This window comes from Stigmatopora argus, chromosome 15 (assembly GCF_051989625.1).
Source record: "Stigmatopora argus isolate UIUO_Sarg chromosome 15, RoL_Sarg_1.0, whole genome shotgun sequence".
NCBI lineage: Eukaryota > Metazoa > Chordata > Actinopteri > Syngnathiformes > Syngnathidae > Stigmatopora > Stigmatopora argus.
This window is the reverse complement of record NC_135401.1, coordinates 7,299,491-7,545,037: the sequence shown is the minus strand read 5'-3', so window position 1 is coordinate 7,545,037 and position 245,547 is coordinate 7,299,491. Positions and strand designations below refer to the sequence as shown.

General features: G+C 41.1%; 11 protein-coding genes and 2 long non-coding RNA genes across 22 annotated transcripts in view; 3 read left to right on the top strand and 10 right to left on the bottom strand.

The window, feature by feature from the left end:
* Positions 1–1,975: 1,975 nt before the first annotated feature.
* On the bottom strand, positions 1,976–10,415 carry asxl2 (ASXL transcriptional regulator 2). 3 transcript variants are annotated; one of them, XM_077621734.1, is made up of 12 exons: positions 10,224–10,415; positions 9,189–9,271; positions 8,548–8,656; positions 8,337–8,472; positions 7,179–7,300; positions 6,445–6,571; positions 6,313–6,372; positions 6,036–6,196; positions 5,873–5,969; positions 5,252–5,357; positions 4,420–5,065; positions 1,976–3,968 (listed from the first exon to the last, which is right to left on the bottom strand). In XM_077621734.1, the coding sequence occupies exons 1-12, from the start codon at positions 10,278–10,280 to the stop codon at positions 2,475–2,477; spliced, it is 3,198 nt and encodes a 1,065-aa protein (XP_077477860.1). In that variant the 5' UTR covers positions 10,281–10,415; the 3' UTR covers positions 1,976–2,474. The 3 variants fall into 3 exon arrangements, with proteins under 3 accessions (XP_077477860.1, XP_077477862.1, XP_077477861.1); XM_077621736.1 differs by having other exon boundaries at positions 6,451–6,571; XM_077621735.1 differs by having other exon boundaries at positions 8,337–8,469.
* A 228-nt stretch (positions 10,416–10,643) lies between these two features.
* LOC144090325 (kinesin-like protein KIF3B) lies at positions 10,644–15,947 on the bottom strand. Its single transcript, XM_077621741.1, has 9 exons — positions 15,157–15,947; positions 13,866–14,680; positions 13,226–13,327; positions 13,023–13,145; positions 12,834–12,952; positions 12,275–12,391; positions 12,080–12,194; positions 11,630–11,808; positions 10,644–11,021 (listed from the first exon to the last, which is right to left on the bottom strand). The coding sequence occupies exons 1-9, from the start codon at positions 15,629–15,631 to the stop codon at positions 10,877–10,879; spliced, it is 2,190 nt and encodes a 729-aa protein (XP_077477867.1). The 5' UTR covers positions 15,632–15,947; the 3' UTR covers positions 10,644–10,876.
* A 143-nt stretch (positions 15,948–16,090) lies between these two features.
* Positions 16,091–22,188, bottom strand: hadhab (hydroxyacyl-CoA dehydrogenase trifunctional multienzyme complex subunit alpha b). Its single transcript, XM_077621739.1, has 20 exons — positions 22,029–22,188; positions 21,425–21,466; positions 20,864–20,934; positions 20,662–20,795; positions 20,454–20,592; positions 20,247–20,366; positions 19,821–19,923; positions 19,622–19,744; positions 19,439–19,557; positions 19,319–19,375; positions 19,053–19,162; positions 18,854–18,988; positions 18,599–18,770; positions 18,348–18,434; positions 18,140–18,280; positions 17,660–17,728; positions 17,376–17,571; positions 16,862–16,976; positions 16,637–16,782; positions 16,091–16,481 (listed from the first exon to the last, which is right to left on the bottom strand). The coding sequence occupies exons 1-20, from the start codon at positions 22,093–22,095 to the stop codon at positions 16,336–16,338; spliced, it is 2,292 nt and encodes a 763-aa protein (XP_077477865.1). The 5' UTR covers positions 22,096–22,188; the 3' UTR covers positions 16,091–16,335.
* Positions 22,189–22,932: 744 nt separating this feature from the next.
* Positions 22,933–33,557, top strand: rps6ka5 (ribosomal protein S6 kinase, polypeptide 5). Of its 2 annotated transcripts, XM_077621737.1 has the most exons (17): positions 22,933–23,233; positions 25,256–25,327; positions 25,401–25,619; positions 25,739–25,854; positions 25,925–26,026; positions 26,449–26,532; positions 26,632–26,735; positions 26,822–26,972; positions 27,691–27,852; positions 29,301–29,426; positions 29,680–29,813; positions 29,887–29,980; positions 30,466–30,636; positions 30,722–30,913; positions 31,663–31,810; positions 31,896–32,059; positions 32,238–33,557. In XM_077621737.1, exons 1-17 carry the CDS (start codon positions 23,176–23,178, stop codon positions 32,511–32,513), a joined length of 2,373 nt encoding a protein of 790 aa, XP_077477863.1. In that variant the 5' UTR covers positions 22,933–23,175; the 3' UTR covers positions 32,514–33,557. The 2 variants fall into 2 exon arrangements, with proteins under 2 accessions (XP_077477863.1, XP_077477864.1); XM_077621738.1 differs by lacking the exons at positions 22,933–23,233; positions 25,256–25,327; positions 25,401–25,619; positions 25,739–25,854; positions 25,925–26,026 and having other exon boundaries at positions 26,857–26,972.
* mbip (MAP3K12 binding inhibitory protein 1) lies at positions 25,136–64,601 on the bottom strand. Of its 3 annotated transcripts, XR_013305341.1 has the most exons (15): positions 64,422–64,601; positions 63,450–63,566; positions 62,932–63,102; positions 61,650–61,746; positions 61,349–61,414; positions 60,441–60,596; positions 60,263–60,360; positions 58,588–58,626; positions 58,344–58,483; positions 53,526–53,592; positions 48,728–48,823; positions 29,687–29,759; positions 28,278–28,509; positions 25,771–25,951; positions 25,136–25,694 (listed from the first exon to the last, which is right to left on the bottom strand). XR_013305341.1 is itself a non-coding variant. In XM_077621743.1 (10 exons), the coding sequence occupies exons 1-9, from the start codon at positions 64,545–64,547 to the stop codon at positions 58,388–58,390; spliced, it is 966 nt and encodes a 321-aa protein (XP_077477869.1). In that variant the 5' UTR covers positions 64,548–64,601; the 3' UTR covers positions 54,447–56,638; positions 58,344–58,387. The 3 variants fall into 3 exon arrangements, 2 of the variants coding, with proteins under 2 accessions (XP_077477869.1, XP_077477868.1); XM_077621743.1 differs by lacking the exons at positions 25,136–25,694; positions 25,771–25,951; positions 28,278–28,509; ... (1 more) ...; positions 48,728–48,823; positions 53,526–53,592 and adding an exon at positions 54,447–56,638; XM_077621742.1 differs by lacking the exons at positions 25,136–25,694; positions 25,771–25,951; positions 28,278–28,509; ... (1 more) ...; positions 48,728–48,823; positions 53,526–53,592 and having other exon boundaries at positions 54,447–58,483.
* A 1,146-nt stretch (positions 64,602–65,747) lies between these two features.
* LOC144090003 (uncharacterized) lies at positions 65,748–96,684 on the bottom strand. Its single transcript, XR_013305253.1, has 5 exons — positions 96,232–96,684; positions 87,938–87,992; positions 79,314–79,421; positions 68,618–68,677; positions 65,748–66,027 (listed from the first exon to the last, which is right to left on the bottom strand). It is a non-coding gene; the product is annotated as an uncharacterized LOC144090003 (long non-coding RNA).
* Positions 74,715–78,359, bottom strand: nkx2.1 (NK2 homeobox 1). Its single transcript, XM_077621282.1, has 2 exons — positions 77,576–78,359; positions 74,715–76,039 (listed from the first exon to the last, which is right to left on the bottom strand). Exons 1-2 carry the CDS (start codon positions 78,024–78,026, stop codon positions 75,219–75,221), a joined length of 1,272 nt encoding a protein of 423 aa, XP_077477408.1. The 5' UTR covers positions 78,027–78,359; the 3' UTR covers positions 74,715–75,218.
* On the bottom strand, positions 82,734–84,347 carry nkx2.9 (NK2 transcription factor related, locus 9 (Drosophila)). Its single transcript, XM_077621284.1, has 2 exons — positions 84,176–84,347; positions 82,734–83,522 (listed from the first exon to the last, which is right to left on the bottom strand). The coding sequence occupies exons 1-2, from the start codon at positions 84,345–84,347 to the stop codon at positions 82,969–82,971; spliced, it is 726 nt and encodes a 241-aa protein (XP_077477410.1). The 3' UTR covers positions 82,734–82,968.
* pax9 (paired box 9) lies at positions 90,417–96,898 on the top strand. The gene is made up of 3 exons (XM_077621283.1): positions 90,417–90,699; positions 92,149–92,787; positions 96,323–96,898. Exons 1-3 carry the CDS (start codon positions 90,696–90,698, stop codon positions 96,514–96,516), a joined length of 837 nt encoding a protein of 278 aa, XP_077477409.1. The 5' UTR covers positions 90,417–90,695; the 3' UTR covers positions 96,517–96,898.
* A 2,775-nt stretch (positions 96,899–99,673) lies between these two features.
* On the bottom strand, positions 99,674–159,127 carry slc25a21 (solute carrier family 25 member 21). Of its 2 annotated transcripts, XM_077621707.1 has the most exons (11): positions 158,787–159,127; positions 158,553–158,657; positions 120,438–120,486; positions 109,697–109,780; positions 106,226–106,292; positions 105,607–105,666; positions 103,377–103,484; positions 103,138–103,302; positions 100,991–101,172; positions 100,007–100,059; positions 99,674–99,941 (listed from the first exon to the last, which is right to left on the bottom strand). In XM_077621707.1, exons 2-11 carry the CDS (start codon positions 158,626–158,628, stop codon positions 99,880–99,882), a joined length of 906 nt encoding a protein of 301 aa, XP_077477833.1. In that variant the 5' UTR covers positions 158,629–158,657; positions 158,787–159,127; the 3' UTR covers positions 99,674–99,879. The 2 variants fall into 2 exon arrangements, with proteins under 2 accessions (XP_077477833.1, XP_077477834.1); XM_077621708.1 differs by lacking the exon at positions 158,787–159,127 and having other exon boundaries at positions 158,553–158,729.
* A 437-nt stretch (positions 159,128–159,564) lies between these two features.
* On the bottom strand, positions 159,565–178,506 carry plekhh1 (pleckstrin homology domain containing, family H (with MyTH4 domain) member 1). Of its 3 annotated transcripts, XR_013305339.1 has the most exons (31): positions 178,314–178,506; positions 173,052–173,201; positions 171,914–171,976; positions 171,688–171,837; positions 171,320–171,403; positions 171,168–171,249; positions 170,921–171,097; positions 170,135–170,844; positions 169,977–170,055; positions 168,326–168,405; positions 167,975–168,125; positions 167,778–167,914; positions 166,885–166,995; positions 166,724–166,810; positions 166,472–166,633; positions 166,304–166,384; positions 165,365–165,547; positions 165,188–165,299; positions 164,760–164,872; positions 163,729–163,905; positions 163,518–163,615; positions 163,279–163,456; positions 163,036–163,191; positions 162,742–162,839; positions 162,343–162,484; positions 162,115–162,233; positions 161,381–161,510; positions 161,225–161,311; positions 161,023–161,151; positions 160,709–160,936; positions 159,565–159,708 (listed from the first exon to the last, which is right to left on the bottom strand). XR_013305339.1 is itself a non-coding variant. In XM_077621701.1 (30 exons), exons 2-30 carry the CDS (start codon positions 173,196–173,198, stop codon positions 160,784–160,786), a joined length of 4,176 nt encoding a protein of 1,391 aa, XP_077477827.1. In that variant the 5' UTR covers positions 173,199–173,201; positions 178,314–178,506; the 3' UTR covers positions 160,426–160,783. The 3 variants fall into 3 exon arrangements, 2 of the variants coding, with proteins under 2 accessions (XP_077477827.1, XP_077477828.1); XM_077621701.1 differs by lacking the exon at positions 159,565–159,708 and having other exon boundaries at positions 160,426–160,936; XM_077621702.1 differs by lacking the exon at positions 159,565–159,708 and having other exon boundaries at positions 160,426–160,936; positions 163,279–163,453.
* Positions 178,507–216,385: 37,879 nt separating this feature from the next.
* Positions 216,386–222,301, top strand: zfp36l1a (zinc finger protein 36, C3H type-like 1a). The gene is made up of 2 exons (XM_077621154.1): positions 216,386–216,593; positions 218,663–222,301. Exons 1-2 carry the CDS (start codon positions 216,543–216,545, stop codon positions 219,698–219,700), a joined length of 1,089 nt encoding a protein of 362 aa, XP_077477280.1. The 5' UTR covers positions 216,386–216,542; the 3' UTR covers positions 219,701–222,301.
* A 582-nt stretch (positions 222,302–222,883) lies between these two features.
* LOC144090271 (uncharacterized) overlaps positions 222,884–245,547 on the bottom strand; it is a 31,888-nt gene continuing 9,224 nt past the window's right edge. For both annotated transcript variants that reach the window (XR_013305323.1, XR_013305324.1), the window contains exons 3-5: positions 238,712–238,834; positions 228,602–228,713; positions 222,884–223,227 (exon numbers count right to left, since the gene is read on the bottom strand). This is a non-coding gene — a long non-coding RNA (uncharacterized LOC144090271). The remainder of the gene's footprint in view (positions 223,228–228,601; positions 228,714–238,711; positions 238,835–245,547) is intronic.

Here is a 245,547-nt window from a genome sequence, read left to right as displayed (position 1 = left end):
AAATCACTATTAATATCAAGTCTGGGAAATAGAATTCACACTCATTTCAAATTATCTTCCTTTAAAAAAATGATAGCTAGGTGGCCAATCATTTAATAAAAAATAGACCCAAGAGTTAAAAATGTCATGTAAAATAGTAAACTTTAAAAACTACTCTAGTACTCTATTGTGCTAACAAAAAACTGTTGACTAAACAGCAGTGGAAAAACAAAATGAATATTTTTACTTCATGTTTTTGTTTTTTTTATTTATAATCGTCTACAAGAGTTTTCAATAAAATATTTTTTTCTTACAGAATAGTGCTGATAGTGATATTACATTCACACGTTTAGGACAAAATGACATTTGAGCTCCCTTTAAGGGGCAGCTTATCTATTATTATTCAGATCAGATCTGATGTGCATTTATGGGTTCGTTTCAATTCTATGATCCACAATAATGCTTTTTACCTCCAAATCCAAACAGGGATGAATCAAATTTTCGGATTCATTTTCTTAAAGTATTTTTGGAGGACATATACAGAATCCCATTGACATGAAATGAACCCGACCTAGATTGTAAACCTCTGTAATAAGCTTCTATCACCCGTGATTTAAAGGATTAAAAAAAAAATGTAGACACTCAAATGTTATCACACAGATGACATTGGAGGCTTAAGACCATAAAAAGATATTCTGGTCCACTGGGTCCTCAAAAATGAAGAGAAAAATTGGACAATAAAACAATAAAATGGAATACCCTGTTGCTTTTCAATCGCAAATATATTTGTTATATTAAAAATATATTAATTAAAATATATTACTTTAATTTATTAGTTAAACATTTCAAAATTAGATCTGATTAGGTGTTTTTTAAGGTGACTTTGGCATTGTTGCTATTGCACCGCCAGGAAAGATTAAATGCTCGACTTGCGTAGGGGAACAAAAAAAGTATATAGTCAAGCGTATATAAATATATATATTAACAATACATTTTCTGAGTGGATAGTTGCATCACTTGTTTTCAATATTGCACCTGTATTAAATCACCCTTTGCCGAATCAACTGTGTTAGCGTTTTGACTCTCGGTAGTTGATTTGCAGTGAACCGCGTGATCATTTTGTCCCTTACACACACAAAAAACGTGTACATCCATGCATTGGCCTTAAATATATACAGAAGATAATATCTAAAAAAAAAAAACAGTAGGAATATATTTTTCTATTCGCCAAAGAGTTGAAGTGCTTAAGGGTTGCGCTACCTTTTAAATTGGGCATTTTTTCAATTTAATGTGCAATGGTAATTGAGTTATATAAAGCATGATGTAGAAAAGAATCATTTTCAAATATCTTTAAAACTATACATGATTCTGAGCGATTATTTCCCTGGTGTGCGAAAAAACACTAAATAGGAGGTATTTTACGCACGGTGATTATCATCAACGCCCCTTTTTTTTTCCTTTTAAATCTGATTTAGGCCCAATAATAAAAAATAAAAATAAAAACACGTTCAAGCAGTCTTGAGTTTCTACAAGAATAACATTCATTTTTCCCTCCTTTTTTCCCATTTAAAAACTAGCTTTGATAAATCTATTTGAAAAATATATCTCAAGCTAAAGTTAAGTGCAAACATTGTCGATCGGATCCGACAAAACTAGCGATTGGATTACAAACGGATGTTTAAAAACAGCATCCAACCGCACAAAAGACCATTTGATCATCCATTTTTTAGAGTCTAATATACTGGCAGCTAAAATGGTCAAAGGTTGACCGCCAAAAACAGTGAACATACACAACTCACAAAAGGTTTAGGATATTCCGCTTTCTCAGGTGGTACAGACAGCGTGCTAAAAACTAGTATTCAAATACTAGTGATTGTCTAGCTAGCCTTGGCTAGCTGGCTAGCGCTAGCAATTTTCAGTGAAAATTAAGGATCAATGGGACACGCTAAACGCTAGCATCTACTGTAGTAGTATATAATTAATCAATCTCTTTTTTTCCAATGACAATAGAATATGGATAGACTGGACGTTGAGCATTAGCATCTTTTTAGCTAGGTAGCTACATCGATCAATCGATGTCTAGGCGCAATACAAAACAAATAATGAATGTATTTTCATTCATTCAATGGGCAGACTACAGAGGTAAAATGTAACAAGCCCTTCAACTCTGTGATCGTTTCATCTTTGACCTCGTATTTCCTGTTCATTACCCGAATAAACACGAATTATTTGTAGAGCAGCGCCGGAGATCCAGACCGACATTTGTGAGCAGTGCACTGTAATCGGTAGACAAACCAACATTCAAAGCTATGGACAATTTTGAGTCTTCAATGAACCTAACGCACGTTTTCGAAAGGTGGTTTAAAAACCGCAGCACCAAGAAAACCCACAAACCTGGGAGAGTAGAAGCAAACTCTACGAAGATAAGAGCTCAGCCTGCAAAAAGATCATCCAGTGTAAACGTGGTCACTAAGGTGCAACCACCTTTCCGGGTGTCACCGTACCACCAAACACGAGACGCAAAGCTCCGAGGGTCCGATGCAATCATCGTGGCAGAAGGCCCCGCATCCTTTACACATGATCATGGCCTTGAGACGGCAGTAGCACTTGGACTGTGCGTCCTCCATACCGGTGGCTTCGATGAAGGATTGTTCCGGCGGGGGAGTGCTCCTGTCCTCGGGAATGGTGGTGACTGTCACTGAGAAGGACATGACGCTGCCGGCATCTGGTACGGTCGCGGCGCCAACTGTGGTGTTGCGGTTCAGCGTGTGCGGGAGAGATACGCTAATGGTCCCGCCGTAACGGGGCGAAACCGATTCCTGATGAATGGACATCCTGGGGGTTGGAAAGGGACATGGCTGCTGGTGACTGGCGTCTTTCGGGGGAAGATATGGCTCAAGTTTTCCTTGATTGTAGAATTGCTTAAGCCCTCGGGGGTTCTCGTTAATCGCACTATTCTCAAAAGCTGGTTCTGTTTTAATTTCCGGACAGGTCAGGAGACTCCCCGTTTGTTCGTACTCGCTTACAGACGATGACTGCTGCTCGATTTTAAATTCAACTGTCCCCTCTGGTACCTCTCGTTTCAGACCGTCCGTGTTCGGGATGGCGGATCGGTGAGGCCGCTTGCACTCGGACCCACGGCCGTACGTGGACACGTTGAGGAGGTAGTGTCCCGACATGGCGGGCCTTGGTGTCCTCTTCCGGCCAAAGAAGCCAACGGATATCCACGGTCGATCCTGATGCGCTTCGCCACACGAGGCTTGATGGTCTCTTTGTTGGGGTATTTTCTCCTGGACTTTCCTCTCCATTTGAGTCTGTAAGATCTGGTCCTGAGGGTGTTGGTCAAGAGGTTCCTGTTGATGCCTGGTATCGTCGGAGAAGCCCCCGTGGGCTGTGTCGCACTGATTGTGCTCGTGACCTCTTACTGTCCTCTTGCTGGAGTGTACATCTGACACTTTGGCCTCCCCCTTGGCGAGAGGTTTTGGGAGGATCTGCTCCAAAGGGACTTCTTTTCCCTGCAAAATCCTGGTGACCAGCGGGTTGTTTGCAGGTATACAAAAACTGGTTCGGTTTGATCCAGATGGAATTTCGTGAGACTTGGGTATTGAGGCCGAACCAGTCCTGCAAGACTGAACGCTGACTGTTCTAACGTCTTGAGGGTTCAGGCCATTTAGACTGAGTGGGATAACAGAGTCTGTCGGGCAAGTGGGAGGCGTACCGGTGATGTTGCAGGGTAACGAGGCAGAGGAATGGGGGGACGTTAGACTGGGGGAAGGTTTGGTTGGTTCGGGGTCGCCTGCGGACAACGCACTCCTGAAGGCAGCGGCCGCCGCTGCTCGTTGCGCTCTCGCGAGCTGAGCTTTGGCTTTGATGTCTGCCAAAGTGCGAGCACCAGTACGAACCGGACTGCTAAGGGAGGCACTGAGAGGTGTCCTCAGCGGCACTTGGCTGGGCGAGACGGGCACGGAAAGAATTCTTGACACAGGAATCTGCAACACAGTAAGAATGTGAACTTGGATGAATCGTCCAGAGAAAACAAACCATGTAACTCGGTGATTCTCAAAAACGCGGTAAAAAAACGGTTTAACTTTTAAATTCAATGTACTGTATTTGCAATTAACTAAAGTAAGGCAATTGAGGGGAGATGTCAGATCCATTTGGACTCGCACCAATCAAGAACCAGTAGATCAAATGTTAATATTGTAGCCTACATGATATGAGGATTTCTGGTATTCTGGGGCTAGTGGGAGTTTTTTTCATTACCCTAAATAATAACTTGACCTACTATATAGAGTTATGCGTGATACACACGGATGATAATCTGGCTATACTGAGCATTTGACAGACTATTCAATTTATTGGGATTACATTTTACTCCCAGACAAGCTCCAATGAAACTGTGTGATTGTTGATCCACTATTTACATTAACATATTTCTACCTTGAGTGGCGGAACTCTTTGGTTGCCAACCAAATCTGGTTTAGCTGGGCTGGCTTCAGATGAGGCAGGAGGAGATATGGAGGAGATGGAGGACACCGAGGAAACCGAGGATATCCGCTGTATTTTTTCAGGTGTGGCCTCATCCTCTGTCTTGCTGGGAGGATTTCTTTTTTGCGATTTTGAGGGGCCTTCAGGTTCGGCCTTTGTCTCTCCTGTAGACTTAACTTCAGACGTTGGCGGATCCTCTTGTACCTTCGTACCGGCATCCAGTAGCGGATCGGTCTTGACGAGTGACGGGGGAAGTTCCGTTTGATCTTTTTTCTCGCTCGGCTCTACCTGTGCGTCTGGCTTGATTAGCTCACTGCGTTCCCCGGGTTGCGGCTTGGAGGTTGGCGCGGGCAGCTTGCGATCGGTGGCGTGCTGAGAGCGCCTGGTCTTCATCAGCTCTGGGATGATAAGAGGTTCTTTCGGAGGAGGTAGTGTCTTTTCCTGCAACAGTCTGGACTTTGCGTCCTTGGCGGCACCGCCGTCGCTCCTGCTGCGGTCGTCCGATACTCTAGCGGCCATTCTTGGCTGACGATGCCTTGGTTCCCATTTTAAATCCGCTTTGGTCAGCTCTTTGGATTCCTCAAGACTAAGCCCACAACTATAAATGGAAGGAATATTTGTATGGCATTAATTCAAAATTAGTAGTAGTTAAATTATGATTAGGTTTTCTAAGATGTAAAATAGCCGAATGAAGTTTGACTCGAGTCAAATTAAGATGCTTGAGTCGTCCACCCCTGCATTGGTTAGAAAAAGGCGCCTTCCAGATGTTCTCTAGTCAACCTACTTTTTACCATAGTAGCTCTCAAAAAAGGTCTCCTTCCAGTGCTCTACTTTCTTCTCTTTCTCAATTTCTTGGCGCATTCGCAGCTGCAACTCAGGAGTGAATTCACCTGGTGACGAAAAAAAATAATTGTTGAATTTTTAAATGCTAAAGCAATGTCGCTTTTAGACAAAAGTAGGACTGCCACAAAGTTATTTGGATAGTTGAGAAGTAACCAATTGTATTCAACTAATCAGCTCCTAAATATCTCGTAATTTATTGCTATACTACTTTTATCCAGTGTAAAAGCAGATGTTTTATTTTTAGTTGGTAATAGAGTTCATTTATGTTTGCAGGGGTGCTGGAGCCTATCCCAGCCAAATTTGGGCAGTAGATAGGGGACACCAGAATTGGTGTCCAGCCAATCGCAGGGCACCATGAGACGGACAACCATGCACACTTGCATCATACCTAGGGAAAATATAGTGTTCAATTAGTCTACCATGCATGTTTTTGGGGACGTGGGAGGAAACTGGAGTACCCAGAAAAAACCCAGGCAGGCACGGGGAGAACATGGAAATTCCACACAAACTGTACTTGCAAGCTCTCTTGTGGCATTGCAGCCTGTCCAGTAGTTTCACTGACCCTCAGCTAGACGTTCCTTCCACGACTGCGCCGCCGACGTGAAGAACTCGTTGTTCAAAGCCGAGCTCGTCACCTTGAGGAGACCGTCCGTGCAGGCCTGGTCGAGGCGAGAGTCGCGCGTCAGTAATCTCAGACCGCTATATTGTAATATAACTCTAGGCACCTGCTGGTCCACTTCGGGCAGAAGCTGCAGCAGTCTTTGCTGGCAGTCCAGCGGCAGGACTGAGAAGGTGTGCTTGTTGATGAGGGCCCGCAAGTTGGTGTTGACCAAAATTGAGTCTGGCGTCTCCACGTCAATTTTGCATCTATTACGTTTCAAGTGCCCTGTAGATTAAGAAATACGGTTCTCTGCAATTTACTGATCTACTGATGCCAAAAATGAGACAGTTACGAATATAGCCGAACAATAACGTTAGCGAGAGGTTTACATTTGACATTACCTGCACTGAGATGACCTGAGCGCTGAGAAACTCTCCTTGATCCAATGGGGAGGCAAAGATCTGTTGGTGACATTTTTTTTTACCAAAACGATGTTGTTTCGAGACCAGCCTGGAACCGCGGTTGATGCGTACACCCACCGGTCTTGGCGGAGAGGTTGTCAGCCATGTCTTTGATGGTCTTTAGCAGCAGCCTTGAACTTGAAGTTGTCGGCATTGCCACCTGCCTGCGCTGATTCCGCTGTTGCTGCTGTTTCAAGGCCTGCACAGCAAGAGCAAGGTGACAATAATGTATGCAATAAAGGGTCAACGCATTTTACCAGCGATGAATGAATCCTTCGAGCCACTTGTCTCGTTAAAATAACAGCAAAATGACTATTACGGTTACATAACACACAATGGACATCGAGTTGGAGTGAAATGTCCTCAGTAAGACAGATGGGGTGAATTGCGTTGCGTGGAGTCGTGAGAAAGCTCATTATGAAACGCACATAAAAGCTACAGAGAAGAAAAATGCTGATTGGGTGAAGCGTGAGGGCAAGGACATGAAAATTTGACTGGGGGTATTTCTCACTGAGAAAAAAATAAATAAACATCAACAGAAGGGTAGGTCTTATATTTGCCATTAAATGCTAATGCTATTGGCAATAGATGTGTGCTATCAATGGCAGAAAATGAAAACCACCCACATATGTTTCAAGCTGTGATATTAGCATTCAAGCGAGGTAGTGTTGTGTGGCTCCCAAACAAAAAATGCAAAAACAAGACCAAAATAATATCTATGCAGTCTTCAAATGACAACTTGCTCTTCTTAATCTACCACTACTGAATGTAAATTAGCCACAGTAGAAAGCAACCAATCTGCTCACCTGCTTGAGCGCTTTCTTGCTGTGCTTCTGCGAGGGCGAGATGAGCTTGGCGGCGACAGACGGAGACGAGCAACGAGGCTGAGGCGACGTCGGCTGCTGCTGCGACGGCAGCTTGGAGGGGACTGTTGAGACATAAAACACAGATGTTACAAAACAAACTTCCTGGCGGAGGCCCGCCCAACGTACAATGCACCACTCTTTGTTTTGACGAAACTGAAACCAGGGCAGAGGCACAAAAGACCAGCCTATGGATTACCCATAGACAAGAATGTAAAGTTAAAATTAGGGCTGCCACCATCGAGTCAAGTCAAATTTAATTTATAATCCAAAATCATAAAAAAGAAGATTATTTTAGCAAACAGTATATATCCAAATACTGACGAAAAAATGAAGAGTTAAGTAAATCGCAAATACTAGAAATAAATTTATTCCTGGACAAATGTTTTGACAGTTGATTAATCGACTAAAAACGAGAACCAAAAAGGGAAGATTTTGATTTTTTTTAACGCTCTTATCACATTGGCTGCCATTGATGGTGATAGATGTACATCTATTTGGAATGTGAAGGCATGGCAGCAATCATTCGCCTTGAATAAGTTAGAAACCTCAATTTATTTACTTTACTTATCTGTGTTGTCTGTGTCAGTACAGAAAATGAATTATTTTTTTAATCTGTTCTTTCAGGAAGAATGGGTAAATATTCCTGATTTTCATTTGCTTTTCAAAGAAAAGAAAAAAAAGAAAAAACATTAAATATACTTTTTAAAACCCCTTAATTTAAAAAGATATTTTATTTGGGTTTATTTTATACATTTTCTAATACAAAAAAGGAACCTTTATATTCATTTTATTTATTTGAATCTTACTTTCAAAAACAACAAAGGAAAAAAAAGTTTTTAAGTTATTTCAAATAAAAAACTAGTAAATATGCTATGAATTGTGTAGTCCTAAATCTTTAAAACAAATAAAAAAATAGAAAGCTGCTTTTGCCCTAACAACGGGTATAACAAAACCTGAATTATTTTGAAGCAGAATGAGTTGACTAATGACAAAAACAATTGGTGATTAGTAGACTATGAAAATAATTGTTTGTAGCCCCCGTAGGGAAAACACTAAGATTGTGTCAGCGTCTCACAACTGGTTCCTGCGTGCAATTACCTGGTCGAATCCAACGCCTCCTCCTGCCTTCCCGAGGGCCGCTGTTGTTTTCCGAGCTTCGGGAGTCGGAAAGATTGTCGCTGCTCTCCTCGGAGTCTTCATCCGACGATTCTGTGGCCACCTCCGAGGCGTCCTTCTTTGAAAATACAGGAGGGGGTTACAGCTCGGCATGTTATTGAGCTCTCTCTAGATTCAGGGTACTCAATCTGACCTTTAATGTGTAGACACCCATTCGGCCCGGAACTTTGTAAAAGATGCCCTCTGCCCCGCGGGAGTTTGTGTGTAGCATTGCATTCAGACACGCCAACGGTGACGTTCCACTATATCAGTTGGGGGAGGGAGAATTTTTTAGCCAAATAGTGCTTGCTACCCCAAATATCAAAATTTGCTGTACTCATTTTATTGCATGTCTAAGAGACAATACACAAACCTGGCGAGATTATAAATGCTGGGCATGTAAAACTTAGAGTAAATGAAATAATCACTTAATGATATATCAATTTTATGTCATACAACTGCTAGGACCTAAAAAAACTTGTATACTTTGTTTTATGAATACTGTTGTCTTCATGCAATGTAATACATGACATGTTAATATTAGTAGAACTCATTCAAACAGTGAGTCTGTTAGATAAGTGGTAGAGTTGAGGTGGTTGGTGGAGTCCAATGTTTTCCTTACCTTCTGGATGATAACAGTGACAATGATACGTAAAAAAAGAAATGAAAATTAGAATAGTATTGACAGACAATGCCAGAAAATGTGAACATAGACGATAGTGGTGAAAACAGATTTTTCATTTTGACATTTTGTTTTAGTGTTTTTACTTTTTTAAATGATTTTATTTTATTTACCTTATTTCTTTAAGTCTTTCTCTTTGGATCACCTGCAAAATTTCTTTATGGCTCATGGGGGTGTTGGGGTATTTCTCCAGGACCTGAAACATGGAAAAAAAATAACTTGATCAAGTATGCCTGCTTAACACATTCAGTGGTTGGGGACAGTTTTGGCTGATTGGACGGGTTTCCACGTAATTGGCTGATTTTTAAAGATGCGGGGAAAGAAAGAAAAGCAAGGGGCAGGTTTAACTGACCCGAGGTTAGCTGGGATAGACTCCAGCACCCCACATGACCCTAGTGAGGAGAAAATGAGATGACAGATGAGGTTTTTTTTTTCCAGGGACATTATCCCGTCATGCTTATCAGTGAAAAAGTAACGATTCAGATATGTCCTTCACTTTTGACTCATTTTCTGGTTATAATACGAAAATACACAATGATGTTGAACATTGGATTTGGCAACCTGGATTGGGACTGATTGTAGTTTACTGAGGAAGAATGCTCAACACAGTTTTGAACCCTAGATTCAAGCTTATTACATTTATTGTTGTTACATGACAATAACTTGGCTGATGCTTAAAAAGTCAGACATGAACTATAAATATTTAGTTTTTCTTATTGGGCAATGAAGACTGCTATGTTTTGACTTATTAGCACCAGGCTAGCTGTGATTAGCAATGCTCTACTATTCTGGCGTCAGGGAAACATTAAACAAAGCGATCAGACCGAACTGAATAGTAAACAATATATTATTTTTATGCGTTATTATGACGTATTTATAGTGTTTTTTTGTGAATTATGGTTGGGACTTCGGGGTGGCAAAGCTACTGCATGTCTATTTGGTTTAGTTCTACCTAACAAAAAATCGATTCAACTCCTTAACACACAAACAACGTTGTTCGTGTTGAAGGAAAAACTTTATTGATCGTTTATGGTGACACGGAGCTAAAAACACAAACGGGGCCTGTTCTGTAGTATGTATGCATGTGTGTGTGTGTGTGAGAGTGTGTGCACGGATCAAGCAATTGAAGAGCCAAACAATTTTTGTACCGTCTTTGCGGCTTCCGCCCACGTCCTTCCTTTCTTCTTTTTTTGTCGCTCCCTCATCGTCACGTCAGCGATGTTGTCGTGCAACCCTCGTCTTCAATCCAAATGTTGATATCGCCGCTTAGGCCTCGTAGGGACTGCTTCGTCCGCCATATTGGATTTTACTGTAAGGGGAGGAAAAAAATCACGTGACCATGGAGGTGACGACAGCGTACGTGTCACATCTTCCCAGACAGCAAAACAATTACAAATATTAATGCTACATTTAATTTAATAAATTAATTCTAATGTATTATTTTTTTCCAGTAGCAAAACATTCTAATAGTTTTTTTTTACCCGCATTTTTATTTTCACATAAAGTACATCACACAGTCAAATGCCATTTTACGCCAACACAGTTAAAAAAATAATAAGGCAGCTAGAGCAAGCCAGTAAATTTGTATATTCGCCTCAAAGTTACAGTAGCAAGCGACATACGGCCCTGGTACTCCAAATAATGCAATTTAAATGCTAAAACAAAAGCTTTGCCTGTGCTTTTCGCTGACGTCCGCTTACAACGAGAGAACTTTGTTTTAAATCTGCAATTTGATTAGTACACTTGGTCCGCATGCTCATCGGTGTTATGTTCGCATGGAAAGTAAATAGAGTGATGCTGCTCAGGGGCCAGTCTCGAGCGAGGCCTCGGGCACGATGAAAGTGGCTGACAAGGGTCTGGGTTTGTTGCACGGACTCCGAGACGGTGATGTCAGGGTGGCGAATGATGCCAAGGAGGAAGCACAGACCATTTGTGGAGCCTGATACCTGCAACGGGCAAATAAAAAGATTTCATAAGGCACTCATTGGCTGCCACTCACAGCACTAGACGTCCAAATCCATTTTCATTGGGTCAGCCCACAATTAAAATGGATTTACGAGAATTCACAGCTCGCAGTTTAAACAAATTGGACGTCTAGCCTGGCAGTCCATGTGTTAAATACAATGGGGAAAAAGCAACTTTCGAGATTTATTTTAATTGTATCAGTTATCAGTTAAGAGGGATTAAAAAGTAATACGTATTCTCAACATAGAAATAGAATAATATGTTGGTCAGAATACTACATTTGTATTCCAAATATAATAAATAAATATGCCTGCCTTTTATAGTGACTATAAAATAGTCACTTGCTTTATAAAGGGTTAAATGGATTACATTGCAAATGCTTTTTGATGAATGGAAAAACAAACTGCCTATTTTATCAGAATTAAAAACATTTTCAAATGAATTCAATGAACCACATTTAAAAATAAGAAAATAGCAAGGAATACTTCCTGAAAAGACATTCCAAAACAGTGAGAATATTAAATACTCGTCTTTGCTATGTCAGTGATTTAAAAAATAATAATAATTATTAGTCTTATTATAGTCTTACCAGGATCTCGACTTCCTGACTCGTGCTAATGACCCGGTCCTCTCCCCTATGATGATTTCTGACTGGGGGTCCGGCATGAAAACAGGGGAGAAGGCCCTCTCCAGACGTGTCCCATCCAGGTTGAGGCTAAACATAGCAGGTGGAGAAACATCTAACTCCAAAAGCATGATGTTCTCTGCCTGGTAAAATCACAAATGAGAAACAGGATTTTGTAAAAAGGAAGATAAAAAAAAAAAAAAAGATTTGCCTTAGAAATGGGGAGTCATTGCCTTTAAAAACTGGAATATAAATATCATTGGATCTTGGACCATGTTTACATGCGGTTGTTGACCAAAATACAATAATAAAATGTTACTGGCTGCATGTAAAAATGGATAATGGCGGCCAAATGAGTTAATTTACCACTGTAGAATTCCATTTTTCATTTTATCTCAAGCTGTAAGCGCTGACCTGATATCTGGATGAGGTCCCGGTTGCCGTGGCGACAGCATCTTGGGCGTGCTGGCTGATTGGACGCTTATATCCCACGGACGAGAGAGGTCTCCTCTTGACATGAGTGGGCACGCTGAGAAATTCAAGACAAAGAAGTAAGAAGAATATCATGGAGGCCGGTTTTGCGAGGGGGTTACACGAGTGCTTGCTTACCTCTCTGATGGGATAACCGACCTCAGCTTCCATTGATCTTCATCACCGTCAAAGTCAAGTCGGTTCAAGATCTTCTTCTTTTCGGCAGGTGGGACAAAGTTTTCCATTAGGAGAGATCTGAAAATATGCGAGTCCATAATTACAAGGAACGGTCTATAAGGCACATGAGCATTTTAGTCATTTTAAAAAAAACATAAGTGGAAACCACATTTTGGGTCATATTAGGCGACAATATCAATATTTGCCACTCACTTAAATAACCCAAATGTGAAGTCCACATATGTGGAAACCAGATCTCAAATTTATATTAATAATTTTTATCAATATTTAATGTTTAAATGGGATTCATATTCATTTTTAATGACTTCTTTTAGATAAAATATTAATTAAAAAACCTGAATAAATAAATTAAATATTTGGTCTAATTATGGCCCTTATTAAATATTTTGTTACATGTATTTTTTTTAACTTATCATCGATCTTTGACAATAATACTCGTCAAATTCATATTAAATGGGAAGACTGGCTGTGAATGGTACAAAAAAAATGTTGTCCTCACTTGTACTTGAGCTCTCGGGTGAGCTCGTTTTGCGTCTCTTCAAGCTCCTGTCTGGTCGCAACGTGCTCATCCAAGGCATCTCGCATCTCGGCCCATACCAGCTGAAGTTTAGTGTATAACTGGAAATGCACACGTCACATGAAACCACAAAAAAATAAATGCATGGTGGTGAGCGACTCCTGGTCTCACCTTCCTTAGCTTCTTGGTTTTCATCTCCACTTCCTGCTGCATGGTGGAGAAGGTCTCCCTTATCTCCAGGGTTTCCTCATCCTGGAGCGCCATCTGCTGTTGAATCGCTCTCTCTCGGCGGATCTAGTGGATAAAAACGGCCAGAGTATCATCGATGGGTTGAGTCGGTCGGGCAGACTTCCATGTGAAGCATGTTTTCTCACCTGCTCGGCAATCTCCTGCCGCTTCTGTTCCAGTAACTTCTGCTGCTCGTTGGTGTGATCTATGATGGTCTTGCCTCCCTCTAGTAATTTGCTTTCCATGGCCTAGCCACAAAGACGAGTTACAGTTTAGGGTTGGGTTCATTTAACTCCCCCTGGCCTCATTGAGTCACACATTTGGAGGTAGATGTGAAATAGTTTAAAGGAAAGGGGGAAAATAATCACATTAGTTCTGAGATCGAGGGTTTGATCCCAGCTCCGGACCTTATGTGTGTCCGCATGCTGGTTGATCATTCTAAATTGCCCCTAAATAGGACAATTACATGTGACCCTGATTTAATCCCATAGAGTACATTTGGGGATGGATGGCAAGGGAAGTTGATGAAAATGGCCATCAATTCCAGACACTTGATGCTCTCTGCAAAAACATCACCACTTTCAATTTACATTTTGTCACGTTTTGCTTTTGTATAGCTCTGACTTAACATCTATTTAGATTCAAATGTGCAAGATGTAAATTCTCACTAATATTTATCTGGCCTTAAGATTTTGACCGAATCTGTATATAAAATGTCCTTAAGAAACTTTTCAAACATGTTTAGACAAAGGATCAGAAGGGTTCTGCCATTTCACGTGCCTTTACCTTGTACTTCTCAACGATCTTCTCCACGGCCTCCCGATCCCAGCCGGCGTCATCCAAATGTAGGTCAGAGCGGCGCCACTTGACCTCTCCATCGTGCTCCTCCTTGGGATGCTGTGTCAGGTCCCTACTGAGTCTCTTGCTGTCCCTACGCCTCTGGCGCCGCTCCCTGGCCACGGCGCCCCGCTCCTCCAGGAGGCCCTTCAGTCTGGCAATCTCCCTCTGAAAGTCCCTGAGTAGCGCCACCTCAGGGTCCTCATTGACGCGGGGCTTGTTCTTGATGTTCTTGGCGCGGCCGGCGTACCTCAGGGTGGCCAAGGACTCGTGGCGGTCCTGCTCCGAGGGCCCCACCGTGGCAATCATGAGCGTCTTGGCGTTGCCGCCCAGCGAATCTCGGAGGAGGCGGGTGAGCTTGGAGTCCCTATACGGCACGTGGCCGCCTTTGCCGTCGGCCAGCGCCGAGATGACGTTCCCCAAGGCGGAGAGCGACAGGTTGATCTTGGCCGACTCCCGCAAGCGGACGCCCTGGGCCCCGGTCCGACTCTGCCGCTCGCTGCCGGCCAGGTCCACCATGTTGAGGCGGCCCACCCGCACCGGCTCCTCTGACTCGGATCCGCATTCCACCGTCACGGCAAAGATGGCGTGCGAGCGCGAGCTGCGCCGGTTGGCGTCGGTGGAGGCCACGGAGCGGGAGCGGTCGCCTAGCGTCAACAGGTGGTGCATCTCGGCCGGGTCCTTGGTGACCACCCAAGACAGGTCTTTGACGTACACGCCTTCCTCGGGGCTCTCCTTCAGCTCCAGCTTTCGGCCATTTTGCACTGGAAAAAAGATACCACGGGTACATTTAGGGAACATGTATGATCTATTGGACTGCTCACTAAATATATTTTTTCCCTTCTATGTCGTGCGTCTTAAGTAGTACATGCATTTCGGAATTACTATATGATTCAGTCAACTGGAATACATACTAATTATCACACATTGCAAAGGATAAAGGGCATATTCCAGCAAATCTATTTTGTCGGTGTACATGTGTTGCTGCACTTTTTGTGTTAAAACCAGAACATCATTGGATATTGACAAATTTGTTTGGTTAAATATAGATATACTATTATTGAGCTATAAGACACTTGAGACAATAAAATCAGATTAGATTTTTTTTGTGGGAAAGTCTTGCAAGTTCTTTTTTTTCTTATAAAGTAGCAAATGTTAAAGAGATATAGTAGGTAAGACAATTTGATTAAAACTGTTTTAAAGACCGCAGTTGTTGGCCTGTTTTTCAGTGCATCCTTACTCAGCAAGTCCCGGATCTCCTCCTGATAGATTTCCAAATACGAGGATCGGACCAGGTACTTTTGTCCCCGGGTGCGGGAGATGTGCGCAAAGACGTGATGGAAGGCGTTGGGGATGACTCCCCGCTTCTCCAGGTCGGCCGGCAAGCCCCTCATGGTCCACGTCTTCCCGGTCCCGGTCTGCCCGTAGGCAAAGACCGTCCCGTTGAAGCCCAACAGAACCGAGTCCACCAGCGGCCTGACGGCATCGTCGTACACCTCGCACTGGGTGGAGTCCCAGCCGAAGACCGAATGGAAGGTGAATTCTTTAGCGGGCTCGCTGGAAGTCGCGCTCGGGTTACGCACGAAGATGCGGCCCAATTCGGTGTCCACTTCCAGGACGGAGCTCCCTTTCTCGGTCGACGCCTCCTTGTTGCTGGGGGGCCGGCAGCGGACCACCACCCGGACGGACTCGGACGTCTTCCCCTTGTTGGACATGCTGCGGGAGACGCTTCGCTAGACGCAGCGAGAACCGCGCCTTGCCTTATCTCTCTCCTTTTTTTTCTTCTTCCACGCTCGCACTCATCCGGCCACCGGCAAACGAAGGTTGCGCATCCCGGAAAGGAGGACCATAGGGCGGAAGCAACAGCAGTGCCTCCGGCACACGCCCTAATGAGGGTGACGACGGACAATGGCAAACGAGGCACCCAAATGTGAGCCACCCGTGACCAATCACGTCACAGTAACTTGGCCACTTCATTAGGTACACTTAACGACGACAAAAACGTGCTTTACGGTAGCCAATGTTTATCTTTTAGGATTTCTACTTTTATGCATGAAATCATATACCCAATTCCTCAAAATATATTTTAACTGTTACCATATCACACCCAAGTATTCTATATGCTCTGTCATCTAAACTGCATTAATATCAGCCCCATTCCAATTTCCTAAGCATTTGATTCCATAACAAAATTTTATTTAAGGCCCTACATTTACATAAAGCACGCATAAATTCTTTTAAGGTACAAAAAAACTGCCGCACTGGTACCTACCAGGATGAATTAGTACATTCTTACGACATCACTAAGGACCAAATGCGTGTGTTGATCTGGTAAAAATCAAAAGCATCTGATTCTTCTCGTGAGGCACCTCGTTGTGGATGTGGGGAGACTGCAGACGTGTTAAGTGGACCTAGCTGATCACTTGTGAAATTTCTTGGCGGGATCATGGGCGTGATCCAAGAGGAGTTGGCATGGCGTGAAGTGATTACCGTAGACTGCTTCGTAGCGCCGCATCTTCTCCACCAGTTTATCGGCGCCGAAAGTATCCACAAAACGGAACGGGCCTGTAAATTCAGATGGAAACATGGCGTCAAACATCTCGTTTACTGTCATACAGTGATAGACATCCAGCTCATTTGGACTGGACAGATCGCTGGCATCTGCCTAGTCAAAATTGGTCTGGATGTCTATCGCTGTCAATGGCACCGATGCACCGGACCTCCAAGGCAAGGGGGGAACCCCAGGCCGAAAACCGCTCCGATGTCTCCTTCTTGAGGATTGTTCAAAATACCCTCTTGTAAACACAGCACCGCCTCATTGACAAAGCGAGAAATCAGTCGGTATTGGATGTCGTTATCTGATGAACTGAAGAAACATTTTAAATTAATGGATGGGAGGAGTAAATTCACTCAGAATTGAATTACAGTTAAGCATGCAAACTTACACAGCAGGATTAGGAACTATTTTGTATTTCGCTAAGATTTCCTCAATATCTGGGTTGACGTCTCTGGATTTGAGGCCTGGCTGGTATACGTAGCAGCCTTTTCCTGATTTACGACCTAAAGAAAGACAACGCCAAAATCCATAGATGAGGTCTCATTAAAAAAAAAAAAACAGATCATTGAAATATAAGAATACGGTTGTATATTTTGGCAATGTTATGAGGAAAATAGAGAAAACCTGTAAACACTTGTTTAGATTTAGTTGAATTAAAACTTTTTTTTAAAGGGACAAGAGTTCAAATTGGATCCCATCAGTTGCATATCAATGAAAAACTAGATTTTTCAGAAAGGTAAAACAGGAGGACAAACTAAAAGGGCTAAACTTCTTGATAGCATATTAAGACTTAGTTGCCTCTTTTCATATGTTTTTTTTTTTTAAAGTTGCACATCATTACTTGATGAATTGACAAAAACCCAGGGAGAAGAAATTTAAGTATCATATCAACTGTGTCGCACCCTTGAATCCCAGGTCCACCATGGTCTTCAGGACTTCCACATTCCCGCCACCGAAGCGAGATCCAAAGGCCTTGCCGAGGTCCTCTGCCACGTGGGCCGCCACGTCGATACCCACCTCGTCGATGAGTGTGGCGGCGCCCACGGGGAAGCCGAAACCTGTGGTGAGAGCGTCCAGTTTCTTGGGATCTGCGCCTTCCTGGAATGAGTGAACATTGACAAATATAGTCCTGACTATCAAAACCTGTGCACCCTTGAGCAAGGTGTTTTACATTAATGCCACAAACCTGAAAGACTCTCACACATTCAGCCAACATGGGAGCCAAGCAGCGAGTGGTGTAGAACCCTGGTCCATCCTACGCACAAACAGTCACTTAGATATCATTTTAACAGTGGGTGATTATGCTTCTATGTTGTATGTTACATAATCCCTCCAAAAAAGGTGGTATGCAGCCTAACTATATTTTGGCAGAAAACTCCCTCACAATTATTTCACAATTTTTTTTAATGACTATATTTATAGACTACTATAAGGATCTCTTAATATCCTTTGAAAACCATCAATTGTTGACTAACAATTGATGGTTTTCAAAGGATATTAAGAGTTCCTTATAGTAGTCTATAAATATAGTCGTTAAAAAACAAATTGTGAAATAAATTCAAATTGGACGACATGGAAGGGGTAAGGTTGTGGTTATTTTAGTTGGGCCAGACTGCTTAGTCTTGTATCAGGAGTTGTATTCCGAATACATGTGTAAACATCTCACCCCGACTACGATTATGACTTTTCCTTGCTTCAGCCCCACGGCCACCGCCGACGCCGTGGTGTCCTTGGACGTCTGTTCGGTGGTGATGATCTCTAGGAGCTGCATCTTGTCCACCGGGGAGAAGTAGTGCATGCCGATGACCTGAGGGCAGAGGATGAGGAAGATGAGGCTTCCTTTGTTTTGGCAGGAATAAGCCTTTTTTTTTTACCTTGTCTGGCCGCTTGCTGACGGCGGCGATGTCCTTGATGGGCAGAGCTGACGTGTTGGTGGCGAAGATGCAGTGCGGTGGAGTCACCTGCGATGAGGTAACCAATTAATGGCCGCGAATGATCACGATTCAGCGTCACCGACCAAGATAGCGGTCCAATCTATTTGAAGGCGCCGACCCTTGTAGTCCAAATGGATTGGATGCCTCTCTCGGTAAATGCCAACGATAAAGCAGCTGCGAGTTGTACTCACGGCTTCCACTTCCTTGAGGACGGCGTGTTTGATTTTCAGATCTTCAAACACAGCCTCGATCACCATATCAGCCTTTTCGAAACCGCTGTAGCCCAGGGTTCCGGACAGATTGGACAAAATGGAGTCTCTCTCGAAGGACGTGATGCTCTTCTTTTTGGTCTTGTCGTTAAGACTGTCAATTAAAATGGATTAAGTGCTGACAAAATTCAAATCAGCTGACTTTCTTCCCACCATGCAACCTGTAAAAGAACGCACCCCTTGTACACTTGCTGCTCGCCACGGGCCAGTCCGCTCACAGCGGTGTCCTTCAGAATAGTGTGCACACCTTTGTCCAGAGTCACCTGGGCAATGCCCGCTCCCATCAATCCAGCGCCCAAAATTGCCAGAGTCCTGGTAGGGGAGATTTTTTTTAGTTTTCGTAAACGACTACAAATACGACAGCCCGGGGACATACTTGACTTCTTTCGCGGGTGTCCCAAAACGGTTCTTCTTGCATGCGACTTGACCGTGGTAGAGTCCAATGAGGGCCGCAGACTCGGTGGTTTTGGCCAAATGTCCAAAGTTCTGTGAACAGACAGGCGAGGATGAGCGGCAGGTGGGCAGACGGGGGATTGTGTTGACCTGAGACGCTCATATGGCCCCTATTTGAACCTTTCGACTTTTAGGACCAAGCTGCTTATTTGTGAATTTTTGGGGGGAGGAACGTTAATTTAATTGTACCTGGGCTTCTGCCAAGTATCCGGCGGTGGAACCTTGCTCCATCCCGGTCTTCACACACTAAAGAAACAAACAGTTGAATCAAAGTTCTTGCAAAATATAATGATAAGAACAAGGACTTACATCAATGATTTTGAGGGGTGCCGGATAAAGCCCCTTGCTCTGCTTCATGACTTTACTGTGGACTGTCTTATAAATCTGGTTGCGCACCAACTCGAAGCTCATCACGTAGTCTTGGATTTCTGTCAACGAGAAACACAAAACATTCAAGTAACACCGCGTAATATGCAAAAGGGTCTAACCTACTCTGCATGGTGCCCTTCTCCTTTCGGAGTGGAATCTTCTTGCTCACGATGCCTTTGGCACATTCCACGGCGACCTCCTCCAGGTAGTCGATAGTCCTCTCCTCGGGACTCTTCAGACCTGGCCCTATTCATGGGGAACGCTACTATCAGGCATGTTTATTAAATGGCCACATCTATCTTTCAATATGTATTTTTTTTACCTAGGGGGTCTACAAGTTGGTCAACCAAGCCCATCTTTTTGGCTTTATCAGCACGGATGTTTCGTCCTGTTAGCATCATGTCAAAGGCACTGGGTAGGCCCACCTGAAAGCGGTAAAAAGTCATTTGTTAACATTAGCCTTTTTTTTGTATTCATCCATAGAGTAAAAGGTTTATTTTCACAATAACTACAAATGGGATGCCCAAAAAGTCAGAGACAAATTGTGGATCAAAACTTCATGTAGAAGTACCATATTTAAATCTTAGATTCCAAAAATAGAACATATAGGACAACTAAAAAGTTTAAACTGAGTAAACCTATCATTTTAAGGGAAAAATGTCAATTTTAAGTTCTGTGGTGTTATCGAACCTAAAAAGTATCTTGACAGGGAACAATCGCACATAGAATGAATGGCTCAAAGACCCACCATTTTGGGCAGTCTCTGTGTTCCGCCGGCTCCTGGCAAAATACCCAGCATGACTTCTGGTGTACCCAGCACAGTTTTTTTGCTTTTGGTTGCGATCCTGTACTGGCACGCAATAGCGAACTGGATTTAGGAGAAGACAACATTGAGGGATAATCAGTCAAGTCATTAAAGAAACAAAACATTGTGATTATGTGACACTAAGTTGACCTCAAGGCCTCCTCCTAAGCACGGCCCGTTGATGGCAGCCACAATGGGCTTGGGGGACTTTTCGATCTTCTCGAACATTTGCTGGCCTGCCTGCGAGAGCCTCGTGACCTCCTCGGTGTTGCTGCATCCCTGGATCATACTGCAGCCAAGTTATTGACAAAGTTAGCAAAATGAGGACTTTTGTGGTTCTGCTTTAACCGAGTCTTACTTGATATCAGCTCCCGCGATGAAGCACCCCGGCTTGGAGGAGATAAGGACGGCACTGTGAACTGCGTTGTCTGCCCATACCTCATCCATAACCTCCGTCAGCTCTTTTTGCATTTGAACGGACAGTGTATTGACCTGAATGGGAGGAGGAGTAGGAAACATTCACTCTTTGATGAACAAAAGTCTGAATTATTGGGCTTTACCTTAGAACTGGGGTCATTGATTCGAACCACAGCGACGTCATCCTTGACTTCATAGTTCACATGGGTTCGAGCTGGGAAATAATGCATAAGGGAACAATTTTAAATAAAAGCTGTAAAGTGATAGATACTAAGGCTACCCTGAATAATCCACAATGATTTACATAGCTAATTAATCAATGATAAGTGAAAAACTGTAAACCTTGTTAATATCAATTATTCTTTTGTGCTTTCTCAAATAGATAAATTTAAAAAATACATTGTAAATTTGGAAAGTCTGCTTACATCCTTAGTTTTTTATTAAAAAATGAAAAAGCTCATATTGTTAGATTTCTGTCATCTGTTACAAAACAGAAGAACTGTGTTTGTAATTAATCAAGATTTCAGATCAGCGGATATCTTGATTTGATATACTTGATTGCTAAGTGGAATCTTTCGATTAAAAAAGTATTTCCAGTTAAAATTAAAATTAAAAGATGTGAATAAATGGTGATGAAGAGGCGATAGGTTGACATATTGCAAAAATAGCTGATAATAATAATTTGTGGCAAGTTTAAGGCATACCTTGCATTGTGGTGGCCACTGAGAATGTTCGAAAGGTGGTACCTGTGTGGGGAGAACATAAATTTTATCATTTAAACGCATGTATTAATGATGACAAGTCAGATAAATATAACCAAAAGCTTTTAAACTATATATTGCAGTCGGGAGGACTTGAGTGATTGACCTCAAGACGCCCCCACCTCAACCCAGTATATCAATGACCTTTCACCCACTTTCAAGAAACCAGACATCTTCTCAAAGCCGTCTGAATGGTGATGTAAGTAACACATTCATTACAAAAAAGACCGCAAATTGAAACTATAATACATTAAATAAAATTGGTAAATTTCCGAGCAATATATAATAATCGCAGAACAAGCTCAACCGGATACCATAGTTCAATATAGGGGAATCAGGTGTCGTTTTTCCAGAGTGTGAATATTAAACGGGACGTGAAGTGAATGTTAAACTGGGAAACGCTCGAAAAGTTGTGTCATTTCATACATTAGAACGCGTTACGTAGAAATGATTGACGCTTCGTCAAAAGGAGTCACACCATCGGCTTTGGGACAAAAACTCAATACATTGAATGAACATTTAGATTTTTTTCCCCATCGTGTTTTACCTGGAGCGGAACCGTATCTCCTTAATGTCAATTTGGAGAGAACACCGAGGGATCGGACACCGGCCATGTTTCGTGCGGGAGCTGCGGGCGGAGGTCAGTCGGCTGTGGCTAGCTAGTAGCTGGCTCGTAAATTGGCTCCGCCCTTATTTCTTCGTCGTCCCTTTTGTGTTGAATGGACGGACGGTAAGAAATCAGCGTTCACACGGTTTACTGCCATCTATCGGTCAATAAACAGGAACTAACTCAAATAAAATTGTGCGTGTATTTGTTTGTTTGAACAATGATACTGTGAATGAAATTTTCATGCGGGCGTAATATTCAAATCCTCTTCTTTTTCTTTGTCAAATCAAATACGTTTTTAATGATGTGACATGGCATGATTTTGGGACGTGGGAGGAACCCGGAGTACCCGGAGAAAACCAACGCAAGCCCGGGGAGAACATGCAAACTCACAGCTGCATACACTGTTCCAACTGGCCGTTTGTTATTCTAATAAGGTTTAATTATAATCCATCCATATATCAATCTACTATGTTGACTACTTATTTGTGCACTTCATGGTGAAGCTTTAAATCTCGTGTATAATGACAATAAAAGCATTCAATTCAATTCAACTCAATTCAATCTATCCATCCATGCATTAATCCATAAAAAAATGATTGTTCATGTTTTTTTCTTCAAAACAGACCCTTCTGCGTCAAATTATCCATAAGACCCCATATGATTAAATTCTATTTCATCATTATGATTAGATTTGAAGCAACATAACATACGCACGCACACTGGCTTGTAAAGACAGCGGAATGGGGCATGAAGGAGGCGGGACTCGTAGGTCGTCACCGCCGCCAACAACCAAGCAAAGACCGGGATCTCACGGAGCCATGTCCAATGAGCGACCAGGGCGTCTGGGTTGCGAAGGTAGACCCGAGTAGTGTTTCCACACCGACTGACTGCACTGGGCTCGGGCTGCCAGCATCAAGGCAGCCCGAGTTGGCAGCAAATTTGCCCACATATCTGCCAACTCAGGTGCCAGCCCAAAATATCTGCCCCTCGCCTTATCAAATCTTCAAGTTAGCTTCACGGATTTTTGGGAAAATACTAGTTTTGCTTCTCCGCCAAATCGAGCTCCGGAGCCTCGCCGACGCCGATGGAGGGAGCGCCCGGAGAGGGAGACCTCTTTACGGTCAAACACGAGCTGAAGAACGGTGAGCGATCTGCGTCCTTTCGCTCACATGTCACCCCTTGGGTTGGTTAGTGTACATGTCCTGTTCGTTGGAGCTACTTAAACGAGCAAAAAAAAAGGAGGCGGGGGTTATCTGAGTGACTGCCTCCCTAGTAGCAACTGCACTGCCTCTCGGTGACTAACGTTACCTAATCGCTTAACTCACTCCTGACTGAGTCACGGCTACTAAACAAGGCTAACTTGGTTGACCATCCCTGGCAACAACTGGAGAGCACACAAGCAAGCTACGTGTCGTGGCAATGGGATGAAACGTAAAGTCTTGTTCATGTGTTATTAATGAGCTTCCCCACCCCAAAATTAAGAAAATGACGAAATTAAATGACATCCATTTGCCCCTGCAGCCTAAAACTGCGCCACCAGAGAGTAATTGGCCTCTGGAATAATTCACCTCATGTATCAATATTTAAATAATTTCATGATGATACAATTTCGATATTTGGACAGTAATAAGCTCCTACTAACGATATTATAAAGTCAGCCAAAATACGATTTCTAAGGGTTGGCAGTCATCAATCAGGTAACTTTCACCTAAAAAATACATGGCAATTCTGATGGTTTTGACATTTTAGTTGCTAAAACATTGCAGAAATTTGAAAAATAACCATCCTTTTTTAATTTATCTTTTTATCAAGACTGCCTTTTTAAGAGCTGATTAAGTTAGTTAATATTTAGCGTTGCTATTGTTTTTCATTTTGGTGTTGATTAACCCATCAACATATCGGTGTAATATATTAACCCCATCGAAGGTCCTGGAATCGAATAAAATCAATATATCGATCTGTATCAATATATTGTCGTACCCCTTGTGTACATAATTTATTAAATGACTGGAATGAAATTGTGAAAGTAATACAGTAAAATATTGTATTACATTCTAAAAAAAGCAATATTGTGTTGTCATTAAATGAGTTACTTTTTGCCACAGTATGTACAAGTGATCTTTTTTTAATGGCTACGGTGTAGGTGAAAAATTGAAGTTTTGATCTTGACTTTGAGGAACAGTTCAGAAAGTGGCATCTGTCTGTGCACCTCCCCCATGAGTCTAATAATATACAAAGCGGGGCAAGTACAACAATGTCGTTATGCAACACACACTCGTGACCTGGCAGTCGGGGGGACGCCGTTTGGCGCTGAAGGGCCTTCAAGCCTTGTCATGTCTAGTCAGACATGCCCGAGTTGCTCTTTAGGGGGAGGCGTTCACTACGCCGTACGCTCATGCGTGCGTACATATTGCGATTTGCACTCGAGACCTTAAAGATGGCCGTAATTTTTAATGTGGTGTCGTCTTCTTCTCGTGTTGATTTCCAGTAGGTGTCAAGAACAAGCATGCTATTTATGTAACATGTTCTAGCTTTGTTTTTAAGGTTGCTCACATTTTTTGCAAGTCAACAAACTCGGAAGGCGCCCAAGGGGAGTGCTGTCAGAGTGGATGCTGCTTTTTTTTTTTTGCCACTCATTCATTCCGTCAGTCCAAGCACTCCAAATTTCCCAGCAGGCTCGTTGCTTTATACTACATAACCTTCGTCATTCACTATAGTATTCTGTTGTTAGCCTAATAACATACTCTGACAGCCAATTCTTTTGGATTGGCAGCGTTCATTCATCCTCTGGGAGTAGGAATTATGCAATATCTTTGACGAGTGGTTTTCATTGTGAAATGAAGTATGTGCCTTGGCTCAACAAAGTTGGGGAAACAATTGTTCAGCTGACAGTGTGTAGTTTATTTATTTATTTTAAAGGATTTGAAACTGATTGTGAAATATATTTTTATAATGATAAACTTTAAGTTTCGTTTTCTTTTCCGATTCAATGCTATTTCAGCATATTCATATTTTTCCGTTGATATTGTGACAGCAAGTAACACTTTTGGCTCAGTCACTAAATAGATTCTTTATCCTAAAAATAGTTGCTCTTTACAAGATCTACTACATAGTAGTATCATTTAGTATCATAATGGTTTCTGGTGGGTTTTTTTGCCCTGCAGCTAACCTGACAGGCCACGTGGAGAGGGTGGGAATAGAAAACTTTGAGCTTTTGAAGGTGCTCGGTACAGGAGGTAAGTCCAAGTTATTGACATAGATTTTTTTGTGTGTGCGTATGTGCCGAATTGTCTATTTTGTTCATTTCAGCGTACGGCAAGGTGTTCCTGGTAAGGAAAGTGATTGGCCACGATGCCGGCAAACTGTACGCCATGAAGGTTTTGAAAAAGGCCACCATCGTGCAGAAGGCCAAAACGGCCGAACACACGAGAAGCGAGCGGCAGGTGCTGGAGCACATTCGGCAGTCGCCTTACCTCGTTACGCTCCACTACGCCTTCCAGACTGACACCAGGCTGCACCTCATTCTCGGTGAGCGGACCGGGGCGGAGTTGAATATATAGCCCCGAAAAGCAGAACTCTGGCATAGGTCAACCCCTTCGGAACCTGTAAAAACACTCGTTCTATGACTACGACTGTTTTTAACGCAGACTATGTCAACGGCGGTGAGCTTTTCACGCACCTGGTGCAGCGGGTTCGCTTCAAGGAACAGGAGGTGGCGCTGTACAGCGGCGAAATCGTGCTGGCGTTGGAGCATCTCAACAAGGTGTTGGCGGCGGTCGCCGCACAATTGCTCAAGTTTGTCGTCATGGCTTAACAGCTTTTTCCTGTTGCAGCTCGGGATTGTGTACCGTGACTTGAAGCTGGAAAACATTTTGTTGGATTCAAACGGTCATATCGTCCTCACAGACTTTGGACTCAGTAAAGAATTTGACCAGGTTTGTGTATGGTTCGCCTAGTCGTATGAACTAGTGGTGGGTTAGTAACTAACAACTAGTGGTTATATCGTCAAATAACTAGTATGAACCAGCGTCAACTTTATTTTTTCTTCATAAAAATGATTTATATCTAATTTATTCATGAAAAAAAATATTTCAACCTCCTTATTTTTTTATCAATACCCTACCCATTGTGATGTTGGTGGTCCCACTCAACAGGGTTATATATATTTAACTAATTTTCTCACAGTTCTTAGATTGAGGGTTCAATCCCCTTGTGTGGATAAGCGGTGCAGAAAATAAATGAATGATGAATCATTTTGAAAATGAAAGAACATTAACAATATTACAAATTGCTGTTGCATAAACATAATTTTTTGTAGTATTGATTTTTGATTTACTATTTGTGTTTACTGCAACAGGCGGATCGAGCCTTTTCTGTATGTGGAACAATGGAGTACATGGCTCCCGAGATTGTGGAAGGAGGGGAGTCCGGACACGACAAGGTGACTTTGCTTTCTCGACTTTTGGCTTCTGCATACTAACGCCCCCACACGGTAAAAACGATCGCTTTAACATTTGTGTGTGATTGTGTTCTCTTGCAGGCAGTGGACTGGTGGAGTCTGGGCGTTTTGATGTACGAACTTTTGACCGGCGGCTCGCCTTTTACCATCGACGGCGATGAGAACTCGCACACTGATATCGCCAGGTGCGAATCCGTATTGTTAGGGCAGAGTTTTATCTCAGACACGAGCATCATACTCTGAAACATCTGTCTCGCTCTGTCTGCCCCAGGAGGATTCTAAAAAAAGATCCTCCTTTTCCCAAAGAAATGAAACCACAAGCCAAAGACATCATCAAGAGATTGCTCACTAAAGACCCCAAGAAGAGGCTGGGCTCAGGTCCAAACGGCGTGGACGATGTCAAGAAGCATCCATTTTACCAGGTCCGCTTGATTCATTCATTTTCCACACCCCTGGTCCTTGACAGGGTCGTGGGGTGCTGGAGCCTATAGCATACAACATACCATGTCCTGATAGTCACTATCCACTACAGATATTTTTGGAGTATCAGACAGCATCGAATGTTGTCCAAGATCATATTTGATCTAGTGGGCATCTATGTTCTCTCTAAGCTGCGTGCGTGTGCAATTGCGCACTACTCTCGTCTTCTCTGCGCACAGCAAATCATATGGAGCGCACAAAATAAAATCCCTTTTTTAAATTTTTTTTTTAAGCTGTGAGCACAACACGGGAACCACTCATCCGCCGGGTCGCCCATTCATAGATATTAATCATTACATTTTATTATTACTGAATCATTTATGTGTAGAAGACATGGACCTGTTTATGGCAGGTGTGGCCCAGACAAACAAAAAATTAGAGGGAACATTGGTGGGCATGTGTTTTCAGTACCATGGTGCTTTTAGACTGCTGTCAATCAAACCATGAGGCAAATATGTTGGCCGAGTGGGACTACTTCTCTTTAGAAACTAATCATAGTAACAGAGTGTAATATTTGACTAGCAAGGCTCACTATAATAAACAAAATAGATTTATTATTAACTAGTTACATGATTTATTATTTTGATTGCATTTGGAAATGTTCAGAGCTAGAATGTGCATAATATCCAGATATACAACGACTTATTTTTCCCCCTGCAGAAGATCAACTGGGAGGACCTGGCAGCGAAAAAAGTGCCCGCCCCGTTCAAACCGGTCATCCGGGACGAGTTGGACGTCAGCAACTTTGCGGCAGTGTTCACAGACATGGACCCTACCTACTCGCCTGCCGCTCTGCCGCAGAACTGTGATCGTATATTCCAGGTGGGACATCACTAACATCTTTTGAATTAGGATATTCATTCATATCCTCTCAAGGGTCGCGGTTCTGCTGGAGCCTATCCCAGCCAACTATATATTGTCCCTTTATTAAATAATAGTCGGTCACCACGCACATCTCTGAACATTTGTTCGTCAGCCGTGGAATGTTGATTCCCGTTGTACAACGCTGCCGACTATATTTAACGCACGTTGCCACAATCCGAGGCATCAAGTGAAGTTGCAAATGTTCTCAAAAGGTTGCTGTAAGTCAACACACGTCTGTTCGCAACCCTTGGCCATTCACTCTGCTCAATGGGCCTTTCATGGCTGTAATTGCAGCCACACGCCATCTACCCCATTGAAGTCCCAGATGCGAATGACTATTTTTGATAGTTTGGCTTCGAACCACAATGCGGGCTGTAACTAACCACCACCGGCTGATGCATGGGCGTCGGAATTTCGACTCTCGATTGCCTTCTGGGTGCTCGAGTCGGGCCGCCATCAATAGACGTATTAGCTCAGCTTCTCTGGCGGAATGAGAGACGACGCTCGTGGAGCGTCGCCGTGTCTGCGCCGGTTACGCCTCCTCTCTTTGATTGCCTGCGTTTTGCTCTCGGCTGCCTGGGGCTGGTTCTTACCATGTCCCTCCACCAGCGGTGCCTAACAAAACAGAATTTAAATTACATTAAGAGCGCCAGGCTGTAATTTCGACAGCAATCCCATTTTCAAGCCCGGCAATTTGGGGCATCTCATTCATTCACTCAGCCACGCTTCCGTCCATCCGCGCCCGTCACGCGTACGTGCCGCAGCTGTGGGTCTGTCTGGCGCACATGGATAAGATTAATTCCAATGCTTGGCCCTCCGGAATCCCGTGGCTAAAATTAAGCGGCCGCCTTTTCACAATGAGCGATGGTACAACGACAAGAAAAAAGGAACAGCTGGACAATTTCCGTGCAGAATTGGGTTTTTTTTTTCAGACTGGTGATTATATTTCTATGCTTGGTGAAACACTGTAGGAGAAACTACAGAAAAATGAACATGTATCAAAAAGCTGTACAATTTGGTCAATGTCGTGAAATGCATGTATCTAATTTTTTTAGGCTTGAACTTGGTGAGAACCAAAAGTGGTTGTTTTTTGTCCACCGCTCCCATAACGTCTTGAATTGACTAATCACTTAAAAACTTAAAAAAAATGCATGGAATTTCCTTTGGTCGGTCTTGATTTCCTTAAATTTGAAATCGATCTGCATTGTATGAAATTGTGCCCAAATTTTTTTAGTTTCGGTTTAGGCTAGTGTTTTGTGTTACTTCAATTCAACCATGTAAATGACAGTAATCTTAATCAATATAAAAACAAAACTTTTGGAATCTTTATTCCTTTTATCTATAAGTCAGAAAAAAATCTTCTTTTGCGATTTTGATGTCATGTTATTATATCTTATTATTACTAGGGCTACTCTTTCATGGCTCCCTCCATCCTCTTCAAGAGGAACGCGGTGATGGACGACCCTGCCCAACTTTGCGGCGCCTCCGAGCGGCCCGGCTCGGTTGCGGTAGCTCGCAGCGCTATGATGAAGGTACGTATGGAGGCTAGGTATGCGCATTGATCCGTGCGCACCATTACAGCGAGTTGACCCCCTTCTAAGTTGCTTCATAATTATGTGCTCATTTCACTAATATAGTTCTGTTTGGAGCAGGGGTGTCAAATGTACTGGTCCGGCCCACATGAGATCTTGTTGGCTTTAACTTTGGCCTGAGTTTGACACCCCTGGTTTAGAGCATTACAGAATTAAAGCTCTTTTGTCAAAACAAGTGTTTGCGTACCGGCAGGACTCACCTTTCTACATAAGCTATGAAATGGATCTTAAGGACAGCGCGCTGGGTGAGGGGAGCTTCTCCATCTGCAGGCCCTGCACACACAAGAAAACCGGGCAGAAATTTGCTGTTAAAATAGTCAGCAAACGGTAATTTAAAAAGACAATTCAGTCTTCCCGACAATGTGTTAGTGACTGCATCCTGTTCATCTATTGCTTTCAGAATGGACGCACAGACTCAGCGGGAAATAGCTGCTCTGAAGCTCTGTGACAGCCACCCAAACATCGTCAAGTTGCATGAAATTTACCATGACCAGGTGCCCTGTCTCACTTACCTCGACTGTTGCTCTTGTATATTGCTCTTTTGTTACTCCTGGCCTTGTTAACATGTGTAAAAGGCCTGATTAAAGAGGAGGCTGAAAGCCCGAGAGATGCTTTTACGGTCTCACTTCATGCGCTGCCCCATAAAGCAGGCCTAGATACACTCACTAATTGTGTTTCAATGAGTGGGCCGGCAGTCCGCGCAAACAAACCTCTGCCGTGGTCTGACATTTTACATAAATCCAATGAAGCCCTGTAGTCTGCTAGACGTAGACACCAGACAATGAGCTCAAATCATTCTATCACTTTAAACTCCATTTATAACATTAGCTTGAAAAATGATTTGACAAAAGTGCTCGGATTCTGGCATTTATATCCTATCTTTGCAAGCTGTACAATTACCGATTTTGCAAGTAGCTGAAATTTCAAATGTTGAATGGAGAATTGGAGAGATTAATAATATTGTTTTTTGGGGGGGTAGCTCCACACGTATCTCGTCCTGGAACTACTCGGCGGAGGCGAGTTGCTGGAGCGCATTCGCCGAAAGCGGCACTTTAGCGAGACGGAAGCTAGTCGCATCATGCGCAAGTTGGTGTCAGCTGTCAGCCACATGCACGACGTGGGCGTGGTGCACCGGGATCTGAAACCAGAGGTAGTCGCCGCCCACACTTATCCTTTCTAACCTATTGGAAAGCCCAAAAATAATAACTGGGTACGTGTGTGGAATGGCTCCGCAGAACCTGATCTTCACCGACGAGAGCGAAAGCTCCGAGATCAAAATCATCGACTTCGGCTTTGCACGCCTCAAGCCGCCAGACAATCAGCTGTTAAAGACGCCATGCTTCACTTTGCAGTACGCCGCGCCTGAGATCCTTAAGTATGATGGCTACGACGAATCGTGTGATCTGTGGAGTCTGGGCGTCATTTTGGTGGGTGGAATCAAGCAAAAGACCCCATATCACCCCATGTTATCATTCTATTTCATCTTTATCAGTAAACGGGAAGGCTGTAACAATACGGCAATCTGGATTGATACATCACTAGTATATTTTCTAATAAAATAACAACAATAGCTAAAATAACAGCTTTATCGTGTGCATGTAAACGGAAAGATTGTTGTTTTTGTCTGTGCAGGGAAGTGTAACAAACGAAAAAGGATGAGGGAATGAATAGTAGCCTTGAATGCAAAGTCGTAGGTCGTTATTGATATTGATCTATTCATTTTCCATACCGCTTATTCTGACAAGGGTCGCAGGGGTGCTGGAGCCAATCCCAGGTCACTTTGCATGTATTTTGATAATTATGTGAATAAGATCACACAGAAATGGATCACTAATGATCAGCGTCTGATGGATCGGAGCATCTCATTTCTCATTTGATCCCATTGAGTCCATTAAGATTATCTGCAGAATTGTATAGCATACCTGTCAACCTCTGCCGATAACTGCCCTTATAAATGATTATGATTCCCCTTACAAACCCCCCAAAAACCTTACAAACACCGTACGAGTCGTACGGTGTTTGTAAGGTTTTTTTGGGGGGTTGTAAGGGGAATCATAATCATTTATAAGGGCAGTTATCGGCAGAGGTTGACAGGTATGGTATAGGTCTGGTGTGGCAGACAAGACTGTTTGTTGCCGTTGTCTTGATGGGTTGCAATTTGTGATGCTTTTTGCAGTACACCATGCTGTCCGGCCAGGTGCCTTTTCAGTGCCGGACCCACACCAGCGCCGAGGAGATCATGACGAAAATCAAACAGGGGGACTTCAGCTTTGAAGGGGAGGCCTGGAGAAATGTCTCACAGCAGGCTAAAGATCTCATCCGAGGTAGGATGATTCCCAACTGTGATACCGGCGGGTCCCCCTCGTCTCGACTCTGGCTGGTGTCCTCAAAGAATTGTTGATCGTGCAGCGCTGCTGACCGTAGACCCGAGCAAGCGGATCAAGATGTGCGGCCTCCGCGACAACGCTTGGCTTCAGGATGAGAGCCAGCTTTCTTCCAACCCTCTCATGACTCCAGACATCTTGGGCTCCTCCACCGCATCGGTCCACACTTACGTCAAAGCTACCTTTAACGTAAGCTTGCTTGACAGCTTTGCTCTATTTGTTACAACTTCCTCCTGAACCAGTGCCCTATCTTGTACACTACAATAAATGGTGGTCGTTTTTAGCCCTCCAAAGGAAAGATGAAAGATCTGTTTGAGAGTCACTTGCTGTATCTCATATCACCTTTAACCTTCTTCTCATCTGGCAGGCTTTCAACAAATGCAAGCGAGAAGGTTTTCGCCTTCAGAGGGTAGACAAGGCGCCACTGGCCAAGCGGCGGAAGATGAAGAAGACCAGCACCGGCACAGAGATGCGCAGCAGCTCCGGTGAGAGCACCCATTCCTCGTCCTCTTCCTCCCAGGAGAAGAACTTTGCCGAGGGCTCCGACGGCAGCTGCCAGCCCGCCGATGACACCCCCACGGAAATAGACTCAAAACGACGGTGTCCGGCGCCTTCTGCATTTGACTTCTCCGACGGGAAGTGAGCGATCTCTCCTCCTTTAGTTTTCTTGCATGGCAAGCATGTGGCGAGGAGCGGCAACCTCAATATCAAGCAAGCAAACCTCCAATAGCATTAGCTCGTTGCTGACCCCACAGTATAAATACGAAGAAAAACCAGAGGATAAATCCACACACACTGTGTCAATCAGGGACTGTACTAGGAAGGATCTGCCGTGGGGGGGATGAAAAACAAACAAACAAAAAACCATAAGGGCTGCCCTCCTGTCCCAGCTCCCGACGTGCCCTCGTTTCCAGGTCCAAAAAGAAAAGTTCAAGTGTTAGCCGTAAAAGGAGAAAATATGGTCGACAGCGTCGTGGGTCCACTTGGGAATGAGGTATTTATACGCCATTTTTACGCTAGAGAATTTACGATGAGACGTGTTCAAGGAGAGAACGGGGTGCGTCTTTAAAATAAAGCAATTTTGTGTACGTGTTTTAGCTTGAAAAGACTGTTTTACAAGATGTTTGATGATGGATCTCATTTGATAGTATGGCTAGGGACGGTGCTAGACGTCCAATTCATTTGGACGTGCAGGACTGACAATGATAATTCGTCAATGGCAGCCAGTGAGTTAATGAGAGCGTCAAAACAGTGCGGCTAGTCCAAAAGCTGTACTTAAAATCACTTGACATATTTTTGAAATTGTGGCCACAAGAATTCATGCTCACGAGTTAATTGTTATGCACGTATAAAATGTTAATTTGAGGCTAATAAGTATATTGTGTGTGTGGAATAGTGCTGTCCCGTATTGGCAATTGATGCAGCTATTTTTGGAGTATTGGGCATTGGTCGCGAGCGAGATAAGATCTGATCCAGTATTTAAGTTTTTTTGTTTTTGTTTTAGCTGAGTCTCGGTTTTTGGCTGCTTTAAATCAAACCGCTAGGCAAAGTTTTGCGTGGCTTGGGACTGCTTCTCTTTGGGAAACAAAGCACTGTGTGATATTGTAAGCAGTACATTTCTTGAGAAAGTACCAACATTATTTTTAATTGTCTAAATATCTAGGTATCGGCTCTATCAGCAAAACATGATGGAAAAATCCGATTGGAAAAAAAAAATCAGCAAAAGTCTAAAGATGTCCAAGTTGTTCATATTATAACAACAACAAAAAAGCCAAATTTTCCATATCCGATCCCAATTATTATCACTTTTTTTGCGAGACTTTTATATTGTGTTTAAACAGATAGTGTTAAAGAATCTGGACTGAAAAAGCACATTCTGCCATGTTTGATTGAGGAAATAGCCCCAACCAAAATCTATCTAAAATTTTCCACAATAATGTTCATAGTGAGTATTTTGCGTGCTAAAATGTGGCCGCAAAGACATTTTTCACATCTTAACTTGTTGTAAAAGTACTAATGCAGTCACGTGCTCAAAGTACGCAAAGGGTCAATGATCCATATGTACAGATTTTTACCATAAGCGTGCCAAAAAAAAGCCAAGTAACAGATTTAAAAACAAACTGCTTCGTCATATGTTCATATTCCATAGCAGTAGGTTGCAGTGTTATTTAAAAAAAGTTTTTTTTAAATGTAGCATGAGCAAGGTGCCTTTACAAGGCAGCATTCATCAACTGAAAACTAGCATTTGAAATGTAAATTTGAATCTCTAGCGTTTTGATGGAAGCCGAACGAGAATTCTCGCACGTTCTCGGTTGTCATTCGCAACGACGAATTCTTTCAGAGACAGACGTCGGGACTAACATATCGGAAGTTTCCAAAGCGATGCATGCAACATGTCTACTTTGTCGTCGCTTGTGTTTTCATAGACGTGTGTGTGTGCCTGGTACTGGTTTTGGTACTGCATTGGTTTTGACCGGCGCCGTCTTCCACTCATTGAGAAAACCAAAGCGCGATCCCACCACTGATAATAACCTCGAGGAACCCGTTCCCCAATCTCTCCTTTTTGTCATGCCATTTATGCAAGACTTGAGTTTGTTATGTCCCACCGCATTCAGCATTTCTATTTTTGCTTTGAACTATGCATCCCCATTTCTTTTACTATTACTTTTCTTCTTTTCCTTTTTGCTCTGCTTTTGACCCATCGATCGATCGAGTGAGCGAGCGATTCCTTGCCAAACTAACGCTGCATCCGTCGTGGATATTATTAAGGTGAAATGTGGAATACTACTATAGAGCTCCTCTATAACTTAGTACCCTCATCCTCCATCCGCCAGCCCTCCTTTTGTTTGGGTGTATTAATAGCTCAAGTGGAGCAAAGAGGAAGAGTGTCCTACATTGAGCCCCCCTCCCCTAGGGGGCCAGGCTCTATTAGCTGATGTGCAGCACTTGTGTTTGTTCCAAAGAAAACGGCGTCCTCCTTTTCTCCATCCAGAAAGAGCTTGTCTGCAATCTCGCTTAAAATGAGACACCCACTGTACTTTAGCTCTTTTCTCGATTTTTGTTATTCTCATTTTATCCCTCATAGTTGAAGTATACTGATCATCAAAAATTACAGGGAAAACTTGCATATATATATATAATATACATATATACATGTGTATATATGTATATCATATATATAGTATTATATATGTATATATATACACATACATATATATACACGTATATATACGTGTATATATACGTGTGTATGTATATATATACATATATATAGTATTATATATGTATATATATGTATTATATATGTATATATACACACATGTATATATATGTGTATACATACACATATGTACATATATATATATATATATATATATATATATATATATATATATATAGAGAGAGAGAGAGAGAGAGAGAGGGAGAGAGAGAGAGAGATGTGTATATTTGTATATATTATATATATAATATATACATATATAGATGTACTATGTTCCTGTTTTGAGTTTACATGTACTCCCTGTGCCTGTGTGGGTTTTCACTGGGTAATCAAGCTTCCATATCCCAAAAACACACATGGTAGGCTGATAGAATAATCCAAATTTTCCATAGATGTGATGGCAAATTTTTAGGTTTATTTGTCGACATGTGCCCTGTGATTGGCTGGCAACTAGTTCAGGGTGTACCACACCTCTTCCCCATAGTTAGATGGTATAGGCTGCAGCACCCCCACGACCCTTGCGAGGATAAGCGCTACAGAAGATGAATGAATGGTCGAATATATGTAAAAACTGCAAGACAGAACTAAAAAGAATCAAAGAACTTATTACCGCAAATTATCTTTAAGATTGGAAATGAGCAAATCAATGAAATAAATGAAGTTTGATTCTAAAATTTTAGTGCATTATTTTAAGTAATCTAATCAAAATGAAAAGTGGCAAGCGAGTAATTATCATGCAGTTTTATGTAATAGGTCAAATGAAAACGTAAAAATAAAAAACAATGCAAAGATAATAGAGAACATGAATTTCTCACTTTACTTGAGTTTTTCCTAAGATGATTAATAGAACGACGAAGTATGCCTTGAAATTCTTGCTACTATTCATCCAAAATGCTTTTAAAACGTCTTCGATTCACCACTGCTCCATTTCCCTTGTTTTTCCTCATCCCCTTTTAAAGAAAAAAGTACTGTAGCAGTAAATCCCTTTGAGATGCATTGCTTTGCACTCTTCCTTTTTTTTTCTCTCCGGCCTAATTTGTGTCAATAAAAACCTCTGCAAAAGTGTTTTTCTACTTGTTGTCCACTGTGAATCATTTGGGGCTTTTTAGCCTAACTGGCTAATCGTTAGATATTTTTTTCCTCTTGAACTTGGTCTTACGTTTATTGCGTGCTCATGTTGTCTGTTTGTTTTTGTATTGTTGTTTTAGAAATGTACAAATCCTGCTTCAAAATATGCGCAGATGTGTTGTTTTAATCATCGGCCGCCAGAGAGCAGCAAAGCACATGCAACAGGGTTTTAAGCTCTTCAAGTCCCCCAAAATCCTTTAAATTAAAATTACTCTTTTGGAAATAATGTCTAAACTACTGTAATACATGTTGACCGATGAATTTGTCGTCTTCTGCGGTTGTTTTCTTCCCCATTGTGTAATGTGGAAATATATTTATTTTGGGAAATATTGTTTGTCATCCTACAATAAAATGTTCGATAATATTTACTAAGTTATACTGGACGTCGCTTCTTGATGATGTCATCTTCTAACTTTTGCTTATTTAGCTCCCTATAGGACGTTGCTGCATTTTCTTTTGTTGCCCCCTCCAATTTTTGGCTAAAAGCCCCCACCCCTTAGCATGGAGCCGGCCCACCACCACCGCCACCAAAGCCATCGGCATTCCTGGGGGCCACCAGTGGAGCGGCTTTAGTGGAGGGCGGGACGTGATAGAGGCTCCTGGGTGGCCCCTTTTGCGGCGACCCGTAGGGGGCGGCTACGATGTCTTATTAATTGACTGGGCATCCTCAGCGGAGTGCGGGAATTTGGGGAAGGGGTGAAAGGGGGTTGAAAAGCTAAAGCGAGTGGACACGGTGCCCCGGCTGCACTTTTGAGGGATGCGTCCGGCCAGCTTTTACGGGGCGCGTCCTGCAGTATATCGTAGAATTGCATTTAAGTACTATGTTTTTTTTTAAACTAAAAATGAGGAGATGAGGGTAATTGTTTTGCCTGATACGTCAAGTTATTACTCACATTTACCATTTAATTTAAAGCTATTTAAAACCGAACCCTTTATCATTTAAATTAAAAACACATGAAACTTCACACATCATTTGCTCAGGACGAACTAAAATCAGATATTTTTAACACGTTTCATTAAAATATCGTTTCTCCACGCTGGCGGAGGCATGACAAGCGTGTGTTTTTGTAGAAGATTGATGGAAGTCGGGGGAATTTTCTACCCATGTGGTCTCCCCCAGCCATTTTTTATCCCGCCACTGCCCCCCCCGCAGGTGTCCTCACCCAAATCTTGTTACATGTGTACCCCATTAAGGACTAATTGAGCGTCCATTGTTCCCAGCTCCTCCTCCTCCTCGGTCACCTTGAGTCAGTCAAGTCAGCGCTGTCATGTTTGGACTGCTTCCCACACACACAAGCGTTGCCCCGGAGACAACAACACACACACCAACACACACCCACTGACACGCAATGCTGACCTCATGCATCAAGTGTTTCTGCGACTTTGGGCAAACGTGTCAATAAGACTGACTCCATTTGTGTAAAAGGGCAAAGTATTGCTGAATTACATGTTTGTTTTCAAACTCATTGGCTGCCCTTGACGCCAATGGGTGTCCAATTTTGCCGATTTTAGTACATTTCACAGCCAATGAGTTATTAAAAAATAGGGAGACATCAGTGGTTTTTCAGTTGCCCGAAATTCATTCTTTTTTTTTCCGATGCCAAATGAAAAAAAGTCATGTTTTAATGTGATAAATTATCGCAATAAACATTAAAACGTCAAATTTAGCACATTACAATTTGACTATGTTAAAACATAATGTTATAACATGAATCTTATGTTGTGATAATAAACATCCAATGATTTTTTAAACGTAATTATGACCTGAAGTTTTACACTATATTAAGGAATTTATCACGAGTTGCAAGTGCTCATGTTTTAACGGGAAATTTATGTTCAAATGTGAAAGTTACCACATTAAACATGAAAAGCTATGATAACAAACTTATAGCGGAAAGCCCTTTACGTTAAAGTCTGCTACTCTGTACACTTATTAAAGTACAAGATAAAACTAATCAGGTTATTATGTGTAACCTATACTGAAACCCATCATTTCGTGACGTGAAACTTGCCCAATTTTTACCTGAAACTATATGCAAGTATTTTTTTTGTAATTCAAATAGGAGTATTTCCGAATATCCCACCTTCGCCTCCGTATGTTATCATAGTTCTAAGAAATTTGGCATTTGCATATGTATCTTCTTTGATACACCTATATTTCACATTGATGTCATGTATACCATCCTTTAAAAAGTGACATCTATCAATTTCAACCATGACATTGAATGTTTTCCTGTTTTGACCGGTGAAATTTAGGTTTGTAAACTGACGTAATAATGATCAGATCCCGGTAGACGGCAGTGTTACATCGCTTTGGAGTTGAAAGGAAAGATTAGAAGCCGATTGATTGTTAGTGAGTCTTATTTTTTTCTTTCAGGTTACTTTCTATCTTTTTTCTTTTTGACAAAAACTTTCCAAATGGCAGTTCAGATGTGGGCATTCATCTAGTAATTACAAATTTGGCTTAAGTGTGCGTGATGGTGCCTCGCCATCATGTGCTGACCTTCAGGACCCCCCACTTCCTGTTCTTTGTGGGATCCCCACAATGCCGCGGCTAGGAGAAGAGGGTCTGAGAATTGAGCAGGGTGGTTAAGGACAAACCTCCCACCCACACACCTCCATTTCATTGTCCATTAATCAATTGTTAGCATTATTTTCTTGGAAATTGTAACGACGTCAAATACCTCTTGAAATTGCCGGTTGGATATCTTGCAAAAAAATGTTTTTACCCATGCACCAAATTTACCACTACAACTCCAAGTTAGTTTTTCAGCAAATTGAGTTATATATTTGTTTTGTTACAAACTACTTTTTTTTTTTACTCCACAGTCTTAAGTTACCATTTGGACTCTGACTTAAACAAATTTACGGAACTACAAGTTTGTTTTTGTCACAACTATAAGTATCCCTACTTACAACTCTTATCTTTGGTACATACATACATACCTACATATATACATATACACATATACATATACGTATACATATATACATATACACATATACATATACATATACACATATACATATACGTATACATATATACATATACGTATACATATATTCATTTACATATATACATATACATATATACATATTCATATATGCATATACACATGCATATACACATATGCATATATACATATGCATATATACAAATGTATATATACAAATGTATATATACATATATACATATACATATATATATACATATACACATACACATATTAACATATACATATATACATATACATAAATACATATACATAAATATATATACGTAAATACATATACGTAAATACATATACATAAATACATATACACACTTTTATATATATATATATATACGTATATATATATATTCCTTTCTTTACAACCTTTTTTCTAAAATGGTTGCATGTGTGTACAACGACATTATCTAATATTAATATTTATCAATGTCATTTTATGTTAAGACGAACTGGTTACCATGACATTATGTCTATCTCATTGTATTGATATGGAACTGCAAAGACCTTGGACAGCGCCACACCTGGCAAGTCCTGACCAAGGTTGTACTTAATTCATTGTGTGGTTTAGCGAGTTTTATTCAGAAGCACATCCAAGGAAAGGTGGATTTTCTTTTTTTTTTTTTTTCTACACGATGCACTCACTAATAAATCTAAAAGAACCGCAGTATGAGCGCTAACTAAAAGCTAGTGAATAGCATAACTTGATACTTTAAAGCAGTGGTTCTTAACCTGGGTTCGATCGAAGACACATTGACATCATGTCTATTCACGATAACATGTCCCGCTTGACCATTACTGGCTGCAGATGATCACATGACATTGCTTGGCCAATCAGTGTTGCGAGGTATTTATATAAAACTGGTTGGGTTCGGTAGCTCCAACAAGGTTAAGAACCACTGCTCTAAAGGGACCAATGAATGGGTTTCATAGACTATGTTCACATGGCAGACCAAAGTGACCCACTTTTCTTTTTTTGCCTTTATCCGATTGGAGTGGCACATTTTTTGGGGCGGTATGAACGGGAAGAGTCGTAAAGAGTCGGAAAAATTCAGACATGTGGCCTTAAAACCGGTTTGGGCAGGGGCAGAATATAGTGATGCACTTTTACGGGCGATGTGCTTAAAAATGCCGGTCGGCGAATACATGAAATAGCGAACCAATATGTATTTACTAGTGCTGTCAAGTGATTACATTTTAGTTTAATTTTCGAGTGAATCGCATATTTCCATATATTAGGGGCTCAACTTCATTTTTTCCCCCCCACACAATGTCAACTCATTGACCGCCACTGATAGGTGTCCAATCCATTTCATCTGCAAATTAAAATTTAAACAAGTTCACTGATTTACTGTCAAGAGTTGCTTTTCAGCGACAGAAAAAGAAAACTTATTTTGAAATGTTCTTCCTTTTGGAAGGTGAAGTCGGGAGCAGAGGCTCTCAAGGACCGAGCGGGCGAGCGAGCGAGGCCGCCTAGGGACAAAAGGCGGCCGAGTATTAACCACAAGCCCCTGCACATTATTTCTTTATTTATTCAGCTACTTATTTAGTTAGTTCTCCCTATGCTATCTCTCTCTCTCAGTCGCAGCTGGCTCCCGTATTTTCTTTACAATTGTTATTATTATTATTGCACTTTCAAAGTAGAAAACCTAAACAGTATTCATTTGCAAAAGCAGCTACAGTGGTACCTCTACTTACGAATTCTTCTACATATGAAGGTTACGAAACCCGTTGATATGCAAATTACTGTTCCAATATACAAAAACAAGATCCAAGTTTCAAAATCCCCCAAAATGTCTACACATTTCCTGTATCCATTAGTTTATTTTGAAATTCTCGAAGTAGCATTGCGTCCTGCTAGACAATCTCCCTACAATCTGCTGGCCTCCCATTGGCTGTCTCACAAAAACTCTCTCCATGTTGTTTTGTTTTGTTTTTCGAGCATGATTACAGGAACTTTGTTCTTGATTTAAAACTACTGGTGCGAATGAAATGAAGAAGCGAGTCCTGTTATTCATCCATGGCTGATATTGCCATAACCCACCCACAGCAACGCTACGCTATTCAAGCAGAAGGAAGCATTAAAAGCAGCGACTCCTTGGTATAGCGTCTCTGTACTAAATGGCGAAATGGAGATACTGTTACTCCTTTGGGGTTCTATTTAATGCTAAGTTGTTTTGAATGCATAATTTGACATTGTTTCGATGTGTGTATATATGCGTGTGTTCGTGTGCTAACGTAGACTAGAAAATGTTTTTGCATGCTTGTTATTCATTGTACTACATGAATAAATCATTTTCTTATCATTTCTCACATCTTTCATACAACACTGAGACACTTTGATCATTTTAAAATGGTTTAGTTTGTATTTTTTTGAGGACCGTGGAACAAGTGATAGAATTTACATATAAAATACTGCTCTACTTACAAAAAAAAATCCAAGTTACAAAATAAGTTTTGGAACCTTGATCGTGATTTTTTTTAAAGAATACTTTGAAACATTTATTATTTACTTATGTATTTTGAATGAACAATAGACATCCAGTCTATTTGCAGGACGTCTATCTCCGTCGGCATCCAAAGAGTTTAAATCTCAGTTCATATTTGAGGAAGAAACATACTTTGTATTGGTAATATGACATAAGAAGTGAAATTGGACCCCAAATCAACAGAGGAAATCACAATGATTCTCTGCAGTAGGTTGTTAAGTGGAGTTGAAAAGACTGTGCTTCACATTTCTGGGAAAGAAATTCAAAGATTTCTTTACAGTGCCACTTGAAGTGGCCTTGATGGATCGTCCCATTTATTCCAGAAGGTGGCACAATTGTGTAGGCGCTGGTCCCCACCATCCATTGATTGCAAAGCCCATAGAAGGAGGCGCTTGGGGGCGAGGTCTCGTCCCTCAGGCGCCTCCATCTTTGTTGCGTGCCGCTTGACCCGACGGCCCCAAGACAGTTCTGACGAGTTGCAAAAATGTCACGGCCTGATTCATTTGAATCAGAAAAAGAAGGTTTGAAGAGGAAGGTGGTGGATATTGAAGGTTTGCCAAGGCGCAAGGCTTTTGTCAGGCGAGTGCACTTTGTCTTTTTCTTTTAATTTCCACGTCTAAACACTCTCAGCCTTGGTTCCGAGTCTGTCGTCGACACGCTTTCTCGCAATCGTCCTTCTCTCTACTCGCTCGTCAGCCACACAGAAGCCACAGACAGCTTGCTGTAATCACGTTTCTACCGTGGTGATTTGGAGAGGTTTTTTTTTTTTCTTTTCATTAATATGATTTACCTTTCACTTGTACAGTTGTGGATCTCCTTACGAAATTAATTGGTTCCAGAACTTGTTTTGTAACTTGGATTTTTCGTAAATAGAGCAATATTTTATATGTAAATTCTTTCATTTGTTCCACGGTGCTCTAAAAAAAACGACCAGCTAAACCAAGGCTGTCAGACTCGGGTTGGTTAGCGGGCCGCTTTAACGTCAACTTGATTTTACATGGGCCGGACCATTTTAGATATAATATTTAGATTTGTTTTTTTTCTATAAATGGATTAAAATAACTGGATTAAAAGCCCTGAATATTCAGTTTTTTTATAGATTTAAAACAATGTTTCTTTGAGCTTTTTTATATATATTTTTAGATTTTACAAAATGATTTTTGAACTAAAAACAAAGAAAAAAATGGATTAAAAAATTACAATTATTGATTTAAAAGGGGGAAATCAGGAAATTTAAAATACATCTATACTCTTCATTTTAATTTGATCCTAAAACAGAAAGTCGGCACTCATGATTTACTTTCCCGGGCCACACAAAATGATGCAGCGGGCCACATTTGGCCCCCGGGCCGCCACTTTGACGCATGTGATCTAAACCTTTTGAAAGCATTTAACGTACCTAATTTTGTATAAAAGATGTGAAAAATGCTAAAATTGAAACAATGTATTAAAATGAATAACAAGCATGCAAAAAACATTCAAAATAGAAGGAAGAAGCTGACGTTAGGCAAATCATTTAAATTATTGATTATTATTACATTTCCCTGCTTCATTTTTACACCAATTGACATCTATTCATGCCAACTGTAGGTGGACAAAAAAATGTATGTTGTGTGTGAAAGGATTGCCGGATATTTACACCATGCTGTTTATTATTATTGTTGCATTTAGTAAAGTGGGAAACATTTGGGGATAGCGACCCTCTTCATCCTGAGATGAGGCTGTCTGCAAGTGCACGCGTTTGTTGAGGGGGCACACTTGACCTCCCTCTCAATGGAGAAGATGTTGGAGAGCTGCTCAAAGTCGTCACTCAAGAAATCCACACAGTCTGCATGCTACACTTTTGTTTTAGTCAATGATGGCACTCTTTACGTGTTCATCTTTGCTTCAATTTACAGAGCTGAATGTCTCCAATAACAGCTGAACCAACATGTTCCCAAAATTTGGCGCCACCCTCAGAAACTAAACGTATTTGAAAAGGTTTGCAGGGGTGCTGGAGCCTATTGGACCCATATGAGACATCCCTGTTCAAATACGGCGAGTGTTGCGCACGGGCGGGTGTATCGTCTTGCGCTATAGCGCGTCACGCAGACAATGCAATTAGATGACGAATCCGCAGCACGCAACGCTAACAATTAAAACCATTATGAGAATGAAAACGGCGTGATGATATGCGCCACGTCCCCATTTTAGAAGGCAATTTTCCTAATTCCAAATAATTGAAATGATGGCATATTGATTGGTTTAGCTGGGGCTGAGAGCGGACACTAATGAAACGCAATCATTAGCATCCAAACAAGGTAATTGGCCAGCCTTTTCTTCCCCCGGATAGGTGATAAGGCACAATCACAAGCCCCCCGAACCACCTCCAGCATCAAGTAATTAAAGCTGAGATGGAGATGAGACCAATCGCTACACCTCTGAAAACAGCTCTGATTGTCTTGATTAGAAGCCTTACTGTACCCCCTGATTTTGTTTATAGATACTCTCACTGAGGGAGGGTCGGCTCGGTGCTAGTGGGTGTAATGTGTGTCTATGTGTTCTTCAACATGTGAAAAGATTCTTCTCATAAGGGGTAGAATGAGTTAATCATAATTACTTTTTTTTAAATGAGAATTTATGCAAGAATATTATAATTTGGTATTATTTGCAGTGTTATTATAGTTCTATTTTAATTCAAATATTAATTTATTATTTACAATACACATGGTGAAGAGTGTTTCTGAGATCGAGGGTTCAATTCCTGGTGGTGTTATTTCAGGTGATTGCGAGGCATGGTTGCTGCGCGCTGCTAATTAGTGGATGGGAGTGGAACTACGTCCACCTATTGTATATTTCCTACCAGAAAATGTGTAAAGGTTGCTTCTGATACGATACGAGAATATATATATATATATATATATATATATATATATATATATATATATATATATCATATTTTCACGACTATAAGGCGCACTTAAGTCTTAAATTTTCTCCAAAATAGACAGGGCGCCTTATAATCCAGTGTGCTTTATATATGGAAACAAAATTAAAATGTGTCATTCATTGAAGGTGCGCCTTAGAATGCGGTGCGCCTTATAGTCGTGAAAATACGGAACCATTGATTTCTAAATAGAGGAAAATATACAACTTTGTTTTCCCCAGGCAAACACTAAAAAAAGTTCATAATGTGCGATAAAAGTACCTCACTTAAAAAACACGACGCGGAGAAGAAAGAAGGAAGCTTTGGTCCTTCATTATGACAAAAATGAATCACTAGTGCGGTAAGAAAAGAACAATGAAACAAAAAATATAGGTAAGGGCGAGAGAGTGCTGAAGATGCTCTTTGAAGTTGTGGAGTGCATTCACCTTCAACATTAGCTCCAACTTCAATGGTGAGTACATTTATAGAATTGGAAATCTTATTAAAGGTTCTGTAGCGCCATTCATCACTTCATATATTTTTCACTCAGAGAAATGAAACCGTGATTCATTTTCAGTAATATCGGTTTGAGTTAAGTTAACTAATTCGGAAATTAAAGCTTCGCGCAACAACGGAAATTTGATGCAAAAAAATGTAGTTTTGACAGAAACTAAACTGACGTTAAAGAGGTCAATTTGGGGCAAAAGTAACAAGAAATACTTTATATTTTGCTACCAGCAAGTGTAGCCACCTATTGTTTATTTCTACCAAAAACACACGTTAAGATAAATCCAGAGGGATTTTGAATCGATACGAGAATCATGATAATCTGTATTAAAAAACACCTTTCCTAGTTTTATTCCAACTCCGCCCAAAGCGCTTCCATTTCCATTTCCTTGGCAAGTTTTTCCGTCCATTCACGGTAGAGAATCAGTTAAATACTCCGCCCCTGCAGGCCAGAAGGCCAGCAAGTTGACACATTCACCTCTCCCGGTGAGCAATGCACCAATGAGAAGACCACAAAAGGACCAAGGGAAAAAGAGGAGGGGGCGGGTTGGCAACCTTGGCCCCCAAGCCTCCCTTTTCACCACCTCGAAGCCCACCACACTGACACAGTGGCGCTTTTCATCTCCGTATATTTTCATCTCTTTTCTCCCCTCTCTGCCATCTCGGGACAAAATAGTGTCCTTGGTGGGAATTTTTGTCTTCAAAGAAATCAATTCTCCTTTGTATACATGCGAGTTGACCCTGTGGCAGGCATTAAGTGCGTGCTGATGGACACGCGCCATTGTCGCACATATTTCCCTCAGCGTACCGACGAGTAGCCCGTGCGGCGTCCGCGGACAACGCCGTTGCTCATCAAGGCTTCAAACCTTCTAATGCAAAAAAAAAGAAGGAATATAGAGTGGAATATTATGGACGGTAAAAGAAAACACTTTTGGACCGCGTGTTCATTTTGTTGATGAACAATTGTAATCAAAAACCCGTCATTGCAGGTTTTGTGCGACAATGGTGCGGACTTTGGTCCGACCGACTGATCAGCGAATTTAATCAAGCTGTAACTTAAAGGCTACCATTGAAGGCCATAGACGTGCAACCCATTTGAACTCGTGAGATGGAAAATCAGCTATTGAATGTAAATAACTATGATAGAAGATGCAAAACTACCATATAAATCATTTAGCAAAATCATCAAAATAAAAACAAATGAAAATGTTCATAAAATGATAGGAAATGGATGAGAATGAAAAGGGAAAATGGTGAAATTTTGTGTTGTGAAATAATAAGAAAATAAAATGAATATGCATGATAAAAATAATGATTCAATAAGAAACAAGTCAAATAATGTGCAGCTAAATTTAGAAAACAGTCAGAGAAAATGAATCAAAAATCAAACTAGTAAGTGAAAAAATATTATTGCAATAATAAATGATAAAATTACATTTCTAGTAATGGGAGATGTGTATATAAGATTAAAAATATATATTTAAAAAAAAATGTAGGACAAGGATCTAATAGGAAAACTGTGTAGTAATCTAAAAACGGTACAAACAAATTATCCAAGAACAATTTGAGGAAAATCTGTTAACAGACTAGATAAAATCCAAATATGAATAATTAAAGTTATCAGGAATATGGTAAGATCCTTAACAAATGCGTAAAAGGATAAAGACGAAGAAGAAGAAAAAAATAGAATAGCAGAAAGATCAGATAACAAATCAGATCAGAAATCAAATAACACAATAAATGTAATGAAACAAAAGAAGAGAATAGTAACTGGAAAATAATGATCAAATTAAAAAAAAAACTTTCTATGACCTCATCTCTTGTGATTGTGCCTCAAAAAAGAAAAGTCAGAAGAATAATGTTGATGTCGGTTGAGGACGCGGGGGGTGGGGGGAGAGTGGGGTATGTTCTCCAGAAGAATATGTTTGATTAGCGCAAGTTTCACGTCGTTGCAGCCATTGTGTCCCTTGCACAAGCTCCACCTAGGCTCAAGAAATATATATTTATAAACCCCAAACCGAAGCAAAAAAAAAAGAAAGGAAAGGCGCAACATCCACAATGACATTTCCTAATCAAATATGGCAATCATAAGGGGGGGACGCCATTTGCAATCCCTATTTAATTCCTAATCAAAAAGCAAGGCGCAAACCGGAGCAAGACGAGAAAGGAGAAGCGCCGTCGCCGAGACGCGGGTCATTACGCGTCTTTCTCCCGCCAGAACCCAGGAGAATTAATCAGAGGCCATTAGGCTCGTATTTACTTAGCGTGGCGGGGGGCACCCCCGATTTCGCCCTCATTTTTGACTGAGCCTATTTTCGTGAGCCACCCTGCTCTCGATGAGCTCCTACATTTGCTTTTTTTTCAAACCAGATGGTCCCAATGGACCTATAATCCGGACCCAATCTACTCGCTAATCCACCACGAATTGAAACGGAGCTATAGAGACAACCTGCTTTTACATGGAAGTTAAAGGAAATGTCACAAACGGCAATCGACGTCCAATCCATCTGAACTGGGAGAGGCTGGCACAGAACAGGGGCAGGTTTGGCTCCGAGCAATGTGGGCGACTGCCCAGGGTGCAATCTGTTTTGGGGGCACATGATAAGTAAGCCCTCCCCCCAAAAAATGCAATTATATTATCAAATACCTCAACTATCATATCTCATTTCCTTGTCCAGTGAGTGACTCTGCAGCAAAATCTGCAGAGGGTTCATTGAAATTTGAGGGTGTGCCACTTCAAAGCTTCCTCAAGACACCGGAGAAGAAAAACAACTGATAACAGCACAAAGGAGGCCCAAATAGTGTGCAAATCGTTAACGGCAGATTGACACAAGAAGGAGTCACTCCCCTAGCCGGGCTTGTTTGTCTGTTTGTCGGACACGGCCCACCAATGTAGGAATGCGTGTGTGTGTGTTCACATGTCAATCATTTACCCGCATAGCCGTGTTTGCCGTGTACGTCCAGATGGGGATAAAAATGACTTCATGGCTTAAACTACAGTACTACAGAGAAAGCTTGATTTACAGTCATTTACAATGTTCTTTGTATTTTAGTAGTCATTTATAAATATTTATTGTTTTTGTGTATTTTCTCAGATTTCTGTAATTTTTGTTTTCGTTATTCATATGCAGAGGCTTGCCACTTGGGGGAGCCAGATACCAAAAGTCCCACTTGTGTTCTCTGAGGCAGTCAGAAACCTAACTTTAAAAAAATAGGTCACAACATCTACAAAGAAAACATAAAATCAAATTTACCTTGCCGACTAATCCTTAAAAATTTCCGCCATAGTGTCTAATATATTTAGGGCTAATGGCTATTAGCGCTAGCCTCAACATTGTAGTTTTATTTTTGATGAGACGGATAAATTTAATATATTTTATGTATTATTTATTTGTTTGATATTTTTACGAATCCTAGGAGATGTCAATTGTTTCATCTTTTTAAAATATTTCTTAACTTAGAGAGTTTTCCATTCACATTTGTTTCACACACGCATGAAGACAATTTCTCTAATAAGCATTAAGAAGAAGCTATACTAAGAAGGAGTCGTGCATATGTAGATAAATGTGTAGGGTGGTTTTCAAAGGTAAATTCACTTACATTAGGTCCAAATGGTCACAGATAACCTCCAGGAGATGGAGCTGTGGTGAAGAGCAAAACTGAGGAGGCCCAGGAGGTTCAAATTTTAGTACCCATCTGGATTAAGGAAGACAAAATTGAAAAAAAAAAAAGAATAAATTACAAATGTACACCTTAAAAACATTTAACAAGACAGGGCAAAAATCATATTCTATGCTGAGTAACTTGCAAAGGTTTGCATTATATACATGCAAGACAAAATCTTTTTGTTTCGTGATCATAATATCATACCATGACAAACTAAGATTTGATTTCCATACATATATGGAAATCAAAAAAATCTTTTAGGTTTGTTATTAACTAAAATGTACATACTCCAACTCCAAGATAGTACAAGTCAGTTTTGCATTTTGCATTCCAAAACTACAAGCTCTTTTTTCAGCAACTACCAGTTAGTTCACTGTTATTTATCACAACTTCAAGCTGTATTTTGTACATTCTACTTCATGTTAACAAAAAGCGAAAGTCACCAAGCACTATTTCATCACTTGATAAAAATATGCAAGTCTCAAAAAGTCATTTTTACCTTTTGGTACCAATGTCCCTTAATTGCAACTAAAACTTAATACATTTTCCCTCCCACATTCAAATCCACAAATTTTCTGGCATGACCTAATTGAAAAGTGGGCCCTAAAATGCCCTCATATTGGATTGCTGTCGAGTCAAGATGGCCTTTCTGCTTATCTCCTTTAAGTTCAACTTGTTGCTGAACTCCCCGTGACAATTCATTAGCGTTTATCTTCAGTGTTTGCACTCTCTTCCGACGTATGTTCAAGTGGGAGTGGGGGGCCGGGCCATGCCCCTCCCGGCTCCTCTTTTGCACGTGCAACCCCCTCCCCTCCATCGGCTTTCATGGCTGAGAACAGTTCCATTCTGCGCTAGTAATCAAAGCTGCGCCTCCAGGCGGGCACGCAGGCAGGAGCCCCCGGCCCCGACAGAGCCTCTCGTCCGCAGCCCCCCGCTCGAGAGCTGCTTTAATTAACCATCATACCGCAGATGGGATCGATTTTTTCTCTCCCCCCCTCCTTCTCTTCTTCTCGCTGCTACTTCTTCTTCTCGCACCATGGTAATTGCACTGGATTTGTGCCAATGCCCAAAAAGCCCCCCAGCCCCCTCCTTGTAGATGGCAGGCTTCTCCTCTTGTCATCCTTCTGGCCTCACCTGCTCAATACCTTATTAGTGTCAGGATCTGTCGAGGGGCGTCGTGGATTAAACTAAAGGGACGGGAGATTGATTTGTGCCCCTGCCACAGATCAAGTTGGGTCTTTTCCTGCTGTGTGAGTGTGTGAGTGGAAGCTTTCACCAGTCTTATTCCACATCTGACTACCCTAGACGGCGATAGACGTCCAATCATTGTGAACTGGGAGGATCAGGCAGGGAATGTTTGCCACCAACTCTTCTCGTCAGGGCCGGTTTTTGCTATAGGCAATGTAGGCGACTGCAGACTCCAGAATCGACTTGGGGCGCACAAGAGTCCTTTTTCTTTTAAAATTATATCAGTTGTCTAGCAACCTTTTTTTGAGCTGCGGCACACTTTTTTGCACTGAAAAAATCTCAAGGTACATCACCATCTGAAAATCTTCTCATTTGAAACTATGTATGTATAAATAATATATTTACATGCTCTTTTTTTTTTAAATTACATTTTAATATTTCTTAATACATCCCTTTTTACTTTACTTTGTACTTTATACTTTTTACTTTAATGTTTTTACAACTTTCCTTGTTCTGTTAGCCTGGTTTCTTTCGGCTACTTCTTTTTTTGGAATCATTCAGCCATGCCTATGCTGTCACACACACGGGACTAGCTGTTAAAATACGCAGCAAAAGTTGCGGCTTTTGACTGTACTGTCTAATTTATAACTATGCCTTTTCTTGCTACTGTCACAATGAAATTTCCCGAATATGGGATGAATAAAGTTATCCAATCCAATCAACGTTTTTTTCAACAGGAATCAAATAATCGCCAAGAATGATTCCTATCTTTTCCTAATGATGAATTAAAAGTGGAAGTTAAAAAATAAGTCAAGTAAATTTGACTGGGATACAGAGTCAATCTGCAGGAGAAGGACATGATGGGATTAATGGTTTGACTCAGGCCCAGGGATTACGATGGAATAGGGATTTTTCTCTGGTAGGGGGAGTGAAAATCCACTTCCCATTCATGCTTTACTGGAAACAAACAGGAGGGACTGCTGGCTACTTTTTTGTGAGGGTCCTTTCATGGTCGACATGCCTACCAGATTTCATGTTGCTGAGTGAAACTGCTTTTCTTTTTAACTCTCCAGGGTTCTACCAGTTTAACCCAAAATGTCAAAACGTTTTGTGGCTTCTTGAAATTTCATGTCACTAGGGGTAACCATCTATGTGGGTTGAATTGACCACCCCAAATTTAGCGTGGTGCTCGCAAACACTGTTTTCAAGTCGGGGAAAGCCCCGAGAATGTGGATTTATCTGGTCTGGCACATAATAACAACAAGCAATTTGGGGCTTAACTGTACATATACAGACGTCCACTCCCACATACGCCTGGCACAAAGCTGAAATGCCATTCAGGGGGTTGTAATCTGCTAGAGTAGCACTCTTGAGAAATGACCTGCTGTGTGGAAGAAAATGGCGGCCTATTGATTATTCATAGCGGTCGCGGGTGCGCAGGGGCGGGAGATTAACATCTATTTCAGAGATAGGTGAGTTGGTGGTGGAAGGTGTGTGTGGAAGTGAGGCGGGGTTCTCCTCAGAATTGCTCTGTAATCACAGTGCTCCGTCTGCACGGCGCATTTTGAGAGTGGTGTCAGCTGGGCTCTTGTCTGTTTGCTAATAGCGAGGGTTGGAAGGGGGACGGGCACGAAAGAGGGGACGCCGTTGAATTGGGGAGAACGGGGTTGGCTGTCACTTCTTTAAAAAATGGGATTGTCTTGAACTGCATTATTTTATCGTTGAGGAATATTAGCAAGAATTTTGGTTTTCAATTATGATTCAATAGAACACATTAGTTGTTCCACTTTTGGTGTCAATACAAAAACTTGTCGCATTCAGGTACGCCTTCAAATTCATTCAGCACGTAATTGAGTCTGTAAAAAAGAAAAAAAGCCTGCATATTGTGTTTTTTTTTCTTTAGATTATTTCATTATTTTCCAAATTCTATTCATACAATGTAGACAACTAAGAGCTGAAATAATAATAAATACTGTTCACTCTACTGAAACAATAAAAATGATTTGAAATGTCGATAGAGTGACAACCAACTCGGAACTCGTGTTTTTGGCTAAAAACTAAACTAACAACTAGCAAGCCACTGGCTAGTTTGAAATTATCAATCAAAACTGGTAAGTATTAAAACAATCTAGCTTACAACTAACCCTGCTCTTCTCTCCTAAGGCTTCTATTGATGGCAAAAGACAATCGACCAATTTGAACTGGGAGGGCTGGCGCTGTTCAAATGATCCTACTTTTGGCATTTGCCATCGTCAACGGATGGATACGTGCTAGTCTTCCCAATAACGCCTGCTTTTGCACGACACCAGGTGCAGGGCTCGGCCTTTTGTGCGCAACCGGGCGACGACGCTCGGGGCCCAGCTGCCATCGTAGAGCCACGGCGAGACGGCCATCATTGTGGTGTGATTTCCTCCTCTCCTTGCAGATGGAGTGTTTTTGTCGGGAGCGAGGGCCACTGTGATTGCCTCTTCGCCACCGGTGTCAGCTCGGGATAATACCCCCCCCCGACATTCAAGTAACCCCCACCCCCGGAACAAAACAGGATCAGTGCAATCCATTTTCTTTTTCTCAAATGGAATAATTTCAAATAGACAATCCCGGGAGCTGCCGAAGAATCAAAAGACAACATTTATGTCATAGAAACTGCCGAGGAGGGGGACATCCTTGTTTTGTTTTGTTTTCCTTCCCTTTTGGGTAGAAGCAAACCCACTATGGCTGATTCCTCTAAAATTAGGATTAGTACGGTTGGATTAAGCTTGAATTCCAGTAAAGAGGGCATTTCCGGTGTCGAAAGAGAAACACTAAATGAGGAGTGTCAAATTTATCTTTGGCAAGGGTTGTAGATATGTTTTTAAATTGAATGACATCAAGGGCTCCAGAATATTTTTGTTTTTTTCTGGGATTTTTGTTAAGAAAATGTCAATCGGCTCACACATTAATTCCACTTCACTATGTAAGTGATGAATATAGTACTTTGGCAGCTCATTTGTTTCATTGCCAACAACTGGGTTTGAGTAAAAAGCAAAATTGGCTAAGGAAATGTTCAAAAAGCCTGCTGCTCTTTGTGCACGGTTATTTAAAAGACATAAAAAAAGAAATCCCTTCCATGTCTTTGTTTAGAAGAGCCAAGCTAGCAAAACCTGCCCTACCCTGTCAGAATTATCTATTTGATATCTTATTGGCGCCCCATGACATCTTGCCCTATGGATATTCCTGCTAAATGATTAGCTTTTCCTCACATTTTATCGCCACGGCATACTTTAAAATATATATATTTTTAATTTAAAAAATCATAAAGACTCTTAACTCATTTTTCAAGCCGCTAATCCTCAAAGGGACAGCGGGAATAATGCTCACACCAAGTGGAATAACCACTGCCCCTATTGGGTGGTCATTTTCATTATTAATATTGAAAGTAAATATTTATTCAATATTTCAATGTTAATTTTCCTCAATAAAAATAGTTTAACTCATTTGGAGCTAACATGTTATGTACAATAAAAATAAAATTTCTGCACCAATAGTTTAGAGTACAGCTTTTTACCTCTTTCACTGCCGTTGACGGCGATAGATGTCTCTCACTGTCAGTGGCACGGAAACATGATCATTTCCTGCAAAAATTGGAACGAATATCAACAATAGTTTTGAAAAAGTCCAGCAATCCGGCATGTTTTTACCCAAGTACATGAGTTGAGTCAGTGCTCCATTCTGAAGCACCAGTGCTTTTGACAGACCTCCTACTGGACATTGTACATCTAGATCCGCTTTAACACGGTCTCTGTGGAGTCAATCAGTTGACTCTGAGCGGACAAGGGTCAATGGACGCCCCCCCCTCCAAAAGTTGTTTGCGGTATGGTCCTCTTGGCCTTGTTATGTGCTACACGCTTCCTATGCGACTCGGTTCAGGAATATCTACGACGAATATGGAGGGAGACGTCGTAGCGAGCCTCTAACGCTCTTAACCCCCCCCCGCCCCTTGTTCTTAGATCTTTTCCAAGAGAAGTGGAAGCGAGATGGGACTCCCGCCTTCTCTCTTAGCCGTCGCCGCACTTGGCTCAAGCACTATGAGGGTCTTGAAAGGAGCAGCCTGCTATCGAACCAGCATGTTTTCTAATGTAAAGAATCCAGTCAGTAGAGATGGTTCTCACGTGGAGGGAAAAATGGAGATTACACCAACAGCAATCCAATAGAAGATACTTAATGTCATGTCGTCTTTGGCAGCCATGGAAATATTGAAATATGAATACAGTTCAAACTTAAAAACAAGTGCATAACAACATATTGCATGTCACATGAAAAAGTTCAATAACTTATCTTAGTAGGACTTTGTTTTTAAATTAAACAAGTTCAAAACAAACTACGACCCTTGACTGGCTAAAATACAGGTAACAAACAGTAAGTCTACATTTGATGTAATCACTCACCCCTGAAATAACAACATGAAAAAGGACTCCAAGGATCAATGCATAGTGAATGGAATGCTTTTATTCTCATTATACAAGTTTAATGACATTTAACTCAGTTCTAAAACAAACAAAAAATCTGTTCTGAAGCCTGATTTGTATACGTCTATCTACGTCAACCAATGAATTAATACTTTTTTTTTTTTTTAATAAATCTTTATCCAGTCACATGATCAGATCTGGGACATGTCTAGCAAAATGTGATGGTAAAACACAGAAGCTGAAATGTGCTTGCATGAAACAAAACAAAAAAGTAACATTCACAAACGTGTACGTATGTGTCAACGTTCGGAAATGAAGTACAGTAAAGGGGCTGTTGGTACACGAGCGGCAAAGGGCAGGAATGGCGTCGGAGGTTTTGGGTGGGGGCTAAAGGGTCTCATCAGCATCCAGCTCAGGTGCTGCCAGGGCCTGAGCTCTAACTATACCCCGACTTGATTGTAATTGCCTGAATTCCACTCCCGCTGCTTCCCCACTGTAGCATTTAACTCCACACAGCCTGGAGGCGGGTGGCGTGGAGCAGCTGACTTGTTGGGGGGGGCACACGGGAGGACGGTCCCTCCGTACATCATATGGAATACCAGGACGAGGGGGAGGGGGGGCCCACAGGTGCACCGCAACAACTTGAGCACCTCCATCCTAGCATGTGTTCCCACAGTGATGGCATGATGGATGTATTTGATCTTGAGGTTATAAAATGTGAATCTAAAGCCCCCTCGCTGGGCCCCCAGAAGCCACTTGACAGAAAGTGAGGGTAACAAAAGTGCTGTCAAAGTTATGAAGTCTTTCAGATAATCACTTTGCACAAGCTGTCATTGGTGGAAAACATTTTTTGCCATTGGCGAAATAATAAATATCCAACAAATAGCCCTGTAATTCTCTCTGATAAAATATGACATTATCTTTAGTCATCGGTCTCAAACTTGTGGCCCGGGGGTCGATAGCAGACAGCATTAAAATATTTGCGGTCCCCTATTTGATATCAAATCTGCATATTTTGCCACAGGCCATTAAGAAAAATACTACTTTTAATCAAATGCAATCATTATGACCAAAAATGATGGCGATCATTTTCCGCCAGACTCAAATCCAAATCAATTGGATGTCTAGCGCCATCAGTAGCAGCCAATGAGTTAAATGAGTGCCCTGCAAAGGGTTAAGCATCATTTTGTAAGGAAAAAGCTCCCAAATGAATCACGTCCTGCTGAAAATTACCAACAGGGCGCAGTCAAAGGAAGAAGAAAAAAAAACAGCTTTTCCAGCCGCGACAGAAAGGAACCTCAACAGGGTTAAGCTAAAAAAGTTAGCCTGTGGCGCTCCTCACCCTGCGATAATGGCTCTGTCTGTAATGAAGAACAGGCTTGTTGCCAACAGGTGGTCTCTTTAAAAAGAGCAGAGCCACGGCACTCATGGTGATGGGGAAGGAAAAGGGGCTACCGCTGCTGCTGCTGCTGCTGGTGGAAAAACCACCACGGCAAAATGTGTCAGAATCTAATGTTCTGCCGAGTGAAAAGCCTGTTTTCTGTCTTTTGTTCCCCCCCGCTCGAGATTCAGCCTTGTTCGTCATTGTTCGCGGGCTCAAACGAGCAACAGTCTTTTTTTGACACCGAGCCACCGGCTGAATAAAGACTGGAGCTGACTAGTCACAGGAAAGAGCTTTCTTTCTGGAGGGCTTGGAGCCCATTAAGAGTTGCTGAGATATGAATAGATATGAATCCTCTCTGGCGACCTCACTGGGGATAGAAAAAAAAATCCCAAAAGACGGGCGGAAAAGGGGTAGAGAGGGGGGGGTACGCTGACAAGGAACACCTCTGTGTCTTTTCAGCGAGATTCCCAAAAGACTCAGTGAGACATGAGGCTGATTGACAGGTGGGAATTAGTCCCGAGTCAATGCGGAAGTGGACCCTTTGTTCCGGGCACAAACGCGGACCTAACCTCGGAGTCGCACTCGGGCACGACGCTTATGGAAATAGAAAAAGTTGTTTTGAAAGGCAAGCGTCCGCTCCTCAAATGAAATGCGTCGGACGACTTCTAAATCGCGCTGTTGAGGTCCGTTTTCTTTTGTTTACCCCCAGGCCGCATCGGGCAGCTTTGCTCGGGGGATGCAGATGTGAGAAGCTTCGTGGCTTTGGCACGTCGCGGGTTTTGCCTGGGCCATCTTCGAGTGGGATGCCCGAGCCACTTCATCATTGAGCTATGGTCAAAGAAGAGAGCGCCTTAAAAAGCGAACCTCAGCCCTCAGAGGACATTTACTTTGGTGCAAAATTGATTTTTTAGTCATGAAACTGAAAATAAGACTGATACATCAGATCGTGTCACTACTATGGGTCTAACGATACGCCGATCTGATCGATAATCATCAGTGGGTTAAGTAACAACCCAGTCAAAGTTGAGTTAATAAAGATTAAAAAATATGTATTTTACATTTTTCTCAAAAGGGGGGAAAAACTGTAAATATTGTAAAACTGTAGATGTTGCAAATGATTACCATTGTATATATGAATCAAGATCCATAGATTTAATTTGAAAGAAAAGTCAACAGTTATAACACTATATAGTATTCATAGTCGAACTTTTCACTGTTTTGCTTCCAATTACAAGCTAAAATATAAACCAATCAAAAATTGAAAACTGGAATAATATGACTTAGTCCTGATCACACTACATCCCATTTATTTTACATTCATGCATTTTATTTGAAAAACGCGCATATCTGTTAAATTGATCCATTTCTCGCATCCTCAAATAACTGTGCTTGATTGCTAGCTTTGACTTAACACGGCAGGCCATTTTCACCAGCCGTACAATGGCGCAGCGTACGGCCCGCTTACCCAAGTTCCCGGCGGGAGGCCGCAACCCTCGACGCGAACTAAAAACAGGCAGGATGAAGATAATGAGATATTTGGCGAGCCACTTGAGGCAGACGGCGGCCTGAATGGGCGCATGATGGGCGGATCCCGGCTGTCGCATACAGGCTTTTGTCCCCCCGCATAATCCATTTGTTACCCTCGGAGCAATTTGTCCTCATTAACCCTCGTGAGGGCGCTGCGACTGAGACAAAAGCTCCGGGGGAACAATACAAACCTCCCGAGAACAGACCCCCAAATCCATTTGTCAACGTTGCGCTAGCACAAGTGGCCCCTGCACATTTCGGCCCCCTTGTCCACACAAGGGCCCGAGCCAACAAAAATGAGGTACACCTGAAAGAAACGGGATTGACAAAAAAAAAAAAGAAAAGAAAAACTGAAATCCCCCATTTCCGTGTTAACAATAAAATATCCTGACAAAAAGATGCCAGGATCTATTGTGGGGAGGTCACTTCACCAATCAAGGAGAAAAATGCACTGACATGACAGACAAAGAACATCTCAGAATAAAACACCTTACAGTAAAGGGCAAAGGCGAAAGATTTTGACAACTGTTGACCCGAGATTAGGGTTGCTAAGCTTAAAAGTCAAATTTCTCTTTCAATAACACAACTTCTAGACAGTTGACATTGATTAACTATCAGCCCCCCCTCCCCATTTTAACTGATTGTTGTTAACTGCCGTTAACAAGAAGCGCAATAGCGACCCGCTTAAGCGGCGACGCTATGTTGGGTCTGCGAGATGTTTCGCAAACAAGTTTTGCCATAATCAGGTCATTTGTCATAATGACAACCATTAGCGCTGATCATCAGCAACACAGCAGTCGGGCAAAATCAGGTGCCCTCGCTCAGCTTCCTCCCAATTAGCGTACAGGCTGTGATGCGCGCACACGTGCACAGTTAGCAGGTTGTTTGATTTGTTTGCTTGTCTATGAGGCAAATCACGGACGATGAATAACAGTGAGAGAAAAACTGAAAGTGGAAAGTGAACCACGTGTCAAATATTTTAAACTCAAAATCTACTTTTACTTACACAATGGGGTTTTACAGCTAACTTTGTAGTGGTGTCAGATCAGGTCAAAGGGGGTACTCGGACCCAAATTCGCTGGCCTTCTTCAGCAACACCGCTTTCATGGCGCTAATCTTTTCATCCAGCTCGGTTATACTGCACGCCTAAAAGGGCAAAATGAAGAAATAAGTAACTCCTGTTAAAAACAACCTGGAATCACAAGAAAATCTCATTAAAAATGCTTTGAAGAATAAATAAATAAACATACCTGTGCCGGTGACGTCTTGGGTTTCTTGTGTGCAAGGTTCTACAAAACAAAATACACAAAAAACAGTTCCATGAGGGCCATTCTTAACTCTTTCAGTACCTTTGACAATGATAGATGTCCAATTAATCTGCAGTGAATTTAAATTTACCCTTGCAGTTCAAATGGACTAGTCGTCTATCGATGTCAATGTATTGGTTTAGACGGGAAATACAATTTTAAAAAAACAATCTGTTCATAGCCAAAAGCAAAATGAAATTGTGGATTATTAGAATGTGTAAAAAAAAAAAATCATACTCTATAGAATTTAAGTCTGGACATTGTCTTGACAAGTCCAGAATTTTACACTAAAAGATGCAACCACATGACATTGACCAGGATCAATATATATACTATATATAAGTATAATCAAATCAAAGTCGCCAACATGGTCATCTTTTTCATTCAAGTACATATTTCCGAATATTTTATTTGTAATTATGGCAAAGATAATTAGTCTGTTAGTTTTGTGGGACACGCGAGTGGAGGTTTTTTTTTCCAGAAACCCCTCTCCGAAAAGGCATTTTCTCACTCTTTCCCCCTTAAAAAAAGTAATACTCTGAGTAGAAAAGACCCCATCAGTTTATACAGAAACACTCAACATCTGCACTCCCGCAAACATGCCGCGAGTCAAAAGCATCTGAAGAGCGTGGCATGCTGTGCTGTGCAGAGCGACGGCGGCGGCGTGGAGATAAGGGGACGTGATGCGGCTTAACTCCAACGTACTTTGAAAAAGGCCGTTGTAAAACACTTCTGACGAACCCCCTGTGGGAAATATTAGATGTAAAAGTGACCATTCTTAATTTTTTGTTGGCTTCATGTATTTCTAGTAAATTTCTGATATCAGGGGTTCAATCCTCCGTGAGTTCCAAACTTCAAGTGTGGAGTTTGCATGTTCTCCCTGCGCCTGCATGTGTTTTTTTTTTTTGCAGGTGCTCATGTTTCCTCCCACATCCCAAAACCATGGAGGGTAGGCTGGTTGAACACTCTAAATTGCCCCAAGGTAAAAGTGTGTGCGTGAATGATTGTCCGTCTCCCTGTGCCCTGCGATTGGCTGGCCACTGGGTCAGTGTGTCCGGTACACGGTCGATTGGTCGCCGGTCTTTTGGTCGCCCGGAAGGTAAGTGATAATTACCATTTAAATCGTTGCTCAAATTCCCTAAATACAAACTGCGAATTACTATTTAGTCATACTTAATGCCCTAGTAATTATTAGGCTAATGAAAAGCTCCAAATTTCCCGGACTTTTATTGTTTTTTGTTGGAGAACTTGTCAAGACCCTGACTGACGTAGCTTCTTAAAGGGACAACGCATGTACATACAAACTCTTATACACTCACACGTCGGCTCAGTGAAACTGCTCATGGCCATTGTTGGCTTTTATTGATGCGTAGACCGTGTTGTTTTACCTTGTTTTGTCGCCGGTCTTTTTGGTCACCCGTTGTCGCGGTCGGGGCGACCAAAATACCGGCGACCAAGTGTGTCCTGCCTATAGCTAGCTGCTGATGGCAAATATTCACTGCCAGCCTCTCCCATTTAAAATGGATGGAATGATGATTAGAATCAATGGCAGCAAATAAGTTAATGGGGTTAGATGTAAATGCAGCTCAAACAGAATGGCTGGTGACATTGTCCTCACCGTGGACAGGAAGTATTCTGGCGAAAGTCCTTCCAACTGCAGAATTCGGTCCTCCAGTTTTTGCAGCCTGTGGTAGACGCTCACGGGAACTGGGCCCGCTGTGGGAAAATGGGACAAATCATTCAAACTGCTACCATTGGTGTCGCATTTGGGACGGGTGTCCGTTCCCTTTCTTTACCTGTCGGGAGTTTCAGGTGCGACTCGATGTTGTGGAGTCGCTCCTCGATAGCCGCGTTGCCGCAGCCGTGCGCGGCCGGAACTCGTGCCTGATCCCCGGTTTCTTCTTGGCCACCGGTGCGGGTTTGAGGACCGTGCGCGTTCACTACTCGTGTCACTAGAAGCAACATTTGGAAAAATCATTTAATCCGTAGAGCTGCCAATGGTCTTACATTAGTGCAGTCGATGCTTTTTATTAAAGGCAAAAATGTTTAAAAAAAGGAGGGGGTGAGATTCATCATAGACAAAATACTATATAATACTAATAATAGATATAACCTGAATTTTTAAAAAATGTTTAAAATTTATTCTGCAAAGTTTTCAATAAAAACAATAAAACTGGAAATGCTATGTTATAAAGAGAATTTTCTTGTATTAATCTTTAATGTGTTAAAATTATATTAAAATATTTATGCATTGAACCATGATGAATGCAGGTTATCATCTTTGTAGTTTTTAGCTTTGGAAAATGTCATAGTATTTAATCAATTTTCCTAGTGGCTTTTTTTTAAAGCTCATAGTTATTATTTCCAATGCACATTTCTAGCTCAATTGTAAATACCAAACTGACATATGGGTAAATACCACATGATTAGTCTACTTTCAAAACAATCCTCCTCCTTAAAAAATACTTGAATTTCTAACTGAGCATTTTGTAAATGCTCACTTCTTGATTTGTGTTAAGGACGTGCCTTTTTGCTTTCTTATTTTGACGTCAAATATCACCCGCACCTTCTATAAAGGTTTTCTGATTCCATCCTACGGGACAAATTGTTTTCATATCAGGACAAAATTGGGCCTGGTGATTGCGCGCAACCTCTCTCCGTGTAGTAAATGTACAACCATTGATATCTGATGTTCCGTTCCCACCTTTCACGTGGCTTTTAAATCCGGGGAACGGCGTGAACACGGCGTCTGTTCTGGCACAGCTGTCCTCTGAGGCAGAAGGAGAACAAATGTGAGCAACAAAAAAAAATCACATGAATAAAGACACAATAACGCGACGGCCGCCATTTCGTTTTGGGAGGCCGTCAGCTACGGCGGCTCAGTTCAGCTTGACCTCTCGCCCGCTGGAAATCAGCTCTCTCCCAAACATTGGCAATCTGTGCGCAGGCTCCCTCCCACTCCACACCCTGACACACTCATCCCCCATCCTGCCATCCTCGCTCACCCTGATTGCAGTCGATCACGTTGCAGAACTCGCGCACGTTGTTTTCATTGATCTCCATCTGCTTGCGCGCCATAAATGCAGATATCCTTCGCTCGATCTGGAGAGACGACACACATAATGGCAGAAGGTGGATCGATTGCTCTTTAAAGAAAAATTGCATTTCTGCTGTGATGACAACCTAAACGAGGGCAGACGGATTGCGGCGCAATTTAAATGGTGCGTTAAAAAGGGTTATTTTGATAGTCGACGAATGGCCGGTATACGTTTAATCAGTCTATATGCAAATCATCTTATTTGCTGTTTGTATTTCAGAAATTGGAAAAAGTTTACGTATTTTGAGTTTTTTTATCTACTAAAATGTTTATGTTTAAATAAAAACTAGTTGTTTTTTATTGCAAAATGTAAAAAAGATAATAATAAGTTATTTTCATCCGTATTAATTAAAAAAAAACTACCAAATTACAAAACAATGGAAAAAAATTCTAAATAAATAGTATTCACATCTGTCCCTTTTTAAGGAAAAAATAATAATTTCACAATTTAAAACGTTACTATTTAACTCCTTAGCTGCCGGCAAAAGACATCCAATATATACTATATATAGAATATTTTGTAGACTGTCTTCTACTAGAAACCTTTTAAATTAAAAGATGAAAAAAAATACTGAAGTAACTAAGAAAATAGTTTTTGGGTTCAAAAAATAAAAGGTAGAATTCTTTTTAATTGTATTTTACTTAAAATGAGATTCTTTACTGTTTATCCCTTTTTATCAATATAAAATTTAAAAATGTACACAATTAATAAAAAGATACACCGACAATGACAGCCAATGATTTAAAAAGCTGTACAAACCTCAAGAGTCAACAAGGTTTACTCTACTACTAAAATACTCATCAGCTAATTATATCATTGATAGTTTATATCTTAAGCGTGGTCGCCCATATTGCAAAATGAAAGTTGTAATGCCAGCTAGGCACAAAAGACAGGCCAGCCCACGAGGCGTGATGGAATATGAATACTGTTTGCTTGGCTACCAAAATAAATGCACAACAGAATGGGGCCTCTTGTCCTCCATCCACATCCAATCTGAGAGTAATGAGCATCCACTTCATAATCCATCAAGGACCAGGCCTCGCTCTCAAAGCCCTCCAAGCGATGCGGTCTCTCACGACCGACCGTGCCGCTAAAGGAGCCCTCTCCGACAAACCCCCCGCCCCTTCCCAGGCCGAACGTTTGCTGCACATTGTTAATGATGTGATGATTATTCATAACCGTAACTGACCTCGGTGTTGTTGGCGCGGATCTGCACCATGATGCTCGCATCCGCGTCTGGGAGGGGCGGTAGCCAAGTGCTGTCGTGGAGGGCAGCCGAGGACGTGGCATCACTCGCCTCGGGTTCTGCTGATGGCCGACTCTGAGACTCCGACAGGGTTTTGAGACTCTCCGATAAAGCCTGGATCAAAACATGATATGCAGTACTTGTAAAACAACTGTTTTAATCTTTCTGTTTTCTCCTTGGCTGCAATTGGTGGCAATCAACATTTAATCGATTTGAACTGTGCACAGGCTGAAACATGATCGTGCACTTTATCAGGGATGCTCAGAGTCAACCTCCAGCGATCTACCTTGTTAAAAAAGCGAACCGCCCTTGGGTCTTTACTGAGGTCGGAGGGAGAGCAGCTCAGACGCGTCTGATTACCAACAAAGGGCGCTGAAATGAAGCTGTTCACCATCAAAGGAAATCGACATAATGAGCACCCCTGCACTATATTATAAGCATTTGATCCGCTTTCAGTATACCTGTAGCTTAGTGATGTGCTGCTGTAGACAGTCATAAGCGTGAGCGGCGTCTGATGTCTGAGGAGTCAAAGAATCCATGTTGACTTCCACCCTCAAAGCACCATCACCTAATTTGAGCTGCAACGGGGAAGAATGTTTCATATGGTATTACATCACATATTGATAATGCCTTCAGCAATTGCAGAAAGCATTAACCACTAAAAATTGTATTATTTTTTTAAGTTTTCATGTTATATGGACATTGTTATATTTTGTTATATTTACTAACAATTCTAGACTTTAAGAAAATTAAGGATGTAGTAGACATGAGTGACATCATTATTGCTACATATTTGATCCACAGCAGACTTCAAATCTCTCTTCCAGCTCATTTCCCTCTATATTTTCTATAATTGCTCCAAACTTACCTCCCGTTTATCACCTCTAATGCCACACAGCATAACTGATTCAAAAATCCAGTGATTGCATCCACCATTAGTGTGGTGCATGGTGATCACTCAATCACAACCAGCACCGTGTAAATTCTCTCTAATTTCGCGTGAACTGCAGCACATCATTTATTTCAACACGTGCAAAGACAACAACAAAAGTAAAGTTGCAATAGAGCTGTATATGTTCTTTTTAAAATGATTGTATCACTGTTTCTACGGCGTGTATTTTAGTTGCCACATTCAATATGGAGGACCCGCTGACGTATGGGGTGATGGTCAACACGCTCCATCCGTCGTCTTCGCATACATGTGCGAGAGATAAACCTACACGCTACCCTATTTCTATGTTCGGACGTGAAGCGAACACGTTAACAATGAGCGGTCGTGGTACACTTTCACTTGATCATTTGAAGGGGACTTTAAATGGGATTGTTTGCAACTACAAGAGGTAGCTGCTCTCAGCGTGTTAGCATTTTAGCACGTAATAATAATCGGTCTAATTTCACCACTTTAAACTCCACGAAAACAAAATCGAACCAACCTCTCTTCCAAATTCGGCTATGAGTCCGAGCAGCACACTCATGCATTCAGAATAGGTGTACATTTTGTTACTATAAGGCTCGTTAGCAGGAGAAGAACTCTTTTCCATCTGCTTTGTGTCTGCCATTGTGCCGCTACGTCAGGCTGAAAAGGCGTGCACGCTGATTGGTTTGAATACAGGAAATGGAGGATGGACCATACGTGGTGGGCGGAATCTGTTGTTTTTAAGAATTCCTTTTTATTTTTAAGACTTTACGAACCTCTGTAGTTTATAAATATCAGATTTTTTTCCTTTTTTTTAAATTATTTTAGAGCCTGTGAGTTTGTAAAATACGTATTTGCTCTGATTGGTTGTAATGCAAGTTATTGTGGTGGTCAAAAAATACCTCTTCCTATTCCTAGTGTTTATGTTCAAACTTGCTGCAAAGTATTTTTAATAAATTATTCAGGACATTTCCTTTCTTTCAATTTTTTAATTCAGTATTAATGCTCAGGCTGTTTTCTATTCCTTTTTGCACTTCAAATGTCATTTCTATTAAATAAACAGGAAATAATAACAGTAAATAATACTTTGAATGTACGCATATTAAAAACATGTTAACTACATTTGTGTAGCAACTGCTCAAAGGAAAGGAAACACCCAATAAGGTGATTTTGATGATAATGTCCAGTCAAAAATGGCATGCACTTGATAACTCACAATATAAAGAATAGTCTTCCTATAATGAGAACATTGTTGTTGAGTGCAGGGAAGACTTTGCAGAAAGGGGCATTGGCCACAATGGTGATGGTGTGTCCGCGTGTGGGAGCATGCATGTGTGTGAGTGTGTGTGTGTGTGTGTATGTGTGACTGTGGGAAAATCTCTGTCCTCTATTCATTTTTCCTTCTTTTCATGTAATGGCGAGAGAGACCGATGAGGGCAACAACAGGAAAATGACAGTTACTGACAAAGGAGAAAGCACCGTGCCACTCACGCGCCTCATATAAGCTCTCTTGAAGGGTTAACCATTTTAGGAAAAAAAGGGTCTGAAGACAAATCCCTTTTTTTGTGCATATCACACCCCTGAAACAGGTATAGAATTGTAACACTTGACATGGTTTGACATGCTGAGTCAATGTTCCCACACAGTGAGAAGTTGTGAAATTAGTATTTAAAAAACTGCTCTTTTAATCTACCTCACTGTGTAATAGTGTAATACTGAATTAAACGATGATTTAAATCTACTTTGTATTGGCTTCGTAGTTCACACTACACTAAATATACTTTTCTAACAAAGCCAAAATTCACATATAGCTGGAACTTCCTCCTGGATTTCACTCCCCCTTTCCACCTTTAAACATTTTTTTCCTTCTTTTTTTTAAATGCATCTGCACCTGTCACCTGGGGGACCGCTGCTTCCATTCAGCCTCATTTACATAACCTCGTTTAGCAGTTCACAAATCAAAGCCATTAGGCGCCGTTCGCGGGAGCCGAGGGTTCTAATTTGCCGCCGCCTTTTCACAGTCAGTGGGGAAATTGTTGCGCTCGGGAGGCCCCCGAAAATAAAAGTGCGGGTCCTGGCTTTGATTGTTGATTGTGATGGTAAATGTACAGATGATTAGGGACCTTTGTAACACACACACACACACACACACATTAGAGCCTTTGCGTATTGATTTCTTGGCAAAGTGAAGCAAGCGACCGATCACGGGTGATTATGGAAACCCGCAGAAAAACAGAGCATTGGTCTGTCTTGAAAGTCACTAGCGTGAATCAAGTTGCGTTTAAAGTTAACTCTATCAATTTGTTCATGATTTTTAGCATTAAACATCCAGAGGATAAACGTATAAATATTTAGTCAACACCACATCGTCAACATTAATCTATATTAAATAATTCACTCCCTGCATATTTTCATTGGAGCACCTGGAGGGAGGTCTCAAGTTGTTGGTTTTCCTTGATTAATCCTAAATTAATCAGAATGAAATTTGGTAGGTAGTGTATACATTACTCCTCAAAGCCCACTTTTGAATGTTATTTTTCTCAGGGCTGATTAGTGTCATAAGTGTAATAACGCAATTTTCTTTCTGAATTATAGCGGACATTTGAATAAAGGTTATTATTTGAGGGGAAAAAATGATCTGCTTTCATTGCCCAAAATAATTTTGAAAAAAATATTTTAAATAAAATTTTGCTTTTTCAATGTAAAACTTGTAACAAAATAAATACACTGAAAAAAAGTAAAAAAACAATTTTTCCTCTTTTGTTTCTCTAATAGTTCAATTTCACCTAACGCCAAAAAAGAATACACCGCATCATTTCAAACATTGGAATGAAAATACATATATATTTTTAACAAAACGGCATATCTACATATTATGATATTAATCAATGTGTTGCATTTCAATAAAACGGATGATTGCCTACACAACATAGCGATCTATCAATCCACGCATATACAGTATTTACACCCCTATCTTAAGGGCGCCATTTTGTGCAAATTCCTGTACTTTTTTCCAACGCTTGCACTCGCAATCAGTCCAAAACGTGAAGAAAGTTTTCTTGAAGACAGCTCTGGCTTGAGTTGCTTCATGATCTAAGAATTCCCCAATTTCAAAATGGCGACCCTCGCCTTTGACCTTCCTCTTTCGACTCCATTCATTAGCGCCGCCCTCCAACTCTTCCAAAATATTTGCAACCCTTTTCGAAATACGCCGATTCGCAAAAGCCTAGCGTCTGGAAAGTATCGTCGTTGCTTCATTCCACGCTCGCTCAACTATTTCCAAGACCATTCCACAGAGTGCACGCTTGCAATCACTCAGAAAGCTCCCGAACGGGGGAGTCTTTTATTGACTGGCGTGCGTGTACGGTGCCGATTCAACAGGCTGTGAATAGGCCGAGTCAAGAGCCGAAAATATATTTTCAATCTGCATTCAATTTAGCAGAGATGACAGCAACGAGGAGTGCGATTCACACCGCCGCAAACTTGCCGCCGGCGCATTGTGAGGGGGCGATCTTTTGAAGGAGGCGTGTTTAATTAATCAACAAATGGCTGCTCTCTCCTCCTCCTCCTCCTCCTCCTCCTCCATCCGCTCGCATGTGTTTGCACTTCAAGCTCGACATGAGGCGCATCCTAAAGATTGCATTAAAAATTGCATAACGCCGGGCAACACAATGGGACGGCGAGAGGTCACGTCGCAAAAATGCTAACGAGGGTGTGATTGGCTAAAGCGTGCCGGGCTGACACTTTTTGATTTGTCCGTTTATCGTTATTACTATTTTTTTTTTATATCCATAGATTTTATTCTTTCGCAGTTTCTCTTCACTTGAGGATAATTTATTACAAGTGTGGAGAGCAGGTCGATGTGGGGGTGGGGATTTGGCAGAGTGGTGCTTGAGAATGCTATAGCAACCGACGAGGGGAGCTTTGGTAAAAGCAACTGTTCTGCTGGAGTAAAAAATGAAAAATAAAAAAATAAAACATAAAAAAAGAAAAGGGAAATCATACGCACTGATGCAGTGGTTAAAACTATTTTTTAAACGGCACATTTAGCTCTATTTAGCTCTTCTGACATTTGAGTTACTGTACAAAGTTTGCACACCCCTGCGCCAAATGCAGATATATTACCGTATTTTGCAGACTATAAGTGACTTTTTCTTAGTTTGGCTGGGGGTGCGACTAATACTCAAGTGCGATTTTTATATGTTCGTTTTTGTCTCTGACATTTTTTTAGGCTATATAGTTATAAGCTGACAAACTGTTATGTTAACAGATGCCTGTTTAGCCTGATGTTCTAAATTTTACTATTGGTACTTTGACGTATGTTTGTTCCTGGTTTTCGATCAACTAAAAAATTGCCATCCCAAAAATGCAACTCAAAGTCGCATCCAGTGCGACCTATACTCAGGTGCGACTTATACTCGGGTACGACTTATACTCGGGTGCAAATTATAGTCCCAAAAATAAGGTAAATGGGACATTTTGGCTAGAAACACTAGAAAATAAGCCTGCACTTATCTGGTTTTCTGCTATATTCATCCATTTTCCATTCCGCTTATCCTCACGAGGATGGCGGGGTGCTGGAGCCCATCCCAGCCAACTTTGGGCAGTAGGTGAGGAACACATTGCAGCCAATCACAGGACACAATGAGACAAACAACACCCTCACACTCATACCTAGTGAGACTTTAAAAAAAAAAAGTTCAACCAGCCTACCTTGTATGCTTTTGGGATGTGGGAGGGAACTGCAATACCCAGAGAAAACCCATGCAGGCACTGTGAGAACATAAAAGGAAATGATTATTAATCGGCTGTTTTATCGAGAGCAAAAAATTGTCAAAATATGAAAAATGCTTTGTATTTGGGTGAAATACCGTTCATTTACATGACTAATGGCTACTTAATAATCGTCGACTGACGTTATTTGTACAATGCTTCCTTGTTAAAGAATGTTAGAAACCAGCAATTTTTTTGTGCGTTTTCAACATTCTTAACCAAAAAAGAAGATTTTAGTCAAGATTTTAAAACCCCAAATCTATTTAATTTCGAGATGTTAAATGCCCCCCGCCACCCAGCCAAAACATTTCTTGTGTGGTATTTTGTGTGTAAAGATGCTGTCCAATGAGCAGGGGGGGGGGGGGTTTACGGGGACAGCCTATAGCACCCTTATAATCCAGTAAGCTTCAGGTCTTCTTAGTGTTGTCTCGGTAAATTACTTTTAATGAAGACGTAATTAATGGAAATAGACTGTCAGAGCAAACAAGCATTCTAATTGATTTGCGAGAGAGGAGGGGGCACGTAGACCGACCCCGGCCCAGCCGAACCCGCCTCCCCTTTTGTCCGAGGGGGGGACCTCTATTGATTAGCGCCTGTGTGTATCACCGCGCATGTGTTTGGCTTCATTTAGAGATAACGGCTTCCTGATTACTTCCATCCCCGGCTTTAATGTCGCTTAATGTCTACTTTGTTCCCGTGTCATGTCGGAGGCCAGCGGGAATAATGAGAGCGTGTGGGTGGGCCGGGTGGGGGCGAAGCGCCGTGGCCATGGGCGGGCGGGGGGGGATCGGTGCAAGGGTTAGAAAAGCACAAGCTCAAGACGCAGCATGTGGTCCGGGCTGGCCACAATTAAAGCAACATTACTCTGTTCTGCCGTGTAATGTTGCTAAAATGGATGGATGTTTGGGGAAAAGAGTTGTGTTCACTTTGTAAATCTGCAAAAAAAATAAATTCCATTTTAAAAATGTGCACAAAAAACATAGTTTTCCCAATAAAGCAGAAATTCTGCATCCCTTTTGCCATTCTTCCCTGCTATTGGTCCTTCTATCCTTCATTCCTGTATACTTAATTCCTCTCCAATGAAAACTATAACCACCACCTCTTTGATTCATCCACTCTCAAAGACTCTCAAAGATCAGACGTCGATGGCAGCCGATGCGTTAGAAACGAACTAACAGAAAAAAATGCGACCAAACACGCTTTTCCTAAGACGTCAACAACACACACGACGGACGCCGCTTTAAAACTTCTCCAAAGTCCCGCCTCGCGTCGCCCGTAAATTGACCACATTAAGAAAAGCGCGTCGCCTACGGCGCGATTGAAAAATCCGCCGCCACAAGCGGGGCTAAAAGGAGACGGCGCGTCAGAATTGCATGTTAGCTAATTGTTAATTGAGGCGGCTGCCAGAGGCTAATTGCGCCGGCGCAGCCATTTGCATGATGGACCAGCCACCTGCCTGCAGCCTCTGCCAGGGCAAACTATATAATTAGGCAACCCCCCGCCCCCCACCCCTGACTGTCGCCCCTTTTGTGTCACATGAATTCCTCCTAATGACATATTTCATTGAGGCAGAGAAGGGAGGAGGACCCCCCCTCCCCAACTAATCCCCTGCAGGCCGCAGAAGAAAATATGTGAAGTCTCAACAGGTCCTAATGCGGGACCCTATTTAAGAAGAACCTCGGGGGGTGGTCCTCGCTGGGGGTTAAACGGACGTTTGCGCCTTTTCTCAGCTCGGATCATGAGCCGGACCTTATTAAGCTGTCACGGTTTGGGGGATCTTGATTGCGTATTGTGTTGAAACATTCGAGGCTTTTTTGTGTGTTTGGGCTCGCCGCAAGCCATCATTTACTTGAACGACGGCAACGGGAGGCCCGCGGGACATTCGGGGGTCCGCGACAGGATGAGACCACTTGGCAGACCTGAGTTCCGTTCATTTTCAATGCAGACATGGGCCACTATGAAATTTTTGTTTCAATTTTGTTGGATGACACAACATTCGGCGCTGCACTGATATTTCCATTTGGCCCACCATGACTAGGCTCCGGCACCCCATGAACCTCACGAGGACAAGTGGTGTGAAAATGAATGACGAATGAATGAATGAAACATTGTAGTGTGGTAGGTTATCCTATTTGAATGTAAAAAGTATCATTTTTGTGTATCATCATGGGGCATTTCTTGCATTAAATCATGAAATTTAACACAATAAATTGTGAAGTTGATCATGTTAAATGAAACTTATTTCATTTTAGCGTCATAAATTATCCTATTTGAATGTAAAAAGTATCATTTTTTGTGCATGATGTGTAATCTGTCAAATTAAAACATGAAGTTGATCACATTGGAAAAATACACTGCCAAAATAAAGAGGAAAATTGCTGTTACTGTTAAATTCAAATCACATTATAACAAAATTCAATAAAGTGTTAAGGAATATAAAAATAATGACCCATCAGAATTACTATAATAGTAACACTTTTATTTGTTGTTGTTGCATATTGTGTTTTACGCCAGCTTTCACAAAGTCTCCTCGTGTTTTGGACATATTTCACAGCACACGTATTTTATCCACGAGGCCATTCCCTCTTGCCAATGGCCATCTTTTGCCGTCCAAGCGCTTCTATCGAGAGCCGCTTCATCTCGGCGGGTCCCTGACAGAGAAAGTGCGCTCTTAACCCGGTTAGTCAAGGCTCGTTGGCCCCCAATGGACCCCCGACCGCTCCCCGACACGGAGACGGGGGGCAAAACGGGGGCCGGCTTGATTGCCTTGGTCGGCGTGTCCGAGCAGACTCGAGGTGGCTCAAAATGGCTTTCGGTGGGCCTTTGCTCCAATTTGGAGACGTCATGTTATGCTACCTTTCTGCTATTCTTTCCTTCCTTCCATCTTTAACATCCTCCTGTTTATCCTCATTCTTCTTTGCATCTATTTGTCATGGCTCCTACTACTTTGGTCCCATTTTCCCTTCCTTTATCCTTCACCGCTTCCTTCCTTCCACCTTTCCCACCTTCTTCTCTCCCCAATTTGTTCTTTCCACCTATGCCTCATGCCCCCTCCTAGGCTCCTCCCATTTTCCTTTCCTCTATCCTTCGCCACTACCTTCCTTCCTCTATCCTTTGCTTTTTCTCCCCCTCCCACCACACCATAATTCCTTTCCTTCTTTGGTTTCCCCGTCCCCCGTCCTTTGTCCCCCCCCCCCACGTCGTCCTTCCTCTCAGCCCTCCTCCCAAACGAACCCGTCCACCCCGGGAAACGTCGCCCGGCCCATCGGCGAGCCCCGTTGGAAGGCATTCGAGAGCCGAAACCCGCGCGGGGTCCACAATGGCTCGGAGCTGAACGAGCTCGTCGGCTGATGGGATGCAAATGCGGGCGCCCTTTCGGAATTTGGAGGGCGCACTTGTGCGTGGGGATGAGAGGGCGCCAATCTGTACGTCTCTGTTTGACAATGAAACCAATAACGCCGCACAATGCAGTCAACGCCGGCTATTGTGGTCTTCAAGGACCAAAGACTCCACGCACGCAGCTTCAAATCGGGCGACGAAAACGCCGCCGCCGCTTCTTAACTCGTCAACCGCCGTACCCAGACGTTCGATTTGTTCACACCGAGACGACTCATTAGCCTAAATTAGCAACATGAACATTTTCCTCTTTGCTTTTTTCCCCCATTTGGTAGAAAGTGACACTTATTTTGAAGGTTCTGCTCACAAAGGAGATAAGCAATGTTTCTTTGCTCTTAATTGTGGCGGCCAAGCCGAGACTTTTCCGTAGTCAGGCAGACCTTGAAGGCCCGCTTTTTTTCTTTCTTTCTTCGTCAATAGGCAAATTTACATATTTGCCGACGCTTAACACTCCGGTTGAATGCTGACCCAAAGAAAGGGCGGGGAAAAAAAAACCTTGTAATTTCGCCTTTTCTGTACTAGTTGCATTCCCCAGAGATTTCGTTTTCTTTGGGCAGAAACAAAGGCAGAAGTTGAAAGGGTCACTGAAAGGATCTTGAAAGATGTGTAGGAAAATCATTTGAAAAATGTCATTACACATACGCCAGCATATAGATATATAGTTGAGCTACAGGGTTAAATATATTACTATAACTAAGAATGAAAAAAAATCTATATGTTGCATCAACACGATAAGAATTTTCTATTATTTTCTACAATAGTAGTTATTTTACCATTTTATGGGTTTGAAAACATTTTCAAAACTTGGCACAAGTCAAATATATTGAATCAAGTCTAAGAAATGTCTATTATATCCTGCAATATTTAGTTATTGTTCCATTTTATGAACTTGAAAATATTTTCATTATGTAGACCTATAACAATTTTGTTATCACTGATTTTTAAGGAGGATGAATAAAAGAAATATGGAAGTGAAAATAAAATGGACAAAAGAAATGGCTTAAGGTGCATGGCTTTGACATTTTTGTAAATAATTACTAAGAGATATTTAGTAATTCCTTTAAAAAAAGATTTTCATGGAATAAAATCTTCTGAATTGTTTTATATTTTGCTTATTAATGATCAACATATCTGAAGTACAAGGATGAATATCCTTATTATTAGTCACTACTTGTTTTCGAGCTACTCATATGCCACTTTTGCTTCTATAACAAACAAAAAAGAAAAAAAATCAAATATTTGGCTTTCAAATATAAACGTAACAACACACAATAAAACTACAACACTAGATTTGACCTAAACTGGCTTTCCAATTGCCATTTACTTGACCTACATGATCCAAAATACCAAAGCTTTGGCCTGGCTAATGGCGACAATGATTTATGAGTTATGATTTCAACGGCTAATGGGTATCAAAATGAGTCATTAGCAGGTAAATATGTGCGCGTGCACGGATTGCGCACGTCTGATTTGGGAATGATAAGATGTGTCAACACGGAATTGAAAAGCTATTTCCACCCTGAAATGAGACAACCTGCCATCAGCCACGTTGCCTAGCAACCACATTGTTAGGCGGCAGGAGAAATGACCGACCCCCAAATCCTCCCTTTTATGATTATTAAAGCTTCCTAATGCAGGTTTTTTGGGGGGGAACGCCTCTAAATGAACATTAAAAAATAATTGAAAGTTCTTGACCCTCCTTATCTTGCGTACCATTCAGTTGCGGTGATTGATTTGTGATAAGAAGTTTGGAGGTGATAAGACGGCGAAGCTGATGTTTGATGTATGCTGACTCACACACACACCAACACGCGTACACACACACACACATCTGAAGAAAAAGAAAAGCAGCTGGGGTTTACTGAGCAAATGGACCAGCCCCGAACACAAATCCACAATAAATCATGCTGAAAGGAAACCAAACATGATTTTTCAATGACCTACATTTACCTTGTATTGAGTGGTTGTGTGCCATTGACGGCGAAATACGTCCAATCCGTTTTGGTGGAGAGATTGACAGAAATGAGTCAAATGAGATTTGACGTCTATCAATCAATAATTGCCAGTCATTCTATTTCAAATACCGTCAGGACGGTTGAATTAAAATCCAGTAATATATTTTTGTAATCACTATTGGAATTGGATTATACCTTTTTAAAAATAGACTTTAAACCAGATTTGAAAAACAAATACTTATTGCCCAATATTTCAAATGACTGAATATTTTCGCACTCCTTCACAAATACGTTTGAAAAAAATAGAACACTTGTAGCCTAATATTAAAATTGCAGAGTGAGACATTTTTATACATTTGGGAATGATAAATTAGTGAAAATTGTTCTACTTAAATACAAGTTGTTATCTGAAATTACAGAATGATATTTTTACTGATCAATGTCCAATTTGTCATTTTAAAACAATAAGACGTCACCCAGATTTGAAAAATATACATCTAACGTAATATAAAAATAAAAAACAACAGGATGATCCATTTGGACTATTTGTACATATAAAATAACGATATTTTGTTGTTTATTAAACATAACAAATAACAAAAAGATGCATTTGGACTATTTGTACATATAAAATAACGATATTTTGTTTACTAAACATAAAAAGAATACCATTTTAACAATTGGATTTATACCTTGGACTATTTTGGGCCATTAAAAAATGATTCAAGTGTACCACGCATTAAAATATACTTTTAGGTTGCCATCTCTATTATTATTATATTATTAATCTTTTTTTGAGAGACACATATGCATGTTACACACACACTTGTATACGGAATAACACGTAAATGTTGCCAGGCCCAGATTTTCCAAAAATAACTGGGAAGAAGGTTAGAGGAGGGGGGGGTCGCCTTTCCATAATTTATTAATAGGAGTGTTTCCGTAGTAAGTCAAATATCTAATATAAGTTACATATAAAGGTACAAATACCAAACGAAACGACAGGAGGAAAAGTACAACAATAGAGTTGAAAAGTTGTTTTTTTACACGAGGAAAGACAGCTGATGTTAATATAATTTACATAAATAAATCCCACAAGTTGCGGTATAAAAAAAAAAATCCGTCCCAAAATGTTAAAAATGTCTTCCTTCGAATGTTTTTGCGGGGTGTCCAAACTTTATCGCTTTCGGTCACCACGTCCTGCCGTACAAGAGCGCCGAGCACTGCAGCGCCGATCCGTACTCGGCCGCGGGGGAGTTGAGGTGGGACAGGCCGCCCACTTGGCCGTGGAGCGCCGGTGGGCTGGCGGAGAGCGGAGCTCCGGCCGAAGCCGAAGCCGAAGCCGCCGCTGAAGCCGCCGCCGAAGCCGCCACCACCGCCGCCAGGTCCGGAGAGTGACCGGCGCTTCCCACTTGCTGCTGGCCGGACATAAGCATCACGTTGGCGGCTTGCTGGGTGTGCTGGTGCGCCTGCGCGTGCTGTTGTTGATGGTGGTGGTGATGGTGATGGTGGTGCAGGTGCTGTTGTTGTTGTTGTTGCTGTTGTTGTTGTTGTTGTTGTTGCTGCTGGGTCGGGCCGCTACCCTGACACGGCTTCCCGTCTTTAACCAGAACCGGAACCGCTACCCTGCGCGGGGACTGCTGGGATTGTTGTTGCTGGCAGGACGAGGCGGCGCTCCCCCCCTCTTGGTGAATGTGCTGCTGCGACACCTTATCCTTGGCTTGCCTCTTCATCTTATAGCGGTGGTTCTGGAACCAGATCTTCACCTGGGTGGGCGTCAGGTGGATCATGCTGGCCAGGTGTTCGCGCTCCGGGGCCGACAGGTACTTTTGCTGCTTGAAGCGGCGCTCCAGCTCGTAAACTTGCGCTTGCGAGAAGAGCACTCGCCGCTTGCGACGCGGGGCCGAGCCCAGGGAGCCGTGCATGCCCTTGGCGTGGGCCTCCGCCAGGGAGCCTAGGCCCCCCATGGCGCCCATGTTCATGCCGGGTGACGAACCCATAAAGCGGGAGACTGGGTGGGGGTCACATTGACACACACACACACACACAAACACGCACCCTGGTTAAAAATCGGCCAACTTTAACTACTTCGTCGCTTCAACTGAGCTAAATACTAAATAATAACATGCGTTTTTTGACGGGCTAATGTGTGATTACTTCATCTAAAAAGACATTTTCGAACATAAGATATCGTGGACTACCAAAATTTAAAGTTATGACAGGAAATTATGCACTATTTTATTAATTAATGGCACTTTTTTGGGCCATGAAGAGGAAGTATAGTGAAAATTTAGGAAAAGAATGCACCAAAAAATGCATCTCATAAACTTCAACTGTAAATCAAAATTAAATCTTTTTATTAAAATGACGAATTTCCTCCTCCCAAATAAGGACAAATCCAGCCATTTATTACTAGCGCTTATGAGTCTTTATCTGATAAATATTGTTATCTCTAATGTCATAAACGCGGGATATGAAAATAATAAATACCATAAATTGCCCCCCCCACACACACAAATGAATTGGTTAACTTTACAATTATTCCTTACATTATGAACTTGTACTGCTAATTTAATTGACAGCAAATTTTAATCATTTGGAAGATTAAGGATTTTCTAGTTTGAAAGTAGTACAAGGTTAAAATAAATTAATAAGTAGTGTGAAAAATGCAAATGTAAAAAGCTTCTATGTGGTGTTTGTCGTCAAAACATTTCGGTCTTTGATGGTCAAATTAGAAAAGAGATTTTTTTAAATGTTTTATTTTTTTGGTAGAGGTGGAGGTCAACTAATATGAACAGTTTAACTCATTGAAATAATGATTCACTGGACGTTTATTGCCGTCAATTGAATGTCATGCACTGCACGTTAGTAAATTTTAAATGCATAAAATATGTATAGATAAAGTAGAGTAACAAAGATGATTTTTCCATTGTATTTAAAGTATGCATTTCTAATTTGCAATTGTGGTATTGTTTTGTTTCTAAATGACTTATTTAAGAAGACTGTTTACTAATTCTGTATTAAACGACGATTAGTTCACTTTCTGTGTTAAACGGACAAATATTTTTGGGTAAAAATGCAGTTTGTAGCAGGAATTATAGCCAATTTTCCATTTGAAAATGAAAAAAAAATCCCATCTATACAAAATTCTCTTTTAGTCGGAATCATTTAACTAGAAAATATTGCTAGTTTAATAGTAAGCATTTCCTATTCTAAAATGTAATTATCAAAACCTATTGTGGCATTAAGTCTAATTAATCTATTATGCAATATAATCTAGAGAAGTGCAATGGCTACTTTTTTTCAAGTCGAGGTTTAGCTCATAAATGGATATTATGTTAGTTTTCAAATGTCTTCTTTCCCTTGTCCCCTTTACATGCTGTCAATATTGAAATTTCTAATTTGGGAAGACACTTCTGTGCATTAATAATTTCCACATTCACAAAACCATCCAATTTGGTCAAATACGCACAATTAGATATGGGCGAAGGGCTGCATTCTCCCCATTTTTGTGTCAAGTCCACAAAAACGTGTGCGCCAAACTCACTGGTGGAGAAGCGGGGGTCCGCGGCGGTGTTGGCCCCGTACCATCCAGCTGCGGCGGCGGCCGCGGCGGCCCTGACGCCGTCCTGGTAGGGCGCCAGCTCCCCGGCCACGTTGCCGTTGCAGTACGCGGCGGCGGCGTGGGACAGCTGCGGCATTCCGCTCATGTGGTACGCGGCACCGGCGGTGCCCGCGCCTCCGCTACCGGCGTTGGGGCCCATGTGGTGGTGGTGATGGTTGTGGTGGTGGTGGGGAGGATGCTGATGCTGTTGCTGTTGCTGCTGCTGTTGCATGGGCGCTTGGGACCCCTGCAGCTGCCGGTATCCCCCCAGGTTGCTGGCCGCCGCCCCTCCGCCGACCTCCAAGGCGGCGGCCGCCTTCTTGTAGCTCTCCTCCAGCGGACTCAGGATGTCGGACACGGAAAAGGGGGTCGTATGCTTGGGGCTCATCGACATTATTTGTCCTGGGACGTCTCTTCTCCTCTTCTTCTTCTTTTTTTTAAGGACCCCCTCTTCTTCCAAGTCCTTCTTCTTGTTGTTAATTGGATGGAGTGGGAGCTCACCGATGTTGGCTCGGGGGGTCCACGCAGCACACGTTTAAGGCGGAAGAGAGGGGCGGGGGCTCCGTTGACGTCAGACGGCAGTGCGCTTTATTAACTGCGCTGACTGAGGGCCTCTTGATGAACATCACGAGATGAAGAAGAAGAAGAAAAAAAAGGGATGCTGCGTGTGGACTTTCTTGCGAGAGGAGAAGCCACTCATGCACTCGCTCTCACGCACAGCTCTCATATATACGCGCTGGTTTGAATAGGACCTCCCCTTGTACCTGATTGCACTTGTTGGAGGTTCCCTTGGAACCTCACTGTTTGTTTGTCGATGGACACCAATGTGTCAATGGGTCCACTGAAGGGGCTCGTGAAAAGAACGACGAAAATCGGCATATTTTTCATTTCAACTCGAGAGCTAAGATGATCGGAATGGAGTGGTTTCTCTCCATTTTTTTAACTTCCAAATTGTGGCATTTTCTCTCGTCAAACTGATTATTTTGGCATCCTTGTGGCATTTTGTATTATTACTTTTTTTTATTTGGCAACATCACTTGGGGTATTAGACTTTGAACATAAAAAAATATTTTTTAAAGAAAACAGATTTTCTGTTTATATATATATATATATATATATATATATATATATATATATGTTTTACTGTTTGTGTAAAAATGTCTCACACTGCAGTATCAAATGAAAAAAGGTTTTGTTCAAATAATAGCATATATATTATAATATGTATTCATATAGAAATGTTTTGTTTACTTTTCAATGGCAACATGTTCTATTTGAAATATTAATAAGAAAAATGTATGTCTTAGATTTCATATAAGGACAGTAAAAATAGATTTTTACACATTACATTGATTCCATTCATGTTTTTTTTGTTTGCATGTTTTATCGTTAAATTTTGATAGAAATGTGTGCTCATCAATCATTGTAGTAACTACTTTGTAAAAACTTCCATCCTTCCCTGTTCAAACATATTTGACAACTACCTCCGTTCATGGTAGGGAAGGAGTTAATCAAAATAATGTTATGATAAGATCAATGTTAAAAAAAATGCTAAATGAATAAATTATGAATTTTGTTGCTAACTCATTCTAAGCTGCAAGACTGAACTGAATTGTATTTATAACACAATAGATATATCTCAGTTAAATCTTTTTTTTTAACCAATGATGTCAGATGTTACCTTACGAAGTTGTGGGGACTTTGCGCCCCCTAGCGGACCAAAACACCACTGCAAGCCGTTCGTGTTGAGAGGACTCATTGGCATTGGGTATCAGTATGAGGGTGCTCTCTAGAGGACAAAAAAGAGCAACAGGCCAACTGATTAAAAACATGCAGTTAACACTTAAAATGAGCATTAATGATTTGTATTTGATTTTTCTATATATTTTTACAACTGAAAAATTTGACATATTCATGAATTTAAAAAAAAATCAATACATTTGATGTTTGTATCACCATTTTCCTCACGATAAACCAATTTATTTCAAAATATATGTCACCAACTTCTATTTATACGCATATTTAACATATTATTCAGTACTTAAAAAAAATGTTGTTCCCCCTCTTTTTAGGGGAAGAACACCCATGAATACTCTAGAGTCGCGTATCAATCAGTGCATTATAAAACGATCATTTTCAATATCTTCTAAAAAAAGAAGTTTTTCTTTGTTACTTAGTAGCAGTAAATATACTTATTTCCACCTATGCAGTCGTTTTTAGGGCTTAAAATGAATTCAGTCATTTCCAACAGCGCTTATCCTTACAAGGGTTGCGGGGTGCTGGAGCCTATCCCAGCTGACTCTGAGGGTAGGACGGATTACACCCTAGACTAGTCGCCAGTCAACCGTAGGGCACACAGAGACCGACAGCTATCTCTACAATCTATCGACCGTCAAAGCTGTCAATTCATTCATTCATTTTAGCAGTCAATGTGGCAGACATAATGACCCTCTGAATGAGACCAGAAGTATAACGTGACCGGCGACAACCCCCCAAAAACGAGTTAGAAACCCCTGCTTTAGTATTTTCAGGCTAAGTGAAATCAGATCAAGTATGAGCCACTTACAGACATTTCTCACACAATAAAATTTAACATGAACTTTAGTCTTTTTTTGAAAAGATGTACAGTAATCCCTCGAATATCATGGCTTCAACTTTCGTGTATTCACTCCATGGCGGATAATTTTTCTGGGAAAAAAGTTCATAACTCCCCTGTATTCCACTTGCCACTAGGAAAATTTTAAGATCAATGTCGTAACTTAATTTCTTTAATGGTTTTTCCACCAAAATATGAATGTTCAAGAGAGGTGTGTTGACTTGAAATGTCAAATTCTGTCAAAACTGTCTAGTAAATCACCTGTCTTAAATGGATTGTATATCTCGGTCAATAAGTTAGGGTTGGTTCACTAATTGTGATTACATTTAGATGCAGTTTGCATCAGTCGTCATTGTACGGACATCCGCAAGCTCCTCCTGTGGCCCACCAGTTAACTACTACGAAACGAGGGGTGGGGGGCCCAGTAAAAAGCACTATCGGATGAGCCGTCTGATACCAGCCCCAGACAATTCCTGGGGGCAACTTAAAGACACCAATGGCAACCCCTCAAAGGCGGTCTTTGTCCGCCCCCTGCGCCCCCGTCAGCTGGACGACGCCATTGTGGCCTCAAAGCTCATAAATTTGCCGATTAAACATCTCGCGATTGAAACACTAAACATTTTGCCTCGCTCCCTCACGGACCCCGAAAAAGTGTTGGGGGGCACAATGGTCTATTCAGAGATGGGGTGGACAAGCCGCGTGCCCCCCCTCCTCCCCTCCATATGGGACGCAAGGTGGCCACAAAGGACCAGGTGACAGCATCGACTGGCTGCGGGGTCACAGGACGAGCAAACAACATTATTGGGGGCGGGAAAACACGAGACCACCCGGCCCCCCCTCGCCGCCGATACATCCCATGTGATGTGAAAAGGCGGGCTTGCATAAAGGGGATCTCCTGTTGATGAAAAATACACTTTTACTGCTTTCATACATCTGAAGCGTACACAAAAATAGATTTCCAATCAATTTAAACAGGTAGACCCTTGCACTATAAATGGATTGGACGTCTAGAGTAAAGGAAATCGTGCATGAATGGGGTTCTCGTGTCACAAAGCTGGAAAATTCATTTGTATTGAAATCTAGGCAGATACGTGTATATATATATATAAATTGGGACTGGGCAATTCCTAGATTGAGATTGTTTGATCGTGAAACAACATAAGGGCGCTCTTAGTGGTTTAAATCAAGTTACAAATGTCTGTGTGGGGGGGGGGGGCGTTTTTTTATGTATTTATGTATGTATGTGATCTTGGATACCTACATAATAAAAAAGAAGCAAGTTGTAAGACACTTTCATTTCTTGCATTGCACAGTGAATCTTAGTTTTCTATTGTGTATTTATTACTGACCTGGTAATATAAGGTAGGATTTGCAGGCTTTCCTGGGTTTTAAAGTTCCATTGTCATATTTTGTTAGATAGAAGGTAAACAAGTGAAACGAAAACCCAAATCATTAACCCCCACACTCCATTTTAACATATATATAGTGGTGACTGAGCTTGGAAAAATAACTTTTCATGCCATGTCAATCTAGATGACTGCAAGCACAGTGATAGAAAATCAATGTATATATATACATATTAAAATCAAGTGCATCTGTTTAACAAGGACTTTAGAGTACTATATGTTGGAGCAATTTACTACACATTTGTAAACAGATAAACTACAGTATATATCATTATCATTTTATGGGCCAGTTGGCCCAGGCCTAGCTTTAATATTTAGTCATGGTTACCCTTCAGTTCTTGGTAAACAGCTTTGTTGTGTTTTCCATGATACATTTTTTTGCAATATCACCCTGAAGTCAGTGATATCTTTTTCGGCTACTGAAACAAAAATGGGAATTTAAAGTTGACCTCTTTACAGTTCATTTGCACTAAGTTGATACTGATTTGGTGCTTTGAGTCATTTTAGTTACATAGCTAAAGAAAAGCAACATTTTGGACATACTTATAAGCTTTGACAATTCTTTTCACTCAAACTGGGGTTTCAGCATGCCTGTCTCTCAAGTGAGGGTGAGATGATGTTTGCTGACCATTCTCATGCTGAAACCAAGCTAAGGCCCCCCTTTTATTCCTTAAAAAACTGCGTTTGCACAGCTTTTAAGCTGCATAATTAGTTTTTAACATCAGAAAGGCCCCTCGAGCGCGGCTACATCACAATTTGGAAGAATACAATGAAAAGCTTGAATCATCTTAATGGGGCGTGGGTTATGGAAAAAAAATCATGATTTTAAATATTTGTGGTGTTAAGCAATACAGGCAAGCATTTTTTTTAAATTCTTGAGCTAATGGCATTTTTGTGGATAGACAGATTTTAAATACATTTTGATGCAAAATGCAGTAAAGTCGACACTTTGATGGTTTGGGTAAGCATGGTGCAGTTTTAAAACTTGGATATTGAAATATATTTATTGGTGTTCCTTTCCAAAAGTGACAGGCAAAATTGTACAATGTTGTCCTCAAATACATTTAAACATGAATAATTAAAGGATACATTTGCTGCTAATAATGAACTCCATTCACTCAAAATTATATTTAAAAAATAAACTGTTAATATAATTACTGACAATAATAATTCACTGGCTGAAATTGGACGGTCCCTGCTGTCAGTAGCATACAATTACATTTTTTTTCAAATGGGCAGAAATATGCAAAAATAAAAATGTGCAAAGTTCTCTTATTTTCTTGTAAGTTGCGTGGAGTGGGGAATTCAGAGTTTGTGCGTGGATTCGAAAGACGTCACTTGAAGGGTGCAAAGTGGACCGAGTCGCTCCAAAAGTCTGTCCAGGCCAACCCGGATGGTGGCGGACTTTGAAAGTGCTGCTGGAGGGGCGGCAGAGCCCCCGGGAGGGCCGGAAGGGCCCGGACGGCCGGGGGAAAACGGAGCGTCCGAGGGTGCCCGCTCAAAGCGCCCCCTGCCCCCGAGCCGTCTAGCAAAAAGGGCTTCCCGTCGCCCAGCAACACCGGCACCAACACCCTGCGCAGCAGGGGAGGAGGGAGCAACGCCGGCTCGTCCGCCATTCCCCGGCCCTTCTTCATCTTGTAGCGGTGGTTTTGGAACCAGATCTTCACCTGGGTGGGCGTGAGGCTGAGGGCCCGGGCCAGCTGTTCGCGCTCCGGGCCCGACAGGTAGCGTTGCTGCCGGAAACGCCGCTCCAGCTCTAGCGTCTGAGCCTTGGAGAAGAGCACGCGACGTTTTTTGTTCTTCTTCTTGTCGGGCTCCGCCGGAGGTTCTTCGGCGTCCGGTTTGGTGGAGTCCGGGGAGGCCTCCGGGCTGCTGCCTTCATCCCACGCTGAGGAAGAACATTATCATTTCCGTTAACGCAATAATGCCAAGTTTTTTTGTATTTTTTTTTTTAAATATATTTGGCAGTCATACAAAATACTTCTCCAATGTTTTATCACATGCACAAACTTGACTCTTTAAAACAAATGTCCCAAATACAGCATTTACTAAAAATATTTATATATTTATATACTATAAATCAAATATAGCTGCAAAAGTATGGCATCTAAAATGCACATAAAAGCATTCAGAGGTTTTTTTTCATGTACATATTTAAAATTTTAGCAAAAATCTTTGTTAGCTGCTGGGAATATAATCAATCATTAATCTTGAATTAATTATAAAATACATTAAATAATCTTTTCTAGCAATTTTTCATAGAAGAATTGAGAATTCAAATGTGGTCATTTCGTTGTTATACAAGTCCATTAAGAATATAATAGTCAAGCAAGGTAGAGGCTAATGAATTTGCCTTGCAGTTATCAATATTTATATGAATTTACGGTCTCTTCATTGTTAGCTTGTTGAGTCTAATCAAACTTAAAGTGATATTAGACTTTAAACGAACATCACCAGGCGACAATCGAATATTTTCTATAACGGGCATGCATGTTATCCATAAAATGTAAAGAGGAAATAATGACTGGTTTTTGTACTCACATATGCACGAGCTTCTGTCGGAGTCCAGCACCCACGGGGGGCCGAGGGGGGCGAACGGCGACCGAACGGACGCCGAAGGTGGTGGCGACGACGCGGGCAAATTCTTCGGGTGACGCTCCGGCAGTTCCAGGATGCTCCGGACGGAAAAACTCAAATTGGTGGGCGCCGTCATTTCGACAAAAACCGGGGGACGCACCCGTTGGAAAAAAAAAAACAATAATATCCAATAATCCACTTCCACCACGTGTTTGCTCGGCCCAAATAAATAATTAGAGGGGGGAGAAAAAAAAGTAAACACTTGAGGTCCACTTGACGCGCCGATTCAACAGTATGTGTACACAAACACATCCACCTTTTTATATATACACGATACCCCTTCCCCTCCACCTGAATGGTATTGTCGCCTCAATGAATCACCGTCTTGGGTGGCGAGTGACAAGCACCCCCCCTAAAAAAAAAAACATCTCCCAAGCCCCCCCGCATCCCAAAAACGTGTCCGACATTTGCATGCCAAGTGAACAATTAGCGTCGAGTTGGTTTATCTCATATGGACACCACGTGACGGCGACGTAACATCAAGAATTTGCAGAAAAACCAATAGATTGTGGATAACTTTTGATTACAATGACATTGACTTGCACGGATGACGACAGAGCTTCAATTCATTTGGATTTGGACGTCTATGGGCGTCGATGGTACTAAAAGTCAAATTTTCACTGCAAACGCTCCAAGTGGTGCAGGTGACAATTTGGATCAACAAATAGTAACTTGTTTAGTTTTTTTTTTAATTATTAGAGTTTAAAAAAAATATTGCCTGACAAAACAACTTCTTAATGCGTGATAAATAATTAAAATTGGCTATATATTTAGACTCAAATGAAGTATGAACATTTCTAGCTAAATACAAATTTGTGACATTTTGTTGCTGAAACATTTCAGGCATTTGAAAGAAAGCCATCTTTAACTCATTAGCTCATTGCTTAACTAATTAATTTAGATGCAGGTATCCATATGACCCATTTCACGCCAGTTATAAATCCTTAGGATAATATTTATTATTTTGATAAAAGGGCCTTCGATTCAGAGACTAATTGTTACACTTGCAATCTTAATTAAGAATGTGGTTTTCATTTAATCACATTTGTTATTTGTTTAGAGGACTTTTGTGCATTACTGATAAAATTGTGCTCAATTAAAATTAAAATTGAACTGTGTTGTAAAAATGTACATTAATATTTTTTTCTCAATATACTTCAATAACTATTTTTACACGAGGCTTTGGAATCAAATGTGAGATGTTATTGGAATACTTGATTGTTTATTGTGGGTCTACAACAAGAGTCAAGAAATAGTTTTACCATTTTGTTTTCATTCCAACGTACCTGTGCACTTTTGTTCTTTCTGATGTAATTTAGGTTGATTGGTACATATGCAATAGATAAGTAGGTACCCCAAAATTTAAATAATGCATTGACTATGATTATTGAAATAAATGTTTCACCAATTACAACTTTAAAACAGAAATATAATAGCAAACTGAACTGAGCATTTTGCACACTATACTTGTATATAAAGGTACATTGTCAAAACAACTAGCAAATGATATGTGATATGAAATGAGAAAATAAAAATAGGTAGTTGAAGAAAACATTTCAAAATCCACTTGCTAATAGCATTTTTATGTAATCAATTCAAGAATAAAACCACAAAAAAATGGACTAAAATCTTGATGGGAAGCACAAGGAAATGATCTCCTATCACATGGACATAAATATATCCCTCTTGTCCACTTTGAAATCCAAACACGGTCCATGCGCGCCCAGAAATTGAAGTTGACCCAAAATATGACACGGAATCAAGGGAATTGAACATAATCTCGTGTTTAACACGGTGTGAAGGTGGTGTGGTGGCAGGGTGGTGGGCTGTGTGAGCTCGGTGTATCGGTGGGCTCCCATTGAGAGCCATGACAACACGGAACAAGCTGGGATTTATCCTGCCAACGTCAATCAGGACAACAAATGCGGCGACATCTTCCTTCTTTGTAACACCCTCAGCCGCCCCGCCGGCCCCCCTTCCCGCCTAGGACGACCACCCAGGAGGACTTGGGTGGCCGGGTCCGCGTGCGCTCACGTGCACACGCCCGTATCGATAGAAACGTGAAGCGAAATAGATGACCCCCGGCGTGTATTTCAACCAAAATATTTAGTGCGGGTGTGCTAACTTTTTTCTCCCAGGGTTTTAGCTCAAGCGGACATTTTGTTCTTGTAACGACAAAACCATATTTTACAATCAAAAAAATACTGAAGGGGCTTTTCTGTCATTCTATTATGTATACTAAAAGAGTATAGAGACTCCATCTAATGCTATGTGCGGGTACAAAAGAATCATTTTCAAGGAAGGATATCCACTGTTTGCTACAAAAGAGGACGCTATGCTAATGTTGCTTAGCCCTTTTCAAGTAGCACTCAGAAAACTATTGCCCGGGAAGTCTATGTCTAATGCTTGATCCATTAAAGAAAAACAGTTTATCTACCACAGGAATATTTATTTACTATTTTTATATTTATTTGTTTACTTTATTTTGATTTAAAGAAGGAGGATGGCCACTGTGCGCTACAACAAAGTTACTGCGCTATGGCTATCTTAGCCATGAAAATAAATAGTATGGCAGGTTGTTTTAAGAGGAATTTTTTACCATTTCAAGCTTGAAAGGGAATGTAAAGTGCATTTTTTTTATCTGTGTAAATGTGTTAAGGTAGTTTTTTTGTTTAAAGTTTCAGACTGCCTCTGACAACAGGAGTGGGTCTTATGGTGTCTTGCGCCCCCGAGTGACAGACCATTGCATATGAGTTAAGGGGACACAACTCTGTACATGTGTAACGCCTCTATGTAAAAATCCCAAATTAAGATAGAAACCTTAGTTTTATAGTCAGCTGTGGCGCATGTATGGATATTTTGCCTACATTTTGTGACACTTGGGCAGTGTAGTTTAATATCAGGTGTGATCCATAGTCTAGAAAGTTCGGTATTTGAAGGGAGACGGGGGTGACTATAAGTGACCTCAACTAATAGGAACAACTGTTTTTCTGAAAATGCAAATAACGTACCATTATATACTAGTGTATCATGATAAAATGCCAACCGTTAAAAGGACAAAATTTATCACATCAAATCAAAATTCATCACAAATTGGTTAAAATTTACACACACCCTAAATCTACAAGATCCAAGAGGGAAATTTATCACATCACAATGTCACATGTATAACATTTCAACATCTAAATTAAGCCATCATGTGAACTTCACGTTCATCAAAAGCCACCAATCGGAGCTTGTATTTGAGATTGTGATACTTGTATTCACTGCTGTTTACCCAGACCACTTCATTGGAGAGTGTCAACACACACTAGTGGACTAGCATGCACGGCCATTTTGGCTCCACAATAAACCTCTTCATCTATTGAGGGTAAGAGGGACTCTCCTCGGTGCACAACGCCAACAACTATTTGCTCTCGTCTGGGAGGACTCGCAATGAATGATCAAGTTTCAGTGACACCGATGGCGATAGACGTCCAATCCATTGGGATGGAGGGCTGGCTGTGATCCAAACAGATTGGACGTCTAACAGCATCAAGGGCTACCATTGAGTAAAATAATACCATTTAATGGTCTCATAACAAGCACACTGAGTTATTGCTTTAAATGTGCAGCATTGCTGTCCTCTACAGGCCAGAGACTATCACATCATACCAACTTTCTTACCTAGTACTTGGGTCGGCCAGCAGGAGGCGTTAAATCCTTTCAGTGGATCCGGTACCTAGAAAAAACGCATATGAGACAGATATCAGCTGACGTCATTGTTAGTTTATTCATAACACTAGCGGACAACTAGGAGGGTTGTAATAACTTTATCACTGTGTCATATTTTTACACCCCAAAACAGGCGATAACTCTTTGCAAGTGTCAATCGAAAGATCAATATTTTTAAAGTCATTTGGAGGGATTATTTTCTGTCGTTTTTGGGAGATTGAATAAAAAGATATTTAAAAAATTAATCACCTCTATCGTTTTTGGGAGATTGAATAATTTAAAAAAAAAATTAATCACCTCTACTACAGAAAATCAAATATTGCGAAGGAATAAATGAAATCATTGCAAAAAGATCTCAGGAGATCAAATGAGTACTGACTAGAATATTTTCCCAAATACAAATAAACCAATCAAAATGTAAAGAAAAAACAGGAAGAAAAATAAAGCACACAACTCTAGAGATCAACCTTAAAATCACAAATTTAAAAAATATTTTGAAAATACCCTCACATAATCAAATGAATGAATGCATAAACAAAAACATAATAATTCGATGAGTTTGAATGATGTTGAGACAGGAAAAACTAATTTTCGTCTAATATTATCAGCACAATCCAGCAATCGTTGCAACTTCAAAGACTACCATGCCATTCATTTGAATCTTTAAAGAACAAGCAATTCATCAAAACTGTAATAAATATAAATATTAAACTATTTTTACTTTACACACGCTCCTGTTTAAACACAATAAATTTAAAAGAAACGTTTTGACCATTTGAAATGCTTGAAGGGAAAATCATTTTAACAGCAATTATCTCGTATCCAATGTTATTTGACCTTCACTCATTGGCTCTCATTGACCACTATAGACTTTTTCACAAACTTCTCGCCTCTCAGAAAAAAATGAAAAGAACGTCTATCACCGTCTCCACGACTGAAACATGATCATTCTCAGCTAGTCCTCCCAGTTCAAATGACGAGAACGACTTTGACGTATATCGCAAGCCCCCATATCACTTGCTCATCCATCCATTTAAGTCCAAGGCGTGTGACGGCCGTGCAATAGGCGGAAAATCGGAGGTGCTGGAACGGCAACAAGCAACTGCGTGCGATCGTAGTGCAAAAAGAACCGCTGCAATTTGACCTCAGGAAATTATTTTTGCAACTAATGGGCATGTTGTTAATTGGTACTCTAAGTTTACATCGTTTTTACTTTGTATTTTAGCGAGACTCTTACTATATCTTGCAAATAATGTTAAGTATTTATTTTGCATAAAACACACGAGCTCCCCCATTGCCTCGTTTTGTTGCACATAAAACTAAGGGCACTGCAAAGAAATTATTAAAACTAAAATACATTGAAAATATCTATAAAGATTAAAGGTAAAAACGTAGATCAATAATAATGAAACTAAAAATAACATTTTAAAAGCAATCAAGCCAGGTGTTTCTTTAAAAAAAATTGTTTTTACATTTCACATATTTGTATTTTTCGGTCATTTTGACAATATAAATGCTCAATATTGTTTTAACACAAAACACCTGAAAACGGAGTTCACAAAGTATAAAACCGTTAAAGTTCATGACAAAATATGCCTGTGATTACATCCAAATACAATGTAATCAATGTGAATCCCAATGGGTATTAAATAAAGTTGCCATGTTTTAGGTGCAAATCAACATGTTAGAATTCTCTATGCAATAATAATAATAAAAACAAACGGGTCATTGTTTTCATTCAAAATATGCACGGTTTAGAAGTATTAGTGGTTTAAAATTATTATCATATCTTGTTACGGATACTTTACAGATACCAAATTTAAGCAAAGACTAGATAAGCACATTTTATTGTCAACTTCGCATATTCTTGCTTTTCGCTACATGCACGGCGATGCGCACGTTTGACAAAAATGACAGATAACCCCCGAGATCAAGAAGCCACGCACATGGGTGCCAAATTCGTGCATCCTTTTATTTTTTAATTAAAAGAATAGAAGTTACATTTTATGAAAATGTCAAAATCCTCAGTGAACGCCCAAAATAATGCACCACATTTTTAATTTCACCACAAGTATTGCAGGATTGCTTTGCCTAAATTCACTCGCACCACTTGCGTGAATATGGACTTTTGAAGTGGGTCTTCTTTTGCTTGTGTTGGGGGGTCTACACCCACGCAGAGGGTCTGTGACCACTAGTGTACTATCTATCTCAATAACAAACACATTGGCAGTGACATGCAGTCAGAATGATGGTTGAGGATGGTCATGGGAGGAGGGGGGGTGGTCAAGTGTCATGTCAAACTAGTCCTCCAATAGCCGTGCGTCTTCAAGGCCGTCAGCCAATCTGAGGTTGAGGGTGCGAGCTCAGTCCCACCCCTCGACGAGAGCTTGGAGGCTCCGGATGAGGAAAAAGCTCCAGCGAGAGAGGCGTCTTGGGCAAACGCAGCCGAGCTTCGCGTCCGAACGCCCGTCGCGTGCCACAGCCTCACCGCCTCGATCGTCTCCTCCCGGTGGTCGTTGGGTGGGTGGGTGCCGCAGCGGATTGTAGGGTGGTTGGTGGCGGTGGTGGTGGGCGGGGGTTGGTTTTTGGCCTCGTTTTGGACACGCTGGACGCGGGGAAGGAGCCGCGCAGAGCCACAGGCAGCAGGGCGGAGACGGGCCCGCAGACGCAAGCGGACGCCGCCGTGTTTCTGCTTTGCGGCTTCAACGTCATGGGTGAGCCCACCAAAGTTTGCTTTGGCCGAATATTGCGCATTTTCTAGCATCGTGTAGAAAAATGATGGGAGAGGTGAACGTGTTTCTCTTGAGAGTAAAATCCTTGGCGTCCGTAAATGTGTCATGATGGATTCAATGTAATGACCGTTTAAAAAAATACTATATTAATATAATGCTACTAAATAAAGAATACAACTCGGTTGTGGTTCAAGTTTTATGTGATTACGATTCATAAAGTGGTCATCTTTCTTACTTTTGGGCTATTGGACATTTTCTAATCAAGTTTCAGCATGATTTATGATTATTAGATAAATATATTTTGCACTCAAGTGCACACTCAAAACCCGTATTTTGTGTTTAATAAGTCAAACAAATGTGAGAAAGTCTCAACATGCTCCATTGCAATCACAAATCCATGCAAAATCTACACATAAATTAAAACAAATACGACGTTTGCATCTAAGGCATACATTTCTATCTTGGTTGCAAAATGATTACACTAGTGCACTTAAATCTCAGCATTGCCCTATTAAAAATGAATCAAATACATTTTGTACCTGCATCCGTTTTTTTAAATTAAGATCAAGTGTCAGCATTGAGCCTAATATTGGAGTTCACTTGAATCAGCATTATATAAAACACATTTCAGATTTAGATACAATGCGGATTTATCTTTTCTCCCCTCTACAAACATGTCTCAGCCTGATGTGTAAGGCGGCTTGGATCATATTGCAACAACTGTCAACATTACTGCAAAACCATATTTAAATAGTTTGCTACACAGGGAGTCACGTATACATACCAAGTCGTCCATTCATTCATTTGGCGAACTCAGATAAATCATTCCTGAATTTGGATTAATCACAGTGGAGCTTTTGTAAATGTTCCCATTAAAACAAAAACGTGTAATATTTACAATTAATATCACTCGAGCCTGCTGCATTGTACACAAACCATTGACAAATGCCATAATTTTCTTTCCTGAATTTGTTTGAGTGTCAGCATAAAAAAATGAAAATTGAGGCGTACAACTAATTAAAGTTGACTGCAGCAAACATGCATTCTGGACGTATTTATTCGTAGCATTGCGTTTGCTATGGTTTCAGCATAAAGTGGAGATAAAACAACAATTCTTTTCCATAAGCACCAATGCTGACGGGACCGAAAACAATCCAACGTATTTCTAAACTTGTCCATTGGGAGCACTTGACTCCTAGCACGATATTGCGTTGCAGCCTGATGCCAAAGGTTCAAGTGAACCCAGGTGATGTGGAGTTGCCGAGCTCAACTTTCAATGCAAGATAAACGCACGTCCAAGACATATTTGTCAACGCATGTCAGATTCACATCTAGTGTACCTGGATCGAGGAGCGTTTAAACATAGCCTGCCTCTAACTAACTAACTAAGCAACTAACTAACTAACGGCTGCCCTTCTCCTTGACTCCCAGAACCAGCCTTCGGCGAGGTGAACCAGCTGGGCGGCGTGTTCGTGAACGGCCGACCGCTGCCGAACGCCATCCGGCTACGCATCGTGGAGCTGGCGCAGCTGGGCATCCGCCCGTGCGACATCAGCCGCCAGCTCCGCGTCTCGCACGGCTGCGTGAGCAAGATCCTGGCTCGCTACAACGAGACCGGCTCCATCCTGCCCGGCGCCATCGGCGGCAGCAAGCCCCGCGTGACCACGCCCACGGTGGTCAAGCACATACGGACGTACAAGCAGCGGGACCCGGGCATTTTCGCCTGGGAAATCCGCGACCGGCTTCTCGCCGACGGCGTGTGCGACAAGTTCAACCTGCCATCCGTCAGCTCCATCAGCCGCATCCTGCGCAACAAGATCGGCAACCTGGCCCAGGCCGGGCCCTACGAGGCCGGCAAGCAGCCGCCGCCGCACGCGCACGCGCACCCGGGGCCGCCGCCCGCCTCCGCCGCGCTTCCCTACAACCACTTGTACTCGTACTCGAGCTCCAAGGTGGCCACGCCGCCGGGCGTGCCGGGGCTCCCCGGACACATGGCCATGCACCGGATATGGCCCTCGTCGCATTCGGTCACGGATATTCTGGGGATCCGCTCCATTACCGAGCAACAAAGTAAGGCAGCTGCTATGCTATGCTAAGCTATGCTATGCTACGTGTGTGTTTTCTCGCCACCGGGGTGCTGAAATTGAAAGTGGGACTAGCATTTTTTAGAAGGTTATTATTTGTGTAAAAGTGCCAAAATTATTTTTTTATGGGAAGATTAAAAAACGAGGGGATGTAAATCCATATTAATATTCCGCGTCAATAAGAGTTTTTTTGCACGCTCTGGGAAGGGTGGGGGTCTTGTAAAGGATGCCGTAAAAAGGAGTGTTGTCCGGCCGCTGACAGGCTGCCTTTCTCGGCTTCGTACGGAGTTGAACCCCGGGGGAGCCCCATGGAGTAATTCGTCATGGGCAAACGACGAAACGTGTGCGTTTTCTTGTTTTTTTCAGGATTACTTCAAACTTAATTTTACAGTGAGAGAAAGGGTTGGAATTTCAAAAGAAAGAAAATATTGAATCCTCGTTGACTGAAATCTTATATTCAGAAAGTTTGAGAAGGTCATAAAAATAAGCTTTCAATGATACATTTTTTTTAATCTTCCGCATACATATTGTAATAAACCTTATTTTTTCCAATTACGCAAAGAAAATAAAAATGGAACTGTCAGGTGCAAATCAAAATTCAGCATACGAAATTGTGTAAACAAACTATATTCGTCCTTGGAAAGCTGTCAAACTAATTTCTAATTTCTATTTTTTGACTGATCTAACGGACAAGTCACTATTCAACTGAACATTTTTTAAAGACGGAGATATTGCATTTCATCTTAATACCCATTGGCCATCTACATGAACTATAGGGAGCATTAAAATCGAGCAAATACTTATTTTAATTTGTAAAGCTTTAGCTTTAATTGACATGACACACAGATATACGCAAATTTGTAAAGGGAAGTGCTTAAAAGACGTTTTAAATCTTCCTCTGTATTGTCAGCAGACATTGTATAGAAACTTCCTCCATACGAATTGGCACAATTGTACAATTTTATCAGCGTGAGATTACGTCATCTGCCCGTTTATCAAATCATTTCTATCAAATGGATATAGATGCGCAATATTTCCTCACATTGGAGTTAAATCTTCATTAACGTTTTGGTTATTGGGGGGACGCTTTTAACGAGCATTAACACACTAAAGAATAAAATGTTAAAATGAAAATTAATCGTTTCAAATGGGACCCAAAACGGATCAAGAAAAAAGCATAAACATGGCTTTAAAATTACCAAAAATATATTGAAAATGTGACTATGCATGTAGTTACATTAAATGAGACTGAAATATCATAAAAAATGTTGGGGGGACATGGATTTCTATTAAAACTTGCTGAAATTGTAAAAATAAAAAAACTATTCATATCAAATATACATCCATTGACCAAACTTGTCAATTAAAATGTGGTCAATTGAATGCAATTAATGAATATATGTAGGGCATGATTTGCTATTTTAATGCCTAAGAATGACTGAAACTAAATGGTACAGTGACCACAAAAAAATTGAAATGTGCATTATAATATATGAATCGACCCCCAAAGAGTTTAAAAATTAATATATGAAAATGTGTATGAAGTTGGCAAAGAATATTTTCTACATTGAATAGCCAAACAAGACTAGATTAAATGTTGTTTGTACTTTATTATAAAATTCTATTGGCTGACGTGCAACTTGATTTTCCTCAAATATTTGAAAACATAATTCATAATTCAGACACAATGTAGCCACTGGCGCTAATACTCAACATATCATTTGTCACAGCCACTTTAAATCAAATAGTAGAGTGTCAGTAAAGCGTTTGTGGAGGTAGGTGCATTCAATAAATAAATGATGCTGGGCATGTTTGGGACCACCCACCCCACCCCTACAACACACAGTGGGCCTCCTGCTCTCATCTCAACAAGTTTGCTCCTGCCTCGATGCCACACAACTCTTTCCTTCTTGATCATATTCCATACACCTTTTCAAAGCTAGTCACTCCTAATGACGAGAATAGACGTCGAATTCATTTTGACATTTTCATTGTAAGACCTGAACAAATAATGTACACCTGCATCCTGATATTGAGATGCAACAAGAAGTCCGTTTAAGAGCAATTTCTACGATTAACAATTTTTATATGAGCAAATACGGTCAACAAATATGGCATGCTCTTTCTTGTGCTATTAACCATTCTAGTCAAGTCACAAATCACCAAAACATTTAAGGGAAACACTGTTGAATTAGCATCATTTGGGAATATTTAGCAACTAGATTTTAGACAGGGTGTGAACGTTTTCAAACCACATGATGAAAATCTTATTTTCCTTTAGAATTATAAATGTGTTGACTTATCGTTAAAAGTTCCACAACATTAAAGATGAATAAACTATACACAATGCATTTTAGTTTAAAAAATAAAATAAATTGAAGCAAAAAAGACTGAACTACCTTAAAATATTGCAAAAGCCTAACAAGTGACATCAATTGCATTGCATCCCATGAGAAAACAATGGAAAATGTTTGAATTAAATATATATATATATATATATATATATATATATATATATATATATATATATATATATATATATATATATATATATATAAGCTTGTTTGTTCTAAACGTATGGTTTTGAAAAAAATGGACTTAGCTGAAAAGCAGATTCAAAAAAGTTTCAATACTTGTCACAATAGTTTAAATTCCAACTACAAATTTCCTCTATAGTAAGTCAACACTTTCTCGGCAATCTATGCACTGTTCAAACACTTAAAATAAACTTCATTTAAAATAAGATTGGTAACATCATTTCTCACTGATCATTGTGGTATGGGGGAAATACTTTTTGCGCAGTGTTGCTTTAGTGTAGAACAATAACGCCAGCATCATAATTGTAACTGAACAGTTATTTTAGTTTTTCTATTGCTGAGTCAGTACTTATCAATGCTTCTAATTTTACATGAGTATTGCTTAACAAAGGACAGCTTATGAACAGAATGAATAATATCGTCCACGTTTGATGTTCTACACAAATCAAAATCAAAAATAAATCTAATAAAAATAGATTTAAAAAAGATGAAACATTTTCAATCATATATTGCCAGCACCTGAGCCGAGATCCAAAATGGCGCCCTATCGGATCGAAAGACAGGAAATACAGCCCAACTTGACATTTAGATTACCCTAAAACCTGCGTTTTATATTCCGTGATTTATGCTTCATGGCGAAATATGAGGAGCAGCCTATCGATATACTCGCTGTGACGATCGATCAAGATAATAGTAACAATAAAAATCGACATATTGTTCAGACTATTCTCATTACACGCGTGCAAGTGTTTTCTTGATTGCGACCAAACCAGACAGGAGTTGAATCGGGATGTTCCAGCATAATAAGCATCTTCCAAACATTAACATTTACGTAGGTACAGTGAGAACAGTATGCAAACGCCCGTTTAGGAATGAAAGCAAAATTACCTTACCTTGTAGTGTCGCCGTTTTGTGTCCGGTAGAGCGTTTTGTGGGCTTTAACGGAGCCGTGTTGATGGGTTTGTTCTTTCCTTTTCCGTTCAGACGCCGAGTGGCTTGCCCACAGCGAGCAGTTGTGTCATAGCACGCAGCACCCCGGCCTCTCGGCGGCCCACCACCCGAGCGTCAGCCTTCACGGGGTACAACGGCATCACGTCGGCCTCTGCGACCGCACACACATGGCCGCCGCCGCCGCCGCCGCTGCTGCGGCCGCTGCAGCCGGCCAGTGGCAACTGTGACGGCGGCCCATCGGACACTCCAGGTCGTGACTTCCGCGATGCCTTTTTTTTTTAAATGAAGGACTAAAGCGGGATCTTATTTTTGCTGCGATTTGAATTGACCATATGGACGCCATCAAGGCACGGCCTGGCGACAGGTGAAAAGAGCAATCATTCCACGCGCATGCGCAAAACTTCTTTTTGTCCGCCGAATGGAAGGGGAACCTGATGCATTCAGGGTGCTTCTAAATAATTGAATTTTTCTATGCCTGTATGCTTTTGTGTATTACGGCAGTGATTCCCAACCTTCTGATTCAAGGCACTTTTTAGCTAACTAATGACTTTGTTAATTGCCTGGGTTTCCTACCTTGTTGCAAATGTTTGAAAAGTAGATAAACTATTCTTGAACCCCTGACATCAACATTACATAATACATTGTCATTTCCTTTTGGAAGCAACTAATGGAAATTGGATTTCCCCATCACATTGGATGCAAACTTTGTTTTTCCCACTTCTTTAGGGTCAAAAAACAAAACAAAACGAAACTAACAAAAAAAATATACAACTAAGCACCCTCATTGCATTTCTTATTTATTAGATGAAAAGGTATGTTGAATGAAGTGCAATTACTTTACAATTGGCGTGTGTACGTATGTTTGTTGTTTCTGCTCTTTGCATCAGCTACAATTGACACGTGATGTTGCACAATGAAATTGAATGTATCTTATTAAATGGTTTGGCTGGTACTTTGGAATTTGGCTGTTACTCTGGAATTTGGCACTTCATTGTGAAGGGAAATGGCAAAATTAGAAAGCTGGAAACATAATGATTCCATAAACTTCTTTATACATGTTTTTAATCAGAGCCAAATTCTTATGAAGGTGGCTTTTGTTTCAAGATTATCATTCAAAAATAAGTACTTTGGTGCAAAAATGCTGCTTTGGTTTCTCCGAATAATTTGTGTTATTCCTATAGCTATATAGTTTTTTTTTTCTAAATTCGTTTGATATATTCATGAGCAGAATTTGTACAACCCCAATTCAAATGACGTTAAAACAGAATACGACGGTTATCGGATTATGTCCTATCTATATATTATTTTCTCCACTACAAATACATGATATTTCACATTCACACTGACAACCATAGAATTAGAGCAAGTATTCATTCATTTAGAATTTCATGGCTCCATCACCTTTCAAAAGAGCCAGAATAAGGTCATGATTACCAGTTATATTGCTCTGTTATCATATTGTATGGTCCATACGGCATCCATACACGCACTCATGCAACCCCACGTCATGACAGACGCTGACTTTTGCACTGCGCGCTGTTGACAAGATGGGTTGTCTTTGTCCTCTAGTCCAAATGCCAGTTTTCCCCCAAATAACTTCAAATCGTGATTCATCTGACCAAACTAGACGAGTAGACTAAACTGTTTGACAAATCTCTCTCACACACATTCACAACGTGGTGAACCTCACCACATCTATCGCTTGTGAATGACTGAACAGTTCAGGGAAGCGCTTTTTATAGCCAGTCATGGCACCAACCTGTTCCCATTTAGTCTGTTCACCTGTGGGATGTTCAAAACCCAAAATAAACAAAAAAACTTTCTATCTTGAGCAGGTTCTAACCTCACATTGCATTTTTAGGTCCTAAAAAATGTGAGGCTGTTCATACGTCAAAAAGTTCAAACCCTAAAGATGCAAAAACACTTTGGAGGACACTTGAAGAAGTGTCAAGTGTCATAAATAATCCGACAAGGCATGTTGAAACTAGTGGCGTTTTTTTTCTTTCTTGGGGGTGGATATTAAGGACAGAAAAAAGGGTGCTCACCTGCTGAGGCGGGTCGAGAGATTTGGGTTGCGGCCTAAACATTCGGGTGGTGGGTGCCGCAGTGTCAACACTCGCATTTGACTTGGAAAGCGTTCTTACCCGCATGCAGCGGTCACGGACCGTTGCTCCAGGAGAAGGAGAGTGGGGATGATGTGTGTGTGTGTGTGTTTGTGAGGAGGACGCGGGGGGTGGGGGGTCCTTGTCATGTTTCTTTTGCCCGAACGTGAACCACATCACAGTGTACGTGACCGTGGCACATGTGGGTGCCATGAAAAAGTGTGTTTTCCTAAAGGGGGGGGACAACAATCATCAATGCCAAAAGGTGGAGTGTAAAAGGATATCAAAATAAGGCTGCCTTGTTCTTTAAAAAAATATTTCACTTTCCTACTTAAAAAGGAGAAAGTTGTGTAGCTGTTGTATAGAATTCCTGGCAATGGAATCCAATGGAATTTTCATGGAGCAATTTTCTGCATTTTCTAATCAATCCCCAGTAGCCGCCGGTTATTCGCCTAACTAAGCCACACACGTGAACAATATTAATGGTTAAAATGGCGCGTGTCAGAGGCTGTCAACACACACCAGTGATATATTACTGGGCTGGCGGATGAGGCGTGGGGAAAGGAAGATGCGAGATTTACAGGGGTGGAAAGAAGGTGCGTGGGGAATTCGGCCTAAAAGAGAAAAAATAAAAACGTCATAAATGTCCGTGGAGTCATTCACACCATTGACAGCGATGGATGTCCAACCTGTTTTGTCATTAGAAATCAAATAAAGTGGATTTTTATCACTTTAAATTGCAGCCAATGAGTCCTTGAAATAAAGCTTCATAATTAGTCAGCTTTATTTAAAATATGCAATTATCACAATGACTCGAATTTGTACCTAGCACGTAAATATGTGAGGAAAATGGAGGATTACATTTGATTTTTCCCTTTTTCACCACCATCAATGTAGACAGAAATGTGCTCAAAAAGTGAAAATAACATGAAAGTGTGAAGAAGTGCACCAAAAACACCCAAGTGACAGAAACAAGTGATTAGAAGTGACTTTTTTAATTCTGTAGCAAAAGATACGCTTCCAGTTAAAAAAAAAAGATAATTAAAAATGATCTAATTCACATTTGGCCATAATAATAAAAACAGTCATGCAACAATTAAAATACAAATACTGGTGCTCCCCATCTTGAGTATATGTCTGTTTATATAAGTTTAAAAAATTACTACATTGGTTACCTAGACAGCTAAACAAGCTTTTTTTTCTTTTGAGTCCCGACATTCATTGGATATGAATCAAAGTGCAAATATTTACAGTATTTCCATATTATGGGTATTAAAAAATGATGCTGTATATTTAAAAATAATCATTCTTTAAAAATACTGAAAGGTGTTTCACAAGTTTTGTTTCAAGTAAAAAAAAATGGCAAGTGGACCTGAAAAACTGCATTTGGATTCATATTGAATATACTTCATAAGAAGAAAGAGGACTTTATGCTAAAAGCTATATATCCCAAAAGGCACTTTGTTTGTTTTGGTTGAGTGTCTTTCTTTACCAGTTTCTCTGGAGCCATCCGGATACGTACTCGTAGACCAGCAGCATGACGGCGCCCCCTGTGGTGAAAACAAGACGGATATCGGCAAAGGTGTTCGATGAAAAAAGAAAAGAAAAAAGTTACCTGGCCCGAGTCTCATGATCTTTGGCACCAAACCCTTGTAGAGTGCCAAGTACCTACAGAAAAGCATAAAACAACATTACATCAACATCTCAGACGTTCAATACTTTCCATATTTAAAGATGCCATTTTCTTCAAAGCACCCACCAAGAGAGCCACATGTGGCTCCCGAGCCATAGGTTCCTTACCCCCGATCTAGATGGAGGTGCAGCATCTCTATAGGTTGATTAAGGGGGTGCGCCTTTCACGCTGTCAGTCCCTTGGCGGGGATCACTTTGTGGCCGTGACGTTTAATACATTCAAGGTGAGCGCGCAGCGCGGCCGGCGCACCAATTCCCGGCGTTGCCCGACAGCTTTAATAAGACTGGAGCCACTTCCTCCCTCGGCCCCGCGTCTGATTAGATTGACCCGAGGAACGCCTCGTTAGGGTGCGCTTAACGACGTCCCCCACGGGGAGCACTAATTAGCAGGCACTGTGTTGTGTTTCTGGATGGGGTGGCGTGAACAGGCAGCGGCGCGGGCTGGTTAAAGGGGGCAGGATTGGGCGACCGGGGGTCAACGTTTTGACGCGCGACACCGGTGTCGTTGTCAATATTGATCCATGTGTTGACTTTTTTCATAGACTTAAAAAAATAATACTTATTTGTATTACTTTGAGCTCTGCATGATGATGATGACAATGATGATGATCATAAACATTGTCTCAACTTTTCAGTCTAAGACTCCTTTGTCATTTTTAATATTGACAAAAGGTCCATCTCTATATGTCATCACCTGTCATTTTTGTTCAGTCTGGTATTTCCCCGTCGTAGGGATTGTTGACTCAAGGTCAACAATGATGGCAAATGAAACAGAATTTCAACACACGTACGTGAAAATGTTTTTCTGCGTTATCAAAATAGGGCGTATGTCACCTACGCAAATATTTTGGCAGCAAGCCCGACAAAATAGACAGAAAGAAGAAAATCAAGGAGAGGTTGGACATACCCTTCTTCGCGGTAAACCAGCGCCATGGTCTGAAAGCAGGTGCGGTACTTGATCTGGCCGGGTACGGGCTGGGGGCCTTGGATGCGACTCTTGGCCACGTCCCACGGGATGTTGACACAGGATGAGATGGTTCCCGACACCAGGCCGATGGTGAATTTCCTCAGAAACTCTAGGGTGGGGTCCTAGTAAACAAAAAATACTATATATAGCATATAAAAAAAAAATCAGTCTAATTGAATGCCTCTATTGTCATTCAGATTTTACTGGTACAAGGTGTTCATAATCCTCCAATGCCAAATTCTACTGAAGGTAGGTCAGTGGAATTCAACAGTTAACGTGTTGAATATCATCAAGCTTTATTCAATCAAATTTGAAAGACAAATTGAAATATTAGCAATTTTTTCCAGAATGACGCATTCTTGATTCTGCAGTTTGAAAGTTGTTTTAAATAATGATAATAATTAATATTGTCCAGTAGAAAAATCATTTTGAATACCAACACCCTACAAGATATTGTTGTCACAGATTAACATACATTAATATTGTTTTTGTCACTCTTGGGCAGAATTATTTGCATTACTACTCATAATGCAAAGTGCGAAACAAAAACTTGATATTCTCCACCTCTTTTGGTTTCCATGTTAAAAATTGACCAATGAACCTTTTAAAGACAATGTTGGTTTTAACTGTTCAGCATTTTGTCAATGAAAATGACCAAAACAGCTGAAAATATCTCTCAAGCCAAATATTGAACACCCCGGATGTACGTTGATTGCAACATGGCAGTGGCGAGAGGGCATATGATTGCAAAGCTGGCATGAAAGCCGCCATCAATTTATGGTATCGACGCAAAGTGCGGGTACAAGGGGGGCTAAATGAGGCCTTCCTGATTGGCTGAGCAGAAGCACATGTTTTTGGCGAGGATTTCAAAACGGGATTCATGCAGGCGGACCCGGGGAGGCATATGGGGACAATTTGCCTAATTGGGCTGCGACTCGGCACACAGGCACATTACTGTACCCCCAGCGCCCCCAACAAAAAGGGGCCAGACTCAAGAGAGCTCTGACAGCTAATTGGCCAGAGGATTTTTTTTTTTTTACAAATGACAGCAACGTATCCCCCTCCCCCAGGGTAAGGCTGAATCAGATAATCCCCGACATCTTCCCATAGGAGTTCACAAACTTTGGACGCAAGCCCATCTAAGGCGTAGAAAAATATTATTGTCAAAAATACTCTTTCAAAAACATTGCAGGACTTTGACCAAGGCAGCTGTACTGTGAATTTGAAGGTGAAGAAAAGGTTAGCTCGCTGGCTGTTATTGATGGAAATAGATGTCCGATCCATTTGATGGATTGGCTATCAATTGCCAGGAGGATTCCTAGGATGGGCCACTTCTTACTGTAAAGTGAAAAGAAGTGCCGTTGTCTGCTTCCAATTAGCCCGTCCGAGTTAATCCGACGTGGTGCTTCGGTTCACATGGCGCACGGCTATGGCTATTTCCGTTACACAAAACCAACATTTGTTTGGAGCCGTCGAAGCCCGCCGGATGCACCATGGGAAACTTTGGAGGATGTTATGGAGAGCAAACAGATGAGGTATTAGCATAGTTGGGACCACCACAGCACAACTTTGATTGTCTGTCAAGATCACAGGTGTCGAATTCGTGGCCCGGGGGCCAGATCTCACAACCCCCTACTACTACTACTACAGCTACATCTAGTGAATGTATAACACAATCCCCTTCTACCACTACAACTACCATTGCTGCTACTACTACTATTGCTGCTACTACTACTACTATTGCTGCTACTACTACTACTACTACCACCACTACCATTGCTGCTACTACTACGACTGCGACTGCTACTGCTACTGCTACTGTTACTACTACTACTAATAATAGTTATACCACTACCACCACCACCACCACCACCTCCACCTCTACTACTGCGTCTTATAATCTGGTGCACCATATATACTAAACAAATATTAAGATACGCTATTCATTGAAAGTGCGCCTTATAGTGCAGAAAATATGGCAGTTTGTAATGCTCATGAAGCATGTATATTCAATTATGCCTCTGTAGTATTATGTATCAAAAGCAGTTGTCTCTGAAACCTGTAAGAGTTCCGGAAAGGCCCATTACCGGGTTGGCAGGAATAGCGTCCTTGACATTGAAGTAGAAGCCAAAGTAGATCATGTTGAAGATTCCGTGACGTCCCAGTGTGGATGTCAATCCTTTGTTCAGACCCTTCAGTCCAAAGCCATCCGTCTTGATGATGCGTCTGGCTTGAGAGAACGAGGACGGTTGCTGCGGACACGCAAACAAAAAGCTGTCCAAAAATGGAAAGCAGGCGGGCACAACTAGCATTGGATTTCACGGACCTCTTTGAAGGCATCCCTGTTGGCCTGCAGACTGACTTTGACCACCTCGAAGGGGTTGACCACAACAGCCTCGGTCAAGCCCGCGCCCAGTCCTGCTACCGACAGCGCCTGGAAGACGGTGGGGTCCATTTTAAAAGGTGACAAAAATGGCAGATGAAATAACATGAAAGCAGTTAGGACAGTAGGAAGGTTGTTGATCCGTGTCCTTAGTTTTAGTGTTCAAGCTAATTTGCCAACGTTACTGTGCGGTCAATGTAGATGAACTCAGGTTCATTAATCACGTTCCACGGCAGCCAATGCGTTGAGTCACCTCTGCTCTATGCTATTCCCCCAAAAAATGTTACGGAATCGACAACCCCCCTCCCCATCGCCGCCTACGTGTAATTTCCCCAAATGTGTAAATACAAAATAAATCAAGTCAAAAATTGACGTCTAAATCATATCTGGGCTATTAAAAGTGCTCATTATTTCTGGTTACACAACATCCTCCCTGCAAGCGCGAGACGTGAAATTTACAGATGTCGCAAGACTGCGTGTATTTGCACGAAGACGGCGCGGCGCGCGTGTGTGCGCGCACTGGCGTAATGGGAACATGTCAAGAACGTGTCTCCAGCTCATTACTCTTCCTGCCCTCTTTATCCCGCTGTCAGAGCCCCGGGAGCCATCCTCCTCAGACATGCCCCCGCCGTATTTACACAGGCCGCCGCCAACGCCACCTTTTGCATTTTTTTATTTGTCTTATTGCCCCGTTGAGTCCCCCTTAATCACGGTGAAGGAATTCAGCTGCACGCTGACGCACAGTCTTTCTACAAATCAGAAAACTTTCAATTCAAAGCCTCTCAATTTAAAAAGTGCAATAAAAAGAGACGGCTATGATGTCAACAAAAATAATTATGTTTTTTCGGTTCTGGATTTGGAAATGTGTATGTCATTATGCCACCTAATATTTTTTTTTAATATGTCCTAAATTAACATATCCAGTTGACAAATAAATGAAAGCAAATACTGATTCATTCCTGATTATTCATTGCGGTTCCCCTTTTCTTATACTTAACTGTAAAAAATATAATATAGATATGTAAACTTACAAATAGTTAATAATACTTTATTTAATTGTGTACACTTGGATACAATATTTTTTTTTAATTTAAAAGGTAGTATATACCTTCATTGGCAAGCACATTAATCAAATATTCTATATTAGGTTTTTATATACATTTAAAACAAGGCATCGTATTAGAATTTGTTACTTTTAAAATCATTTCAACTCAATGCAAAAGACAGGCCATTTTCTTGAAATAATTAAAATAATTTAGTGCATGAAATGTAATATTAGGCTGCTTTAGGGGTTTGTGTGAGCAATAAATGTTAAATTTGTAAAAATTCAATATTAGGTTTATATACAGTTAAAACAAGGCATCTTATTACAACTTGTTACTTTTAATATCATTTTAATTCAATTCAAAAGACAGGCCATTTTCTTGAAGTAATGTAAATAATTTAGTACATGAAATGTAATATTAGGCCGCCTTAGTGGTTTGTGTGATCAATAAATGGAAAATTCATCCTTTTCAGCTTTAAAAACAAATAAGGATAGCGTTATTTCTAAGTACCAAAATCTATACGTACTTGCAAAAAAAAAAAGAAAAAGAGCGTCAGTCTAGAATTTGGTCCCATTTCACTTTTGGGAAAAAAAAGAGGAGTTGGTACATTGGATGGATACATTGTGATAAAAATCTCTCCACAAATGGCTGTTAAAACACACATATACACACACACACACACAAACACAAACACACACACACGGCAGGGATATATGAGGTGGTGGCGTGGACTCTGAAGCTGCAGTTTCTCTATTCATCAAAGCAGAATAGCTGCATCTCCTCTTTGAAAAGTCTGCTTAAAAATCTCATTCCAAGACATTTTCTATTTTCTCTCCGTTGGCAACCATTCGAGCAATTTAACAGCAAAGCAGCTGCCCGTCAGTAATAAATGCTGCGTAAAATGTGACGCGTTTAAGTAAGAAACCGCGAAGACTAACCACTTATGCATTCGACGTGGTGCCAATTTTTCTTGGCGTCCGTCAGCAGGTGAGACGAAACACTGACACTGCTTACAATGTTCTTCCTGTTCCTGGTGTGTACGTGTGTGTGTGTGTGTGTGTGCATGTGTGTGCGTGTTTATCTTTCCAGCAAAAGTGTACTCAGGTGCGTGTTATGTTCACACTCACCAAGCCTGGAGACAAAGGGGTCAAATTCAGGAGCTTCTTGTATTGCTCGAAGGTGAAAAACTGCAAACGGGAGGAAAAAGACGGATTAAGACAAACGAGTGTTGACCACGTCATTATTTTGGGTTGTCGTGGTGAACAAAAAAGTAGTGAAAAACCTCATGGCATAATATTCAGACTGAAAATGTACTTTTTTTTGTAAATGGCGTGTGTATTTGAACTGTCTCTCTCACTATTTTGCGTCCCAGAAAAAATATTAACAAAGATAACCCCAGTAAACATAAAATGCAGTTTTTGCATTTTGCAAGTCAAAATTGTCTATAACAAGTATAATAAAAGGCAGTACTGGGTGTCTGTCTCCTTGTGCCCTGCGATTGGCTGGCCACCAATTCAGGGTGTCCCCTGCCTGGCTCCAGCACCCCCCGCGACCCTTGAGGATAATCGGTTCAGAAAATGAATGAACGAAAGTCGCAGTCCAGCCAGCCAAGGTGACGGCCGTCCACTTTGTTGTTACAAGACGGAGCTGCTAACTGGTTGTAAGTCAATATTTGGGTAACAGAACAAACAGCTTGATACTTTGATGGACAAGATGGCGGTTGGTCGTCGTGCCAACTCCACTCACCTTGACTGCCCTCTTGGGTGTCTCGGCCATGATGGGGGGCAAAATTCCCTTGTAGAAGCCGAATATTCTGCAAGGAGAGATGATATCATGAAGAGTGGATCGGAAAAAAATACCTGGTAATTTGACATAGCAGTGCTTTGAGTTAGCCTCGTAACTATGGTTGAAACAAATAATCGATAATTACATTTGGTGCCAATGAGATTGACGATCGATTATTGACGGCGAATATTTGCGGGTGTACTTTATGTACTCGAGCGCGTGGGAGCAAGTCGAGGTGCGGGAACGGGTGGTCACACTCTAGTACAGGAGGTGGCAGTATGTACCTCATTGTTGCTTCCAATCTGCCATTAATCAAAATGTGGAGATACTAAATATCATCTTTTTGAATAAACGTTGAATTTGTCGTCACGTAGCCTAAGGACGCCTGATGACTTCATCTCGTTGCAATCAAGTTGTTGCAAGTGCATTAGTTGTAATGTGTAAAGTTGATGAACACAGTGTTCTATATAATGCACTTGTTTTCATTCAGATTAGCTATGTTTTTTTTATTGGTGCTACATTCTTGGTCTAAAGAAAAATGGGTACATTTTTGTTTAAAGAATAACTACGCGTAATTGACAATTCATATCAGAACTTTGCTTACAGAGAAAAAATGTCAAGCAGTGGCAAGTAAAATTTTAGCAAATTGAATTAACATGATTTTACATTATTTGCCTGAGATTTTTTGTTTCATATTCAGAACTGTTATTTATCTAAACAAGTTTTATCTACTTACAGTTGTAAGAGTTAGTTATTCATTCCGGCTTGATTTTTGCTTAAAACATCCCTAAAACAACTCGATTATTTATTATTGTTGACTACGATTACATTTGGAAGGTGATTGCAAGAATAACGGTTCATAAGGTAAATTATGGCTAGTTGAAGCTCTACTCGTAACTGCTATTACTATCACGCAAGACCTTTGCGGTTCCACTTGAGTTGACAGTGAGGACAAGAGGACCGGCATGTGGACAGCGTGGTGTGTTGTGGCAACAGCCGCAACAAGTCAAGAGAGATGATGGCGGACGAATGGCGACAAGGGTAAATATTTGTCGTTCCACTCTAAATGAGCGGGTCGCGTCGCAGGGGTCACCGAAAACGACGACCCAAGTAACAAATAAGAAAAGATCTTATACGTTCATTTGGCAACTTTAAAAAGTCGAACGTGAAGTCAAAGATGGACGTCACCGCAAATTATCAAATATTTATTTTTCAAATATTCTCAGTCCATCATTCTGATGATCGTATTAAAGCAGTTTGACAACATTGACAGATGATTTGTGGAAATCTGTAGCTAGGTCCCCGGGCCCCCATGCAAACATCAGCCGCAGATTTCCCGGGTGCGGTCAGGCCACCGGGTGAAAATTTGCTACAGGACAAACATGGCCTCCATATTTGACTGCTTATTTACATTTGATTGTCAAGTACACACTTTTTGGCTTGCCTCACGCAAATGACACAAAGTGAAAGGGGCCCAGGCTCGCCCCGCTTCCGCTTTGAATAGAACTTTCCTTAATGTTAACAGCCCGTGTCGGTCGCAAGAACAACAACCTCGTCGTTGGATCCTAAAGATGCTTGGCGGGGGGGAAAGAGGAGCCCAGCCGCCCCCGAGGGAAACATTTCATGTGGAGATAAGCTGGCGTGCTTCATCTGCAAATATTTTCACTTTCCCACTGCCACACAGGATGAGGATGTTTACCACTTGATTTTATGTTTGCATGCACAGAAGCAACAGCATTTGTTTCTTTGGACATTAATTAGCATTTGAACCTTTAATACGGTATTCATTTATTAAGTCATTGCCTACCATTGGCCAGTCTTTCTAGTTGAAATGAATTAGATGCTTACCATTGTCGATCGCAAATTAACAGTGTTATTGGGGCTCTAACCACAGTGTATTTCAGTTTTTTTTCAATTTTTTTGGTGTGGTTTTATTAATTTACATAATTGAAATAAACAAAAATGTATTAAAAAAAGGCAAAAATGTTCAATAATCATTTTAAAAAGTAATGGAAATATACTTGGAGACAAAATTGTTGACCCTAATGTGACACTAAAAAAATGATTATTATTATTTTTCAATGACCAAAATGGTCTTTTACTTTATTGGTAACATTTGCAAAATTCAATTTCAACATTGTCATTTGATAAACTGCATTTGAGCAAAGCAGAGCTCGGGTTTACCCGCTTGGCAATGTTTATTTTTTAACAATCCTGCGACAATGTTTGTACAAATCCTCACTTAGCAATTTGGCCTGGAGCGTGCCAAAAAGACAACTAAAGTGACTCTTCAGTCTTTTGGGACGCATTCCAACACATGGGAGTTAAGATGGGATTGTGGGATTTCCGAGCTGTCACCAGATGGCCTCTGGCCACCTGACGCACGTTTTATATCTGCTGTAAAGCTGTCGTCTCGCTGTTAACGCGACGAGTGGCCGCCACTTTCGCCGACGCCTGCGCTATCTCACAGAGCTGTCACCACAATGGTAGGAAAAGGAAGAAGAAGAAGAAAAAGAGGGGGTAGCATGCCTTTTTTTATGTGGCTGGTAATGCTTTCCAATGAATTAACAGGGACTGGCAACTAAAAATGACATGAATAATTAAAAAAAATGCTATATACAATTTCAAATTCATCATTTCAAATTTACCCTATGGGAAATAAACAACTTTAGGATCCAATGACTAAATGCAATGATTTACACCTGAGAAAGATTGCCATTTTACATCCTAACAACCATCAAGCAAAAATATCAAACAAAGATTTTTTAGCTGTTTTGGCAGATGATTTTAATTGTTAAGGATGAAAAAAAACAATCATGTGACTAGAAATCTACTCCTAAGGCTTGTTTTTTTTCCAAATTAGAATTTAATAAAGGCTTAATTACCTCCAACCTTTATAGTCAAGAAATTGCCTCAACAAGATCTGAAAAACATGCTCAAAATGCCGTGATTAAAACATAAAAAAAATACACTTCCTTTAAAAGCCACTACCGCAAACTGAAACAATCCATCAACTGACAAACTGTCATCCTTATTTTCCAAAGTAACATTTACAGCCTCAAACAAGCATTAAAAAAGGGAACGCTGATGAGGCTTGTTGTATTTTAGGCATCATTGACTCTTCCCAATTTTTATAATGTTGACATTTTACGCGCGTATAGCAGTGGTCCCAAACCACCGGTCCGCGAGCTACCTAGTGACTGCCCGTGAGAGTAAAAAATATTAACGTTTTCAATCTCGCCCTTCTACTTGAAATGAGAAAGGTTGCTATAATAATAATAATAATAAATATTTGCTCTAATGCTTGGGGCTTGTTTTTTTTTTGCCGTCGTGTGTGTCGTTCGCCAATAGCCGGCCCGCAAGATAATAGAAAGAGCTTTACCGGTCCGCAGTGAGAAAAAAATTGGGGGACCATGGGCGTATAGTACTTACCCTTCATTGCGGAAAATGGTACGGAAGCAGTCGCCCAGGCTCTTGTAGCTGTTGGGATCGCCTGTTCCCCTCTGGATCTGGAACCTGCAGGGACACCATTTTCTTGGTGTTATTTAAAATTGCTCAGAATTACAAAGTGAAGCGCAGATTGTCATTTTGGCGGGGGTGCTGGAGCCTGTCCCAGCCAACTAACCCTTTAAAGACCAACCCGCTAAATAGTTGACAACAAATTAAAATTATTTTAAGTTTGAGCCATTAATGGTCGCTTGGGGAAAAAGCTACAACATTTCAATTATAATTTGCCATAAATAAGTTTGGATCAAGGTCCAAAACATCACATTGAACAAAATGCATGTATCAAATATGATACGTTTGAATTGTATTGAATGCTTTGATTGTCATTACACAAGTATAATGACATTTAAATTTTGGCCATATAGGGTAATATGTCCTAGAGGGAAAAAAAATCCAAATTATAATATTTCTAAAAGTAAGGGGGGAAAAGCCTATGATAGGACAGAATAAGCTTTGATGAACTGCCACAATACACTGCTTAACATTTTTTTTAGGCCAGTCTGTCAAAATGTATACATCCTTCCTGAATTAGGATGACAGGCAGCCTGGTACTTGGTCAGAGGAGACCCCTCCTCTCCAGGCATGAGTAGCTTGAGGGAGGGTGAGAAGTCAAACATTTATTTAACCCAACCGATCCAATTAGGCAGCCGACTTCCAAGTGACCAGGCCCATTTGCAGCAAAGCTAACACGCTAGTAAGCCTGGCCTAACAGCTCTCCTAGCAAAGTGTAAACGTTTCATGTGACGGACTAACTTTTTTTTTAAGGGGGGGTGGGGTTCTGTGGCAAACACACACTTTTGCAGTAAAAGGCCGCAGAGCAGTGTTTAATTTTTTTTTCTTTTTGCATGAGGCACCAGCCGGGGGCCACAGAATGAATTAAAGGCACCCGTTAAGAGATGAAGGTTGGGCCGTTTTGAGGTGATAAGACCTCGTTAAACGGAGCTGCGCTGCTTTGACCCGAAAGCCTGGACCGTAAACCTGAAAACAAAACCCTTTCTGGGCCATTAATGAACACAATCATTAAAAGCCCCTGCTTTACAATATTTACACAGAAGTTGATAAATCTTGAGGTAGGAAAACCAAGGTGACAAGAGAAAAGAATCCCACATCATATGGTTTCAACTGCGAGGTCAATGGGGTGAGCAGTAAGTCGTCCACCTGGGTGCCTGATGGGCCCATAAAGAGCCCCCAGGTTCCACTAAAGGGAAGAAAGGGGGGAGTTCTGATCACATAGATCAGGGGTGCCCAGATTTTAATTCCAAGCACAACATACCAAAAAAAAAAAATCAAGAGACACTTAGACATTTTAACATTTCAAAATTAGTGCACATTTCTGAAAATCCGAAAAATGTGGGAGGAAACCGGAGTACCCGGAGATACCAGTGCGTGTATTTTTCCAGCAATTTTCACTAGAACCCACACCTCATCTTGGCAGTCAAACGTGCTGACTGCTGAGCTAGTGAAAGCAGGTGCTATGCATCTTAGTTTATTTAAACAGTAGAGTTCTAGAAACCACTGCTTCCTGTATTTTACTATAAATGTAAAGCATTTCCACATTTATTGATTTGTTTAGATACAGGGTATCCGGCAGTTACCCAAAGGTCACAAAAAATAAACTACAACAAAAAAACAGTGGGTTTCTGCTGCCCCTCGGGCCATTTTCAAGGCGCCGCTCCTCAACGTATACTTGGTGGATAACCGAAAAGCTCAATATAGAGCTTTCTGACAAAGTATTAAAGAGAACTAAGGTTATGAGGGAGTGGACAGCGGAATGAGGGAAGAGGGGGGCCCAGCTAGGGGCGTTGGGGAAAGGGGGTCTGAAAGATTTAAGACTACAAGGGGCTTGTAAAGAAATTCAAATCGGGCTTAATTAAAGGCACATGATGCTGGGGGTCAATCTCCCAGCATCTCATTCGCCTTGGCCAAAAGTGGTGGTGAGCCCGCGATCCGGGTTTCAGTCCTCCGACCCCACAGCTGACCCCGGGGTCGCCTCATTTCCTCGTGGCCCTCTACTACCCTGCCATAAAAAGCCAGGGAGCAAACGGCGAGTCGCAAGCCGGGGGAGATAATAGGGTGCGCAAAAAGAACTTGCGGCAGCCGTGACGAGGGGGGGTGACCGTCCAGCCTCTGGCAAGGAAGCAACTCATGTCGCATTTCACAGCTACCAAGTGTGGAAGTCAGGACTTGAAACACTTGCTTAGAGTGGAAAGACGCAGATGGCAATCAGTAGTTAGCTGCTAACATGATAGTGGTGGAGATAGGCAAGGCAAAATTATTTGTGTTTGTCAAGCCATTTTGCGCGATATGTCCTAAGTCTTCTTACTATTTGTTGAAGAATGTTGAGCAAGAGTGTAACTCTCTCTCGCTTTTCACCGGCAGTGTCTGACACCTACACATTGCTTGAGGACAAGAACACAGACTCATGTTCCTCCATGAGGACAAAATAAACATAGAAAATGATTTTTCTTTCTTGTTGATAGCAGAGCTGCCAAACGCTAAAAAATCACTCAATTCAAAGACACATGGTGACACCCTGACAATGTCGCGTCATGTGACACTGAGATCCAAAAATTTGTGTAGTCTGGGGAAGGCTTTGAAAGAAGCGTATGTTGACTAAGCTCTCCTGGGGAGTGAAGAGTAAGGCGGAAAGATGACGTAATCACGAAGGTTCCATTCTGATTTGTTCATTGTTCGTGAAGTGAGGTCTGACTAGATTCGCTTTGGCTCAATAAAGGTTGGGAAACGTTGGACTAGGTCGGAACATTAAACAGTCTCCCTGCTTCTGGCAGATTCATTTGGCTTCCGAGTCAGCCGTGCCGATCGTAAAACTCAGCAGAAAGAAGACCCCAGAAGCCCCAAACCCCTCTCTCACGGGGGCGACTTTGGAAACTCCCAGCGACTCATTCAATCATCGACTAGCTAAGCGAGCAGAGATACAGTACAGGCAGAGGTGATGATATCTGAGAGTTCATCAAGAACAACACCCCCCGCCTCTTCTCTCCCACATCCTACTTTCCCCGTTTGCTTGTTTGTCTTTTACAGGCCCGGAGCTGCCCGGATGAGGGTGAAGTCGAGGGCAGGTTGGTGCCAAGAACAAGACGAGAAGACGCAAGCGTGGAAAAGACCCCATCTGACGAATGAGTCAAGGTCTTCGCAAAGATCTCCAAAATGAGGCAGAGTTTAAGGTCGGCGCAAGGTCATGTCCATTACCAAAACCAAGAGGTAATTGGCTGTCGTTCAAGATAAGATCTTAAGGAGAAGTGATAAAACTATCTCCGGGAGGTTGGGGGGTATTTTGGACTTAACCATTCTGTCACTTGGCGGATTGATAGGTTGGACTTTAGAAAGGTTAGGACCAGGTTAGGACAATTTTATGGATCCCGGGAGGAGATTCTGGGAAGATGATCATTTTAAGTGATCATCAGAGAAGCAGCTTCCTCACAAAAAATGGTTGATCCAATATAAATTTGAGATATCGTTATCTAATCAGGCGAGGCAAGAGAACTTGGATAACATTTATTGATTCTTTAAGCAATAAACCATAAATGCAGGAGAACCCCTATACGCAGAATATAGAATCTTCAAGTGTACAATATTATATATAAAAATGTTTTCCTTTACTGTTATTTAATGAAAAATATTGACAATACTGAAGAATACAGAATAAATCAATTTAAGACTTAAACATATTATGTTTGTGCCAGTGTTCTATTTTAAGTTGTTGTTAGTTTGAGGTTTTTGTTTTGTTGGTGTTTTGTGTGTTTTATAGATGTCTTTGATCAATTTACTATTTAAAAATAGCTATTCATTCACGTGAGGATGGATTTATTGTCGATTAGGAGAAAGGAAACCATAACTATGCTATGGCCCACGACAGAGATCATTTTGACACCTCTGGTTTAAGTGAAGGCCTAACTGGTGACAATCTGCCCATGTGCTCTAACAGGCACGTTTTTCTTTTATTCATTTTTTAACAGTTAGATAGTTACTTTTAATGGGCAAGATCATAAAAGATGGTAAAAAAGCCCATTGCGCCGTTCCGCCAAGGTTAAGACCACTTGCTTGAGATGAAAGATCTGAGGCGTCTAGAGTCAGACCCCGGACATTCAATCATTGCAGCGGGGAAAGACCACTGACGCCGCTTTGAGGATGAGAGGCGGTTGTTTACTCGGAGAGTAAAACATTCCTTTGAATCATTGGCTGCCATAGACAGTGATACTCGTCCAATCCGTAGAATCCAGTAGGATAAAAAGGGACATAGATATTGTACGGCACTAAAAGAGTTCATATTGAAAAAGTAGGACTGCATTTTTTTTTATCCCATAGTCTATATTTACCACATACATAAGTATACACTTAGACCTGCACCCCCATATTATACCATATTCTCGTAAAAATAAATATTTAGTTCTAAAATTATCTATCCTTATTCTTTCAAAAAATATGCAAAATTCGATAGTCTTAATTGGTTTCACATGCACAGTAGAGTTTTATACATTGTACCTTTACAGTTGTGCTCAATAAAGACACAAATATTTGAAAAATTGGCAGTTTAAAAAAAAATCATAGTTTGATTTCTATTCCATTAAAAAGTAATGCCAGCACAGGTCTACTAGTCCAGATGGTTTCTAGTATAGTACCGTGAAACAACACGCACACAAACAGACACACAAACTTCCCCCTGACAGACAAGGAAAAGATGCTCCGAGAAAGCCAGAGACTTAAAGAGGCCAAAACTGACACCCAAAAAAGTACTTAAAAACCGCTGAACTGCTTGCCTGGAGGAGGTCTTTGGAAAAACGGAGCACTTTTTGCTCACATTTCCAGTCACAATTGCATCGGAGGACAAATATTTCTTCACTGTTAAAATAGGGTCTTTCAGGTCTGGGCCAAATACTGTTAACTTAAATGATGTGCTAATGTTCTAGCAATAACTTTAAATAGTACCCCAAGTCAAAAAAAGGAACAAGAGAAGAGAACGGACTAACATTCTCTGCGTAGGAAATAGATTCAATTTTACAGCTGAGTGAAAATGGTTAAAAAGAACTGAACTAAAGAGTAGGTTAAAATAACAATGATGGACGCTATAGCGCATTACACAAAAAACTACACTCGTGATAGTGAGCAGGGACCATCATAAAAATCAATCATACCTTAGCATTCAAATGAAAAAATGGTGATACGAGACAACAGAATGCAAAACCTACGCATAACATGCTAGCAGACTGCAAAATTCAGCTGATTGTTCCGTTCTTGGTGTTTTTTAGTAGGGATGGAGGACTAGACGGCTTCAGATTTGATTATTACGTCTTTTCTGTCACTTCTTTTGATGGATTTGAGAGAAAGATATGGTCTGTCATCATTTTAAAGTTCATTTCTATTGTATTTCATAGCATCTTTCATGTTCCTAGTCTCATCTCCCAAAAGGTATTGGCCTTGCGTATTGTGGTCTTCAGCTGAACACTAGGTTGAGGTCAAATATATTGGTGAGAGTACCTGGATGGGTTTTTGGATTGCTACTTAAAACGATAATGGTGGAGGATCACGTCAAAAAACAAGATGGACTGTTGGGATTTATTCTAGTGGGGCCCCCCAAAATAGGTCAGATGAAAGGTAAACAAATCCCGAGCGGACCCCTTGAGAGAAACGGAATTGTGGCATCACAGTCTGCCTCGGCCAAAATCAAAGGCCACCAGTCTGTAATTAGCCGAGTGGAATGTGCAGACTGATAATGATTATAGGTGGTGCTGGAGCAAACATGGTCATGCAAGTTGGCTGTTTGCAACTTAAAATCTACATCTGAGAAATACATGGTGCAACTTGTAGATTGAAAAATACGGTAATTGGTTTGAACATTTTGAGTAAATTGAACTTCAATTTGGTATTTTGAACTCGACATTTGAACTAAACTGGACTTCAGTTTGAGTAGTATAATAATAGCTCCAAGTGGAAAGTCATTGGGTGATTCCTACAACGTCTCTTTGAGTCTGTATCCGTCTTTGCTACCGCAACCAAGGTGGCGCCGTTCAAGTGGCAGCCGGTGGCGGTAGCTCCGTCCACGCTTGCTCGTTTTTGTGTTTTTGCTGCTTTTCTGTCTTAATGATTTGATTTGGTGATTCTTAATGATCCCATTTACTTTGATTTGCTTTGTACTTTGTGCTTTTGCTTTGCTGTTCTGTCTAATCACCCTGTTGCTACTGTCACAATGAAATTTCCCGAATACGGGACGAATAAAGTTATCCAATCCAATCCAATTCCATTTCAACTGTGATAGGCTGGCTGTTAATGAGGCAATAACCGCCCAAAAATGCGATCCTCGAGAAGAAAAATGTCTCAATTTCCAATCCAGTGGAAAGATGCCATGCAACTTTGAATGTAGAACAACTCAACTTAACTTGTAGGAAGCTCTGACGCGATCGCACCACTCCCCTTGTAGTATTTAATTGTGCTGGGGGAGGGGTTAGGCTTGATGACCGCTGACCTGCCTTCTACTTTACAAGGTAAGACTAGCGATCAGACTGCAGCCGCTGCTTTGTGGCCTGCTGGGTTGGGTGGTGTCAGGGATTCCTCCAGGAGTGAGTCGGGGTTCACCAAGCAGTCGGGGGGCAAGATGATGCGAGGGGACGGCTTGGAGGCGGGGGTGGGAAGAGAGGCAGGACGTTATCCGTCAAAGCCCTCGTGAAAGATCACTTACAAGAACACACTTTAAAGCGTGCTGTGAGCAAACGGAGGTCAGGTTGCCGTGGTTACCAACGCGCGATAAAGGGGCTCAGCTTTTTTTAATCAATTTGGAAACAGGCCTATAAAATGCCTCCGTTGACTGGCGTCTTCATATTTTTTGTCGGGGTCTCTAATCCACAATCATGTCCTCAAATCAGGGTGTGCCAGGATTCAGTTCTGTGTTAGTCAGCAGTTATAGTATATTATTATTAATCCATGAAAAGGAACTCGTACCCTTGGCAGTAGCACAAGCCCACCGCAATGATGATCAGGAGCATTTCTCGTGGTCTTATCTTCACGTCAAGTGGGTGGATGTCCATATTTTTCATCTGTCGTTACTCTTTGGGTGGTTTTATTTAAAAAAAACATTTCATCCAATTTTAGTCTTTTTTTTAAATGAGTAGGAGTAGATTTTCCAAGTTTTTAATCAGCTTTTATTTATCTTGTAACCATTAGTTTTAGTGTTCAGTTTAAGTAATTTAAACATTTGGTTATTTGCAAGATGAAAAAAAGAATGAAATAATAAAACTCAAAATATTTTGTTAAAAAAAATATTCAGTCTTTTTTAATTTGGGCGTTTTTAGCTAAACATTGCTTGTCAAATACAGAAAAGATGAGGGTCATTAATCTCTACATATTTCTCAACGCCTAAGATATTTTAGGCAGTTTTTAGTTTTATTACTTAAAAAAAACGTTTCTTCAATTGTAGTTCTTGTCATTTGTTGACTTTTGTTAACGTTGGGTTTGGTTGTAATTGAAATGACATTTTGCTGTTATGTACTTGTTACAAGAAGAAGTCTTGTGTTCTGTATAGTAACAGGTCTTTGGCACTAATATTGAGTGAACAGCAAACAATTAGTTGAAAGCCTGATTTAATCGTCCAGTAATTGGAGAGTGGCCAGTTTAAATGTTGGATCCAATTTTTTTTTTTTTTAATTGCATTTCCTGGTATAGTCACAATAGTCAATAGTCCTTTCAAGGAAAGCGGAAGTTGAGGTACTGGCAGTGAAGTCTAGTTGGCGCTGCTCTCGTGTTGTGGGCGGCGCTCCGTGTAACCGGATCTCCAAAAGGAGAGGGGAACCGGCGTGAGGAGTTTCTCTCTAATGAGCGGGCCCACCTGATCAGAGTCAGATGGCGGCGCCCCCGCCGCACGGCCCCCTGCGGAAAGTGCCGCCCGACACCCTTTGTTACCTCCAAGTGAGCTGAGACCAGCCCATGAACCATGTAACTAGGTGCTTTCCAGGTTAATGAAAAGCTGTAACTGGTCTCAATGTCTTTCTTGGGTTAACTGACCCACACCGCCTCCACCCTTGCATCAATCTGACACCGCAACCCCTTAAAGAGTACCCCGACATTTCTGCAAGGCCAGAGCCAATTAGGGGTTTAGCTTGTGTGAACTATGCTACATTGACATTTGAGGCTGATTATTATCCGGACGGAAGCTCAAAGAGAATGCTGAACTCTTTACCAATTCAAAATCACTACAATTGGAAGTGAGTTAACTTGTTAGATGCCAGCGAATGGCAATACTTAAAACTAGGGTGTTTACCTCAGTTTTCGGCGGGTTCTGCCGATGGTCAAACATTTCTTTTCTTGTAAAATATGATGTGTATCTTATAATCGCGATGGGACTATGGGATGAGACCGACAACCATTCACGCTCATACTCATTCACTCATACTTAGGGGCAATTTAGAGTGTCCAACCAGTCTACCATGTCTTTGGGATGTGGGAGGAAACTGGAGTACCCAGAGAAAACCCACCCAAGCCCAGGGAGAGCATGCAAACTACAAACAAGAAGGTCCGAACCTGGGATTGAACCTTTGATTTCAGAACTGTGAGGCCGACGCGCTAACCACTCGTCCACCAGGCCATCCACGTGAAGTTTATAGTCCAAAAATGATTGGTACTTAAGTCCAGTTTACTTAAAATTGGAGTTTGAAATCAAAACTTTTCTGAATTCTTCGTTTCAAGGTGTAGTACACAACATTCTTGGTATCGACCTTAGTTAACTCATTGGTTGCCAATGATGAAATTATTAGTCTGAGCAGTGAGAATTTGTTAACCTTAGTGTGGGGAAAAAGGCCAATGTTGACAATGACAGAACAGGAATTCAGGCAAGTTTTCAAACTTGTTTTGCTCCCGCGTTGTCATTTTAAAACTAATGATCAAACTTATCACCACAATCTGTCCGGTGCTACTACTATTTATGTTGGTAGCTGCCTGTCATCGTTCACGCAAAAAGAACAACACTGGAACACAATGGCTGTCAACCCGGAGGGCGAATCCCTATTTGTTTAAGGACGCAAGTTGCCAAACTGCCTTGTCATATTTCTTTTAATTTGTGTTTCACAGCTTCAGATTTTGCTAATTGGCAACAATTTGCAACAAGCAAATGAAATATAAATATCCAAGTTGAACAGGGGAGGTTGTAAAGTTATGGAAAAGCTATTAAAATTAAGGCAGTATTTTCCGAAAACTCAAAATAGTAAAGCCGTAAACATATGAGGTTTCTGAAAATGAAGTAAAAATGTGGAGTCACCTAATGCCACTATTTAGAACAAGTATCGTGGTTTATGGACTTTGAAAAAAACAGCAAATAAGAAAAAAAAGCCTGAATATTGTGAGGTAAGTCCAGCCAGCCACCACAAAGTTACAAGCAGAAAGTAAAAAATCTTTCAAACAGGAGCTGCTAGGTGAGAACATAATTTGTCACTTTTGCCTCGCCAGACGAAAAAAAAAATCCTTTGATATTGTGTTGTTGGAGGGCTTTAAATTCCCTCCAGTTGGGGATCCATTCGGCCAACTGGACATTAAAGCAAAGACCGGAGGAGCCTAATAGGAGCCATGCCCACCCCAGCCCAATTAGGTACTACCGAGACTTGGGTCTAAATACATACACAAGTGCGGGCGGGGGTTGGTGGGTAAATTCCCATTGTTAAAAAAAAATTAAAAAAGTATTTCAAAATGAATTACTTGCATGATTGGCATTTTTAGTAAATAAAGTCTGGAAAAAATTGAAATATTGCAAGAACCATTATTCCATTTAAAAAAAGTATAGTATTATTTAAAATATGAAAAGAAATGTATTTACTTGACTAACTGGAATAAGTGACAATATAATAAGAAAATGAGAGTAAAGTCGAATATCTAATTTAAAAAAAAAGTTAAATATCTGAATCGTTATGTATTAGTTGTCTTATAAAAATAAAGTTTACAAACCCCATTTCACAATTTTTGCTCAATTTAAAAAAAAACATAAGATGACCAGATTGAACCTGATTCAAATTCATTTCAGTCAAAATATGAGAAAAGACAAAGTATTTCTTCCAATTGAAATATTACAGCAGGAATCATGTTGTTACCTAAAAAAAAGTCTGCATATCAGCTGAATGTGTAAAAAATAAAGTCCAAAAATCAAGCACAACATTTTTTTCGGATGTTCCCGAGTTTTCTGCGTGGCAAAAGGTGGCGAGACAAACAGATAAAGCTGTCGCGTTTTTGCTCCCCTCGACCCGGCGCGAGGACAAATGGGCCCAGCGCCCGACACTTACCTGTAATAAACCCTCATACTTTCCGACCTGGCGACCGTAAATCACGCCTCCCCCCCCTTCAGAGGATCAAGTATCGGCCGTTAGCTTTTACTCACGCGGTGGCGCTGCCTTTAAAGTGCAAGCGTCTTCGCTTATTTCTTCATCTTTTTTAAAGGCGCGCTGAGCAATTTATCCACGGAGAGAAAGTGCGGCCGTAAATGACACAAGGCGGCTGTAGGATTTACAGACTGGCAGCCAAGGGGGCAGGGGGCCTAAGAAGTGAAGCCAGAGGTCTCGGCGAGGCCTATGAAAGACTATAAAGCTTTAGTAGTGGCCCACGACCTGTTTATGACACTGGCCTCTGCGCACTTGGGGGTGGGGGGCTAGGGGGGGACCAAATAATGAGCGCTTACCTCGTCTTCACCACGTCCAGAGGGTGCATCAAGCAGATCTCCACCAGACCTGAAAAAAAGAGATTTTTGACATTTTTAAATCAAAATCAACTTAACTCTTTAGCTGCTACATCCGATTTACAATGTTCCCCAAAAAATGGATTAAGCTTTTTTTTAACCCTTTGCCTGCCTAAAGTACATTTTGGCAAAAATTAAAACAATCTCAGGACAGGCTTTAAATAGCAAGAATGCACCGGATGCCTATAAAAGTTTTGAAGTTAGCGTCATGCTACTCCCTACACCATGTAGAAAGCAAAAATAATGTTAAGAATGTGTTAAGGGCCGCCCTCTCTCTTGCCAGCTTGAAGGAATAATCAGCCGTTCAAATGTAAACAAAAAGTTTTCATTTTTTAAAGATTTTTAAAAAAATAAATAAATATATGAATTATCTCAGAAGGCTAATATTGGTATATTTGGATGGAAAATGGTCTTCACAACATCAGAAAATTATGCAATGCAAAAGAAGGAAATAAACATTTCATATATTATAAGTCAGGCATCCAAAGGGTTAAGGGAGCCAATATTTAGAAGAAAAGAAATTATATCGTTACAGACAAAGCTACCATAACTCGAGGTCATGTAATAATTTACCACTAGGTTAACAAAAATATGACAATATATATACAGAAAAACAAAAGGTAGTAATTGTGAACTTTGCAAAATGCGGCAAAAATGTTAAATTTGATACCATCATCGTCTACTAAAAATCAGCTTTGTAGCTTTTCAAAACAATATGAGACATCTGTGTATTTGAATTTAAATTTCAAGTTCCAACAGGTCACCGCAGGTGAGATGAACCCATTTGTTGTTTTAAACTGTGCAAACTTTCCAAGTAATTTTATCGAGTCCATCTTTGTCTCAAATGCCAACCGTCGCTGTCACGGTTGGTCTTTTGTCATCATTGCAAGAGGCATGAAAACGCTTTCGAAAAATGTGAGAGTCACCAGCTGTGTATGAAGCATGCAAATATTGAACACAATTTAAAAAAAAAAAAAAATGTATAATAAAAAGCCATGATAATGTTATTTTATTGTTATAGGTGGAAATATTTTTTTTTAAATTGAGTGTGATAACATTTTTTTTTAAAGTTGAGCAAGTAAACTGTATTATTAAAAAAATAAGGTGGTGATTAAACTTGTTTGGTAAGCAATAAAAAACAATCTTTCAAGTCCTAACATTGCAATCACGCTACATGAAAAGTTTGGGTTCGTTATATTTGGACAAAATTCTTTTACTGGAAAAAAATTGTAAGAACATTATTAATTTCATTCATTATTTTTTTAAATCAGGCGACACGAATCCCGATATGACCTTGGATACGTATCGCACAGGTGCCGCTCCATCAACGTAGACGAGAGACGCCGTTTGGACGTGCTACAACTTGCTGTCAGCCATCTTTTTTTTCCCCAAATGACAGCGGCAAAGAAAGATTATTTCTCAGCCTTGTTTATTTGGACGAAAAAAAAGCGATATTTTTCTTGGCTGCCAATGAGCCAGAGTGCAAAACAAACAAGCTAGCGACGAGCCACCTTGTTCAAACAATGCAAAGAAACCCAGAAAAAAAGGCCTCCGCGAATGAGACTCTCAAGATACAAAGCTCCTACACAATTCCCTTCAAATGTATTTTAAGACGCTAGCTGCCATTGACGGAGACAGACGTCCAATCCATTTTGACAAAGAGAGGCAAAGAGAGTGGATTTTAAAGTAAGCCTGTCACGCTATGCAATAAGTGAATAAATTGCACAATAAATAAAAACTAGTCATTTTACAGGCTGCGATTTATTTTATTTCACATTGGCAACGATGTTTGAGACAAGATATTGCCCTCTAAACTTTATCGCAATAAGTCAATAAATTGCACGATAAATAAAAACTAGTCATTTTACAGGCTCCGATTTATTTTATTTCACATTGGCAACAATGTTTGAGACAAGATATTGCCCTCTAAACTTTATCGCAACAGGCCTATTGTAATACAACAAGATTAAGATGATAGTTAATATATATTAAAGTACAATTAAAACGACGGTAGAGTGGCAACGTGGCAGAAATATATTTGTTACAGAAATATTATGCGAGGAAAAGGGGCAAATGCCTGCCAATTGGTTCTGAAATTCTCACTTTTCTTTGAAAAAAAGGATCTACTTTGTACAGAGGGTCCGTAACGTCACTTTGAAACACCACCTGGTCAATTTCGCTTGCTTGAATGACAGACTGTCGTGGGGAATTCCATCATTTCAAGCTTCTTTTGTTTGTGTGGCACAATGGCACTGACAGGGCTTGTCATCTCGTGTCTTGCAAACACACAAGCCGAGACAAAGACGCTAATAGCGCAGAGCGTCTTCGTCGCAACCGTTAGGACGCACTTCCAGTCTATTGGAACTGGGAAGGATGGCAGCGAACGACCATGTTTCAGTCCCATTTACGCTGAGAGACTAATAGCAAGCTCTTTCAACCAAAATGGACATTTGTGCCTACTATGTAATGCTATTTATAGTCAAGTAGCATGTGTGATCAATGTTTATTAGCATTCCCTATTCTCTGTCTGTTCTGACAATCTAATCTGCCATTTTTCTGTCCAAACAGCTGGACAGGCTTGAAAAAAAAAGCAACTTGTTTTGACGGATGGCTTCGACACCAAGTAAACTGATAACTCGTCTTCCAAAGATGAATGCTTACATCACTGCAGATGATTATCGGGGCTGATGATTGTTGGCTTGGGAACGTTCACACATACAAAGTTTACTCCCACGGTAAAAAAAAAAAATATATAAAGGGAGAATGCAATAGACAATAGCACACAGGACAAACACGTACGAACTCATCCTGAAGAAATGGACGACTTAGCAAACTTAACAAAAATGTTAAAGTCAGGTCATCCGTAAAGTCATGGGTAAAAGGAAATAATTTAGCATCCCCTCACCTTCGAGATGGGCCCCACAGGTGCGACTTGCATTATTAATATATCTTGAGAAAAATGGCCGTGTCGGGAATGCCATACAGGATTGGAAAAGCTATTCACTCACGCCGCAATTTGTCATCTGCGGCATGGCGATATCAATCACCAGACGGGCCGTTCAGATCTAAAGGAAAGATAAATACGATTGGCCGCCGCTTGGACATCCAATCCATGACTGCCAGGTTGGCAGCGATTATTCACAGGTTGAGAGAGAAGATCAAAAATCTTCTTTTATTTTATTTATTTTTAGGCTATTTTCAATAAATTGTTATCATTTATTTTTTTAAATGGAAAAACGGATTCCTCTGTAAACTTGACTTCATACAAATGTTTGTGCAATTTTTTTATTAGACTTTTGTACCAAATATTTAGACTCACAAATGTTTTTTCATGCAACACTAGATTTAAAAAAAATCTTATCTAATAATCAAATAATTTTATCCTCACATTATCACAAATGTTGTAACTGTAAAATTATTGCTTTGTATTTTACCCAATTCCAACCCTATGAAAATGGCATATTCGGGCTCAAATTAAATAGATTCCGATCCATTGGGCACATTCCTAGGTAAATCTCATCTCATTTTCTGAACCGCATTATCCTCACTAGGGTCACGGTGGCCAGCCAATCACAGGGCACAAGGAAACAAACAACCATGCACACTCACCCATACCTAGGGGCAATTTAGAGTGTCCAATCAGCCTATCATGCAGGTCTTTGCAATGTGGAAGTAAACCGGAGTACCTGGAGAAAACCCACGCAGGCCCGGGGAGAACATGCAAACTCCACACAGGTGGACCGACCTGGATTTGACCCCACTGTGAGGCCGACACGCTAACCACTCATCTGCAGGTAAATGTGTATTAAATTAATCTAAGGCCCTAAAATCGAATGTATCGAATCAATGTCCAAAGAATCAAGATCGTATTATGAAATTGATGATTTAGACCCCCCAAGTCAACTATTACGGTCCCCCCTAAACCCACAGACAAGCGTCAATTCCCAAACTGGTGCTGGAACTCAAATAGTACTTTTCCACCGCCAGTGATAAATTGAGTCGTCTTCATCGGACGCGTGTTTGTCTCTGCCGTTTTGATTTATCGTTACGAGTCACGGTCCATTTGTGGCCGGCGGCTACGTGCTAAGACAGCTCGGGTATGTCCCCCCCGTCTGTCAAACTGCAGATGAACCCTGATTACCGAGGAAAAGGTGTGCGGTGTGTACGTGCGCAGAAAGTGGGCGTGTGCGAGGCGCTCCTGACCGACCGGGTCAGCCTGACACGCTATGGACGCGCCAACGACAGATTGACAGGCAGCCCGTACCTCCTCCCATTAGCGTCAATGTTATCTTAACACCTGTGGTCACATTTTTGGACGCAGCGTGCAAATGACAGTCAAGTGGCGGTTGCGGAAGTGCTGACAGAGGAGGGAGGCCGACGGGACAAAATGGATGCAAAACATGGCGCAACTGGTGTTTGGGAGGAAGTACAGCGTGTCAGTTTCCTTTCAACAGGATCGACTTGTAAACAAATTGATTCCAACCCCCACGGGACACCTGCCACACCGACACGAGTAAAAGTCAAGACCGATTATAAATGCCCAAAAGGGATAACACGGTGCTGTATTGGGGGGGGATATAATTATTTGTACTATAATAACAATCCCATTAATGTGGCTTAATGACTGGGCTATGTCCCACTGTCTTAGCCCCATATCTAAATAAAACTTGAACGCTGAATAGACTGAATGGAATGGCTTTCTTGTTTTTTTAAACTATTTCTTTTTCTACTAGCGGCCGAGCTAAGGGGAAAAAAAACTAAGAAAAAGGAGAAAAAAAATGAAAAAGAAACCCCAGGAAAAAAAAAACGAAAACAGAAAATAAAAGAACGCTCAAAATAAATTAATGAAAAACAGAGTTGGGGAAAATAATAATGACAAAAACAACCCCAGAAAATTAATTATTTCAAAAAAACTGAGTTAAAAAAATAATTAATTGAAAAAAACAACCCCAAAAATAAAATAATTTGAAAAACATGTTTTCGAATTCAATACCCATTACATATTAATGAAAAAAATAGTGTACAGAAAATATACATCTATAAATAACTGGAAGATTAAGTACTGTAATTGCATAGAAGGGAAAACGTTTCTCTGGGGTATAATTTTTTGGTAGCTCGCTAAACTGATTGATTGCCATTGGATGCTGTTCACTTGTTTTCTAGTAGTTTGTGTGCTTTCACAAACGTTTGAAAATATGGAAACCACTGTGCTATTGTTTGCTGAAATGATTGTTTTTCTTATTCTGGGCTGAAAACGCCATTTAGAAACCATGGCTAAGGATATATGGAATCCCTAAAACACAACAAGCACACATAAAACTAGAACTGCGTGCAGAAATTGTTCAATTGGAACCATTTCAGAAGCAGAATGCCTTGCCTTTTTATCCAATTTCCTGGTAAATAGCATCCAAGCTAGGGTTGCCTCCTCCAGGGTGGACTTGGCTCAAGACGACAAACTCCGAGCCGTTCGTGTGGCTCATGTTGCAGTGATGTGGTCACGCGGCGGTAAATGTAATGATGGAGGAAGCTCCATTTTTTTTTAAGGGTTCATCACTACGCCGCGCAGACGAGCATAATGACTTTAAGATGACACTTGTTTTGTAGCGGAAAATCAAAAGTGTGTTATTATTGTAGCCTTTAGAGTCTGTGGGTTCCTTTTCAACTGGGTTGGACTCGCATGTGGTGGTTTGATGGAAGGGTGATGACGGCTGAAAGTACGCGCAGCTTTTGACGGTGCGGTCCCCATTTATACACATTTGCTTTACTTGCCAGATCATTTGCATATCTGGATTTGAAAGCAGACAAAAATTCAAATCCTGTTTTGTGCTGGCCATTTTCATGAGCATTTTGTTGACCGTTGTGCTTTGGGTGAATGTCGCATCAGGTTTAACTTTTTTTAAAAATAGTAGTGTCCAGTTCTGTGGCTATTTAACATGTTTCAAGAAAAAAAGTAGGTTCTTGACTTAACTTAACCTATGGCTATACATATACATATCTATATACCTGATGCCAGCAGGACCCAACATAGTGTAGGCAAGAAGTAATCATGCTTGGACTCGTGATGGCGCTGCTTCCGACCTCAAGTCCCATATAAAATTTTACTACAAATCCAATCCTTGGATCAAATCTAAATGTCATGCGATCTACCAAATAGTACCTTAACGATGGACTGGTATCTCACAATCGACGTATTGAACACCCCTGATGTCGACAAACCAGTTCGACTATAAAAATGAACTGTTTGTATATTGAACACATTAAATTTACATATTACCACCAGGAAACAAATCAACACACTTGCTACTGTACTAACAGCTTGAAAGTTATTTTCATGAATTATTTCATTGCAAGAATTGTCTGTCATTGAGGGTGATAAACATCCATGTCGTCAATGGGGCTCATCAAAATTAACCCAAAATAGCATCTTAAAATCAAAATGGTTGACTTTCCATTCTAATAGACATCAATCAATCATTACGTTATTTCATATGACGTTGCTTACGAGCCACTACACTTGCTAATCACTGTTCTAAAAAAAACTAGCACGTTTTTGGGTACGTTGACGCCCCCCACCACCAAGGATTGGGGTCTTTTAGCACCACGGCTGACCATAAAAGCGGATATTTAGAGGCCATAATGGCGAGGCTACGGCAATAATTGTTTTAGTGAGGCTGTAAATTGTTTAATTAGTTGTTAACGCCTTCTGTCTTGAAAGATTCTTAGGCAGGCCGGCCAGACGGAGGCTTTGGCATGGCTTTTTGGAGTAGCTGGAGTCGGACCGACATCAGGTTCTGTCTTCTGATGTCGAGACGCGTCATCGTTGGGACGTCACCCAAGCACGCGCAAAAAAGATCAATGTAAATGAAAATAACAGCGGGGCCAATTTTGGAGTGACGCATCTCCCATTCCGACATGGTGGTCCGGCCTTGTTGTGGGAGTTGACGAAGCGGTGGCCCTAGCAGAAAGGGAGCGTGGGGTGTTTTTATTTTATTTTTTGCAAGGCGTGAACCCATGAGGAGCACAAGCGTGAATGCGCTCCGCACGCTTGAAATACGGTCAACCACTTGAATATATGCTTGAATAAACGGAAGACAGGGCGGCTGCTTTTCGGGGGGTCGACTGCAGACAGACACACTTCCATATGTGACAGGCCTTGTAGTTGAAAAGAATTAACTCATGAGTTAGTAGGGGTTGAAAATGGCAACTAAACAAAACTATAATCAGAGCATGTGATGGGCTAGATCTGGTCCCCGAGCCTTGAGTTTGACATCTTTACTCGAAAACAAACATTGAAAAACTTGTCTGATGCGGGTCATTATCACCACCCTTTTGGAGTGTTAAGTCAACGTTCGCGGCCATTAAAAAGACTTTAGCCGGATCTGCTCCACTGGCAATGAATGACAGCTCAACTTTCAAGGTCCGAGGTGACGAGCGAGAGGTCGCACAAAACAATCCCGGTCTTGGCCAGGCTCGGATTCACCGCCAGCCGGGAAGCAAATCCGCAGTTTTCAGTCTTATGCTGGCGTGGGATTAAGGCTTCTCTGGTTTCTGATTTTGTGGCGTTTTCGCCTTAAAAAGACTTCAAGTCACAACAGCGCGGCGGCGAGCGCGTTTTCATCGGCATAGCGTGTGAAGCCTTTAATGGAATTCAGCGGCACGGAAAAGAAATGGCTCGCTGGTCCTGTAATTAAGGGGTCGCGATGACCGCGTTGGCCAAACTCCAAGTGAACTCCATGCGGTTTGCCGCGCTCGCTTTTATCTCGGTGTTACGTTACGAAAAAGCTGAAATAACTTGTGACGGATGGCCAGTTTGAATGATAAAACATAAAAAGGCCTCTGGCCCACGTTGACTTCATCTGGGCACTTCCTGAAAAGTATTTAGTTGAGCCGTTGCTGTAAACCGGTGGGGGCAAAGCTGCGGCCCGTGGGCCGGAAGTGGCCCACCGGATTGTTCTGACTGACGGCACTTTGTAGCTCATTCAAACTTCGACAAAGGCGTCGCAAAACCAGAGGTTTGCGAGTTGTGTGATCAAGTGCGTGCACTATTACATTGTTCTCAATTTCCTATCCGCAACCACATTTGTTCATTCGCCCCCTGCCGTCAAAAGGAGGCATTCTATGACAGCCAATGAGTTAATAAAGAAACTTAAAATGCCCAAAACTAACACAAAGTCACCTGGAAATGCCAAAAATCAACAGGAACCGACAAAGCATCAAGTATTACTCCGGGAAGTCCCTCAAAATCAATAAACTGTTCCGGCCCACATCAGATCGAGTCGGCACGAATGTGGCCCGCCAACCAAGCTGAGTCTGACACCCCTCCTGCAAAGCTATTGATGGGGACAGAAGTCCAATCCAGATGGACTGAAAGGGTCTAGCAGGGATCATTAATAATCAATGGCAGCCAGGGCTTGAATACAAAAATACACCCCATATTATAATATGTCTCCCTATTCACCATGTTTGTTCTTCCTGTCTTCAAAATTGAGTGAAATCCAACATTTTTCATACAGCATTTGGCACTCCTAAAAGGCACCAATGACAACCCACTGGCATTTCTCCACTCTGTGTGAGGCCTCTCACACCAGACAGCCTCAGGATGGGTCAGGACGTGTCGTAAGAATTTTTACACACACACACAAAAACAACTCACTACGTGCCCGAGTGGCTGCGTGGCACGTACTGTACTCATACTGTACTCGGGGATCCCGAGCCAACTTTCGGCCATTTTTTTTTCTTTGCTATTACAGATGCCGACGGTGAACTCTTGACACCGACCCGACCGGTTTATGTTCAACATGTGTGTCTGCATTACTGTCTTTCCACAAGGCCGTGGACCCGCGAGATGAGAGGATCAGCGGCGATCTGGGAGGTTGGACGTAATGACACACTGGGGACAGATTAGTTGGACGTCCATCAGGGAAGACTCTGATTTACAGCCGCGTTGACCAGCCTGTTGCCCTCCACCCAAAGCAAACACTCGCGCACACGTGCAGAGGAGGAAAACACGGTCTTCTCTGTGCACCCAGCGCACACATGTTGGCTTCCGTGATAGTTTTTGGAATTACGATAGCGCCTTCTGTGTTTTTTTGGTGTCTTTAAATCTCAGTGACATCTACGCAGGGCAGACCGGAAGCGTACGCAGATACGTAATAAGGGGACGGGCTAAGACACCCCTTTCCCAACCGTAACAGAGCAGCGAAACAGACAGATACGTTAAACAAGATGTCACCGCCAAACACAACAATGATTAATCACGTGCTGCAAATTATAAGCACCTGTATGAATGAACACGCCTATCAGCAGACTGACTGCATGCTTTCTCTCTATTAGACAAGCAGCCCACCCTACAAAAAAAAGGAAAGACCACTGGGCCCCCTGGGGTGAAATGAGAGTGGACTGGTCTCCTTTACATTTATTTAAGGAAATTGTTGACGATAATGTCATATACACGCTTCACAAATTGAAGTATCCATGTAAATATACGTATATTATTGGACTTCATCGTACTGTTTGTCGGAAAGGGGCTTACGTTAGAAAATTGCCATGATATATATTTACTGTCTAGTTTTCAGTCCTTAACTCTACCAGTGTTAATGACAGGAAGACTTCAACTTCCAAAGATGACATTTATCGTATCAACTACCGTAACTAAATGTGATAGTTGATGCTATATGCTTCATGACTAGATTTAGCATTACAACTTCATTTAGCGTCTAGTTTGCATTTCTGAACTCGTATCAAGACAATTTTCAACTGGATATTAGCATCAACTTTATTAAGTCAATGCTGACGAATCCTTTGACATCGACTTTGCGTATTTGATTCAACCAGAAAAAGTCAAACATCAAATTATGACTACAGGAAACTCTTCCTCACTCACAACAAACTTTCTTCCGGCACCCCCACTTGCATTCATTATAACAACGAGCTTGCCTTGCTGATAGCCTCAGCGAGGAAATGCGCCTTTGATTAATGCGTACAAACTTTAGCGGCGCAGACAGCAGGCTCCCTGACTTAAACGAGTCGCCTCCCATCAGCCTCAAAGGGCTCTCCGGCCCCCGTCCGGCACACCCCCGACACAAAGAGTCTGTGGCAAATGAAAACCATATTAGCAACGGTTAACACAACCGGGGAAAAGTCTTTTTTTGTGTACAGTAATCCCTTGTTTATCGTAACTTTTAAATTAGGGACCCGAGGGAAAATCATGTTTAAAACAAACACTAAATACAACAGGAAGCGTAAAATAGATGCAAAAATGGACTGTTGACCAGAAAATTCTTTTCTACGGAGGGCGAAGACTGTATTTACAGGGCCGAGCTGTTTTTTGTCGAATCGTCGGGTAATTTCAAACGATCCAGAGCAGGCAGGAAAAAAAGAGCACTCCATCTCACGGCGCAATATGTCAAGAGCTTAAACTGCCGGACCACACGAATCACGGATCCATGTGGCGGAGGGGGTGGGTTATCGGGCCCCCAGCTACCTGCCTGTACAGTCGCCTCTCCGCAAATGTTTACTTTGGAGCAGACTGCCGGCCAACTGGTTGCAATTGACCCCGTAGCAGGACGAGTTAGAGAGGGAACATGAGCCCCTTTTCCATTTCCCAAGAGAAGGACGGAGAAAAGCCACACACGTACACAACTTGGCTAACACCGAGCCCACATTAAACTACTTCACAGGATGCCGAAAGACAACAGTGTACGTCTTTAGCCCTGAATAAATAAATAAAAATAGAACAAACGGCACAGGTGCTCTAAAAAAATGGACAAATTCTATTTCTGTTGGTTGCCATTGACAAGACTGGACACTCAATTTCGGGTCTGCAAGCAATAGAGCAATCACTGCAATTGGATTGGACGTCTATTGCCGCCAATGGCACTAAAACCTGGGTCAATCCAGATGTGGAGGACCTTTAAGGAGCGAAATTCTTGAAAAATAAGGTTTGATTTTCTGATATTCTGCTCCGTACTCATTGATACAGGTAAACTAACAAAACCTCGATTATCTTGCTACAATGATACACATGTTCTGTTACGTAATTCTCTTGATATTTATAATAGTATAATCACGGCGACAGGGTTGCAAATCTACACAAATATGGATGGAAATACGTTTTTTTAAACACATCTTGTATTCTTTTTCGTTTATTTCGTTATATGGATTCAGAAATTGCACGATTTACCATTTTGTAAGCGGATCATTTCAAATGTAAAAAGTGGTACGTTAAATGTCCCCTAATTCTGGAATAACCGCACGCTCATTTACCCAAGCCAGCACAAGTGGACCACCATGCCCGCCTCCTCTGTTGCCCGCCTGAACTGCTATGACAGCTCCCAGCGCTGACTTGATTTTGCCAAGGCAGGACGCACACATCCGCTCTTCTAATTCACTAATTGCTGTTTGTGCATTGGGTGACAATTGTGACAAATGAGCGGCCCGGAGTGAAACGCCAAAGCGGCCCCCCCGCCACCCGCCTCCCTAGTTTCCTGCTGGGGTCGGCCTCCCAACTCAGGTGTGTGTCGTAACGAGAGGTTCGCGTGCCAAATGAGCTGACGGGGGGACAAATGTTTGTTTAAACTTGGATTTTTATGGATGGAGGGTTGTGCGATCATCAAGCGAGCGGCGATACGTGATAGGTCGGTTCTGTACGGACGATTAGTCATTTGAAGCATATTCTGTCATCAATATACGAGTATAGAAGCCAGGCACACCCTGTGCTAATTTAAATTCAGAGAACAAAATCAACTCAATCTTTAAACGACAGATAAAAAACAGGCTGAATAAAATTCAATTCAATTTGTCCAATTATAGGTTCATTAAAAAACAATCTAACGCCTGAGTCGGCAAAATGAAATTTTGATACAATGATCATATCACCCATGACTTACTGCTTAACCAGTTGGTCATCGCCCTGCAAAACAACACTAAAACCAATTGAAACCATTTATCAGCACGATCTGAAAGGATTGGCTAGAAAGCTAAAAACGCACCACCACTGTCAGATATTAAAAAAACAAAAACGCCTGAACTGGGACAATACTGTTAAATATGCAGATGCCACCTAAGTTTACAAAATCTTCCAACACAAAACTCCTCCTCCACTCCAAATGTTGTAGGAAAAAATGTCAACACATCAACAAGAGCTGGTTCTAGAGGTGACTGTGTAGTTCCCTTAAAAAAGTGCCTTCAGCCAAAGCACCTTCTCTGTCCGTGTCACACATACCTGGAACTCAATAACATACATGAATTCCCGTCTCTGAACCTCTTGGCCAATCAAAGCCTGGCTATTAGACAAACAAAATTGTGATTACAATGCTGTCTAAAAGTGTGTGTGTGTGTGTGTGTGTGTGTGTGTGTGTCATCATTTATCTTCAACCTACATAAGGGACTAAAGATGGAAATTAGTCCTCGGCTACAATCTTGCATATTTACATACTGTATATGTTCATTAACATGAATAAAGGCATAAGTTCATTAATATGTGTTGTCCCTTATTAAATAAATCAAACTCAAATGATGGTAGGGCCGATTTAACTGTCTGCCAATTGAGTTCAAGAATACGTGAGCCGTACTACTGAAATCTCCGTCATAGTTCAAATGGAGTGGAGGTCCATGCAGGTCCATGGCTGTCAATGGCAGCGAAGGAGTTAAATATGGCCGCAATTGAAAGCAATGCTTTCTCTTCCTTCCTTAATCCCGGCTGCCGGTGTGGGCTGACAGTTGCATGACAAGGAATGTTTCCCTTTCTAAGAGCCTACTTCCTCCTCGTGCACTTGGAGCCCTAATTGAAATGTTTCCTATTGAGCTCAATCAAGGGGGGGCAATTACCTAATTATTCGCTTATGCCCAAGAACCAGAGCCGGCGAGAGACGGCGGCGCTGCCGAGGCACGGAAAGACGAGCAGGCGGAGGAGGGAAAAGCAAACAGAGGAAATGATTACGGCAAATAGACTCAAATCATTTCCCAGGTACCCCAGGGAAGTCTTTCGGAGAAGTACATGCGAGGGTTAAAAGTCATCATAAGCTGACGTTTTGTTTTTTGGAAAGATTCGCTCGAAATATTTCTTTTTAGTAAGATGCGTTTTTAGCATTTTAAAACTATAACTTTCAGATTATGGAATACTCTAAACCATTTGTTTTAATATGATCTAATTTGAGTCATTTTTGTAAAGTCATGTGAAGAATTCTGACCTTATATAGTTTTGGCTACTTTTTTTCATTACATTAGATCAAATTAAAAGAAATTTAATAAAAAGCTGTAAACAGCAATAGGACTTATTTTAATTTAATCGCTGCAACTTCCTAAAAACTCGTTTTTAAGGCTACAGTTCCAGTTACACTCTTACTTTTTTTTCAACACGCAAAAAAAAATCTAATTTTCTTGTTAACATGGATAAAAAGTAGAGAAAAGAGCAGAAATTGAACCAATTGAATTTTACAAATTGACAAATTTTAACTTGAGATTCCTAAAACCGATTAAGGAATTTAGACAATCAAGATTGCCATTGTTTTACTTCCATTGGATCCTCCCAAAAATGCCTAGTTTGTGTTCGTCGCCACGTAAAAAGCATAAAGAAAATCAACAGAACTTTAAAAAAAGGTGAGCTTTGTAACTTGACTGATTTAAAAAAAAACGCTGGTAGGGCAATAGTGTCCTCAAAAAAAAAAAGACGAGAGGGAGGCATCAAAAGAGGAGTTGGAATGTTGTGCAGCGGCTGGGTCGGGCCTGCAGCGACTTTTAATAATGAGACAGGTAATAAAACACGCTGGCACTCGAACCCCTCGCGCAGACGCACGCCGTCCCGACTCCTTCGTTTTCGTTTCCAGAAAGCCACACAAAAAAACACGTCGCTCATGACCATAATAAACAACATTTCATAGCTCGTTTGAAAAGGGAGCATGTTAAAAAGCAATCAGTGCATCGTTAAAGGCGTCCATCTCACGCCCGGCTTGTGAATGATTCATTTCGGGCCTCGGCGGGACGGCCAGTGGAGATATGAATCGCGTCCCTTCTTCAAGCAACCCCCCTTCGACAAGTGTTGGCCGTCCGGCTCCTAAATCAATCATTGAAATATATGGATAAATCAGCGAGCCCCTTCTAAAGCGCGCGCACACACATGCCGTCGCTTAATTCACCCGAGCGAGGCGGCCATATTTCAGCCAACATGTGCGCCACTGTTGTCTAAACAAGCGCCGCCAAAGCCAGGCGGGACGCCGAGGAGGGTCCTGGCCGGGGGTCATGGAAAGCAGTCATAATGCACGCACACAAATGTATATAAGACACACACACGTACACACTGGTGGAGTGAAGGTACTGCTTTGAGGTCATGGAAAGAAGTTAGAAAGCCGCCTTTCAACAAGGCTGGGAGAAAAGTCGGGAGAACAGACGGACGGTTAACCGATTTAAGGGAAATTACGAGAGTTATGAAAATCCGTGCGTGGTCACGAAATGCTGTGAAAACTGATGCTTAAGAGCTATGAGAAGTTGCAAAGGCATTCAAAAGTTCTCAATAGGCTTCCTAAAAAACAAATGGATCATCTTCAGGGGTCTTGAAGTTTTCCCATTGCAGCTATTTTTTCTAAACGTAAATAAGAGGGGAATTTCGAATTTGATGGTTTGGAAATCTCTGATTTTGAGTCCATTTGGATCAGCAACAGTTAGTTATGTGCCAACAATGACATTGAAACGTGATCATTCACCTCTATTCCATTGTTTCGTCAGCCTCAACGAAACATTTTTGCGTCTCCCACCTTGTTCGATTGCTAAAATCGTGGCGAACAGTTGACTTATCCATTGAGGAAAGCTCTGTTTTTATCCATTTTGGCGAGCATGCGCACAAGGAACAGCAGAAGCAAACATGACAGGACCTCCACAGCGCACAGAGAAGACAAATGGAAGCCCACGCTGAACACAGGCTGGCTGGGTGGGCCGCTTCAGCTGGACAGGGAATTCTGCTTAAACGCTTTGCAACTCACCCGGAAACGCACACGTTCTTCTCACAACAAGGCCAATTGTGGAGAAAGTTTTATGCCGCGTTTTGAAAAAAGGGACAGAAACAGTCACAATAGGCCCAGGTGGTCCTTAACCGCCGAACCAACCCCCCCTCCCTCTTCGTGAGTACGCCAGTTTGCCGTGAGGGGGCAGAACCTGAAACCGTGCAAATGTGATCACAAGAGCCGGCCTTGATTGGGATGGCCGCATATGATTAAAGATAATTGCCAAGGACCGCTTTCCAAATGCTCCGGCGGTTTTCGGAGGAGCTGGGGGAAGGGGGGTATGCAACGGAAGGATTTGAAAACGATTCCCAGGTTTTTTTTCCCCCCCTTGAAGAACAAGAGGGAGAAACCGATGAACGAAAACGGGGAGGAGGAAGAGGCGCGGAAATGTTGGAATATCGGAATTGGACTGTGTACACTGCATGAAAAAATACAAATCAGATATTGGAATTGGAATTGACCTGCAGTGTGAACGTACCCCAAGTTGCAATGGTGGGTAAGTCGCATTTTTAGGGAGCGGTACCAACTAGTTGTGTTGTTGCTCCTGATTAGGACTCACTGAGATTATCTTAAATCAAGACTAAATCCAAGATCTTGACCAAGACTGAATCTTTTGGGAACAGAGTCCAACACCGGACCAAGTCTGAAACTTTTGGCACCAAGGCCAAGACCAGACCAAGACCTTCAAAACATATCTGGAAATCTGGCTTTGAGTCTACAACACTACTTCCGCATCAAAAACGTATTCCATTATTAATTGGTCACGATTACCATGAAGTCAAATGAATGACAACCAGTGAAACTGCAATACTTTTTCCCTATGACAAATGAATACAAAACCATATTCCAACGTTTTTTTTCTCTAACGTTTTCTGGAAATTGGCAAGCTAATTCACAGTAACAACCAACGATCTTGTCCATCCATCAATCAGCATCTGGAATCAAGTTTCTAACTCCATAAAACAGAAGGCTTAAAAAGCAATTCAAAGAAGAAACAAAAGTCAATCAAAAATGAACACAACAGTCAAAACTATCCCTACTTCCTGTTTGATAAAGTACTATATTGAGCGGGGGTGTTAGGGTGGAGCAGGGGTGACCCGAGCCGTCACAGTAGGATGATTGATGGCTCAGTCCCGGCGCTTAAATCAACAAAGCAGGAGCACGCCTCGAACCCTCCACTCAGCACCTATTTAAAAAAAAAGGGGTCGACTTCACCTGCGACTTTTCTTCAATTATCCTATCAAAACTAAGAGAAGCAAACCAGAAAAAGCTGTCCGAGAACCAAAAAACGAGATCTTTGAGACAAGTGCCACAGAAAAAAGAGGAAGTGTGTCTTCTTGTGCTTGTTCTTTAAAGGGAGGATAGGGAAGGTTCTGGGTGATTTGCTTCCAGGGACAGGTAATCCGGTGGGGGCGTGGGGGTCGGATCTGCTTCAACACCTTCGGACTGAATTCTCCACCTTTCTTCCACTCAATCATGTCATAAAAGAATTCCAGAAAATGACGAGACTTTTACAGCATCTTGGGGAGGATGACTAGTTTTTCTGGCGGACTTTAAAGTTATTGCAACGAAAATCGCCAGCAAAACCACTCGGAAAAAAATCTGTGCATTGTTCTGCCAATTAAATAAACAAATCATTCATTCCTTTTCTGAACTGCTTTATCCTCACAAGGGTCATGGGGGGTGCTGGAGCCTATCCCAGCTGTCTTCGGGCCAGAGGGAGGGGAACACCCTGAATCGGTGGCCAGCCAATTGGAGGGCACAATGAGATGGACAACCATTCACTCTCATACCGAGGGGCAATTCAGAGTGTCCAATCAGCCTACCACGCATGTTTTTGGACTGTGGGAGGACACCGGAGTACCCGGAGAAAACCCACTCAGGCCCAGTGAGAACATGCAAACTCCACACAAGTGGACCGATCTAGATTCGAACCCAGCCAATGCAAAGTGTTTCAGCTCAAAGTTGAAGTCACACACTTATTTGCACGTAACAGGTTTCCATAGTGACATGAATTATGGAAATGTTATTTTGGTTAGCACTACGTTGGTTAACATGAATCTATAATAAGTCTATTATAATTCAGAGAAAGTGGCTACCAGGCTCCGTCTCGCTTGGTCTTGGTTCATACTCGAAATCGGCGAGTGAGCACGTCTTCGCCGATCCTCGCGGGCGACTCGGCAACGAAATCAGACAATGAACAAAACGGCTGATGACGACCGATATGCCGGTAGCAGAAAACAGGGGGATGTCATGATCGTCCTTCCTGAGCGTCATTTTAGCCAATCACCCCGCCTCGCTTGCTCAGCGCTGTCCGACGGTGGACCGGGTGCCTCCCAGCTGCATCCAGGCCCGTGCTGATTGCGCCTGATTTGGGTTAAGTGATTATTGCCCCTCTGCGGTTTAGGCAGGGATGCTCCCATGGGCTGGAAAATAGGCGGGTGTGGAGACATCTTGAAAGCACATACTTTTTCTTTTTTAAAGTCAAAACAAGATTATTTTTCTGGCCACTAGGAGCAGAATCTACCTTCAGGAGCTACAAATAATAGTACGGAGAGGGTTTTAAAAGTCCAAATAATATTAAATAGACACCATAAAAACACTGTTTCCACAATGTGATCATTAACCTATTGTGGCAGGACCTGGAACATATTACCCGCGATAAACGAGGTATTACTGCACTTCCCAAAGGAACCTTAATGCTTACGAATCCACAGAAACTCTTAAAATAGTGACACAGGGGCTGGCGACCCTCCTGGTCCAAACAGATTGGGCACCCATCCTTGTGGCCATCAGATGTCGTAATCAACTCAGCATGTGACGTACGGGCGTCTATTTCTTACCTCAGCTTTCCTCTCCTAAAAATAACAACATTAAAACGAGACTGGAAGGAACACACGCGCATCACATCATAGCGCCTCGGTGCCAAAAAATACATCATAACCTCAAACATGGCGACCGTGTTAAAAAAAAAAGGATCAACGTAGCCCAGCGCACACCTGCCGCCACGACTCATTCCACATGGGAGGGATTATTTCACAAGTGCGATCATGAATTCTAATCATGTGGCAAAGCCACCAAAAACAGAAGAGGCGAGAATTGGGGAGGGCTTGAAAGCAGATGGCGCGATTACAACGCAGATCAAAACACGAAGTAAGTGTAAACCATACCGTTAGCTTCCTGCTACCGTGCTTCCCCACATTGTGCTACCCTAATTGTGATATATGTATTAAACATCTGCAAAAAAGATCATACAAACAGGCCATGGAGCCTTAAATCTATTCTGTGACTCAAAGCAGGCCATGGAGCCTTAAATCCATTCTATGACTCAAAACACATGTACCTCAAATCACCGTTCCATACTGAAATGAAAGGCAATAAATCTATTTCAGCAGCCCAAGAATCACCTTCAAAAATGAAAAAAACCTTGAAAAATTTCCTATGTTGTATGTTTTTAAAACACAGTAAGAACTAACAATAAACTGCATTTAAAAAGAAAATGATGTGAAATTTTCAACTGCTTGTATTTTGATATTCGGTATTGAGATCCTCCAATTTTCCTCAACTTTATATTAGAACGTCCCCATCCCAATAACGTGATCGGAAATCGGGCCCAATCAAATACTTTTTATATCATATTTATGTATCTTCTAACTTTGTATGAGTGCTGCACAACTGTTTTTTTGTTGCTACCTTGAAATCACCCTTTCATATGATTTTTATGTTGCAAAATCTAAAATTCTCCTTAATACATTTCCTCAGCATCGGAAAATTTTTAAAATAAGGAACTCGTACTCATGCAAAAATTTGAAAAAATAAGTGTTTTTAAATTCCTAAATTAAAACACATAGAAAATGAACAAAATGAAAATGAATACAATCCAATAAATATCTTGGGATGTCCCGAATAACTCTTTAAAATGATCTCACTTTTATCACTATACCTTTGAATTGAAATGAGTACCGCAGCACAATTTGCTGGCATAATGAGACTCATTTTCTCTCGTGATGATGCTCGTAAAAAGCTCGTAAAGCGAGGAGCTCGAATCATGAGGGTCCACCAAGAAAGATCATACTGACAGAAAAGATTTCTTAAAAGTTGTAAAAAGCCATTTCTCTAAGCGGTGACTGTCAAAATGGCAGTTCTTGGGGTGTTTACGCAGTGGTAGGCTAACAACAAGACAAGATGCAGAAAAAGCATGTTGGATTCACCGGCCGCATCCGCGTCAAGGCTCCCTGTGCCCAATTACGCAGACCAAAAACATGGTGTGAACTTCTCAGGGATGCAAATTGGTCTGCTTTTAATTATGCAGCACGCCAGTTGGACAGTTCTCCTGGAATGCGGCGAGCGCAAAGATTTTTCAGTAGCAACCCATGGCAGATGTTCGCCATGCATGAAAAGCTTTAAAAAGTTGAAAAGCAGTCACTTCAGCAAAGGAATGATTGTCATTTCCACGAGATACGGATTTGGCGATTTTTACATTCAGACTGGAATAGGTCATACCACAATTCCAAAATTAGCCTTCGCTTTTGTGGTTTTCTGCTACATAGTGACAAAGAACAGGTCATGGTGAAATGGTGGTATTTGTTTTACGTGATTTGATAGTTTAATTATTTGGCATAATCAGATTGTAAACGGTCATGTCTCAATTTGATGCTAGTTATCTGTATCACAACCCGATACGACAATTTTTAGAGTATGGGATTTGATCAGAAGATTGGATCTGATCCAGTATTCACATATTTTTAGAACTATGCTTGGGCTTCTCTAAATCTAAATCTCTTTAGAAACTAATAATATTAAGAGAGCATCGTGTAAATTGTATAAACACGTTATTTCTTGAGGTGGTGCCAGCAGGGCTCGGTTTAATACTAGAAATATGGTTGCTTATGTTATATTTTTGATTTTGAAGAAAAGAGAAAATGTCATTTTAGGTGACTTTAATAAATGTAGGTGGCTCTTTAAAAAGTAGATTTACTTTAAAGCATTCTTTCCGCATATTTTTTTTTATTTTAGTATTTGATATGCGAATGATTTCAAATGGGAATTGTCCTCTGCTGCTGGTCGGACGGCAGCGAAAAGGCGAGATACAGTGGGGGAGTGGCAAAGCAGGGACCACCAGGCTTCTCCTTCCCTCCGTTTGTGTTTGTCTAAACTTTCACGGTCTGGCTAGGGTCCTCCGGGACCATCGGTCACCCCGTGTTTTTCCTCCTTCGCGCCCAAAAGACAACATGTCGCGGAAGTGGCGGACATAACGGAGGAAACTTAAGCGAGGTGGGAACAAGATTTGGGGCTGTGAGGGGAAAAAGGTTGGATTTTCGGGGAGTAGTTGAAGAATAAAAACAACAAACACGTACGTTGGGAAGTGTGGAAGGCAAACCAACATGAGAACCCAGCGTGGGGGAAGACGTGACCTTCAAGAGCTCCAGATGAACAGATAGTAAAAGCATATCAAAATAGATGTGACTCCAAAATGTCCTCAAAGTAAAATAAGTGACCCTAAATTGAACAGGATTTGACCTGAAAATGCCACGAAATCAACAGTATGTCTCTCAAATGAAATCCGATACAAATTATAATTGAAAACAACATTTGAAAATGTTTCAATCGCCAATTTATTGACATTTAAAGTGAAATACAACTGAACTGCAAATAAAAAAGTACTTTACAGAACTTCGAATAAATTAAAGGCCACTTAAAGGACAGACAACAGCTTGATCCTGTGCATCCCAACGGAAAGAATCTTGTTTAGGCCAATCACTCAAGTTATTGGCTGCCATTCTTGCAACAAAAAAAAAAAGTTTTCAGGCTTTGATTTCTCACTGGATTGTCAAAAGTGGGGGTGTCAATTTTTTTGTTCCTGGCTGTGGAAAACGGCGGTGAGTTTTACGGTCCATGCTCCCCGTCGTCCTGTAAAAATCACACGGCCGTCTTCCAGCATTACGGCATCGTCGGCCAATCACAACAATGGAGTGTGTGCCGAGGAATGAAAGCGCGCAAAGATGAAGAAAAAAAAAAGGCCAGCGGAAATACCTGCGGCTCTACTTTATACATATACATCATCCGAGGTACGAGCATTTCCCATGAGCCAGGAGGGGCAATCCAAACTGGCAATCTCCCAAACTTGTCCTCAGGCACTTTGTTGTGCGCCGTGGAGGGGGGGGGGGGGGGGGCGATTGCGGGCGAGGGCGGGGCTAGGATGCGGCCCAACAAAAGATGCATCGTTGCGAGGGACCCACCGCACGCAAGTGGGCATCGTTTTGTAATTCCATATTATGGCAGGAAGGCGGCCTTTCCACTTAATTGTGATTGTCAACCTCTCTATTGGATTATGTTAAAAAGCAGGGGGGAGGAGGAGGAGGGCAAAATGGGGGGTGGTGGGCGCAATGCAGGGATGAGAGCGGCGGCAAACGCCGGAGCGGCTGCTCCCGTGAGGTCCCGCGAAGACATTGTGCTTGCCAGATCGCATTAGAGGACAACAAGGGCTGAGGCGAGGCAGGTCCATCGCTCGGCGTCCAAAATCAAAACCCGATGCGTCTTCGCGCCACTTGATTCCAGTTGGCCTCGACGCCATCGCACACACACGTGCCAGCTAACGATAGAACGAGAACTTTATGATTGAACGACAAAATGGAGGCAAGGCGCTTCTTTTTTCCCCATCGTTTTCAGAGCCATTGATGCCAATAGTGGTGAAGACCGTTTGAATTGAGAGCCTTTGTTTATGACATTTATAATAAATAATTGTATCAGGGGAATGCAAATGATACATATCTGAATTTTCGAATGAAATCATTTTTTCTCAGAGAATAATGTCCAAATGTCACAGTAAAAAAAAAATCAAGGTTTTATGAGGCAAGAACTACATTTTCATAATAAAAAAATTCTGTGTTTGCATGAGAAACAAGAGCAGCAAAAATGACTTAATAGGAAAATTATATTTTCCATGTATCAAAGCAACTATATTTTTTGATTTACAAGAAAAATGCTACGAGGGGGAAAAAATGAATTTTAATGAGCTAAATTGTCAGGAAAAATAAGCTATAATAAAATCCTTCAGAAACAAGAGCCTCAAAATTTAGTTAATAGGAAAAATATATTTTCCATGTCAAAAAACAGCTATATTTTTTGATTTACAAGAAAAGAAAAATGCTACAAGGGGAAAAAATGAATTTTAATAAGCTAAATTGTCAGGAAAAACAAGCTCTAATAAAATCCTTCACTAGGGATTTTAGAAGAAAATATCCACAGTTGTATGTGCCAAATACGAAAGAAGAAAACAGACACAACCCACCCAAACATAAAAAAATTACCAAAATAAAACAAGTTAGGGAGAATCATATTTTCTCATCTTCTACAACGCCTCACAACAATCCATTTGTACTTCACCAGCCTTAATGTCATGCAGATGTCAGAAATTGCACTTATATTCAACACACTTCTGCTTTTTTTAACCTCTCTCTTATTCATCTAAAGTCGGGGAGATGTTTACAAACTGCATCTGTTTATCGTGGATTCGAAGCAACCACGTCGCAAAACACTTTGATCAGGACGCAGGCAGTTTACATTAAGACGAATTTGGACTGGTTTTGTAAACTGGGGAGAGCCCAGCGCTAATGGATAAAGAAAAGGTGCAAGATAGAGGCGTTAGATAGCGGGGGCCGAGGTGGGGGCCTTGCCTGATGGCTATTCTGAGCATGGAAAGCCGGTAAGAAAATTGGCCCCGCATTTCACGGGTCTAATGCAGGCTTTATCTGCTATTCTGATCGGACCCACAGCGGCGCTCCTCAAGTTCACGTCCATCCCAGGTACGACCGAAGGTACGCCGCCGACAACCCCCGCCGCCGCCCCGCTAGGAGATGCTATCGTACGGTTACTCCGGCAGACTTTGGGATTTCTTGGGTGACTTCAAAGCGCGTTGGGCTAAGTGTTTAGAAGAATGTGATGGAAACAGGAAAATAATGTTCCGATTTCTGTAAACTTTACGACATCTGCTTTTGCTTAACGCCGGCGAGCAGACGGGGGGGGATTCAGGTCTGGTGACATGTTTTCGATGTGTACAAAAACGATAGTCGATAGTCAGTGGATTGGGTTTTTAAACGCCGTCAATGGAAGCTAAATCGACTTCGTTAGAATAGTAGGAACATTTTTGATCGGTTTTGTTGTTTTATGCGGTAATACGTCAAGGGTACTCTGTGGTTGATGTAAAATAAGTTCACTTTTAGGTTGCCAATGAGTTCACGAAATGTTGGTGTCGATTTTATTCACCTTGTCAGATTATTTATACGGACGAATCGGGCGGGAACGACCTCATTTCTGATGTTTGTGTAAACGTCATACGAGAGCGGAAAAAAGTCTGTTCCAAGAAATGTGACAAGTTTGTTTTTTAAAAATGTTAGTACGCTGTTTGTTTTAAGGTAGTAAAAATGTTTGGCGAAAAAGTCATAATGTTTACGAGAAGACAGTGAACCTTCACTTAGGGTTACGCAAAAAGAGAAATAGGAGTAATTGATGTTAAAAAAAAAGACCCACTGATCAGGCAAATGTTTTTTTAGGCGAGGGAAGGCAATGTATATTAGCAGATTTTTTAAATGTAATAATACTCATTCATTTTCACAAGGCCAACTAGCATACTGTGCGTTTTTGAGACGAGGGGAGGAAACCGAGCTACCCGGAGAAAACCCACCCACGCAGGAAGGTTCGAACCCTCGTTCTCAAAACTGGGCGTGTAAACCACTGGTCCACCATGCCACCTAATACAGTTTTGAAAATTAAAAAAAAAACTACTGTATGGGTGGGATTTGGTTTAAGATTGTGGGATGGAAAGGAGGGTGCTTAGGGAACGGATAAAGGAAGCGAGTTAGCCTCGGATGGGCGAGAGTGAAACCCGAGCATGATTGAGTTAAGAGACGGGAGCCCCTCGGGCCTGCCCTGCCAGTCGGATGGCCAATTTGTGTATATACGCCCGCCTCTTGTCACGCCGCCTTTTTGGGCGAAGGAGTTATCTGAAAAGGCCATGTCATCTTGTTGTATACACAAGCGCAGCCAGCATTAGTCTGTGTGTATGCTTGCGCGGTGCCAGCGACATTACTCAGCGGCCTTTTGGGAGCTTTCCACCGCTTCCTTGTCGGTGGAAATGGACTCAATGCATCCTTCTAATTCTCCTCAACATCAAGGTTACACAAACATGCAAGCTAATGAGGCCTTGGCAGGCCAAGCTATCGGATTCAGCCCAACAAATAAAGGGGACACACTACCTAACAATTGACGTCCATAGACGTCCGGTCCTTTTCAACGGGGAGGTCCTTAACTCATTGCTTCAAAAGAATCCAGCGTCTATTACTGTCACCGGGAGTGAAATGTGACCATTCTCGGCATTCTCAAAGAATCACTCGAGTTCTATGTTAATCTCCAAGCAATTACTCTTCACAGAAAGCTATTTGTCCTCAAATTTTCAATCAAAAATGGGAAATTTTGGTAAAAACAACACATTTTATGGCGGATTACTAAAGGACAGAACAAGGTAGGAAGTAGTTCACCCACGATTAAGCGCTAATTGACAACAAATGGATTATCAAATTAAATGACTCAAATTTCGAGTATTTTTTTAAAAGATGTTGGTGGCTTAAAAAATGACCAAATGTTCTTTTCCATCATTTTAAAATCATAAATATACTCTTATTTGTATTTTAATTTATCCATGATTACTTTGAGTAAAAAGGAAAACATTGTAAATATTTTCTATCATGCTTATTGATTCATTATGTTTTATAATAAACACATCTTTATTAAAATCCCCCCAATACAAACATTCTTCATTTTTAATCTTGTAAAATTGTATTTAGTTTTTTAATTACAAAGGAAATTTCATTTTGTTATATTAAAAGTTGTTGAGATAAAAAATGAAAAGTAAAAAATTCAATGTTGATTACTAAAAAAAACTATTTAGATGTTGATTAAAATATGTATATCTTAAGTAAAAATGTCTAACAAAGAATAAATAGTCCTATTTGTATATTATCTTATATTTTTAACAAAACGAGAAAAAGCCTGTATTCTCAATGTATGTATTGAAATGAATGGAAATTCTTGAGAAATGACTGGCATTGAAAATGAATTAATGAGTTAGTTGAGATTCAATATCCTCATGTATAAATAATTATGAAAACTGTCCGAACTTAATAATTGAAAAAACATCAAAACTTCCCCTAAAACTTAAAAGTGGAAGATGGCGAATGGCTGCAATTGCTTGCATTGTTTGAGTCAGATTGACATGAGGCGAAAACATTGTGGAAGAAAGGAGTCCAAAGCCAACAAAGACACAAAAGTGGCTTTACAGACAGAAGCCCTAAACATTTAATCCTCCGTGAAAACAGCGAAAGGAAAAATCCACCCTAAATCATTTGGGGGCCGCAAAAAAGAAAAACAAGCCTTGGCAACGCCACCTTTTCTCTCTCTACGCTTCATTGTTTGGTTGTATATTTTCCCTGTGTTCCAGCGGCCCAGCCAAAATATCGCACAAGTCAGGTCCCGCTGAACATCTTCCATCCAGAGCCGCAATAAAAAATAAAAAAAAAACGCCTGCCAAGTTTACGAAAAAACCTTTTCAGCTATTTACGACGTCTGGAAGTGCAAAAAGCTGATGCGATCGGAATGGCTTTGTAACAGACCTGAACAGACCCCCCCCAAAAAAGGAGCACCCAAAAAAATGAAACGACGGCTTTGCGAGAGTCTTGTCAAAAGTTTGAAGACGTTTGTACGTTTGGAATATCATTCGTGTAATAAAACGTTTGCTAAGCAATGGACCCTGAAACTAGCCTGCCCTTTTCCCAGCTGGGAAATAATATTCTCACTTGGAATCTTGGGTAGGATTCAAACTTTACATCGGTCGTTTTATGCAAAGGGGAATCATTTGGCGTGTTGAAAAATAAATACTAGGATAAAGTCTTCATTTATGAAAAAGCAGGAACGATACTGCTGTAGATGAAATGCTTCAGGACCAGAGCCATAAGGACTAAAGGATTATTTTATGTATAAAAAAAAATACTTTTTGGAGTATTTCATTTTCCAAAGAAGTCAAGAACTGAGGTGTCAAACTTTTTTCTACCTTATTTTCCGCACCGATTTATAACACGCAGTAGTAGTAGTAGTGGTGGTGGTAGTCGTTGTGGTAGTGGTAGTAGTACTATCAGGGGATTGTGTTATACATCCACTGGATGAAGCTGTAGTCGTAATAGTAGGGGTTGTGTTTTAAATACACTAAATGAAACTGTAGTAGTCGTAGTAGTTGTCATAGTCGTAGTAGTAATGGGGGGTGTTATAGATCCACTATATAAAGCTCTAGTAGTCGTAGTAGTAGTCGTAGTAGTAGTAATAGTCATAGTAGTAGTCGTAGTAATAGTCATAGTAGTAGTCGTAGTAATAGTCATAGTAGTAGTAGTCATAGTAATAGTCATAGTTGTAGTAGTCATAGTAGTAGTAGTAGTCGTAGTAGTAATGTTGGGTGTTATAGATCCACTATATGAAGCTGTAGTAGTCGTAGTAGTAGTCATAGTAGTAGTAGTAGTCGTAATAGTAATCATTGTAGCAGTAGTAGAAGTCGTAGTAGTAATGGGGGTGTTATAGATCCACTATATGAAGCTGTAGTAGTCGTAGTAGTAGTCGTAGTAGTCGTAGTAGTCGTAGTAGTCGTAGTAGTCGTAGTAGTCGTAGTAGTCGTAGTAGTCGTAGTAGTCGTCATAGTAGTAGTAGTAGTAGTGGGAAAAGTAAATATAAAATAAAAAGTTATTGAGGTTGGAAGATAAGAGTTTCTAAGCATAAAGTCGCAACAGTACGCAAAAAAATGAATAAAAAAAGTGGTATAAATTATTGCAATATTCTGTTAAGGAAAAGGTATGTTTTGAAAAAGAAAACCACAACATAACCCCCCAAAATAAAGTTTTCTTGATGGAATGAAGCTGGAATCTAACAATGAAAAATGTGTCATTCTATATTCCGACAATTTGACACATGTTAAATGTTCACCTCGTTGCGGGGAGAGAGAGGGTCAATGATTTCCCGCAACGGACAGCTCCTCATAATGGGCTCGGTTTCGGTCGTCTTGTATTCAGGGTAAGCGCCAAAGCAGAGCTGGCTGCCTTGACTAAGCTCATTTTCCCGCTCCATCCCAAAAGATTAGTGCGGGAGATGAGGACAAATACATTTGAAAGAGCGCCGTCAATGGAATCAAAAGAGGAGCATCCACAGCCTCTTTAGGTGAATTGGACATCTATCATTAAGTTCATTTTGTGTGACTTTTTTTTTACTATTGTTTTGATTTACAGCAGCCGAAAAACATGATAGTACTGAAAATACGCGACTACTGGATCGGACCCCATCTCTTGATCAAATCCAAATATAGAGGTATCGGGCGCCGATACTGGGTAGCGGATCGTGACATCACTACTTAGGACACTCCAGGAAGTCCTGACTCCTTGTCTCTTCAAAGGTTCTTTGCATTAAAAATCTTTCAAAATAGGACAATAATAACTGTCCGCTAACGGTCATTCCGGAAGACAAGACAGGAATTTCACAGCCGTTGAAGCCATTCACCGAAAGCCCAAAGTTGGCTTGCGTCGGTCCGACGACGGTACACGTTGGAAACGTCGCGGAGCAGACCCTCGGCATTCTTTGCAACAATTTGCTCTAATTAGCATCAACTCCGGGCCCATCCATCATGCTCCTCAAGAAACATAAACAAAGTGTCAGCTCTAGCGTAACAAACAGGTCGGCCAGCTACTTAGTGCAAATTATTCTTACATAAAAACTCAAGCGAGTCCTCAAGCAAAACACAGAACATCAGCCCCCCCCCCAAAAGAAAAAGACCAAACCTCCCAACAAACCTGGGGGAATGGGGCACAAATAAAATTGAAAACATATGTTGGAGTCTCCAGAGTATTACAATGCACCGGCTGACAGTTTACCTTGGGATTTGCGGTGGCCATTTACAATTTCTCATTAAATATGAACCATATTTCATTAATAATAATGATGCCCGGCTAACTTACTGGCTGACATAGACAGCGATACACGTTCAATCCATGTTGACTGGGTACAACCTGAATTGGTTGCCAGGCAATCGTACAAGAACACACACACTCATTTCTAAGGACAATTTGAAATCAATCAAATCATGTTTGCATGTTTTGGGGTTGTGGGGGTGGAAAATTTGAGTACCCGGAGAAAACCCACGCAAGCAAAAGGATGTAGTAAGAAACAAAAACAGTAGAAATTTCTGTTGGTTTTTTTTCATTTTAACTTGCATTTTATATTTGCACTGTACAGTACAATAGTCTATTTAAAAAACATGATATTAGAAAGTAGAGAGCAATTTGTATCAACGCATAGCTATTAGAGTAGCTTCCAAGGTTTCCCACATAACTTTATGAGCCTGGCGGGTTGCCAGGTTCTTCTTTCCTATGACCGTCAGGCTAAAAGAGTGCTATAAAAGAAAGTATAAAAAATAAAAATAAATAAATACAGATTTGTCGGATGATAGGGTTGAAAGTGCAATGTTGACTAGATCGCATTAACATTTTGTTTGTTTTTTGGGTCAAAACTTTATTTTAAGAATGTGCTTTTTTGCAAGACTATGTTTAAGTATTGTTGTTTTATGATAACACATAATACTCATAAGATCAATATTGAGGTAAACCTAACATTTATTTTACAATACTTCAAAACGCGGTGGGCCAACATTAGGATTTTCTGCCGCCAGATTTCTGCGGGGGAAACCCTGCCTTCTTTTTATATTTTGCAACTACGCATCATATACAACTTGTTCTGCCTTCACATGACTGCTATGTGGCCAGTAAAGTCCAGTAAATCACTCATTCTGCTGGCTGGAAAGAAAAAAAAGAAAGTGGTGGTCCTGCTCATCTGGCGCAAAGAGAAAAGCGCCTCCCCCTTCTCGGTCCGCCCCCTGCGCACCCCTTCGGAACGAACCAGGATGTTTGGGTTGGAAAATGACTCTGCTTCTGCAACTCCCTCGTCCCCCTTTCGCTAATTGGCCCAGGGGTAATTACCTTGTCTCCTCTCCACTTAAATACAAATCGGTGCGGCAGTGTTATTGTATCGGCTGGACCAGAAATTCGCATGACTAATAGTCATATACTAGTTATTAGACCTTAACAAGGAATTTGACAAAACAATCAATCGGGGACCATTTTAACGGAGACAATTCATATTTCAACTAAATGGTATTTTTGGAGAGCTAGACTTGGAATTTACAAGTAAAACTACATGAAACTGGGCACATTTTGTGTCATTTCTACCTTTTTAAAGTACCAAAAGTCTTTGTTACGTTTAAAATCTTAAATTTGCATGACTTTATATCGTGTATTACTATACGTAGCGTTAAAATAAGGTCCCAACTATCTACCACAGTCAATGGCAAAATGTTGTATAAATGTGCCCTGACTATGGTACATGGTTGATTGGTCGCCGGTCTTTTGGTCGCCCGGAAGGTAAGTGATAATTACCATTTAAATCGTTGCTCAAATTCCCTAAATACAAACTGTGAATTACTATTTAGTCATACTTAATGCCCTAGTAATTATTAGGCTAAAGAAAAGCTCCAAATTTCCCGGACTTTCATTGTTTTTTGTTGGAGAACTTGTTAGGACCCTCACTGACGTCCCTTCCTAAAGGGACAACTCATGTACATACAAACTCATACACTCACACGTCGGCTCAGTGAAACTGCTCATGGTCGGCCATTGTTGGCTTTTATTGATGCGTAGACCGTGTTGTTTTACCTTGTTTTGTCGCCGGTCTTTTGGTCGTCAGTCTTTTGGTCGACGGTCTTTTGGTCGCCAGTCTTTTGGTCGCCGGTCTTTTGGCCGCCCGTTGTCGCGGTTGGGGCGACCAAAAGACCGCGACCAAAAGACCGGCGACCAATCGACCGCACACGGTGACTATAATACTTTGAATAAATGAATTAAAAAGGTATTTGCGAGAAACCTGAATGAAAGCTTCTTGACTATAGATAGCGCTAAAAAAACTCATGACCATTGTCGCCAATAGCAGCCAATAAGTTAGTCATGGTGGAGACTATTGCATACATGCTTACTGACCATAAGTAGCTTTGCAAATAGCCTCACTATTGCCGTGTATGGAACCCATTGAGGTATGCTAGGTGTCATTTTTCATGTTTCGGAGAATACGAGGCACAGACTTCCCACTTTCCCCTAAGGTGACGTACATCAAATCCAAACATTTTACGTATAGCATTACGAAAGCCACCAGAGGGTCCGGCAAAGACTAGAACACCGACGCGGGCCCCCGCGTGGGTTTCGTCTTGTGTGGCGCTGAGCAAAGATGTCTCGAAAATGCCACGGGTTGTGTTTCAGGACGTTGCTATGGAAACAAGGCTACATTTTCTTATCGTAAAAGCCGGTGATTACAGAGCGCTTACGGGTTAACCTTCCTCCGACCCGCTCGTGCTGGACCGCTATCAAAGGCCACGGAAGGAGCCCGTGTGTGGTCTTGGTTTCGCTCGGCGTGAACGCTTGGTAGAAGACGCAGCGAGCGAGCGCCGGTTGAGTCACCGCTTGGACGGAGTTTTCAAGAAACGGCGCGCTGGAAGCTTGGAAGCCTCTCAGAATAAATGTCTGCAGCAGAGCTAATATTTATTCTTTTTCTTTTTTCTTCTTCTTCGCATTTCCATTGACATTTGTGGCAAACAGATGTTGGAGAGGCTGCTCACATTTTCAACCAGTGTTGAAAGAAACAGTGCGTCGCATCAGTAAAGTCATCCATCTCCCAGTTACCCGAAAACCCAACATGATCATCATCATCATCATCAAATCTACCGCTCCGAGCGCTACTGGGACCGGAGGAAACGCTTAGCGCGATATATCATGACTCCAGTAATTATATTGGTGACATATTTGGATCACATGAGCCTCTAAGGGCAAAAAACATTTGAATCCTCGTTAAACAGCTATGCAGCAAATGGCTGCCAATATCGAGGGGGAAGGGAGGAAGAAAAACTTGCAGATGTTTTGAACCTCAATGCGAAAAAATTAAACCCAAAATTATCATTTGTGCTGTAGTTTATATTTAACATGTGGCAGAAGAAGCCATTTTTGGACATTCAATGCATATTTTTTTTAGATCCAAGACTGAATTTGAAAGGAATGTTTTTCCACAAATAATGATCTGCTATTGTAGTCACTTTGCTCCAAATACCGTCTTAAATTCCAAGTTTTAATTTATTCTGTGAACGCGCTCAAAACAATCAGTTGCCAAAACATTGTATCATTACAGTGGGGCAGCGATTTTAGAGGGAGACACAGACCAGGAATGAGAATGAATGAAGAAAATCTGTGCAAAACCGAAATATAAACCACTATTAAACCCGCAAAAAAATTCAGCAACAAGAACCACTAAGCAGTTTCCCAGATCAGCCCTCCCAAAAACAAGATCAAATTATTAAAACCCAACGAATTCTAAAATGAGCAATGATAAAGCACCACTAAGCAGTTTCCACAATGGTTTTCTTAAGAAAACCCCACATATTTTGCAGGTAGAAAAGCCTATAATTAGGTTTTGGGTGAGAAAAAAAAGTAATTAATAAAATTGTTAAGTTGAAATGAATATTAAAATTATTACTATTATGTGTTATAATAAATCATTTGTAAAAAAATAGTCTTACAACAAAGCAGAATCTTAAATACGGATTTTTAAAAATAAACACGTTAAATTAAATCCAGTGGAAAAGGAGAGAACAATATATTGTCGCACTTTCAAACCTATCACGAAACGTGGTTATTATATTTATACATTTTATACTCTTTTGTGACACAGTTTAGTTTAATTGACCCCCCAAAAAACTATTTTTTTTGTTATTTAAAAGGAAAAACTAAATATTGAATAATGACTGAAAAACAAATTTGTGGGTTCTGAATCACAAATATAAAGAGTGACTGAAACCTGTTGTAACTGTATTTATACTTTTGGAACTTAAGGCTTAACTCAATCACTGCCATTGACGGCAATCGACGTCCAAACCATTTGGACTCCCGGTTCAAACGGTGGCCGTGGATAGCGACAAACCAGTTAGTTTGGTTTCAAATAGCCGTGGCCATTGATCGATCGCACGTCATGACAAACGTTCCCCTAAGACGACCTTTCACAGAGTTTCTCACGGGCCGCTTTTCGGCCTCTGGTGAGCCGCCAGCGCCTTCTCCAGTTTGTCATCCACTTTACCGCGGGAGATCCGAAAAAATCCAAAGCGTCCATAAATTTGAGCCTCCCTAATTGAAGCCTTGAGCTCGGCCACCGGGCAGGAAAGAGGAAGGATCTTCTCGGAGACAACGCGAGACAAATGACTTTATGACGTTCATCTTGATAGAGTTATCCCCAAAGTGGGCGGGCACGCTTCCAGAAATGGGCAAAGTTTGCAAGGGGGAAGCTTTCCACTATGTGTGTGAGCCGGAATACAGTACATTGTGTAGAGACAGGACACACACATACACAGGAAAAGAGCCATGTCATTCTGGGGTTTTCACTTGTCCCTTCGCCTTATTGACACTACTCATTATGTTTATTTATATGTTGGCGAGGAGCACGCGGCCTTTGTAATTAGCGTATCTGAACTTTTAGGCCAGGCGGTATCCAGTTGCGTCGAACATTTCCTCCGACTGGAGCGTCGGGACGCGTGAGGGGCGCGGGGTTAACTGTCCAATTGGGGAGTTTTCAACATGCACGTCAGGGCTGGTGAGGAGCGAGCTGCTGGAAAAGAAGCAGGCGCCTCTTCTTCCCCTTCCAGTCGCAATGCAACAAATGGAAAAATAGTTGTTTTGTATGCATATTCCTGGTTAGACAAATGCACGTTAATTCACGAGGAAACAGATTTTTGTTGTTGTTCTAAATCGGACTGCTGTTTGTGAATCATTTTTGGAAGAAGGAGGCTGAAATTGGATTGGATAACTTTATCCATCCCGTATTCGGGAAATTTCGTTGTCACAGTAGCAAGAGGGTGAGGATGCAGAAATAGGAAAGGCATTTTAGACATAAATAGAAAGGTAATAAGTAAGTTAATAAATAAATATGGTGATCATGTGTAGTAAACGGAAGAAAAAAACAAAGAAAAATGCATACGTGGTGGGGTTTAGATCTGGGTAATGACATGGCACGCCTATTATATTCCAAAGATCGCTCTCGGCCCTCCGAGTTCAAACAAATTGGACGTCCATCAGCGTCAGTGGCCCTGAAACGTGATCATTTCACACCCTTCCGCTCTCGCTAAACTGAGATGTTTCCATCACGTTTGGCGTGACAAGCGAGAAGACCCAGCGGCGGCCCGTGTAATGTTCTCGGAGTGAAAAGAAGCAGATGTTCCGATTTGCACCCCCGGAGCGGCTCGCATGCAAACCGGTCAACGTCCTGATCGGCCATAACGCTCGTAAATTTACCATATTTTACCATCGCGGGATAGGTCTGTAGCAGATTCACTATTAAAGCAAGCGGACCGAGAGAGAGAGGCGTTTTTTGTCGGCGCAAAGACTCACTGGAGTCTGTCCATTTACAAAAAAAAAAGGAAAGAGTAGTGTATGTTTTCGATTTTGCTCATACTAATCCGGTACGAATCAAGGGCATCATTACACGCTGTCCTTTGAAGCGTACGAGCTCTGGTTTGACACGATGCCACTGAGACAAATTTCAAATCTCAAGTGGGAGCGCCGATGGACTTGAGGGAAGACCGCCAGTGGGCTCGCATATCTGCAATATAAACGCGGTAGAAATAGAGGTAGCAAAGTATTTGGAGCGTCAAAAGTACAAGCAATGGTGGAACTCTTGGGCTTGCCACAAGTGATTATTTTGAAAGTCCACTAATCGCTTCCTATAATATTCATGTTATTTTTTTGTTAAATTGCGCAAGGCTTTACGTGTTAGCTAAAAATGAGCATTGGACACCAAATCTAGTCACTGAAAAAAGTTGGTTTCTGGATATCATTATTGTTTAACAAAATGTCTAAGTTTGATTTAAATTGACTGTTTTTTTTAAATCCTTTATATGTGTTTAATTATAAGCATCTGTTTTCAAATAAAGAAAAAGAAAATATTCACTGATTTTCCTTTTAGTTATATTTTACTAAATGAATGATTTTTTTAAATCATTAAAAAATATAAAACTAAATTAAAGCATTTTAAAATCAAATGAAAAATATTTAGTGGTAACATGCAAAAAAGAGATTTTGGATAATTTAATGTAAACAATATCTTCAAAGAATGAATTATCCGGTTAATTTTACAATGTATTAATTGTTAATTAGTCAATTCATCTTGGCCGACCTATTGAACTCCAAATCAAATGAAAATGGCTCTGAAGAAAATCTCCTTATTTGAAATCAGCTTCCCGCAGACAACTGAATAAACACTGGAGAATTTCTCCTTTTTAGGATTCTCTTAATGAAGTGAACTTCTTTTGTTTAACATTCTCCACTAATTTTCCGGCGACAGCGAGTTGTAATGAGATGATAAATCTCGCGGCTTCGTTATCACAGATGAAACGAAAGCCCGCTTCAGTAATAAGCGAGGCGGGCCTTCACAAAGACGCGCATCCGTCAAAAGATGGACGACATACTGAACATACGCATGCAGTCTTCCTCAACCTCGTGATGAAGGAAGGAGGAAGAGGAGAAAGTGCTCCAGCGTCCAGATCAAAAAATGAAAAGGCCTTCCAAAGTATGAGGTCATCAGTGTGCACATCTGTCTCCAACATGGCCGCCAGGAGTTCAATCACAGCCCGGCCAAACATGCACGCTATTGTTTCTGCAAATAAATATTGGGCCTAATTCGCCCTGTGATTGGCGCTGCCCTCTTCCTGTCTAGTGGCGGAAAACACACACACACACACACACACGTTAATCAGTTGGGCCAACTATTTTGCATTTGAGAGGAAGGTTTTTTTTTTTACGTTGACTTTTTCCAAGGTTTTGTCACTTTTGTCTTTGGCCAGGTTCATATTTATTGCAGTGAGACGGCAATTTGGATCGTTACTGACTTTTAAAAGTGTTTTGCAATACCATTGCAGCTCTGATACGTCAGGGTTCTAAAATCTATTATTTTGGAATTATTGAGTAAATAAAATTAAATATATATATATATATATATATATATATATATATATATATATATATATATATATATATATATATATGTGTGTATATATGTATATATATGTATATATAAGTATATATATATGTATATATATAAATATATATATATATATATATATATAAATATATATATATGTATATATATATAAATATATACATGTATATATATATATATATATATATATATATATATATATATATATATATATAAATAAATGAACAGTCTAAATATTTAGTTCTCAGCGATCGTGTTACAGTGCGAATGATTGCTTTCAGCCCTCCCAGCTCAATTGGATTGGACATCTACCGCCCTCAATATCAGAATTTAAGCCGATTAAGCACATTTACATCAATTATACTAGTAGTATTCATTTTTTCATGAGAAAATCTATCAGAACGAGAAATTACATTTTGGTTTAAAATATAAAAATAAATCAATGTCATAAAATACATTTCAGAAATGCTGTATTTTTCCCTCTGGAAAATTAATAGTGGAGGGGAAGAAACTAAACTGAGAAATTAAAGACAAGAAAAAAAAAGTTGCAGAAGAAATACACGATATAGTGTGTGCAGATACCGCCGTCTTGTGGACATTTTAAGAACGACGTCAAGTATTTTTTCCGGTTTAAAGTTAAATAAACACTTACACATTCACCTAAAATAATAAACAACAACAATAGAATACTAAGTAGTGAAAGACATGATGAGGTATTCTAATACCAGGATTTAGAATCAAAGTCAGAAACATTCCAGGTTGAGTACCTGTATAAGAAAATTAGATGCAAACAACTCCTGAACACGTAACTCTTGCTCCAAAAAACAATGATCCACACACCTGATCAGTATATAAACTGTTTTTAAAATTGACACATTACCACTTACAACCCTAAAACTAGCAAAACAGATCAATAACCTTCCTAATATTATAATGGATTTCTTTATTTATCAGATTAACTAATTGGCTGCCATTGACGACTATAGATAATAGCATTTTTTTAAAACCAGATTGTGAAATCTAGATCTACTATACATGTGTTAATTATACCACTAAAATTGACATGTAATTTGATGATTTTAACAGTTGCACACTGGTATACCCTTCTTTTTTCTTTGGAAGGAGTCAAGGTTTCTTATGCAAGTTGTGTACGTTTGTGCTTCACTCTGCCTCGTGAGCTTCCTTTGACGAAACACAGAGTAATTCAGCTCCCTCCCCCCAAAAATAATAAAACGGTCAAGGAGGCAAAACAGGGCTTTGCAGATAAACGCCACATTATCTCTGCTCATACTCTGCCATGCCTAACTGCATACTCGCAACTATTTTCCAACATTCTCCACTTCCACATAAAACGTAAACTCATCAACAGCACTAAAAAGACCACAGTTGTATTTTGTCACCCAATTGTTCCAATGCACCAACAGCGGCATACCAGAAAACACACACTGAAAAAATAAAATCAATCAACATACGAGGGCTAATCTAAAATTCAAAACGGTGCATTGCTGCCATCTACTGGGAGTTGTGCCTTATTAACATTGCTTGCAAGCTTCGAAATCCTGGCAGAGCAGCCTCAGATTTGCACATAAAAGAAAGATATGTAGGGTGGGCTTTGTCAAAAGCAAAAAAAGGTCGTTCAACTTGTTGAACTTTACGACAGTGGGAAAGTGGTTGGAGTTTAGGAACGCGTGATCCAGGGTACATCTCTCCGCCTGACTTCGCTATGTTTGCTCTCGCTTAAAGTGAACACGTGTTTTCAATGATCTGTCCGTGTTATGCAATACCATTTTGCTACAGGCCTTCTGGGAGGAACAGGGGATTTTTTTTGGTGGGAGGTTCAAAATGAGGGTGGAAAAAGAGCAATATAAAGACGCTTGTGCTAAGTTCCTTCTACATTTGGCATGGAGAAGTTTAAGGGTTTCTTGTTAGTTTGTTTTTTTTATAGCAATTTTGTTACTGCTGTCCTCAAACAATAGCATTGTGGAATTCTGGATTAATGATTAGAATAGTCAATATAGTTGCAAATATTAGATAAATAATATTAGTAAAGATTTTAAATTCCTATTTCGGTTTGAGTGACTCCAGTCTTGAAGGCCACATATTATACTATTATACTACTTTTTTTTAACTAATGAAAGTAACAGATCATTGTGTACTATCGAATATTTCTTGACATTATCCTTTACTGGTTACATTATATTTTATATAATATGGGTGTAGATATTGGCACCGGATCTTTATCAGAAAATATATTTTGAACATAAATTGGATTGGATTGTAAGTTAAAAAGTTGAGGAACATAAACTGAAGCCAGTTCAACACGTCTGCGCAGGTGGTGTTTGGCATCCAAAACACGCTTAGTTTGCACAAATAACGAACTTATTCTCTTTTGAAGTGAACATGCATGATCATTCATTCAAACGTCACTTAGCACGTGTCGACGCTCAATTACGTCATCACTGTGAGACACACTCAACTCCACTGTTACGTGTAGATGCCTCCAACCATTAAATTTGACCTGAGCATTTTATAGTAAATAATTCGTTTAAGTTGTTTGTTTTCTAAACTGTCATCAGCAATGTTTACAGTTTGACCTCTAGCAATAAATGTTGGCCTCACGCATGCGCAGTGACGCCCAAAGTACAGTATCAGCACTGAGGGATGAAGGAGGAGCCGGACTAGAATTCTCCCACTTTATACGCGTCGTATTCGGCATGATAACCCGGACGACCCCCGATCGGGACAGATTGTACCCTATGACCCTTTTTCTTTTTTTTTGCAAAAAGCTGAACACTTGATTCGTGACATTAAACTCCAGGCGCAACAGGTCACAAGCACAAGCAAAGCTATCCGAGAAGAATGACATAATAAACATATAAAATGTCTTTTTTTCAATGGTTCCTACCTGCGGAGCCTCCGGCGATGATCTGGTGGGTCGCTTCCCGGACTAAACCTCGCGGTTTGGGGCTCGTCGTCGTCATCGTAACCACTTTTCACAGCGCTGGTTGATCTGCCAATGCAAACACGCGATGAGTTAGCAACGAGCTAACCAGCCAGGTTGAAGTTCCTCTCCTCCCCTCGATGTGACGTCGTAGGGGTCGCTTTTCTTTTCGAGGAGGGGATTGTCAAAAAGTCTGACCTGAATTGTGCCTAGGGTCGCCTCGCGTGGATCTTCTCTTCTCTCCGATGCCTTTCGCACAAACACGGGAAGGGCGTAAAGCAGTCTTGCGTGGCTTCGGGAGCAAACGCCCCTCGGGCTCTGGACGCCGACCTCCTTGCTCCTTTCAACTTTGTTTGTGAACCCACTCCAGGGCGATCCATCCATTCCGGACAACTAAAATGTCACTTTGACGGTGGCTCCTATTTTGCACATCGTCGATTTTTGCATAAATGTCAATCTTGTTTGGGAAACAGTATGGATCTGTCACGTTTTGTTGTGCATGCTGTCCGAGTGAATGTGTGCACCTGCTGTGTCCTTCCGGTGTCACCCAGGTGTTTGTAATCGATCCCCTGTCTATGTATTTAAACCCTGTGTTGTTGCTTATTGCTTTACTGTTATGTCGTTTTATCGTTGGTGTGTATGTTTCATCCTCCTTAGGTTTGTTTCTTTGTTAATTTTAGCCAGGCCTGACTTTGTAAGGATTTTCTGTTATTTTTTATTTTTTTATATTCAAAGACTTACATGACAGGGTCATTCATCCATGTATTCCGTGTAAACAACCATAGGAAATGCATGTGACTTGAATTTTGCATTGAAATCAAGTGTTCAATTCATTCATTTTGCAAACCAATGATCCTCACAAGGGTTCTGGAGCCTATCCCAGTCTTAATTGGTGGCCAACTGTGCACGCCCACACTCATACCTAGGGAGAATTTAGAGTGTTCAGCCAGCCTACCATGGATGTTTATGGAATGTGGGAGGAAACCAGAGTACCTGGAGAAAACCCACGCAAGCCCAGGAAGAACATGCAAACTCCACACAGTGAGGACCAACCTGGGGATCGAACCCACAACCCCAGAACTGTGAGGCCGACATGCTTACCACTCCTCCGCTGGGCCACCTGTTGCATTTAAAATAAACAAAAACATGAAATATGAGAATTAAGGTTTAACAGTAAAGTTAAATGTTTGGACAAACATATATTGGACCCAGATAGTGCTTTGACACCATGCTTTGATGTAGCAAAATAAGATTCTAAAATAAAAACAATTTGAATTAAAAATGACCAAACAAAGTTCCTACAAATCTTGCACTTTATTATCATGGGACACAAACATTTGTTAAATCACAAACTAGAACAAACACAATCTCTTTATACTCATGAACTGGGAAACTGGGATCATTGGCTGCCAGTGTCTCCCAGTTCAAATGGATTTTGATTTTAATAAATTAACAGTGGTTCGATCAGAAGATATTCAAGTTTTGTCCACATGTAATAAAGAGTTTATGTAAAATTTGCAAAATGCTAGAAAAAGTAGCTACAAAATGTGTGTTCTGGTCATTTTTTATGAAAATTGACTGTTACCACACATCACAATGAGACCGTAAAGTTCACGTTATAACATAATCCATTTTCCAATTTAGTAATTGATTGTTTAATGTGGAAGTCAAATTCACCCCGGCAAATGTGTAGAAATAATTTTCATTCAATCGTCTTCCTCACAAGAGAGACGGGGGTGCTGGAGCCTATCCCATATGATGTAGAATCTAATGTTGTAATGTTGTATTGCAATATAATTTATAATTTTTAAAAAAGGAAATTTTAATTTTATATCACAGCTTAACATAGAAATTATTTAATTTGAATATGACGTTTATGATGTGTGAAATCTATCAAAGCATAGTTTAACATGGTGTTTATTATATTAAAATGATGGAAACTCAATGTAGGAATCATTGCCTGTTGGTTGTAATCTGTTGAGTTAAAAGAGAATGTATCATTTTAAAATGTAACAATTTTTTTATGTTAAAAGTTGAATTTATCACGCTAAAAAAATACATTTACACAGTACAATGTCAAATCTACCGCATTATAACGTGAAATTCATCGATCTGCCTACCTCATAACATATTTTCATTTGGCAACTCCCCAAATAAAACGTCATGTCGGATTCAGCCCTCTTTTATAGCAGTCGTCAGACCAACGTTGGGACTTTGGTGCTATAATTCATGGTAGTGAAGGGACATGCATCTGTGTCCCTGAGTGTCCGAGGCTGGTGGTGAGCTTCTGGAAGAGTTGCAGCGCAGTGGTTCACATAGCTGGCCATGAGGAGTGTCAACTGTAGTATCTGAAGAAACAAAGTTTTGAATTACAAACCTGCCCTCATAAAAAACAGATCAAATCTGCATCCCAAGATCCTAAGGCGGCGCTTACCTTGGGTTTGGCCATGGCAAACAGCAGCTTCTCCACACCTTTCTTTCCCCCGCCGGCGACCAGCAGGAAGTCGTCCCCGCAGCCGCCGAAGGTGACCACCGAGCGGTAAGCGTACGTGGCCAACGTGTGCTACAAAACAACAAAAACGGCAGCGTTAATCGCTGTCACGCTCTACGGGGCAGTGCATTTTTTACTAAGCAACCATGGCATCGTCCAGCACGCACAGCCCGTCTTCGTTGACCGCCAACCAGGCCGGACCCCCAGCTTCGACGAGGGAAGGCGGCAACGCCTGCGAACCCATCCCCAGGAATAAAAAGTCAGTTCAGGCTTCGACGAAAAAACGTGAAATAGCGCACACCTTTACGGCGAAGAGTTTGGCACCAAACATGGGCCACCCGCGTGCCACTGTCAAGTAAATCCGTACGCACTCGGCCGCGCTGCAGCCGCGGAGCGCCGACCACTTGGCCGCCAAACCTTCAACGACGTCTCTGGAAAATGACAGCAAATTGGAACTCCGTTATTGACACTTGCATTAGCAAAGTGGCTCCCACTGACGACAATAGACATTAATAATCCATTTATCGTATTTTCTGGACTATAAATTGCACGTTTTTTCATAGGTTGGTTGCTATGGCGATTCATACTCAAGTGCGACTTGTATATGTTTTTTTTTCTGACCACCGGAAGCCTGTTATGTTTATTTTTTAGGGTTTAGTTATTTGAGAAACAGTTATATTAACAGATGCATATTTGGCCTGTTGTTCTCCATTTTGCTGTTACTTTAAAATATGTTTGCTGTTGGTTTCGGATTTTACAAAAAAAACAAAAAAATGTGATTGATATTTTTGCAGCTCTTCATTGTTTATTCTTTGGCTGGAGCAACTCAGGTGCGATTACAGTCCAAAAATCAGTTTCAATGGATTTGATGTTTATCGCTGTATGATAAAACAGTTTATATATTATCAAGAGAGATCCATGTGCGTATTATTTTTCCGACTGCTCCTAATTGGATCAAGTGTTTCTCAATTGGGCTAGAGGCAATTACGAGACTTCAAAGAACTTGCAATGAGTGTATTTGAGTGCACATCTGACCTCAAGTGTTCGGCACTACAGTTGCACTTGTAACGTTTGGGGTAGAAACGCTCCAAAGCCTGCAGGAGCATCAACTGAGACTTGGGCTGGCCCGTCCGCTCCAGATCACCATGCTCCACCTTGGGGGGAAAAAGGCTGTAAATATAGGGGGGTCTAGGACAATCTACTCCATTACTTCCATAGTCACGTCCTCAACGCCTCAAATACTGTTCCAGGCGGGGCTGATACCTGCGCCATGAGAGCGGCCACCTCAAGCGCAAGCTCCTTGTTGACGGGGAAGTAACCCTGTTGCACGTTGTCGTTCACCTGAAGGGCCAACAGGAGACGCTCTCGCTCTGTTTCACCTTTGACCTGAGAGCGGAAGCAAAGCCTGCGGCCGAAAGGACAAACACTCATGACATCATTTTTATCAGTTCATTTTAATAGATTTTATGAAATTAGATGAGATTCCCCAAGACGATGTAGGAAAGTTCATTGATATTTAGCCATTAGTTATTAATTCAATTACAGATCAATTAGTTTTATGTGAAAGCTTTTGGCATTTTTTGTTCAAACTTGACTTAAGTTCTGTCTGAGGAGAATAAAACTTTGAACAACATCATAAAGTCTCCATTTCTGACGACCCACCTGTTCTTATAAGTCAATCGTACAATCCGTGTTCCCTCATTCTTGCCCGGGTGAATCTCCTTGAGAGCCTGCTCCCATTTGGAAATCACGTCACAAATCTGCAGGAAAACAAAGTCACTTTTAAGAATATGATAACTTCACATGAAGTCATGATAAAGCTCCAGTTTTTTTTACCTAGGTCTACAATGTCTTCTGTGTCTGTGCTTGCTACTGTTTTGCTACTGCAACCAAGGGAATTTCCCGAATACGGGATGAAATAAAGTTCTAATCTAATATAATCTAATCTAAACACACCTTGGCGGTGGGCAGCAAGCAGTGTTCTAGCTCTTTTCCAGATGGGTCGTCGGTAAAGAGCGCAAAGCCGGACAGCTGAGGACTGCGCATTCCAATCCTTTGGTTCAGCGTGTCGAGGAACTCCTCTACAGTGGTGGAGCCGTCAAAACCCACCACCTGGGAGAGAAAGAGTCAGCCGTTAACGACCGTGACTCAACCTAGTCCGAATGGATTGGACGTCTACAACCAATATGGGTTCCTTACCTGATAGGTGTTGTTCATAAAGTGCACCGGGATGCTAAAGGGCAACGAGTGTTGGTAGGGGTTTCTTAGCAAGATAGAGACAATCTCCATGCGCGATGGTTTGGCCTCGCGCTCGCCGTTACGCAGCGTCCGCTCCACCGAACGCTGGCAGTACACTGCATACTTGCCCACGTCGCTACTGCCATCAGGAAAGTCATTTGAAACCGCCGGCGTGAGCTGATTAGGAAGACGTCTCTCACCTGGGGTCACCGTTTCGGAGGAGGTGCTGCTTGAGGTACCAGAGGAAGTGCTGCTGCGGGAGGAAGAGTGCCACGCACAACGATAACAGCTGCCAGCACTGCAAATAAATGAGCCACATTGCAGTAATACCTCGCCAATTTAAGGATCGACTATTGCGGAATTACCGCCTGGATCCGCAAAATATAGATGAAAAGTTTGTAGTGCAGGAACCTGGGTGAGGGAGTAGTTGCGTGGCGTGCGGCAGTTGGTCTGCTTGATGAGCTGACAGTACATCTCGTTGTGTAGTTCCGGATGCGACAGGCACACCTGTAGAGCGTTCTGCGCCAGCGAAGTGTGGTAGTCCACACACGGAGACTCCACCGGCACGTTGATGAACAGCTGACATGACTAAACGGAACAAACACGCGTTAATATGATAGGTTGTTATTGTGGCATGGATACACCAAACATATATGAAAAGTTTAGATTGTAGGAACAGTAATACTAGCATGAAATGAGGGGATAAAAATGCAAGTTACAATTTTAATTTTTCACTGAGCACTGTGTCACTTTTGTGGAAATTAAATAATAATTAAACGGACATCATAAAAACATTGTCTCTACATTGTGGTTATTCACCTATTGCACTAGGTCTTGGAACATATTAACTGCGATACATGAGCTCTTACTCTATATATTTTAATAAAAGACAAAGCTAGATACCCCTTAGATACTCTTACTGCTTATAGTTTATTTGTAGATGGATCGTATTTACTTTTGGTATTTCAAACTAACACATAAAAGACACTATATACATTTTAAGATCATTTTGTTTAAGTCATATTAATTACTTCAGGTGTAAAATTTTAATTTCAAAAAATATCGATGTTTATCTACAAATATCTATAGCACGTGTAGACTAAAGCCAAAATGAATACATACTATAAATTATGTTTTTATGTCATCAGTATAATTATTAATGATAATTTTTTGCATATTCAATATATTAAATTATATTTTTTTGTTGAAGTTTTTGGTAAAAGTTGTATTTTTTGGTTGAATTGATTTATTAATTTTGTTTAACTGTTCACAAGGAAAAAAACAAAAAAAACTTGCATCTTGAGCGTAGGGAATATTTCATTCCTATACTGAATTATATTACATGAAGTACTCTATCATTAAAGACTGTATATCTGGTTATTTCCTACTTGTCTGCATCAACATAAATAGTCAATAGCTGAATTAATTTTGAAAAGATGGACCTTAAAGAGTTTAAGAGCTTCCGTCTGCAGCGCCTCCGAGGGCAGCGTGGTGAGCGGCGAGCGCAGACCGTCCTTGGAATAGCACAACGCGTCGCTCTGCCACAGGCTGCATTCTGGGAAAAACAAACAACAACAACACAAAAAGATTGGCCGTCAACACTCGGCAGCTGACACGAGAAAGCCGTAAACACCGTCTGCCAGATGTCAAAATAACTTGGTGCTGACTAAATGTCTGTGTATTCATAGTTACAACGGAGATTTGTGAAATCAATCCAACTGCAAAGGTGGTTATATATATATATATATATATATATATATATATATATATATATATATATATATATATATATATATATATATATATATATATATATATATATAATATAACCACTAAGGCAAAAATCAAGCATTTGCTGTCTGTCAGTCACCTGCGTCTCCGTCCCCATCCAGCAATCTGCCGATAAGCCGCTCGTACTCGGTGCCCGCCTTCAGGTCGGCGCCCCCTCCCGCGGCCACGCACAAGTGATACAGCCATGCATCCTGTCCACCGAGTCGCGGTCAGCATCCGGGAAAAGCGTGGGGGGAGCTCATAGCGGTCGACTGACCTTTTCTTGTTTGGTGCCGACCAGAAGGTATGACGGACTCTGGTCGGCGGGCTTAACCACTAGGGTGCAGTGTGACGACAAGAAGCCCCCGCGGATGCCCGCCTCGTAGTCCTCGTCTGAATCGCGAGAGCGGTCCACTTCGCGGATGGACGCCGAGCGTAACTGCAGCTGTCCCAGGGGCAGCTGAGAGAGAAAAATAAGGAAAATGTTGGCTCATAAGATATCAGTCATAATTAGTTTTTTATGATTGACGGTAACAGACGTCCAATCCATTTGAACTAGGAAGGGATGGCGGTGATCGTTCGATGGATTAGACGTCAATCACTGTCAGTGATAACCAGTGTGTTCATTAAAGTTAACTACACTCAAGGACTAAAATTAAGGGTCGATTTAAGGCTGAAAAATCAATTCTCAGGATGTTGTTTTTTTCTTCAAAAGTTTTGAATGTTTTTCCAATTTTTACATGACCCAATAAAAAGACAGAAAGCCTCAAAACAAGTTCATAAAATATGCAGATTTTACTATGTTTAAAGGTATAATTAAATAATATACAAAACTCTAAAATAACATCTTTTTCTATCCCCCTATTTGTGCTGTCAGCCCCTAAATACAAAGTATGAGTTCCATCGTCCCAAAAAGTATTTATCATGTGATAATGTACTCAATGACTGTTTGCTAGGTTTTCTGTAAGGCAAACAACAAAAATGCATTTTTCTTTAAAAAGTTTGGAGCAAAAAAAAACTTGAATTAATACATAAATTGATTTCAATCTCCCAAGCCTTTTCTTTTTTAAGTACAAATTCTTCTCCAAATCCACCTTTTCTATAATTTACACTCAAGATAAGAATCTGACCTGAAAAACGAAAACTAATAAACTTCAAATTTCAAATGAAAATATTTGTACTTGTGCACCATTGCAAATAAATAGTGACTACTTACTTTATCTTCCTGGTTACGGTAGTAGTAAAAGACCTTTCCGACCAATCGACACCACACCATCTTGGAGTGTCCATGTTTGACCTACGGAAAAAGCAATAATTTAGCACAATTATCAAAAAATAATAAATTTTAAAAATATTTTGACCAAGCAAATAATTACAAAGAAACCTTAGTTAGCCAGCCTGTCACGGTGGGCTTCACGGAGGTCATCTCCACACCGGCCGGGCTGCTCACTTGAACACTCAGAACGTTCTGCAAGACGCGAATCCACTCCTCCAGGATGTTGGGTGAATCGGCCGCCAAATAGAAGGTTTTCTTCTCGGTGATCAACTGTAAAAAAATACAAAATCTTAATACGAGGAAAATGTCATATGAGTTGAACCAGTAAGAAGAAAAATCCTGTATTTGTGCAGTCCTCACTTGAAAGGTTTGCGCCCCATCTCCACGCACAATTCGGCAAGATGAGTTGAGTTGAATTTGACCTTCGGGTTTCCTGATGACATCACTCTGGAAGTTATAAAGAAGAGGGTGATTTCCTTTGTTGATGCCCTGAGCGGACGCCAGCTGCCGAGCCGACTCACGGGAGATTTGTAGTAAAGGATCTCGTCGTTCCGCAGGATAAACCAGCGTCGCTTCCACGCCTTCACCTGACTGCTCATCTTGAGCAGGTAGCTGCTTTTCTCCAGCGGCTCCTGAATGCGACAAGCTAAACTTGGGATGACTGCACTTTGCTCAATTTCCTTTCTGCAATCACATTCGTTCATTTGCCATCTGCTGTCAAAACAGCAAATTCATCCGTATGCAATTTATAAGAAAGTTCCCCTTGTTTTCATTTCATTAAAATCTATATTTTCCCATAAATAATTTCCATGACCTTAAAAATCAGTGAACCACTTCTGCTTGCATTTCAAGTGTATTTGTGTTTTTCTTAGTATGAATTCTATCATTAGTTGCAATGTTCTTGACGCTGTATTTTCAATTTTGATTTGTAAGGTTTACAGTTAGTGTTTTGTTGTAATTAGTAATATTATATAATAAAATAATATTATTATTGTATATGTTTTTTAAATGGATATTATCACTTTGACACATTTATATAAAGCTATAACTGTATTGATGTTTAATGAATATTAATATTCAAATGGACCCTATATTGACGTATCATATTTGCAACATGACTTTTGAGTAATTTCATATTTTTTTCCCACTGATGAAAACAGATGTATCAAATAAATATGATACAAATGATTAATTATTAATAATTTTGTAGTCTTTTTGTTCCGAGAGACTAATAAGGGCTCAGACTTTAAAGAAATACTTACATATCATTTAAATTAGCTTTAAAAGGCTAATTAATGTTATTCAATTGGTGAATTTATATTTAGATTAGATTGGGATTTGAAATGTTTTTATATTTTAATTGACATCATGTGGGACATATTGTTCATTTCTGTTTTTTCCCGTGGTTACTTACAGGCCCAATGCTCTCACAAGAGTAAGACGAAGTCCTCTGGACTTTGTGTTCTGGTTCCGAGTAGTCGCTGTCCAGGGAACAGGCGTCGGGTGGAATGGCGTAGTCGCACTCTGAGCCGACGGATGACACCGACACGCCTGGAAGGGACATTCAATTAAAGTCGCGCCTCAGCGTGATAAGGCGACACTCCCCCTTACCACGCTTGACAGCGCGGGGGCTCCCGGGAACGCCGCCCCGCTTGTCCGGGCTGGACACGGAGTTACGCAAGCTGGCCAAGGAGCCGCTGTCGTCTTCTGAACCCGAGTCATCGTTATCCCGTAGAGGGGTTGCGCTAATCTGAGTAGCTTTCTGAACACGAGAGAATAATTATTCATGTCTTATCAACTGGGTTGTCTCATATTGTCAATGGTAGTTAATGAGCTAATATTCAAGCATCAAACCATTTGTTGACCACTTGTTTAAAAGGTTAGATCATGTTAAAATCATGCTCTTTAAACATTGCAAACAATAGTGACTAAAAACGTTGAAAACAACGAGGAATGACTCACCCCTTTTATTGTGGTGTACACTGGAACGCAGATATTTTTGTAAATCGACTTGGCGGAAAGGTCCTGAGGCAAGACGGACCCTGAAAGCAAGAAAATGTTGGTTAATGACACAGTAAGTTTGATCAAAAGGATGGTTTGATGAATTTTAAATAGTACTCAAATATACTGAGCGAGTGGTTAGCACGTCAGCCTCACAGTTCTGGGGTCGAGGGTTCGATCCCAGGTCGGTCCTTATTGTGTGAAGTTTGCATGTTCTCCCTGGACATGCGTGGGTTTTCCCCGGGTACTCCGGTTTACTCCCATATCCCCAAAAATGTATGGTAGGCTGGTTAAACACTTTAAGCTCACAGAGTGCATGCAGGTCTCAAATCATCATAAAATCTATGGGCTATTTGATCATCCAACATTAATTAATAATAAGCATCTGACATGTTGATGTTAACAGCTGCATATCGGGGGACCTAAAAGTGTCTTTGGGTTAAACGTGACGCAAGGCAGCTGACAGTTTTGCATTCAGCCACGCTATAAACACTCTTGACAGGGACGCTCTTGTCTGCTGCGTCTGGCACAGAAAATAACTTTAAATCCAAACAGTTGACGCCACCTGTGCCTTTTATACAAATAACCTTGCCTAGGTGATTATTGCCTTCACTTCGTAATGTCACGCATCCAAATGGAACAGTCGGAATTTGACAAAATGTATAAGACTTTAATTAAATATCTAGCTCTTGTGATTTGAAGCCCAAGTCGAGACAAAATTAAAAAGAGGAATACGCCGAGTCAGCATCCGCATAATCCGCAACAGCTCCTCGGCAACTGCGGCAAGCCTGGCGAGGGATCGCTCAACCCGCTAAATACAAGGACCGACGTCGTCACGAGGGCGTAATTACACCCAGGCCTTTTTGCTTTCATCGCGGGTGATCATAAAGCAACCCTTTCACAAGAGAGCTTCTTTTTTTGACGGAGGAAGTGTCTACAGCCCAAAATGACCGATGCAGGTGTGCCAGGTACCGGCGCCACCAAAGGTGACATTAAAAGTCGCGGCCCATCACATTTTCAATAATCCACATTCAAAATATTAAAGCAAGATGCATATATAAATGACTGTATATTTGCTCTGTGACCAGACTTAAAAAAATGGAGAGAAAAGGTCAGGTTGAAATCGGTTTTAAAATAAGTAAGGAGTACCGTATATTCCGGACTATTAGTTGCACTTTTATTCATAGTTTTGCTGGGCCTGCGATTTATTTGTCTTTTATTTTTTCACTTTGACCACCAACAGCTTGTTATGCTGTGTATTTTAGGCTACAGTTGTCCAAAAAACTGTTAATAAATTACATAAACTAATACATTACATTAGTTAATTGCAATGCTCCTATTACTTTAATGTATAATGATGTATAACTAAGGATAAGCAGTACAGAAACTGAATGAATGTTATATAATTTATACTCCAGTGCAACTTATACATTATCTCTCCTTTCATTATTCATTGGCTAGAGCGATTTACAGTCTGAAAAATACGGAACTCCCTAAGAGGGAAAACTATTTCACTGCTCCCACTGACATTCCAAATCTGAAAACACTTTTTTTTTTTAAAAGTGAGAGAAAAAATGTTTGATCGGTAGCTAGTATTTGTAAGGGGACTCACCTCCGCCAGGGCACCTGGATCCGGGGGGCACCTCCGATACTCTTATTCCAGCCTTGGCAATGGCATAAATTCGACTTTCCTGCATGGAGTCATTCAATTTTATTCTCACACTATATCAAGTTTCAAAATTCTGCTTTCTTTAGATGAACTTTGCGTACCCAAGAAGGAAAACGATGTAGGGGAGGTGTGGGTGGTTTCAGACATTCAGGATCCAGGTTCTCTTGGTCCTCTGTGTAACCCACAAGGGTTAATCTGTCTTTCTGGCGGGGCTCCTGGGATCCGGGCCCCTCTAGGACAACGTCCATACTTTGCGGAAGCGTATCGTCAATGTCCGTCTCCTCTACGGGCGGGGAGAAGGGCGACGTGCTAGCGGTGAGGGTGGAGCAAGTGGACGAGGGCGTCATGATGTCGATGCTGACCAGCTGATGGAGTCGCTCTAGGCCGGGCTGGGGTTGGCTGAGGTGTTTCTTCACCAACTGGATGCTGTCCCTAGGGGTCAGCGGAGTGCGGATCTTGGGTAAGGTCATGCTAGCGCCTGACTGAGGGCCCGGCGTTTGGGCGGAACTGGGAAAGGGATTGTTGGTAGAGGGTGAATGTGGCACCAGTGGGCATTTGGGAGTCAGTCTGAGAGGCGACTTTAGGACAGTCTCGCAGGCTGAGGAGGAAGACGAAGACGAGGACGAGGAATGGAGGCACTGGGAGCGGAACTTGCTGTTCAGCTCGTCCGAAGAGTTGTCTCTACTCTCAGAAGAGGACGCGGGTTCTAGTCTGGAAATCTCCCGACTCTGGCTATGCGAGTGACGATCTTTGGTTGGATGGCCGTCTTTGCAAATCCCTTTCTGCGTCAGCTCGGGAGATCTTTTCAAATCTGATAGCAAAGAGTAAACAGACTGGTTCAACACATCAGGCGTTTGCAACTCATGACTGGGTAACAAACGATTCACCTATTGGTAAGTTATTGGCGGTTCCACAAGCAACTGCCAGTCTGCTGTTATCCGATGAGGGTAGGGTAAAAGGGCGGCTTGAAGCAAACGGAGTACTGCCCTGTACCTGGTGAGTGTTCGCTCTGGGGGAGTTACCAGGAGAGCCAGGTAGAAGGGAGTCTGTTTTCTCTAAAAGAGCTGAGAAATAAAACTACTTTCATTAGTTTTGTAGTCAGTCATAGGTGAGAGATCATCTGGCTTTACTGACCTTGTAGTTTGTCCTGCAACAACGAGATCTGCTCTGTCTGGTTCAGGTTTGACAGTTTAAGATTTTGGTTCTCCTGCTCCAGCTTTAGATGGGCAAAATAGGCTTAAGAATTGTCCTTATATTCAGAGTGGAATGCAACCATACATGCTTACCTCTTGGAGCTTTATAGTCACCCAGTCCTTAATTTTTGCAGATTTCTCTTCAATTATTTTAGCTTCTTGGGCTCTGACTAAGATCTGGAGTCAGAAAAAAACAGGACAACACGTGTCATCCAAACTGTTTTTCCATGGCAGGTGTTCTCAAACTTTTTGAGTGCAGTCATAATGCCATTTAACTCATTGCTATTGATGACAATATACGCCAATCAAGTCTTTTTCCCAGATAATGTTTTGACATATTTGATTCGGAATTGTTAGAGGGAGGAAAATCACGTGGATCCTCACATCGAGATTACAGTTTTACTCATTTGACCTCCAGTTTGAGAACCCCTGTTTTTTGGGAAAACTCCAACCTTTCACACCTGTTTCTTTAACTGAATCTCTAAACTCTTGATAGTAGCATCCTTCTCCTGGACCCGAATGGTCAGGTCTTGGTACTTCCTGTACAATAAGTTCTCAGATTCGCTGCTTTGGATGTTTGCCGACTTGAGTTTTTCCTCCATGGTGTGGATCTGAAAGTCACACTTTAGTTAAAACTGCTAAATTTGCAAGACTAGCCATAATCTGGACAAAAGCTGGCCTTTTCACCTGTTTCTCGGCGCTCTCGGCACGCCGGTCGGCCTCGATCACCCGCTGTTCCAACTCCTGCATCTGAGTCAACGAGACAAAAGAGACCAAGTCGCCATGGTTACGCGCGTCTGGGCTAAAAAGTCAGAAGGACTGCCCTCCGCCCTCTTCTTCTTTTCCGTGTGGGAAAGTTCAACAGGGCCAACGGACGGGAAAACCTCCTAATCAATAATTAATCGCTCTTTCTCGACTGGCAGGGATCTTCTACTACGTGACCGCCGCTGAACAAATACATTGTTACATATATACCAGGGACCCCACTTAACATTACTGGAATTGCTTGCACATTGACCATGCCCTAGCATGCCCCGATCCGACCTATCTTCCCTATTTTTTATCGTTTGGTTGCTCTATTATTGTCTAATAATCGTGACGTATTGGTCCATCAACAGATGGCAGAAATTGTCTATACAAGGTTCCTGAAACTAAAGTCATTGCTTCCATATTACACCACACGACCAAATGCACTCCTCACAAGACCTTTATCTCCACTGACTGCAGAGATAAACGTCATGTCACTTTTTTTTCACTCTCGCTCTTAAGCCTGCTTTTTTTCCACACCAAAGTGGGTCAATGTGTAAAACACTCCTAAATTGGCAAGAGAGAATAGATGAAGCAGAATAGAAAGCAGCCTTTCCAAAAAAGCAATAACAGAATGGTCACCACACAACAGCCCTCCCCAACACACCCAGACTGCAAAACTGGACTTCACTTAAAACACGCATATAATGCCACTAATATAAGAATATGATGTTATTATAATCATTATTATTGTGGGTTCGTGCTATAAATAGTTGCCACCTAATTTGATAATCCATGAGTCAGTTATTCCATTAATTGTTGACACTCTTAAACAATGCTCAACAATTTAAGTGGACTTAAAGTCAGAACTCTTACTCATGCTAGTGAAGCTGGAAATCATTATTTGACACTAAAAAGTTTGCTGATTGAGAGGTTCTTTAGTGGTTTCCCCTAAACTCCCCAAAGTGTGCCACCATGACTTAAATGTCGAATATTCGACACAAGCTGCCAATATCCGGTGAGACAAGATGACTGGACGCCGTGTTTACAGTTCATTGCGTTGACTCACGAGCTTTACCTTCTCGGCCAGCAGTTCCCGAATTTTTCCCGCTTGAAGTCGGAATCTGAGCAGCTGTATTTCCAGAGAGGCGCAGCGCTTCTGCCAATCCACGTCGGGCACCTCCACACCTCCGGGACCGGCGCTGCTTTCCAACACGTCAGCCATTTTCTAAAGGAGAAGTGGGCAGATTTGCGTTCATTGGTATTGTAACAGATTGAGGTTATCGACAATTGATAGTAACGTGTACTGTGAATAGCTTCAAATGGTTCTTGTGCAAGGTGTCGGTTTATGTGGCTTTTCTCTGGGTGAGTGTGCCGTCTGCTCTCATTTACAAGAAAACAAGCCACTTTCCTTCCGTGCTGGTGATTCAGCTTGCAAAAAGTGTGGCAGGCAAACTTGAAAAACTTCCTGCCGGTGACACACGGCGGAGTGGAGCGCAAACGAAGAAAACAGCTGGATCGAGTAAAGATTGAAACTTTCTTTCCGTTCCCTGGCGAAGCGGCGCACAAAACCTCGGTGGGGAGGTCGTTTCAGCGGGGGGAGCGGCGGGTTCATTGGCTCACAGGCCGGGCGGCCAAAGCAGGTCAGCACTGCCTGCTAACCCCAAACCTCCTCCCTCCCATGCAATCCCTTCTTAATTACAAGGCAGGGTTGAAACTGGATGCTAGTCCGGTCTGGCACAATGCTATCTTTCTGCATGACGGTCCCATAAGAGGGGGTGGACGAGCGGTGGGGGGGAGTTCTTCAGCCCTCGCAGTCACAGAGAAAAGAGGCAAGAATGTGTGAGGATGAATGGACAAAGTGCTGAATGCTGTTTCCAACAGAGCCATTTTACCTGAAAATGTAGAGGGAACTGCTTGTGAGGCAGTTTGGAATGATTATGTTTCAGTGCCATTGACGGTGATACAGTAAATTGCGAAAAACTTCATTGCATGTGACTGAAAATTCAGTCTCATATACAAACATGGTATCAATTTTGGAGCTATCGGATGAAGTTTTGAGGACAATTTAGCTTGTGAAGTACTTGTGTTCTTGAGAATTTTTTGTGCATCTTTTCAGGACATGGTTACCAATTGTTATCTTGCCAAGAAAAAAGACTTTTGAGGCATTTTTTTCTTTTTAAACAATCTAAAGGACTCTCTATTCAGCCAAAATTGGTACTTTGAACCAAAACGGCTGACGCCTTCAAATATGGCTTCTTAAAATTTGTTTCATGATCAATATAGCTAACAAGTTTAATCTTGGTAAATCAGTTGACTTTTGAGAATTGTTTATAACATTCTAAAGCAGCCTATTGAGCCAAAATGGCAGGTGTCAAGTTATTTATCAACAATGGCATTTTGAAACTTTTGGGGCACCCTGACTCCCAAATGTCATTTTCCCAAAATAACTGACTTTCTGTTGCAACTTCCCTTTAAAAAAAATAAACAAAACAGGTCTTTACATGAAAGTTTGGAATCTGGAAATGACCAAAACGACCCCAAAACTGCGGCATTTCAGGTAAAACGACAAGAGCCTTTTCTGCTGATATCTGTTAGCATTTACTCATGGTAAACAAGACTGCCAAACTTCTATTGCTAAGGCAAACTGGGCTTCAGCGGGCCACTGCCTCAATATAAAACAAAGCATGTCAAAGTCCACCCGGGCACAAAACAAAAGTAAAGTCAAGCAATAACAGCCTGAGAAGAGACGCCTTCAGCACGGCAGCAGACGAGACGTTCAAAGTCCGCCCGCACTCCCTACAATTAGGTCGCTTATAAATATAGGCTTTGGCCATACAAACTACAGAAGTCCTGCACGGGAAGGTTTTTGGACTCGGAATGACCACTTGGTGATCGACTGCCTGGCGGCTCTGACGGGGAGGAACGGAAAACCAATCTTAATGAGCGCATACAAAAGTTTCTAGGGTTAAGCATATGACCTGATTGGCTGCCATTGATGGCGATTGACGTCCAGTCCGTTGTTAGTCAATCCGTATAATCCAAATAAAGCCCCATTTGGTGCCTTGTACCCTCTCAATAGCGGCTTGCTCATTCCCCCCCGGAAACAAAACTTCCAGGGTTTCCCAGCTGGAGCTCAAGGCGACAAACTTTCTACTGAGCAGAAGTCAAACTGGGGTTTACTAAAGACCACCTTGGAAGTGGGGTGAGCAGAATATAGGGCACCTTTGCCTACTGTGTCTTGTATCAACAAACATTTGACACGTGGGAACGGTGCAAGTGGTGGACTCTTAAAGCTTTCAGGGATCTGGCTGCCTGTTGCTTTCCCATTAGGCCACCCAGAAAGGACGGGAGGATCCAGAGGGGAAGCTTACTTTCGATGACTGCACACAAACTGAATGAAATATAGGAAGTCTCTGTCAAAGAGAACGGAAAGAATGGTGCTCAGCTTCATAGGTACTCAGAGGAACCAAATGGAGTTTCAGAAAGGACGCCAAAATGGGAACCTGGAATGAAGTGTTAATTTTCTTCTTTTTGTGTGGCCATTTAGACCGCCATTACATCATGTTCGCATCCATGGTGACCCACATGCTAAAACAATGAGCTGCAATTTGAGCGCCCTAGCACACAATTCAGCTCACATTGTAAAATACCATACCTGTCAACCTCGGTCAATTGCTCCCCTTATTATTGATTGCAATTCCTCTTATTAAGCGAAAATAAACCTTACCGAAACAACACAGCACATATTTACTCACTTAGGGCGCACTTAAAAGTCTCAAATATTCCCTTTGTATGCACTAAATTCAAGATTCTGTTGCTGTATAATGCTGACAGCTTGACTCTCTGGGTACATTGCTTGCTGACGCGCTATATTTACATACTGAAAAGGCGGAGGTGTGAAAGGGGAATGCGCATACATATTGCATATATGCATATTAGCAGTCGACAATGATGTTTTTGTCTGCTTCTAGTGACCGAGACGGTCCGGATTAGAGACGAAATTCGTAAAAGGATATCGGTTCTTCCAAGAACTTTTAAAAAATCCTGTGAAAAAGTTGTTATACAGCGTACACAATTTGAAATAATCAAAAAACGAATAAAATACAGGAAAAACATATATGTTGACAGGTATGAAAACAGACATTAGCTTCACTGCTTGTCCTCTATTTTTTCTTCCGCACAAAGCGTGGAATTTTGCTAAAATGTACTAAAAAATAACTTCTTCTTCTAAAGAGCCATAACGTTTGAAATTGTGGCTCTAAAACTTTTTTTTCTTGTGTATTTTTTTCTAAATAGAGTTGAAACTTGATCACGTCACGGGAAGTACAAAAACCGAAGGTCAATGTCTCGACTCTTTGGTTGCAAAATACCTTCGCAACTTGTCGGTTTTAAAGCTATGTAAGTCCAAATAGAAAGTTGAAAGTGGGTTAAAAGAGGTATAAAAGTCCGGAAGAAGATGTTTCGAGACTAGTAATTTTACTGCTCGAATGGGGACTCTAATTGTACCGCTCATGCGGGCGGGCCAGATGGTCGTGGTCTTTCCTCACTAATACTATGGAAGTATATCAACTTGGCTAATAGAGCTCAGGCCCCAATAGAACATTGAATTGTAAATTATACATATTTACTTAATGGCACTCGCACCTAGCCTACAGCAAACATTGAGATTTAAATATAAATCATTTTTGGGATGAATGTATGCCAATCTGTGACACATCACTTTCTAACCGTCCTGTTCTAGCGCCATTCTTTCTTTAATGTGTTGCTATTATTTATTTATTTATAGATCACAGTTTCATACCTGTCAACCTCTGCCGATAACTGCCCTTATAAATGATTATGATTCCCCTTACAAACCCCCAAAAAACCGTACAAACACCGTACGAGTCGTACGGTGTTTGTACGGTTTTTTGGGGGTTTGTAAGGGGAATCATAATCATTTATAAGGGCAGTTATCGGCAGAGGTTGACAGGTATGCAGTTTCAAGCCTACTGCCGTGGCGTGATTAAATGTAAACAGGTGCAATTCCATCTCTAAAACTAACTAACTGAAAAGTTGTGCTTCATTATGCATTTTTTTTTTTGCGCACAAGAACCTGGAAAAATCTTCATCCAGTTATTTAAAAAAGACACACTTAGGTGCACACACACACAAGCAACGACACGCTTCGGAGCGAGCAGCTGCCCTGATGTCAGTGATTAGTCACTGGAGGTGACATCATCCACAGCAGACGTTCCCACATCCCGCCTCGCGCCCATTCCGAAAGACGCCTCGAGGGCTCCAGATGTGGGTCAAGGCTACTACGCACGTGCCAAACTCCACCGCCATATGACTGTGTTTTTTCCCTAACGTACACTACTGTTCTTATTTTAGACATTTAGCAACAAAAACGTGTTCATTCATCTTTTCAATTATTTTATGTTTTTTTTGCACAAGCTATAAGTGCTGTTGTAGTTGGAAGAAATATGTTATATGAACTCATGGGATGCCACTGAGGGCAATAGACGTCCTATGTCTATGTCTATTGCCGTCAATGGCAGCCAATGAGTTAACAGCTAGCTTGTGATGTGTAACCACACACCTCAGACTACCTTGCATGTGCTTTTTCTCTTACCAGGAATCTTTTATTGGGGTATGCCACATAGAAAAAGTGATTCAAACACAAACTTTGTGATTGTTCGGCATCCAAAGGTGCATAAGTAAAGGCAAGACATGCCATCTAATGCATAGAAGTCATTTTACGTGATTTCTATTCATCAATTGTCATGACATTTTTCAAGTGGGACAAAAAAGCCTACCCAGTGTTATATGATCAAATTGTGGATATTTTTTAAGAGAAAAAAATACTAGTGGTGACTAATACACTTGCTAACTTATTGATACTGAATGTTATGATGTTGTTTTTCATGCTAGAAAACATGGTTTTAGTGAAAGTCATTTTTAAGAAAAGGTACTTTAAGCTGTCTTTTTTTTTAAAACAGAAAATAAAACTAAAGAAATTGAAGTTTTTTTCCTTGCTGGTAATTAAGTTGAAATTATTTTTCATATGTTTGTTAGGTAATATAAAACACTTGTTTTTATGTACTGCAAAAAGTAAACAGTATTTTCTTTCATCTTAAAATGATTTAAACCTTTACATTTTTAAACATATATAGATGAAATTGTGAATTTTTTCTCTCCCATCTCAAGAAAGAACAAAAAAAACATTGCATCTTTTTGGAAAAATGAAATACAGCAGAGTAGAAAAAAGCATTTCACACGTGCATCGCAATTGCTGCAAAGGTATACATATGGCACAAAAATATTTTCTTACTTTTCTCATGTTTGTTTCAATTACCTTTTAAGTGTTCCCCTCCACTAACAGTCTCAGACTGGCACACTCCAAAAGGCTCGTCTACTCATTCATTCTTCTTCATGCTGCAGATGTAAAACTTGGGCCAGCACTCTCACCCGGCCTCGCTCAGCTCACTGTGTGAGCTCGCCGCACGCATGGCCGCACTTTTCACTGCAAACACACACACACACACACACACACAGACACACACACAACTCACAGACTCACAAAGGCTCCACCCGGCCTTCTGAGTGGGCCATTTTCCTTTAAATGGCCCAAAGAGGGATCAGGTTTCTTGCAAGTAGTCACCCCTCACCCTCTACTTCTTCTTTTGGAACCTCCTATTCCATTTAAGAGTTATGGGTGGATATGAATGATCACGTATCCGTGCCATTGACGGCAAAAGGCATGGGAGGGGCTAGCAGCAATCACTTGCAGCTTTAACGGAAGTCAACGAGTTGATATTTATTCATTTGTTCATTTTACCTACCATGTATCCTCATAAGGGTCGCGGGCGGTGCTGGAGCTTATCCAACCAGGCACGGGACACCCTGATTTGGAGGCCAGCCAATCGCAAGGCACAACGAGATGGACAGCCATTCACATTCACATTCATACCTAAGGGCAATTTAGAGTGTTCAACCAGACTACCTTGCATCTTTTTTGATATGTGGGGGGAAACTGGAGTACCCAGAGAAAACCCAGGCCCACTTTATCCTACTTTTTCAACAATGGTGGGCAGCAGTTTTCTGAGTTAGCATCAAATTTTGTTACTGTGATATTCTTATGCGTGTCCGCATTATGGCTCTTCCAATGTTGGATGACTTATGTTATTACAGAACTATCATTCTATATTTTGCATTCATTTTGTACACCTCCAATAAATTGGACGTCTTTTGCTGAAAATGACAGCCAGTGATTTGAGCCTTTATACGTGTGAGCATTTTAGAGTGCAGTACTTGCTTGGAACTCCAGTGTGTCACTTTCCACTTGTTTGCTGTCGAAAGAAGAGAAGAAGAGGAAGTTGCCCGACCTCGGCTGTGCAGCTACTCCTCAAATCGGGCCACCCACAGAAGAAGCTGAAAGGGAAAGAGAAGCAAAAGGGAGTTAACAAGTCTTGTTATTACATGAGGGCGGGGGGTTAGTTCTGTGGGGATATATAGGCAGGCCTTTTATCCAACACTCACACCATTCTGCCTTCTTATCAAATGCCTTTCTCGATTGTGCTGCTGCATATAAGTTTTTCTTTTTTTTCACTACCATATTTAAAAAAAAAACTTAGAAAGATTCAATCTTATATTCAATAGTATATATATATATATATAAATATATATATGCATATATATAGTGTATATATGTATATATACATATATATGTATACATATATACACATATACATATATATATGTATACATATATATACACATATACATATATATATATGTATATATATATGTGTATATATATGCATATATATAGTGTATATATGTATATATATATATATATATATACATACATATATATATATATATATATATATATATATATATATATATATATATATAATCTTTTTCTGAACCGCTTTATCTTCATGCAATCTAGGGTTGCAGGGGTAGCTATATGTATGTATGTATATATATATGTGTATATATATATGTATATATACATACATATAGCTATATATGTATATATATGTATATATGTATATATATATACATATATATACATATATATGTATATATATACATATATATATATATATATATATATATATATATATATATATATATATATATATATATATAATCTCTTTTTCTGAACCGCTTTATCTTCATTAGGGTCGCAGGGGTAGCTGGAGCCTATCCCAGCTGACTTACACCCTGAATACCGATTCAGGGTGTCCCCTGCCTCTTAGAGCGTCCAATCAGCGTACCATGCATGTTTTTGGAATGTGGGAGGAGTACCCGGAGGAAAGCCGCGCAGGCCCGGGGAGAACATGCAAACTCCACACATTGGAGTTCAATTTTTAAACAGTTGCATGTCGCTCTCTGCTGGACAAAGTAGGAGAGCTCTCATTCCTAACATGGCCTCCAGAGGCCACCTAAGGAGGAAAAATATAGAAGGCTGGGTTGACAATTCAACAAATTCAGTTGTTCCATCTAGTTGGCTTTACCAACTTTCTGGAAGTGTTTGTGATCTTTATTCTTTTAGCTTTTCTATAGGCATACGTGGCCTATTATACACGATGACATAGTATAAATGTCTCTTCCGCCAGGTTATAGATTCAAATCAGTCCAGTTCTGTTAGATCAAATTTTCTTTGCATTAATATCAGAGAAAATATTGTAGTCACCTAAGCTTCAAAAATGGCATTGCCTTTTTAATGGAATGATTAGATCTTATATTTTGAGGCCCTCTTGAACATTATATAATTCTTCTAATATACATTTGTTGTGAGATTTTTCTAATGTATAAGATCTTCTGGTCCAATATAGGTCGCGGGGAGACAAGCGGACAAAACAATAGACTCAACCTGTGTAACAAATGTCCAGCCCGAGGAACTTTGATGGTTCACATTAAAAGGGGGAGGTGGCAGTTGAAAAATTGCATGAGGGTGGGGGGGGGGCTTCACGCGGCATCCTCCCCAACCCCATCAACAACGCGGGCGAAAGGTTGCAACCTTGCCGTCAGCTTCTCAGTGGGAGCTAAAACAGTAGAAACAATCCGGCACTCTCTCGGGCGTCACGAGCAACAAGGAACCCCGTCCGGACGCTTAACCTTCGACGCCACGTCCCATTAAGCAACGGACGCCGTGATCAAACGGGGCCGTGCCCGACTCCTCCTCTGCCCGCTCAACCGGACTGAAGGATCGGAGGGCGTCCTGGTTCTCAAGACTGATTGGTAAACAATGGAGGCCCCCCTGCGCTGTGTCACTTTTGTGTGTGTTGAAGCATCTTGCACACACAAAACTAGCCTGAGAGGGTCCGCCAACCCGCAGGAGCAGGTGGCAGATTGCATCCGCTTGGGCGCAGTTTTTTCTTGGCCAGCTGTGAACGACGCGGGTCAACGGCAAGACGGTTCTCGTGAGAACTACGACCAGAAGCCGTGGCACCAAAAAGACGGCTATACCTTATTGGGTGTTTGCCGTTCATTAATTAATTCTCAGGGCCAGGGGGGTTGAACTTTTTGTTTGAGGGCCAGATACAGAAAAATGGAAGGACCAAGTTCTCTCTTTGTTTTAATAAACCCTCTAAAAAAACTAATTTCAAAAATCAGAACTACAATTTGGGCAATACGTGATCACTTGAAGACCAATAAACAAACAACAGACGAGCAAAAAGTGGCACCAATTTTCGTTATTTACAACAATTACCCCAGTGGTTAGCATGTCCACTTCACCGATTCTGATATCGAGGGTTCAAACCCCGGTTGTTTTCCATCTTCCTCTGTGGAGTTTTCATGTTCTCCCCAGGTGGGCCTGTGTGGGTTTTCTCTGGGTACTCCAGTTTCTTCCCACATCCCAAACACCTGCATGATAGGCTGGTTGAACACTCTAAATTGCCCCTAGGTATAAATGTTAGCGTAAATGGTTGTCCAACTCCTTGTGCCCTGCGATTGGCTGGGAGACCCATTTAGGGTAAAGGCTCAAGCACCCCTGTGACCCTTGTGAGCATAACCTGTGCAGAAAATGAATCAATGAACAGCAATAGGGAAACATTATTTTAGCTGTAAATACTCTGTTTCCATATTAACACAATTAATTATGAGAGGGATTTATAGTAGTTATTGATACAGTTACACTCCTGGACCACCATTGTTTATTGTAAAAAAATCAGGCAATATAATCTTTTTATTTAGGTGCAGGTGCACGTTCAAATTCAGGTTCAAGCCAGTACTGTTGCTAGTCAAGTCCAGGCCCATATGTTGCTATTTGAACTTTTAATGTGTAAATAAATAGAAATACTTGAAGCTTTTAATCCATGTCCACACCTGTATTTTTGTATCAATGGCCTTCATTGTTTCCTTTTATCCAGATGAGCCCATGTCGAATGGGAAAAAAATGGGTCTGTTTACATTTAATGTTAAAAAAAATCTGATGCATGACGCATATGGGCAAAGAAATGACAAGTGACCTGCAGTTTGAATACAACCTGAAAGATTTAGGATGCTTGTCCAGGCTCATTCTGCTAGAACGAACGGCGCCTCCGCACTAGAGCGCAACTGTTCTTGGGTTTTTTCCATCCTCCACCTGATTTCGATCCCTCACATCTGGCTCGAGTTAGCAGCGGACATGCCCGAACCCTCCTGCGGCCTAGCTAATGCCGAACCGGTCGTCGGAGGTAAACACATCCCATTGCGCGGGGCAGACGCGAGTCGGGCTACCAATGGCGGCTATTCGGGTCCAGCCCACATGTTCCGCAGACGGGAATGCAAAACATCCTGAGTAGAACGGAGGACATCTGGAGCACAGATGTCTTGTCACAATTTTTTGAAAGAGAAATAGCACCTTATTTGCTAAAAACATGGACATCCAGTGACCATAAACTAAGGGTGTCTGGCACTGACCATTTGCCCCTCAGTCTAAGTAAATTGGAGGATGGAATCCTACCCTGAAAATACATATTTTTTCCATTCTCAAAGAAAACTTGATTGGTTTCACTGGTTATTTATTGTCCACATCATGTGTATCAATTAAGTGGAGTCTTCATGGCGTGTCCAAAGTTGGCTGACCATACACTTCACAATAAAGCCATTAGTTGCGTGTTTTCTAAAGTTTTCTGCATTCCTTTTGGGTAATACACAAGATGAATATGGACATTCTTCCCAGAAGATATTATAAAAAGATTAAAATAAGTAGAATGACCTTAATAATGAATTATTAGAATGTGTTTTCTTTTTCTTTTTAAGAATGCACCCTTTTGTTAGTTAGTCAGTGCTTAACTTAATAGAACTTGTCAACCGGAACCAGAAAAAAGATCATTGTTCCTTTACAGAACATTTTTTTAGCACGGACATACAGTATACTGTATTAAATACTCAGTTGTTATGTATTAAAAGAGGATTTACGTTTTAAAAGGGCCCTTTAAATATGATAGGAGACCGTAGTAAAAATAATATTAGGTATTACAGACTCCAACACAAGTCTGATTTAGTGACTTAAACGATTACAAATATTTGTGTGGAAACTAAAAAATATGTTATGCTCATTCAAAAAAAAAAAACATAATATATATGCTAAAATGATCAAATTCAAATGTCACGTGGCAGTGCAGTTATTCTTATCCCCACTAGAAGTCACTTGTGCTCTTTTTTAAAGTTTTCAGGTGAGGGCCTCAAACTAAAACATGGAGTGAAATATTTTGTTGCAGGTCATTCTTGTAAAAAAAAGCCATAACGTCACAAAAAGGCATGTCAACCATTGAGGGACTCCTGTGGTGTGTGTGTGTGTGTGTGTGTGTGTGGCTAGTTTTGAGGAAAAAAGTGAGTACAGGTTGTAATTAAGAGTTAATGAATGTTTTCAGCCCAACGTTTTCCGCCCAGGTTATATGTTTTCCGCAAGTAGACCCCCAATAATGACACCCTATTTGTGCCGTCAGTTCCGCTGCAACCTCCTTGTTTTGGGTAAGGAGATCCCCGTGTGTTTATGGAGGTAGAAGCCCCCACGGGCTCTGATCTGCTCCTCCAATGAGCTAAAATGTTTGGAAGAAGTGTCATTTTTGCAGAACATTTACATTGTATCTCAATGCTGCTTTTTTCATAGGGGGAATGCAGATCCATTTGACTTTCCTGCAGCGGCATAGATTCGTGTTAAAAAAATAAAGGGAAAACTATTCCTCTTCATTTTTTCGTCTGATTTACCGTATACTGTGATTTATAGTACAAAAAAATAGTGTTCACTCACATCAACGTCATTTAGGCAACTAGAATCATAATATATATACAATTTCTTTCCAATATCGGAAAAAGAACACTGGAAGATTTGCCTATTTCTGTTTTTCAATAGAAAAAAGGTGTCCAGTAAATCATCTTATGGCAGCACGGTGTCCAAATACGTACGCCTCACTATAATAAAATCGAGGGTTGAATCCCTGGAGGATTCTGACCTGTTTGTGTGAAGTTTGCATGCTCTCCCCGTGCCTGTGTGGGTTTTTTCCGGGTACTCCAGTTTCCTCAACATCCCAAAAAGATGCATACGAGGCTGGTTGAACGCTCTAATTTGTCTCTAGGTATGAGTGGGAGAATATTGTCAAAAATCATATCATTAATCATCAAATCAATATCATGTCATCATTAAATTGGTCATTTAGACGCCTAGCAGAGAAGTAGCATTAGTGTGGCTATTTCGTGTCGCAAACAGAGAATGGACTAAAAGAGTGTGAACAAACTGAGTTGTCCTTTATTGTGAAAGGCAACCAGGAATGATTATCAGCATTGATGCTCCTTAACTTTCTGTGCTTTTCAGGCCCCACTTGAGTTCTGCTCGCACTGTTTTAGTGGCTCATATCTCCAAGACAAGCAACTCCTCTAGTCAATAAGCACGTTACTGTGGTAACAGAGGCTCAGATTCGACTTCCGTTTCACTTGGGTTGAAATGCAAAAGTGGAAGTGAAAATACATACTTTGCATTTTTTTTGTTGCTTCTGCATCTGAAAGAAGGAACTTTTTCCTCAGTGCTGCTATTCAAATTTCAACTGGGAGGGCTGGCAGTAAGTTGAGAGGCACTTCTCTCAGCGACCTTGAGGAGTCATATACCGTATTTTACGGACTATAAGACACACTTTTTTCATAGTTTGGCTGGGCCCGCCTGTGCTTACTTTGCTTGTTATTTCCTATTTTACTGTCATTTTAACGTATAATGTTTGTTCTTGGTTTCTGATCAATTTTAAAAACTTCCTCAGAAAATGCAACTTATGCTCCAGTGCGACTTATATATATTTTTTTCCTTTCCTTGTGCATTTCTTTTGGCTGGTGTGACTTTTAGTCCAAAAATTAAATAATTATTGATTTTGAATGTGAAAAACAGAGACTCATCTATCAAATTTGTAATGATAAGTCAGATTTAAAGTATTGGCTGTGAATGTGTGGAAATGACAATACATTTTTGAATAGAGGGAAGATAAATTTCATATCCATCCATGCGTAAAACTTTTAACTGTTAACTAACAACTGCATGTTGGATGTGTAAACCCAAGGTAAAAAGTGCAGCGGTCTAAGTCTGACCTCCCACCTTCGGGCCCTAGGGTTCCCCGAGCAGGCGTGTTGAGGGTTCCGTGTCAGACTAGGCCGGTATCGTCAAAACCCGGACCCCCTCCCCTACTGCAGAGACCCAGGGTCTCTGACCTTGGTTTCAGTCAGGCAAGTTCACGGAGAGGTGAGTTGAAATGATGATTTGTGTTGTGAATTTTTGTACTGTGAATGTTGATTCAATTGATTTATTGTGAACTTTAAATCTGCTGTGTGCGCTTTTGACTAAACTGCTGTTATACTAAAAATTCTCTCTTTGGAACCTTAGTTGATCATGATTTATTGTGTCATTTTAATTATCAGAAGATTAATAATAACCATATTCACTTTTTAAAATATTTTTTTCTAAATTATTGGGTTAAAATTACATTATGGAAAAGGGGAGGAAATACAGTATTCATATATATTTTACAGGTTCATTAAACATTGTCATTTTTCCAATTAAATATTACTTTCAGTTGATATGATAAAATGAATTGAAAATTATACATTTCATAAGAACTTTACCACATTAGCGGTATTATTTTAAAAAAAGCTAAGGTTGTTGTTGTCCTTGTGGACAACAAATTTGAAGTCCTATTACATTGTCATTTGTGAACGATTGTCTTGAAACTTGGTAGCCAATCTATTCTCGAGGCCTAATTTAAAATGTTTCATATCAGGACTGATTAATTGCAGGATTATTGGCTGAAAAAAGGCAGCCTGCTGTAGGTTAGGGAATTTACCATTTCATTGACAGTGCACTTTATTATCTGGTGCGCCTTATTAACCTAAAAGTTCTAGATAACAACATTAAAAAATGAAGTATTTGTTATAAAAAAATATAAGCATGTTGATTTTGTAACTATGTCATTATGACAAATAACCTTTTTTTTAATTCAATCAGGCCTCTGAGCACAAAAGTGTTTCAGATGATTCCACTCCCACGAGTATATCTTTAAATCGCTTCATTCTCCAAAAATGTAAAAAAGCAAAAGCCAAAACTCCAAGAGTCACGTTTCTCTCAAACATTCTGACCACATCCGGCGTCACACGTTGCAGATGTTGACACCAGGTGAACTTTTTTCCAGATCTGATAAACCCATTCGAGTTCTGAGAATGAACACCGTTAACAGCAACAGACACCCAATTTAGTGGGAGGGCTAGCAGCGACCGTTCAAACAGTCAATGAGTTCAAATGTTCCTAACAGAGAAGAAAAATAGATAGTGGAAGTGCAGAAAAATGTTGTTATTATCAGTCCTAATGTGAAATTAATATTCCTTTTGTCAACTCTCTCTCTCTCTGAGGGCCGTTTACGGTCAGGCGCCTCCCATCCCCACGGCACTCAACCCCATGGCAGGATAGCATCCCATCTCAGACGTAAACACGGGTGACAAATGACCTGAGGTATCGGGTGTTGGGTTGGGTAATTTATCAGGCAGACAAATAATGGAAGAGGTGTGGGGAGTAAAAAGCTGAGAGTGCTTGTTCCTGCCTAGCTTTAGTTCCACTTTGAATCATTTCCAGTTAATTCCGCCCGGTTTTGTCATCCATGTGGTGCGGATTAGAAGGGTGGTGGGTGGTGGTGGTTTGGTGTGGAGGGGGGGTGTTTTTTGGTGGACTGATTGAAGACAGACGGCCACTAGCGGCTTTCTTATTATTATTCGTCCTGTCGAGTCAAGGAATTGGCGTCAGACTTGCGCTAAAATTATATGTCCTTAATGGGAAATACTATGCGAAGGTGTGTTTTGAACACACAAATATGTGTTCGGGGAAGTTTTCCTGCACTGATCTGATATATATGCCTGATATGGGTATTTTTTTTGAGTAATGGAAAGTATTGGATTTGTTCATGAGGTCAATCCAGTATTTGCATGTTTTCAGCACCATTGTGCTAAATAAAAATGTGTTTTTTTACTTGCAATTGTTTCATGCATATTTGTTCTCTCTCACTTCCAATCATACTTTTCTTCTACCTTAAATACACTTTTCTTCTACCTTAAATACACTTTTCTAATGCTCGCAATTCATGACAAAGCCAACCAATGAGCACAAAAATCAACGACTGGCCACTCAAGCCAAACAAAGAGTATTACCTAAGACAGAAATGGCTACAGAGTAACAAACTATGGATCACATTCATTTCGAATTTGTTCTGCGTCCTGACTCCTGATTGGTTAAGAATTCTGGCACAGAAAAACAACAAGAAAATCATATACGTCTCACTTGAGTATTAGTCGCAGGCCCAGGCAAACTATGAAAAAAAGACTTATAGTCCAGAAAATAAGTGTAATAATCAACATATTGTTGTTAATCCCTCTCTGGCAGTAATATTAAATGTCCCCGTGAGAAGATTGTGACACAAGACTTTCTGTGAGCGCGTGGGGTGGGTTCAGGGGTGCTTTGGTATGTGTGTTGTTCTGTTCAGGTCAGAAGAATATGGCTCAGTGTCGCGGTTTTGGTAAAAGCCGGCGCTTCTCAAGTCCGGCCTTGTTGCTCCCTGGCCTGTTTGTTCAGCTGGCCCACCAGCAGGGACACCAGAGATGCCCCCCGCCCCGTCCGACCCCGCCCTCCATCACCCTCTCCACCTCAGACACCTCCTTCGCTGTGCCGCTCCCCCTTGGGGTCGTCGACCTCTTGACCCTTTCACCCGTGGTTTTGGGAGGGTTATTTGCTTCAAGGCCGTCGCTTAAGAACGGCGTTTTGTTCGGGCCTCATTTGGACCGCGGTCTCGGGCTCAGGCCCTTGTCATCATTGCCATTGATCTACTTTAAATGAGCTGATTAGGGGGGGCCTGCAGTTTGTCCGGTTGCATGGGGGACTTAGCTCGGGCAAAACGTAGTCGGGCATTCACCAGCGGAGGATGCGACATCAAATTAGCGCGCATTGAAGAAAGGAATACTATGGAGCCTGTTTGATTGTCAGCCCCCTTTAAGTCATTTCTATTTGGATTGTGAAAGATTTTGTTGATCACCCTCAATTTGTATGTTTGTAATCAGGGGCGTACCACCAAATAATAGGTCCTGTACACTTCGAAAGCCATGTAGGCCCCCTATCCAAACGTGTGCAGGGTTATATCATATTATATTATACATTATATTATCAGTTTGTCAGTTTCTTACTTGGTTGCGGAATAAATTCACAAGGGAAATACTGTAAAAAGAGTAAAATTCCTCTTCAAAATTCATAACAAGAAATTAGTTGTATTATCAAAACTAGAAGAGGCAAGTTAGCAACCAACTAGCTGTTAAGACGCAGCAAGAAGAAACATGTGTTGCAGCTATTTATCTGTCAAGGGCTTTATAATTGCAGCCTGGGCGTAATCTAAGACTCCCCTGTATACACGGCGAGCCCCCCGCTTCTAGGTGAGGGATTAGGGAGCTCAACGGACTGCAACTAACATGCAAGACATTGAATGCTTGTCGGGAAGCCATCAATAATATTACCCACATGGTAATGGTAACAAAGAACCTTAGTACCATAAGCTAGCCCAGTTTTCTGGTACCAGAAGCATCATGCAAAGTGAATACAAGATGTGAGACAAAAGAAGCAATACGAGAATTGAAATGAAGTTGCAACAAAGACATTCAAAAAACCAACAAGCCTGTAAACCATGGTGGACAATAGCCATTTTGCCTCATTCCTATACACAGTAATAACAAATAAAAAGTAGATAACAAATACTAAACATAAAAATATATTTTGTCATACAACCCAATATAGCTGAAGTTAATGCTAACCTTTGGTAACATAAACAAGAATCCCTCCTTTAGGGATTTCTTGACACAGCCCAGACTCACCAAAACTATATTCTCATTAAAGTGGATTTGAGACCCTGCAGTATTTATGAGTCTATCAGTTTGATTTGGATTAGCCATACCACAAAAAAATCTGCTCTCAGTATGTCACTTAACTATGCGGCCAAACGGGCTAACATTTACAAACACATAGCTTGATCCGGCGCAAGTATTTATTGCAGATCATAAAAGAGCGAGACTGACATTTCCCAAATTGCACGTTGATAAGCTACAAAGCTTCTGGGAGAATGTCCTATAGGCTGACAAGATTGTAAATCATAAAAGAACAAGACTGGAATTTGTCAAACCATTATGTTAATAAACTACAAAGCTCTTGGGAGAATGTCCTATAGACCCTTTGGCAAGGCACATCAACTAGAAGTATGTTCACGGATGCAAAAATGAGACAAACTGAGGTTTGGTGATGCGACACCTAGCACATGTCTTGAATCTGTGCGGAGAGCGATCAAATCTCAAGACTATCAAGATATTCTCCAGAGAAATCTGCCGCCTCCCTGATTGTTGCTCTTGAGATGTCCTGTCTAAGGTCAAAGGTCAAAGAGGGGGTTTAGCTTTAGAACACAGCGTCCTCACAGCAGTCTTCATTAGAAACGTCTGGAAATACTCAATGAGGGTCCATCCTCCTCCTTCTCCTCTTTTTTTTTTGTCCAAACGTTCTGGCCATTTGTGCTAAACAGCCAGACCAGATCAGAGGCGAAGATTTAGCTATGTCAACACACGCTCACACTGACATCGTCCACCCGTCGGACTCGCCCTTTCCACTCTGTACGGCTCGGATTCATTGGTAGGCCAGTTCTTATTTTATGCCCAACGATGACAACATCGCAGTAGGTCATGTTTTTAACGTCTTCAAATCGAAAAGGAGCTTTCTGCTTTGTGGATTAAGTCTACTAAAACCCCGAAAAGCTGAATGAGTCTCACAAGAATCATAACATGTGCGAGTGGCGACCGTTCCGCTCGCTTCCCACGCTGGCTGCGAATGACATCACCCGAGCGAGCATCGTTGAAGACATTACCGGCGTGGATTTTTAAAATCCGAAGAGTGACGGCTGGGAGATCGGCGAGAACAGGAGAGCCAACGAAAGAGTTGCGGTTTGGCTGAACTCGCCGTGAACCCCGGACAGATTTATTTTCTCCAGGGCCCGCCGCTCGCTTGGAGGGGCCCGGATTTACACGCCTCAACCTGTGCAGCTGGGAAGCGGACCTCATGACGGGATAGTAGATATTTTTAAAAGGGTGGGGTATAGGACTGCCATGATTATCACAAACTAATTAATTATCAAATCAGTCGATTGTTCAAAGATATCTTTCACCTGAGAATTGTCAAAATTTGCAAATCACCAACACTACTTTTGAAATTGCAGTCCAAATGTAAAAATAATATATGATTAGTTGACTGTCAAATTATCGTATAAGTCGCACCTGAGTATAAGCCGCACCTGAGTATAAGTCGTACGAGCCAAATAATGCACAATGAAAGGAAAAAAAATAGGCACACGGGCGTATAAGTTGCATTTTTGTGGGGCAATAAAATATGTAATAGGGAACAATACACAAAATAGGCACATGTTAAGGTAACATTAACTTTTTTTTTATAATTATATCCTATAAAATACAAAATAACTAGTTCGTTAAATATATAAAGACACATATAAGTACCACTGGAGTATATGTTGCAGTTAAACTAGGAATGAAAGTGTGACTTATAGTCCGGAAAATACGGTAACCGATTCTGGCAGGCCTTATTCGATAAACATTTTGTTTCCAGGACCCCACAGTCTAAGGTTTTCTCATTCAAATTTGACTTACAATGTACAACAGACTAAATGGAGACAGGGGGGTGAGGGGGGTAGGGGGGGCATGCAGCAAAGTGAAGCCTGAGGGCAGCGAGGAAGGGCACTTTCCTATTGTATAGAATTGTTTTGCCCAAAGAATGAAGCGTGTTTTGTTTGAATGCTTGTCACTCAGCTATAAACGTAAATACCACAGGACAACATCGGTGATTAAGCAACACCCCCAATGCGAGTAAATACACGCAGGCGTGAGGAAGAAAAAAAAGAAGTGGGAGGGCGGCAATAGAATAGATGAAGTTGTGGTAAAGTTTGCTAACGGAGTTGCTGGCAAAGAGCCAGATTTCTAGACAATAGAAAGACTGCAAGGATCCAGACATGTATAGACAGACGCTCACTGGTGCATCGACCTATGCGGAAGGAGGGTCTAGAAAGACTCAAAAGTAGGGTGGAGGGGGCCCAAAAGGCAAGATGACATTGGTGATCAAATTCTAGAGAAAATATTGATCTGACAGATTCCATAACGGGATATAAAGGCTCCTTACTGTCGTATTATCTCCCGAGCTCAGTGGTTCCTGTCATTTAAGGCCTAAAAGGATTTCACCAGTGGAACTACACAATACTGCTCACCCCTGCCCCAAGTGGGAGTGGAACAATGTCAGAACAACAACAAAAATCTGCCTTATGGGAAATGAAGCTGATGCAAATTGTTAAATGAGGTATACGTGAAAAATGGAGCACTGCTCTAAAGTGGAGACTCAAAGTGACATGAAACCATCATAAGAAGTTTGCTTGAAAAAAAATGTCCTCAAGTATTTATTCCTAAGGAGGATTAGACTGAGAGCAACAGGAAGAAAAAAAACCACAGTGATATTGAAACTATGCGTGAAAGAAAAACAGATCATACATTCAAGATTTATTTACTTCTGATACAAAGATTAACTGCCTCCAAGCTGAGACCAAAGACAAGTAAATAATAGTGCTGCAACAATGTAGAGATTGATTGTGAGGCAGGGGGTGCCGGAGCCTGTCCCAGCTGACTGCTACCCTGAATCGGTAGCACAAGGAGATGCGCAACCAATCATACCTAGGGGCAATTTCGAGTTCTCAAGCAGCCTATCCTGCAAGTTTTGGGGATGTGGGAGTACCCGGAGAAAACCCACGCAAGCCCGTGGAGAACAACTACACAGTGAAAACACACCTGGGATCGAACTCTTGACCACAGAACTGTGAGGACGAGCCACAAACAATGGCAGTGGATGAGTTAAGTTGGCGGGATCTATTCTAGTCCGGAGCATGCAATCTCAGCTCATCCTGGAGGCTTTTTAATAAGCAAACAAACATGACTTGGTTAGCCTGATGCTTTCATTTCCTGCTTTCGCCCCTCACGGCCATGCTGTTAAAAAAGCAAGAAATATGAGCAGGAAGAGCAGGCGCACCGCTCCCACATCAAAGTTCCCATTGTGAGGATGCTACAATAGACGTACGCACCCCAGCGGTCGGGGAGGACCCCCCGTGGGGCAACCGACGAGGGAGCAGGAAGGGGACACGGAGGAGGGGGTGCTCTGGAGGAACAAGTAAAGTAGTACTACATCCCAATAGAAGACTAAATGAATTCGGATTTGTTTTCGACGTTGCCGCAAGTGTCGACTTTACTGCACAGCTTCCTCTGCCTATTAAAAAGTGAACAGGATTCAGCCTCTTAACTCATTAAATCTCATTAATACTGATTAACATCCAATCCATTTGAACCGAAGCTCCATTTGAACCGAAGCACTGCCAAAACTCTCATTTCAAAGGAAAGTGTTCGATCTATACTAGAATGATCACATGGAAAATTAAATTGTCATTGGTTCATCTGGATTAAAAAAAAATGTAATTTTATTTTTAAGTCATATCGCCTGGCCTTTGGAGGGAGTGTACTCTTGCGGTAAACAGACAAACGACACACGTGTTGCAAGAGGAGTGGAAGTGAAACCTCAGTCTGCCTGCTTTAAAATTACCACACAAGGTGGGAAGGCCAAATAGCCACATTTCTTAGTTCACAATATATTTCCAAAACAGATTACATTTCTTTAACGGAAATGGCTCATGTTTAATGAAGCTAACAATCAAGAAAGTGGAGCTTTTGCGTTGCGATTTTAAGGTCGTCGGTGTTTCTCAAGCGCAGTGAGATGCCCAACCGCCAGCGCCCTGCAGGGGGGATTTTTGGGGACTTTTTCATGTTGCCGATGAGGCCTGACAGTGGCTTCTTGAAACGGTTGAGGACCTTTGTTGCTCAAGGGGGGTGCCCCTTCTCGCGCAGCATGCGTCTTTTTGTGTATTCAGGATGTTGGGCGTCCCTAAACTCCTCGGCTACATAACGTGTCGGTGATAAAGTTTCCACTTGATATTAAAGCATCAGACCCACCCTGTTGCAAAATGTCAATGGCCATGATTGATTTCATTCACCATGATCATGTTGCATTTACAGGAGCCATCAATACTATCCAAAAGTGCAATACAACTGAACATAACTATTCCGAAACCATCTGGAGTAGGTTATATTTAATACTTCATCATTTAATACTAATATATATATACGAGCCCTAATCCATCCAATAACATCAGAAAAAGGGCACAATTAAATCAAATGTGTCATATTTGAGCTTCTATGTTTAATGTCGTAATCCACATGTGTTAAAGTGGCGGCCCGGGGGCCAAATCTAGGCCCGCCGCATCATTTTGTGTGGCCCGGGAAAGTAAATCATGAGTGCCGACTTTCTGTTTTAGGATCAAATTAAAATGATGAGTATATATGTATATTAAATTTCCTGATTTTCCCCCTTTTAAATCAATAATTGTAATTTTTTAATCAATTTTTTCTGTGTTTTTAGTTCAAAAATTATTTTGTAAAATCTAAAAATATATTTAAAAAGCTAAAATAAATATTGTTTTAGATCTATAAAAAACTGAATATTCAGGGCTTTTAATCCAGTTCTTTTAATCCATTTATTTAAAAAAACCTAAATATTAAAAACCTCAAATGGTCCGGCCCACGTGAAATCAAGTTGACGTTAAAGCGGACGTTTTATGCTTATATATATTTTTAAACATTTGGCTAGTATAAAAGTCCAATATCCATTTGAACTAGGAAGGCAAATGAATGAGCCTCCATAGAAGGCCCAGGTATGAAATGCACAGCCCACCAATGGAAGCAACACAATGTCATTGGAATCAGGTGTCGCTATGATTACCGTCCTAGGCTCCAGTAGTAGTTGTGCCTTCCTCGTCACGTTCCCCCTTGAGGGGCTTATCTTTAGGGATGAGGGAGAGAGGAGAATGGGGAAGACAGCCACTTTCATGGCTGACTTGGGAGCCATTAGCCCCCCGCCCCGTGAGCTAGGAGCCTGTTCTGGCTCCTCGGCGTATTAATCTGCAGTGACAGCTTTGCTGTTTACCAAATCCAGGCAGGATTCTGGCCACGGCTGCCCGGCGCCAGTCCACTCCATTAACCCTCTGACCTCTGCCTTAACGGCAGCCGGGTGTAAGCAAAGTGACTGGTAGGACACCTGTCGAAAACTACACCTAAAACTTTGAAATGAGGACATTTTTGGGGCGGTTGGACATCTTTGCCAAACAGGAGAACCTACCTATTTTGAGCCATGAAGTGGTTTAGTTTTGGATTTGGAAGGGCTAAGTGGCATCGAGCGACATGGTGATGTTACAACTCCCTAGCGTGAATTGTTGCATGATCCAAAAACATGTGTAACAGAGCGCATTCGTTGTGCATTGTTGGATGCACTTTTAGCTTCATTTTTTTGTGATAGCCTTTGCAAGTTTTTTTGTGAGAAGATACTGTTATTTACAGGTAGGATACCGTGACCGGATGTTTGGTCGCCCGGGTGAATATAATTTTGAGAGCTGGTTTCAACAGTAGATATTTAGATATTAAACTCTCTCTCTCATGAATATAATTTTGAGAGCTGGTTTCAACAGTAAACTCTCTGTCATGTTGTCAAACGTCCCGCGACCAAACGTCCGGCGACCAAACGTCCGGGCGACCAAACGTCCGGGCGACCAAATGTCCGGGCGACCCAAGTCCGACGACCAAACGTCCGGCGACCAAACGTCCGAGTACCGTAGGATACATGTTTACTTATTGTCAAAAAAGACTCTTGGTGCCATTTTGGAAGAACGTTTTAAGATTAAACACTGTCGGTTTGACATTTGACATATTTGACGACGAAGCTTTAATACTAGCATACTGCTAGTTGAGTTGGTGAGCCACTATCAAGAAAAGTCTGTCCGATGCTTGCTGACCTTAAAGAAGAGCAAAATATGATATGATGCAACCCAAAGAATTCAAGATGTAAGATTTTTTCAAGTAAAGTAATGTGGTTTTTCCTGACTATAAACACAAGTGAGACACTGTTTGGCTGGCATCTGAATGACGAGGACGCATCGTAAAATTGAGAATGGCGTAATTTGTGTGTGAATGATGTTGATTTTGCCATCAAAGACATTTTTCATCAATGCAATCTTTCTGAGCAAATATTCATGTAAGTATCCCATTTAAAAGCATGGATCCTCGTGGCTACAAGTCAGGTGCACTGTGTAATTGCGGTAATTTTCTGAAAAGCTGCATTAAGGCAACACAGCAGATGTAAGACTAGGCTTAATGTATGCACATGGTCTTATCCCTGTGCTCATAAACCATAGGTCAAGTCGGTTTGGCGGCAATTGTTACGGCTAACCTACATACTTGCTGAATCTCCATTTAACAGGAAGAGACGGATGACGCTTGTAAAAAGACGCTTGTAAAAAGAAGGCGAGTTTACTCCAGGTCGCTGCTGCGGGACATGTGATGATGTGCTAAAATGTTGCATCACATGCGCTTGCCAGTGACATTATCTAATCAAAAAGACGGATTCAATGATATGCTGTGTGACTTGCTGATAAAGATATGTGCCATGGATCCCCTCTTACATCACACTGATCCAGTTTGATTAAAAAAAAGGTGATGGTAAATGAATCCATTTGAATGGTGATCGTCTTTCAGTGTGTAATAATCACAACCGGCCTTCCCGGTTCGAACGGATTGAGTGTCAATCAACATCAATGGCGTGAGTAAAACTGCGTAAAACGGTATTGTCTTTTATGAATGGCGAAGTCTCATAATTGTGCAAGTTTCTACGTTGTCGTTCTAATTACAAATGACAAAGCGTCCACCAGCAGACGTCAGCTCATTCTCCTGCGGTGTGTTACTGTGCACACACGCACACAACAGACGCAAAGTGTTCATGAGGAGTGACAAAGCATCACGTCCTCCCGTCAACAAGCTGTAGACGCCCTCCGCCTCCTGCTTTCAACCCTGACCTCGTTGACATCAGACTGTCAACACCCGGAGTCTCGGTGTCAATGTGGGCTCACCTTTAGGACTTTTTTTTTTGTTCAATTTTTTTTTGACAAAGTACAGGCCTGGGAGATTACATGATGGAGATCGTCAATCGAAAAAAAACACTTTTACAGTTTAGCAGTGACAGATATAATCCATCAAATGTGTTAAACCTCAAAGCGAGTCCAATATTGAGTCTTTTATCACAGTCCAGTTGAGGAATTCTTATTGTATTTTCTTTTTTCTTGTATGTTTGTATGAAATTGAATAATAATGACAAAACCACCAACGATTTTAAAAGCCCTAACCAAGACCAATAATTTGAGGTATGAGTCAATGCTGTTTTTAGCACATTTCATTTTGACATCGACCAATCTGCCCTAATGTCAAAAAACAATCTGCACTATTCTTACCGTCTTAGTGTCAGCTACTTTATATTTTGCATATTTGACAAAGTTTTGACCTTGTACTTCACCGCTTCCTTAGTCTTAAAGCTGTATAGCCAATGAACGGTCCCAATGTGGTGTCACATTTTGCTAATCCTCGGAAGAATTTTGTACACTCCTGCTTAAAATCTTTTGTTTCGTCCTTTCACCCACTTCTTAGTCAGCCGTCACGTTCTGCCATTCACCCTCTCGAGCCACCTGCGGCCACAGCCTGATTCTCTTTCACGTTTCTGCTGAATGTTCGGGAAAAAGCGGGCGCACAAGGGTAGACATGAAGAGAAACATACCCAGAAGCACCCCCGGCGTCAAACCGCTGCCGTTAAACCGCCGCCGTCGTCTATATTTAGCTGCTCTCCGCAAGGGCAAAAAGTGCTACGCTCGACAAGAGAACTTGAGGAGACTCCTTAATGGGTAAAGATTATATCTTGCGACATGCCAAACGATGTTATAGTGTCAGCCGAAAAATGGCAATGTTGTTGGCAGTGAAGGATGATGTTTTCATGCCATTTACAGCGGTAGACGTCAAATCTATTTAGACGTTATATATCATATTAGAGTTCAATGGCCTTTACTTGAGCCAATGAGTTAACATAGTTGACAAGAAACTCATCATTTAAATCATCGATTTGATTTTGTTTCAGTTTTAAGTGTTTTAGTCATGGAAAAGAGAGACTTTAGGGTTGAAAATGGCAACTAGAAAACATGTTTTAATTGATTTAAATCCATTATATTTATGGCATGGTCATTGGCGGTGACTGTGTTAAAAAAAACATGTTTTTTGATCTCATAATATATTTTTATAATGACGATTTGACCCATTTTTGGAATCCAACCAAACTTTTAGAGCTGTATGAAACATTCTGTATTTAAAAAAAAACCTAAATATTTTAGTTTAATAATTAGGGGTCATTGACTAACTTTGTTTTGCTTCTAGTTTTTTCCAAATATTTTCCCTAATTTCTTCCCCTCAAATATTTGTGTGGGAGTTTGTACCAGAAAGTTTGGAAAATACATTTTGCTATTTTTTTGGGGGGGGGAAGCGCTGAGCTTTTGACATAGGAGAGGATTGAATTCAACAGTGCTGACAAACGAGGGCTCCGCATCTATTAGTGGAACAAGAAACTATTTGAGGAAATCTTTGAGGAAGCAGGGTATTTAGATTCATAACTGTCTTTTGGGAGCACTTGCATTCTTCACCTTTTCACCCCATGTAGTCATTAAAGACACTGGACATCAGCCACGAATTAAACATTTCAACTTTATGGCTTTTTTTTCCATCAATTAAACAAATAAAGACGAAAAGGTCCAGTGATTGGGCAGATATTGAGCAAGTTGAGGCTCGCTGCCAACCTAACTTTCCTCCCCCTCCTCTTCATCCCAGAGAACATCCAGCTGGAAGCCATTGAGACTGAGGGAGGGTTTAAGGTGGGGGCCGAGGGGGGCCTTCTGAATAGCTACAAATCAAGACCAGCAGAGGGCAAGATCAAGTGTGTGTCATAGATTTTTTATTTATTTATTTATTTTAACTTGTGAATCATCGACTATGTTTCCCGAAAGAAACCTAAAGAAGAGGGGGATGAAAATGGGAGTGAGGGTACCCTTACTTCAACCTGCATCGTGTTTGCAAAGTAATTCATGATGGACTTCCATATGAAACATAAAATCGTTTGGGTGTTTTTATAATATTTGCAATTAATTCTTTGGACATTTTCAGGTGCCTGAGTGAGTCAGTCCGGTGGTGAGTCACCTCCTCAGCACTAAACACTTGACGGCCGTGAATTACGTGTTGCAGAGGAGAAAGTTAGAGGAAGTCGTTTGGAGGCAAAACGGGTGTGTGCCGCAAAACAAAAATATGACCTCAACAGGTGATTAGAGCATTAACATAAGTGCCACATCAGACGTGAGAAAAAGTGTCATGCAAAGTGTCGTTAAACAAAGAATGAAAGAAAATGTTATATGGTACATGGTAGGGTGTGTATTGCCTCACATCTGGCGGTACAATTCGAATCATGATTCGATCCAAATTCATCCCTAACCCATAAACTTTAAGAAAAAAATCCAAAATCTTAAAAGAAGTCTTGTCATGAAAGTGTGTGAAGTGCCATTTAACTCCAAGTCAAAATGGATTTTATGTCTGTAACTTTCAATGGCAGTTAGAAAAACAAAAACATTTTAATATTCATTAAATTTTTTATAACTCGATTTATAACTATTTATGTAACAAACTTTAAAGAAGAAAATAACAGTAAATGTTCTCTAATTCCCAAAGGCCTGAATGATTCATTCACAGAGTACATTTTTAAATATGTTTTTCGCAACAACAAAATTATAATAAGTCACATGATTGAACTTTGTGGGCCAGACCAATAAAATACAGGCTTTGAGTTTGAGACATTATTTGGAATCTTCAGTACCCTAACAAAAAACACACTAGTACCTCGACAACAAGCACACACACAAATGACCAAACCTCAACCCTAGAGAGTATGCATTTTTCCTGCAAAAACTGCAACTTGAAGCCACTAACCCCTAAATGAAAGCTCCTAATCTGGCTACACAAACAATCCAGAATCGAACGCTCTTCTCCTCAGATAATTCGGCAGAAGCTTTGAAAGAACAGAGCGTGTTTGCGATGAAATTGTAGCACCGACTTGTTACTGAGGCCCCTTTGTGGGCCATTATTGCCGCTAGTTGGACACAGTCACACACTAGCGAGCGTGGCAAGAGGGCATTGTGTAACACTAACTAAACCCAAAGGAGAAGCAGCTACAACGCTAGGAAAATAACGCATCCTACAAGTGGGGATAATTTCCTGTATGGCGGCGCTTACAGGCTATTTCTGCTGTTTGTTTTTGAGGGGAGATGGCCGGCAGGACGGGAGATTTGCGGACACATAATCCCCCCAGAAAGAAAAAAAAAAAGAAAGAAAAGAAAAGTGATTTATTTATGAATTCCTGTGCAAAGCTCGCCTCCAGAGAGTCGAGCTGCCGGCCGGCCTGCCAAAAGTCATTGGCTGATGTTTACACGACTGGATTGGCCAATTCCCATGGTGCAGTGGGCCCGCTGCGCTATCTTATTTATACAAGGCCCCGATATGGGAGAACAGAGGGGGTTTATTTTGGGCTATTCCCCCGTGGAAGGATCCCATTTCTCTAAAGCGCACTCTTTTCCGCCATACGTGCGTGGCTTCAGGTTCGAGCTTTTTTTTTTTTACCGATTGAGGAACAAAAATGAAAGACTGTTTGGAAACGTACACGTCGCCATCATTCATTCCTCAGTAGACCAGGTCGCTCAATTATTTATGATTAATAGGTACATCAAATGTTAACTATATCGCTAATAAGTTTAGTTGCAATATTTACAATAAAGCTGCACAGTGCAGAGTGGTTAGCACATAAGGCTCACAGTTCTAAGATCGAGGGTTCAATCCCAGGTGGGTTCTGACCTTCCTGTGGTTTGCGTGTTCTGGCCGTGCCTGCGTGGGTTTTCTCCGGGTATTCCGGTTTCCTCCCACATTCCAAAACGTTAAATATGTCGCTATTAATTTTAGTTACAATATTTACAATAAAGCTGCAGAGTGGTTAGCACATTATCCTCACAGTTCTAAGATCGAGGGTTCAATCCCAGGTGGGTTCTGACCTTCCTGTGGTTTGCGTGTTCTCTCCGTGCCTGTGTGGGTTTTCTGCGGGTATTCCAGTTTCCTCCCACATTCCAAAATGTTAAATATGTCGCTAATAATTCTTGTTGCAATATTTACAATAAAGCTGCACAGTGCAGAGTGGTTAGCACATTAGCCTCACAGTTCTAAGATCGAGGGTTCAATCCCAGGTGGGTTAAGACCTTCCTGTTTGCATGTTCTCTCCGTGGCTGCGTGGGTTTTCTCCGGGTATTTCGGTGTCCTCCCACATTCTAAACACATGCATGGTGGGCTAGTTCAACACTTTAAATTGTCAGTACAAGAATGGTTGCACGTTACATTGGTTGGAATAGGCTGCAGCACCCCCTGCCACCCTTGTGAGGAGGATAAGTGGTACGAAATAGGTGTTGACAGCAGATATTCAAAGAAATTTGAATGAAAGGGTCTTTTAGAAAAAAGTTAACTGCTCGTCGATGAAAAGCCACAAATTTTGAAAGCAGTTAAGTCGCTCTGCTATGAGCAAGCCAAACTGCGCCTCAAAATATTGTCCAAATAGTTGATTTTGAGCCCGTTGTTTCAATATTAGTATCATGTGGTAAACAAGCTTGATGGATGGATGAGTCACGCTCCAATGAGGCGCTTGGCTCGCGCGCAGTTTGTTGCGATATCCAACAACGTCTGCCTTTTACAAGAGGACAATAAAAACACTTTGCGTCATCCAGTCCAATTGACTTTAGCCCCTTTCCCTAACCGCCACCCATGATTATTTTCTCACATCCAACAGGGATTTAGGGAGATTATACAAAAAGACACAAGTACGTTTTGGGAAGAGGCGAAGGCCCCCCTGACGGCGTCGACGCCCGGCTCCAGATGTTTTGACGTCGTACTGGGCCAGCGTCCACGTCCGAATTAAGCGATGGGAAGACATCCAAGAGAAGAAAATGATTTGAGTTATTTTTTTAATAGCAAGCCCACCTTCTTCCTGCCGCATGAAATATATTGGAGTTTCGTCATATATTTTATTGGTTTATTAAATATTTTATTTCAGTCTAAAAAAATGGGAATCCGACCTTTTCCTGTATCTTGTTCAATTGGGCAAGTTTAAAGAATTGAAATGGTGCTTTTTTTCATTTTTGAAAAGCAAACTCAAGACCGCCTAAGACAAGAATTTTTTTGAATGGGGAAATTGTGTTAGAGTGGGCAGGGATGGGTTAAACACGCCAAGTGCAGCAGCGCGTTCTTCACCTCCTCCGCATATTCCATACAGTCTGTTGCACATACAGTACACGCGGAAAAAAATCTGCCGATGATGTGCTTGGTGGTACGAGTTCACTGAGTGTCGGAATGTGTGCAAAAAGTTTTTTGTTTGAAGTAAAACAAGTTGAAAAAGTGAAAAGAGGGTCTTGGGGAAAGTCAAATGAAGCTTGCTCTTTCCACATCAAGAAGATAAGACAGGAAATGAGTTCACATCCTGCTTGCTGGTGAGCTTGACACAAAAATATACACACAAAGCATTTATTCGTAACACATGATGTCGAGTGCCGCCAGCCGCCAGCCCCCGGTCAAAATGGATTGGATGTCCATCACGGTGAATGGCAGCCAATGAGTTAGTTCATTTATGAAATAACATTGACATTACCATAACAGATGAAGTGGTTATTCATCGCAATGTCTGCATTGTGAGTGGTAAACAGTTAGCAGTTAAGTTCGGTTTGCTCTATTAAAGCAGATTGGTTCCTCTATCACAACCAATGGCAGTCAAGGAGTTAAGCTTGCCAACCACCAAGATCACATTTATAAGTGACTCAATGAAGTCTAAATAAAGGCCGATCTGACCTTGGACCTCTTGAGAGTTGAGCAATATCGATTGTAAACTGACACCCAAACTAATTTGACTATATAACTGAGTTCATGAGTTGACCAAACAAGTGGTAAACCAGCGAGAAAGACAGACAGAAAAAAACAAGACTCTTGCCTATACCAAGAAAGATTTTTTTTCTCCAAACCGTTCATAGCACTGAGAGAGCGGCTAACCTTTACCACATTGGTAAGAGGTCGGCGTGTTCATCAACGTTCCGATAACGCACAATCCTGGCTTACAGGCGACAAAAGTCGCCCATTTGAACACGCTGTACTTTGGACTCGGCTGGAGTTCAAAGAGGTGACGGGCCACTGATGGACCAATCCGGGTGGGAGGCGAGCATTTAAGATTTCATGGAAAGAGCAATGCCGCAATGACGCTCCATGTATTGGCCAATAAATATAGCTTATTTGTTCCATCCGCCATCTATAAAGTGTTATGGTTTACGGGCCTGGGAGGGAATGATTATATTTCAGTCCCGTTGATGGCGATAGACATCTAACCCGTTCAGACTCTGTGGGAAGACGAACGCCCGATGATTCACTTTTCTAAGAAGAAAAGCTATATACGATACTCATTACTGAGACAATAATGCCATATTTGCCGACAACACAGTCTGCCGCAATTTGACCACTACAAGATATCGCGACAAGACGATGACTGATGTTTTGCGTTTTAGTCAGTTTGATTGCATCAATGCTTAGCCAATCAATATATCATTCTAGATCAATGTACAATTACACCCCCTAATTCTTATTACTATATATAACTGTTTGGATTAAGGCTAATCAACAACTAATCAGTTGTCAAATGAATCAATTCATCAGTAAATATATGATGATTTTGTACCTCCATCTTGCAGTTACATAGTGGTCAACAATGTTCCCTCTAAGCTGCACGCGTGCGCAATTGCGCACTACTCTCGTCTTCTCTGCGCACAGTAAATCATATGGAGCGCACAAAATAAAATCCACATTTTTGTATTTTTTTTCTTTTTTAGCTGAGGCCGACGTGCGAACCACTCATCCGCCAGGCCGCCCATTCATAGCTATTAATCATTACATTTTATTATTACTAAATCATTTATGTGTAGTAGACATACACCTGCTTATGGCAGGTGTGATACTGGTGTGTGCCCATAGCGAGCAATGATGATGTTGTTCACACCGGTACTCAGTGTGCTCAGGGAGGTTGTCTTTCTGCCCAAACAACAAAAAAATAGAGGGAACATTGGTGGTCAACCTTTCTCACTGTACAGTTTTATGTTTCAACGCACACTTGTAGCTAAAAGGATTTAGAAAAAAAACTGCTAAAATGTTTGGCAAAACAGTAAATAACGAGTATCATACGGGAGCCAAATCCTGAGATGAATCGATGATTAGTCTATGGTGAAAAAAATAGTTTTGGGCAATGCTAGCTCAAACTGTAAATGTTAGGCTTGTCTGCATGATTCATGTCCTCTCGCACGCCACCTCATCCTAAATAATATGTACGCCGTAAAATATTGCGCCCTAATTTTGGTGAAACACTGACTCCTCAATTCCGCCGTGACTTAAGTGGAAATAGACTTGACGGGCTTCTCTGGAGTCGTATCAGACACCTGATTGAGTGTTAAATATTGACTTTTATTACTCCCCATTCAAGGGTCACGCTTGCTCAACACTTTGTAATTCCCCGTGTGCATTCAAATACAAAAGAAAATGATGAATTTCTCCCAAAGCGGCAAGAAGCCAAAGTCCGACGACAACCTTACTCGTCCGTCGATGAGATTTATTCGTTGAAACGCTAAAGTTCATTAACTAGTGACACAAATTCGGTTTAAGCCACTTGGTCGTGGTGAGGTTACGAGAGTGCGGAGCAGGGGGTCGTTGTGAAAACCAGAACTTTGACTTGGAAGAGGTCAAGTGCTTAGCGAGCAATGAATCACCCAAAAATCAACAACCATGGCCCACTCCCACCGGAGTCTTTTTCCATGATCCTAGCACGGGTGACATGGAGTGGCTTAGAAAATAGGTCATAAAACACACGGTCCAGCTATATATAAACCTTTCTGCCAAGTAACAATGTTTTTAATGCTGCCTTGGCTATGAAAGGTGAAGTCCCGCGTCCTAACGTTACCTTCAATGACTCCCAAAACTTAGCTTGTGCCTACGTGCATGGCGCGGGCAGACTAAACATAAACACGTCTTAAGCTTACATTCGGAGCTCGGAGGAGTGTGAAAGCTGCTAGCGGCAACATTAACACGCTGGCAGATGTGCGGAAATGACAGCGGCAGTGAGAAAGTCTGCTTTTACCCGTGCTGCATTATCAAAAACGGTTTTAGCGTGCTGACTTTTAAAAGTTGAGAACAACAATGTACTTTTTTCTGCTTAATATGTATGTCTCACTTTAATCCTGGGAACTGAGATCGGGTAGATCCTCATAATCGGGCGACAAAATACTATGTAATCGTAACTAGTAAGTGATGCTGTATCGATTTCCAATGTTTCTCGGCACCAAAATGTGGGAATCCTGCAAACGAATGGCTAAAATAAGTATCACAATTCCGATGTTTTTGGGCACTAAAAATGTTTTTCACCAAGACTAGCTTCACAAGGGAGCACTCAACTACAGGCCAATCTTGACATCAGTCTAAGGCTCATTGGAAAGACAGGAAGCTACACCCTCCACGAACATCCTTCCTTGAACCTGCCTCGCATCATCTTTCTGATTATCACACATGAACGAATTCATGCCGTATGCCTTTTTCTTACGGATGACTTTTTGCATGGCGTCTGCGATACACATGTGACCCAACGAAATGAGCGTCTCAAAAAGCCATTCTTTGTCTTATCCACGGCCAAACCCATGCGCCTTCATCCAGACTTTGAAAAAGCCAGCATTCCCACTGTTCCTTCTTCCAATCCTTCATCCATACTCTTCCCCCACCAAAGCTCTGAAGGCCTTCATATTCCGGGCCCACTCGCTGACAGCTGGCTCTGATTATGGCTGTGAAAAATGGGGCAGTCACGCCAACAATCCCCCCGCCACCTCCGCCCCCTTCCTACGCCGCCTCTTTCCAGCTCCACAACATTCCTGCTGCATGACTCCGCACTTTCTCCCGACTGGTGCGGCATCGGCCCGTCTCCGCCCCCTCAACCCCCCCGCCCTCACTCTGTCTTTCCTCAGCTGTCCTCGAAAATAAGCGCAGAAGTTTATACTTCGTCCACCAACCCATGAATGTTTTGGCAGGTTTTGTCGTAACCAGTTACAAAGAACATGGTGTTGTTGTTTTGTTTTGGTTTTTTTAACACTTAGGACACTTTGCCAAACTTTCCGTTCCGATCCCACGCTCGTGCCCCAGTGTTGTATTCTGGAAAAGTGGGTGAGCGTGCCCAGAAAACATAAATGAAACAAATGTTGCTGCCGTAAAAGTCATGTTGGAAGGAAACCTCTGCCTTTCATTAGCACCAGTGATCACGGGGGATAAATAAATAGAGCGCCTGAGAACTTCAAGTTAACAATAACATCCAGTTAAAATAAATGTACTGTGCATATAACATTTAACACCTTTGTCAGCAGTTTTTTTAGCACCACTCAGGTAAGTTTGGGATAACTAAAGCTCTGGCAAACTGCGCAAAATATGACTGGTTTGCTATTGAATTTGTCAACAGATAGTACAAACATTAGACTTGGGTTGTTTAAAAAAAAAGGCTGTCCAGGGATAACGGACATTTTCCAGCACGCCATTCTATGTTGCCTATTTAATACGCCCGGGCTAATCCCGCCATCTAACACGGAGCGGAGGGCCAGCAGATGCCCGGTGTCGAGTTGCATAAACAAGATGGGAGCTTTTCATCATCCATCAAGTTGACGAGCAGAACTCGATGTAACCTCAGCGTGGATGAGTCAGGGTTGACATCCAAATGCGTATCTCCGACCATGCGAGCGTATTATTTCATCATTCGTGAAATCAATGCCCCTCATGTTTTATTTGTATTTTTTTTTCGGGATTACCTTCACCAAGGTAGGTTGGTGAGTGACAACTTTGCGCCGTTAGCTATTTTCCCCTTTGTTTCCCATTGTATGCAAAACTTGTTGACATACATAGATACAATTCAAGTCTGTATTTAAATGAGCTGCCACGCATTGAGTCATGCGGCGTAAACGCTGCCCACGTTGGAAGCACCTAGACTAAAGCGCTTTGTCTCGTCCCGCTGTGTTACCCGGTCACATCATAACAGTCGGAATGTTACTTCTGTGTATATATAGCACGCTATGAGTTTGAAGCAGGTGAATTCCCAGTGGGCATGTAAAAGACCACAATGGGAGGCTGCTTGACATTTGATAAAAATAAAGTATTGCATGCACTATTACCCCGCACTGCGCTATTTTTAAGGGTTTAAGACCAATAGCATAGCAAGAATGTACACATAACGGACCACTTATAAATATATATATATATATATAGTAAGCCTAACTTCATGCTTTATCTTTAGCTAAGCAATGGGGAACAAACTTTGTCACATGATTTTCCAGTTTCAAGTATAGAAAGCATGTTGAAAAAATCCACTTACCCTTTTCAATGGGCTTCCATGTTATCTCTTTGATATTCATTCATTTTCCTTTCTGCTTATCCTCACAAGGGTCGCTTGGGTACTGGAGCTGATCCCAGACCTGAATTGGTTGCCAGCCAACTGCAGGGTAAAATAAGACAAACAATCATTCACAGAAATTTAGTGTTCAACCAGCCTATAATTCTTCAATACCCGGAGAAAACCCACGCAGGCCCGGGGTAAATATGCAAAATCCACACAGGCTGATCGAAACCCACCAAGGATGAAACCCTTAGAACTTTGATGTGCTAATCACATCTCTACCGGGCCTCCAGTTAGTAAAACATTCACTGTTAAACCTGCTAATTTTGGAAGGACACCAAGAATTTTTTAAATATTTTGTCGCAAGAAGTAGGTGAACTCGTTGGGAAAAGCCGATTGTCGACCACGGTTTTGCGCCGTGGCTCTGGGCGGGTAAGAATGCATTTGTTTATAATCAGGAGGTGGGCTGAAGGGGCTGCAATAAAAACTGTCATTTCTGGGAAAGCCACTGATTTTTTAATGGCCTTTGTAGAACATATGAGGTAAAGGAATGGCATAAGGAGGATAAAGCCAAACCAGAGAGTGTTTAACAAGAGGAAAGAAGCGTTTCCATATTGTGGTGTTGCACGTAAAACCATGTATTTGACCACTGTGTGTTATGCGACATGAGTACTGACTGAAAATAAACAGTGGTGCCCCTTTTTGAAGGAGGAGATCATTAGAAGAGATCTTCCCAAAGGTGGACTTTTCATAGCAGCTGAATAGCAAAAGATGTGCCGGGTTGGTTTTCAAAATAAAAACCAATTGAAACATAGTTCATCTATTTCAGCCCCCTGACAAACTACAGCAAAGCTAACTAAAAGAACAGAACAACGCATATACTGTAAAAATATGCACTCAGAATGGTGCCATATTTGTCTTAATTTGAGTGAGTAAAAATCCTGATGGCATAAACAATGCCACCAACCGATGGAAATGTTTTGAATTTTGAGCGTTTCTTTTGTTTTTATCCCAGCTGCCTCCATTAAAGCCTGCTGTTTTAACAGTACTGGGTTGTGGTCTTAATGTCATGTTAGCCTCAGAGGACATGGGGGGTTTGTAAGGGAGTGAATGCGGGTAAACGATCCAGCAGCGATTAATTGTCCATACGGGAGGCCACAGCATTGTTAGTGGTCAACCGCCGAGCGCTTTTGCCGACAGCGTTCCCACGAAGCTCTCCAAACTGGCCCGTCCCGCACCCCCCCCCCCTCTTGTTACCTTACTGGGTGGGCATTGGGACGCCACAAACGATGGTTATGTCAGTGTTGTGTGAGTTGGGGAATTGGGGTCACATGACTTGACTCCGGTTGCTAAATTTAGGACTTGAGTACTGCTTGGCTAATACTCATACTGTCTCGAACTGGACTTAATTATTATACGCACTATCCGGGATGAATACAAAACCAACAAGGGTACAGTAGTGTTTTACTAGTTGGCCTTAGCCCCTCTTAGCCCAAATGTAAGAGTAATTTACCAACCACTCTGACAATTTGCCAGTCCCCCCGTGGGGACCTGGCAAGACCGGAGCATGGGTCCAGGTGTCTGGACCATGCGGTGGACACTGAAACCAGATAGTTTCTGTCTCCACACAGGAGATAATCAATGGGCTTTGTGTGACATTGGAACAGTGGAGTGTATTCTTCCAGCCTTAAAAGTAATGCAGCTCTGTCCATCTGTTTCTGACTCTCACAAGGCCTCACAACCGGCCTTGTGTGGTCACTCTTGGATTTGAGTTACACGTAAATTATCACCACATCTTTTCGCCAATGATGGATTGCACAAGTCATCTGCCATTCCAGCAAGGGCTTCGCAAGTCTTGGATTTTCAATGGGCATCCTTCCCATTTCTGCATTGACCGTAACCCACCTAAGAGGGCTGTAACTTGTCAGTCGGTATAGCTTGAGGGCCAAGTTATGATTGACAAAACTGCCTTTGCCGAGAATATCCACTAACAGCACCTGGTCCTTATATAGATGGACTACATTTTGGGAATACGAATAAATAAACAACAGCATCCCAAGCCGTATTCTCCACTGCAAACTTGTACGTACAAAGAAATGTGATACTCTTTGGAAATCCCTCGTTTAGTGATGTTCTCCAATTTTTTTTTACGCCATATCCCACTTCAAAATCTAACAAAGCTGCCTATTTTGCCTACTGAAATCCAATCCATTCAAACCAGCAGGATTGGCCACAAATGATGTTCACTTACGTGGATGCGCAGCGCAATGAGTATTTGATCTCTACCAAATGATTGTGAACGTCAAACTGTCTCGCAATTTAGTGTTTCATCGGTGGATTACTTCACTCCTGTGGCCAAATGTGTCAAATCAGCCTATTTGGTGTTGAGCACTCAGCTGCACTGCAGAGTATTTCAAAAGACAGGCTCTGCTGCTCACATGCTGGGAAAATAGGAGGAAGTTATATAAACAACTTTTAATAGGAGATGAAGTAAGACTGAACGAATCCATCGCGAGCGGTTTGTTTGCGTGATGACAATGTTCCATCCATATCACCACATCGAATTCATCAAACGGGCCGTTAACCGCCAAGTTCTGCTTTATCTTCTGCGAGGCTGTATTTCTTCTAGAAAGACTCTCTTTAATGAGCCTGTGGTTTCCCTAACGTAGGATTTGGTGCGGCACACTTTGGAGATGACCGCGCCGCCAGTGTTTGTGTTTGCGGTTGATAAGTGTGTGTGTGCGTCATGTAGTGCCACTAATTTACTGGGTTGCCCTTGCACAAGCAGTCAGAGAAACGTCGTCACTTTATGTCTAATCTCGGGTACCCTCGGATATTTATGATGTTCTAAATCCTTCATATTTTCGTTTTTTTGCTGAACTGGGGGTGGAATAATTATCTTTTTTTTAATTCGTTTATTACACGGAATGAGTAACTAATTTATGTTTACTGTGAATAATACGTTTTTTTTATTTGGGTTATAATAACATACATTAAATATATATTTTAACAAATTAATTTTAGAAATGTTAATGTAATAAGTTTTAATTAGTGGTGTTGTGTACCAATCAAGTGGACAACAAAAAAAACTGTCAAATTAATACAAAAAAATCTAAATGATTTTTATAATGCATGAGCATAATCAATTAACATAAGAATTGTCCAAACCCTCCGTACAAATCTTGTTAAAAATAAAAAAGAATATTGATGATCTTTTTGTTTATTCTAAAGATTTGCAAACATCTTATTTACTTTTGAAAGGAACTATTTTCTAACTTCCATGGACCAAAACAGTTACAGAATCAAAATTCCTTCATGTTTCCACATTTTTTTCTGGATAAAACACTGAAAATTGAATGTTTTTTTATCCAACTAATCAAAAATCAAATTTGCACACCAGCTACCATGAGCCTAGGAATCAGTTACCAGAAGTTTCCCATTGTTTTCCTTTTCAAAAAGTATATATTTCCTTTTTAACCATTGGCTTCATGCCAAAGTTACCCAACCCTAACAGTTTATTAGGCATCAGAACAACTTTACTACGTTTGTAACGGCCTTAAAGCCATTTTCAAATAAAGTAACTCATTAATAGCTGTCGCTTCTAACGATTAAATTAAATAAGTGTAAACAAAAAACACCCCAGAGGCAGAAATCTGCCCTTCATTGACCGTTAGGCGCAAGGACAGTCAGTTGTTTCTCCTTCAGCCCCCCCTGCAGTCCCCCCTCTGTGGGCTTCTTTCATCTAACGCTCGAAAAGATAAAAACCCTGTCATTCCACTCCCATCATTTATCAACGGCGTGGAGCCAAACCCTCCTCTCAAATTGCAGGAGGTCGGATTGAAACCAAGTGGTTACTGAGCCAGTGTTAGCATGCAACAAACAACACAACACAACACTATCCATGCTGCTCACTACAATGCGGCCTGGCTAAAAAAAATGCAGAAAGAGCTGGTTTGAAATGTGAAGGGCAGTGAGTTCATCAAGTATCACGCTGTATAAAAAGACAAATCTGGATGGCGAGAGTGAGTCCGATTAGCGTGTCAAATTGATGCCATGCTCCAGAAAATCTTAAAGGCTATGAAAAATCACATTAATAATGTGTTTTGGCCTAACCCACGTTTAGTTTCATACATGGCAAAAAACATGGGTAGACTGTAAATTACTTTTAAATATAAATAGTTTTAAAAAAACAATAAGTTTAAAGATTTTCAATGAAGAATGAATGAAATCAACATTAACATAAAATATTAATCTAAACATTGATAAATTAAAAGTGAAACAAATATAGTATGGTGGACAAGTGGTTAATGCGTTGGCCTCACAGTTCTCCGGTCAAGGGTTTGATGCCAGGTGGGTCCTCACTGTGTGGAGTTTGCATGTTCTCCCCGGGCTTGTGTGGGTTTTCTCTGGGTACTCCAGTTTCCTCCCACATTCCAAAAATATGCATGCTAGGCTGGTTGAACACTCTACTCATGAATAATGTAAAATGTGTAAATAAAGATGTTGTTTTTAAATAACAATTTTAAATTCGTTAAATTAGGACTTTTTTTGGCACAATACACATTTTACATCTCGTGTATATGCGTAAAGAATCAACGTTTAGCTATTTCTTGTAAAATTCAGAATGCATGTATTCACAAGTTGATCGGTAAATGTCAAATAATGTCTTTTCACAGTTTTGACACTCCTTTGTGAGTAGAGTAATTTGAAGGGAATTTTATTGTCAACTGTCATCAATCCTAGTAAGTTTTGCCTCCCGGCATCCCGCAGATCAATTTGCCACGGATTTGACGAATTTTGTTCAAGTCGAAACCTGCTGTGTGTTGTTGTGCGTCAACGGGGTATTGGAAAGGGGCCATCTTCACAAAGAGGAGGACATCTGACGCAATCGCTTAAGAGAGATGGCGGATTTTTTTTTTGTCAGGAAACAGGTGCCTCCTCCGAATCCTTGGGAGGGATTCAGGCATTATCGAAAAAATTCAACACGACACGGCGGAGTAAACAAGAACAAAAGGTCAAAAACTTGCAAAGGTTCGATTGCTGCTATGCTACTTTTCAACATAAACCTATGTTTACCTTTGCAACGGGGTCCAAAGTTATTTTAATTCCAATGAGATCGCCTAAATATTCGGCCTTTTGAATCGACTATTAATTCTGGTGATAAGACTTTATTCACATATTATATCAATAATTTGTTAACACAAAATCTTTCAACTCACAACTTTCCCAGCAAAAGCTCTATAAAATACATATTGAGATTTCTGATAGCCATTTTTACGTCATAGCATTGAAAATAACTCCGACTTTTGACCCTTTTTCTTTTGTGGAGTATTGGGTGCGACAATAAGCCTAAGGGTAAACTTTATACTTGTTGCTAGGTGAGAGGGGTGATAGACGTGACTCTGTTTTGGGTGCTCAGTACAAAAAAGGGAGCCAATAGTGAGCGGCGCTGGTGTTGCAAATGGGCGGGACTCGGTCCTTTCAATGGGAAAAGCAGACTTTGAAGTGTAGACGTGATTGCCAGCGACTCTTTACGTCTGCAAAAACACTCCTAAAACCCTCTTCCTATGTTAAAGTTCACAACTTAGCCTTCTCTTAAAAAGTCGTACGATTTGGAAAATTGCTTGTCTAACCACTTAGTACAAGGTTAAAGTTTATTTTTGGAGAAAAAAAATGATAAGACCACAAAATAAGGCCAAGAAGTAAAACTGTTCCTTACAGGAAAGAAGTCCAATAGTCAAAGACATTATAACGCGACGAGAATAAGTCATATTTTTTGTTGCAATAACAAGAATGTTATAGAATTAAGAGAACATGTTATATGTTAGTTAAAATGATTCATCTCTGTAGGGGAGATGTGGAATCTGACCCTGTCGATCCACTACTAACAATTCTGTCCTTTCATCCATTTTAAAGAGACTCGATGATTTTGCCTCCAACAAATAACAAAAAACAAAGCCTCTTTTGGCTGTTAAGGCTGCCCCACTACCTTTCTACAAGTGAAAAGAATATTAATGAGGGACGTTTCGGCCCTAACGACTCGGACAGAGGCCTCTCTGCAAGGCATCTTAACGACTGTCATTTTGCATTCCAAAAGAAGGATGCTATTCACGGCTAGGGCGTGCATCGAACTTAACTGGCCGTGTAAATACAACAATTTCTTTAAATTAACTATGTTGTAATGTTGTAGACTGGGATTTATTGTGTTAAGACTTGTGTTATTTTGTGTCTAGAAAAAGTCTTTCCCAGTTTACGACTGTATTGGTGCAGATTGAATTACCAAAATAAATCAAAATCAAAATAAATGAGCGTTTTCAATATTGAAAAGCAATAAGTCATTTCTAGTAAAGTTTTATATTTCAAACTATTCTATTGTTTTGTGTGAAATGTTTTTGCTAAGTTATTTTCCATTGAACACATTGATTTTGTTGTAGAAATTGTCTGTAATTTGTGTGCTCTAAAATATATACCTGTTTGCAAAAAAAAATCAAATTACTAAGAGTTCAGTAAACGTATGGGTGATATTTATCTATTTTGCATGTACCCAATACACACAAAAAACTTTAATAATGACTTTTTTAGTTTCTCTACAAGACACAATACTGTGCAAATTTTATATGTGGAAAAAAAAGGTTGTAATCCTTTTGAATTTGGTCATCTCAGGAAAATGTAGGGATAATTTTATGGTAAACCAGCAAAATCCCACATAGCTTGCATGGATCAAGTGCATAGGCAAGGAAAGAGAATATTTTGCCCACCAGCGACACCCAACCTCTTGTTGCTCACTTCCCCAAAGGCAGCACTGTGTACTCAGAGACCCCCCCTCCCCTCTTAATCCATCCCCCATCCCTCCCACCAGCACCGTGACATCCTTCCACCTCCTCCTCTTTCCTCTATTTTTCTGTCCTGTAACCGAAACCTGACATTGACTGTGCACATGGCCGCCGGTTGCTTTGCCCAAGTGGTGGGGGAGTTAGATGACAGACCACAGTAGATTTGAGTAGGTTTCACCCACAACCCAACTATCTTCCAATAGAACTGTTCTCATGTGAATGTGGTTGAAAAAAAGGTGACCTCACTAATGTATCAGGTTCTCCTACCTGATGGAATGACCATACAAAATGATGAGTTCAATGCCCATGCTTTTCTATGGAAAAAAATATAGTACTTTTGATTTGGAAAGTTTGGTAAGGTGAGAGAATGCAAAGTATAAATGTTGGGAAGGAGTTAACAGCCACTGGCTTGGCTGGAAAGTCCCCACAGTGATGTTCGAGTCCAACAATTAAAAGTAAATTAATTACAGAGTACTCTAGTTGGCTGATGGGGGAGGATAAGCAATGTGGCCGGCTCCCCACACAAGAGTCAACAACAACTAAAGCCCACCATAAATTCATATTTTTTGCCGAGTATGGGGTTTATATAACACACTTCAACATTTGATAGTGCTCATAGGATTACTTCACATCTGAAATGCGCAAAAAATGCGTGACTTGGCAAACGAGTTTGATCATGTAAAAAAAAAAAGAAGCAGGAAATGGACCAAAAAAGGGAAACGCTATCGGCAGTGCAGCAAGTCCATGTGGACAAACTATTCCGAAACGCTAAGGGTGTAAGTTCTCATTGATAAATAATTTTATGGGTCAAATAAATATTATTAATAAAATAATGTTCATTGACTGCCATCGCGGGTAATAGACATCCATTATATTTTTAACTGGGATAATCAAAAAAGAGAAAAACAGTATGCACTTGTGCATTTATTGAAAATTGCTCAAATAAAAAAATCTAAGTGCAGTCATTGTCCCTATTTAATTATTATTTTATTAGTAGGAGCTAAAAAGAAAATTCTAAAAATGTTATTTTATTGTTAATGTTTATATTTATTTATTTATTTTTGGGGGGCATAACCAGAGTTACTTCTGTGTTTATTCATTTTAATTTTCCCTTTTTACTATTAATATGAGATTAATTAATAATTTTATAGACATAAATATTGGCCAATTAAAAAAGCACTGAGAGCCCACCTTAATATTATTGTTGTTGTTATTGTTTTTGTCATTGTTATTGTTACTGCCATTATTATTATTAGTAGTAGTAGTAGTAGTAGTAGTAGTAGTACTAGTAGTAGTGGTAGTAGTAGTAGTAGTTGTACTAGTAGTAATAGTAGTGGTAGTAGTTGTACTAGTAGTTGTAGTAGTAGTAGTGGTAGTAGTAGTAGTAGTTGTACTAGTAGTAGTGGTAGTAGTAGTTGTACTAGTAGTAATAGTAGTTGTACTAGTAGTAGTAGTGGTAGTAGTAGTAGTTGTACTAGTAGTAGTAGCAGTGGTAGTAGTAGTTGTTGTACTAGTAGTAGTGGTAGTAGTAGTAGTTGTACTAGTAGTAGTGGTACTAGTAGTAGTAGTTGTACTAGTAGTAGTGGTACTCGAAGTAGTAGTGATTGTAGTAGTAGTTGTACTAGTAGTAGTAGTAGTTGTACTAGTAGTAGTAGTAGTTGTACTAGTAGTAGTAGTTGCACTAGTAGTAGTTGTACTAGTAGTAGTAGTTGTACTAGTAGTAGTAGTAGTTGTACTACTAGTAGTAGTAGTTGTACTAGTAGTAGTAGTAGTTGTACTACTAGTAGTAGTAGTTGTACTAGTAGTAGTAGTAGTTGTACTACTAGTAGTAGTAGTTGTACTAGTAGTAGTAGTAGTAGTGGTGGTAGTAGTGGTAGAATGGTTGTTTGTCTCCTTGTGCCCTGCGATTGGCTGGCCACCAATTCAGGGTCTCCCAAGGCTCCAGCACCCCCCGCGACCCTAGTGAGGATAAAGCAATTCAGAAAATGAGATGAGATTATTATTATTGATTGAAAAATATTGCCCGATAAATGAATACTACAAATACGATTTCAAAACAGTGTTGTACGCATGCGCAGTGCACAAAAACAGGAAACGGAACAGAGAGGGAGACGCGCTCCTTCTATAAAAAGGAGGGTAACAAGCTGCTTCCATGGCAACTCCTCTCGGACATCCTACCCATACTCTGATTAAATTTCTCTTGAATATTTGATACTATATCTACATTTTCCTCTCAATGTGTACACCAAGTGAATGTTAATTTTGATGGTCTTAACCACGGTCCTAAACATGTTTCCACTGCAAGCATGCGCTTTTCGCCTGTGTTCAAATAAATGCATGTTGGAGGGAGGCGTAGTAAAGTAGGAAGTGATGGAAGAGAGAAAAAGAGAAAAAAAAAGCAGATCAGTAGGGGGGGTTGAAAACTTAAACAGAAAGTTGACGCCCCATCTCTAGGCTCCTCCTGCCACAGGATTATAAGGCAAATGTCGGAGAGAGCGCGGGCCACTGGGGAAGTTGTGCAGGGTCAATAACGCGCACATACACGCACAAGTCACGCACACACGTTCACTCCGACAATAAGTCGTGTGCGCAACTTCCAAACCGCCTGGTTTGGTAGTTTTGATTCCCTTTTTCTTGGGAAACTGTCTCGGAGGTGCTCGCTGCAAACATGACCACAGCTGTGGTGTCGCCTTTCTTCGACTTCGAAGCAATCAATAAGGTAACTTTTTGTTTTTTTCTTCTACTTCTTCGTGTGGAGGAATGCGGAGTTCACCGCCCGCGTTGTGATTAGTTTCATCCAACTCGATTTTCCTCCTTTCTAAAGTGCTACTATTTCGCTAACGCGCTCCGTATAGCCTTAGTGGGCGTTTTTGCAACTTATAAAAGTGGGCGCAATTGTGCTAGTTAGAACAATCCGATCCCCAAATCGGCCACATGCTCACGTAATCATTCACCAGATTTGTCTGACGGGGATTAAAAGTGCTTAAAAACATGTGTCCGACACTGCAAGAAAAAAAAAGTCGAAATGTGTCTGGCCTCGTGTATGTGTGCGTGTGTGTTTGAGATTTCCCTCCAATTTTCCCATTCAGCTGCTTTTTTTTTTTTTCCAACCCCATGTGTGTGTATTGAGAATTGCAGCGGGGAGCCACTTTGTCATTCTAAAGCAATGCCGTGGTTCTTTTGTGGGCCTGCTGCTCATGTGCTCCATTTTACTGAGAGCAGCCACACATTCCCAACCAGGGCAACCAGCCAAACCAGCTGCTGTTCTTCTATACGGCCCTGCATCCGTTCTGCTTCATCCAGGCCAAAAAAAATATCACTAAAATCCTTTTTTTCTGCTTTCTAAAACCCCTTTTTCTTTGCTCAAACAGAGGCAAATGTGTTACTATTTTGATCATTGGTGTTAGGTAAGCTTGCACTTACAGACACATGTTATTCCTTGAGAGCCATACTGAGAATTTCAAAGTAAAATGACATGGAAATGTATGCCCTTTTTTAGTCATTTCACCACTTTTAAAGTACAAAAATATCAAAAATCAGTCAAAATATGGTCACGTTGTTGTTAATCAATGAGTATCAATGGGGGTATGCATTCAGCGGAGTATAATGAAAAATACTATTTGGTTTAAATAGAAGGTAGAGTCGACGTGACGCCCCTAGCGGTTTCCATATTTTACCTCACCATATGCACCCATCAAAAGAGCCACATATGGCTCCCGAGCCATATGTTTACCCCTAATTTACAGGAAAGAGCGTGTTTTATGGCATGTACGAGCTCTTTGGCTGCCATTGAGTAAACGTCTATGGCTGTTCAAGAGATAAGATAATTGATAAACTATCAAACAACGATTAAAAAAAACAAAACAAAAAATATAATGCCTAACTATGGCCGTCAATGGAGCTGAAATGTGATCGATCATTCACTGTTTACAGAATTCCTTCTACAGTTTGAAGTGATACTCAAGAAAATGGATGAGTTCTGGTTTGACAAAAATGAATAAAGTCCTTGTGTCCACACTCAATTAACAAACTTAATCAACTTTGGCTAAGCTGTTAAATGGGTTTTCACCACAGCCATTCATTGAAGCATTTCACAGCTGAAGGGCAGAACTTTAACCCTCCTGCTGCTTTCATAAAATGTGGACCATGTAGTCTGGTGCCAAAAAGTTAAAGAATAAAAGAAGTGTTAATTGTTCTAAACTAACCTTAGTTTCTACATTTTTTAGTGTAGTAGTCTAGTGTTACGTGATTAGCTTGCTATAAGACAACTTATGTGCATGTAAAGTATGTAAATTATGGTTTTGCGTTGTATTGGGGAGAGATGGTTGCAGTCTGAAGTGGTTTGACAATCTGGTTTGCTGCTTTGAGGTCTGAGGTTCGAATCCTTTGCGTGTGGAATTTTAAGGGGTTTTACTATTTAAAGACATGCGTTGATCGAATCGATTGAAATTGTCCTTAGTTGTAATGGATTTTGAATTTCCTAATGTTAAATTCAAATTATTTTGAAAACTATGACACATAATTGAAACACCCAAAACATTTGAAGTCGAGAATAAAGTCTGTCAATTGCCGCGCTTTGTCTTCTTTGAATGTTTTGGGATTAACTCGCAACTCTTTGATACAGCGCCATTGTGGTGTAGGTATGCAATTGCAGATAAAAGTGCCCCCCAACTCCATGTTAAGTCATAAATACTGACGCCAAGGTGTTTTGAATGGAGGCGACGAATGATGAATTTGCCTGTGCGGGAAAAGCCTCGTTGACAAAACCATTGCGTTTTTGTGTTGTAGAACAAGAAGTTGCTGGGTTTCAATGGCAACCTGGCCGCCCCACACACCAACATTTCCGGCGCCCTGCTGGACAGGAAGGCTGTGGGCTCCCCCGCAGCGTACCAGCGGCGACACTCGGTCAGCAGCGGCAGCGCAAAGTTCAACCAGAACCAGTTCCTCAACAGCCTTAAGGCGGCGGAGCATTCGCCGCTCATCTCGGGGCTGGGTGGCGGCGGCGGCGGCAACAAAGAAAACCACCTGCGGCTGCGCGACCGTTCCTTCTCCGAGACGGGCGAGCGTCTCCTGCAAAAGTGCCTGGGCCCGGCCAGCCCCACCGGCGGCCAGGTGAACTCCAGTCGCTACAAGACGGAGCTTTGCCGGCCCTTCGAGGAAAACGGCGCCTGCAAGTACGGAGACAAGTGCCAGTTTGCGCACGGCATCCACGAACTGCGCAGCCTCAGCCGCCACCCCAAGTACAAGACGGAGCTCTGCCGCACCTTCCACACCATCGGCTTCTGCCCCTACGGGCCCCGCTGCCATTTCATCCACAACGCCGAGGAGCGGCGCGGACCGCCGCTCAAGTCCAGCAACGGCTCGAACCCGTCTCCCTCCGGGGAGATGGAACGGCCCCGGCTGCATCACAGCTACAGCTTCGCCGGCTTCCCCAGCTCGGCGGGCCTCCGCGACAGCCCCACGTCCGTCACCCCGCCGCCCATGTTCTTCCCGGACGAGGTCGCGGATTGGCCCAGCAGCAACCCCTTCACCTACTCCAGCCAGGAGTTGGCCAACCTGTTTGGGCCCAGCCTGGGCGGCACCCCCCTGTGCCCCGAGCCCATCAACGGGGCGCCTCCTTCCCCCACCAACAGGCCTTACTACTTCCGACCCATGCTGGAGTCGCCCCAGATGTTCGAGTCCCCGTCCAGCCCCCAAGACTCCCTCTCGGACCAGGAGGGCTACCAGAGCAGCTCCGGCAGCAGCTTGAGTGGCTCCGAGTCCCCCACGCTGGACACCACCCGGCGACTCCCCATTTTCAGCCGCCTCTCTATCTCAGACGACTAGACACAAGGGGAACGGGGCCCGAGGCCTTGGGCACCATCACCTTGGTGTAGCCACAAGGACATATTCAGTCAAAGGAGAGCCCCCCGAACCCCACCCCCATCTAGATCACACATACAAAATTTGCCCCCTTACACACTGGTCATCTAAGCCATCTTTTCATGCCTTGTTACTGGCTTGCTGTCTTGTGTGTAAGGTATGATGGGGGGGTTAGTTAAAGATGCCCTAGGAATTTTGGAATTCACATGCGGAATTACCGCTGGCCACGACATGGGATGTGAAGTTTAGCACCCTAGATTCACCGCCCCAAACTTTTTGACGATCTTACTATGACAATCTGCGACCCGGGAAAAAAATGCCCCCAGGTCTCAGTTTGGAAGAAAGTAACTGGCAAACCATTTTCAAAACATGTCAATCAACCAAGTTTAGAATCCATCACAGGAGTCCAGCCAACCAGTTTTAAGCCCAAGAGACTCTCGCCGATCTTGTGACTTGGGACCAGTTTCGGTCCCCTGCGCCTCATTTTGGAAAAGCTAAAATAAATGACGACTGTGCCTAAGTTTGTGAAACCTGGTAACCCACAAACTATCTACAGACACCTGTCCCTCAGCCTGTGACAAAGAATGACTCAAACCGTCAATTCTTAAACTATTACGGCATTTGTGGAACCAGGAAATCCAAAATAAAGACATTGACCCATTTTGAGGACCAGTGCCTCATTTTGGGGAAAAAAAGAGCATCCCCAAAAAGGCATTTTCGAACTATTTCCAACATCTGCGCCTTGCTTTGGAAAATATCATTATTGACCCAATTTAGGACCCCGTGCCTCAGTTTGGTCATGTGTGTCACATTTAGAGGCCTCTCTGCCTCCTTTGTGAAATTAGACCACCCCAAAAAAGCGATTTGGGAACCATTTTCAAATCAATGCCTCAAAAAAAAAGTGCTCGCCAAATCTTTCTGAGACCCGGCGTCTCAGTTTGTGAAGTCACATACTCTGTGAATAATTTTTTGGGCCCTCTTGCCTCAGTTTGGGAACCCCACGAGTTTAGGGGACCTTTAGCAAAATCATTTCATTCCTGCTCCCCAGCCAGTGAATTCCTGAAACATAAAAAAAGTGCCCCGCCATGTGCCAACGTTCCCCAAAAGCACCAGAAAGAATTCTCAAGCGAATATCGTGAGAATTGACTCTGATCGTTATTATTCTTGTTCCTGTTCTGCCAAGTTTTTTCCACTCTTGATTGTGTAGCAGCACAAGTGGCCTTGGAAAACAAACCGGGGGACTGTATTGCACTAGCCGCCCCCTCCTTAAAAGCCCCCCCACCCCAGCCCAGCCCCAAAACCTGAACAAACAAAAAAAGACAGACGACGCTGAAAAGATATGAATTGTTGTGAACAAAAAAATAATTGTTAAATACCAAGAAAAAGTGCCTAGGGGACGGGCTTGTGTTTTTTTGCGTGGGGGTGAATGGACTACTGTGCTTATGTAATTGTGATGTAGGGTGAGTCTGCAGGAAGGACTTTTGAACTGGAAGTTGGTCACCGCCCACCCCCCATGGCCCCGCCCCTTTTTCCTCCCCCTCATCCTGTTGCTGGTCACTGGCTTTTTTTATTTTATTTCATTTTTTTTTATCTTTATTAAGCTGATCATTATTGGCCACCTCACTTGACAAGATCTCCAAGCTCTCTTCTGTTCCTTTTGATAATTATTTTTTATTAATGTTATTATTACGGTTATTATTATTATTATTAATATTATTATTTGAGAACTTTCCAGACAGAATGTTGGGCTTTTTTTTTTGCTTGTCACTGCTTATTTAACTTATCAGAACATATTTATTGGTGATCATATGCGGTTTTTTTCTCTTGTTTTTGTTGTTTAATTTTTGTATTTATCTGGATAATGAACAATAGAATATATTTTCTTTTATGTTAAATTATGATCTTCCATATTAATCTAAAGATTGTGAAGACAGTTTGTCGGTTTTCCTTTGTTGTTCTTTTGTTTTTCCTCCACAGTTTTAATATATTGTACTTCTGCAACTACACTTTTTTTGTCAACGTTGGTTTAAATTGCGACAAGAAAAACTGCCGTTTGGATTATTTATTTCACATCTTCCCTCGTAACTGCAATTCTATCGGAATAATCTTGATGATTTGGTTTTTTTTCCTCCCCCACACACGTTTCGAGTGCTTTCGAGAAGTAACTCGGGTGCTTTTAAGCCCCCTTTGTTTTGTTTTTTTGGGGGTAACGTTCCTCTTTTCACCCATTCTGCTGTGACCAAATAGCTTGAGAAAAAGTGTTCAGAGTTCAAGTGCCTCGTTTGCATACATTCCAGGTAGCTAAGGACAGTGGAGGACCTGTTTTTCTTTTTTTTTTCTGCCCCCCACCCCCTGCGTTGCTTCACTCGTTTTTGTAAAAAAAAAAAAGTTTTTTTTTCCGTTTGGGACACAGAGAACGTAAATAACAAAAAACTGTTGAATGTATTTTTTCCAGCCATGTTTGTCACTACAGTCCTGTGCTGCCACATGTTTCTTTTATTTTTTTGTAAAGTTGATTGCAGTTCAGTCAATAAACCCCGTATTTTTGGGAAAAAGTTCAAAAAAGGTGTGTACGTGTCTTGTTGCCATGTTTTTTTTTTTAAATGATATTTTTGCACATGAATGTATCAATTTTTTACCACGAATGAAGAGATATTCGGGACTGCAAAAAGCAACCAAAATGACTATTCGACTTTACAACCATTTGAGAAAAAAAATGCTTATTTTCTTGCAGTAGGAATAGCATTGACACCCATAATAGTTTGTGGGGTGTTTCACATCGGCGGAGTTTGATTGGCGGGCCGTGTGCAGACAGTTGACTGACCCATCTGGCGATAAACTGTAGGCTCTAAACTGCACGTTCGCGCATTGATCGGCGATCAATGATCGCGAGGTTATCTTAATCTAACTGATGTATTCCCAGTAAGTGTAGAATAAGCAGACACCCTATTGATTACCCAAACATTAACCATGGGACATTTCAACACAAGGGGTAGGCAAAGTATGGCCTGGGGGCCAAGTAAAGCCTGCTATTTTCTGTAAAATTGCCTCTTATTCCTTACAATAGAATTAAGAAAACATTAAAATGTTCTTATCCTGATTTAGAATCCTGAAATTGAATTAGAAAAAGACTAGCATAGAATAAGAATAGTACCATTTTCTTTGAGTTATACACAAATGAAATTGGGACATTTTAAATTAGTTTAAATGCATATTTCATCATTAAATGACTTGATAAAACTTAACATTTTGAAGCATGCAAGGTTTGCCTGCAGTAGTCAGGTGTATTTTGACTAAAGTGGGACAAACTACCTTTTTGCCTGAAGCGCAGGCTTTGGTTTCTCGCAGCTTTCCCATCCGCTGCCGTGTTTATCTTCTCTCGGATTGCGCCAAAGGAGCCGGAACAGGAACGCTCCCTTCCCCTCCGCACAATGGAGGGTGCTGACCCGTCACAGCTGACCCATGAAGGCCTCTCCTTGTTGCCTGCATGCCTGCTCCACAAACACACACACACACATCCCATAATCAATGCTCTTCCCTGGGTATTCTCACCTCATCATGCCCCCTTCACGGAATTGACATAACAGCATGTCTACACAGTTTCCTTCTATTGTATGTCATGTCAAATGAACACAAGCTCATATTTATTGGAGAAAGAAAAATTGAATACATTTTAATACAATACAAATATGAATTCAAGAATTGGAAGATGCAAACTCTGAATTTTGGGGCACTTTCTTATTCATTTTAAGGTACCAATAGTTGTTTTTGGGGGACTTCCTGCACAATTTTGGCCATTCCCAGGTCAATTCCAGTACATGTTGGTACCTGATGATCTTAAGGCATTTCTAGGTCAATTCCTGTCAATTTTTTGGGCTTTTTCAGGTCCATGTCAACTTTTGGTGGAACCGCATTTGACACTACTTTTCTGCGCATTTCACTTTTTAAAAATGTATTTATGTGTGAATTATGTACATTCAATGAAAATGTAGGATGAGATACATTTTTAAAAGGGGCTTTTTTTGTAAAAAATAAATAAATAACATTTGCTGTCAGCGCAAAAATGGGTAAACTCAAGAGGCCTGGTGTCGTTTGAATGTTTTGGAAATGTTTAAAGCATGCGGCATGGTCAATAAAAACAATTTAAATAAATATATGTTATCTATAAGTGGAGATTTGGAAAACAATAGTTTTCATTGGATAGTGTGGCTGAAGTAAAAAAAACAAGCATACTTCAGTCAAAATGTAAGAAATAATAATCATCTTGACAAATATTTCAAAGTGGTCGTGAGTAATGAGAATGATGTCACGTGAAAGAGATTCTTCTGTGGCTCATCGTGCAGGACATGAAGAGGGCTGCTTCCTGTTTGCACGCGGCACCTTGACACCAGGAAGTGACTTTTTGTCTGCATCACATTGCGATAAGTGTTAAAAAGCGCACACGTTTCCAAGACTTCTTCCTGTCACCTTCCAACACGGGGCTTTCAAAGTACACTACACGGCCTTCATTCCCAAATGACCGACTGCAACGACACTCTTTCAAAGTGCTCGCACGCAGGTGTCAAACCCCAGGCCAGGGGGTCAGGGCTGGCCCGCCAAGTCATTTTATGTGGCCCGCAAACGTAAATCATTTCCGCTAAAAAGCCATTCACTCGCTTCATAGCTCATTCCAACTCTACCTACATAAGTAGATGCTTTCATTTTTTCAACAAGGGCGCCACAAAACCAGAAATTTATGAGTTGTGTGATCAAGGGCGTGTACTAGCGCACTTTACTCAGAGTCATCCGCAATCACATTCGTTCATTCGCCCTCTGCAGTCAAAACAGCGCCTTCAATGGCAGCCAATGAGTCTTTGAGAAACATGACTTTTGTTTTTGAAGTAGTTGACTCAAAGCTTTTCTCAGACCCCCCCCCTTCCTTCTCCTCTTCTTCATCTTCTTCCGGTTTCACACGTCAGATGAGATAGTTGAAGAACTAGAAAAGCCGTCGGGCCTGCTGCTGCTGCAACACGCTGCAGTCAGGCCGCAAAAGAAAGAATTAGAGCGCACAAAAGGCCTTTGAGTCACGTCAGCGGGTTCATTAAATCAACAGCTCACCAAGCATTTGTGTGTGTGTTCCTGTGTGTGTGTACGTGTGTGTGTGTGTGTGTGCGTGTGCGTCGATTTGAAGCCAAAACCAAAAGATTGCAATGCTATGCAACATGACTTAATTGCTATTGTTATGTAAATGTGGTGGTTTGGTTGTCACGGAAAAGCTCCCTTACGCACCCTTTCTTTTTTTCTTAAATGAGGTAATTACAGCATGGTAGTACAACATGTGGAAAAACATGATCTTTTTAATGAGTTCAAATGTATTCTTTTAAAAATAAAATCACTACTTTTGTTTGTTGAAAAAAAATGTTTTCCAGTTTTTCCAGAAAGATCAGATTTAATTCATGTGAAAATCTTGGTTGTCTAAAAAAAATAGTTTCTCTGGTAAACGCAATTTAAAAAATAATCATTTTGATCTTGACCGGAATTCAAATCCAGGTCGGTTCACCTGTGTGGAGTTTGCATGTTCTCCCCCCGGGCCTGCGTGGGTTCTCTCCGGGTACTCTGGTTTCATCCCACATTCCCAATAAATTGCCCCGGGTGTCCCCCGCCTCTGGCCTTAAGTCAGCTGGGATAGGCTCCAGCACCCCCTGCGACCCTAGTGAGGATAAAGCGGTTCAGAAAATGAGATGAGAATTTTGACCTTGTAATTTTTTTTTGAATATTTCCCTTCAAAAATACAATTAACGCAATTTATAAATATTAGTGCAAAATTACACCATAGCATCCTTCCTTTCTCTATTTTTATTTTCTAAATTAAAAAATAAGATTTAATTGTTGTTAAAATGAAAAAATAATTTTCCCTTCAAGTAAATTTAACAAAGAATATTTGTGTGAAAAATAACAAGAACACCTTTCCTTGAAAAAAAAATGTTTTGTTCATTCTCATTTTTTAAATACGATATTATTTAAAAAAACACAATTTTGTGCTTTCATTTGTTTCCTGGGTAACTTCTTGAAAATAAATACTACTTTTTATGTTACTTTCATGAATTCCTCCATCTTCTCTCACGTGGATCACAGGGTGTAAACTTCCAATTAAAAAGAAATTAAAATGAAAAACAACAAAAACACTTCGTCAATAGGCGTCAAATATATTTAAACTGGGAGTGGCGAGAAGTGTGAAGCAAATGAATGACTACATTGAAATACTTTTAATAGTCACCAACTACTACCACAAGCTTAAAACTCAACTTTAGCTAAAGCCATTCCTCATTGGCTGCCATTGACAACAATAAAAGTCCAATCTTTCTGAAATCACACCGATCATTTGCTGCCAAATTAAACGGATCCAACGTCTTTCCCCGTCAATGGCAGCAGACCAGTTAAACTTGCAACAATGAGTTTTATAGTTTTTTTTCCCTGTACAACATGCCGCAAAATCTGGCACGTGCCGGTCCATATGCTTCTCAGCTTTGATTTAGCAGGCTCCTGAAATGAACACCTTGCCTAAACCTGTCGGCGTATAAAGTGTCATCGTTGGAGGCCTCCGAAACTGGCGGCCTCACGTCAGACGTCGCTTGGTCTTCCCGCTCATAAAGAAAATAGACGGGCTAGATAATAACAAATGTACATTAGCTGACAATTAGACACGAGAAGCAAAGTCGGACCAGATGGACCCTCAGGGGCCCGCTAGCCCCCACCACCCCCTTCGCCATACTGTTTCAAGTCTTGCGTAACACCCCTCCACTCATAGTACCTTTCCAGAAAGTGGCCCAGAGCCAAAACAAACAGTGCTTTACTTCTTTTTACACTTGGATGACACTTAAAGTTCCTGTAAAGTGAGAATCAAAACATCTCGTAAACATGTCCGGTTTTCTTGTAAAATTTGCTTTGAAAATAAGGTTTGAATCAGCAAATGAGGTGAAAAAAATATGTAGCCATCACTGTTAGCCTTTAAGTTAGTTTTCTTGGCTGAATCTACAAACAGATTACTTGGATGGTTAAAAATAAATGTGAAACTAACCCTGAAACAGAATCACAGAGTGAACGTCTATCGTTGTTAATGGCAGGCGACGATCTGGTCGCCAACGTCTCGCCACGACAACAGTGCCGTCTGGCGCGCATTGTGGAAGAACTCAATTACATAACTTAAGACTTTCATTAGGCGGTGTGCTCCATTGAGCTCGCTGGGAAAGCTCCAGATGTGACTTCATGAAGGGGGCTCTCTGTGTACAATCAGTCGCCGTCGCCCCCCCCCCCCCCCCCCCCCCCCCCCCCCTCCAAACTCCATCCATGCAGCTGTAAGTACTCATGTGAGAGTGGATGGATGGGGGGATGAATTGGGAAAGCTGGGAGCTTTATTAAAACAAAATTTTAAAATGCCTCACTCTCCTCCTCCGAAACAGTTGCCGCCCCCAACCAGAGTGCCCCCCCAACACCCCATCACCACCACCACCATAGCTCCGCCTCTCCCATAGGTCTCCTAAAGAGGGCCAATAAGTCTTTTGGCATGTGTCAAGCCGAGGTGGCCAACCAGACAGGCAGCAGGCAGCAGGAAGCGGGAAGCGGCCCAGGAGACTCTCTCAGGGGGCCGCCCGAGTAAACAACAACCCCCCCTTTACCTCCCCCATTTCAAAAAACAAAAACAAGGTTAGCTGGTGTATCGCCTTGCTAAATAACGTTATGACCACATCGGGACGCTTCGTCTAGTCATGTAGAATCTACACTCCCAAAAAACAATATCATGCAAACAAGTTCCATTATATTATTTTTTTAAACTTTAAAAACATTTTTCCCCCAAAAAATAATGTCAAAAGACAACTTAAAGGCTATATTGTCAATCAAATTATAGTACATTGTGAACAGCATTCAAATACAGTATTTGTTACCTCTAGAGTGCAAATGTTATTAGTAGGTAATTTCATGGTTAAGTCCACAAAAGTTAGCTTGGCATGAAAATTTAAATATTAAAAAAAAAATGTGTTAAAAATCAGCAGGGGAAAAAGCCAATTTACCAAATAATTTTGAGCTGTTAATCGATTCATTCATTTTTTTGTAGCAAGGGTCGCGAGGGTTGTGGAGCCTATCCCATCCAACAATGCAGGGTACACCCTAAATTGGTTGCCAGCCAATGTATGCATTTTTGGGGGGGAATCTGTGAGGAAAATGGAGTACCTGGAAAAAAAGCCACTGAGGCGATACACTCCAAATCTGTTACTTTGGTTCCCCTGGAAAGTGAGGCATAAAGTTTGGTAGCGCCATTAAAGTGAATCACGACTGTACAGCGGGTGGAAAGTGCTGTGGAAATACTGACTCATGGCGCTTCCAGCTGGCCCAAGACCTTAATTTCTAAAACATCTTCACCGTTACGGCACTGAACGCAGCAGGAGAAAAGAAACTCTCGCTCTGTCTGAAGGGGAAATAAATCTCACACGAACAAGCGAGCTTCAAACTCTAATCCAGTCTTAAAAGCCTAATTCAAACTTAAAATACTTTTTCGAATTCTATGTCTTCTCCTTTTGCATTTATACACTATTTTTGTCCAACTTATTCACTGCCATTGACAAACATAATCATCAAATAGACTCAGTCATTTTACTTAGTTTTTCTGATGATTACTCAAGAACAGAGAAAAGTCAAATCCATTTTTTTCCAGAGGTGAAACTTAATTCACTTAATTCCGATATTTGGTAGCTTGGGTATAATGGTAGAACAGACTATTGTAGAAAATGGGTCAAAATGCTCTGGCTGTGTAATGTTGCCTGCTGTGAAAACAGCTGGCAGAGACCGAATGAAATACATTCTTTCTCTGTATTTGGTACTGTAACTTACGAAGAGTAGGAGACGTTGAAGCATCTTCCACTTCTGCCAGGAATAATCCGCTCTTTTTTCTGCATCATCTTGAGCCGTTTACCACCCTGCGTTCTTCTGGCAAGAGCTCCAGCTGTAAAGGAATCTACCGTCAAACTGCTGTACAGTCAAATATATCATATTCACTGCCAAATTTTGATCTATACATTTTTTTTAACAAATACAACACAAGGACCATATTTTTCGGACACGAACCCACTTCCTATGAACACCTGAGCTATATATATATATATATATATATATATAGCTATAAATATATATATATAAATATATATATATATATATATATAAAATATATATATATATACATATACATATTTATATATAGACACATACATACATATATTTACATACATACATACGTTTACATACATACATACATACTTCTATATATATACATATATATATATTATTTTATATATATTAGATTAGAACTTTATTTCATCCCGTATTCGGGAAATTTCTTGGTTGCAGTAGCAAAACAGACAAGACACACAAGAGATTGTAGACCTAGGTAAAAATCTATAATAATAATTTAGAAAATTATATATATATATATATATATATATATATATATATATATATATATATATATATATATATATATATATATATATATATATATATATATGATCTAGTCTAGCTATGAGTGGTTAGACAGAGTTTAAAAGAAATGTTATCTAGGGTGTTCCATGACCAAGATGCTATGCCAAGGTTAGCGCTGACATGTGTTAAAACTGAATTATGAGCAAGTTAAAAAGTCAAGGTCAAGTGGACTTGATTTTCTTTTTATTAAATGTTGTAATTTTTTTGCCAAAGCACATACATCATAGATCGGATGTGTTTACCCCACAGTTATTGTTCTCACCTAAGCCAGTGACAGGAAGCCGTGTGCCAGGATGTAAACTGACAGCAGTGCTGCGGTGTGGCCGCATACAACTTTTGTTTGTAACACGTTCGACAAACTACAAGAGCAGGAAGCCAAAAGGGGAGAAGTACATACGTACCGTTCTGGCAATGTGGGAGGTAAATAGGTCACGTTATGTTCCTGACCAAGACCTGAGCATACGCCTAAATTGGTGCAGTGACAGGTTGCCCTCTTTGTTTTGTCAAAAACGAGAATTAATTTGGAGGGGAATTGAATCCTATTGATTATAGTTGAAGAATTCAAATCAGAGACATTTGCATTGTGTGTGATGAAGTGTTGTGGTTATTGCTAGTTTTAGAGGCCGTGGTTCACATGTGCAGCAACAAGTTTGTCTTTTACACCTCCTACATCAGCACATACACGGCTTTTTTTTTAACCAGCAGTCTTGTAGCTTTCGATCACTGATACCAAAAACAAGGCTTGTCGCGGCCTGCTTTGGCTGCAGGCGACGATGTAACGTGGCTCACAACTGATTTTTATTCTTATTTTTGGGTTGCAAGACAAGACAACTCTCACAGGTATTTAGTCACTGCCTAGCCTAAATTAAAAAAAATAAAATTTCAATAGAATACATTTTAACAAACAAAATTAAAAATAATTTTTTTGAAGTTTAACTTCAACTTTTTGCGGAAAAATACATAAGTTACAAGAGCAAACTCAAATTTTGTCCATGAAAGAATGTCTTAATTTTTCCAGCAAAATTAAAAAAAACATCCAAAGCAGTATGTTTTTGTCAAGAAAACGTATGAAATGTCTACAAACGTCAAAAAAGTTCAAGAATACGACATTTTATTGATATAAAAGTTATCATTTACAATCACCCAAATTGATGACAAAAAATCCTGGTTTATTCCAATATTTAACGAAAACATCTAAACCTTTGAGAATGAGGTCATATGTATGTTGACCCCCCTAAAAACAGCACTTTAAAAACACAAAATTATAAAATCTTGAGTATAATTTCCTTTCTACCAAAAAGTTATTTTGAGACAATAAAATCTTTGGAATTTTCAAAATAATGTGCCTTTTAAAGGTGTTTTTTTTGGGAGTAATTCATTAGCCTCATGCCAAGACGCATTTATCGTATTTTATCAAGGCCGACGATGAAAACCTTTTGTACGTAACGTAATCGCTAAAATCACACTGCTGTGTAATTTGGCATCCTCGGCTGGCAACCTTGTGACAAACCTGTCGAACCGGCGGCCGTCGTAAAAAAGCGACCTGTCAAAAACCTGACGAGGAGATTGTGAAAGCAAAGCATGTACTCGACAGGCATTCGGTGTCAAGGCTCATCTCTAAACATGGGCCTTGCGTTTTTATTACCCAAGACTAAAAAGATAAAACCGAAGAGAAAAAAAGAATTAAGCCGAGATAACAGATTTGATTCGATCGACTCAAAGTGTTTTCTCAAGAATGTTAAGGCCTTTGTCAGATTAGCGGTAGCAGGGCAGAAAATTTGAGGGGGCTTTCCCACCAGCGTTTGTGGTCATAATGGACAGAGAGGCAAAGTGTAAGTGAATTTCCTGTGGAGGGGCTGCTACTAAAATAGAAACAAAGTGTCCAAAAAGCGGAGGTGCTGATCTAATAATGAGAATTTATTGTTTTGGCAGAAAATATACGAAAATTTAAGCAGAGGGGGCCTTGAAAATTTTGATTTTTGGATGTTTCGCATTCTTTGCAACAGTGGATGTGGCGCATTCTATTTGCGAAGCTAATTAGAAATGACATATCTCTTGAATGTAGGAGGGCCGGCCGTAAATGAACGTGTTTCAATGATGGTGACAGACATCCAATTAAATTGGACTGGGAAATTGTTGCTGTTACTTGCTAATTTTGCCATTTTTTTCATATTATTAATAGAATCAATAAAGTTGTTAGCTAATATTATATGATTTTATGTTATATGATAAGAAGTTAAATAACTGGGAAAGGAATACGATTATTGTGGCAACATTATCTACAACAGATTTTACGTTTGAAAGATTACGTTTATTTAATCAAAAATATGACTGTACATACTAACCCTGTAATGTTACAATTTTGGCTTTAAAAATGTTTTTTTCTGGCAAAAAAATGTAAAAATGTATGCACGTGATGACTTATGTATGAAAAAGAAAACACTAAACTTCACATAAGATGAATCAATCAAATATGACTGTACCTGTAACCTAACATTATCTTACAGAGAAAATATGATACATCTAATATATAATTGATACGTTACATAACTTGTCAAATGGTTTAATTTTTTTTCTGTCAAAAAAAATGTCCTCTAACATTATGATTGTTAATCTTATTAAAAATTACTCAAGCATTTTTTCGCCTGGGGAAACTGCAAATTTATATAAACTAAAAAAAGCATTATATGTAAAGCAGGGTTGTGCAAAAATATGTCAACTGTAATGGCAGTTTTTTCATCAAATTCATTTACAATTAAAATCTGTATATATTACAACAAATTAAAACCACCAACATTATGACTTTAAATATGCTTAAAATGATTACCCCTTTTTTCTGGCAAAAAATCATTTTATACAAACAGTTAAAGTACTTTTCTTAAAAAGAAATACCATTTTTTTTAATGGTTACGAATCATTCTGGGCATAGATTGGACATCTTTGAGCGTCAATGGCACTGAAAGAGGCTAATTCCCCGCCAAGCCTCCCAGTTGAGTCCTGGCCCACATAAAAGAAAGTGAATGAATGAAAGAGGCAAAGCAGAGAAAGAGAAAGAAGAAGAGGGGGTTGCCGGGGAGGAAGAGCGAGGGAGCATTTGCTTTTCAAGAGCGAAGGCCAGAACAAAAGGCCTCTTTGTGCGCAGCAGTGGCGAGTGCACTGAAGTGGAGCTGGCGCTTTGGGAGTGTTTAACAGTGTGCACCGACTGCATTCCTGCCGTGTGATTACAAGACGCTTTTAATTTCCACTCAGGAAACTCACTTAACTCTTTGCGCGCACCGCATTGTACTTTTTCCGCTCATCTTGTCGCTCCTCAAACCAGGAAAAATAGTCCTGCTTTCCTATTAGACATTATACAATATATTTGACCCAGTGATAGATATTTTGCAAAATGGGAAATACTCCCACACAGAAAAAGTTGGGGTGACTTTTAGTTTAGCTTAGCATTTTGATGTTGTTTTTTAGGCATTGTTTTTATTTATCAACAAGGATAACTAAAGATACTTAGATGAATGACTACCAAAGGTAAAACACGGCAAAAAAACAAGCTTAAAAATACTATATATTCCACAAAAATGTGTCCACCTTAATGAAAATACTTTGAGCAAATTAAAACGGGAATGGGAAGAAACTCACTGGGGCAAAAAGACACGTTAAGATGGAGACTGAACTGAAAAATTGTGGTTAAATACACAGTGTCTATGATATTGTAGTAGTAGATCGTAGTTGAAATTATACCCAAGTCAAAACACTTATATTCATATTATCTCTTTTTTTAACTGTAGTCATTTCAACTATGTTCCCTCCAAAATCATTATCGATTGTGTAACCAGGTTCCTTTGGAAAACCGAGGAGTGAGAAATTCATGTCAAGTCCCAACAAAAGCAGAACTATCGTGGAAAAACAACACATTATGTGTTGACCCTGAACACATGGCAGAATTGTCAATGCGTCATCTAATTTCGATAATAGCATTCAGAAGCTCGCATTCTCTTGACTGGCCTGCCAAAGGCAAACAATGCAAAATAAAAAAAGGACAGAATGTTCTTTTTTTAGAGCTAATGACTGTGATAAACGTCCAATCCATTAGAATTGGGAGGGCCCGGCAACAATATTTCTAATGGATTGGACGTCAACATTGTTAATGGCAACTAATGAGCTAAATGAAAGGAGTGTTTCAACAATTAATGAGCAAATTTTGCATCATAGATCGAGTAATTTGTATCATATATTGAGTGTATCAAGCAACCCAAGTCATTAACCTCAATTTAATGGCCTAATAGGGATATGCGATTATTAATGCACAGCATCTAGTTTAAAAAATAGTGCAGTCGGGAAATAAAAAAATTTAAAAAATGTATCGGAAGCTTTTCAGCAAAGTAAAAAGTGCTTAAATTTAAAGGATAACAAGGAATAAATGTATAATCCTGCCTTCTGTTAAATCTAGGGTTAAACTGTACATTCTCATTTGAGTGACACGTATCATGTCATAACATATAACATAATAAGTGATACCATAATTTACCATATTTTTCCAGATTATAAAGGACAGGCTGTCGGTGGTCGGAGAAAAAAAAACATAAGTCACACTTGAGTTTTAGTCGCAGCCATAGCAAAAAATATTCTAAAAAATGCAATTTATAGTCCAGAAAATAGAGTAAGTGAATCAGATTGTAATTAGAACACACAATTGTGTTTTATAACAATATGAAGCTGTAATCTAAGGTTGGTATCGCTCTCAGCTGAATGAAATTGTAGGCGGAAAAAAATGATCATACGAACGAGTGCTATCATAATTTAAGTGACTTGTTTCGTGCGGTTAGCGGAGTTAGTGGCTCGTGTCTTCAGATTTGAGTGTTAGCATGCAATAAAAGTGACAAATCCGTGGTATGGCCTCGGGAAGATCTTCACAAGGAGCGTGAACGCTATCTTTAGCGGCTGAACTTTCTTTATTTTACAGCATACTTCATTCTCGCCACCCACCCGCTGTATTCATGACTGCAGATAAAAGATAAAAGTGGCATTTGTCAATGCTCTAAATCCGTCCTGCTCGCTCCAGTAATGAGGCTTGGCATTGTCCCGCTCGCTCGTCCATCAAATGCAAAGAAGAAGAAAAATCCAGGGTGGGCTGAGAAATAGGCATGAAAAGATTTATGCAGTTCGCCCCGCGCATTTTATGCTAAAGATTGAATCGGAATACGTTTTTTTGTTGAGAGGACCACCTTCCCGCCTTTCTCCGGGGTTTCATTCACTTTTTTGTCTTTTTCTTTTTTGGGAGACCACCTTGAGGCTGAGTTCTTTTTGTGGGTTTTTGTCCCATTTTGTGTCAGTTTGGCGGGATAAAAATTGTCCTCTGAAAATGAAGTAAGGTGCTTTTTCAAAAACAACTTCAAAGTGGCCTACAAATTTTGAGTGCCATTGACGACAATACATGTCCTAATGAGTTGGAAGGTGTATTTTTTACTTTGATTTTTCTTGACATAAATGTAGCAGTTTTGCTCTTTTGGGGGGTGATTTGAGTTTATTTTTTTAATTGTGAAAACGCCAACTCAACTGAGCTGACAAGAATTCAGATCCGTTGGATTGTTTTCAGTTATTTATTTATTTATTTTTACAATTTTGCGATTTAAAAAATAATCATTTTCTTTAAATTGGACTTTATGGAGTCCGGTTAATGCAAACTCAGTACTATTCAAATAAACATTTTGATAATGTTTGAAATTTCCTCAATTTTGGAAAGCAAAACTGTATGGGACTTAAAGATGGCGACTTAATTTTTTCTTCTTTTAGTTTATTCTGTCACTTTGATGGGATTTGGGGGGGATGGAAATCATTCGCCCAAAAAGTTGAAAGATGTACTTATATATTATTTAGAACTAAAAAGGTCAAGAAAATTAACAAAATTCATATTCATATTTTTGTCCTTTTCACTTAATGGGAAGTCATGACCAAAAAAAAAAATGGAATAGAAGTTTTTGAATGGCACCAGATCCCCTCCCTCCTCTTTTAAGTCTTCCTGCCCGAGCCCCAGGGTCTGTTTTGTCCGTTGTGGAACGAACGAGCGTGGGGGTACGTTGCGAGAAGAAAAGGGATGAAAGGAAGGTGGGGGATACAAGAGGTGCGGAAGGTGGGGGGAGGTTCCTGGTTAAAGTCTGTAGAGCCCCCCCAACCACCTAAAAACTCCAGTCCCACTTTTCCCTCCTCTCCACTTTAACATCAAAGCCCAGTCTGCCAATAGAATTGAATAGAGGCAATCTGCATTTCCATGGACCCCCAAGCCACCCCACCCCACCCCAACTAGGCCTCTTTGCCAGTCACTCACTCATCCCAGCCGCACATCCTTCCACGATGAACCCTGATTATAAGGGTCGACGATGAATTGCCTTGTCTCCCATGGTATTTAAAGTACACACCACGAGTTGAAGTTTCAGAGGTCGACGTTTATTTATAAAATATCGATGTTTTAGGAGTTGTGAATAACTTAATGGAGGTAGAAATATAACATTAGCTTCTTTCACACTGCCTCTCTGTTCCTGTCAGTATTCATCCCCCAAAATACAGCCGCTTATAATAATCAAAATATACTTTCCGTACTATTCTAATTCACGTGATACATGTGTTAGCTTTTGACGGCTGACTATTTATTGTCCTTTGATTAAGCGGTTAGCGTGGGCGGCGTTCGACATTTCGCTGAACTGTCAAAATGTCTTCTTTGGGTTTTTGTGGCTTTTCTCGTCCAAAAAATGCTTCCAATTTTTGGGGTTCAAACATTTCCTGGCCGTCGACTCACCCGCCAGTAAGGCTAAGTGAATATGACAGCCACGCATATAATTTAATAGAGATCATCGTGTCATGTATCTCCTGCCAATAGAAATGGATCATTTGTGAGGTGACAGTGAAGAACATCTCTCTAAAAAAATAATAATAAAAAGAGAATATTTCTTGTCTATGTTGTTATTTTTGAATTGAAAAACTAAATTATTATTTTTAAATTAAAAAAAGAATATTTCCCATGTCACCTTAGTTTTTTTAAGGTAAATAATTATTATTTAGCTTTGTAATATTTGTCATTTACTTTTAAGAGGCTGAAAAAAAGAGGATTTTGGACCATTTAGTCTGCACAGGTGTCAAAGTGGCGGCCCGGGGGCCAAATCTGGCCCACCGCATCATTTTGTGTGGCCCGGGAAAGTAAATCATGAGTGCCGACTTTCTGTTTTAGGATCAAATTAAAATGAAGAGTATAGATGTATATTGAATTTCCTGATTTTCTCCCTTTTAAATCAATAATTGTAATTTTTTAATCCTTTTTTTCTGTGTTTTTAGTTCAAAAATCATTTTGTAAAATCTAAAAATATACAAAAAAAAGGTAAAATAAACATTGTTTTAGATCTATAAAAAAACTGAATATTCAGGGCTTTTAATCCATTTATAAAAAAAATATCTAAATATTATATCTAAAATGGTCCGGCGCACGTGAAATCAAGTTGACGTTAAAGCGGCCCGCGAACCAACCCGAGTCTGACACCCTTGATTTAGAGGTTTAAAATGTCTCTAAAACATTCAGTGACTATCAAAATAATTGTCGATTCATTTAATCATCGATTGGTTGTCAATTAATCTGCCAGAGACATAACGGCCCTAGAAATGAAACCAAAACTTCCAAGATGAAAATGAAAATAAAATGATGCTACTTTTGTTGGTCCTGATACCAAACTAATACTCCTCAAGGCATTGGTCAAGACGGGGTCAGTGCAGGTTCAAAGAACCAGCGGAATTCTCCCTCCAGTGCGTCTTCCCGGGCCAAGTTGGCCGTTAAATCCGTCTTGCTTCTTACCGATGACCCGTGAGCGATTGGGAGGCCAAATCCCAAAATCCGGACGCTGGTTGAATCTAGCTAGGCGAGGAGGAGCGCTTTTGTAATTCCTCTAATTGAGATTATTACTTCCTAAGTGGCTACTTTCAATTCATCAAGCCTCCAAGAATCATTCCCAGGTGTCATCATAGCATACTGTAACATACTGTATGGCCTCCCTGCCAACTAGCGGATTACCATTGAGGCGACGCTGCATTCCTTCACGTTGCCCGGGAAGCTTTATTACCAATTAGGAATGAGCGACTTAACGGTGCGAAATGAGGATTTGCGGCATTAAAATGCTTGTTTTGTTTTCGAAGAAAAGGGCCTGGGCGGATTAGAGGAGGAAGCAGGAAATGACAAAGCCCAAAACTCCTCCAGCCACTGCTTCACTTCACAAGGGGGGCCGCTCGGGAAGCGGTCCGATCGATAATGCCGTCTAAACGCGCCGCGACTCGGCTTTTTTTTTTTGAACGTGGCGGGAAGTAGCCGCCTCTCAAAGGAGGCTTTGTGAGATTTAACGGCCGGAGGACGGACTGGGAATCCTAAACCAGAGCTCCAACACAAGCCTCCTTACGAGCGGGTGGAAAAATACGCCTGGAAAAAAACCACGCAGTCACTGCCATTAACGGCCATAGACGTCCCACTTGTATGATGTACTGGTCACAGTATTAATTTGCAGTGCCGGCCGGCCCCTCCCAGTTGACATGGGCGTCTATTAGTGGCGTTAAAAGAGCATTTTTTTGCAAGCTCATTCCTACAATCAGAAGTAGAACGAACCAAAGCTGGAAGCCTTCGCTCGTAATTGTCACTACAGTAGACAGGAGTGACTGGACAGTATATAGAGCTGGCGCAACTAAACAAAACAGACGCACGCTCCCCCCCGAAACTTTTCCCCGCTGTGCTTTCACTTAAGCACCCCCCTGAACTCCACCCCCGACTTTTCCCCCCCTTTTTTTTTTTTACGATGCCCCGTTTCCTCATAAACTTTTTGCGACGTTTGGAATCCATTAGGAGCAATATCCCACTTTTCAAAACATCCTGGATCTTTGCGGGAGGGGGCGCGAGGGGGGGGAATTTCCATTTGTATTGAGGGCACAGCCAGAATGTCACAGGAACCAGGGAAAGAAGATGTCGTCGTAAATTCGTTTGGCAGCTGTCGACTGAAGCAACTTTTGTTTTTGTTCAAATCCCCCAACTGGAAATTTCCCCCATACTGTACAAGCCAGGAATTCCAATATATATACACTTGATAATTATTTATAATACAAATACATAATCATTTTCAATCTTATTTTTGTCCTCATTTCAATGGTCAGTTTTCAATTTAATTTTTTTGGGTTTCACGGCCAATTTCATGCTGTGGTGAAATAAAAAAAATGTAAATAATAAATTTGGAGTTGCATAAGGTTGAAATGACAAAATACAAAATTTTAACAAATAATTATCACTTTTAAAAATGAAGGAATATTGAAAGTAATGTAAATTAAATATCTGAATAAATATTCAAATACTGTAAAGCTACGAACACTAAACGAATGACGTATTCAATAATACATTTAATGATCTATTTACTAATTAAGAAACACCACCTGATGGATTAGTGGTTTGCTTACCTGGTTTGGGTGCGGGTAGCGTAGGATCGATTCCCACTCAGTGGCGGTTTGATTGTGAATGTGAACGGTCGTTTGTCTCTGTGTGTGTCCTGTGTCTGGCTGGCGACCAGTCTTGGGCGTAGTCTGCGAGACAAACACAGAAAGCAAACAAGATTTACAAACAAGGTGATGAAAATACAAGCAACACCTAGACCGGAGCGAATCTGATTGGTCGACACACAAGGAGCAGGCCTTCAACTGTTCAAACTAAAGGGCTATCAGACGAGAGAAGACCAGAACAGAACCAGAATGGCAAAGAAATGAGTCAAAGGCAGAAAAAAATGGAAATCTAATGGTTTTTCTTTTCAAATTGGCTCCAAGATGAGTGTTTTGCTTTCCAAAGCTTGTCGTGTGAAAGGTAAACCAAACTAGAGAACAACTCAAAGCTCATCTTTTTCATACCCGGGTTTCTCGCCCTCCTTTGAACTTTTTTTAGGATGGCCTGACTCTCCACTGACTTTCCACCGTAACAGTTAGAAGAGGTTGTTATCACGGGCCAAACAAACCTTTGATCCAATGCAGATAAGAAGCAGTGGAGTGTCGCTAGCCATTGTTCTGAGCGCAGAAAACACGAGGTGCCGCCAGACAAACAACCTGTGGCGGAGCGCCAGCCGGGAACGGGAGGTGCGCCGGATCGCCCGCCACGGGAGGCATAAACAACTTTGAACAATAGCGCCGTGCGGCCAGCGAGGCTCTTTCCTGCATACGCGCCCCCTCGCGTGCGCCCTCGCATCCTCTGGACGGCCAGACATGTGCCTGAAGCATCAGCGCCTGACCAACATCCGCCCTCCCCATCGCTCGGCCTCCAAACATATTTTTGAAAAGGGAGCTTTCACTGTTGCCACTTCAAATGGTCTGGACGCCTATCGCTGTCAATGGCAGCCAATGGGTTCAAACCACAAGAAAAAGTCCATTCAAGAAAATGTCAAGGAAGGCCGAAAGTTGTCCAACTTTTCAAAACTAGCGGAAAAAAAAAAAAAATTATATGTGTATATATATATATGTGTATATACATATATATATATATATATATATATATATATATATATATATATATATACATATGTGTATATATGTATATATATGTATATTTATATAAATATTTATATAACTATAAATATATATGTATTTATATATATGTATGTATATATATATATATATATATATATATGTGTATATATATATATTTATATAAATAAATCAAACTCAAACATAAATAAGTGGACCGCAAGATAAGTTAATAAATAATGACATTTTAAAAAACCTTTCTGAAATTAAGGTTGAAATAAATAAATATAAGTTTAAATAAGTTAAAAATACCATGATTAAAAAAATACATGTAAACAAATAAGATATTCAATAATGCATAATGTGATAAATACATTTTGCCATAAATATGATTATATATTCTAGAAAACAATCTTGAAATACAGTAATTACACCAATACTGGCATAAATAATTGAATGACATGTTTAATTAATAATTTATTTAAGTATATTATGTATGTATATAATTTTATATGTATATATCTATATCACTAATCGATCCGTTTGAATAATACGTATATTGTCTGTTTGTAGTGTCATCAATTAAACATAGTTTGGACATGTTTAGTAGGTCATTGTATTGTGTTTTGATTTGTTTAACCCGAGCACTTGATTTGAATTGGGGTTGTATAAATCTGCCACTCCTGTTCCTCCATTCACCCAACCTGCAAAAAGTCCCTTCACACACCCAAAGCAAAAAAAAAAAAAAGAAAAAGAAAAAAAAAAAGGGCCTGGCTCCACTTGTTAACTCAACTCGAACATCCCGACAGACGTGGCTCAGCCGCTCTCTCCCGGATGACTCCACATGATTGATGCTATTCCCACGTCCAAGCCCAGAAACAGACAGAGGGGGGGGTTTCGGAGGCTCGTAAAAAAAAATGAAGAAAAGGAGGACACAGGGTTTGTGGGTAATTTGGGGGCGGCAGATGAGCGTCGGGGTGAGGGGCGTCCAGGCCAGATGTGAGAGGAATGTGCGGTCGGGGAAGAGTATTCGGATTACGCAGCCCACAAGTCGTTAAGTGATGTCCAAAATTTTCACTCCAAGATAAGATTGCCAAAGTTAACCCATTTTTAGCCTTTTCACTGCCATTGACGGCACTTGACGTCCAATGCGTTAGTTCGGATTGGGCGTCGATCACCGTCAATGGCGGCGAAGGAGTTAAGAGACCTCACAGCTGTTAAGAGACCCCCCCCCCCTCGTATTTCAGACGGGTGCATCAACAATGAGGCCTTGAGCGCCATCACCTCGGCGTTCTGGCTTTGATTGCATTTATTTGCTCAAAGTCACCTGAACGCTTGATAAATGGATTGCGGCCCGCGGACTTTGTTTACCGTTTTCGGGTTATGACAAGTCAGGAGTCTTTCTTCCCCTAAGACAAATATACCCGGCCAAAAAGGCCGTCCGCGTTTCACGTCTGATTGCCTTTAAGTCGAGAGGGCTGTTTGTACAGCTGTGAGAGGGAAAAAAAAGAAGAGAAGAGGAAGAGGAGGAAATGAAGAGAAGCCAAGACGTTTGTGTTTGTTCTGCCGAGTAAGACGAGAGCCAGGAAACGGCTGATTGACCGCTTCGGGCTCGCGCCTCCTTCGACCTGCAACCTGGAACCTGGAACCTGGACTCCCTCCCTCTGTGGCCCCGTCCCCTCCCGCAGCCTGATTCACGAGGCAGCCAGAGATTTTTAGCTAGGTCAGCACGATTGACAGGCCGCTGTTTCAGGTTGGAAATGAACTGGTTAAGAATTTCAAACAAAATGAATAGTTTGGAATTAAGGCTTGTGGACAGTTGGCTTTGAAATGTGGACTTTTTGGGTTGCCAGACATGCGTCAGCGGGAGATATCAGGAATTCAAGACCTGGTTTTTGGTTTCAAGGTATAAGGGTTAAAGTCCTATGACTTGGAATCAAGTCAGACTTGAGTCAGGAATGTGACGACTTCAGACTTAACTTGACAAAATATGAAAATATATGCAAGTCAACTTTAACTTCACGTACTACAGTTCATTTTAAAGAAAGGAGAAGACTGAGATGTGAAATTTGACCTCCAATAATAGATTAGGTTGAAATTTTATGAAAATGTTTGGATTTCAGAAACAAGTAGGGGCTTCCGATTTGGATTCCAAAACAGGGTTTGGATTCTCAAGTAGATTTAACAGCAATTTGGGGAGTTTCGACCAAGTTTAGGGTTTGCAATCAGGATACAAGAATGGATACAGTTAGACAAAGTGGGTCAGGGTTACAAATGGGACTCCTAACATAACATGCATTAAATGATTTTTTGTCTTTCAGAGGAAGTGAGAAGTGCTGATGAGTCTCCGTTGGAGCGTTCTGATGCAACAGCAACAACAGGATGAAGCAAGGCGGCCCCCGACCTCCAATTTAACGGTGCCGCCACCCTCCCATGGATGTTCGTGTGTCCCTTTCGTGACTGAGGAAGTGTGGGAACACCAATAAGAGCCCCCATTAAACTCATTCGCACCCACCTGCCTTTCATATCATTGGCAAGAAATACACTACAGTCTCTTTAAAAGCCTCTTCTTTGGAGCTAAGCCTAAGTCAAAATTGAACGTCTATCCCCGTCAAAGGCAGCCAAGGTGTTAAAAGTAAGGACAGGAAGAAGGCCATACAAGGAGGCGTGATGCTTAACTGCTCTGCAGATGTTTGGTCTCCTGTATACTTTTTTTTTTTGGCTCCAAAAGGCCAATTAAGCGCCGGTCTTAATGAGGCTGGCAGACACCCCATAAAGTGTCTGCGTGACTGAAAGAGTCGCTCATTAGCCCCCCCACCGCCTCTCAAAAAGCCGCCCACCTCCGCTGCGGCCATGCGGGACAGGAAGTGATGGATCAGACATTTGGTGAGTGGCTTTTTGACAGAGTGACTTTATGCCACTGCTGTGTGGCCGCCACGTCGCTTGAATGCTCGTCCTTGTGCGGTCATGATGCAGTTTTTCCAACGGCTAAGAAGCACCCAAACAACCTCAAGGGAGTCGGTGCGACCATAAACCAAGGCTTTTGCAAACAGCATTGGAGTGAATGGCATCGCATCGTAATCGCAGTAAATCGGAATCGGATGGGAATTAAAATGAATCATATTGGAGTGCACCATAACTCAAGTTACTTTATATCAGCATTGAGATAAATACAAATATTAAAGTGTAAACACAGTGTAGCTACATACCGTAATTATAGTCAATTAGATTGAAATTGAAGCTAAACATATTATACTATAGCATAAAACGAGTTAATCGTTTCATAATTGTCATCTGTGTCATCCTATATTACTGATGCCTCATAAAAATATTTGCCTAGACAGGAAACACATAAATAATAATGTGTGACTCTTGTGAGGATAAGGTACGAAAAATGAATGAAGGAATGAATACATTTTGTAAAAAAAAATATTAAATTAAATTTGGCAATTATTTTAGGACAAAGACGGTCTCATAAATGAAGTTAAATGTATTTTTGGATCGTAATTGGTGTAAATCAATTTGTAAATAGTATTCAAAATTAGAGTCAATGGTTCTATATTGTGTCTTAAGAGGGACATTTATATATCTGTTGATCTCTTATTTAGATTCATTATTCTATGTCTTATGAGTCAATGCAGTAGTTTAAAAAGTTGAACTCTATTGCATTTGTCATAGTTGAAAAACAACAACAACAACAACAACTCCGAACACAGGAAAACTAACCAGCAAGGACCAAAAATCGAACTAAACTAAAGGCAAACAAAGTGGCGAGCCTCTAGGGACACCTGAGAAATAAGTGGTCGAGGGAAGCTAATTGGCTGACGCAAGAGTCGGCCTGACAAACAGGTAGACCAGAAATGAATCAGCAAAACACAAGACCTAGAAACACGTAAAGAGATGAACACGCCATATAAATATATTCTAGAAGTACAACATTAACTCTAAATAGCTGCCATTGACGTCAACAGATCGATGTTCAACCCTTTTTGATTGGGAGAGTCGGCAACAATTATTCGCCGAGAGCCATGCCCAGTCAAAATGGATGACACATTTCACACCATCAATGGTAGGGAATGAGTTAACAACATGACTTGGCTTGACTTAACATCCTGACAGAATCGGCGCACCCCTTCAAAAAAAAAAACTCTCTTGCCCCGCCTACACCCTTTTTAAAATCCAAAAAAGGTGGTCCTAATGGAGCCCATGCTTGCAACTCCCACAGGGACTGACAGGAATGTGTTGTGTTATATCTTTAGCATAATAATCAGCGTCATAATTCCTGCAGATATAAGACACCTCTGGCAGCCTTTCATTCCAAAGCCTCCGCACCCCTGGTGCTCCCCCAAGGCTGCCCTAACTTATGCGGGACATCTGGCAGACAGACGCTGCAACTTGGAAGGATGTGGGGTGGAGGGGGGGGGGGCTCAGTGGGGGTGCCGTAACGATTCAGACTGTTGATGGAAAACTTCACCTCTCGCTCCTTTAGGTGTGAGTTTATTCTGTTGATGCGCCCCCTTTCCACAGGAGCGCTATACAAAAATATACAAAAGCAGGCAAAAATGACAAGATCAGCTAAATTTTCAAGTGACGCACCCCCCTTTAAAAACCTTGGAGAAGTGCTCCACCGTACGGGGGGGAAAGAGGGGTCATTTGTCAGATGGATTTTTTTGGTTTAAAGGTGTGCCCAAGAAGTTTGGGTTATGGTGAAAGTGACTTAAAATGTTTAGCTGATTCATACCCTCTTTGCATTGTGTAACACTTTGCGGAGGGATTTTTTAATACTACACACAAGTTCAAACCAAGAAATGTTTTGATCAAAAACAAAAATCTAAATAAGCTTGGTCTAGACTTTTCCAGTCGTGCATACGGGGACGGTTAGTCAGTTTGTGTAAATGTTCCTCATCCCAAATCCCCATAGAGATGGCACACCCAACCTGAAAATATCAATTTAGCCAAAGAATGTCAAAATTCCATTTTCCTAATCTACCGAGCTAAGCACCCCCTATAAAAATTTCCACAGGAATGGCACCCTCCCACACCAACACTAAAGTTAGACAATTTCTGTAAATGAAAAGGACCAAAAATGTATTTTTCATCCAAAACATTTGAAGCAACACACCTCCTTATCAAACCTTGTCTCTGGGATAGTATACATGTAAACTGCCAATCTATAAATCACTAGTTTTATCAATATGCAAGCCAAGTAGCATCAAAATCCAATTTTCCTAAACTTTCCCAACTACACCCCCACTTCAAATTCCCCATTGTAAAGATACATCCCACACCAACCCTAAAGTCAGTCAATTTACGTAAATACAAGCCAAAATGGTCTCCATCAGCCTTTTCCAAACATTTGGTCTACGTGTCGCCCTACAAATTCCCACAGGGGTGGCGTACTCCTGAAGCCACATATTAAAATGTGTAACTATATCAATACACAACCCAAACAATATTACAATCCCATTTCCCTAATATTTCCAAGTCACGCACCCTCTTAACCCTAGAATGGTAACCCTCTATTTCAGGGGTTACCTTTCACGCTTCTGAAATAGAGGGTTACCATGGTTACCGGGGGGAAAAATGGGTCCTAAGCAAGACGGTGCAATGAAGGGTACCCATTTTCCCCCCCGGTAACCATGGTAACCCTCTATTTGAGAAGCGTGAAAGGTAACCCCTGAAATAGAAATAACCATTCTAGGGTTAACAATCCTTATAAGTATGGTGCACCTCCACACCAACGCTAACTTCGGTCAGCTAATGAAAATGCACAAGCCGAAATGGTTAAA

Coding starts and splice junctions, on each gene's coding strand:
- zfp36l1a (XM_077621154.1), top strand. CDS start 216,543: ATGACCACAGCTGTGGTGTCGCCTTTCTTCGACTTCGAAGCAATCAAT. Junction 216,594..218,662: donor ACTTCGAAGCAATCAATAAG/GTAACTTTTTGT, acceptor TTTGTGTTGTAG/AACAAGAAGTTGCTGGGTTT.
- hadhab (XM_077621739.1), bottom strand. CDS start 22,095: ATGGCCGGTGTCCGATCCCTCGGTGTTCTCTCCAAATTGACATTAAGG. Junction 18,435..18,598: donor TCCTCAAGGAAGTGGAAGCC/GTGAGTACAACT, acceptor ACCTCATCGCAG/GTGACTCCACCGCACTGCAT. Junction 16,977..17,375: donor GGTGGACCTGGGATTCAAGG/GTGCGACACAGT, acceptor GTCTTTCTTTAG/GTCGTAAATCAGGAAAAGGC.
- asxl2 (XM_077621734.1), bottom strand. CDS start 10,280: ATGAGGGAGCGACAAAAAAAGAAGAAAGGAAGGACGTGGGCGGAAGCC. Junction 5,358..5,872: donor GAAGGAACGTCTAGCTGAGG/GTCAGTGAAACT, acceptor TTTCGTCACCAG/GTGAATTCACTCCTGAGTTG. Junction 5,066..5,251: donor GAGAGCTACTATGGTAAAAA/GTAGGTTGACTA, acceptor TTCCATTTATAG/TTGTGGGCTTAGTCTTGAGG.
- nkx2.1 (XM_077621282.1), bottom strand. CDS start 78,026: ATGTCGATGAGCCCCAAGCATACGACCCCCTTTTCCGTGTCCGACATC. Junction 76,040..77,575: donor GGACCCCCGCTTCTCCACCA/GTGAGTTTGGCG, acceptor ACCCCCACCCAG/TCTCCCGCTTTATGGGTTCG.
- plekhh1 (XM_077621701.1), bottom strand. CDS start 173,198: ATGGCTGACGTGTTGGAAAGCAGCGCCGGTCCCGGAGGTGTGGAGGTG. Junction 171,404..171,687: donor AGATTCAGTTAAAGAAACAG/GTGTGAAAGGTT, acceptor TTCTGACTCCAG/ATCTTAGTCAGAGCCCAAGA. Junction 161,312..161,380: donor CCAAACTCTTCGCCGTAAAG/GTGTGCGCTATT, acceptor ATGGGTTCGCAG/GCGTTGCCGCCTTCCCTCGT.
- LOC144090325 (XM_077621741.1), bottom strand. CDS start 15,631: ATGTCCAACAAGGGGAAGACGTCCGAGTCCGTCCGGGTGGTGGTCCGC. Junction 13,146..13,225: donor GGCAGGAGATTGCCGAGCAG/GTGAGAAAACAT, acceptor TTTATCCACTAG/ATCCGCCGAGAGAGAGCGAT. Junction 12,195..12,274: donor TCGGTTATCCCATCAGAGAG/GTAAGCAAGCAC, acceptor TGAATTTCTCAG/CGTGCCCACTCATGTCAAGA.
- nkx2.9 (XM_077621284.1), bottom strand. CDS start 84,347: ATGACGGCGCCCACCAATTTGAGTTTTTCCGTCCGGAGCATCCTGGAA. Junction 83,523..84,175: donor CGACAGAAGCTCGTGCATAT/GTGAGTACAAAA, acceptor GTTCTTCCTCAG/CGTGGGATGAAGGCAGCAGC.
- rps6ka5 (XM_077621737.1), top strand. CDS start 23,176: ATGGAGGGAGCGCCCGGAGAGGGAGACCTCTTTACGGTCAAACACGAG. Junction 23,234..25,255: donor CAAACACGAGCTGAAGAACG/GTGAGCGATCTG, acceptor TTTGCCCTGCAG/CTAACCTGACAGGCCACGTG. Junction 29,427..29,679: donor CTCGCAGCGCTATGATGAAG/GTACGTATGGAG, acceptor GCGTACCGGCAG/GACTCACCTTTCTACATAAG.
- pax9 (XM_077621283.1), top strand. Junction 92,788..96,322: donor CTCCATTACCGAGCAACAAA/GTAAGGCAGCTG, acceptor TTTTCCGTTCAG/ACGCCGAGTGGCTTGCCCAC.
- slc25a21 (XM_077621707.1), bottom strand. CDS start 158,628: ATGACGACGACGAGCCCCAAACCGCGAGGTTTAGTCCGGGAAGCGACC. Junction 105,667..106,225: donor CACCCAAGAGGGCAGTCAAG/GTGAGTGGAGTT, acceptor TCCCGTTTGCAG/TTTTTCACCTTCGAGCAATA. Junction 103,485..105,606: donor CCCCTTTGTCTCCAGGCTTG/GTGAGTGTGAAC, acceptor ACCGTCTTCCAG/GCGCTGTCGGTAGCAGGACT.
- mbip (XM_077621742.1), bottom strand. CDS start 64,547: ATGGCAGACACAAAGCAGATGGAAAAGAGTTCTTCTCCTGCTAACGAG. Junction 63,103..63,449: donor AGCACATCACTAAGCTACAG/GTATACTGAAAG, acceptor GTTTTGATCCAG/GCTTTATCGGAGAGTCTCAA. Junction 61,747..62,931: donor TCCGCGCCAACAACACCGAG/GTCAGTTACGGT, acceptor TCGTCTCTCCAG/ATCGAGCGAAGGATATCTGC.